Source organism: Mauremys reevesii, linkage group 16 (genome assembly GCF_016161935.1).
Source record: "Mauremys reevesii isolate NIE-2019 linkage group 16, ASM1616193v1, whole genome shotgun sequence".
Classification (NCBI taxonomy): domain Eukaryota; kingdom Metazoa; phylum Chordata; order Testudines; family Geoemydidae; genus Mauremys; species Mauremys reevesii.
In genome coordinates, this window is record NC_052638.1 from 25,964,574 (window position 1) to 26,205,038 (window position 240,465).

The 240,465-nt window shown below is 41.0% G+C and overlaps 1 protein-coding gene across 6 annotated transcripts; it reads left to right on the forward strand.

The window, feature by feature from the left end:
• The first annotated feature begins 15,407 nt into the window (after positions 1–15,407).
• CHST8 (carbohydrate sulfotransferase 8) lies at positions 15,408–233,073 on the forward strand. Of its 6 annotated transcripts, XM_039502971.1 has the most exons (4): positions 15,577–15,596; positions 200,989–201,091; positions 222,644–222,681; positions 231,460–233,073. In XM_039502971.1, exons 3-4 carry the CDS (start codon positions 222,658–222,660, stop codon positions 232,606–232,608), a joined length of 1,173 nt encoding a protein of 390 aa, XP_039358905.1. In that variant the 5' UTR covers positions 15,577–15,596; positions 200,989–201,091; positions 222,644–222,657; the 3' UTR covers positions 232,609–233,073. The 6 variants fall into 6 exon arrangements, with proteins under 6 accessions (XP_039358902.1, XP_039358903.1, XP_039358905.1 ...); XM_039502968.1 differs by lacking the exon at positions 200,989–201,091 and having other exon boundaries at positions 15,408–15,596; positions 231,457–233,073; XM_039502969.1 differs by lacking the exon at positions 200,989–201,091 and having other exon boundaries at positions 15,408–15,596.
• Positions 233,074–240,465: the final 7,392 nt, after the last annotated feature.

The following is a 240,465-nucleotide window of genomic DNA, read 5'->3' on the forward strand; positions in this document are numbered from 1 at the left end:
GAAGTGTTTGAAATGTTTCAGTAAGAAACAAATTAGTCATCGTGGCTAGAAAGATTAAAAGGACTAGTATTAAATGAAAATAGCCAGATGTACACTGTTATGAAAGTTGCTTGGGTTAATAAAGAAAGCGACTCAGCTGCCACAGAACACAATGCTCCCATTTCAAGGTTATGAAGGCTGTTTTCTTTTTTTCCTGAAGTTACCATAGTAGCATCACAATGAACGAGAGCAAGGATGAGCCAGAGATGTTTTTTCCTTTGCCTTCGCAGAAGCTCTGTTGTTGTGTTTTGTTTTCTCAAGTGCCGAATTAAAACCACCTCTGGTTTTGATAGGGGGGTTGGATTCACAGCCTACAGGAGCATGGAGCATTTTACAGTTCCCATTTTTCACCTGTTTCTTTGTGACTCACAAACAGAATTGTTATTCGCTACTTTAAAATAATTTTTGCTTCTAGAACAAGGGGATACAATTTAAGAAATGCAAACCCCAGTTTAAGGAGCAAAATTATATAAGGGCACACAGCAAACCAGCACCATTGTAGAAAAACAAACCATACACAAAATCCCTCAACTCTCACCCCCAGTGTTGCAAAATCACTATTGTAAATACACAGACAAAATGATGTCAGGAGGTTTGGCATTTGATTGAGATATTTATCCATCAGTTAAGAGCAAATTATTTGAATCCACACGTATGAAGTACCTCAGCAGCCTTGTGGCCCCTGCTTCATTCTCCCCTCCCCTCCACAGCCCCCACAAAAATCCCATTCCTCCATCTCTATGTACACAGCACTGACATCTTGAAGGGAGGCATATTGTCCTCCTAAACCTTGGATATCTTGGCGGGGAAGGGAACAGGTCCAGCCTCCTCCACCCCAAGCATACTTGCTGGGGGAAATTTGAGTTCGAGTTTTCAGATTTCTGCAGGGGAGGCCTGAAGCACATTTAGGGGAGTTGGTGAAAGGGGTCTTCTTTTCCATGGCAAGAGAAGTGATTAGCAACATCCAAATAACCAAGGCCAGATAAGTGAGCCAGGGAGTAGTTTTGGAAGTGACTTGGTGTAAGTCTAAGATGCCACCGACAAGTGATCAAAGTGGGCACTGATTTACAATATGGTCCATAGTTTGCAGCTGATGTCCAGAGTTACAAGTTGTCTTTCATCTCCTAGAGACATAAGAGATGACAGCACCTGCCTTGTAATATTCTGAAATAGTTCAGTGCTGACCATTGTTTCGGGGCAGGTTAAAGCCTGGATCTTCTTTTGTGTGGTTGGGAATCAGGTGAAGGGGGTATCTCAGTGAAATACATTTGTGTGTGTGAGCTGGAATCATGGCCCTGAGAATCCACAAAAAACACTCCTGAAAACTTGATCTTTGTTTAACCATCCAACTGGGCAGAGTGGGCAATGGCTTCCCAATTTGTAATTGTCCCTTTCTGACTGGCCACTGACACCATTGTGAGCATTTCAACTAGCTTTTAGAACTGAGCCCTATCACATTCAGGACACGCTTCTGCAATACTGTAAGTGGGACAATGTCCTTTAAATTATGCTGCCAAACCCAGTATGGGAGAGAGGCTTTGCTTGAACCTAGTGGTCTAAGCATCTGAATTAGAGTATTTGCATCATTGCTATTCTGGTGCTGAAGGAAGCCAGAAGGCTGAAAAAAAATCACTATTTACGCTGTCACTATATGGCTCCACTGAGATGTTAATTTGAAACAAAGTAAAGAAGGTGTTTTCATTTCAAATGTAAAATGCTTTAGAGATTTTTTGGGGGGAGGGCCTACAAATGTTCTTTGTGAAACTATGTGTTAACTTGTTAATGACTTTGTGTAGTTTTGAGATTAGTAACACATGGCTCCTGCAGTAATTTGCACCCTGAAACTTAGAGAAGAAAATGTTTCTGTCTTTGAAAAGGATTATTTGGGTTGTTTACTAAGTGCTGTGCCTTCTTTGGCTTTAATAATATATAAAGGCAGAAATCAGAAATGCCTGCTTCTTGTTGCAATATGTGATGGGAATTGGATAGGCAGGTTTTGTGTTTTTCAAGTGTTGACACCCTGTTCTTCAGTTCCAATCCCGTATAACAATTTTGTCATCTTGTATAGTTATGTCAAACCTCAGCAGTGAGTTCAAACTCGGATGAATACACCTATTATGATATCTAGGGACAGCTCTAAAACTGATGGGAAGAGGCTGCTCAGGTGTAACAGAATTTGACCCTGATCTTTGACAAACTCAGGGTTTCCACAAGAATAGGGGAAATCCAAATAACTGCCTTCTAGCACAGTTATGATTTTTATTGTTGTTGTGTGGATTTGCCCTAATGCATGTTAAAAGAAGCCCCTGTAAAGCACAGAATTGTCATAATGGCAGAAACACCCATTTTGCATAATTGGAATGTTTGGCTTTTAAGAGACGGAGAAAGTCAAGATGCGTAACGGCATAAATAACTGGAGAACAGAGCCAGTAAAAGTCAATAGGTTCTGCATTATTTAAAATAACATTGAAGACATCTTATGGGTGGCACATAACATGTGTGGTCAGGTCAACAATTTCACTGAGACCTAGCAGCACCTCGAGCTGCACAGAGAAATGGGTGCCAGATCATCAGCTACCGTCACAAATTCCAATTAATTGGAACCTCAATTTCTACCTGCTCAAGTGACTCTTGGCAAAGCTGAGAAGTTAAAAGAAGGATGAATAAAATAGGCAAGACAGGTAAGCTCTCTCTCTGTCACTCCTTGAATTCCAACTGCTAGGTTGGTTAGAATGTCCAATAGAGCTGACCAGGCCAATCAGAATGTCTCTACCTAAGCCATATTGTGATGAGGGACTAAATCAAAAATACTTTGTTAAAAAATAAGTGCCCTGTAGTGTTCTATGGCAGGTGTTAAGATCCTCAACACTGGAATTTTAGAGAGATTCCAACTCTCTATAACCCCCATTCATTACAGTGACCAGTTACTTCTTGGTACAACCTGGATAGTCCACTTATGACTTCCATCTACTTAGGTTTCCAGAGTCAATGCAAGCCCCAATTTCAAGCCCCATTATGTATTTTCCCTGTCATACAGCTGATAAGAAAACCATTTTCCCCATAAGAAATGTTGAATGAAAAATCTTGAAAATTTTCAGGCGAAAAAATTTGGTTTTCCAGGGGGAAATTTCAAACTGAAAATGTTCATTTCCTTTTCACTTAACACAACAGGTTGTTTTTTGTTTGTTTGTTTTTTCCTTTTGTGGTTTCAAAAAAAACCAATGAAACAACATTTTAAGTCAAAATAAAACCTCTGTTTTGTTTTAAAGTGTCAACTGGAAACAATTTTTTTTCTATGGGAAATTTTGAAATAAACAAAATTTCCATCAGAATATGTAGTAAATGCGTGGGCAAGAAGAGAAGGGTGTGTTACTACCCAAAGGTGCACTCTTGGTGTGTGGAAAGGCGCTCACCAAGGGGACTAATGGTTTTCCCCTTTCTCTCCATGCTACAGAAGGTAAAGAACTTTGGCCTTAATGGTTGGGTTTAATTTTTGTTTCCTAACCTCAAAGGAAAAAGCTGACAGTGACCAAATGAGAGATTTGTAATCTCTTCCCATCTGATTCAATATCTGTGTTTGAAATCCAGCCTTAGCAGAGAATACATATAGTGGAGAGAGATACATGTTTGTACATCCCTCTTCTTAGATCAGTGTCATGGCAAGTCTAATAGACACTGCAGGTCAGGTGTAAAGCAGAGAGTGGATACCTGGAAGATGGGAGGACTTGGTGCCCTGGAAGCAGTCTGAGGTAAAGGAGTCTGGCTTAACCTCAGGTATCAGAGGCAGAATTCCCTCTCCCTCTCCCTCTCCAAGCTGGTGTGCCTAGTAATGATGATAGTAGTAATAGCAGTTTATTTCTCTTCCTCACATTCCCTTATTAATTCACCGTGCCTATCCTAGTCTTTAACCAGGCTACAGAACTGAAATAAAATGGTTTTAATAAAACATCCAACTTGGATGCCACTCAGGGCCACACCACCCGCACAGCATTCAAGAGGAGACACAGACATCCTACAATAACTTCCCAACCCCAAACATCATCTTCCAACTCGGCTGCCCACCTCCTTAGTATGTTTCCGCTGTTTTGTTTTCATTTCCTGATTTTGTTATAGATGTCACACATTATAAAAATACACCTCTGGACTAGCACTGGGGATCAATTTGACTGGGTGAGTCTCCTCAGTTACGACTTTAAAATGTTCCTAGCGTGCAGCTTTAAACTGGGGAGTGTGATATTCAATAATATAGGTACCCACACTTCTGCAGGCAGGAAAGATAAGAGGAGCAAGAACAAACAGGACAAAGATACACGTGCTCATGCAATAGAACATGGTGCATCTTGTAGAGTAAGCATCAGTCCCAGCCTTGGAAAGATGCAGATACTTACATGCTATTGCAGCTGTTTGAATAAAGCTGTGAGGCTTTGACTCCTCTATGTTTGGAGCCTGCTGTCAACCAGAGGATTTGGTTCAAGCTACAGCAGCTCACGTGCCATGAAAAATGAAGTTTATGTTGTGCATGTGAACTAGACATTTACATTGATTTCTGTGTGATTTGTAATTGTCTAATTTAGTAATCAGTAAGTGTGTGTAAACAATTTGAGCATTTCCTTGACTCGCTGATGTACGCATTAATATCAACCAGATATCAACACGAATCTATGTGCATTTCTTCACTTGGGGCTGGACAGGCATCCTGCAATCCAGCCTGAGCAAGGGCCAGTGTGGAACTGCACTGTCCAAGGAGCACAGCAAAGCCTTAGAGTCACAGTCTGATTTTGCGTCACCTTTGCTCTTTAGGAGAAATAAGCTGCAGCAGCCGTTTCCCTAGAACAGTTTACTTCACCTTCCACTCTGGCTCAGCTGGGCCGACCAAACCGATGAGGGGGTGGGAAGGAGCCATGGCTGTGCCTGCTACCCTACCCCACAGGAGATGGGGTAGTAGCCTTTTGGCAGCTACTGTTCCCCAGTACACAGGGTCTGGCAATTGGAGTAGCCCACACAAGGGAGTAAAGAATGTTCCTTAGGCTCCCACTTCCTCTGTGAGTGATGGAGCCCTTGAAAAACAATTGTTTGTACTGCTGGTTAAGTCATGTCCCTTCAGGTATGTTTTCCAAAACGTTACATGCCAGAGATACTGGATGTGCCCAAACATGGCTACAAGAAAAGTTCCTTCCGCCTTTAGTTAGAGGCTGGCTTATGTTATGTCTGCAGCAGGATTTCCTCCATCTCCCTGTGAAGCAACTGGTCACTGTCAGTGACAAGACACTGGTCTAGATGGACCACTGGTCTGTTCCAGAATGGCAGTTCCTAGGCTTCTACCTGAAGAATTAGATCACAGGCAGAAGCCTAGTTTACACACATGAAGTGTCAGATTTCTTGGTGGATAAACAACAGGCCTGGGGGGGAAAGCAATAATCCTGAATCAGCAAACAAACCCGTGTTATCAGGCATGTGAATGTAGGTTGGTTGATGCATTTCTGCCGAAGAATTTAAAGCAAAAGAAACATTTGTTTTTTCACAGCAGTTTTCAACAAACTGTCTCTTTTTGTATTTCTTGGATTGATGCATTATTGTAATGTCAGCTCATTCACAGTAATATGTTCAGTCCATAAGATTCCAGAAGATGGTTGCTGAAAAGCACAACTACAATTCAGTGGCACTCCTTCCAGGCACTTTCAATAAAATGTTCATTTTAATTTTCATTTAACTGCTGTCTGTCAAAAGACACTGAGGCCCTCTCTCTATGACCTACCACTTTGTGTGACACACTGCAGGTAACTCATTTTCAGCAGCGTCTCACTCTACAGTTATACTAAACTAGTTCATCTCCAGTAAAACAGCTAATGCCATATGGCTTTCCCATCATGTTACTTTGCAATGTCATTTCTGCCATTCTAATTTGCTTTCAATGTCACCTGGGAGCATGAAGGAATTAAGTCTACTTGTATCTTTGTAAATAAAGGGTTTGATGTCTGAAAATTCTGCTAAAATATTCATGCAATCATAGTTCATGTTTTTACCTCCAACCACAACACACCTTTCTTTAAATGTTTGTTTTTTAATGATACAATAACACCTTTCCCCTAATATGATACTAATACTTACCTTCCTCACAGGTGTTATGGCAATTAATGAATGTCAGGAAGGTGCTAATTATCATCATATGCACATACTCCTACTGCTTTGAAGGACAGAGTGCTCAGATACCACGGTGAGGGGCTGTGACAGATTTATGTTACCAGTCTGCCTGGGGCTTCAGGTGATCAGGCTGAAGCCACAGGATCTTTAGGGGAGGAGACGAAGGAGCACACCCAGTGACTAAGTTTAAAGCTTTATTAACCAAATAACAGCGGAGAGTGCTGGGTGCGCCCCACGTCACTCAGAGGGAGGAAGAAAGTGTTAGTGCCCAAGCCCTAACCCACTTTTATACTTACACATGCACAATGGGCGTAACGTAAGAAGAAGAGGGGGGGACGGGTAGACGAGAGTTTTGTCCTGTGCACAGGTCTTCTAGGGTCTGCTGTAAATCTTCAACTTGCTTCAGTTCTTGGGAGGCTTTTAAGCCCTGGGTTCTTCCGGGGACATTTTCATCCAGGGGCCCTCGTCCCCCCGTGCTCTCAGTACCAGTCTGAACTGGCCTTCCACTGCTCCCTTAATTTTTCCAAAACACTCTGGTTTCAGGGTCGTGAGACTGTTGTTTTTTAACTCACTGACCTTTGCAATCTTACTAGTTTTGCAACTCCTTCAGTTCTGTCTGGCTTAGTTCTCCTTTCTCACGGCTGGCCAGGGTTGACATACAGGCTTCTGGCTGTTTGGCAGCAGAGAGCTTGTTTGTGTGTGCTGGCCTTGGGCTGCAATTTCGATCCTTATATTTGGGCCTAGCTGGATCGTTGAGTTAACCCATTCCTTTCTCCCTTCCTCCCCCTTCGGCCTCTTCTAACCTGCAAAGGAATCTTCCACTCCACACTCACACCTTCAATCCTTCCCAAGATACTTTCCAATGGATATAAAGGCATTAGCAATATACAATGCTGGTGCTGACCCAGGGGATCCCATGGAGGGGAGACATTTTATTGTGACAGGGCAACCATATACAAACTTGATTGGGAGAAAGGGGTTTAGCCACCAGAAAAAGTGTAGTGAGAGTATAAATTACATATATTTCACTGCATTTTTGCAAGTTCTGAGTGAGCCACTTTCTGAGATAGAATTCCTATGTTGTCTAGAAAGTTATGGTCAGCTTGACAATGGAAGTTAGAATGGAAAACTTCATGCAGCCTTATCCACTGCAGCTGAAATAATGCTGTATAGTCCCAATACTGATTTTATCTTATTGACCAGTTTACAAATGACATATGATTAGAGTCTTTTAATAATCTCTCCTTGGTATTTTTCCAACAAGTATATTTCATTTGTGTGTATAACTGGTTTTAGAGTTTGTGCTTCCGCAACTTAAACACTGGATTTAGAGAGCATAGAATGATAGAATCGTAGGACTGGAAGGGACCTCGAGAGGTCTTCCCATCCAGTTCCCTGCACTCAAGGCAGGACTAAATATTAACTAGACCATTCCAGACAGGTGTTTGTCTAACCTGCTCTTAAAAATCCCCAATGATGGAGATTACACAACCTCCCTAGGCAATTTATTTCAGTGCTTAACCACCCTGACAGGAAGTTTTTTCTAATGTCAAACCTAAACTGTCTTTGCTGCAATTTAACACCATTGCTTCTTGTCCTATCCTCAGAGGTGAAGGAGAACAATTTTTCTCCCTCCTCCTTGTAACAACTTTTTGTGCACTTGAAAACTGTTATCATGTCTCCCCCCACACCCCAGTCTTCTCTTCTCCAGACTAAACAAACCCATTCTTTTCAGTCTTCCCTCATAGGTCATGTTTACACTGTTGACTCATATTTAGCTTGTGATCCACTATGACCCCCAGTCCCTTTTCTGCAGTACTCCTCCTCAGGCAGTCATTTCCCATTTTGTACATGTGCAACTGATTGTTCCTTCCTAAATAGAGTACTTTGCATTTGTCCTTATTAAATTTCATCCTATTTACTTCAGACCATTTCTCCAGTTTGTCCAGGTCATTTTGAATTTTAATCCTATCCTCCAAAGCACTTTCAACCCCTCCCAGCTTGGTATTGCCCACAATCTTTATAAGAGTACTCTCTATGCCATTATCTAAATCACTGAAGATATTGAATAGAACCACATACAGAAGTGATCCCTGTGGGACCTGACTTGATTTGCCCTTCCAGCTTGACTGTGAACCACTGATAACTACTCTCTGGGAACGATTTTCCGACCAGTTATGCACCCACCTGATAGTAACTCTATCTAGGTTGTATTTCTCTAGTTTGTTTATGAGACGGTCATATGAGACAGTATTGAAAGCCTTAATAAAGTCAAGATATACACTCTATCACTTCCTCCCTATCCACAAGGCTTGTTACCTGTCAAAGAAACCTATCAGGTTAGACACAATTTGTTTTTGACAAATCCATGCTGACTGTTACTTATCACCTTATTATCTTCTAGATGTTTGCAAATTGATTGCTTAATTATCTGCTCTATTATTTTTCTGGGTACAGAAGTTAAGTTGATGAGTCTGTAATCCCCCGTGTTGTCCTTATTCCCCTTTCTATAGATGGGCACTATATTTGCCCTTTTCCAGTCCTCTGGAATCTCACCCATCTTCCATGACTTTTTGAAGATAATTGCTAATGGCTCAGATATCTCATCAATCAGCTCCTTGAGTATTCTAGGATGTATTTCATCAGGCCCTGGTGACTTGAAAACATCTAACTTGTTTAAGCAGTTTTTAACTTGTTCTTTCCTTATTTTAGCCTCTGATCCTACCTCATTTTCACTGGCATTCATTAAGTTACATGTCCAGTTGCTACTAAATATTTTGGTGGAAACAAACTAAAGTCATTTAGCATTTCCACATTTTCTGTTATAACCCCCGCCCCCATTAATGGGCCTACCCTGTCCTTGGTGGTCCTCTTGCTTCTAATGTATTTGTAGAATGTTTGCTTGTTACAATGGGTGGTGGGTGACTCCCACTTTGGGGAGGTTAGCATGCCAGCCCCACCCCTTCTGCCTGAGGCCCCACCCCCCACTGGCTGGAGCCCCCCATAACAGGAGGAGCCCTAAGGACCCCCCCCCCCAAGACCAGAGGAGCCCTGATTGCCCACCCCAGGCCAGCTCCTCCCCCCCGCCCCCCGAGCACCAGGCTGGTCCCAGCACCGGGTCAATCTGCCCCTCCCCCACCCCAGCCTGAATGCCAGTTTGCACCCAGCACCACACCACTCTCCCCTGCCCGAGTGCCGGGCTGGCCCTGGGCCAGGCCAAGCCAAGCCAAGCCATCCCTTGAGCACCAGGCCAGCTCCAGTGCTGGCCAAACTGCCCCCCACCTGAGTGCCAGGTAGAGCCACTGGCCCCAGTGCCCGTCTGAGCCACCTCACTTCCCTGCCAGACCCCCCCGTGCCCACCGCTTGCTCACCATGTCTGCATCACTCCCCTGCCCCCGAGAAGGAGCAACATAGTGAGTAGTGGGGACCTGGAGTGGAGATGGAGGCCGGGCAGGCAGGGGCCTTGGGGAAGGGGTGGGGCCACCGGGGCCCAGGTGTCCAGTGGCGGCTGCGCCTTCCCTGGCCTATTATACCCGCCACCCATGCTTGTTACCCTGAATGTCTCTTGCTAGATTAATCTCATTTTGTGCCATGGCCTTTCTAAGTTTGTCCCTACATACTTGTGTTATTTGTTTATAGTCATTTTTGTAATTTGACTTAGTTTCCACTTTTTATAGGATTCTTTTTTGAGTTTTAAATCATTGAGATCTCCTAGTTAAACCAGGGTGGTCTCTTGCCATACTTCCTATCTGTCCTATGCAGCAGGATGGTTTGTTCTTGTGCCCTTAATAATGTGACTCTGAAAAACTGCCAACTTTCTTGAACTGTTTTTCCCCTTAGACTTGCTTCCCATGGGATCTTACCTACCAGCTCCCTGAGTCTGCTAAAGGCTGCCTTCTTGAAATCCATTTTCTTTATTGTGAAGTTTTCCCTCCTACCATTCCTTAGAATCATGAACTCTCCTCATTTTATGATCACCTTTACCCAAGATGCCTTCCACTTTCAAATTCTCCACCAGTTCTTCACTATTGGTCAAAATCAAATCTAGAACAGCTTCTCCCCCAGTGACTTTCTCCACCTTCTGAAATAAAAAACGGTCTCCAATACATTCTAAGAACTGGTTGGATAATCTGTACCCTGCTATGTTATTTTCCCAACAGATGTCTGGGTAGTTGAAATCCCCCATCACCACCAAGTCCTGTGCTTTGGATGATTTTGTTGTTTATAAAAAGCCTCATCCACCTTCTCTTCCTGGTTAGGTGGTCTGCAGTAGACTCCTATCATGACATCACCCTTGTTTTTTACCCCTTTTATCTTTACCCAGAGACTTTCAACAGGTTTGTCTCCTATTTCCATCTCAAACTCAGTCCAAGTGTGTACATTTCTGATATATAAAGCAACACCTCCTCGCTTTTTTCCCTGCCTGCCCTTCCTGAGCAAGCTGTACCTTTCTATACCAATGTACCAGTCATGTGTATTATCCCACCAAGTCTCTGTGATGCCAACCATGTCATAGTTGTGTTTATTGACTAGCATTTCTAGTTCTTCCTGCTTATCATTGAATCATAGAATATCAGGATTGGAAGGGACCTCAGGAGGTCATCTAGTCCAATGCCCCGCTCAAAGCAGGACCAATTCCCAACTAAATCATCTCAGCCAGGGCTTTGTCAAGCCTGACCTTAAAAACCTCTAAGGATGGAGATTCCACCACCTCCCTAGGTAACCCATTCCAGTGCTTCACCACCCTCCTAGTGAAAAAGTTTTTCCTAATATCCAACCTAAACCTCCCCCACTGCAACTTGAGACCATTACTCCTATTCCCCATACTTTTCGTGTTAGTATACTGTGTGACAGACCCAGACCAGTGGGGTACAGGAGTCTGGTCGAGGGCAAATATACTGGTCACTGGATGAGTAGTTTTCTGTTCCCTGAGTGACCAGAGCAGCGGCTGCACTAGAGTAATCAGGAACCTGCTAGAACCAATTAAGGCAGACAGGCTGATTAGATCACCTGCAGCCAATCAAGGCAGGCTAATCAGGGCACCTGGGTTTAAAAAGGAGCTCACTCCAGTCAGGGAGAGGGGAGCCAGAGGAGAGGAAGTGCGTGTGAGGAGCTGGGAGCAAGAGGCACAAGGAGCTGAGAGTGAGAGGGTGTGCTGCTGGAGGACTAAGGAGTACAAGCGTTATCAGGCACCAGGAGGAAGGTCCTGTGGTGAGGATAAAGAAGGTGTTTGGAGGAGGCCATGGGGAAGTAGCCCAGGGAATTGTAGCTGTCATGCAGCTGTTACAGGAGGCACTATAGACAGCTGCAATCCACAGGGCCCTGGGCTGGAACCCGGAGTAGAGGGCGGGCCCGGGTTCCCCCCAAACCTCCCAACTCCTGATCAGACACAGGAGGAGTTGATCCAGACTGTGGGAAAATCACTGAGGTGAGCAAAAGCAGCAAAGAGTCTTGTGGCACCTTATAGACTAACAGACATTTTGGAGCATGAGCTTTCATGGGTGAATACCCACTTCGTCGGATGCCACAAGACTCTTTGCTGCTTTTACAGATCCAGACTAACACGGCTACCCCTCTGATACTTGAGGTGAGCAAATCTGCCAATAAGCGCAGGACCCACCAAGGTAGAGGAGGAACTTTGTCACAACTGATATTTAAGATACTGATTTGATTTCCCCTCTATATTCTCTCATCTCCCCCTTATCCCTGCTACAGCAACCCATGGTTTTCCCAGATTCTGACCCTTCTCCCAGGACTCCATGTTTTTTACTTACCTGTGGTCTTTTGTCTCCTGCCCCTTTTGAACCTAATTTAAAGCCCTCCTCATTGAATTAGCCAGTCTGTATCCAAATATGCTCTTCCCCTTCCTTGATAGGTGGACCCCATCTCTACTTAGCAGTCCTTCTTCCCGGAACTCCATCCCATTGATCAAGAAAGCCAAACCCTTCCTGGCGACACCATGACCTTGCAGCCAGGCATTCATCTCCAGGATTTATCTGTCTCTGCCGGGGCCCTACCTTTGACTGGAAGGATCAAAGAGAACACCTGTGCCCCGAGCTCCTTCACCCTTACTCCCAGAACCCTGTAGTCACTTCTGATCTGCTCATGGTCCTACCTCGCAGTAACATTAAAGTCCACATGGATGAGCAGTGTGGGGTAATAGTCAGAGGGCCAGATGATCCTCGACAATCCCTATGTGACTTCGTGGATATGGGCCCCTGACAGGCAGCATTCCTCCTGGGATGCCACGTCAGGGAGATAGAGGGGTGCCTCCATCCCCCTCAGAAGACAGTCACCAACCACCACTACCCTACATTTCCTCCTGGGAGTGGCAGCTACAATCTTTCCAGTCTTGGGGGTACATGGCTTCTCCACCTTTTGGGGGCAATTCCTCATTGCTTGTTGCCAGGGCAGCATAACTGTTCTTCACCACTATGGTGGGTGGGTTGGGAGTAGAGGTGAAGCACCACCTGCTGCCAGAAGAAACCAGCAGACGGTGTCCTCCCTGTCACAGCACCATATCCTCCTCCCCATGGGGATGTGACAGCAATCCCCTCTAGCTGGAGAGCTTCCTCAGCCTTGGACATCTCCATATGAATATTCTCAATGAATTCCTCATGGGCATAGATGCCTCAGCCTAACCATCTCCTACTGTAGCTCTCCCACCTGCTTCCTAAGAGATTCCACCAGCAGGCACCTCTCACACTGGATGGTCCCCCCATCCTGACTTTCTGAGAGTGGGAAATGCAAGCCATAGTCTCTGCAAATCCACGCTGGAATCTGGGTAGAGGCATCCATGGTCAGGTTCCCTGTCGATACAGGTGGAGGAGACAGGAGCAGCACTGGCACTAGCGATGCAGCCTTTCCTAACCATAGCAATTATATTATGACTCCCTCTTACGAACTCTTCTGTTCACTGACTCCCCTTGGTCACTTAGTCTCTGGCTTTTAAGGAGTCTCCTTGCCAGCCCGACTCCCTCATTAATCACATAGGGGGAGGGTGATCACTGGCTGATCAAAGATGATCAAACAAGGCTCAAACAGTCCCCAAACACACAATCTCAACTGACCCCATAAATTTAAAATAACCTGAAAAAGAAAAAAACCACACAGTCAAACAAGCTCACTCACCCCAAGATTAGCACTCACACCTTTTTCATTCAGCAGGGGGATTTTCTTCTCTCCCTCTCAAACTCCCCAGTTTGCTACCCTGTATAAAAAATTGTTCTCATTCACCAAGCTTACAAGCCTACAGCAAGTTAATTAAAGTCAACTGAGTGAAAAAATAATTACAGGAAAGTAAAGATGGGAGAAGCCCAAACCCATAATTTAGAACCTTTTGAGGTTTGTGTTTTTGTTGAGAGATGGTTTACTCTTTTTTCCCCTTTTCCCTGGCTCCCTCTTTATTCATTTATGGTGAATTTAACAGACCTTCATTGGGATAAAATAATCATAGGGGGCTATTTTCCCTTCAGTATATGTGCATGTCGCTTGTAGCTTTCACTAAACGTTGCATATTGAGGACAATGTGTGATGTAACTCGATGGAGTCCTGATCTGAACAGGGCCTCTGGGATATATGATATAATGTAATTATTAAATAATATTAATAAGATAGGTGTATTCACAGGAATGTTGGGATGACCTCTATGACTTTCGACTCTGTTTTTTGTTTGAATAAAAAACTTTTAAACAAATCAGAAAAAAATGGAGCGGGATCTAAATTTATCTTTTTCTTTAAATGAGGTTCTAATTGTTTTGGAAATCAGCATTTGCTAAGGGATTTCTCATTCTACTCAAAATGGGATTTGTAAAACTCAGATTTAGGCACACCATTGTGTTGTAAATCCTAATAGAGATAACTGTGTGTTCTCTTAAACTGCCCCCAACAGGCTCAGGAAAGGATAAAATGTTACTGGTTATGATATGCTCCCTAAATAATACAATGGGAATCTAAAATTAAAACAACATTCCTAAGAAAGAGCTCTATTCTAAGAACTATAACAATGCTGAAGACCATTCTACAAATAACACCACAAGTGTATTGTTCCTCTGTCCATGGAGTTTAGTCAAGCAACAGCATTATTTTGGACCTCCTCTCCCATCCCTCCCATATTTTTTTTTTATAGTTTTAGTGTAAACATTTCCATTTAGTCTTTCTGGCTGAAATTTTAGGTAAATCACCAAGCTACAACCCCTGTCTAACCCAGCTATCACCACTATTTAACTATCTATATAGACAGGATCATAGTGTCTGAACCTGCAGATGCTTAAGTGTTGAAATAACAAGACACTTAATCTTGTGCTTATCATCAAGCACAAGTAGTACCATTGATTTCAGTCTTTTACCTACGTGCTTTGCTGAACTGAGGCTTCAGTACCAACTGCTGTGTGTTCTGTGACTAGCCCCATTCCAGTTTCACTGGGATTACATAGTGATAAGTGCTATGCCTGGTAGTATTTGCAGAGCTGAGCCCATACACTCTCTCGTAGATCTTAGAGAAGGAATGAGCTAGTAGTTCATATAGTCCACCGTCCTGCCAATGCCAGCCAGGTCCAAGCTGGCTGTTTTGTCCAAGCCAGTTAAAGATGACCCAAGCACCTGGATCATTACTTCCCTTAGGATACATAGCTTCCTTAGGTCAATATGCCCACCCAGATTTATAAGTGGGATGCATATTTGGCCTACAGTACAGGCTGTTTTAGAAAAATCATTTTCCTATTGAATGATGCAGAAACCTGCAAACTGTTTCTGTCATTCTCTCCATGGTTTCTGTGCAAGATGCAGCTCATGCAATCATTTCCCCCACATTGTCGCCCTTTATGTTTTCATATTGTTTAACAAATGAAAAATAAAAAGTGACACATGCTTCAGTTGGAGCAAACAGGCTGTTAAAAGGGGGTTTCTGTGCAAGTACATTCCACTGTATGATCATTTCCCCCAAATTATGCCTTTTTCTTTATATTCCACATTTTCCTCTAAACAAGAGGAAAACACAAAGTGATACATACCTTATTAAAAACAAACTAATGGGGAAGAAATTGACCAGATATGTGCAATTAGATTCACTGGGGGTGATCTGTAGATCAACTATTAGCTCTCCAAAAAAAAAAATCAACCTGTCTTTACAAAGGGGTATGGAAAAATAAATGTTGTATGTGGGTGTGTTATTTTTTTACCTCTTGTAGATGGTATTATAATGGAATGGCAGCTGAGAAGATGAGACGATGAGTGAAGAGTGTGTCTTGGAGATTGCATGCAGTTCATTTTCCTGGGTCAAAAGTGGATTGGTTTGAGAACAATAATTATGAGGCTGACGTGTATGTTCTCCTTCATCTTGCTGTTTGGAGCAGCGGGGCTTGTCGTCTTCATTCATCTGCAGGATCCAGAAGACATAGTTCATCAGCAGACACCAGGTTAGCATTCCAATTTCTATCCAGTAATTTTGTCCTGTATCTTTGACACTCTTTACATACGTTACAAAAGTGATGTGAGCATAAATGTTCTCTAGGACTAATATTTCATTTTTTATAAGGCCAACCGTGGGACTAAATATTTGCTCAAAATAAATCTTGCTTAAAAATCAGACTCAATAAAGAATGTCAGGTTGTGTGAGAATTTTTGCTTTGTCAAGGATGCCATCCTGAGTTGAGGCAAATTCTGCTCTGTTAGTCTGGTGTAAATCCAGAATAACTCCACTCACTTTACCCATACAGATACATGCCTCCCAACCTGCCATTGCCCAGTGGGGTGCATTGTGAGAGATGTGTCCCTCATTTTGGGTCTAAGAAAATTAGTCACTCAAGAAACTGAAAATGTTGTGTGATTCAGTACTTTAGTGTGAATAAGTCATGATTCATTATTTCTGATGTAATCATTTTCAACAATGAGACTTTGAGGAGTCCATATCTCTGTGGAAAGTAGGTAACTTTGGGACTAAAATGAGTGATGTCCTTCACAATGAGGGACAGATGACAGGTATGCACAGATATAAGCATGGGATTCATGTTGATAAAGGGCTTGCCTACATTGCCCCATAGGGCAGATTATGGAGGGGGGTGAGCTGCAGCATGCACTGAAGTGTTTCTCTGTAACTGCCCCATTGTAGACCCCGTTAGTGAGAACAAAAAAGTCCACCAGTCGGAACCATGTTAATGTGAAGTAGGTACGTTTTAATTAGCACTAGCAGGGTCTACCTGGGAAAGTTACAGAGCAATACTTTAGTATGTGCTGCAGCTCACATCCCTGTAACCTGCACTGCGGAGCCATTTAGACAAGCCCTCGGTTACCTATGATACCTCAGTGGTGAGCATACAGTAAGCATTATAAAATCCTAGACAGAGGGATCCCAATGGAGTTATTCTAGATTCACTCTGGTATAACAGAGGGCAGAGTCTGGTCCATTGTGTTCTTTTATACTGGATATTGTCATTTGATTAAATACTATTTCTGTTTGCTTGTCACAATTAATGTGCAGTTTGTAATATGTTGTGTATTTTAAAGGCAAAATACTGCTATCATGTTGAAGGAGCTGTACCCTGACACACAGAGCCCTGGAATTGTCATTACATTAAGTGCTACCCTCTGCATCCAGACTTATTAAGTGCTTGTCTCTGTATCATCAAACATACTTAAACATTAATATATTTGTTATTTAGACCAATTGCACTCTAATTTTGAAAGCAGCCACTCAGCCGAAACTGTGGAAATAATGAATCAAAACTATGCAATTGATTGAAAGTGGAGGATTTGCCAGTCACTTCACTTGTTTTTTTTAATATAATTTTGTATATTTAAATGCAAAACAATTTACGTATTGAACTGACATAATAAGTTAAATTCTGCTCTAAGATGTGTATATAAATCCATTTGAAGTCAATGGAAGCTGCGTGTTCACATTTGAAAGAGAACAGGGCAATAAGAAGAAACATTTGAAACAGATTATGACATCATGTGCTCACTGTAATAGCCCAGATCATTGGATTAGTTGGGAGTAGACAGAATGTAGGAACTGGCTCACAGTTTTTGCAGACACCTGCAATACCTAGACACAAAGTAGCTTATCGAGGGCTCGTATTCTTCACCTAGTAATATGTTTTGGTTTTTACAGTGAAAGTAGATGACCTGCTGTTAGGAATATAGGAGAAAACCAGATATGCTATAGTTATTTCCTAATATTATATGAATTCAAAAAGAAGTCTGTGTAACAAACTCTAATTCTGGGTCACGTCATCTCTGCAACTGGAGGATGAGCCAAAACCACAGCAGATATAGCAGTGAGACAGCATCTCCTACATGGCAATGTTTCTCCTTTTCCCTGTGGAAGGACCTCCATGGGATTAAGCTCTGGAGATGAGGAGGAGATGGCTCAAGGGTAAAAGGGTTTGTGGCCAGGGAACTGACCCATCACAGCAGCATACTCTCCAACCCAATGGGAATGTTCTTCAGACAGTTCTCTAAGACTTAGATCATGTCTGCAAAATAGGGTTGTTAAGTAGCGAGGCTCTGCCTTCATTCTTTACTAGGACAATAACAAAATCCCCTGTGACAAGTGTTCACATTTGTAATTAACTTTTCCTTAAATAAACACAACTCGTGTTAAGTATGAAATATTTAGAAAGAATAGGTAGGTGCATGAAAATTAATTCCACAATAATCCTGGACAACTCCCTCTAAAATAAAAGAAAATCTTCTTCTTCTGTAGCCTGTTGGGATTAAATTCAATCCTCGGATGTACAATATAGTGTTCCAGGTGAAAAAGTTATGACTCTGGCATATATGGGGTTTTATATATGCAATAGATGCAACAAGCACTCTAGATGGGAGTTACAGCTGCAGTATTGATCTGCTCTTGATGCCACTGTTTACTACCAGTGGGACATCAGAATTTCATAATTAAAAAAAAAATAGTTGGTTTGCGTTCTACTATGAAAGTCAAGAATTTTACAGCCCTGTGTAAGCTTTCCCACGCTTCTCTACCATTGCCTCTTAGTCCTGACCTATTGGACCATTGCTCTTCCAATCATGAGCCTCTCAAGCACTGACTGCTGATTGTGACCCACTATGAAATGATTTTTGAGGTAGACAAAGAACAGGATGAGGCCCAACCCATTTACACTTGAGATACCAATCAAGGTTTGAACAGAAGCATCCTCAGAGATTAAACTATCTCAATAACTTACTAGATTTTCCTGGGCAGGGTCCTGTATATGGTTGTAAAATGACTATTCTAAGGTGGGGCTGTTACTTCCAAAATTGTCTAATTTCTTGCTTGATTCACACACCCAACTCCCATTTACATTAATGGAAGTTAGACAGAGAGAAGAGCACACCCCCTGAGAGAAAGGGACTTATAGAATAGTTACATGGTCTGATTTTCAGAAGTGCAGGGCACCTTCAGCTGCCACTGGACTCAGGTGCTTCACATGTTCAGCTCCACTGAAAATCAGGCCAATTGTCCCTAAAGCACAATAGGCACTTGGTAGAACATAGAAAAGACACTGTTCATTTCATTAAAAAGAGGAATCGCCATGTTTCCTTATTGTGCACTGTGTTCTATGGAAATCAGTCAGTCTGTAAGAGAGAAACACCAGGTGTGCTTAAAACGATGTTTTCCCTCACTCACTCAGAATAGCTCCTAAAAATATGAGTTTCTTTTAGAGACAGGATATTACTGTAATTTGCTGACATAATTGGTCCCTCAATAGAACTGAATAAATGTATGTGCCATTATATTATTTAGGCCAACAGATTCTATACGACAAAGTTTCATTTATTGGTCTTTGCTTTTGTATTTCCCATGCAGTTACTCTGTAGCTGAATGCAGTTACAATCTCATCTGCAATGCTGTGTGAAATTCAATAAAGAACATTTTTCACCCCAAAAAAGCAGCACAGTAGAATTTTGCACTGACCAAGCAGACATTTCTCACTGCTAATATGTTCAGTCGTCTTTAATTTGGAAGAGTGTAACTTCAGAAACAAGATTAATAAAAATATGTTGGTACTTTAGTTTTATCTGTCTCTTCCAGAAATTGTTCTTTATTGTTTTAGTCCAAGCAAGCATGTTGGCAAAACCTTGATGTACTGTTTAAACCAGTATAAAACTACAGTCATAAAACTTTAAGTAATGCTTACATTACTTTCACTGAGCAAAGTACGCCTGACAGTAGCTGTTTGTGTTGATTTGTTACTATTCATTTATTCTTTCCCTGTGCTTCACATTGCTACCTAATTGTGATGCTGTACTGAGAAAGCAATATCAAAGTAATTTTCCACAACATTAGTTACAATTTTCTTCTGATCTTTCGAGTGAAACAATCCCATCCTGTTGGCTTCTGTGAACATATAAACCTTGATTACATTTATCTATTGGAAACCAATGCTTACAAAGTATATGTGCCCTGGATAGTGGGTGTATAGCCTTTTTTTGCTGATTGACAAATATTCTCTCTGTATAGTTATATTTATGTAATGCACTTCACTCTGAACAGACATGGCTGTGACAGACAGCCATTTATCGTGGACAAAACAGATTTCCCAAGCCAATACACTGAATTCAATACATATTTCTCTGGTCATTACAGAGACAGTAACTTCACTTATGATAGACACTTAATGGGCTTTTATGGAGAGTGTTATTATGCTGAATGTCAGGTGCAGGGGGCCTTGTATTGAGAATTGGTTTGAAAATGAGATGGTCATGGAGGAAGTAAAGAAATGTAATGCCCTGTCACGGAATCTTTGCAAACCTTCTATATGTCTAGAGAACTTCTGCTGATAGGTGCTATATATAAGTGCAATTACATTACTAATTATTAATATTATTATTATTAGGAATGCCAAGCAATTAAAAAAATTTATCACAATTAGTTGCACTGTTAAACAATAATAGAATACCATTTATTTAAATATTTTTGGATGTTTTCTATATTATCAAATATTGATTTCAATTACAACACAGAATACAAAGTGTACAGTGCTCATTTTATATTTCTTTCTGATTACAAGTATTTCCACTATAAAAAAACAAAAGAAATAGTATTTTTCAATTCCCCTAATACAAGTACTGTGGTGCAATCTCTTTATCACAAAAGTTGAACTTACAAATGTAGAATTATGTAAAAAAAACCAACTACATTAAAAAATAAAACTGTGTAAAATTTTAGACCCCGCAAGTCCACTCAGTCCCACTTCTTGTTCAGCCAATTGCTCAGACAAACAAGTTTGTTTACATTTCCAGGAGATAATGCTGCCTGCTGCTTGTTTACAATGTCACTTGAAAGTGAGAACAGGTGTTCTCATGGCACTGTTGTAGCCGGCATCGCAAGATATTTACATACCAGATGTACTAAAGATTCATATGTCCCTTCCTGCTTCAACCGCCATCCAGGGGACATGCATCCATGCTGATGACGGGTTTTGCTTGATAACAGTCCAAAGCAATGAGGACCGATGCATGTTCATTTTTATTATCTGAGTCAAATGCCACCAGCAGAAGGTTGATTTTATTTTTTTGTGGTTTGGGTTCTGTAGTGTTGCTTTTTTAAGACTTCTGAAAGCATGCTCCACACCTTGTAACTCTCAGATTTTGGAAGGCACTTCTGAGCCTTAAACCTTAGGTCGAGTGCCGTAGCTATCTTTAGAAATCTCACATTGGTGTCTTCTTTGCGTTTTGTCAAATCTGCAGTGAAAGTATTCTTAAAATGAACAACGTGCTGGGTTATTATCTGAGACTGCAATAACATGAAACATATTGCAGAATGTGGATAAAACAGAGCAGGGGACATACAGTTCTCCCCCAAGGAGTTCAGTCACAAATTTAATTAACACTTTTTTTTAAAGAGTGTCATCAGCATAGAAACATGTCCTCTGGAATGGTGGCCAGAGCATGAAGGGACATACAAACATTTAGCATATCTGGCATGTAATACCTTGCAATGCTGGCTACAAAAGTGCAATGCAAATGCCTGTTCTCACTTTCAGGTAACACTGTAAACAAGAAGAGAGCAGCATTATCTCCTGTAAATGTAAACAAACTTGTTTGTCTTAGTGACTGGCTGAATGAGAAGTAGGACTGAGTGGACTTGTAGGCTCTGAAGTTTTACATTGTTTTGTTTTTGAATGCAGTTATGTAACAAAAATATCTACATTTGTAAGTTGCACTTTCAAGACAGATTGCACTATAGTACTTGTATGAGGTGAATTGAAAAATACTATTTCTTTGATCATTTTTACAGTGCAAATATTTGTAATAAAAATAATATACACTTTGATTTCAGTTACAACACAGAATACAATATATATGAAAATGTAGAAAAAATCCAAAATATTTAATAAATTTCAATTGGTATTCTATTGTTTAACAGTGCGATTAAAACTGTGATTAATCGTGATTAATTTTTAAATTGCAATTAACTTTTTTAATCACGTGAGTTCACTGCAATTAATCAACAGCCCTCATTATTATTATTATTAAACAGTTCCAGGGTGCCTTCTCTTGCTAGCAGAAAGGAAACTTTGGGGCAAATCAAGATACATTTTCCTAGTGGTGCACTAGCAAGTTATATGTTAAATTCCCCTGACTGCTATCAAGACTTACAAATATAAATCCCCTTCCCATGATGGGGGATTAAACACTGAAAGATTTTACATTTGTGTGAAATATTCAGTAATTGCCACTGCTCTCATTGTCTTGAAGCCTTACAATGAGCCAGCAGGACAGCCTATCCATCATTACTGTACTCAGCAGTAAACCTCTTCAGAAAATGACATGCTCCCCAACGACTGGGATTTATAATGAAGAAGCTGATATAATGCCACCTTAACACTCTTGTTAGTGCCTGCACACAATGTTTATTTCAGACCCTTAAAACTAGTCAGAACTCAAATCTGGGACAGCTGTGATAGTGCAGTACGGGAAAGCGTAACTAGGAAAAACTAAGTAGTTGTGTCACGTGAGACAATGCAGTTGATCTAAATAGAACTGAGGTGAGTTTATGACTGGGCTAAAAATTCGTGAACTCTGGAAGAGCCAGTCAATGGCCTGGAGACTGAACTACGGTAATCAATACTAGGACCACTGCTGTAAAGTTGAACCAGCTACCACCGCATCTATGACTTTATGGAAAGCTTTTTCCTCTGGAGACTGAAGTCAGAAGACAAACACCTTTAGAAACAGATTGAGTGTGGAAAATTCATCCCAAAAGTTACCAAGATGTGCAAACAGGGGGTTAGAATGAAAACTGCTGTGCACTATTAACTATAGTTAGTTGATATAGCTACCAGGCACAAACTAACAAAAACAAGCCCAGAACCATACAACTTGGCAGAATCTTTGAGTCTGTGCAGTAACTCTACTGTCATTGCTTCATCCAGTCAAATCTTACAACACAATACTGCCTTATTTTCATTTTCTGCTTCACCAGTGGAGACAGGGGGATAGGGGGGGGAGAAGAGGAGAGGGTAATTGTTATAATAAAAATCAGTGCACAGGGGAGCCGTAGTGCAGCAGTCTGACTATATATCACAGCAGCCTTAGAGCAAAGACCAATATTGCCATGCATTGTAATTCTCTCTTTCTTAATCACTTATTCAGAACACACACACAACCACACATACACCTTGTTACTTACAAATTACAGCCCTGCATACATCACTCCATGATAACCGTGCATTTCCATAATATTATCCTACTGTACATTGCAATACTTGTTAGTCATACTAGAAACTTTTTTTTATCCATGACAATGCAATTGAAAATAAAATATAATTTCAAAACCAATGTGGCTGCAGTTTACAACTTTTCTCTGGTATAAATTTAACCTGCCGCTGTACTAACAGCATCCATCCAAACCATATGCAAAATTATCTGGTAACTGTATATCAGATGAATGGACTTCAGGCTACATTTTCAACCAGAAGAGGCAGCACTACTAAATATATGGAATTAGTTGAAGGAATGGATGCACCTTCTACAGCCACATTTCCCATTCTTCTCTCTGCCTTAGTCTTCTTTGATTGAGATTTTCCCATAGTAAGTAGATTCTTCCTTTCTGCCTTTAAATCTTGTTCCAATCAGTTTGCTATTATTCTGATTGAAAGAGAAAGACCTACACACATCAGCATTGAGGTGAAGCACTAGTCCTGGCAATGCTGTAGTCTACACACCATTGTGGATATGATTCATCTTCTTTCCTTGATGCTAGCAATGGTTCTGGTTTTGACTGACTATGACCCCATTTAGATGCTGAAGCAATGTTGTGCCAGTTCCCACACAGCTGCTATCTACAATAGGGTCATAAAGTTGGTTAAATAGATACAAAGTAAGTCTCTTTTAAGATACTTTTTGACAGTAGAGTTTTTAAACAGGAGATATGCAGGCTAGAGCCCAGAGCAGGCATTCCCAATTCTTTTCATTGTGTGGAACACAATAGCGAGATTGTCTCATAGACCACCTGCCTTCACCTTCATGGTCATTTAGTCACCTCCTCTCAATCCTGATTCCATAACCACCCTGTGACAACTACAGCAGTTATTGATAATGTGATCCCCGGACAGCGTTGAATATTTTTGTAATTTTCTATCAAATGTGGCTTAGCTCTTGGAGAGCCAGTGTGCTGGAACTGAGCTGAAGCCCTCATCGTGCTGCTTGCACAGGTTCTCCTCCCCGCTATTTGCTGTGCGTACTTACTCCTTGAAACTGACTTGTTAAAGAAGAAAACTGACTTGGTTTTTTATAAGCCTTCAGAAATTGACACCTCTTTGTTATGTCGGGCAAAATCAAAAGCGACCTGCCATAGTTGAGCTGCATTCAGTTATGGTGCTTGGCAACATGTCATAGGCAAAATCAACAATGCTGTGACGTGTCAGAAAAATGTAAGAATGATGGTTTTATGAAAGCATGTTTCTAAACAATCATCCTGCATCCTCTAAAGACCCTTTCCAAAGATTTTAAGAGAAGTTACAGAAAATTACAAAAGCTGATCAACAGTCCTTAATTTTCACTCCATTACATTTTTATTTAAAAAAAAAAGAGTTCATATAATTTGCATAGACAATGTGATAGTGAAAGGAAGTTTCCTCCCATTTGTCAGCAGTTAATGAATTCAGCTGTGTTTCAAATGTGGACATAATTTTAAACAATTGTAACTAAATTAAAAAACATTTTCAAGTGTATTTCTAATTGTGCCATTTTAAATTTTTTTATATTGTTTCCATTTCTCAGTGCTCTTAACTTTCTCCTAAAAGCTTAAACAAAACCTTATCCCTCCATCAGGGTCACCCTTTCTCATTTGATAAACATTCGTTTTCCCTTCATGTTTCTAGTGGAGCTTGAAATTAAAGCGGCTCTTTTCTATTACTGTTTTGTTTGTACACCTGGATCGTCAATCTCAATTAACTATTGCTTTAGCACCACTGAGGGGAGCAGAAGAGGCCAAATAATTGATTTTGTGTAGGTCCGACATCAGTAGTAGTTATGGCTGATTGTCATTTTGTCTAACTAAATAGTAGATGTTCATTTGGAAGTGAATAATGATTTATTACTCCCTAGGGGCTGGATCTAAAACCCAATTTCTGTGGGTAAGTCTCTAACTGATTTATGCAATACACTGAATTGTCTCCACTTGTATTTTCTACAGGCTCGATCCTGCAAGCTGCTGAACATTCTAGCCTCATCCCAGCGGAGTGCTTGAGCCTGGTTTTAACTTTAAGCACATGAGTAGTCCCATTGAATTATTATTACAGTAGTGCTAAAGGGCCAGCCAAGAATGGGGCCCCATTGTGCTAGGCACTGTACAAACGTAGAGTAGTAGATGGTCCCTGCCTCCAAAATACTTACAATCTAAACAGACAGGACAGATGCAAGGTGGGAGAAGGGGTAGAACACCCAAGCAGACTGAACTATGTGATGGCAGCAAATGTCATGTTAGTTCCTTCTCTTTGAAGGGGGGCAGCTTGTTCCATAGTAGGGAATAAGCTTAATTGGTTAATTGGGACTACTCGTGTGTTTAAAGTCTTTTGCAGGATCAAGGTCAGAATACTCAGCACCTTGCAGGACGGAACCGCATCTTTGTCCCATTTTGTAATGAATCATTGCAGGAGGTGCTGGTGGTGATTCAGAGGAGACTTGCTAGCGCGTGGCCATTATACTGTTTTGTGCCGGTTCGGTTCAGAAACTCACTAAATTTTCTCCCCCTTTCTTCAAAGCAGATAAAATCTATCTATTAAAATCTTCACAAAGTCAACCCTGTTGGGCTTCTGTGCCTTCTTCCCAAGGGCTTGCAATTGAAAACGACATTTAATTTTAAACCCTTGTCAGAGGCTGGCTTTGTGGTGCTTTTGCTCTTGGCAGCACATTAGTTGAGCAATCCGAGTTCAGACTGTGGGTCCCTCAAAATGATGAAGGTTAAGCATGCTGGGCAGCTGATGTACATATTCAGGGGAAACAGTGAAGTCAGGTGTCTGCTCCAGGAGCTAAGACTAAAGAATCCAAGAGCCACCAAGGTCCTTTTAGGAGCACTGAATGAATTGAATGGCAAAGTGCAGAGACTGGGGTGAAATTTCCCATCCTCATGTTGAGATGGCTTGTTCCTTTTCTTAAGTGGTTCTATTTTCTAATCAGGTTACTTTTATCTTTTCATTGGTGCATTGCATGACAATGTCTGGCCATTACCCATAGGCACTGGACATTGTTTACTGCTTGGGACAATCTAGAATTTATTATAATAACTCCTTATGAGACTGGAAACCTAGAGCTGAAAATGTGAGGAAAGGACAAAGCTTAAGCTGCTCAAACTGTCACGATTTGGCTTGTGACCCACTTGAATTCCTGTGGTGACAATTAGACAGTTATCCTAAGAATTTAGTCTGTTTTAGGTTCTGTGGATGGAAGGTCTGATTCCGAATTCCTGGTACACCCAAAGTTCCCATTAATTAAAAATAGTGTTTAGAATATCAGAGTTGGAAGGGACCTCAGGAGGTCATCTAGTCCAACCCCCTGCTCAAAGCAGAACCAATCCCCAAATGGTCCCCTCAAGGATTAAACTCACAACCCTGGGTTTAACAGGCCAATGCTCAAACCACTGAGCTATCCCTCTCCCCAGAAAGTAGCTCTTTACCCCAGGTGAGACTTGAACTCACAATCCTTGGCTTAGGAGGCCAATGCCTTATCCATTAGGCCACATTAGAAACCTAATGTAGATGTGCCCTGCAGACAAATGGGGAACAGCATGTTAAATTGGACCTTGATTCATCAAAGCACTTAAGCCCATGCTGACAAACATTAACTGCAATGGGTCTCAAGCATGTGCTTAAGTGCTCTACTGAATCAAAGCCTAGATGAGGTGATTTTCGAACCCTACTTGTTGGGGGACAGGAGAGAGAAGCAGATAGCCATTAACTCAGACAGGACCAAAAAGTCTACATGGCGAGGGAGAAGAGGAGAAACAATTGTTTATCATCTCTCAGCTGGTAGATAATTAACTAGTTTACAGCAACTGGCCCAGTTGTTTGGCTTTGTATATAGTACACAATGGGCCAGATGCCCCCAGGCTGGTGCAAGGAGGTGTGTAATTTATATCTCTCCTGCCTGGACCTTTACACTGGAGAAGGGAATTCACCCTTCCTCAGGGTTTCACCTGTCAAGAGCTGCTTTCCTTTATCTGCATCTCCACATGACTTCTGCTGGCTGAGATTGCCGAGAAGATTTACTAGCTCACCATATCTCACAGAAGTTTGGCCATGCCTCCTTCCTTGCCAGTCCCCCAGAAGAATGAGACTATCTGTTGTTTCTTGCCAATTTCAGGCTTGTAATGAAACCAGGAGCATTGTCTTCCTGGTTCTGGGATTTGTTAAACTTTTGCATAGCATAATGCTCATAAGTCTAGCCACAGGGAGGAAAAGGTTAGAGGCCGCAGTCAGAGTAACCCTCACCCCTTTGTGTTATTGTTATGTAACCACACCTGCACATTTGCAGTGCTACATGCAGTTATTTCAGTATTTAGACAACAACATGGAGGAAAAATAGGCTGTTTATATTATGCAGGGAAATGAATTCATCTCGCTGCACAATTATAGATTATTAAAAAAGAAGTACATTAAAATATTCATGAAGGTGATTTTTTTTTTGTCTTTGGAGAAATACTGTGATCTACGTGTTGTACAGAAGTTAGAGCCAGTCACAGAACAAGAATATTGTAGATGTACTGACTTGCAATTTTATGGTAGTTCACTGCAATTGTTTAAGGCCCAATCCTGCAGACCTTGTTCAGGCAAAACTCCCATTGAGGTCAATGGGATTCTCACTTAAGTATACCCTGCAGGGCTGGCGCTCCAGCGAAGAACCCATTCAAATGTTATGAATAGTCAGCTTTGTCTCAAATATTAATCAAGGCATATTTATTTTAATAACCTATTAAACTAAAAGCTGTACCTTGCCTTATAGTCTCCATTTATTTAGCTCAGGATATGGTTATTACCTTGTAAACAGGAAGCACCCTCGAGTTGTTACCTAATTAAAACTGGGACACAGCAAGTTCTGCATATATAAACAGCTCATTCTCATGCTATTGATGGCAATTAAGCTATGCAATTAAGCTACTCCAGAGCATACAAAGTCAGATATTATTTATTATATACTGTCTTCAGTGCTGTACAACAGAACATTCAGTACAATCCCAGCTCCAATGGAACGACTCTATTGAGTTCCGTGGAATTACATCACGTATAAATTTGGTCCATTATGGCTTTTTTTTTAATCTGTGAAATTGCAATAAATGCAGTCATAGTGCTGTACAAAGGAATTATTAAATTTTATGCAAAACAGTAGGAGAACTAAATTCTATCATGAATATCAAGGAAAAAGAGTATCTAGTACAGCAAGAAAAACAGACAAAGATGAGCCGGGAACAGATGTAGAAATCTCAATTTGAAATGCATACTCTAGCTCAGGGGTCGGCAACCTTTCAGAAGTGGTGTGCCGAGTCTTCATTCATTCACTCTGATTTAAGGTTTCGCGTGCCAGTAATACATTTTAATGTCCTTAGAAGGTCTCTTTCTACAAGTCTATAATATATAACTAAACTGTTGTATGTAAAGTAAATACGGTTTTTAAAATGTTTAAGAAGCTTCATTTAAAATTAAATAAAATGCAGTGCCCCCCGGACCAGTGGCCAGGACCCAGGCACTGTGAGTGCCACTGAAAATCAGCTCGCGTGCCGCCTTCGGCACCTGTGCCATAGGTTGCCTACCCCTGCTCTAGCTGAACCAGAAATTATGAACTTGACACAGGAAGTACCAGGTGGGAGTCTAGGGCCTGTGTTATGCAACAGGTTAGATTAGATAATCATAATTGTCCTTTCTGGCCTTCAAAATCTATGAAACATGAAGAAATATACATAAGTGAGGCCCACATCTGCACTTAGTAAAGTCAGTGGCATCCATCATTCATATCTATGTAAATAGGTTGATGCTTTTCATTAGATCTCATAGTACCAACTAATTTTTGACATCCTTAGGCCCCGACCGTGCAATGAATCACACAGGCAATCTGCAATATGTAACTCTTCCTAGTCTACTCCTTCACATTTGTTATTATTTACCAAGTGAGCTTTGTTTGTTTTTTTATGCAGAAAAACATCCATAGAAATTACTTCTGTTAGGCACATTAAAATATGTTAAAAGTAAAAACAAACATATTTAAAACCAAGAGCAAAATGTTTAATTAAATTAGAACACAAAAATCAAATTGCTGCAATTTCAAAATTAGTGTTAATAGACTGTGGGCCCAGAATCACTATGCTAAAAGTTCCCAGGGGTGAGAAAATGGAGACAAGGGGAGCAGGAAGGAAATAATATTCACTATTATAGAACAGTGGTTAATGAATGTAAACAAGTCAACTTCAATTTTAAAATGCAATAAATGTCCTTAAACAATATAACAATCTAATTAGGTACTATGGCATGTGCATCTTGGAGCGATGACACATTCTTCATGTCTACACATTTGCCAACTACATTTTTCCTCTTGCTTGGTTCCACAGATCAAATTATATATTCAGTATATTCTGATTGTACTCTGTCATTTCCTCTAAAGGCACTAGCTTCATTTCTTAATTGAGACCCAGTGGAGATAAGATCATCACAACATAATTTAATGAACTATGGAAGAGTGCTGCCATTTGCTACATGAAGTGTCGAGCTGCATCACAGAGAAAGAATACCTCCTAGGTGATGTTTCAGTAGATAAAATAGGTAACTAAAGCATTTTCTGAAATTATACCCACCTCCCCAACACATTCCCATTTTATTGTTTAAGAAATGCAAAAGTGTTTATAGCAAGCTAATAAGCTGAGCACACAGCCCCCTAAATCAGGGGTGGGCAAACTACAGCGGGGGCCACATCCAGCCCTTCAGATGTTTTAATCCAGCCCTCGAGCTGCTGCTGGGTAGCGGGGTCTGGGGCTTGTCCTGCTCCAGCCAGGGAGCAGGGTCGGGGGCTTGTCCTGCTCCATGTGTGCCGTGGCTCCCGGAAGCAGCAGCATGTCTCCCCTCCAGCTCCTACACATAGGGGGCGGTGCTTGTGGCTGGGGCAGCATGCAGAGCGGCCTGACTGCGCCTCCGCGTAGGAGCCGGAGGGGACATGCCGCTGCTTCCAGGAGTTGCTTGAAGTAAGTGCCACCCAGAGCCTGCCCCTCTGCCCCCCTCCCTAACCCCTGCCCCAACCCTGATTCCTCCAACCCTCCGAACCCCTCGGTCCCAGCGCAGAGCACCCTCCTGCACCCCCATCCCCACCCCAGAACCCACACCCCCCAGCCAGAGCCCTCACCGCCTCCTGCACCCCAACCCCTAATTTTGTGAACATTCATGGCCCGCCACACAATTTTCATACCCAGATGTGGCCCTCAGGCCAAAAAGTTTGCCCACCCTTCCCTAAATGTAGACCAGTCACACAATTTCTTTCCTCCATGAAATCACAAATTGGAAATTGGACACCTACAATACAGAAGACTGAATTTTACTTCCTCCCACCCCACTTCAGAGGTTGAACTGTACTTGATTTACCCATCATATTAGTCATGGTGATATAAATACCACAGTCCATTGCAAGTGTCCAGCTCTGGTTATTCTCTTCTTTGCTCCAAGTGAATTCAAGTGACAGTCAGAAGAGGCGTTCTCACTACTCAAGCCCAGAGTGCAGGCCTGATCCTGCCCCATTTAAATTAACCAGGTGTTTTGGCATTGACAGCAGAGGTATTAGGATCAGATCCAATATGGATTTGGGCTACTCTTAAAAGGGAGAAAGATGCTTTCAACTGCTTTAGAGCCATCCAGGTTGTGAATCCAACTCATGTAATTATATCATCTTCCTGCCTTTTGTTTCTATACTCACTTATTGCAACTTATTCCAGATTAGATCGTAAATTCCTCAGGGCAGAGACGATAATGAAATCCTGGTCTCACTGAAGTCAGTGGGAGTTTTGCTATTGACTTCAGTGAAGCCAGGATTTTACGCCTTGTCTTAATGTATGTCTGTACAATACCTAGCGCAATTGTGCCTAATTGGGACCTTTATGTGATGCTGCAATAATAAATAAATGATATATTCATTTAGAAATATGTATAATAACATTCCATAGTGGCAACATTTAAAAGAAATCAGGTTATTTTTGGAATCTAGCTGAGTTTCAATCCTCTTTTCAATTTGCATGCTTTCTTTACCTTTGCCAATACTTCCTGTGGTACAGTGAAGGGAGAAATAGGTATTGACCTACAGCTCGACAAATACTATAAACTCTCCACTGTCAAGTGAATGACTATGGTTTGCCCATGACCATTGCAACCAGCAGGAGATTGTAGTTATGGGACCAGAATGACCACACTCCCATGAGTTGTGCTGCTGGCCAATGCCATTTAGCATCGTTAGGGCAGCTGCCACTGGTACATCACAGTAGGTGACAGTGTGGCAGCAGCAGATGGAAACAGTGTTTTTCCTGTTCCACATGCCTCCATCTGTAGTACCATACTAGGGCATATTTTACAATTTGTAATCACTGAAGGGCCAGGACTGACTTTTTTGGTTTGGTTTTCTTTGCCCCTGATTTAACAATTCACTGCGCACAATTCTAAAACAATCTGGGTCTAAAGTTTTTTCTTTTCAGTGTAATAAAAGAATCAAAGCCGACTGGAAGCTGATGTGCACTCTTACATTGGGCCACCATGCTGTCTTTGTCACAAGTATTACTTGACAAGACAGCCACTCTCTGCAGGATATTTCAACATGGTGAATGCACTATGTTCTTTCTTTCTTTCTTTACATCTTTATTTTTCCTAAGAAGCTATTTTTATAATTTCTGTACTTTTAGCTCGTTACACTGAGTAAAACAGGTTTCATATTCTTTTAAAAACTGAGATCTAATGGATGTAAAATTAGTCCACATTTTTATATAACTTGTAATCATTTACTAGTTTGGTTTCATTATGCCTATTGTATGTAAAGGACAAATAATTCTCCTCATTGAGTTGCCCAGGTGGGTCAGAATTTACCACTGCAGCAGATTTGCTGTATATTCTTAACCAGTATCCCCAAGCTTCTGCCACTTGTAATTAATGCCAGTCGGAATCCATGAGAAGTTCTGTTACTGTATGCATCAATGGAATAAATAGATGATCAATGCTTTACCCAATGAAAAGGCAGTTGTAGTCATAGGCTGTGATCCAGTAATCAGATCTGTATGGGTTGACCAGATCACTGGATTGGGACTATAATCACTTAAATTTTCCACAGGGCTGTAACAAACCAATGATACTCTGGAGGTGGTGAACAGCACTGAGAGAAGAAAGTCACATAAAGAGGACAGGTAGCTCTGAAACTTAGCCTTCATAATTGATTGGAAGCTGTGTGAGAAACCTAGGCAAACACTGAAAAAAGAAGTCTACTCGTATTCATTCCAGTTTTCTTTTCATTTAGACTCTTTTCATACCTCTTTTGTGTTTTCTTTTCCACATTTACTCTAGTGAAGGAATTTGCTGGCACAGAAAGAGCAAATTTTAAGGGAATATTCAAGCATATCCTCAGGAAGTCAGCTGTTGAATTCATAAGTGAGGGTATTTTCACCAGAAACCTGATTTTAAGAGTGATTTTTATCCAGTTAAGGAATAGAAACATACTGGGTCACCAATGTGTACAATCAAAACAGTGCAAATCAAACTGCTCAACAAATGAGCTAAGGAGCAAGAGTTACTAAAAAAACAGCATGCTGAAGAATTTTAAATTATGAAAATATTAAAGAAAATTGTGATCTGTTCACGGACAATTCATGATAAAAAAAAAAGAGGCGTCATTAAATTGTTCATGTGTTATTCCCCCAGCTCTGTTGCAGGTTTTGTGCAGGATAACAACACCAGGAAGAAGGCATATCAGAAGGTTTACTGACTTGCCAGTAAGAGACCTAATAAATAAGGTTTATAATTGTCTTTGTTGCAACTTCATGTGCCTATTATGTTGGGCAAAACATATCTATGGTGCAGCCCAGTTTACCAGGCATGTCACTTATGATTAGGAGGAATTTCAATGGCACGTCTGTATTTCAGAAGGATTCCACCACTTTTGCTGGACCCAGCTTGAAGAACAGTCTGGTCTCACTGCTTTATAGGTGCTCTCCAGCAGAAAATAGTGAAGTCCGTTGAGGTGTCCACATATCACTGCAATACAGAGCTGGGAAAATCTCCCTGTAGAGAGCTTCCTTATACGTATTGGTTTTGACTTTGACAATTTTCTTTTAATGCCATTTTCACATGCTAGAATTTCATTTCATTTTGTGAAAAACAGCAAAAAAGATAAAATTCAAAAGGCTTATTCAAATTTAGCAGAACCAACTTTGCGAGAGAAATTGAGTAAGTGCCTTTTTGGTCAGTTTCCTTTCTACTAGTATTATCCAAAAATTCATAGAACTGAAAACAGAATTCTTAAAAGTACTATACAACACAGTATGGTAATGAAAACTGTATTTCATAAAATAATTCCCAATTCAGTTTACTTATATGCTGCTCTCAGCACAGCATATTGCAAAAGTGTACTGCCACCAAGACTGCTATTTAATTTGATAAAAGATCAAATGATTCTCATTAACAAAGCAATTAAATAACTGTCAGAATCCAAACTAAAAATTGGTCAGAAATTTACTAGACACCAACTGGTTTTGAGTAATACGAAAAGGGCTCAGGCAAATGGAGTGTTACTGTGATTGGAATAACATGGGTTGTAAACCAGATACCTATTTTAAAATGTAGTAATTATGAAAACACCCCTGATCGGATGCCTTTAAAGAAGAAAAACTGCAAATTGCATGCTGTTTACATTGCCTTATTTAGACTTGTAAGAGAAGCATTATAAGAAAATTAGCATTTGGAAAGGTTATTTAAAGGCACTAAAATTGAAATGTATGACAGCTGCTGTCTTACCGGCCATGGCAAACAAATGGCACACCAGCTATAGAACTTAAGGGATCAATAGATACTGTTTCTCAGAATGAAGCATTACTATGCAGTGGGTGCACATTAAAGACTTAATTCTTCATCTAAAACTATATGGCCTTTAGCCATCAATATCTTAGATGTGCAGTATGATGAGTCAATGTAAGTTTTCTGCAAACCCTGACAAGGAGGTAATGCATAAATAATCTTGTACAAACCCCTCTTAGATGTATGTGTATTTGCTAAACTTATTTTCACCAAAAATAACCCAGAAACATGGAGATCGGTTTGGAGGGGACCCACCAGAGTGTGTCTGTGTGTACAGGAGATACTACTGGTTCTACAGGTCCACACTCTCTACCACAATTTAGGGGGATGCTTTAGGGCCCATATATTCAACTGGAGTAGCATCCATGGAGCAGATACACTGCTACTCTGTGACCTGAGAATGGGAAAATACCCATTTCCCTTCCCCCATGAACATGCCTAGTGTCCTACACTCAGGCTGAACGGTGTGGATTTGAGCCTTAGCTATCATGTACTTAAATTCAGCACTGAGAATCCACAGAGACCAGTGGCCCAATCCTGAAGTCTTCACTAAGGCAAAATTCACATTGACTTTGGGCCTAATCCAGCAATTGTTCTAGTGAAGTTGCACGGACATTCTCGTTCCATTCACAGAATGGGCTGGGCCCTTCGACTGGCTTTTATTCGAACAGGTTTTGGTTTGGACCTTGTATAGTGCAGACAGAGATACAATTGTACAAAACTTCTAGAGATCTCTTTGAAAAGAAACTGAAGCAAGCCACAATCTTTCAAGAAGGTGTAATAAACTCTAAATCTCAGCAGCAGAGACTAGAGAACTACAACCATGTAGATAAAATATTTCACTATCTTGTTGGGCCAGCTTAGGAATGTATCTGTGGTTAATGCACGTATGCTTATCTGTCCTTCTCCTAACTCCAGCTAGGTTCAACTTGCTCCATCCCTTGGAAAACTGCACTCACGATATTTGTTTTGGCTTTATTTGGGGGCCTTTTGATAACAACTCTTTATGTAGCTATCTTCTTGCTTTCCCTTTGGTTGCTGTACATTGCTTATTCATCAAGGTATGAGTAAGCAGTGCTTTGTGTGCAATTCCATAGAGGCCAGATAAAGAGACCAGAACATTAGATACACTCCAGCTGTTCTTTGCAATCGCCACTTAACTCTCCTAGCAAATGTAGATTTTTCAACTCTTTCCCCCTACTGCTTATTCATTCATTTAAATAAAAATAGAAAGGAAAAAATTATCTGGGGACATGAGCACAGACGTCACAGTCCCAAGCTTGCGATTAAAATTCATAAATCACAAAAGAAAGCCCAAAACAGCAGATGTATCCTCTGGAGGACAAATGCTTATTTCACCCAGCAGTGACTCCAGCAGCCAAGTTAGGGCAAACATTTCAAAGTTCCACAGAAAACCTTGTCTGGTTCCTTTCTGCCCAAATGATGGTGGCTATAACACAAGGCCTTGGAGGAGGAAGTAGGAACAGGAGAGGGAGAATCCTCAGCAGTCCAGCAGAGAAGCAGCCCCCTGCAGAAACTGCAGCTGCAGCTAAACTACCATTGAAGTTCAGCTTGTCATAATTTTAAGTAACCAGCTCGTGTAAGCTCATGTGCTCACTCACCAGCTCTGTGCACCAGCTACAGGATTCCAGTCCCTTTTCTTCAGGGATTCAGTTTATATCTTCAGAATAACACAAGTTCAACCTATCAGCCATGTCCTTTCCCCATCACCCAAGATCTGCTCTAGAAGTCTATCTACTCTCTCCAATTCTCTAGTTCCTTGCAGAATTACACTCCACAGGCCTTCCGCCTGTCAGCCAGGCTCTTGGCTTGATACAGGGACTCCTGCAAGAGCCTTCCTACTCCCTTGCAGCTCTTCCAGCTCGACTGAGCTACTTGCTGGCTTTTATATTTGTCAAGCTATCATATGATCCTTCCCCTCATAACATCAGTAGGAGACGAATAATTAGTCAGGGTATAATGAGGGGTGCCCAGGGCCTCAGCCCAACTCCCTTTTAAAGAGTCTGCCATCCTGTGACATCTCATATCTTGCATTGTTCCTGCTCCAACAATCCCATCCTGGACACTCAGCAATCTCTGTACTATTTACTCTGACTTTCAGATGAGATTTAAAATTAGAGAGGAGCCAGAGCCTGGATATTTTATTCAAGCCAGTGCCCTGCCTCCTACCCCAAAGATCAGTGGTTTGGTTCAGGCGTCTGAACAATCCTTGTTTCAGTTTTCCAACTGACATTTTTCCAAAAAAACAGAACTTGGCCCAATTTGTCCATAACACTCAGAGACTCATAGACTTTAAGGCCAGAAGGGACCATCATGATCATCTAGTCTCACCTCCTGCACACTGCAGGCCACAGAACCTCACCCACCCCCTCCTGTAATAGGCCCCTAATCTCTGGCTGAGTCACTGAAGTCCTCAAATCAGGATTTAAAGACTTCAAGTTACAGAGAATCCACCATTTACACTAGTTTAAACCTGCAAGGTGACCCAGGCCCCACGCTGCAGAAGAAGGAGAAAAGCCCCCAGGGTATCTGCCAATCTGACCCGGATGAAAATTCCTTCCCGACCCCAAATACAGTGATCAGTTAGACCCTGAGCATGTGGGCAAGACCCCCCCCCCCCCGGCAGATACTTGGGAAAGAATTCTCTGTAGTAACTCAGAGCCCTCCCCACTTAATGTCCAGTCTCCAGCATTGGGGATTTTTGCTACTGGCAGTTGCCAATTGAACTGCAAGTGGTCATAAAGATATCAGGTACTTTCCGTAAGATATGGGGTGCTAACAACAGTGTCTTGTCCGAACCCTAACTTTCTACTTAAATCCCACCTGCAGCTTCAGCAGAATTCTGTGTTGGTCTCTCCCTGTTCTAAAATCCTGGGCAGAGTTGGTTTACACAGTTGAATGGCTGCTGTGTTTCATCCCAGTGGTGACTGCATTCAGAAGCTGGGAAAGAGATCAGTAATTACTTTTTAAAGTAATTGGAGAATTTTGGGATGAAAAGTGCTATATTAACACATTATGATAATATTCCGACATACACTAAAACCAGTTCCTGAGCTGCACACCTGCAGGAGCTTTCACCTTCCACTATCCGCTCTACCTACATGCCCCGACTCCGGGGCAGAGTAGCAGCAGAGCAAAAAGTCCACTGTAGTAAGACATTTGTACCACTCTGGGTCATCTTAATCTTCAGAAATGGAATGGCTGCTTGCGAAGAAACGTATATTGGTAGGTGAAGGCATTCATAGCCTCATCCTCTTCAAAGTTTAACCCTGCAAAAAGTTTGCACCTAGCAAATACACAAAAGGGGACATTTTCAAAGGCAAAGGGCAGTTAGGTCAATGAGAAAGTCAATGGGAGTTGGCACACACAAATACCGTACTTGTCCAAACTACTGTGCAAACAGTACACATATTAGCATAAAGCATTTGCACACTTTAATATTTCAATAAGCAAGTCCTCAACAAAACCTTGGAAGTCACTGGGAGTCTTTCCATTGACTTCAATGGGCTTTGGATCAGCCTGTAAAAGATTATCAATTGCTTAAGCCCCTTGTGCTGCAGCAGGGTTTAACTCAGATTCCTATAGGACATACTCCTCTACCTTTTTCCTGTTGTCTATTACATTTGCATTCACACTACAGCACTTTGAAGTCAGATGTTTCCCCATAGATGCTTCTGATATTTATCCTTCTTTGCTAAGGAGAATGCTCCTTTATACAATCTCCTTGTAGATTCTATGCAAACTCTACTACCCTGCACAGAAACACGATCTTTTTCTGTTATGGTGGTTGTTACAAAAATGTTCAAGTTAACATGAGAGGAATGGATTGAGGTTTTAGAGGTAGCAAAATCCTCCTCCACAAAGGATTACGGTAATTGAAAGCATGGCCCAAACAACTATGCGCATGTTCAGAGGCAGGAATAAGGACAATCTTTTACTGACCAAAGCGGCTCAAAAAATGGAACATTTTTGCAAAATTTTTGAGAATTTTTCCATTGAAATTTCAACAAAAAAAAAATATTGAAATTTTGAAAATGTTTAGCTCTCCCAGCTAGTGATTTCCCTGGCTGACTTGGTGGCAGTGCCCAGCTCTGCTCACTTGAAAGGCTGATCAGCCCAGCAGAGGGCCCAAGACACTGAGCAACCTAACTCACAATGAAGTCAATCCAGGAAATAAGTAAAGCTGAGGATTTGGAAGGATCATGTTCATCATCAGAGCTGTGACTGAGGCTCCAACTCTCCTATCTACAGGGAAAGAAATGAGTATAAATATATTTTTTTAAATTTATGGAAACTAACGTTTTAATTGGTAGCATTGTAGTAATTTGCATTACAATTTTCTGCAGTGCATCTTTTTGGAGCCATACACTGCCTTCAGTTACACTTATGTAATTGAAGGCTGAACCAGGTCGATTGAGCAGTATTTTCCAAAGCAATCAGCACTGGTCTAACTCTGCTCCTATGACAGTTTTTTGATTGACTTTAATGGAAGCAGAGCTAAGCACTTTTGAAAATTCCACCCATTGTATTTAAGAGGTGTAGCATGTAAGTCATATGGGGAAGATCTAGCCAAGAAATGTAGTGATCTGAATAATAAGGCCGGTGGCAGTCGAGAGGAGAATGTGTCAAAAGATGACAGGTGTAAAAGGAATGAGTTTAAGGCAAATGAAGTTAGAAGGAGGGTAAAGTGGTAAATCAGGGCACTGGACTGGCTACAATCAAAAAGCTTATGATGGTGGGGACACCGCAGAAGTAAAAACGATGGTTGGATGCCAAAGAAAATAATGCAAACACAACCAAGGTCAGTCAGACCTAGAGGCCGACCAGCAACTAGGCAGGACATTGTACACAAGTGTATGACATGGGCTTAATGGAGCAACAAGCCGTGGACAGGAATGTATGGCGATGCTGTACTGTTCCCTGGGTCTGCAAAGATGCTTTGGGATGAAAAGAAGGTGAAAGAGCATACAGCAAAGGCAAGCTCCCAGACACAGTTTATGCAGAAGCGAAAAGGACAAATCTAATGTATGCCACTATACTTTATGGAAATTATCCCCATTTCCTGACCACAGAAAAGTACCTCCCAGGTGATATTTTAACTTGACTATTCCTCAGAGTTAGCTTTTTTCTATTATTAAAAACAAGACTGTAGCTGTGGCTTTGTTGAACAGAGAAATGGATTTACTTATTTTTAGCCATTGCCAAGCCACTTTTCAGCTCACACTGTATGGAAATACTCATAAAAGAGGATTTTTAGCACTATGATGGACTGTGTACTGGCTGGGTGCATTATAGTGTGCAACCCTGGATCTCACTCACTCTCTCTCTGACTCTCTCTCTCTCTTTCTGCTACACCTAATGAACAAGTTTAAAAGGATCAAACCACTGAGTGGATAATGTACCTGGTGCACTCTCTCAAAGTATCTTTTTCTTGCTTTCTACCATAGTAAACAAGTTAAAAAATGCAGTAGAGAGGAAAATTGCTAGTGACACATTCAACCTCACTAGCACTTCTACATTACCACAAGTTGTAAAAAAGCCACTCTGAACAGCACAAAACTTCAGTTATTACAATTAAAAGGTTTGGAGTAACAATTTTAAAGTGGCAGCTGTATAACACATGATTTTTAACGGAAGTCTCCAGACACAAGCACTCTATTTTCTGTACAAAATGTATGTAGCCTGGAATAGTTAAATGCTTATCATAGCAGATATATACCAGAGTTGAGGATGATGTGAACGTATTACTGTAACAGGATTTGCTATTAAAATGAATTAGCAGTAGAGCTATGCAAATCATAAAAAACTGTTTCAATAGACCCCAATTTTTGTTTTGATTTCTCAGTGAAACAACAGACCTCCCCCCACAAATAGTTTTGAGTCAAACAAAACATTTTGTTGTGATTTCAGGTCATTTTTAACCAATTTTTTTAAAAAAGCAAAGGCAATTTGGAAATGCCATTCACAAAACCACTGAAGGAGGAGGAGGAGGTGCTGCTGCTGCCCCCCTCATAGCCCTGGGATTAAAATACTCACCTGGGATGTGACAGACCCAGGTTTAAATCCCCATTCTGCCTGATTTGGAGTAGGACTTAACCCTGGGTCTCTCTGACCCAAGAACCTCTTTAATGCCAATTAGCAAGGGAGTGCAGAGAGGTTACAGGAATCTCCTGATTCTCATATGTACATTTTATTTCACCAAAGAATTTAATGTGAGGTCTCAAATGAAAGCCAGTGTGATACTGGTCATCAGTATGATTGTGAAATGAGTGTACAGATACTATGTAAGGAGTTACGTGTATATATATAAAAACTATGTTCTTAAAGTTTGTGTATGGGGATTGGGCCCCAGTATAGGTGAAAAAAGGGTTTCTGTTAGATGAGAGATGTTTAGCATCTCTCTGTTCACATGCAAATTGAATATAGTCTCATTCAGAATGGGGCTACTGCAACCCGTCTGAACTGAATGCAAATGAAGAATTGTGGGGAATTCAGAAGGGAGAACAGCAGGGGAGAGAGAACCTGATCTGAAGATAAACTTCCAAGGTTTGGTTTACTATATTTGGGGGGCAAAGACAACCTGTCACCTCCACTGAGGAAGTCAAAAGATGGCGCTTTTGCTTCATGAAAGAGGGGCCTCAACCAGGCTTGGGTGAAAACCCTGGAGAGAATTTTGGCTGAGACAAACTTCAGTAGGAAAGAGCCTAACTTGTTAGTTAAGTTTAGTCTCTAAAGAGAGTGTTATAATTTAGTTGTATATGTAACCGTTAATTTCCAATATTTTTACTCACTATTACTTGCATCTGTTCTTTGATAATAAACATATTCTTGTTTTCACTGTAAATATATGCAAGTGCTGTGGAGTTAAGCAAAGTGATGGTTCTGAGCTGAATCTTACAAGCTGCTGTGCACTGTTCCCTTGGGAATAGCAGGCCTGGTAATTCTGGGAGTGTTCAGTTGATAAGGGGCTGAACACTGCAGGGAATGCTCCAAGGTCTAGGGGCTTGGCCTATGCTTACCTGGAAAGTAGTGCTAGTGCTGCCAGAAGCTGGTGGTTTCAGGGAGCTGAATAATGCTAGGTACAAACAAGGCTGCTTCATGCTAAGGGCAGGTAGTGGTGAGGGGCCTCATAACCTGGGGTACTTCTGGGGAGTGTCACAGTGGCATAGGCAGGGCCTGGCACTCCGTTTGCTGGTTAGCTAACTCCAAGCACATATCCACTAGGTTCTGAGAAATTCACAAGTGAGAAGGTTGGTAACAGACAAAGAAAAGGTTACCCTTATTTTCTGTTTGTTTATGTTGTGTAAGGGAAACAGAACACAGGAAAGTATGAATAAGCAAGATAGATGGCAGAGAGATCAGACTGATCTACCAAAAGGGACTGAGCACAAGGGTAGAACAGGCTTAGAAGAAAAATATGACACAATTCTCAGTGAGGCAGCCATGCAAGTCAAACTAGCTGAGATGGAGGTTCAAAAGATGGAGATAGTGAAGCGGACCAAAAAGCTGGAAATAGAAGCCGAGAAACAAAAGTTGGAAGCAGACAAGCAAAAACAGGTAGCAGAAATAGCAGCACACCAGAGACCTGGAGCTAGAAGACAAAAAGCACATAGTCCGAGAAGCAGAAGCCCAAGAAAAACAGAAAGAGAGGCAAAAAAGAGAGGAGAGGCTACGTGCCACGAGCATACTGGGAAAACAAGGGCAAACCAGGTTCCAGGTACTCCTTTTCTCCAAAGAGCACATGGCTAGGAAAAACTCTCCCCCAGATCTCCTCCTCAGTTTTGTAAATGGCACCTAAGTCTCCTTGTGAATCTATCTCCCCTCAAATTTTTTTGGCCAACCCATTCATCAAATGTGACACAAGTACATGCCTAGTTTCAGTCAACCCAAAACTGCCTTTTTCAGCGAGCAAACTATTCATTGGGAAAGTTTCACCCAAATCTAGTTAGCATCCCTCTTAATAGGGAGCACAGATGTTGCCACTGTGGTCAGTCTAGGACAGTAGCCTGACAGTGGTCATTTCTACATGCTTCAGAGGAAAATGCAAGAAACCCTGCAGTAGACGGTTATGGAATAATCTGCTCTCAGGGAAAGTTTCCTTCTTCCTCCCTGTAGAAGAGACTGGCTTATGCCCTGAAGCATAATATCCCTTCCAAAACTCAGCCTTGTCTCATAATATACTATTAATACCCTGGGTGTCTTCATTATACATACATATGTTTTTTGAGTCCAGCTAAACTCTTGCCTTTGATGACATCCTCTGGCAATGAGTTCCACAGGCTGCATGTTGAACCTCCCAAAAGTTATCAGTTTTTCAGTGTGTGCGCCAGTTTTCTATTTCATCTCATGTCTGCTTTCTCTTATTTCATGAGAAGGATGAATAGAAACTCCTGATACCCACTTCATCCCCCACGAAAGCTCATGCTCCAATAGATCAGTTAGTCTATAAGGTACCACAGGACTCTTTGTTGCTGTTCTTAGTTCACCGAATTTTTTGATTAACCAGCACCCACTATTCCCCCAACATGCCGGACAACCAAGCTTTTACTATAATTTGTTTTACCCAAATAAGGATTTGAAAGTCTAACTTTACGCAGCCAGATTTGAAAAAAACTTTGTAAGATATTTGACAATTTTTTTTACTCACCACTTCTCTTCCCACAGGATCCCACAGAACTCAGCAGACATTATATGCTGCCTGCTGAGGTAGTTATTCTATCTCTAGTGCTAAAGACAACTAAGGTGATTTAGGCAATTATTTATACAAATTAAAAAGCAAATCTTCATAGAGACCTTTAACATGGTTTTGCCATTAAAATGACAGAGTTATAAATCCCTGGGAAATGAGGTTTATTACTGAAATACCAAAAGAATTTTAGGGGCATTGTAGCACCTACAATTATAGTGGTGTTTAGCATGTAAATTGCTCTTATGTTAAAGAAAGGTTAATGGCTCATGTAAATGCATTAGCCTTCCGCTCCTGTATGTGAGATACTGTACATGGGGCTCAATGCTGCGAGGCATCAAGTGGCTTCTGCAAGGTGATGACCCACCTCCACTCCTATAGAACAGGATTGGACCGCGAAAGAAGAGCCAGTGATGAAATATTTAGCCATGTTGTTTTAAAGAAATGCTTGTAAGTTACGTCCATCAGAATGGGTTGGGTCCATCTAATGGGCTGCACTGCCAGTCAGCTCCCCACTCCTGGAACACGACTGTACAAACACTACAGCCTGCAAAGTGTCTGACAAGTGTTTTCATGTTAACATTCATTAGATGACTCGGTCAAACCATTCATGCTTGATTAATTGATTATCTCATGGTGACAGTTCATTTTTCGAAATAGCTGCCAACCTGAGAAGGAGCAGGACAGTCAGAGCAATGACAAAAGACACTGACAGACAAACGTTAGACTTATTGAATAACTGCTAGAGTGACAGACCAGCATCTACAGAATTTAATCAATGCTTCAAAGACATGACAGAGCTATAAAGCTTCTTTATTTCTCCTTTGTGCATTTATGAATTGTTAATGTAGTCAATACATATTAGCTTCATTTGTTGTTTGGTTAAAAAGCAGTTTGAATGTTCTAAGTTAGAATTGCCTGAGTATCAGTTTTTGCACAGTGATATTTTTGAGTACTTAGAGATTTATAAGGTTTTATTGATGACTAAAAAGCAAAGCGTAATTCCCAGCTTTGCTTTCCAACATTACGGAGTTAGTAGAGTTGACAGTCACGGAACTGATGGGCAGGATCCCCTGGGAGGCTAATATAAGGGGGAAAGGAATCCAGGAGAGCTGGCTGTATTTTAAAGAAGCCTTATTGAGGGCGCAGGAACAAGCCATCCCAACTTGCAGAAAGAATATGTCAGGCGACCAGCTTGGCTGAACAGAGAAATCTTCGGTGAGCTTAAACACAAAAAGAAAGCTTATAAGAAGTGGAAACTTGGACAGATGACTAGGGAGGAGTATAAAAATATTGCTCAAGTATGCAGGGGTGTAATGAGGAAAGCCAAAGCACAATTGGAGTTGCAGCTAGCAAGGGATATGAAGAGTAACAAGAAGGGTTTCTACAGGTATGTTAACAACAAGGGGGTCGGGGAAAGTGTGAGACCCTTACCAAATGGGGGAGGCAACCTAGGGACATATGATGTAGAAAAAGCCAAAGTACTCAATGCTTTTTTTGCCTCGGTCTTTACAGACAAGGTCAGCTCCCAGACTGATGCACTGGACAGCACAGTATGGGGAGGAGGTGAGCAGCCCTCAGGGGTAAAAGAGCAGGTTAAGGGCTATTTAGAAAAGCTGGGCGTGCACAAGTCCATGGGTCCAGATCTAATGCATCTGAGGGTGCTGAGGGAGTTGGCTGATGTGATTGCGGAGTCACAGGCCATTATCTTTGAAAATTTGTGGCGATTGGAGGAGGTCCTGAATGATTGGAAAAAGGTGAATATTGTGCCCATCTTTAAAAAAGGGAAGAAGCAGAATCTGGGGAACTACAGATCGGTCAGCCTCACCTCAGTGCCTGGAAAAATCATGGAGCAGGTCCTCAAGGAATCCATTTTGAAGCACTTGGAGGAGAAGATGATGATCAGAAACAGTTAACATGGATTCACCAAGGGCAAGTCATGCCTGACCAATGTGATTGCTTTCTATGATGAGATAACTGGCTCTGTGGATATGGGGAAAGTGGTGGATGTGATAGATCTTGACATTAGCAAAGCTTTTGATACGGTCTCCCACAGTATTCTTGCCAGCAAGTTAAAAAAGTATGGATTGGATGAATGGACTGTAACATGTATAGAAAACTGGCTAGATCGTCGGGCTCAACGGGTAGTGATCAACGGCTCAATGTCTATTTGTCAGTCAGTATCAAGCAGAGTGCCCCAGGAGTCAGTGAAGGCGCCAGTTTTGTTCAACATCTCATTAATTATCTGGATGATGGGATGGATTGCACCCTCAGCAAGTTCATGGATGACACTAAGCTGGGGGGAGAGGTAGATACGCTAGAGGGTAGGGAAAGGGTCCAGAGTGACTTAGACAAATTGGAGGATTGGGCCAAAAGAAATCCGATGAGGTTCAACAAGGACAGGTGCAGAGTCCTGCACTTAGGACGAAATAATCCCATGCACTGCTACAGGCTGGGGACAGACTGGCTAAGCGGAAGTTCTGCAGAAAAGGACCTGGGGATTACAGTGGACAAGAAGCTGGATATGAATCAACAATGTGCCCTTGTTGCCAAGAAGGCTAACAGCATATTGGGCTGCATTAGTAAGAGCATTGCCAGTAGATTGAGGGAAGTGATTATTCCCTTCTATTCGTCACTGTTGAGGTCACATCTGGAGTATTGCATCCAGTTTTGGGGGCCCCACTACAGAAAGGATGTGGACAAATTGAAGAGAGTCTAGTGGAGGGCAGCAAAAATTATTAGGGGTCTGGGGCGCATGACTTACAAGGAGAGACTGAGGGAACTGGGCTTATTTAGTCTGCAGAAGAGAAGAGTGAGGGGGAATTTGATAGCAGCCTTCAGCTACCTGAAGGTGCGTTCCAAAGAGGATGGAACTAGGCTGTTCTCAGTGGTGGCAGATGACAGAACAAGAAGCAATGGTCTCAAGTTGCAGTCGGGGAGGTATAGGTTGGATATTAGGAAAAACTATTTCACTAGGAGGGTGGTGAACCACGGGAATGTGTTACCTAGGGAGGTGGTGGAATCTCCATCCTTAGAGGTTTTTAAGGCCTGGCTTGACAAAGCTCTGGCTGGGATGATTTAGTTGGGGTTGGTCCTGCTTTAGCTGGGGTTGGTCCAACCCTAATCTTCTATGATTCTATGAACACAAGTGTCTTGGATGAAACGCTTTGTAAAGGCAGCATAAAAAGTGTTATAATGGGCAGATTGTGTTCAGCTCCAAATTCCTTATGAATTTTAGTAATTCTACCACAATGATCATTTCAGAAAACTGCTATTTTAATGATAATGACTTTTACATAGTAACTTTCTTCATGAGAATGGCATATATTGGCCAAATGTATTGTAAAAGCACATGCATACATTTAAGCAAGTAAATGTGTGTTTATGAAAGTCAAAATTGCAAGCGTAAAGGTATATATGTTAACAACCTAACTATCAGATGAATTCTGAGGATCTGCCTACCATAGAAATGATATGGGGACATTTCACCAACTGCATGGTTTCTTTAGTTAAAAAAGAAACACAAACCCTGGAATCTGCACCTTGTTATGTGAAATCTGCAATGACATACTTTCAGCCTAATGACCAAATACTCTGAATGTACTATAGGGAACTTCTCATGCAGTGACCTTACCTGCAGAGGTTCTGGAGACAAAAATGTTGCATTAATCTATTCTGAGTGAGTTGAGATTGTACCTGTTCCTTTGTGACATTCCAAGTGACATGACAGAGTTAATCTAAGCATAGAAAGCTATTGGGAATGGAAATGACAGACTGAGACACAACACATCCCCATTGCGCACACAAAAGGTGTCTGTAAGAGCACTGAAGACATTCTTCGAGTTGATTTAAATCTAGACATACTATTTATTTTTTTTTTTTTATTTTATTTTTTGCATTTTGCATCTGCATCATCATGCATCACATTATAAAACAAATGAAATCATTTTCTAGAAAAAGAGACTAAATTTATAATAAACCTTAGACTTCCATTAACTTTCGGTTTTCCACAAGCTCATTGTAAGGTCTGTCAGAGAACAGCTCTTTGATAATTGAAATTGATTTTTTAATATTATTGCCACTTCTCCAGATTTTATAGGATTTCATGAGTGACAGGACAGTGCAGCATGTTTCATTCATGTCTTGGATGGGAGATTTGCAATCTAAGCACTCTTTGTGAATATCTATGAAATTAGGATGCACGTAGAGTCATGTTTATTTCCTGAAGATGGAGAAAAGGCTTTTGGAGGAAAGCCAAGACACAATATCTCTGGCTAGGATGCATAAGAAAATCTAAATATGATCTCTTCAGTCTATGTTCTGTAAAATAAAACAAAACACCATAATACTGGGTTCAGAAAAAGAATAAGTAGTTCAGGAGGGTAGATCCACCCTCTACTCTACTAGCCAAGATGGTCCGGGATGCAACCCATGCTCTGGGTGTCCCTAAACCTGTAACTGGACAACAGGGGATGGATCACTTGATAAGTTGTTGTGTTCTGTTCATTCCCTCTGGGGCATTTGGCATTGGCCACTGTCAGAAGCCAGGATACTAGATTAGTGTGACTGTTCTTATGTTCTTACAGAAAGAAGAAAAAATATTCAAGTGCAAACAGAAGTGTATTGGTTAATGCAGCAACCATGTTTGGGTCAGTCAGTTCTCCCTCTCTCTAATACAGGGCCTGATTCTCATTTACAATAGAGCTCTTTTACGCTGTAAATCCATTTTAAAGCCCATTTATACAGCCAGAATGGAATGAAGGGGCCTTAGGATAACTGAGAATAAGGCCCACCGAATGTATATATCTTTTGTATAATAGCCCTAAAACTTCAAATATCACTAACATCTTCTATTTATGAGACAGAGGCCCAGATTAGAAGCTAATTCCCATTACTTTCAAATACCTTTGAGGATCTGGGCCATAGTGCCACATCATGGCCATCATCTACGCTGCTTCCTTTGAATTTACCAAAGTCAACGGGAGTTGGACATAAGCATGGGGATGGAATATCGTCCATTTCATATATTAGTCTTTTTTTTACATGTAATAACTATTCTCTTGGATATTCAAGCAAGACACCTCTACATTGACAATGGATATTCTGTAGTTTTGGTTTTGCACTTGGGTGCATAATGTTCGCAATTTGAGTACAACTATAAAAATGGAAAGCATTACAAACATTAAGTACATCCGACCATGGCTTTAATGGGACTGCACACTGTATATGTCAGTGCAGAATTTAGTCTGTAATATTGAGTATCCCAGACTGTCCAACTGACCATAACACATGATTTACCATCCTGTGGTGGACTGCAGGGCTGCCCAGAGGATTCAGGGGGCCTGGGGAAAAGCAGGGGATCTGCGGTGCTTGTACTCACCCGGCGGCGGTCCGGGTCTTCGGCGGCATTTTGGTGGTGGGGGGCCCTTCAGTCGCTCTGCATCTTTGGCAGCACTGAAGGGCCCCTCACTGCCAAAATGCCGGCCAAAGACCTGAAGCGCCACTGGGCCAGGGCTCACGGGGCCTGGGGCAAATTGCCCCACTTGCCCCCCCTCTGGGCATCCCTGCATGGTGGACTTAGCTCAGTTCCAACTGGACTGCAGCCTGATTACATACATTCAGCAAACACAATTCAAATGGCACCATTGCTGAAAGATGACCAAGATTAAATGTGCATGAAGACTGTGTCCCATCGGTACCTATGAACACCATCTTTTTCATCAGCATTCACTTGTATTTATGAAACAGCAATGAAATCCCTGACACATGCAGTGTAGCTGTCATAACTTTTTCTTAACCCCTTGCCAAAAAGCACCTGGCTCTGGGAGCTCCCCATTTCACTTACTTATGCCAAAATAGTCTGTATATATTCTACATGAATGGTTCCAATAACCTCTTGTAGCATCAAGCTGGCGAGAACTCATCTGTCTACACATGAGTTATTTGCCTACCAACCTTGTATATTTTGTTAACCACCAGGTTAACAGGTCAGAAAATGTGATGTATTTTTAATGAGCATCCAAATCCATTTCCATACCTTCTAACATTTCCAGCACATCTATAAATCAGTATCTTTTGGAGGGACTTTTTGGAAAAGGTTTGACTTAAGCCATGATCCTGCAAACACTTTCATACATGTTTAGCTTTAATCATGTGTGTACTCCTACTCAAGACAACAGAAAAAAATGAATATTTATATAGTATTTAGTAGTAAGGCATGGACAGTAAGGTTCATTTGCCACATATAAAAGGGATGAGCATTATAAGAGAGAGAGAAATTGAAGCAGAATTGCAATAACTACTACTGCCAAACAAACAGCAGCTGGTGGCAGCTAGAAAGAGAGATTTGTGTAACTAGTTCAGGACTTTTCCCAGCTATCAGAAAATTATTCCATCTCTTTTGGTGACTGTCTATATTTCAGCTTCTTCATCTTTATATGTTTATTCTTGTGTGTGCACACGAATGAAGGTGAAGAACTCCAAAAGGAATCATTTAGTGCACCTCCTATTTTCAGTCCTACTCGCGCTTTTCTTCTTTCAACAAAAGCAACATTTTCAAACAGCCGTGCTTAAAGTTGGGCCTTTAGATAAGCTTTGTCCTGATTTTCAGAGGAGCAGAGCACCAACAGCTCTCACGGAAGACAATAGGAACTGCAGGAACTTTGAAAATCAGACCACTTTGATTTAGGTGCCTTCATTTAAAAAATGTGGCCAAAGAATAACAAAAGCCACTGTGTAATTAAAGTACTAATACATTTTAAAGGCTACCTGCAGCCCATCACTATTCCCTCACAATGCACAGCCACAACCATGTAGGATGAAACCCTGAGTTGTTAAATTATCTTTTCATGAAGAGACAAAAAGAACTGAAATGCAACCATTAGCTTTGCAAGAAGCTGTTAAACAGTTATTAAAAAGAACTCTCCCCCGTTTTATCATTATCTGGCCAAACTCTGACATCCTTTGAAGTGGTTCAGTCCAAAACGACCAACAGTTCAATAACACCGTGGCCTACCAGAACCTAACCAGGTGCATCAACACGAAACTAAGGTGATTTGCTGGTTTTAAAATAAAATTTAAAAAATTATCAATCTGTATTGTCTATTCTGCATGGCTGGCTGTGCCACAGCCAGGAAATCATCCAGAAATGTCGATCGAGGAGAGAGGCACAAAACAAAACCCCAAATCTGAAAACCACACAGCTTGGTAGAAGTTTAGACTAGGGTGACCAGACATCCCGATTTTATCGGGACTGTCCCGATATTTACTTGTTTGTCCCGCATCCCGACCGATGTTCAGTCGGGACACTAATTGTCCCAATATTTTGCACTCCAGTGCACAGGCGGAGGGGGCTTGTGCCCCCAACTCAGCTCCGGCCCCACCCCGACTCTGCCCCCTCCCTGCCCATTGGATCCCTCCCCAAATCCCATCCCTGGCACTGCCTCTTCCCCAAGCACGCCACATTCCTCCCTTCCCCCGCCACAGGCTTGCACAAATCAGCTCTATGATGGTGCAAGCGCTGGGAGGGAGCGGGGAGAAGCAGGACACAGCAGCCCACTCAGGGGAAGCGGAGGTGAGCTGGTGCAATGGAAGGCAGGGCAGGGAGCTGCTGGTGGGTGCTCAGCCCCCACCAATTTTTCCTATGCTCTGGCGGCTCTTTTTTTTTTCTTTTTCTCCGCCGCCGGCTGTTTTTTTTTTCTGCTCCACCCCCCCGTGTCCCGATATTTCATGTCTCTCATCTGGTCACCCTAGTTTAGACACTGGTCTGGTGGGTGCTGCCCAGGCTCACTTCTAGTGCTAATGTATTTGTCCGTGGGCATTATCACAGAAATACTGTGTTCAATCCACTTTCCATTAAGAAGCAAAAGAAGCCTGCGCAACTGGTGAGGCACACACCCCATTTCCTCGTGCACACAAGACAATTTCACACCCTTGCCCAATTTGTATGTGCAGTTAGCCGATTTCTTCTTTCAGATACTTGTTTGCGTGCAGACACAAGGTTTTTCTTGTACAATGGATGTACATGCATTTTACACAGCTCCCCACCTGCACTGATCTTGGAAAATGTAGGTATTAAGACTTATCTAGCATATTATAGACAGACAATCGGGCCAGACTCTCTGTTGGTATAAGCCAATGGCAATTCACCATTTACACCAGTTGAGGATGTAGCTAGTGTTGATATTTCCTGGATGAAGTGATTCCTTTGATTACCACAGGAATACAGTATGTTATTTTGCTAGGCAGCGTCCCTGTCATACTGAACAAAGGAGCAACACAGCAAAGTTGTTAGTATTAGGCACTTGTAACCCACTAGAGACATTTCTGTCTGTGTTAGACTATAGAACTTGCTTCGAATGGGAACAGTGAGTGTCTTTTAGTTGCTATAGTTTATCGTACTGGCCCAAGGATACAAAATCTTCAGCTAAAAAAAGAGAGCGAGCGAGCGAGAGAAAGTAAAAACAATCCTCTGCATAGGTTTTGTTTGTTTGGCTCTTGCTCTAAGCAAACATCTCTATGCCTGTCTACGAGGGATTCATACAGTGCAGTTCACAAACCGCTCAGGGATATTGTCATGAACCACAAGGATGTCTTAGCTTTTTCATTTCAGAAATGTGACCCTTGCCATTCACACTTCTCGATCAATGAACTGTTCCAAAACCTGCGCCGATTAGAAGAGTGATTGATTTTGTTTGTGTGTTTTGTTTTGGCAATTAATTGCTTGCACAAATGCAATTTGAAATGCTGGACTGTTCTCAGGTATGTTGTTGTCAAGGCCAAACAAAGAAGTCCCTGACACCCTTCATCACATCACAACCACCACCATCTGTCCTGCATTTATAGGAAATAGGGACGTGCAAATGCTCTGTGTCTAGACGACACCAATAGAAGTAGATGACATGTGAAAGTAGGCTCCTGTCTCTGCTGGGTTATTCAGAACTCTTAGCACCTTGGGAAGGCAGGAATTTACCCAGGAGGCATTCAAATGCACAGATCTATCTGAACACCTTGATTAGCATGGATTGAACCACAGTGTCATTGCAAATAGGGTGTAGCAGGGTGGACCCTGCTCCTGCTGTGAAGGGGTTTAAAAAGTGGCCTGGCAGGGCTTGAGAGCAGTGGCTCTCAAGGCTGAGCTGATTGGGAAAGTGGCTGCAGCTGGGGGCCACCCCCAAACAGAGCAACAGGGCCTTATGAGAAGGCCAGGGAAGCCAGCAACAGACAGTCTCTCTCTGCCTTCAGAGAGAGAAGGGCCTAGCTGCAGGGAGCTTGAGACTGGATACCTGAGTGAAGCAGGGCTGGGGAAAGGCTGAGGAGCTGGGGAGCTCCAGCCTAGAAAGCCCCAGGCTGCGGCCTAGTGAAGGGCCAACTGGTACTGGGGGTTGCAGAGGGCAGCCCAGGGGTAGGCCAAAGCAGCAGGTCCAAACCCTCCTTGCCTGTGATGAGTAGGCTGATACTGCAGTCTGCCCCAGAGTGTGGGGCTAGACAATGACTGTCAGTAGCCAATACTGAGGCAAGGTGGGGATAGAGGGTGAGGGTTCCCTGAGGAGGGGAGACCCTAAGAGAAAGGGGTTACTGCTAGGGGGCAGCACCCCATGTAAAAGGGCACCAGGTCCAGGGAGGGACACGGGGGCCTGAAGACAGGTGGATCACCAGCCTGCAGAGGGCGCTCCAGCGCTGGACAGAGCTAATTCCTGGAGTTAGGAGCAGGAGGCGCCGCGGGGGTGAGTCCGACCCGTTACAAGGGGTAGGACATAAATCCAAAATGCCTAAAAGAAATGCTTCCTCCCTCAATAATAACCACTCTTGATGGCCCCTCCTGTCTCAGCAGGTCCATGTGCTCAGACTGCTCCCTGGGCCTGTCCCCGAGTCCTGAGCTCAGACTCTTGGCCTGCTGTCTCTCTGCAGCTGCAGTGACCTCTCCTGCAACCATGCTGTCCCTTCTTAAATGGCATCCTGATCCTACCATAGGAGGAGAGCTGGTAGCAGGAATACTATTTCCCAACTGGGGACCTGACCCAATGCCCACTGAAGTCAATGAGAGACTTTCCATTGATTTTAAGAGGCTTTGACTCAACACCAAGATAAAGAAGGCATAAAATTAGAAGCAGAGCTGAAGAAGCCACTGGGATCTTTCATGGAGAAGCAACAGTTCAGGGTGAGGGTATCGGGGAGGCAGGTAGGAATAATAGGTTATTTCTAATATACAAACTTTTCCTTTTCTGGGGCCACACATGCACCTTCCAGAGAGACAAGCCTAATTTTCAGAACTAACTAGTAGTGTTTGGGTGCCCAGGACTTGATTTACACAGACCAAAAAATGGAGTCAACTGAAACCACTAGTCACTTTTTAAAGTCTAGGGTAGGGAAAAATAGGCTACTGTAGATTGATTGGCTGGGTTCAGATTTTTAATATAAATGGTCGCTCATCACATCACACAAAGTAATGCCTTTGTATGCATGGACCTAGTTGTGAAGAGAGAGGCATCACAAGCCATGGAAATTCTGTTAATAATCTCTATATATTTTATTGAGACTTTCAGTGCCTATCTAACATTCAAGGTGTGTCACAGAAAGCAGACTAACAGATATGTAACACAGAAATTAAAATCACTGATAGATGGTGAATAGTCCCACAACATAACAAACCTGCCCCATGATCATCATGATCATAAAAAAAACAACCCTGTATCTCCAGTCTGACAACCCATCTCCTGCCCAATTTTCCAAGAGAAAAGGTCGGCTTTTTTCATTCAGATAGCTGTTACTTCTTAACCAGGACAGGCAGAGATATATATGGGTGGCACTTCACACTGTCCTAATCGTCTGAAACAGCTAGGCAATTATATATCATACTATGCTTGCAACTGACAAGCATCCCCATGTTGTTCAGAGTTAGCTGAATTATTTCTAAACCATTTGGCACACCTCTAATTCAGTATGTAGCAAAGTTAAAATAGCTAGAATGAGGTTTTATTGCTCTGAAAAATGTGGGCCTAACACAGCAGGTGAGGTAAAACAAGCCAGTCATTTCCCCTGTGGGGTGATCACTCTGCAGATTGAATAATTTACTGGAACAAAAAAAAGACATTATGCAAGTTAATTGTAAATTGTACCCAAGTATGACCCTTTAAAAATTTAACAGGATCTTCAAATCATATCTTAATGGAAGAGAGACGTTGACTAGGAGAATATAGCATTGGTCCCAGAAACAATGTTTGCACAGTTGATTATATGCAAGTCTCTTCTATCATACATTAGACCCTAGGGCATTTAGCCTGTAGGACTACTGATTCCTTTTCAAACAGATTTATGTTTTTTAAAAGAAAAGAAATCAAACATATTTGCTATACCAAATATTTGTGGAAGTGAAAACATTTATAGATGTGATAATCACTTCATAACAATGGCACAAGAAATAAATAGGTGGTTAAGTCTTTTAGTTCTAAAGTTAAGACTGTTGTTCATGACATCTACCAGTCTTATGGGGGGCAATAGATAATTGGGGTGACAGGGAGTCAGTGTGTTCATCACCATAATAACTTTATATGATCCTATTCTAAATATTTGTTTTCCATACATTTTTAAGCTGTGCATTTGATATGCATCACTGTACATTTGTTTCCTGCTTGAGCTAGTCCAGAAGACCTCAGCAAACCTCTTGTACATCCCGCAGTAAGAATATTCTTTGCCTTTCCCTTTCCCCCATTGCTTTAATTATATATAGTATTTTTCACTTCCTCTCCCTGATTTGTTTTTGCTGGTGGCATTCCATCTAGAGGCTCCAGTTTGGTGCTGGATGAAATGACATGATCCCTATACAATATGGTCCAGATTACCTGAAGGTGGGTTTTGGGGTGTGGTGTGGTGGGGGTGTCTTAAAACCTTTAGAGCTTTTCTTTAAAGGCTTAACATACAATGAACTAAGGCCACTTTTCTTCTGAATGAGAGCATCCATACATGGATTTAATTCATTGTATCTTTTGTACATTAACATCACACCTTTTGATTTCCATGTAGGCAAACCCTTAGATCATTAGGATTTCAAATAATCATGGGAACTTGTCAAACAGGCTTTGGGATTTGCTGTGTGCAGGACTGAAGCTGCTCCACAGTCAATCCTCAGGACATTTATTCAACCTTTGCACAGCATAGAGTTTCAGGTCTTGACTATATGTGTATTACACACACACATAGAGTGTGTGCATGTATCTTCTTTTCGATGTGCACATATCTATCAATTCCGCCTCCATCCTGAGCTCTCATTTCCATAATTGCAGCCATGGAACTTACAGTGCTCATGACCCCCACCTAGAGTTGAAAGTGTTACTCGCATACTTGTCCCCTCCAACACTCCGCCATTCATGCCCTGCTGACCCTCCTCCTAACTGCTGGTGGCTATTCCTGGAGCTACTGAGAAGGGAGTGAAAATTACCTCTCCCTCCTCCTCCACCCTCATTGCTCCCTTGCTATCTCCTTCACCCACATTGTGGCTTAGTGCAGCAGTAGGGAGGAAGCAGCTAGCACCAGCCCACCCACAGCCCAGCCATGACCACCAGTTGCAACAGCATGTGCATGCGTGGCTATATAGGAGCGATCAATTGGGACAGAGGGGCAAAGGGAAGTAGAAGAAATAGGACAAATGTGGGGAAAGTATATGGGAGCAGAAGGGGGCAATGAAGGAGAGGAGTAGGGAGGGGATGGAGAGAGGGCCAATAGGGATGGACTGAACTTATTGTGCGGACATAGAGAAGTAATGGATAAGGTGGCATTGGTGGAGCCTAAAAGGAGGAGGGCAACAGATTAGGACAGAAAAGGGACAGGGAAGGAAGAAAAGGCTAAGGATAAAAACAGATGGAGAAAAAGACAGATCTGATTGGAAATCTCTCCCTCAATTCACTCCATCATGTCACGAGAGGAGCTACAACTTGGCATCTATGCTACACAGCTGAGAGTCCTGCAGTTTTGGTGGTAGTCTTGAGGTCATGAGAAATCCCACAGAAGTCTGCATTTAGGCAAATGTGGGGAGACCCAGGAGGTGTTACAGAGTAGCATTAGGAGACTTTCCAAACATTAAGATTAATGTAATTGGGGAGGGACCTCTAATCCCCTTGAAGATTCCCAGAGTCAAAAGTGATGCAAAAGAAAGGAATTCTACTGTGCTTAACAAACAGCACATGTAGGCAGCCAGACAGCCTTCACGTGGGCCAAGGGACCCATAGTAAGTTTTCACAGCTTTAGTGTTTATTTCATGGCTCCTTTGAAAACAACAGTGGCTAACTATGTTGATGGAAGTCTTGCTTGAGGTCCCAGAACAGCCATTAAACTCTTAGCCTTCTGTTCAATATAAAATGACATGCTCGTTCTGCATTTCTTTCACTGAGCTGCTATGTCAGAGTCATGATTCGATTGATATGCCTGGCTCAAACCCAAAAATGATTGCATTACACTTCTCTATGGCAGCCTGTCAGTTCAGTTTCAGAGACTGTCCTCCTGAACCAGGCAGGATGTGATTGTCTGGTCACTGAAAATAGGTTTCTGCATATTTAGGTGGCAATATTAGAATTAACTCTCTTCATCTTCAGTGGTTTTATAAGTTGCCTTTCTCTCTAGCATGCGTGGAGTCGCCATCTTATCCCACAACATATATTAATATTCTAGTTCTGCTGTTTCCTATGGTTTTATAGCCTGTCCTTGGGTAAAACTCACAACTACTACAAGATGCCAAGGCGTGTTCTGTGAATGGTCAAGGACATATCATCATACACATCTGCTCAGTAGGCTGCAGCTTGGTCTATTATTAAAGTAATCTCTGAACTGCTACTATAACATGAGTAATCATTAGACATAGGATATCTTTTCCCACCTGCTCGCCATTTACTGCCCTGGTATCCTATACGTTTTACTGGTAACTTGTATTCACCTGATAAACACCTAGTGTTTTGAATCATAGTTAGACACAGGGCTTTCCCCTCCCCTTAGTTTTGACTACCTGAGCATGTTTGTATTATCACTTTCTTCAGCATGCCTTTAATCTTTGGTAATAGTGTAACAATAGAAACATTATTAAATAGCCATCTTCTCCCGGGTTTGAAAGCAAGAATCTCTCACCTACATATTAAAAAATCATCCAGAACAACTGGGTTAACAATTAACATTGCTCTATCCTACTTTTTAAACATGCATGGGGCTTTCTGGGAGAGCTGAAGGTTTAGAAATAGATTCATAGCAAATTTTATACATGTAAAAAACCCTTTGCTGCTCTTCTTTCCTAAACATAATTGTGACATCAGCAAGAGGTGTAATAGGTAAATTATGTATTCCCTGGCCCCTCCAGCCCCTGCCAGCCCACTAAACTACTGCATTTCCCTGCCATTCCAGCAGGACTTTGAATTTTGGCCAATTGAATATGCTGCATTTACTCATTAAGGGGTGATTAGTTCTGACTGGGGCACTTTTGGCAGGAGGGGAGGGGTATTGTTTTTCTCCCACTCAAGAGTCTTTGCAGGCATTTGAGAAGGACAATGCCAATCCCTCATTTAAAGGGGCAATATTAGTCAAGGTTTTCCCCCATCCCGCTGCCTGGCATTGCGGCAGGCCGCCATCCCTCATATAGGAAGAAGGCTAACATGCACCTCTGGAAATGATTGTTGTCCAGACCCTTCTGTGGATTAATTAGGAAGGGTGCAGTCAGTGCCCTCACCCCTGTCATTCCCACAATACAGCAGTTCACCTCCATTAGCATGATTGCAGTGCACCAGTTTGTGGTTATGAAGGTTGTGCTGGCACGGCAAAGGAATAAAAATCTAATTTCCAGTGGTTCCTCTCACGGTAATGTGAAGCGATGTTTCAGCTTTCACTTGGTAGCTGCATTTTGTATCCATTTAATTCAGAAGACTAAGAATGTGAACAGTACAAAATCAAACAGCAAGACTCACTCTAAGAGCTTGAAAATTTACTTGGCAGAGCCTCCGAAAACAAAGGGGCTAAGAATGATGATGGAAGTCCACCTCAAACTCCCATTGTTCCACTCCACATAAAATGATATGCTTGACATTTTTCACTGAGCTTTTACGCAGAAGTCATGATTTGATTAATACGCCTGTCTCATCCCCCCAAATAATTGCCTGATACCCAGGCAGCCTTTCAGTGCAATAAAAGGGGACATGAAGAAGCTCCCAGAAGTTCTATGTGAGGAAGGAAAAGGTTCCAATATTATGAGGTACTGGAGAGAAATTCATACAGTCCCCCTTCTTTTAATGATTCTATCATTGCTACCCAATTCTGCTGTGCTACCCTGGCCATTTCCAGGAAGAGGGAATCCCAGAGAAGGTGTCATTTCCAAGGTGCCAACACAGAGTGGGCAAATGCCTCTCATTCTAGCAATAAAAGAGCAGGATTGCAGGGAGCCATTTGCATCCCCATTTTGAAGCAGCTTTGTGTGACATCATCCAGGCCTGATACTCCAAAAATTGTGTAATTTGGACAGTACTTCACAGGTACATTTTGATTTTGCTTTCATCAATGCACTCCTGCTTTCGGTCACCCTGATGTTGAAACATTCGTAGCTGTTTACAATAGGTCGATGAAATGTTCCCAGCCACAATTAGCTTGGGGTCTTACTCACCAAAGTGCAAGGTGCTGCTATTTGACAACTTTCTAACAATTACAACTAAATGGCAATGAAGCAGGAATGAGAAATGCTCACACTAGATACACTCTAGTTCATATACTGTAGATATACTATATCTGTTCATATACTGTTGTCTCATCTCTAAAAGAGAATCTATGTGTATTATACCATTGTCTTATATCAGTCGTATTTATACAGTAGCACCGAAAAAAAAGAAACAAAACAAAATATCCAAAGAAAGCATAGAACATTAGCAAATAACTATATTGAACTGGTTTTCTTTCACAGAAATAAATGCAGCACTACAAATCCCTAGTTGTTATATGCAGTAGAGGAATTTAAGTAAATACTTTACAGAAATGTAAAAACAGCACTGTTTATCCTGAACTTTCTGTTAATTTTCCAGCTAATTTTGATCATTTTTTCTTTTCTTCTTATCATTGCTGAATTCTGAAGTCCTTGCTTACACTGAGTAATACTTACTCATTTGAGTAAGCATTAATCACCATGGTGTTTGCAGAATTGGCCTGCAAAGATGTCCATTTTAGCAAGGAAAACTGATAAATTATGGGCAAATATGAGTATAATGTGATATAGAGGATATTATAGAAAATGTTAGCGCTTTCTCTTGTTTTAAATCTCATTTAAAATCTCACAGAAATAACCTAATTGTATACTACCCCAGCCTCCTGCTGGTCCAACCCAAGCTCCCTGCATAAGTAGATCATATTTTCAAGGAAAAAGACATGCATCTACCCTATTTAATCTCAGCCTCTTTTTCATAGTTCACAAAATGTCCGAGGCTCAGTCTCAAATTAGCTGTTCAGGTGAATACAGTAATTCTTTGAAGAATGCTTAAACAATTGACGGAGGTAGGTATTTTTTCAAGAGGAGAGGGGAAAAACACATAATTAATCGGTGCATAATTTATTAACAAATCAATCCCATTGCTGGAGGGGAGGGTTTAGCATCACATTTTAAATGCCCAGACTTCACTGCAACTGTAGGTTAAATCCCAGCAAAATAACACATTCCTTCATTCTCCCAAGCAAGTAACCTGAGTATGTGCCAGTTATTGTCTGTGTATGTGCATGTGTTTTAATTTAAACTGAATTTAAAATGAGAGGATTGTGTCTGTACTTTGATGACAGCCTCTTGGCAGTGATGATAAGATTAGAGGTATGCTCTGCATCTGTGGCCAAAACTTCCCCTCCCTCTGCAGCAGTGCAACAAGCCGTTAAATACTTGCCAGTTGTGCTTGAATTCTTATGGGAGAAAAAAGCAGTGGGAAACTATGGCTGAAGGGCCCTGGATGAACCCTAGTTAAATCTAACTAGGGACATAAATGTAACATTTAAGGTTTATTAAGAAGGGGTTATCGACCCCAATCCAACAAAGCACGTCAGTACATCCGTAACGTTAAGCACGTGATTAGTCTCATAGAAGTCAGTATGGCTAGTCACATGCTTAATTTTTAAGTACATGCTTAAGTGGTTTGCCTGGTTGGAGCCATACAGCATGTATTGTTGCCAATAAAACCTTCCTCATACCTGCATAGTGCATGAACTGGTAAGAGAGATGATGCCCAATTTGCAACAGTTCTTTCCACTAGTAGCGGTTGGAAATAGGGGTATGGCATAACCACTTACTATATACTAAAAACCTACCCACCTATAGCAATTCAATCAATAGGAGCTCTGGATTTAGGCTGACCAACTTTTGTAATGTTCCCAATCACGTGAAAAAAAATTAAAAGTTTTTAATTATCTATCTACACACACACACACGTAGGGAATACACAATGGTGTGGGTGGGCATGAGTTTGGGTGGCTGCATTATTCATGAATGATGAATTTGTAAGTGAATGATGTACATCATTTCAAAAAAGTGCCCAGAAAGTCTTTATACCACACCACCATGTATCCTGTAGAGGCTACATATGATACAGAAAAACAGTTATTTGTAAATGTTTAAGAGCCCTGTTCTGCAAATTCTTACTATTCTTAAGAATACTGCTAACTAGAGTAGTCCCATGGACTTCAGTGAGACTATTCACATGTGAAGTGACTCTATTTTATAAGTTCTTATGCCGCACTCCTCACCATAGTATCTGAGCACCATGTAATAGCCGAGTTTATGTACATGTATCAGAGATTAAACGGCTTTAGAAAAAAATGTACTGGGACTATTTTTCATTTCTCTCTACCTTTAAAGCCAGCCTTAGTTACCATGAGCCCCCCTGTACAAGGTCAAAGTGGATCATAAAAACCTCTAAAAATGCCCTTAAAGAGCTTTTCTATACTTAAATATATCATGACTTTAAAGGACAATGACTGAGATTTAAAAAAAAAATCTTTAGATGTACACCTCTACCCCGATATAACGCTGTCCTCAGGAGCCAAAAAAATCTTACCGAGTTATAGGTGAAACCGCGTTATATCGAACTTGCTTTGATCCACCGGAGTGCGCAGCCCCCTCCCCCCACAGAGCATTGCTTTACCACATTATATCTGAATTTGTGTTATATCGGGGTAGAGGTGTATATAGAAAGAGAGGGAAAAAGGCATTAATCCAAGGTGCACTTGACGTTAATTTAAAATGACTAATCATAACAAAATAGACTCCATCAGATACCAGCAATAGCTGACCTCATCCTCACAGCTTGCACCTGAAAACAAAGACTACCACAGAGTCCCCACACATAACTCCTCAGGCAATACCTTTCAAAGCCTTGGTAAAACAAAGGTACGCTTTGGGAAGCTCACTGAAGGTCAACAGATAGGACTAGTTTGGACCAGTTGCCCTAATTTGGTTCAAACACCGCAGTTTTTAAACATTTTCAACAAAGAATGGATCAAATCCTGTGGCCCTTACTCAGCCAAGCCCATTCAAATTTTCCTTGGACTTGGCTCTAGCTTCTTTATTGTAATCAGTAAGGCTACTACATTAGCGACAGAGGTTTAGTTTTACACCAACTTTGATATTTTCCAGGAGGCTGGGTTCCACGACCTATTATTTCCATTGGACACAATGGCTCACGATAGCAATAACTCATGTTAATGTGCGATCAACTCACTGGAGGATTTTTGTGGCCAGAATTAAATGAAGTGGTGTCACATTGGTGTTATGGTGCAGCAGGCCTGAAGCATTCAGCATCACCAGTATTATAGAGACAGACATTAAGGCTGTAACTGTCTCAGCATGAGTGGATCCCTGCACCACACAGACCCCATTGACTTTAGTGGTCCATCCACATGGAGAAAGATTCAGGGTCAGGGCCCAAAACCATACTAGTTGGGTAAGTATTGTATATAAAACACGACTGGTATAACTGGTTGAGAAGTACTGTAGCAGTTCCCAAGAAATCTCTGCTGAAATCACATCTGCTTTTTAAATTGTCAGGCCTCAGAATAAATAAATACATAAAACATAACTTAAAAATCTATGTATACTTTTGTTGATTTAAAGCAGCAGTTCTCAAACTGTGGGTCGGGACCCCAAAGTGGGTCAGGACCCTGTTTTAATGGGGTCACCAGGGCTGGCTTAGACTTGCTGGGCCAAAGCTGAAGCCCTGGGTGGTGGGGATCAGGTTACAATCCACCCCACCCCACTCAGAGCAGTGGGGTTCCAGAGGGCTCAAGATTCAGTTCCCCGTTCTGGGGTCATGTAGTAATTTTTGTTGCCAGAAAGGGGTCGCGGTGCAACGAAATTTGAGAACCCCTGGTTTAAAGGAAAGAGACGCAGCTTGCCAAATAGATACAGATCACCTAAGAAATCAAGCACTCAAGGGAAGAACATGTCTCCCTTGCTACCTACTGTTGGTGATGACAGGGGAAATCTGTAACAATGTTTACTTTCCCCAGTGACAACCATGCTGGTGTAAACAAGGTCGGAGACATCGTTTTAAGAAGAGCATTACACAGAGGCTGGCAAGGCAATTCCCTAAACTAAATCCTTCAACAGTTTTGCATAGTGACCTATTCCTCTTCCTGGATCCCACTGGAAAGGTGTTAGCCAGGTACAGTTCGCCAAATTAAGGGTTAAAAAGAAAATCTGGTCTTCATACTTTTTTGATTTTGTGAGCATGAATCTCTTTCATGGAACAGCTGTCAAGTCAGCCAACGAAACAGGTCTGCTTAGGTCTCCTGATAATACCAACTGCTGTTGTTCATGTATCCTCAGTGACAGCAGCAAGATGAAAATCGAAATGAATCGCTCTACAAATGAGACACTTCTCTGCTTTGACTTTCCAAATGTGACAGTGTTGTTTGTTTTCTCAGTCAGCAACATTTAAAAACATTAGAAGGCTCTAGTGTCAGAAAGTTGCTCCAGAAGGGGGGGGCAGCATCAAAAAGCCAAAGTGTGTGTGTGGGGGGGGGGGAAATCTGCATTACAATTCTTTTAAGAGGTATATGCAAATTTCTGTCCATTAGCACGTCTGCTAAATTGAACCCAACAACATTCCTACTTGATATAACCTACTGCAGAGTCTAAACTGCAAGTATTAGTATTCCACATCTCTCTAGAAGCCATTTATCAATACTCTAACTGTGCAGCAGTTTTAAAACACTGGTTCTCACCCTAAGAAGTACCTCAACTCTCACTGACTGAGCAGGAATAGTAGTGCAGACACATTGGAGCCTCACTGTGCTGGGCCCTCTACTAATAGTGGAATAAAAAGACACTTCGGGCCCCCAAAACATGAAAATGACTATGAAGTAGAATGGCAGTGCAGAGGGAGAATACAAGGCAGAAAGTAATCAGAACACACTGACATGTACATAATGAACACATTGGAAATGTGGGCCAATTTTGCCTGTTTATTTTGTTGTAGAAAGGAAATAAAATATGTTTTTCATGTGTCACAGGCGATTCAGCAAGTCAGGGGCTAATCATTGAAAAAAAAAGTCAAGATTTCAGCAATCAAAATTTTAAATATAAATTTGCCCTATTATAGCACCTTCCAGATGAGAAGCTGAAAGTGTTGTTGAAATGTTAATGAAATTCAGCTTCCTAACATATCTGTAAGACAAGTGCTTTTATCTCCATTTTACAAAGAGAGAAACTGAGGCATCCATGGAACTCCAGTAACTGACTCTCTCATTTTCTGAAAAATGTATCTAGGAACAAAATTCAGAACTAAAGTTGTGTAGAACAATCTGATATATTCCTGAAGTATTCCACTAAAAACTGGCAAACCGTACTGGAAAGGTGAAAGATGTTTTTTATACATAGGTTAAATTGTTTGGGGTTTTTTTTTTTAAATCTGATTAAAGGTATCATTTTCCTTATTATTTCCCCTACATTACCTGAGGCAGGAGATAGAGTGAAGAGCTCAGATCAGTTCTCCTGTTAATGCAGAAGGGAGTTACTGTCAGTGACATAAATATATTAATTGCTTATTCATCAATTGAAGACTAGAAGCAGAATTTATGGAAGTGTCTAAGAGACTTGAGAACCCAAGTTCCATTGAAGTCAATGGGACGTGGAGTGAAATTTTCAAATGCACCGAGCACTTAAGACTCAGTGATTTTCAGTGGAACTTAAGTCTCACAGGAGTTTTTGAAAATTTTATTCTTAGGGCCAAAATTTTCCCCCATTTTCATGAGCACGCCCACAAAGGCCACACTAACCAAAGAGCCAAACTCAGAAACTTCCCCTTCTCACAATTCCTGGGTATGCAGGTGCCAGGAGTGAAGCCTCCACAGAGTCCAATTATGATTAAATTATTAATACTAGTACTTTGTGCTTACATCACTTTCAGTCTGAGTGTCAAAATCCTTTACAAATATGAATTAAGCCTCAAAACACTCTGTGCGTGTCCCCATAGTTACCAATGAAGGAAGTGAGGTTCACCAATTCGCCCAATTTCACTCAGAAAATTTATGGCAAAATCAGAAATAGTAGCTAGGAACTCCAGGCTCTTACTGTTGTTCCTATACCGCCAGGATATCTTTACTACCCTAGGTTTCTTTTATTGTTTTCTGATCTTAGAAGACTGGGCAAATTATCATGAATTATCTGGATAAGTGAAGAGTTGAGATCTTAATCGCCTGCACCCTGAACTAGACCCTTTAGTGCACTTATTAGTCTTCTGTAAAACTGAATCATATGCAGAGCTGGTAGAGATGCCTATAGTTAAAGTTGTCTAACTCTTCCCATTATGAGACCTTGTACTGAGTTGCTAATAAAAGTCTGCCACACTTTAAGCATTTAGGCTGAAAGTTTCCATGCTGGCTGCCTTAGGCTAAATTTTTTTTTTAAGTCTCAGCAAAAAATGGTCCAGCCATTTCCAAGAATGATATGGGTGGGGGGAGTAATTTTGCCAGTGTTGAACATTGTCCCCAGCCATTACTTTGAAGATTTCTAGAGGTGTCCGAGCTTTGGGAGAAGAACTTGAAAGTTGGAGGTTGGAGAAGTGCTTGTTGCTGTTCTCATGAAAATCCACCCATATTTAGCCACTGGACTCTCATTGAATTTGTTTGTTGTTTTGACTCTGAGTGTTTAAATCAATGTGAGTTTAGAATAATTAGCAGCTCACAGAATCAGGCTCCATATATATATATATATATATATATATATATATATTCTCCATAGAACAATGAACTACATAAGGCCTTACCAAATGATTGACAATACTTCTGAGAGCGTGTCTCAATTCTAGATTCCATGGAGCAAAACTCCTCTGAATTCCAGTGCCCAAGGAATACCCAGTTGAATACCCAGTTGAATACCTAGAATACTCTGTTGAAGTATTCTATAATCATATGTACTGTGCTAGGGGTAAAAATGTTCCCAAAAATGTAAGCTACAAAAACCAAAGTAAACAGTAATGAGAAGTCCCAGAATGAACTCAGTGCTTCTGAAGTCTATCAATCAGTCATTTCACATCTCTTCCCAAAGAAAACAGACACAATGCCAAGTGGATTGGACTGAAGAATGTGGGGCTCTAAAGGTGGAGGAGGCCTGGAATTACTTCAAGTCAAAGTTGCAGAAAGTATCAGAAGCCTGCATCCCAAGAAAGGGAATAAATTTCATAGGCAGGAGTTGTAGACCAAGCTGGATGAGGAAGCATCCCAGAGAGGTGATTGAGAAAAAGCAGAAAGCCTACAAGGAGTGGAAGATTGGCGTGATCAGCAAGGAAAGCTACCTTATTGAGGTCACAACATGTAGGGATAAAGTGAGAAAGGCCAAAAGCCATATAGAATTGGACCTTGCAAAGGGAATTAAAACCAACAGTAAAAGGTTATATAGCCATATAAATAAGAAAAAAACAAAGAAAGAAGAAGTGGGACCTCTAAACACTGAGGATGGAGTGGAGGTTAAGGATAATCTAGGCCTGGTCCAATATCTAAACAAATACTTTGCCTCAATCTTTAATGAGGAGCTTAGGGATAATGGTAAGATGACAAATGGGAATGAGGATATGGAGGTAGATATTACCACATCCGAGATATAAGCCAAACTCGAACAGTTTAATGGGACTAAATCAGGGGGCCCAGATAATCTTCATCCAAGAATATTAAAGGAACTGGCACATAGAATTGCAAGCCCATTAGCAAGAATTTTTAATGAATCTGTAAACTCAGGGGTTGTACTGTATGACTGGAGAATTGCTAACATAGTTCCTATCTTTAAGAAAGGGAAAAAAAGTGATCCAGGCAACTACAGTCCTGTTAGTTTGACACCTGTAGTATGCAAGGTCTTAGAAAAAATTTTGAAGGAGAAAGTAGTTAAGGACATTGAGGTCAATGGTAATTGGGACAAATTACAACATGGTTTTACAAAAGGTAGATCGTGCCTAACCAACCTGATCTCCTTCTTTGAGAAGGTAACAGATTTTTTAGACAAAGGAAACTCAGTGGATCTAATTTACCTCAATTTCAGTAAGGCATTTGATACAGTTCCACATGAGGAATTATTAGCTAAATTGGAAAAGATGGGGATCAATATGAAAATTGAAAGGTGGATAAGGAACTGGTTAAAGGGGAGATTACAACGGGTCATACTGAAAGGTGAACTGTCAACCTGGAGGGAGGTTACTAGTGGAGTTCCTCAGGGATCAGTTTTGGGACCAATCTTATTTAATCTTTTTATTATTGACCTTGGCACAAAAAGTGGGAATGTGCTAATAAAGTTTGTGGATGACACAAAGCTGGGAGGTATTGCCAATACAGAGAAGGACTGGGATATCATACAGGAAGATCTGGATGACCTTGTAAACTGAAGTAATAGTAATAGGATGAAATTTAATAGTGAAAAGTGCAAGATCATGCATTTAGGGATTAATAACAAGAATTATTGTTATAAGCTGGGGATGCATCAGTTGGAAGTAACAGAGGAGAAGGACTTCGGAGTATTGATTGATCACAGGATGACTATGAGCCACCAATGTGATATGGCCATGAAAAAAGCTAATGCGGTCTTGGGATACATCAGGCGAGATGTTTCCAGTGAAGATAAGGAGGGTGTTAGTACCGTTATACAAGGCACTGGTGAGACCTCATCTGGAATACTGTGTGCAGTTCTGGTCTCCCATGTTTAAGAAGGATGAATTCAAACTGGAACAGGTACAGAGAAGGGCTGCTAGGATGATCCGAGGAATGGAAAACCTGTCTTATGAAAGGAGACTCAGAGCTTGGTTTGTTTAGCCTAACCAAAAGAAGACTGAAGGGAAATATGATTGCTCTCTACAAATATATTAGAGGAATAAATACCAGGGAGGGAGAGGAATTATTTAAGCTCAGTACCAATGTGGACACAAGAACAAATGGATATAAACTGGCCATCAGGTAGTTCAGACTTGAAATTAGATGAAGGTTTCTAACCATAAGAGGAGTGAAGTTCTGGAACAGCCTTCCAAGGGGAGTAGTGGGGGCAAAAGACATCTCTGGCTTCAAGACTAAACTTGATAAGTTTATGGAGGGGAGGGTATAATGGGATAGCCTAATTTTGGCAATGAATTGGTCTTTGACTATTAGCGGTAAATATGCCCAATGGCTTGTAATGGGATGTTAGACGGGGTGAGGTCTGAGTTACTACAGAGAATTTTTTCCTGGGTGTCTGGCTGATGAGTCTTGCCCACATGCTTAGGGTTTAGCTGATCACCATATTTGGGGTCAGGAAGGAAATTTCCTCTGGGGCAGATTGGCAGAGGCCCTGGGGTTTTTTTGCCTTCCTCTGCAGTGTGAGGCATGGGTCTCTTGCTGGAAGATTCTCTGCATCTTGAAGTCTTTAAACCATGATTTGAGGACTTCAATGGCTCAGACACAGGTTTGATACAGGAGTGGGTGAGTGAGATTCTGTGGCCTGAGTTGTGCAGGAGGTCAGACTAGATGATCATAATGGTCCCTTTTGACCTTAAAGTCTATGATTCTATGATCTGGCAGCTGTCCAATATTGCCAACTATCACCAAACTAATTAACTGACCTGTGGAATTCTCAGTCCATAACTTGCACAGCCTGCTATATGGAAATCTGGCAACAAAGTACAGGTTTCACCTACTGAATCAGATAGAAAAGATTGGATACAGTAGTCCACTACCATATGAATATTCTTCCCTCTATGTGTGGAGATGGACATCACCATGTGAGCAGTGAAATCAAAAGTGAATTGAAGTTATACAAAAAGTCATTTTATATGTATCATCATGGGTCAACAACAGGGTTTAAATCTAGGGCCTTTAGTAATGCCTCTGTCTCTTGAGCTGAAACAGTAACACTGTTAGATGGTACCAGAAACATGCTGCCATCCCTTTCTATGTATTAATTTCATTTTGGGGGGTTATTTTTAGCAATTTTTGAGTTCTATATAGATATCAAAAAGTGCTATATAGATGTCAAACAGCACTATGTTAAAGCACACTAAGAAACCTACAGTGTGCACTAGCAGGATTTATATAGACCAATTAATGTGCAACACATTAGTGCACTTTAGAAATCACCCCACCCACTATTGTCCACATTACATTAATGTAGACAAGCTATTAGATACAAGCCAAGGAGCAGGAACATTGCCTGTATAAATACACTGTACTGGGAAAGGGGTGACAGCAACACAAAATGAGTATATGATTAACACAGAATTAATTTGTTTTTTAATCGGGGGTGTTTTATTGGTTAAAACCTAAAACCAGAAACCCTAGTTATAAAGCTCCATTTCAAGCCCTACGGGGTTGTGAGATATCAGACATTGATTTCATAACATTTAAAGATGTGCAAAAGTAGTCACTGCTACAGGACTGAATCTTCCCTTTCTTGGGTTTGATGCTGCTGTAACTTTGGCATAAAATTTCACATTTGAGAGAAGAGAAAACAGGTTAATTTTAAAATATAAAGTTGGTTGTTTGAAGTGGCTAAGTGGAAAGTCAGAATAAATCCTGAGCATATGGGTTAAAGGAAAGAAGCAACCAAAAATGAATAATAAATAATTTATCACATAGGTCCATGTGATGTAGGGTTATCACCCAAATATACACGTGTGCTATCCGTGACATACATTGTAGAACCAATTGATACATTTATGTGGGTGCGCACACATACACAAATACAATGTGTAAGTTGGAATTAAAGGCCTTTTCTATCTGAAAGCATTAGAGCTTAACAGCTTCATCAGTACTCTGAAAAATAACATGCCTGCTTGGTTTGCACAATTGCCAGTGCATAGATTTTGTGCATTGCATTTCAGTGACTATGAACAATGGATAAATAGCATAGCCATAGTCCATTGAAATGGCATGCCTGGTGTTATCTGCAAGCTTCTACACAGCAGTTAACAGATGTGAATTGGTGTTTGCTACTATACATTTCCTGATGTGTGGTCCTTTGTTCACTGCATGATGCTTCCCTGTTCTAGAATAGCTGCTAAATTAGTCAGTCTAATGTCTTGTACTATGTTTATTTTTGAAGCAATTCATGAAATCAATGTAATTCTCTCTTGTATATGGCACCTAGATACTACATTAAAAATACAATAGAAAGATAAAAAATTGAATCTTTCGCAGCACATTGTATTCCTAGGAGCCTTGGATAGCCAGGGTGATCTCTTAATTAGCACATTTCTCTTTCTACCAGAGTGTGCCAGTGGAAAGGACATGGCTATATATAAAATATACAGAAGCTTTCCAAGGCTTTATATTGTGAACATCTTGGGGTTCAGGCATCAGCTGTTAAGCTTTGCTATTATGATGTTGTTAGAGCCCTTAAATGATAAGTGCCTGAACTACCAGGCTGCATTGATTCTACACTATAAATGGATCAATTAGTGTATACATCAACTTTCTGTACAATGGCATAATATACATTGATTCTGATCCCCACAGTAAATTACAGAGTTAAAACTGGTCTGACAGATCACAATCTGGCCCACTGAATACATGTGTTAGCCTTGTTCATTTTCTCTGCAGTTTTATATACACAGAATTCTCTTAAGTGATACACCCTGGTGGAAAGGGAAATGTGCTGGATAAGCAGTCACTCTGGATATCAGAGGATCAAAGGAATATATGTTTATAATAGGAATACAGACTTTTTGTGTGTGATATAATGGGGCTTACTGGAAGGACTAAAATGTCCCTAAAAGTTTCAGTTTGAGGAGTTATGTTTTTATTTACAGGTTACAAGGAATGTGGATATGTGGATCTTAAATTACTGAGAAGTAAAATAAACAGGAGTGAGAGATTGGGCAATATATTGTGACACTGACATTATCTACAAGCATAACAATAGCAATATTCAATTCTATGTAGTACAGAAATACAAATTTCACCAAACAACTAACTCAATACTTAGCACACAGGAATCCTAGTTTCTCAAAGGAATAGAGGAATCGTATTAAAGGAATTCAAGAGAGTATATTAAATGAAATACGCTCTTTGCAAATGTTCTGATATATATAAGTATTATTTCATTAAACAAAATTGCAGCCACCAATTGTATAAAGAATAAGCAGAGTGTAATAGGTTGCTGGTGCAAAGAAAGTGACTGTGATTTCATTGTAAAAAAGATCAGCACGTCTTTATTTCTGTCCTTCTCTCTTCTTATTTGTTTGTTGTTATTGTTGTCTTCTACTTTGCCTTTGATGCATAGGTGGTAAAATGACTTGTGGTAAAAAGTTATAAATGAGCTACTGCCCCAAAATCACATAAAAATACATCATACTCACAGTCCTATCATATTCTGAAAGGAGATCTTTCAGGGAGCTTTGTTATCTGCTGCTAACTGTTTCACTATTCTGTTGTTACTACAACAGTTTGTTGTTCTGAAGAGCTGCTGACTTTTGTGTGCATTGTACTGACTACAGATCACTTTTCACAAATTAAGGAGCAGGTAGCTTTGTTGTGCATCCATTCTTGTGAACATTAGCAGAAGCAATTAACATTTGATATGATTATTTGTCACAAGAATAGTTATTACAAATACTAATATAACATAAGAATGGCCATACTGGGTCAGACCATGGTCCCTCTAGTCTAGTATCCTGTTTGCCCACAGTAACCAATGCCAAGTGCTTCAGAGGGAATGACCAGAACAGGTAATCATCTAGTGATCCATCCCGTCATCCACTCCTACAGACACACAGACCATGGGGTTGCATCCCAGAATATTTTGAACAATAGCCATTGATGGACCTATTCTCCATGATCTAATTTTTTTTGAACCCCTGCCACAGTTTTGGCCTTCACAATATCCCCGGCAATAAGTTCCACAGGTTGATTGTGCGTTGTGTGAAGAAGTAACAGCAGATGTGATTTCAGTTTACAAGAAATGCTACAAGGGAGGATAAAATATTGGCAATTGTTGTTTGTTACATTTGGCTTAGTATAAATTCACATTAAATACAATTTTAAATGCATAATTTTGTTTTCTCCACTTTGCTCCCAGATGGATGTTTTTGTCTTTTGTTAGCTCACTGTTTAAATGTAGTAAATAGTCATAACTTCTAGCTAATGGTAAAATGAGCAAATCACTCAATAATGCCAAATATTACTGCTTCACTTGTCAAACACATTTTGATATCAAAAACTGCTAGTGTGATTTTTAGAGTCAAGGGCCCATTGTCCTAGCTCACTGGTTCTACAAACAAAATGTTCCTTCTAGTTTCGTATTGGAAAATATTTGTTCAGAAAAGTTTATTTTTTGCAAAAGAATGTTCCTGCCATATGGTCTAATTACTGATACGTCAGTCAGACATGTTCTGTTAGCTAAGAATGTTTGCCTGTCCTATGTCACCCGTACAAATCTTTGAATTCTCTGTTTGCATTTTGGACAGCTTCTTTCAGACATATGTGTTTGCTGATACCAAAATGCTAAATAGATCAATAATGTGTCCGTCTTTGTGCCAAGAATAACACAAGGAAGGGTGTTCCAGCATTAATCAAGTTATATGATTGACAAGTAATCATTGCTTAGCCAATGTTCAGTCTTCCATAGATAAGATCACCTTTTCTTTCAAGTAGATGTTAGAACGTGAAAAGATAACATCAGAGCTACTTCTCTTACATGTTCATTTATAGCTGTGCTTGCACTCAACTTCTAAGCCAATGACCTTATTCATCTGTTATACTTTGGGGAATACATAACTAAATATAGTTCTTCATCAATTCCTACATCCAATTTAAAAAAACAAATACGCACCACACCCTCCAATAGTTACCTTCAATGGACTATCGGAATAAAACTGTTGCAGGCACACAGACAAAATTTAGCTGGTTCAACTCCTTGACCCATAATTCAGGTAGTTACACATCCTAAGTGCCAAATTTGGTGCCCAAAACTGATTATGTGGGTAAAATAATGGGGCACTCAAAGTCCAGATAAGGGCCGTTCTCTGTAACAAATACCAAGCCTTTGTGACAGAAAATCAATGCATGAAATCACATCAAAACATCCTTGCCTTCTAATTGCTGGGATAAAACGGCACAAGAATCTTTCTAGGCTGCCAGAGAGTGGTGTCTCTCACTGAAAGTACCACACATTTCTTGCAATCTCACTGTTTAATTCAGGAAAGGTGAGGAACAGGCAGAACATTTTATCAAAAGTTAATAACTGTATTTCCACCCCTCTGCTCTCTGCTCCCCCTGCTCACACACATAAAATGTGAGTTATTTATAGACACCATATTCAGGGCTGCACTTGAGATTTACAGGGCTTGGAACAAAATGGGTTTTCCTAGACCAGGTTTTCACCAACTCTCTCCTGCTGTTTTCCTCACCTGTGCTATCTCCAGTCCCCCAGTCCTTCCTCCTTTCCTTTTTCTTTCTTTCTTTAAACCACTTGTGGGACTTAGCAAACACAATTTATTTTAAAATATGTCTATAAAGCACTTTTTTTTAGTTCTTGAGTTTACATTTTTCTGATCTAACAGCTCCCAAGGGAACTAGGTTCAGCACAGGAGCCAAGTAAGCAGGTACCTTAGTTTGGGATAGCACTCATGAGAGAGAAGCAACATGGACCCAGGGTGTCTGTGTTTCTGTATGGTTCTCCAGACACCGAAGAAAATGGTACACAGCATCACTGTATGTGCACACCTCTCATATGCCCACAGCCACTGCCTCCCTCCTTATTCTATCTATCCAACTCTTCGATTCACCCAGTAGTATCCCTGCCCATTACTAATTCACATATCTTTCCATCACATACTATTCATCCCTCAGAGTCATCTCACACACTGTTACACTCACCCCACACAGTCATCCCTCCCGCACACACACACAAAACAGAGACCTCCCAACACACACTCTCCTATTCATCCCCCTTGCATTCACCCCTCCACAATGATCTACACCACCTTCCCTCTGCTACTCAGCCTCCCTCAGTCCCTTCTACCACCCCCATCACTTGACGTAACCAGAATCTTACCTTGAAGGGGGGTTTTTTTGGTCTGGAAGTTTCCTTAGGAGGGGTATTGTTATTTAAAATATTACTAATGATATTGATTGTTATATTTTCTTCTAATAGAGAAAAAATATTTTTCTGTCAATAGAAATGTGATCTAAAGTGATATGTTAGTCAATGAAACATCACACAAGACAAAACAGTGATGGAATAAAATACTGCACAGTTGGGGCCCATCACCTCTGTATCCCTGGACAGCTCAGCCAACTCTGCCAGGGCAGCCATTCGTCAGTGAAATGCTTCGTCTCCACTAGACTGTCTTTGTAAACTGCAGACCATTGGCCTTTTCTTGGAATTAAGATTACTCTTTTTTTCATTTCTAAGTAGAGTGACCAGATAGCAAGTGTGAAAAATCAGGACTTTTGTGGGGGGGGGGGGGAGTTGTGGAGGTATGGTTGCATATGGCTCTAATATCGGGACATCTGGTCATCCTATCTCTAAGTGACATGCAGAGTTTATAAAAAGCACTGGAGTCAATGGACTGTCACTCTAAATACCTCCTCAGCAAAGACTCTTATAAGACCCACATGGTAATTCCCCCACACTCTTGGGTCAAAATCTTGTATTGTTCAGAATCTTCTCCTCATGTGCCCTTGAACCCTGTAGTTATTAATTATTATTTGTATTACTGTAGCACCTAGGAGCCCTAGTCATGGAGCAGCACCCCACTCTGACAGCTGTTGTAGAAACAAAAGATTCCCTGCCTGCAAGAGGTTGCAGTCTAATGTGCCAAGCTCTCCCTTTCACCACTCTCAGAGGAACTCTCAGAGACTACAGTGTTCACAAACTCCTCCTACACAGAGTTTATAAGCTGTGCAGGGGAACATAGACAGTTTAATGTTAATGGAAAATACCAAAATCCAGTATGTTTTACAAACAAAATGAAGCAGTAAAACAATAGTTTTCAGAGAAGATAAATATTTAAAACAAATTTGAAGCCTTCAAATCAAGACTTTTTTTATATGAGAGAATGCAAATGTTAGAACAAGTTTCAGAAAGTGAAATACCACCAGTTATTTTAAGATTTGCAGCTTGAAAATAGCTAAGTGACCTCAGACTGTCAGACATAAGACTAAACATGCAAACTGGCATTGGAATGTAGTCAGTGAACAAGATTCCTAATAGTACCATTACTAATAGCCAGGAATGCTAAGAAGATACAGAAACCTCTATGTACATGTAACCCACCTGTTGGTATATGAAAGAGTACAGTGGGTGACATTACATTTCACAGCCCTTTGGAGGTATAAAAAATATTTTGCAGGTTAGGCCTGAATATTTTGCACCTGTAAAATGACAGGCAGGAGCAAATCAGATTAGTCACACCTCAGTTACACTTATCAAGAGGCCATCCTGAATTTTACCCCTTAAGCATTCTGTAATATTTTTATAACAAAGAGGGACACATTTACAAAGGAGCGTGCATTGCACATGCCTGCAAAAATTATATACACCTATCGTAGCCACGCAAACCTGCACTCCTACGCAAAGCAGTAATTATGTATCTAGTTACTCATTTGTGCATGTGGCTACCTGTCAATGCACACTTGCATTAAAAATACACGTGTTTGTGGGTAAAAGGAGAACGTGTTCCATTTTTCTGGCAACGCTGTTGAAAACCTCTGGAAAACCTGGTCTGTAACATTTTTGCTTCAGTAGCTTTAAAAAAAGACAGACATCTATTTCACTTGAAATCAAAGAATGGACAGCAAAATCTGATTCATTTAAAGTAATATTCATATATTTTAAACAGTCTTAACTGTCCAAACACAGTGCAGTTGCTACAATAATGAATTTTAGGAGTGGGAGACATTTTAGATCCTACTATGCTCCCGAGACTTTGTTTCAAATCTTGGTATGTCATTAGACTGGGAATAGAAATTATTGTCCAGTACTTAGCAGCACATTTCTGGATGTTGACGCACTTGGCAGGAGCACTTTGTCTGGAGAAAGTAGTTAAAGGGGGGAAGTAGTAAGGAGGGAATTATAGGCATTTTGCACCACTGAACTAGCACACACTGTAGGAATGAGGGCAACACGCTCTGTGCTATACTACAGCGATGCCTGCAGCACTGGACTGTTGTTGGAGGCCACTGTGGTATGTAAAGTGCAGTAGCTCAATACAATGCTTTCAAATAAAATTAAGGGAGAAATCTCAGCTTATTTTAATTACCTTAAAATGTATTTCTGTTTTCTGTCAAACAATAATCCACTTTCCAGAGAACATCCTACTCCACCTATAGCCACAGATCATGGGAATCCAGTCATTTGTTTTCCTCCAACTTTTTCTTTCCCACACATTAAGACAAACGTGTCCTTTGGACAGGAAAAAGGGGAGACCAATGTTCTTTCTAATGTTCTTCCAGCAGGTGCTTCTACAAGTTGCACCTTTATCCCTTCTGCCTTCCTCATAATACAACTGAACCCCTTCCCCCGTGGATAAGTCATCGTCCATCCTTTGTATGGAGGGTCCACCATGGATACACTTGATTTCATGTACCTCAGCCTTTGGAAGACTACCCTGCTGAGGAACCATCACCCATCGACGATTTAGATAATGGCATACAGAGTACACTTATAACGTTTACGGATGATACCAAGCTGGGAGGGATTGCAAGAACTTTGGAGGATAGGATTAAAATTCAAAATGATCTGGACAAACCGCAGAAATGATCTGAAGTAAATAGGATGAAATTCAATAAGGACAAATGCAAAGTACTCCATTTAGGAAGGAACAATCAGTTGCACACATACAAAATGGGAAATGACTGCCTAGGAAGGAGTACTGTGGAAAGGGATCTGGGGGTCATAGTGGACCACAAGCCAAATATGAGTCAACAGTGTAACACTGTTGCAAAAAAAGCAATCATCATCCTGGGATGTATAAGCAGGAGTGTTGTAAGCAAGACACAAGAAGTAATTCTTCCGCTCTACTCTGCGCTGATTAGGCCTCAGCTGGAGTACTGTGTCCAGTTCTGGGTGCCACATTTCAGGAAAGATGTGGACAAATTGGAGAAAGTCCAGAGAAGAGCAACAAAAATGATTAAAGATCTAGAAAACATGACCTATGAGGGAAAACAGAAAAAAATGGGTTTGTTTAGCCTGGAAAAGAGAAGACTGAAAGGGGGCATGATACCAATTTTTCAAGTACATAAAAGGTTGTTACAAGGAGGAGGGAGAAATAGTTCTTCTTAAACTCTGAGGATAGGACAAGAAGCAATGGGCTTAAATTGCAGCTTGGGAGGTTTAGGTTGGACATTAGGAAAAACTTCCTAACTGCCAGGGTGGTTAAGCACTGGAATAAATTGCCTAGGGAGCTTGTGGAATCTTCATTGTTGGAGATTTTTAAGAGCAGGTTAGACAAACACCTGTCAGGAATGGTCTAGTTAATACTTAGTCCTGCCATGAGTGCAGGGGACTGGACTAGATGACCTCTCAAGGTCCCTTCTAGTCAGTCATATGATTCTATGTGGGAGGCAGGGCCTAAAGAAAGCTTTCCTTCCCTTGGGAGAACCTTCACTACCCTCAAAAATCTCCTTCCCCTCCTCTCTCACTGGAGGCTAATGTGGGGAAACGTCCATTCTGCCACTGAGGGCCCATGTCAAACACTCCATGAGCCTCCAGTAGGAGGCTAAGCAACTCACACCTCTCCCTGCTGGTGTGTGGAGAGAGAAGATCACTCTCGACCTGCCAGAACCAGCCCTTTGTAGTTGAATGAAGCTAAAAAGCACAGTGTGACTAAGCTAAAAGGTACTTCATATGTAAAGATAGCCTTCCCACCACATAGACAAATCAAGTCACCATTTCACAGCACTGCATCCCAGGCCATAGTAAAAATATCAAAACCAACTATCAGAATAAACCAGAAAACTATAAATCTGCACAGATTTTTTTTTATTCAGAGATGTGTGCGTTACTGTACTTTGAAAGATGTAATTCTAATAAAGTTTTATATGTAACTGATGTGAAAAACCTTCTTGGATTGAAATTTTAATCAGCAATTCCTTGCAATTTGCTTTAAAAATTTGGGGCAATAAAAAAAAACCCCAACTAACGTCCCTGTCCCCCACTCAGCCAAGTGAGCAGAACGTATGATGAAGTGCTCTCGGAATCAGTGCCTGCTTTGGAATACAGCTACCAAAGCTGCAGCGTCCATGCTGTAGACAATTAGAGCCTACCCTGCAGTCCCTACTTAGTGAAGTTGATGGGAGTTTTGCCTGAAATTGGTTCAGTGCATCTAGAAATGTGAAACTGTCATGAATATTTTAAAGTAAAGGAGTTAGAATAGCCTAATAAGGTTGGGTAAATCTAATCTAAGAATTTCATGGGAAATTTTTGAAAGGTTCATAAAACAGGGAAGAAAAGGCTGGAAAGCAGCCTGAAAAGAACTTTTTCTAAAGCAACCCCTCCCCCACACACACACACACTCAGACGCTCGGTCTCTCTCTTCAGAATGATTCAATTTGCCCGGGGTGGTGAAGTCAGAGAAGAATAAAGAGCCGGCACGTATAGTACATGTGCAATAGTAAGTCGGCCCTCCACTTTGGCAGGAGGTAGAGTAAGGAGCCAGTGCTAATGGGGAGGTAACATACTCACTGACAAGTGGGAGAGGTTCACACCAGATAAGATTTCAGCAGTGCAGAAAGAGGGAGTACTGCAGAATAGCCTAACCAAAGTAAACAGGAGTAGAAGTGAATTTTCCAATGGTACTCTATGAACTAGCGTATCAATCAAAGTGCTCACACTGGGTCTGTTATACTTCATGATTTGGACCAGAAGTGGCCAACCTATGGCTCCGGAGCCACATGCGGCTCTTCATAAGTTAATAAGCGTCTCCTTTTATAGGCACCGACTCCAGGACTGGAGCTACAGGCGCCAACTTTCCAATGTGCCGTGGGGTGCTCACTGCTCAACCCCTGGCTCTGTCCCAGGCCCTGCCACCTTCCCATCCCTTCCCACTCCCTCCCCTGAGCCTGCAGTGCCCTCACTCGTCCCCCTCCCTGCCCAAGAGCCTCCTGCAGACCACAAAATAGCTGATCGGGAGGTGCGGGGAGGCGCTGATCGGCAGGGCTGCCAGTGAGCAGGAGGCACTGGGAGCGAGCTGCTGGGGGGGCTGCTGACGTATTCCTGTGGCTCTTTGGCAATGTATATTGTTAAATTCTGGCTCCTTCTCAGGCTCAGGTTGGCCACCCCTGATTCAGACTATCGCTGAAACAAGCCTCTGTACAGATGACTGGAAAGTAGATAATGTAATGCCGATTTTTAAAAAGGGCTCCAGAGGAGATCCTGGCAATTTCAGGCTGGTGAGCCTAACTTCTAGGCAAAGCAGTAGAAAAATAGTAAAGAGCAGAATTATTATCAGACACATAGATAAATACAATTTGTTGCAGAAGAGTCATCCTGGCTTTTGTAAAGGGAAGTCATGCATTAGAAATCTTTGCAGGTGTCAACAAGCATGCGGATAAGGTTGAACACTGAAATGATTTAACAGCAGAAAGACAACACCAAGTTCAAAAAGGCAGAATACCAAGTGGAAACTTAGTGAGGTTTAGGAAAAGCTTAGTGTTTGATCCTACTGCAGACAACTGATCCAAAGAATTAAAAAAAAAATCCAACAAGACATTCATCCCCATGCCTTCGATAGAACTAATCTCAATCACCATTAGAGCAAAACATTCTCCCATACCCTGACATGAAAGGACATTCTAAGCATATCCCATAGTCAATTGTGAAGAATAGCTAAATAGGCTAAACCAAGCTCATGCAAACCCATGGATATAGATATACTGTGTCCGATAATTTGGGAACATAAGCAGAAGTTTCTGTACCTTTGAACAAGGAAGTTGAATTCTATCTCTTTTCTTTTTCTGATAACTGTCTGCTTCAGCCACTAAGTGGACATTCTCATAAATGAAGGTCATAAAACAGAGTAGGGCTTGGCAAAGATACATCAGCATCTAAATGTGCTATCGCAGATGGCAGTTGACTATGGAATGCCTCAGTCTAAAGGCTTTAAGTAAATTTCATATAAATACACTATGTTTAAAAAACTACCAGCTTGATTATCAAGTTCAAAGGTTGCACACTATTATGCATGGTATTAACTGTCAATGACATTTATTTAACAACATACAATTCATCACAGAAGTTAATAACTCGTAGTGTTAATAGGAATAGATAAATTACTAAGACAACCCATTGACAATGTTGGAAAGTCACATTACTCCTTCTTTCACAACTAGCTCTGTAAATAAGTTAGCCTAGTTGATTGCTTCCTTTTTTTCCATCATGAAGTTTTATGAAGAATGAGCAAGAGCAGTAAAACTGACCTAGGCCTAAAGCATGATTGATTATAATCATAGTATCAAATTCCTACATTCATAACTGTACTAAATATTTATGAGTTAACACAGATACTTGTATTATTATGTAAAGAAATTGGAGATCATATTTCTGTGTAAATTTCATCTTTTTATCCTGAAAATATCAGGGAATGTTAAATATTTGAATTTTCACTGCATTAAAGGTTTTAAAGTTCATCAATAATTAGTTCAATCAGGTGCCAAGTGATTCAACTCCCAGGGGACCAATAATCTTGCATGTATTATGGCAAGATTCCAGAGACTGAATATAGAACATAATTAGTATAAACCCATATTTTAGCATAACTTAATAATTATATAATTTGCTCTATGGACTTAGCAAAGAGCCACCTATAAAATATTTTTAAAAGCAGCCTACTTCGACAAAAAAGAAGAGATGAATTATCTTAAAATGGAGACATTAATGTTTAGGGGGAATGAAATTTTTTGTAGTAATAAGCCTAGTTATTTGGGTGCTTATTACTACAGCGTGATTCAGAAATCAAAGCTAAGTAAATGTAAGGGTTTTCTAATTTTCCTTTGTATTTTCTCTATTGATCATTTTTCCTTGTATCAGTCTCTGTTTCTATTTCACTTGTTTGTGTCCATTAACAGAGAGGCTATTAGCAAGAAGTTGTATTTAAGAAATATGAGAGAGAGTCATAACCACCTATTACCCAATAAAGAGCCAACCAAACAACATTTTAATTAACAGCCATCAACCCAACCCTATGTACAAATCAAATTTTAGCCATCCATTCCGCAAAGACCAACACATGCTCTTAACCTTACATAGGGTGACCAGTTGTCCTGATTTTATAGGGACAGTCCCAATTTTTGGGACTTTTTCTTATATAGGCTCCTATTACCCCCCAACCTCTGTCCCGATTTTTCACACTTGTTGTCTGGTCACCCTAACCTTACATACATGAGTAATCCTATAGAACAGGGATGGCTAAACTGTGGCTAATGAGTCCCCCTCCCCCACATCCCTCCCACTCTCCGCCTACAAGACTGGAGGGCGAGCTCAGGGCTTCTACTCTGCAGCAGGGTGGTGGGGCTAGAGGTATCTGCCAGAGATCACTGGTGCCTGCTGAGATTGGGAGCACAATTTAAAGGTTTGGGCCACCCAAAAGCTTGAGTTATGCCCACCCGGGCATGCACCCACTCTTACCCTATAGCAGCCCCTCCCTGCAGCTCCCAGGTGTTAGCACCAGTGGAGAGGAAGCAGCAAACATCCGGGAGCTGCAGGGGGAGGCCGCTGCTTTAGCTCTCTGAGGAGAGGCAGCAGCAAAAGCAGCACCTCTCCCTGCAGCTCCCAGCAGTCTGCTGCTGCCTCTCCCCATGGCTTCAGCTCCCAGCATGCTGGCTCCACAGCTGCCATGCAGGGAGGGGATCTGGCAACACCATGTGACCAAGCAGGGTCAGCAGACCCTGGCAAAAATCTTGGAGGAAAGGTGACCCCATGTGCCTCCCTCCATGCGTCACCTTTGGCAGCGGGGAGGGAGGAGTGTCTCAGGGCTCAGCCCCAGCAGGTTGCCCCAGCTCTCAAACTTCTGAAGATAGTCAGATGTGGCTTGGAGGGTCAGTAAGTTTGGCCACCCCTGCTATAGAAGCCACTGGGCCTAGTCACATGTTTATTGCTCTGGAGAATTGAGGGTCTCAGTCTTTCAGGACATTATTTGTATTATTATGGTTGATTCAGAATTCTTCATTTCATACTTCTTGTTAGCAAAAACATTCACCACAGAAAAAACAATGAGAATATAAACCAATCCAGTATTTCGTTAAACCAGATGTTTGTAACTGAAAGATTAGCATTACTATACTATACAAGAAGGGTCACTGCACTGAATAGATAATTAAAGTATCATATGCTGCAAACAGTAGTTTATTCATCCTGACATCATATTAAAATCATACTAAACATATATGGAATGACAAGAGAAAACATTGTTCATTACAGTATAAAAAAATTGCAAGGGTTCTTTCATCTGGTTGCACGGAAAATGTGTAACTTTAAAAATATTTTCTTTCTGTTTGGTAATTTGGTAACAGCTTATTTTAATAATGTTTTTATCCATATCACACCTCCATGCAGGGCCAGTTAAACATGCTCGGCTTGTACGACATAGAGGATCAGTGGCCATCTCTTTAGCCTGGCCACTTTATTTATTATTATTTCTATGACAGTAACATCCAGGAACCCTCGTCGTGGAGCAGGACTCCACTGTGCTAGGTGCTGGATAAACACAGAACAGACAGACCATCCCTGGCCCAAGGAGTTTACAATTATTTCTTAGCGCTATAACCACATCCATTAGCAGTTGCCTCTTCTGTCATTTAGAAGCACAGTTATCATTACTTCAGATATGATGACAGAGACTGTCTTCCTCAGGGATTTCACACTGCTGTCAGAGGCTTAGTTCAGTTTTTCTGTTCTCTCTTATTCTCAGTCATAGCTTACATGATGGAAAAAAGAAATAATCAACATGAGACTGTAATTTATAAACATTCACTACACTGCTTCGCTGGATTCTGCTGCTAAGAAAATTCACACGGTCTGAATTGGGGAGGGATAATTAGCCCTTACTATGAACTAACAAGAATATTTTATTTGTTATGAGCTGCATTTTTATGAGTAAAATCCCCATAACATTGGTAAGCAGTGGGTCCAAACAGTCCATTGTAAATGATAATTTAATGCTCTTTTTCTGAAAAAAGGTTAATCACCTCTTATGAAGTATGCAGAGCTTAAACTAAAATGTCAGTGCTGAACATCTCGGCTCAAGCCTTTTGGTGGAATGCATCTGACATGTCAGACTGAATAGAGCTGTAACATCCTAGTATGAGAAGAGCAGCTCCCAAATATGTTCTCATGCTTCAAGGTTATCTCTTAGATTTTAGATTAGATGTTCATTTGCTTTGGCTTGTATTAGTGAATGCTGTCCCATCCTTTTAGAAGGGCTCTACTCCCCTTTGAAACTGCAGACTGCTATACTGGAGGCTGAACTCAGAACTAACTAAATAATTTGGGGGCTATCAACAAACCAAGGGTTACCTTCTTCGGTCACATTCAAACCTCTCCATGCTAGTACAACTCTGCGACTAAATCCCACAGTAGCAATCTCCTGTCCCTTTCCCACAGAAGATTTATGCAAATCTTAATTACAGCTTCAAAGTTTCAATATTTACTGACAGCATGTAAATCTATTGTGGAAAAAGCACAATAGGATCCAACAATACAGAGGCATTGTTTAATTATATGCTAATTAGAGTAGTAAAACTAATAATCCCCAGTAAAATCTTGGTAAATTATCCAACCATGATAGAGACTTTCTGTGTCAGCACAAAATAGAGGCACAGCAAATAACCATTGCTACATCATGCCAGCTACATTGAACCAATAGCTATCTGTCTCATGGGCCAGATTCAGGACTCAGACCACACATACTCACACAACCAATACATTTAATCCAGATAAGGAATTGGAAGGCTCAGTTTTTGTGCCAACTCCCAAAAACTATGATGTTCACATTTGCAGATCTAGCCACAAGGGACATACACTGGGCGCGTATTCTGTATGTTTTAATATATAGGCCCTGATCCAAAGCCCATTATAGTCAACTGGAATCTTTCCATCTCCCTCAGTAGATTTTGGATCAGGCCCATACCCCCTAATCCCCTATGCTCACTCTCTGTCATGATTAATCATGCTTCTGGCATGATTTCTTCTCCTGTTGCCGTGTGTCCCCACTCCCAGGCCAAATAGAACACATGGGGGAAATTTGCTCTTTTGCAAATTTAATGTGCATGTGTCCTCTTGGCAACATGTTCTGTAGAAGAAACTGAGGAATGTGTGAATGAATACAAGCTAATCGTCTACAGTAGTAAATGTATATGCACTAGTCTATCACAGGCTTCTCCTTTCTAATATACAGGAGCAACGTTTGATACACTGTACAGGTGTTTGTCCATGTGGAGACAAAATGTCAGAGTGTCTCTCTATCAGTGTGTGAGTTAAGAAGCTGTTCTTTAACTCATGGGATGTGGTAGTTGCTAAGACAACTGCAGTGCATCCACTTACAATGTCCGTGATCATGCACCACAAGTTGTAATTTACCCACAGGTTCCTCATTTATTTGAATAGGGAAACAGCAGGGAACTTGCCGTGCCACATCCCACATGATGGCACATGGTGTGAGTGGCTGTCACTGTCTGCTCTGGGTCTAAATTGACACTGCATCCTACGGGAACTGAAATACTATACATTATAAAGGACCTGTTAGAGCAGGGTGTAACCTCTGCCTCTTGGAAGGGAGGTGGAGGACAGTCTTGCAATTTTCCAATTTTTTCAATTAAAATCAAGTTTTGTAGCAATTTTATTAAATTTTGGCACACCCACGTTGCCAAAACTAGAGCGAGAGACTGTTGCGACATGAGAAGTGTAGCAGGTGAGGTGAGGCGAAGTGCGGGGCTCAGGGTTTTACATCTGCATTCAATAGCACAGCACGGAGTAGGCTGGCAAATCAGACTGTCTTACAAGCAAACACGTTTCACCTGGTGCATTACACCACTTGCAGAGATGAAGAAACCACAGTGTCTATTTGTTCTCCGGGTTGTTCTCTGCATCCTGGTTTAAATTCTGAGACTATTTCTGTTTTGCACCTCACACTCTCAAATCCCCATGGTCACCAACGCTTTGATCATCATCTCTTCTAAACTGGCTAATGGGACCAGGGGCAGCTCTAGACATTTCGCCGCCCCAAGCACGGCGGCATGCCGCAGGGGGCGCTCTGCCAGTTGCCGGTCCCGCAGGAAGTCCACCGGAGCCGCAGGACCAGCGGACCCTCTGCAGGCATGCCGCCGAAGGCTGCCTGCCTGCCGCCCTCCCAGCGACCGGCAGAGCGCCCCCCGCCCCAAGCACGCGCTTGGCGTGCTGGGACCTGGAGCCACCCCTGAACGGGACACCGTTGCGCAGAAAATATTCATTTATAGCAGTCTTACCTAAAAGAGCTCTAACTTAGATGGTGTTTAGAGGTCTCTATAGTATATTTGTTATAATGTCACTGTTCGGAGGCCTTTACTGTTGGACTAATGGTGGTGAGGCCTGGTTTTAGAGGCAGAGGCATATGGCAAACAGAACCAAGAAAATCTTTTAAACATTTCTCAGTTTGTACGTGACATACATAACTCATGAGAATGTGGATATGAATTTGTTATTGACACGGACTGAAAGTCAATGGGACTTGTGCTCCCAACACCCATAGGCACTACTGAAAATCCCATCCAACTGATAACAACTCACTCATGAGTCCATAGCCCTGACAGACTTGTACTGATAAAACTTTTTAGACAACACCATCATAGGGAAATGTGGTCTAGATGAAATGATTATAAGGTGTGTGCACAACTAGTTCAAAGGCCATACTCAAAGAGTAGTTGTCAATAGTTCACTGTCGAACTGGAAAGGTGTATCTAGTGGGGCCCTGCAGAGTTCAATCCTAGGTCCAGTACTATTCAATATTTTTAGTAATGACTTGGATAATGGAGTGGTGAGCATGCTCATAAAATTTTCGATGACATCAAGCTAGGAGGGGTTGCCAACACTTTGGAGGACAGGATTAGAATTCAAAATGACCTTGACAAATTATAGAATTGGTCTGAATTCAACAAGAGGGAATTCAATAAAGACAAGTGCATACTACTTCACTTAGGAAGGAAAAATCAAATGAACAACTGCAAAATGGAGAATAACTAGACTGATGGTAGTACTGCTGAAAAGGACCTGTGGGTTGCAGTGGATCACAAATTGAATATGAGTCAACAATGTGATGCAGTTGTGAAAAAGGATAATATCATTCTGAGGTGTATTAACAGGAGTGTTGAATGTGTGACACAAGTGGTAATTGTCCATCACTGCTAAGCACTGAGGCCTCATCTGGAGTAACTATGTACCATTTTGAGTGTCACACTTTAGGAAAGATCTGGACATATTGGAGGGAGTACAGAGAAGAGCAACAAAAATAATAGAAGGTTTAGAAAACCCGACCTATGAGGAAAGGTTAAAAAAAGTGCCCATGTTTAGTCTTGAGAAAAGACGACTGAGGTGAGACCTGATTACTGTCTTCAAAAATGTACAAAAAGGACAGTGATCAATTCTTTTCTATGTCTACTGAAGTTAGGATAAGTAGTAACAGGTTTAATCTACAGTAAGGGAGATGTAGATTAGATATTAGGAAAAAGGGTGAAGAAAAGGAAATCCAGTAATAAAAAAAGGAACTACAGTAATAAAAAGATTACACAGTGAAATGGTGGGAAAACTTGAGTTTTCTTTCTTATCCCCAATTGGCCACTCACCATGGATGGATATGCTTGGAGATACCTAAATCTGTTAGAACAGTACACACAAAAATCCCAAGATTGCCCATCAGAATTCTGTAGAACAGCGGTTCTCAGACTGTGGGTCAGGATCCCAAAGTGGGTTGCGAGTTCATTTTAAAGGGTTTCCAGGGCTGGCATTAGACTCTCTGGGGCCCAGGGCTTCATCTCCATGGGGCTTGAGCTCAGGGAGTTGCATGCTTAGGCTTCCTGCACTGGGACCCAGAGCCCTGCCATGTGGGGCTTGTGACATTGCACCCCCTAAGGCTTTATGGAAATATGCTTATGAATGTATATATGACATAACTTGTTTTATGCTACATATGTCATGTAACATATCTATGTAAAGGTTATGATCTATTGAATATATTCATCCTATTTGTATGCATGTGTCATTATTGTATTTGAAGTTATGAAAATTGGCTGTATACTTGTTTGATTTTAAATAGCCTTAGTAAGGCATTTGGTCAGCTTCTTTAGAAAGGAATTTGCAAGTCCAGTCCCCAGTCAAGAAGCACATAATGGGCAATGGATCTTGGAAGGCTCCAATCCACATAAGAAGTCTACATGAGGACGTTCAAGGCAGCATGTGAACCATGGCTGCTACCTGTAAGTTCTGAGTCATGCATGGACATGTGACTTACCCATCTGACTCCAAAACTCCATCTTGTAGCTGGAATTATACACAGGGGGAGGGAGGGGTATCCACCCACAAGAGAAAGTCTATTTAACCCCTGCAATGAAGTTTGAGAATAGCTGCTGTAGAGCATCCCTGACAAATCTAAATTCAGATTTTAAATACTTCACCGCACTTTGCAATATGCTGTGGTGTCACATTGTCACTGGTAACATCACTGACACATGCAGAAAAGTGGCTTCTTGTGCTGCTTTGTATTTTCAGTCTAAATAGATGTGTCCCTGTTTTAGTACCATGTCAGCACTATGCAGTCATGTCTGCATTATCATGGATAACAAGCATCAGAAAAAAATGATTGAAAGATGACTATGGATGATAACTATGAAATGCATGTTGAAATATTTCTATTTCTCCTAATGGAGTGCTTCTCCTTCTTTATGCTTTCTTGTAGACACATCAGTAGGTATAGGTCAGGGGTAGGCAACCTATGGCACATGTGCCAAAGGTGGCACGCAAGCTGATTTTCAGTGGCACTCACACTGCCTGGGTCCTGGCCATCAGTCCGGGGGAGCTCTGCATTTTAATTTAATTTTTAAATGAAGCTTCTTAAACATTTTAAAAACCTTATTTACTTTACATACAACAGTTTAGTTATATATTATAGACTTATAGAAAGAGACCTTCTAAAAACGTTAAAATGTATTACTGGCACGCGAAACCTTAAATTAGCGTGAATAAATGAAGACTCGACATACCACTTCTGAAAGGTTGCCGACCCCTGCTATAGGTTCTTATTCAGATTTTCAGGTGGACAGTAACTAAAGCGGTCATAGTACTTGAATGACAGTTCACAAGCCAATATGGATGGGCAATACAATAGGATTCTCTTTCCACTGCATTGTATTTTCTTGTATTTACTGAGTGGGCAGTTTACTGTAATGTACTGCAATAAAATGCTCTCTTCTTAGGACACATTCTCAGATGAATGAACTATAAAATAAGTTTGTGTAATCCAGAATATGTTATAACACTGTATCAATCATTTTTAAGTATGGAACAGATTCTTGAGCAATGTGAATAGCTTCTTAATACCTGTGTATTTCAGATATTGCTAGCCACAGTTAAACTGGAGAATTTTTTAAAAAATTAGTCTTACTACTTTTATTGTAGAGACTTTTAACAATACTCAGATGATGCCAGTTTTGTGATACAGGTTTAAGATTTTAGCTAAGATTCCCAACACCAGGGTTGTGATTTTTAAAGGGGGTCTAAGAAAGTTCACTGGGAATTGGGTGCCTGAATCCCTGAAGCCCCCTTGAATATCTTCGTCTAAAAGTCAGGGTTGTAACTCCTGATTTAGGTTCTTAAAAGGTGGCTGATTTTCAACACTGCTGAGCACTCAGAAACTCTCACTAGAGGCAGTGGGAGTTGCTAAGTGCTCACTATTTGAAAAATCAATCCACTTCCTTAGGAGTTTAACTTCAGGCTTCTGCTTTTGAAAATCCGGGCCTGTCTTATCCTGATGGAATCCACTCTGCATGTACACTGGAAATGCTGGGCCAATCTGACGTACACCCTGCACGCACAGTGCCAGAGACATCAGTTGGGTTGCCCCAGCAAAGAATTTGTCCTCTATTGTAACTGGAATACGTTGTGACTGGGTAAATCACGCAGTTTGTTATTTCAGAGGCACTTCCACTGTTGTGATTCTGCATCTCTTACTGTTCTTATTTTAGAAGAGAAATTTCAACTCGCTCCAGGAAGTGCCCCATAGAAATAAAAGTGCCATCTATCACTTTAAAAATAGGCCTGCCCATACTTACTTTCCATTCCAGCTTCATAGTGGAATTCCAAGAGGAAATTCCAAGCTTGCATTCCTTACACTCCCAAAACTGCCACTAAAGTCCCCAGGAACACTGAGTGTGCAAGGAATGCAGGGCCAGGAGCTGTGGAAAGTACATTACAAACCTGCATGCATACTTATGAAACTGCTCTGTATTATTTAGTTTCTTTCCTAACAAAAGACATGCATCAGCCTAAATAGATACATGTTGTGGTATCACTGAGTAAGTTATACTTGAAATTATTCCAGTTTGACATTATTTGTTTGAAATGCTCTTCAGTTTTAATTTGCACTTGTCATGCAATAAATATGTAGTACAGAGAGCATTTACTGCTCCTGTTTACCTTCTTTAGCGATGTGTCTGGCATGTACAATCTGCAGAAATTCTAACAATCCATCTATTTATCTACCTTAGGGTTTCCTATTGCGGCTCATAACCACAGTATCTGAGCACCTTCCTTGTTATTGGCCATAACAAGTTCTCTAGTGGGAGACTTCATGCATTATCTGGCCCTTTTTCTTTATAAGATTATAGAAATATCTTATTGGGGTAGGTTTGTGGGGGAGGGGACTTTTTCTTAAAGGGAGAGGAGTGGGTAGTTGATGCTGTGCATAACATTGTGGTAGTGCTTTATCAAATAGAAAAATTCAGTTTTAGTACCTCCCTTAAAAACAGAGCCACCTGTGTACTCCTGGGGTTGGTATATTTAACTATTTGCTTCACTGCACAGCCACCAAACATTTTCAGATGCTTGAGGCAATGAATCATGATGCCTGAACATACTAGTCCTTGGCCACAGAATTTCCAGAAATGACCTTTGCAATGCCAGCAAACCAGCATTTCCTGTGGTGAGGTGTCCATTTTGCCTAGTGCAAGGTCACCTTGAAATGCAGGAAAAAAGTGGTGATGATACATTAATAAATGATAGAGGGAGCTCAGTTCCAGACATAATTCCCAATAAATCAGTTGTTTGCAATGGGTACAAAAGTAAGTCATGAATGTCTTCTGTGCTCCCTAACTGCATGAGCGGTTTACAGAAAGAACAACGGCTTCTCCTTCTACCTGGCTGGACATCTGATGGCGATGAGTTTTGTCATGGATGGTATTAATGATAGTCTATTTTTATAAAAAGATAAAAGCTGTGTCCTGTCTGTATCGATCTCTTGAGACCACTGTATAAGTTAGGATTTTTTTGAAGGAAGAGCAGAAATGTGGTCCCTAAATTCCCTCAGATCTGAGTATTCAGCGTCTCTGTAGTTTACCCATACATTTTTTACATGCTAAGTACAGTATGTATCATTTACATTTATTAATGATTTTCCATCCCTTCTAATGCCTTACATTTAAAATGCAGCACAAGAGCATGATACATAATTCTGTTTGACAGTACATGATGGATTAAAATATTCCATCACATCCTTACAAGTACGCTGACTGGTGGTGAAAAGACAGTAATATAATATTGTGTCTGAGCATCCTGATTGCCTACCTCCTTTTAGTTAGTCGTAAAAGAAAGAGTTAATTCCTATTCTGAAGAGTATGGTCCATTGATTTTATTCCTTTTTTATTGACATATTCTTTAGCTTTATAGCAGTTTGAAGAGCAAATACTCCTACTTAGTTTTGGGAATTGAGTCCCATTGCCTCTTTGCTAAGCCAACCCCCTGTCAATCTTATAAATATAAAAGGGGTCATGAAAATTCATATATCTGACTGGACCCTTCTGGGGTGATATTTATCTCTCCTGGGTCAGCTGAGAAATCAGTCAATATGAAAATAAAGGATGTTATGATCATGAGTGAGGGCAGGTAGGATAAATGAAAAGGGACCTAGAGGGGCTAGAAATAAGGAAAGAAGAAAATGGAGAAGATTCAGCTTAGGAAAATGGAAGATTTTTTATTGAAAGGGATAGATAACACAAAAATACATTGGAAGGTGGTATACTTGTACAGTAAGTCAATATAATAATGAGAGAAGATGACGAGGGACAATAGTCAACAGCAAATGTGATCATAGACAATGGAGACGGAAAGATGTTAGTAAGGCATTTTTTGTTTGATAGGAAAATTACCATTTTCCATGAAGGAAAATGGCAGGTATCATAGCACAACGTTACACTTCATAAAGATTTACTTTAGTGGCCAGCATCAACAACGGCTTTATAAAAAGTGCTAGAAATGCTTCAGCGTGTGTCTGAGATAACAAGGAATTTCCATTCACTTGGGTGGGTGAAGGTTGACTCTGTCAATCACGCTGCTTTTGAGATTTACTGTCTTCTCAATGTATGTTTTGTCTCCTATACTCCCTGCTTCTGATTGATTTAATCCTTCTCTTTCCAGTGCTGGTAACTGAAGCCTGCCTTATAGACAATACCATTGGTAGCAGCAGGGGGGAAAGGCAAAAGGGAAACATAAGAATTTAGTAGAAAGGAGACCTGGATTTCTACATTCCCTGAGAAAACAGTTTTCTTTGGCTTTTATAATTTTGGGCAACATTCAGAGGAGGAGGCTGATATTTTATTTATGGTATTACATGTATGTTGTACCTAACATCCAAGGGCACATTCATATCACAAACTAGAGAGACAACATAGCTTCTCATACATGGTACTGTAGAACCTGTATCCAGGATGGTGCATATAGCTTGAAGCATGCTAGTGACATCGTTGAGAATTCAGAGAAGAGCAACAAAAATGAATAAGGGATGTTTAAAGCAACTAAACATTTATAGCCTGGCCAAATGGTAACTAAGGGAGGGTGGGTTTATTAATTACAGGCATTTGAAAGGAGTGAACAAAAGGATGGAGCGGAATTGTTAAGGGTGGTAAAAGGGGTGTGATTAAAAAGAAAGGGATGAAATTAGGCAAAGGAAAATTCAGGATAAATATCAAGGTATAGGCTTGGATTTTAAAAGGAGAGTTAGTTGCCCAAATATAATGGGATTCAGGTACCTAATTCCTTTGAAAAACCCAGCCTTACCCCTGACATTGAGCCCTTCCAAATGTGGTTTAGTATCCCAAAGGACATTCTGGAAGACTTGTCACTTGAGGAGTTTAAAACAAGACAGAAAAAGCATTGGAGTTTTCCCTGTAGATAACAATCCTGTATGTAAGTGGAAGGAAGGGGAGATTAAACTACCTAAAAGGTCCTTTCTCGTCTTTCATTTCTATGATAAGACCCTGACTGCCAATACTGAAATCCACATTGTGAGAGAATCTGCTATGAATCTAAAACATGTTGAGTCCCTCATTTAAAGCAGAGCTCAGTTAAACCACAAATCCTTCGGCACTGTTTAAAAGGACCATCTCTTTTTCAGTGGATTACACCATTGGTAGAACAAATATAATAAAATTGGCCTAAATAACTTTTCAATCAAGAGAGAAAAGGTGGGTGAGGTAATATCTTTCATTAAACCAACTTCTGTTGGTAAGAGAGACAATCTTTCAAGCTGTTCTTTTGGTCTGGGAAACTTAATCAGAGCTCTGATTAAGGTCAAAAATATCTCTCTCTCACCAACAGAAGTTGGTCCAATAAAAGATATTACCTCACCCACTTTCTCTCTTTAATATCCTGGGGCCGACATGGCTACAACAACACTGCATTTTCAATCACAGTCATTAATGAACTTTTATAAATTTCTAAATTGTAATTAAAAAACAAACAAAATATTTCTACAGACAGACCAATTGTAGAGCTCTTTCTCTTGCCCCTCCCCTCACCAATAAGGAGAAATTATGGAGTTAATTTTCATGAAAGTCTCCTATCATATATTATTATTAAATTGGACCAGCTTTCAAGGGGCTCAGAAATAACTTATTGAAAAAGAATAAATGGTCCGTGTACTGAATCTTAAGAAGTGCCATAAGTATGAATCAGAAATATAGTATAACCTTCCTTGCACCCAATCATAAATACTACAATCTCCAGAATATGGATTCTATATTATTTACCTCTGCATATAAACAAGTTGTACTTGAAAGAATTGTGCTTTACATATAATGAATGAAAGGCACCAAAGTCACAAGAAAACAAGAATATATTCATATAAAGGAAGAACTCATTAGAACCTGATGCTTCAGGAGAGCTTAAATCCATAGTTACTTATTAAACATTTACACAGATAGTATTCAAAACGGGTTCTCTCTCTGCCCTCTAAACCACACAATAATAGGCATTTATGAGAATAAAAGATTCTGCATTGAAATTTAGTTGTTTTTTTTTTTGGGGGGGGGGGGGGGTTAATGTCTTGAGAACTAAAAACCTGCTAGTATATTGAGATGCATTTAAGCAGGGGTGGGGAAATAAAGATAGCTAAACTTATTGCATGCCACATTAATGAAATAACTGAGCTATATCTAAATGGGTTAGACACTGCCACTGTAGATTGAACACCAATGATGAATGCATATAAACAATTGTGATCACATTAGATGAGATCCATTTCTGAAATGATAATTTTTCCCTGTATGTGCAAAGTAACATGATATTGATGAAACAGATTAATAAAGTGCCACTTCTTCACTGTAGAAAGTAAGCGATCTGAGCAGCTAGGCTAAGTGATACAACAATAATAGGATGCAGCCATTTCTCTTTGTGGAAATAATGTCAGAAGACTATAATACCTGGCATTTTGTACATGGACATCATTCATACTAATACAAAAAGGATGCTCCGGAAATAGAGATGTGCAACATTCAATGGTTTTGGTTTACAGGGGTTTGAGCAAACTTTTATTTTGGTTTACACAGGTTCACTAAGATTTGCTTTGAGTATAGAGTGAACCCCAAATCCCAAACAAAAGTATCTGACAGCATCAAATGTACCTCATTTCATGTCACAACTATGCAAAAGCATCTAGTTTCCCCCTGAAGTCATAAATCACCTCCAGGTACACTTAACAATTCACCCTAATCTGTGAGCCTTTCAAAGAAACCTGACCAAGTTTTGAATTAGCAAATAAAAGCTGTACGCAGGTGAGTTTAAAACCGTTTGGACTTTTGCTTCTACAACTTTGCATCACTCCAAGCAAAAGAAAATGTTATGATTTTTCTAAAATTATATTGTATTTTAGTGTGATTTTATATTTTTCTAATTCATAGCAAATGGCTACAAGTATATGTGAAGGCTATAAGCAAAGAACAGCTAAGCTATTGACCATTAAATGGCATAAAACTATGATAGAGAAGAAAAGTTTTGATAAGGAAGCATTAGTATATTAACAAACATTATTGCTGGATCCACTCAATGTTCTAATATTGCCTTTAAAAAAAGATAGTAGCCAGTTATTTTTCTTCATTTATTATAGTAACCCCTTGGAAGTAGGAAGGTCCATTTCCTTAATATCGTGCCCCCAAACAACTCTCCTCTCCACCACTTCAGTTTAAACCATCACTTTGGTGTATTATACAACTTTTCATGGGTGCTTTTTTGTTGGAATTGATTTTTTTCCTTTAGAAAAAGAGCCCTGAAGGATTTCTTGGGAGAGGGGGAAGAGGCAGAAAGGGGAATAAGCATGGAGAATTACATGGATTTTGCAGGCATTTTTTTGTTTGTTTTTTAAAGGCAGGTCACATTTTGAGCCTGACTAACTTTGACAGTGTCACTTTAACTTAAGGACTATAAGCAAAGTGACTGCCTTTGTGCACAGTCCATATTGGCCATTTTAAATAGAAATCAACATGGTCAGCAAATATATCCAACGGACATGAGAACAGTTATTGAAAGGCACTAGTTATGGGAACAGTGCAATTTCAGACAGCAGGAGTCAGAGGAAAGTCTGTTGTGAAGGTGTCTGTAAAAATAGGATATTGAGAATTTTCATTTAGCAATGTCTGGTTCTCCCACTGCTCCTAAAGTGGAAAATTTAGAAACAAAAATACAGTCCTGGCATGCATGTCACTTTCAGAAATGAAAACCACTGCTTTGAAAGAAAAGAAAAACAAACCTAGATACAAGCTTGACTCAGTATTGACGGTTTCATGTCCTACTGCAAAGAAATATACAGATATCAGCATTCCCTCCTTCCGCCCGCCCCCTCCCCTCCCCAAATCTAAAGGTTAGGGTGATCAGATAGCAAGTGTGAAAAAATTAGGACAGGGGGTGGAGGATAATAGGCCCCTATCTAAGAAAAAGCCCCAAAAATTGGGACATCTAGTCGCTCTACTAAAGGTACTAGTTTTACAAAGGCTTTGCAGAGGCAGAAGGGAGATGTGTGCATTCAGTGATTAAACTGTGTCTAATATATTATGTAAGCAATAAAAATGGTGTAGGAGAGATATTGCAGATTGATTGAAAAAAGGTGTCAGATGTACCACTGACAGTGTGAGAGAACGGAAATGTGAGAGAACAGAACTTCTGCCTTCAGCCAAGCATTTAAACTCTCCCTTCCTTCCTCTTCCAAAACTAAGTGTGCAGTGTGACACATCACAATTTACCTTACAGAGCTGCCTCATGGCAAATTGTCTCACTGCGCTTTAAAAAGAAATGGAAATTACTTTCTTCCTCACTCTGAAAATGATAAAATTTACCTGCAATATGAATCATTTGACTAGTTCCAAATCTCCTAGCCAGACATTTTTACTGATAGAATAAGGATAAATGTTTCTATTTAAGGAATGATTTTACAGCCTGTTATCAAAATGATGAATTCGTTACAAGCAAACAGACAGCCCTCTGTGAAAGAGAGAAATATTTTGTAACAGTCTGTCAAACACTGTGCTTTGTTAAACTAAGAGAAATCGAGCTGTGTGCACTCTGGAATGGTGAACTGGAGTACTTCAGGCCACCTAGCAAGGCCACCCAAGTTGAAACAAAAGGTCTGATGCTTTACTGCATTACTCCAATTTTATTACAGCATAACTCCATTGAAAGCAATGGAATTTCACTGTCATAGAACTGGAATCAGAGTGATGACTTATGTCCCTATTATTTCTATTTCACCATTAGAAATTTTTTGTTTTTCTCCTGTTCCCTTTCTTTGCGTAGTTTCGCTCCAGTGCTTGCAATGACAGCCCCATGCTGAAGACTAGCTTTGGAATCCCCTGGATGCTTACTTAAAAACAAAACTCCATTAAGATCATCAACTCACCCAGTGAAGTGTGATCTGGATTCCAGGTTTATTTGTTGTTCAAAACTAATAATTTCTGGACATTTTACTCTTTGTTTTGCTGAGGGGAAAAGACAGAGACAGAGCAGAGGAGAATGAAAATCTCTGATGGGCTGTTCCTTTTCTCGGTTTTGGTTTGAGCCTAATAATTATTTTTTGTTTGTATTACGATAGGGCCTAGATCTTGATTGGGCCCCCTTTGTGCAAGGTGCTGTATAAATACACAGAGAGATTCTCTACCCTGAAGAGCTTTCATTCTAAAGAGACAAGACAAAGGGAGGGAGAAAGGAAGTTTTTATCCTCATTTTACAGTTGGAGAACTGAGGCTCAGAGAAATTAAGTAACTTGCCCAAGGTCATGCTGGAAGTTTGGTCAGAACTGTGAATGGAATTCAGAACTCCAGAGTTCCAGTGCCTTAACCACAAGACCCTCCTTCCAAAATGCTGGGATAATGCTAAGGTATTTGTTTAGAAGTCAAGCAGCATTTTCCCACTTACATTTATTACCCAGCTGCTCTTTTAGCTCAGCATAATTGAAAACATAGTTTACAGCCTAACCTAAGGAAGTGGCTGTCTCAAGGTATTGGTAACAGACCCTAAAGACTTCCACAGCACTGGTTCCATCCACCACACATCAGTAAGTGGTCAGAGAGGGACCCAAAGTTTGAACTTAGCAAAGTTCATGGGTGACTGGATCCAGGGTGTTCATTTGGCCCATGATATAGAGAGGTGGTGAAATTTGAATCAGCATCCAATTCTGATATTCTCCAAATATGAGAGATGTTCATAATCATTTGTAGTAGCTTTTGTTCAGGCCCACCTCTAGCAGTGACTGAAAACAACATCCATCCAATGCCTGTTTAATAGCCTATATGGTGAATGGCTGGTATCAGTCCCATTCCTACTGGACTGAAGTATTGCTACAGTTTGCATCTTTGCTGACAGTCTCAGACGAGAAGGCCAAGAGACTAAAGTATTCTCTCATGCTTAGAGATTGTCCCTCTGGGTCCGGGTTGAAGCACTTTCCTGGGGCATGATACAAAATGTAGCACAGCCTCTGCCGATTCAACACTGGCTCTGAGAATACAGGACTTTATCGCCCAGCGCAGTCAAAAAACCAGAAGCTTAGCTCTTAACCTGATCCTTCGCATTATGGAAGTATTCTGAACAGCCACAGTATAGTTTTAAAAGGGCAGATTTTTAAGGAGTTCTGGAAGCTACAAAAACTGAGCAAAGTTTGTTACTCTGCTATACATAAAGTCCTACTGAACCATGCCCAAATGCCTATCCCTACTGAACCGTGCACAAATGCCTATGCCTATTTTCCTTAAGGCTGCACAAGTCAAAAGAGCGGAAGAATCAGACCAAAAAGGTAGTTTCTGCCCCAAAACACAAAATAGTAGACAGATTTGAAACAAATAAAATATGTATTCTCCACACAGACAATACCAATTATTTATATTTTATCTGAGGGTACAAAACCCTGAAATGGATGCTTCCCAGATGGAGATTTTTTTTTTAAAGAGCCACGGGAATAAGAGCACAAGTGCCAGTGACTTGTGCTTCTAAATAAGTTAGGTGCTTTTTAAAATATTCTACATTCTCAGTAGGATTTCCAGAGTATTTTAGTCTCTTTCTCAACATGCTGCACTGTCATATACAGGCCCAGAGTTTGGGAATAGACTCCTGACTCCTAAACATTCATGAATCTGTACTAGTTCTGTTTACACGTTATAACCCCAAACCTTCCAAGTTTTGCATGGTTTCAGATTATAAAATGAAAAATTCACATGTATCTAACCATAATAAACCAACTGGCAACAAAACCTAAAGTTAAGTCTGTATTGTTTTCACAGATAAGACCCTGGCACCGGAGCCAAAGACCACTGAAGTCAATGGAAAAACTCTCATTGGCTTCAGTGGGCTTTGGAGCATGTCACTGGGTATCTAGAGTGATTTGGTACAATCGGGCAATGGTAATCATAACTCAGAGTTTCTTTGTCTTTGTTGGTTTCAGTCTGAGCCTTAATGTTATTTTTATGTAGTTTCTCATGCTACATTTCCCATTTAACAGTGATATCATTTTGCCTTTCCTCCATAGAGCATGGCAAAAGGCATTAGAATTTGGGATCAGCTTCCATTTGTTATTCTACCACTAACAGAGTTTTAACCTATTAAAGCCATTTTAGTTGCGGGGGAGGGGGGAGAGGGCGGAATCTGATTTAAAGCAGAATCTGATTTAAAACGGACAACAGTAAATTATGTTTTAATGTTAATGCCCATGAAAGGTGCTAGGTTGCCTGACCGGATAACGTAAGTTATCTCTTTATCCACATACTAGGTACAGGATGGCTAATAGTCTAAACTATCACACCGTCCCATTAATTATGCCTCATCCATGACCCATATGAACCACTTCTAGAGTCCCTTGGCCACATTTGTTTTTTCTACTTGTACTGCATGGCAATTGGGACGGCTGTTTTTGTCAGGTGGGCACTATCACTGAGAACAAAATATTAAATCATGAAGACTTAGGGGGAAACAACTGCATTTCTTTGCAGGTGCAGATGTTCTCTCTCATATTCCAATGACTCTCAAACTGTATTCCATGGAACACTAGTGATACACAATAGTTTGGAAACCAAGGAGGAAGAAATTGGCATGCTAGAAAAGTTAGTGGGTCCCTTAGAGGGTCTCTCATACAGATCAATCTGCAGAATGGAAAGTTCCCCAGGAAGGGAACTGAATATATCCAACACTGAAATAAACAAATACACCCACACCCACACATTGTATGCTCCTGTTCTTCACTACAGAGATTGTGACCGGTTATATAAGGGGTTTTACAGATTTGATTTGGAGACCAGTATAGTTACAGTCTTTGCAGTAATTTATGTTGCATAGTTCTTAGCTGGGCACATTGAAACCAGTAAATATGTTCTCAAAATGCAGATCAGGAAACCTGAGAGATTTTTATCTGAGATCTCTGGACCAGTCTATAGCTAACATGGCATCTCAGACTCCAGCAGGTACCCTCAGCAGATGGTAAGTAGTTGACAGCTTCAGATGTTCTAAATTAGATGAATCAAGATACCACTTGTTCCAAGGGAGTGGGTGGTTAATCACGTTCACCCTTTGTATTGCTGGCAGATAATGTGGATTTTGGTAATAAGCAAACGGAGAATACGGCAGGAGATTGAAATAAGTTTTAAATTCACCATAGAAGGTTGGTTTTCTACCCAAATCAACTGTTTAACTCCCCTATCAAACCATGTTTGAAATAAAAAAATACAATTTAGAAGATACAAAATCTGAATTTTTCATTGTGAAGGTCAGAGAGTGAGCTGTTGAGAGCTCATGTATATTTTAGTCTTTCTGCAGCTCAGAATTATGGAATATACTATCAGTCCTGATAGTATATTTAGGCATGCCAATGTAGGTGTCAAAATTCTCTTGCATCTGTGGATCTAATTTCCACATTCAATTACTCTATGAAATACTGTATCATGGTATTGTCTGCACAAATCAGGCAGACTGGACTTATTTTATTACCCTCTTGTTAGATAGTGGATAGTTGAATGTATCAAGGTGGAATGTAAAGTCCTTTATATTGTATTTTGCATTTATAGGGTGGGGGTCCAGAGCATGGAGTAGGCACATATACATGTTCATAAATCTAAATACATAAATAATTATGCATTTGGACACCTAAATATTCTCTTACTATAAATCTCCTGTCAGTCAGGTTTAATCTTGTGGTGTAGTTTCCCCTACTGGCAATGCTGAAGGTATTGTAGATTGCTGGGAGTTGTTTTTAATTAAAGTATAGGTTGTGGTTTACATATGAAAAATTCAGTCATCTTTCATGGTTTTCCTGTATTTCTAAAATTCTTTGGGTACGGACGTTGCATCAGAGGAATCTCCTGAGAGTTGTCAAAAATCTTGGGAGGACAGTACACTCTTTGCCACTTAATCAAGATGCTCTTAATTGGAATGGCTATTTTATTAAGATTTTTTCTAGAAAAACGAATTAGATTCATGATACTGAATAGCAATAACTGCTGCTTAATGAAACTAGGCAAATATTCTACCTACTGGAGACATATTTGGCTAGTTCCAAGAAGTTAAGAGGTCTTTCACTCGGTGTTGAAGAGGTATGGAATGCTTAGTTCTGATCTTTTGATAAAGAAGCTGCCATATAAAGACTATAAATGACAAAAAAAAACCCACACATTTCATTATGTATTTTAACCAGTACAGTATTTTTTCTTTTTAGACTTCACCACCACCCCTGAATTCTTTGTACTACATACAACTGTGACACATACATAGCTCTAAGAATTAAATTACTTTCCTTCAAGCAAGATAATGGGTCCACTGTGGTACCCCAATTAAGAGAATTCTACTATACTAATTTTATGCTTTCCTATTAAGGTTTACTTATGTTTATGAAGGGGATGGTATGATGAGATTCCTACAATGGCATGTAACAGATCTGCGACTGCTCGTAGCAAATATTTCCAACAACCAGAGATGGGACACTAGATGGGAGGGTCTAGGCCACAAGCAGACTTAATACCTCCAAGGGTAAACTTCCCAGCAGCAGTTACTATGCCTGTAGAACAGGTAGTGTGCATGCCCCCAAGATAGTCTGGCAGCTGTTTGCTAGTCAGGCCCCACGTCATACTCAGGCGTGTTACCTCTAGGAAGGTTGATCTATGCTAGCTGTGCTGGCATAGCCCAACCTCACTTGGACCAACAGTAGGATTTGAACCCAGGACCTTACACACTAAAAGCATATACCATTTGAGCTAAAAGACTTAACTTGAAGCACATAAGGCTCTTATGTGGACAAGGCCCTTTAAGACGGACAAAGGTGCACACTCTCCTGGTGTGGGTTACAGTAGCAAACAACCACCTTGTGCTCCGAGACCACAGACGGATATGACATGTTTCACCTCTATTCTGCAGCATGAAGGAAGTAGCTCAATACGGGGGTAGCTTTTTCTTGTAACTTAATTATTTGCTCTCCTTGTGGTACATGGTAGTAATTCATTTGTATGCTGCTGACCCAAATAAGCAAGGATATTTCTCTATTTGTATTAAGAATAATAAGAAACATTTACTGTACTGGTGTATAACAGCAAAGCTGAACTCCAGACATTGAAATAAACCTTTCCAAGGACTTCCCTGATTTAGAAATGTGTCCCAGTGCACCGGATAACCTAAGCAGATAGTGACCTTGGCAACATGGCAAGGGTAATATTTTCACAAGGATGAACTAACTGTTCTTGAACAAACACTCCAATGTATTAGGCACAAACAAGTTCTGCTTCAGTATCAGCCATGCATGTCTTCATTTTCAAACAATTTTTTCTTAAGCTAACAGATTTATTGGGGCTGATAGAAAATGTCACTGACCACTTACATCTGAGCTTTCCCGTGCTCTTCTAACACTATTGCAGAGTATTGATAGAGTGCATGATTATACACCTGTCACATTTAGAGCTACTAAGCCATAAAACAAAGCACCTGTGTTCAACCAACAGTCAAAAGGGTTTGTTAACGCTTAAGAACCAATGGAATTGTTTACGCATCCTTAGAATTACAAGGGGAGGGCTGGGATCTTAGAAAACAGTTTCTTCCTCTCTTCCTTCCCAGTCCCCACCCCCACCAGCTTCCCACTCCTCTTCCTCTCTCCCAGCAGATGAAAGAGACCCTTTCCACCACTATGACCCTCCATTTCCCCATATAAGTGCTAGAAGAACATCACTCTGCATGACAGGCCTCTGCCACCTATAAACCTTATCTCCCCTCTGGCCAGCCTCTTCCACACACAGTAAAGAGAAGGAGCAGCACATGAATAACAATGTGCAGTAGCGGCACCAGGAGGAGGAGGATGCAGGCTCCTCAGTGTGGGGGTTAGGAGAGGACTAGAGAGGTTAGATGGATTTTGTCAGACAACTGATGGTGGGAACACGAGTAGAGTTCCTGCTGGGCAAGAGAGACTGGAAATGAACATAATCTAGTCCCTCAGCTTTGAGCCCAGAGCATGAGGATCTCATTTCGAGAGGTTAAGAGTGAAGTACTATCCTCAGCCCACGTCACTCCACATAGCGCTCTTTTCTCTTTGGGGCTCAGCTGCAGTAGCTCACTAAGGAGCATGACACCTCTGTTTATGGATACAGAAAGAAAATCTGTTAAGATACCAGCTGAAATGTCTATACATAACCCTGAGCAGTTAGTGGGCAGAAATGGGAACGCTCTCGCAAAGCATGACGGGGCAGGTGCTCATCTCTTGCTGTGCCATATTTGTTCATCTGTGATGGCACATGAGAGCAGAGAAGGAAAAGCAGCAGCACAGGAAGAGAAGACACATTGCTTATTATAATAGTGGCATCAGAACAGCCCTTCTTCCCACACCCACACGAGGAAGGAAGGGATTTGGAGAGTCAGGACAGTGGACTGGCCTAGTGCACTACCGGGGCCCTTTGATGTACAGCTTAAAAAAGATTTTGCTGGTTAAAAGATGGATGGGCTTAGGAATAGCTTCCAGCAGAATCATTCATTAAGAGCTGCCTTGCACACTGTCCTGTTGTGTACTTTACATGGCTGCTGACTAAAAACACCCACAGAAAATATGTTGTGTTTTATCAACCAAGACCGAAAAGAAAGGGGAGCGGGGGCACTGGCGTAATGGGCTGGCTGAGGGTGAAAAATGTGTGGGATCTAAATTTCATGTGAGAAAACAAGACTGTGCAGGAGAAATTAAGAAAACAAGCGTTCTGAAGCAGTAAATATCTTATTTCCTTCACACTCCTGTGACTTTAACTTGGGCATACTGAAATGTCGCCACACAGCCGGTGAACATTGTCTCCTGTTGAAACTATTCGGTTTTTAAAGTTGGCTGTAAGGCATCAATGCAGATTGGCTACCAGGGACCCCGCTGAACCCCAAACAGGACCACACGAGTAAAGGGGTCCATGTTAGCCTAATTTGTACTTACAGTCAACTGCAAACATGAAATTGCAGTTACTGATGGCAAATAATTTACATGTTAGAAACTAAGGGCTTTTCTAGATCAACACTTCATTTTTGGCAAGCTGCTACCCTGCTATCTGCCGCACACTCAGTTGCTGGGCACTAAAAGTTCCCTACCATGCTTTAATCTACTTCTGTTCGAAAGTGGGGTAGATCAAAGAGCACTAAGGAACTTTTAGTGCTCAGCAATAGGGTATATATAGACACTGAGTGTGTGGCAGGCTAGAGCAGGGTAGATTTACATTTCAGCGTCCCAAGAATGAAGTGTTCATCTAGACAAGTCCTAATTATCTGGTTGTGAGTGAGATTTTAAAAAATATCTGACTTTCAAATCAGTGAGATTTGTGCTCCTAAGTCAGTCACATCAGTGCTTTTAAAAAATCCCACCCCACGTGTCTGCAAATCAGGCTAGTTGTGTTGGGTTTTCCCAGAAGGCAGAACTTCCAAGTTTTCTTCTGGGTTCCAACAACAGCATGCACTGTATATTTCTGGCTTTTGTATTGCTAAATATTCTGTTGGTAGCAGACTTGTCCTGCCCCGTATAGAAAATTTGCAGACTGCCCCCCCAAAAAACCCTTAAGACAGAATTACATTTGAGGAGAGAAGTCTTTTATTTAAAACATTATTATAACATTGTAGTTATTAAAAAATGGAGAATCAGAAAATTAGAAATTTGTACTAGTAGGTTCCAACACCAATCTTCATCTTCCTCTTACTGGTGGGATAACTACCACTAATTGGGAAGTGTAACTAATTGTACAATGCATCTGCCCTCCAGAATAGAAAAGGTACAGAGAGGGTGTTGTAGGCGTGTTTAGGACATTTGGTGTTTGTGGCTCAGACATCCATGACTGACATGGGAGAAGTCAATTAGTGGCCATTCTCAAGTGTATGTGATCTTTCCCCAATAGTGCCAGAGTGATGGTGTGAATCCCTGCATTGTGTGTTGGTGGATAGTATTTTATATGGACCACACATGGAAAGGAATGAGAGAGATGTTTTGGTCTCTGGTCTGCACTGCAAGGTCAGAGGAGCGGCCTGCTCTCAATCCTCTATTAGTGGGTGCTTGGAAGTGAGGAAACAAAAGTTTGGTGTCTCCAGAAGTGCTATGATAAGGCTGTGATGCTTCCTCCAGGATTCCGTCCTCTCCTCTATGGGTGTAATGCTAGCCCCACCTCAAGAGTGGAGTTCTTCACCCATTCACACTGAAAACCATAATTCAAAAGTGTTACGTACCTATGGATTCATTCTTATTTGGGGTTGGCTTTTCGGTGATTGTTGCATATGAAATATATGTGAAGCTGTGTCCATAATTCCAATGACTGTGCATACAAACTGCCAGTTAGATATCTAACTGGTCATTTACACATGCATTTACTTCAGTTGCTGACAAACAATACATATACATTTGTACGTACACATTTTCGGAATTCTGAGCCCAGAAGTTTAACTTTGTGCAGTTGTAGCAATGTTATCAGAAGTTGTGAAATGCAACAGTCAAGGTCTTAGTCTTAATCCAGTCCTCCAGTAAATTTATCTGCCTTTACAACTGACATTTACTTAGTTAGTGGAGCTCCCTCTAAGGAAGCAATAGAAGATCACAGTGTTAATGAGATCTAATTATTTTTCTATAAGGGTTTCAAATCTTGAAAATAAATCTTTCAGAAAAAGAGTTATCGTGTGCATGTTTTTCCTACTGAAAAATGCATTTTTTTCTAAATTCGCTGTTGTCTCTGACCCTAATCCTCCAATGCATAATAAAGCAAGTTTATCAAACCACTTGTGTATTTCCCTTACCTGGGGCAATTTCTCATGGCAATTTCTCAATTTGTTCCCAGTTGCTGGGGAATAAAGGGTGTGGTCAGGCCATCCCTGCATCGTGCCAATCCCCAGCTTCTGCAAAAGCCCCTTGGGTCCATGTGCATCTGGCATAAAGCTATTCTTACTTATGTCAGGGGTCACAAATCCTCCTGAGCAGTGTCAGATTGGTGTTGAACCTAAGAATCTTGCTCTATAGATTTCTTACTTAAATAAATCATCCAACATTTTCATTCTAAACATTACTATTCAAGAAAGTCAAAAATAAATTTTGTCTAAATTAGTTCTATTAGTTCTAACCTACATATTGCCAAAGATGTAAACGGTAGTACACTTACAGTTCTTCTTTTTTGAGAGTCATAAGTACAATTGGCAGTATCAGAGAATTTTGGACAGGCCCATTGACAGATTGCCATGAAAGACACCTAAATAACATCTACTTGAGAAATGACATCTACCCCTAAATTTTCAAACCACTTCCTAAAGAATGCAGTCCCTTCTAAGCACACAGTTCCCATCAAAATGTGCCTGGTTAAATCCTGTGCAGCTCTTGGAAAACATAGGTATAAAATCCATTTACAAAAATTGGGTTTCAAAAACACCCTGCAAAAATTAGATCAAAATGTATAGCTTCAGGTCTTCAATCAGAATCTATAGACCTCACTATCAGGCAAAGCCTGAGTTACACAAACATTTGCTAAGAGAATTATTGGATTATAAATGGAGACTGATAACTGCAATTATATGTGACAGAAAACGAGGTGGCAAATATATAGGTTTATTACATTAGGCTTCCTTTGTATTTTCTTCTCTCCTTTTCTTTATAATGAAGAAGCTGTTACTGGCAGATGGAATTAGGTATGAGCTGCTTTGAATGCTTTTAGTCTGTCAGATAGCTTTAAACTCAGGAGCTGATGCAGAAAGTAACTTTTACTGAATAACTTCACAAATTTTCTTTACTGGGAAATTTAGCTTTCTTTATTCAAAAATGTTTTATACTTTTATAGCTAATTTTAGTGCCATCTGAACTGAATACATTTTCTGTATGTGTACCCTAAGGATTTTTTAAAGTTCCATTTTCTTTTATTGTGATCTGTTATGATAGGATGCCAGGCTTCCCGGTGGCGTTACTTGGCACTTAAGTCATTGGACCCCCAATTTCACCCTCTCAATCTCTCATGCCTCCTGTCAGCAGCTCCTCCAACACAGAGATTGCCCACCTTTTGGTGGGTGGAGACCTCAGCCCTCCAGCTGGGTCACCAGTTTTAGCTCAATCCCCCTTTAGCAGCATCCAACAAATTGTAGAAGGCTCTGTGTCCTTATAACAAGGAAGAACCTTCAGTCTACCTCCTGGCTTCTGTAGGTGGTTCATCCCTGCCCTGAGACTTTCAATGTGTCTAACTTCTCTTTACTCCTGGGAGGGGAAGAAGTGAGGTTTATGTCCCTATATGGAAAACGTGTTTGGTGAGAGAACCGGACCCTCCCACTCCACCAGGCTCCTACCCAGGGCCCTATGAAAGGCAAACAATGTCAGGCATCTGGGTGTAACTCACGCCTGCCTCCCTGGGCCACATCCTACCCATCTTCCCCACTCCTAGGTCTCAAAGTCCAACCTGAGATAGCAGAGGGGAGAAAAAGCTAACTGAACCTTCAGCTCAGCTTCCTCCCCAGGGGAATGTTTCTGTGGCAGCTTTGCTCAGGAGCTCTCAGGGTAGATCTCCTCTGTTCCCCCATCTACCCCCATCTGAGTTGTTTGGCTCCTTTCCTCCAGCTGGAGCATGCTCTACAGTTTCAGGGCCAAAACAGGTTCAGGTCACTTGGGCCAGAACTGCCCCTTAACATCCCTTCAGCGCTAGTGTGGGGTTTATCCCATCTATGTATAATTAAAATTATTCAGCTGTTTGTCCCTAATAAAGTTAATTTTAGGAATTGATTACACATATGACATTGCAAATACTACTAACAATTTACATTTATATCATTGAATCATAGAAATGTAGGACTGGAAGGGACTTCGAAAGGTCTTCTAGTCCAGTCCCCTGCACTGAGGCAGGACTAATTATTATCTAGACCATTCTTGACAGGGGATTGTCTAATCTGTTCTTAACCTGCTACCATGGAGATTCCACAACCTCTCTAAGTATATCTTTATCATATATTTATTATAACAGCTTCCTTCCAAGGATCTCAAAGTACTTTGCAAGTATTAATTGGGTCCTGTATCACTTCAGCAGGGTAGGTAAGTAGTGTCTCTATTTTGCAGATGGGTAAACTGAAGCACAGAGGTTAACCGACTTGCCCAAGCTCCTGCAGTGATGCATTAGAAGAGCAGGGAATAGAATCCAGGAGTCCTATCACTCACCACTAGAAAACACTCCCTCCCTAAACAAATGGTCTATTTTATGTTAACTATGTTTACTCTTCACATCTGCTAAAGTAGAACAAATTACTAGGCCCAGATTGTGGCTGGCATTTGACCAGAGTAATAAGAAAGACATATGTTCACATCCTTCCAGGCTCATCATGCAGCTCCAATCCCAAGCTTTGGCTCAGGGTCCACAGAGATGGTGCTAAGCTCTCCAAGGTGGACACGCCAGGGCTCAGCGCTCTTGTGCATCAGGTGTCAGGCCAGCGCAGGGGAGAATGGCCCCCATCCCCAGAGACATTCTGCCCTGGGACAGCCAGTACAATCTCCACCACCTATCACTGTTGAACTTCCCCATCTTTTTTGTGAGAGAGTTGCTTTAAAGGGCATGTGAAAGCCCCTGTATCTGTAACAGGTAGGTCAACAGTATAATTGAACTGAGAAACTCAGGGGCACCTACCCGTGGTTTTCCTCAACATCTTGTGGCCCACGTGAAGGCATTCCCTCCAGCACTTAATGTCTTACATGGAAAGACTTGTGCTGTGATGGCAAATTGAAGCAAGAGTTATGCCCATGATACATCCTCAATAGCCTATGAGTATTATGTTAGGGAAATGTCCTGATTTATTATAATTAAGACAGATACTGTGTAGAATCCTTTTAACTGCAGCCAGTAAATATGTTTCAGAACTAGGTCTGAAAAAATAAATACCCATGATAGCAATACGGTTGCCAAGAGAAATGGGATGACTTATATCCTGTATTAGATTAACAACTGAATTGTTTGACAGACGATGGGCCAACAGGGATAAGCTGGTTAAAACACATCATTGATACAACTTTTATAACTATATGCAAACTTGCTGCAAGCCATAACTTATCCTGTCTTAACTCTCCCTTACCTTGTATATGTGAAACGCTCTCTTTTACTGCTTGGGCAGGCAAATGTCAAATAGTTTACTTTAATACAACATTAGAAACTAAAATTCCGTACCCAATCTGTTGCATTCAAACATGATTCCTGGAAGTATCACCAAGGAAAATGGCATTTCTGATAGTAACAGAGCACCAGAGATGGTTATTTCCAGCACTGTAGTAATACTAGCAGTATCACTAACGTTAAGATATGCTGTGCTTCTGGAGGTGCAGTATTTCAATAGATGCAAAAATGAGATCATGAATATTTGTAGTCATTAAAGATTTTGGAACTTTTCACATGATTATGATTGCTCAGTCTGTGTCTTGCCTAAATTCCAACTTGTGTAATTCCATCCTGAATATATTAATTGAGCTTTTTCTATCCCGTCCTAAAAAACAAAAATAAATATTGTACAGTATACTAATGTAGATGATTGATAATACACCACTTCAGAGGTGGCCACTGTAGTGAATGCAGTTTCTAACGTTCTGGATGGACTCAAATAATCCAAAATATAATGTTACTCCCCCATTATGTCTTCTCAAGGATCCCAAGAAAAGGGACCGTCCAGAACAGAGATTGTTTCTGCTTTAGCAGTAAAGAGTCCTGTGGCACCTTATAGACTAACAGACGTATTGGAGCATGAGCTTTCGTGGGTGAATACCCACTTCGTTGGATGCACCGACAAATACTTTCTGCTTTAGTAATCTCCCAGGGAAGTTGTTATGCAATGCTGTCCTTTGAGGATAGCCTATATTTTCATCTTCTTTTGGAAAGAGCAGGCAATGTCAGATGCTTACAAAATCTTATAACAATCTAACAATGCTGCATAACTCTGCATTCCCCCTTCCTTCAATTTTCTCCTTTCTATCTGTGGGATGGATTCCCAACCCTTACTCACCCCAAGTAAGTCCAATGAGACTACCCATGAAGTAAGATTCTGGGAGCATTGGATCCTGGACTTATGGAAAGGCTACAACTTAGAGATATGAGACATTTAGGATCCTTGGTTTAGTTTCTTGTACAAACTTTTTTTGTGGTTTCATTTTATCTGTTCTCACACAAACTAAAATATTGGGCTGTAACTTCAGCAACATAATTATTGTTTGCCCTGAAAGCATAAACCACATTTTTGAAAGGAAAGACATCTTTGCTTGACAAATGGGTTCAAAAACATGCCCCCATTTTATTGGGTCTATTTTTAGTCTAACTATTCATACACCTTAACAATACTTCATGCAAAAACAGTCCTACTTTCAAATTCATCAGGATATGTTGGGGGGAAAAAAACCCAGAATTTGGTGTCATTTTGTCTTTCAGTTTTACCATTTCACACATCTCTCGTCTAGCATATCCATCAACCCTTCAACAGCTACAATATCTACAGAATCTAGGAGCCATTCAGCTGGTACCAAGCATGTAGTTTACATTACAGTGTTTTAACCCCTGAACTCTATTTGTGGACATTTACATGCCCCTGCAGCTACATTGCTGCTTAGGCTGTGATGACGAATATGAAGCTGAAAGAAAAAGGGTGATTTGTTTTCAACTATAAATTGCATTTTCTCTGAAGTTTCATAGTCACCCAATCCAGAGACCTTCCCGTTAATGTTCTTGAGGAATTTTGCTGCTAGGGAACTAATCTCACTCGAGAATTTCAGTCTTGCCAAGCAGGTGAAGCATAACACACAGCATAAGCTTAGATGGTGGATATAATGTCGAAAAGGAAAACCCGTGCACAGTCACACTGAATGGCTGCATCTAATTTTGGGGGGTCTTATTTTATGGATTGTTCCAGGAAAATTCTGTCATCCCAGAATCTCTAACATGGTCTCCCTGTTATTACCATCGCCCACTGATAAGAGCTTAAATGTGTTTTGTTTCCCCCATGTTAATTCTAATCAGAACCAGCTATCACCATCCTATATAATTTTGAAGTGTAATTATTGCCACACATTTTATTTAGCAGTTATCCTCATTACCAAGTAACATGATTCACTTCAGCACAGCTGACAAGCTATCCAATTAACTTCCCAACAGAAAGGAGCTCTCTTACCCTAAAAGGGTACGACTCTTATTCAAAAATTTTCAGTGCAAAAGGTCCTGACTATGCAGCTGGTTTTTTACCTCCTACAATATATTATTCACTTATTTTAATGGTGTGCCTTGCCTCATCCCTAGTGTTTTTTAAACAATAAAGTTAGATTTGGCTATTTATTAAATCTAACTAATTGATGGCAATCTCCACCCAAATACCAGTGCACCAAGCTGACCAATACTTTTCTCCCACCTTCATTTGTGGGCATTATCCATCCTAGGGATCATTAGTAAGAAATATTTCTTGGTTCAAACAGCATTTTATTTCTGGCAACGCCACTGACAAGTAGTTAGCATGAATTCCTGTACAAAGGATGTGCAAACCAAATGTAAAACTCTAAGAATATGTCAGCTTACAACACTGTGAGGAGTGTGCAGCAGTTCTGTTCCTTTGGAAATCAACAGCAAAACTCTCTAAGTTCCACGGGGGCAGAGTTCACCACCACTGAGCATACCTCAAAAATCAATCACACACACACTCGCTTCCTACACAAAAATACTGCCAACCAGGTTGACCCCCAAATTTGATCTATTTAAGCATAGCTGTAATTTGGTGAGGAACATCAGCCACTGTTAGCATTTCTGTTTCATTCAATAAATCCACCATTCCATTGAGAGACATTTCTTGGTATTTTTTGCACCAAGAGCTCCTTTTGTGGCACTAATATAACATAAAGGCGGGCTCTATCACAACAGTTTATAAAATTTCCCATCCCTTTACCAGCATCAAAGATGTGTGGAAATTAGAGAAATAAAATGTCTATGATCCATAGTCATCTAACTCATTACCCTGAAGATCCTGGATTGTTTCTGACAACACACTTGCTAGTACTCAGGGGTGGTGTTTCTACTATTTGCCAAAGACAACCATTCCATCTCTGCTAGTTTCTCTAGTATCCAGAATAAATTTGCCATGTCTTAATTTTATATCCCAATGTCAATAGACATGTCCTAAATAATCTTCCATATCCTCGGGATTCTGCTATGGTTGTAAAAGCCTGAACCATTCCAGAAAGTAGGGAGAACAGAAGATGAACCACCTCAATATCAGAATCTGGAAGTATTATTCCTACAGAGGCACTGTGGTGTAGTGTAGGACACACTCACTAGCAGCAGTCACTATCGGAGCAGACTGTATTCCACTCCACAGCAGCTTGCAGGAGATGTAGCAATGATCAAGCCCACACACTGCCAGGGCCCCGCTTGTATTCAGGAAGTGCAGCCAACCACGTCATGTCTTCTCCAGGACCACTGCACCCACACTGGGACAGCCATAATCTTACAAAATAGTCGACGGCTCTGTGATCTCGGCTTTCATTTAGTTCATGCACCATAAGCACAAGAACATGCCTGATCTTTCTCTCACTTCATCAGCGGGAGTTTAGTCATTGATTTTAACAGGAGTAGTACTGGGATGAAGATGTGCCAAGTTAATTGCACATCTGTCAGAAACACTGTTGTGGATAAAAAAAGGGAAGGAAACTAACAGCTGCTAAGTGGACAAATACAGGAAGGGAAAAGTTATTCAGATAATCGGAATTTCACCCCAGAAATTACTCAGCAGTGTCCTGTTATTAACGAGTGCTCTTTTGTGACAGTTGAGTGTTAATGTGTGTGGTTTTGTGCTAACTGCTAAGTAGCGATTCTGACAATATGCCATCCATTTTCTGGAATAATTTTTTTCACCAACATGTAAGTATGACACACTCCTTTGGGGCATTTTAGTGTACTGAACATATTTACAGTAGAGACATAAAATAAGGTGCTTATCCTTGATTAGAGCTTTCAGCTGCTCGGGCCCACCACAAAGAGAAAACAAATAGTAGATCCTGAATTTTAGATAGCATTTTTCAAGCTAGAATGCCTTCATTTGAAGTTTAACATCTTTTAAAGCAAGTTTTTACTTTTGTCATAAAGTACGTTTGGTTGGACACTTTGATCAATGCTTACTAGAGATGTTCCTTCATGCACTTACATATTGCTGTGTAATACAAGCACAGGGGAAATCACAGCTTAAAAATAAATGAACCTTATGCAGCATGGGGAGCGAATGTCAATGACAACTGAATAGATTTTTATCTGATACTGAATTCTATACTGCCTTAGGCTTCTGGCGGAAGGCCTAATAATTCAATGGCAAATTAGCAAAAAGTAGACTCATAACAGACTTTCAAAGACTACCACAGACCGGGGTGGAGACCATGATGTAAAATATAATATTTTCCAGATCTTGATACTATGATGAGGGAAACACACACACACACACACACACACACACCCACCCACCAGTAATGTGGTTTGGCTCGTGCATCAGCTCCTGCAAAATAAACTAGTGCTCTTTCTAAACTTATTTTTTGAGGGGTGGGGGGTAGGATTTAAATGTTTAAGATCTAAAACTCGCTCACCCTTAGTTACCTTCCTAATTAAAAATAAAACAAAGTGCCAACATAAGAACGGCCAAACTGGGTCAGACCAAAGGTCCATCTAGCCCAGTATCATGTCTTCTGACAGAGGCCAAGGCCCAATTTTTCAGAGGGAATGAACAGAACAGATAATCATCAAGTGATCCATCCCCTGTCGCCCATTCCCAGCTTTTGACAAACGGAGGCTAGGGACACTATCCCTGCCCATTCATGGACCTAACCTCCAGAAACTTATCTAGTTCTTTTTTGAACCCTGTTATAGTCTTGGCCTTCACAACATCCTCTGGCAAGGAGTTCCACAGGTTGACTTGCATTGTGTGAAAAAAATACTTCCTTTTGTTTGTTTTAAACCTGCTGCCTATTAATTTCATTTGGTTATGAGAAGGAGTAAAAAACACTTCCTTATCATATCACCTCTTAGTCATCTCTTTTCCAAGCTGAAAAGTCCCAGTCTTATTAATCTCTCCTCATATGGTAGCCGTTCCATACCCCTAATCATTTTTGTTGCCCTTTTCTGAACCTTTTCCAATTCCAATATATTTTTTTGAGATGGGGTGACCAAATCTGCCTGCAGTATTCAAGATGTGGGCATACCATGGATTTATATAGAGGCAATATGATATTTTCCATCTTATTATCTATCCCTTTCTTAATTATTCACAACATTCTGTTCACTTTTTGACTATCACTGCACAATGAGTGGATGTTTTCAGACAACTATCCACAATAACTCTAAGATCTCTTTCTTAAGGGGTAACAGCTAATTTAGACCCCATAATTTTATATGTATAGTTGGCATTATGTTTTCCAATGTGCATTACTTTGCATTTATCAACACTGAATTTCATCTGCTATTTTGTTGCCCAGTCACCCAGTTTTGTGAGATCCTTTTGTAGCTCTTCACAGTCTGTCTGGGACTTAACTATCTTGAGTAGCTTTGCATCATCTGCAAATTTTGCCACCTCACTGTTTACCCCCTTTTCCAGATCATTTATGAATATGTTGAACAGGATTGATCCCAGTACAGACCCCTGGGGAACACACTAATTACCTCTCTCCATTCTGAAAAGTGACCATTTATTTCTACCCTTTGTTTCCTATCTTTTAACCAGTTACCAATTGTGATACAGCATGGCCAGAGGGCAGCAGGAGAGGGTTAGAAGGGATCCTTATTCCCTGTAGAGGGAAGAAAGTTTGCTATAGATTAATTAAAGCACCCAAAGCCAATTAGAGCATCTGAAGCCAGTCACCTGATTAAAAAAACCCTGCTTCAAACAGACAAGGGGAGGTGCTGGAGCAGAGAGCAGTTTGGAGGAGTTGGAGCAGAGAACAGTTTGGAGGAAAGCAGAGGAAAGTTTGGAGAAGTACTGCGGTGGGCTAAGAAGACCAAGACCCTAGGTAGAGGGACACCTGGCTTGTGCAGAGGGAGGGCAGGAAGCCCCCACAAGCTGAAGGGCAGGAGAGGGAAGTAGCCCAGGGGAAGGAACTGCTAGTTCAAGTGGTTTTCCGCTATTCCTAGGGCCCCTGGGCTGGGACCCGGAGTAGAGGGTGGGCCCGGGTCCCTCCCTCTACACTCCCCTCCTCTAGGACACTAGTGGGGCAGTTAATATCCCAGTTCATGGGCAAGAAACGGTGCCCTGAACACGCCCCCCCAAGAAAAGAAAGCACGAGACCCATCATAGTAGTGCCAGCAATTTGCCACACAATCCATGAGAGGACCTTCCCTCTTATCCCATGACAGCTTACTTTGCTTAAGAGCCTTTGGTGAGGGACCGTGTCAAAGGCTTTCTGAAAATCTAGGTACACTATTATCCACTGGATCCCCTTGTCCACATGCTTGTTGACCCCTAAAAAAAATTGTAGTAGATTAGTGAGGCATGATTTCCCTTTACAAAAACCATGTTGACTTTTCCCCAACAAATTATGTTCATCTCTGTGACTGATAATTTTGTTCTTTACTATAGTTTTAACCAGTTTGCCCGGTATTGAAGTCAGGCTTACTGGCCTGTAATTGCCGGGATCACCTCTGGAGCCCTTTTTAAAAATTGGTGTCATATTAGCTATCCTCCAGTCATTTGGTACAGCAGCTGATTTAAATGATAGGTTACAAACTACAGTTAGTAGTTCTTCAATTTCACATTTGAGTTCCTTCAGAACTCTTGGGTGAATACCATCTGGTGCTGGTGACTTACTACTGTTTAGTTTATCAATTTGTTCCAAAACCTCCTTTACTGACACCTCAATCTGGAACAGTTCCTCAGATTTGTCACCTAAAATGAATGGCTCAGGTTTGGGAATCTCCCTCACATCCTCAGCCGTGAAGACCAATGCAAAGAATTAACTTAGTTTCTTCTCAATGGCCTTATCGTCCTTGAGTGCTCCTTTAGCATCTCAATTGTCCAGTGGCCCCACTGGTTGTTTATCAGGCTTCCTGCTTCTGATGTACTTTAAAAAATATTTGCTATTACTTTTTGAGTCTTTGGCTAGTTGTTCTTCAAATTCTTTTTTGCCCTCCCAAGAAAGAGGAACATATTGTTAATTCAGTAAAATAAAGCCACAAGATATCATTTATTGTTTTATGCATTTTAAAACAAAATAAATTGCTGTGCAGCTGACATATAATATCAGTTACTGTTTATTGCTTATTGCCGGTTTTATTTATCATCTCCCTGCCAGGGTTGTAAAATTACAGGCAGTCCATAAAAAATGCAGACCTTCCTTCCTAACTGTCAGGAAAACCTGTAAACTAATTTTCTCGCCTGTAATTTAACAGGTGGTGTTGACAGTGTTTTCTATAACTCAGCTAATTGTATTTCTAATGTTAAGTAACTCCTAGAATCTATAATTCCATATCAAATTTCTGTTCTTCGGGACTCTAATCCTGACTGGTTTAGCAGGAGGACCTTTGTTCATGTAATTTAACTCAAGTGCCAGCCCACTTTAGCCAGCTTCAGAGATATCCCAGCCAATCAAATCTGACTGGTGACTGATTTAAAGTGGGGCCTTAAAAAATGACTATATGAAAATAGCACATAGTTTACTGGACTATGTTCTTCTCTCAGTTACAGCAGCATAGTAACTCAAGTAACTCCATTAACATCAGAGTCACTCCAGATTTATACTGGTGTGACTGAGGCCTTGTCTACATTCAGGAGTAGCTTTGATTCAATAATCTGTTGCCAGCAGCCAGTGCAGCTGCACCATGCTGACTTCTGAGTGGGGGCCAGCCCTTTGGAGGTTGGCACATATTAATCCCCACTCGGGATAAACGCTCACTCAAGTGGAGTCATTTTTTTAAATTTAATGTTATAGTTTTGAAGCGAGGCAGCAGTTATTGAACCTAGGCCAGTCGGTTTTCAAAGACCATTCTGAAAGGCTACTTTCATTGGATTTACAATACATGTGCAAGTGAAAAATTACACACCTGTAAATTACTGTCTCATCCTTTGTTCTCTTTTTGCCTTGCACATGAAGTCCTTTAAATTAAGAAATAAAGACTATAACTAAAGGGAGCCACATAGTATCTCGTATGCATTAGTCATGTATGGTTTTCTTGCAGAACAGTGACACCTCAGAATGCCTGCATCTGACTGTGATTTAGTAGTTACAGAAAAATCTCTGCTCTAACCATCTCACTTTATCCCCTTCCCCCCACAGCTTTCATTACCGCTTTTCATTCATTCGCTCATTATCTACCTCTCTCCAGCAGCACAATCTCAGCTGAATAGAAAAGGTTATATATTACATCTTTCCCATACTGCTATGTGCATTAGATTATTTAAATTGTTGGCTAATCTCATCTCTCCTGTCGAAAATAATTGAAAACATCCTTCCTGACCAAGTCAACAAATATCTAAATTACAATAAACTAATTCATCTCTTAATTTCATGTTTGCCCTTTTCATGAAGCTCATTAAACTACCATACAATGCCTCAGCTCTTCTTGAATTTACTGATCACATCTACTCCGCTCTGGGTAAAGGTCATTTTACAGGTCTGCCTGTCTTTGTTAAGGGAGCTTTTGACACAGTCATCTGCTCCACTTTACTCTCTAAATCCAAAATGCCTGGCCTTTGTGTTGTTTCTTTGTCATGTTTCTCTTTCTTTCTTTGGCATTATTTTCAAAGAACTTCATTGCAGAGCTCCATGTCAGAACCACTTTTCCCATCTGTAGGAGTTTTTCAGGGGTCAGTGATAGAGTCAGGTCTTTTCAGTCATAATATCAATAACCTAGACAGTCTAAATGTGAAATACAAAATATTCATGTATACAGATGACATTGTTCAGTTGTTTATTCCAAATGATGTTTCTTCTGTCTCCAGTGTGCTCTGCTCTGAGGTGGCATATGTGATCAGCTGGCTTAATAATCAATTCAGACTCAATTCCAATAAAAAGTGATGTGCTGGGGTTTTCTTTCTGCCAACAAATTCAGCACAGCCAATACCTTTACAGTCCATATTGGAAATTTGACTTAAATTTGTGTCACATCTAACAAATACATTAAAGTAAAATCTTGGGAAAACTCTGTTCCTCTAATAAGCGTATTGATTACATTACAAATGCAATTACTATTAAACTTGGCCCTCTCTGAAGAATTAAACATCTCATTTTGATATGATTACTGTGATTACTGCCACGTATTGATCGGTGTGGAGTCATTTTCTTCATGAAGAATTATGATCAACAATTTTAGTGTATAATCATTCAGGTAAGAAAATCTTAAGGCCCCTACATTTTAAATGGGCCCCACTCAGCCTCTTATTTTTCACCCAAAAATCAATTGCAGGCCTAAAACTAAAGGTACCAATAATAAATTGTGGGTGCCAGGGACAATTATTTACTGCTCTTTGAATTTACATATTTTAATTGATTAGGGTAGAAAACTGCGGATATAAAATTAGAATCCATTGCTCATTAATACGACTCCCAATGAATTCAAGTTGCAGGACCTCTCGAAGTCTGAAATTCCCACTGCTTCTCCCCAGACAAGAAAAGCACTTCACAATTTCAGGGTCATAGTATTTCTTCTGATGTACAAGAACATATAAGTACAAAGGCTGTGCAAAAGGTTCACCTAGAACCAGAAGCCGACCCACACTAGGGGCGGGGGTTGCGGGGAGGGTAATCTCATTGATCCATGAAAATCAGCCCATGTATGTGAAACCTTTGTGAACCTGAAATGACGATATCTGTGTGGAATTTAACAGAAATTAATCTGTCTACAGGATTCTTTACCACTCTATAGAATTGTAATAGAGATTGTATCTCTTCCATAGAATAATATAGGAGAATTTAAAACACCTACAAAAATGATATTATTCTGTATTAAATTGTATAGAAATGTCTATAGAACCCTCCTGGGTTCATCTTTATTAAACCGGGCTTCTCCATAGCAAATACCAAGCCTATGTTAGGTGTCTTCTAGGTCGCTAGTGACTTGACCCTTCTCCTGCTGTGGCAGTAGACCACCTAGTCTTCAGTGATGCCGGATGACTGCTCCCCTATACTCTAGTCTTGGAGAAGGAGGAGTGAATACCAGGGAACAGTTCCTGCCCTCTCTCACAAATCCATGAGATTATTTGGAGAATACCAGCAGGAGCTGGGAAAAGACAAGTGGCAGTGGAAATCCCACTGCTCTACTGGGGGCTGTGGGTGGGCTTTTGTGATGCACTGGTACAAATTTTGCTAAAGTGGAAAAAGTGGCCCTTACTTCAGTCTTACCTTCAAAGATTCTGGTAAAATGGAACACCACTTGGTGCTCCTATAGAATCCAAGATAAGGGCATCCACCACCCCAGGATAACCAGAAAGGGCAGGTCATTATGGGGTAGCTGAGTGAGGGTTGGTGGGGAGTCCTTAAACAGCATGGAACCAAGACCTCCAAATGGAGCAGAAAGGGCTGGTTGGGTGCAAAGACCCTGTGACCAGAACCTACGTGGTAGTTCATGCAACTAGTGTTATCTGAAACATGCATTGTTTGTAACCTATTGGCTCAAGAGGGGGTCCTACATTATTTACCCTGGGGAACTGGAGTAGTGGACATCATGACAACCTTGTTTCTTACTTGCCTATAGAAAAAGTCACAATAGCATGCTAATTCCCATGGTTACTGGATATAAAGGACAAATGCTATCATCATTTTTATATTTTTAAAGAGTAGATTCTCAAGAACACACTTGTGAATTTTAAGTAGGTATTTCATTGCTGGAAGCTGAATATCAATTTACCTTAGTTACATTGGGTAAAAACATAGGGGCTGATTTCCCTCTCACTTCCACTCATGTAAAAGTGGTGACACTCCACTGAAACCAAGAGAGTTACTGCAGATTTACAGTAATGAAAATGAAAGGAGGATCAGGACCATAAGTACGGCACACGTGACATCTAGACCTGAATGCTAGATGAATTCTGGTTAGATCTCTTACTGGGGCAGGGAAGGGAGGTAAGAGAGCGCAGGAGGGGAGATTCTCACCTATTGGCTTTTTTCTAGTTCTAACTCATTCAAAACCACCATTTTTGATTCAGTGTATACTAGCCTTTCCTCGGGGGCTAGGGGACACTGAGTCCTGATGCCATCTAGTGCATTCCAAAGAAAACTAGCTCTCCAGAAGTACTTATGATCCCTAGGGATACAAATCATCCCTGGAGGGTATGATATAGCCATACCCAGAGTCAGTCAAAATCCATCAATGGAAGGGAAATCACCCCAACTTTCAGTCAAATGGTGAAATTTCAACATGGGTCTCCCTCAAGCCCTATGAGATGCCACTAGCACATCACTGCTTCATGACTCAGCTAAACATATTGCTCAGAATATAAAAGGATTATGTTATACAAGCAAAGAGCAATTAAATCATCTCTAATCCACTGACCATCAGGTATGCATGGTTATAAAGGAGAATCTGCTCCCACATTCCAAGCCACCTTCTCAATGCCCAGCGATTTCCACATGGCAGCAATATACTATAATGAACGTACAGTAGTGCAACTGGTACATAAAAACCTTTGATCAAGGAAATTTCAACAACTTTATTACCCAGGGGTGGGAACTTAATTGTTTTAGAAGGAGATTGCATTGCAGCCTTGGTATTTTCATAAATAGATCAGAGACAAATTCAACCTCACCTTCTTATATGCTAGGACTCAACAATTATTAATCTAATGTTTGAAACTACACAGCATCTGAAGCCTGCAAACAGAGATTACATGTTCTTTTGATTACGCAACAGCCCCAACTCAGGGAAAGATATGGTTTTAATTTCTTTCTTTGTAGTGCCTTGGTTTTCAGAGGTATAAACTGGAAGTAAGTCTTTTGGATAGCATTTCTATATCTATCCATATATCCATCCTCTCACCTGCATTAATCCAGTTTACTTAGAGATAAAAAAAAAGTATGAACTGTTTTACAATCTATGATCGCAGAGTACGAGATTAAGGGGTAATCAGTAAATGTATACTTTGTGGTATGGTAGAAACTGAAAAAAACATGCAGGGGACAATTTATCATGTACTGAAAAAGCTTGGGGGGTAGGAAGGAGGGAAGAACTATGCAATCAACTACAGAAATCACATCAAAGATAACCCAACAACAAAAATGTGCTGACTCCACTAATTCTAGCTAAGAACATTATCAATATAATACAAAATTTAACCAATGCTTCTACAAAGAAAAGATATTACTCAGAGGGCAAAGGGCAATAAAACCATTAGCCACATAGTCAAGACAACTTCTCAGACAAAAATCTCTACGTAAAATTTAGTATTAAAACTTAAATACGAGAAACAGCACAACAGTATTTTCTTTTTTTTAAATCACCACTACAACCCAGAATTATTATTTTTTTCATGTACTAATACACTGCTAAATTCTCCTAGTCCCTCTATGGCTATGGAATTCTCACACTACCATGTTCATCTTATTCATGCAAGCACGGCCAACCAGTAAGGCCTATGGAGTTACCATTGAATCCCTGCACATGAGGCTAGGAAGCAGACACACAGGAACTTTCCATAGCTCACTCTGTGCTGAGAAATCAAGGTTTGTTCCCTGGGAGTGTAAAGGCCGGGGTTGGCAGGTGAGGCAGTAGCAAGAACATAGCCACTAACCACACAGGGCTACTGTCTCTCAAACCTGCAAAAAGCAGAGTATGTCCAGTTGTAGGTATCATCAGGAAAGGTTCCAATTAGTACTCGGAAAAGGAAGGCATATTCCCTTTAAAAGTCAATCCAAAAAAAATCTAAAGAATAGTGATTTAAAACAACTAGGGTGAAAATCTAGCCCTGCTGAAGTCAATGGGAACTTTGCCATTGACTTCAGTTGAGCCAGAATTTCATCCTTTGTGTATTTTTTATTTTAAAAAATTTCTGTGATTTGTTGTGTTGTCGATATTAATGCTTGAGCAAATTCAGATTGGCGGTCCTGCTTCATGGCCTTTGCTATTTCTTGATACTTATCGTTTGTGAAGCAGCCTTTGGCAAAGAATTTAAAAAAAAAATCAACAGCAGACTTTAATTTCTCAAAAAATATGTCTTCCAATCCACCTAAATATAAGCAGTAGCCCAAATTCTGCTCTGTTACCTGCAGCCGCTAGCCTATGGGATTTCTTCTTCAAGAAGGATTAGGCCTACACTGGGCCAAATTATCCTGTGTTACGGTACTGCAAATCCACGACAAGTGTAATAAAAACAGTCGGGTGTGTCAGTGTAGCTCGGGTTACGTCAATTTGCTTCACACGTTAGCAGATGACGTCAGGGCACAAGCAACGGTTCAGCCACTTGTGAATTATGGAAGCCATCATCACTGAACGAGTGAAGATCAATATCTTAAATTTGAACTATGACACATTTGTTTATCCAGCATCAGTATTAATAAATGGGCTGTCAGTCAAAATGTTGATGGCATAAAAATTCTAAAAGAAGGGGCTGAAATATTTATTTCAATATTTGCTGCAGTATCAACCATTTACTTCAGGCTGTGTAATTATTCTGTAGGACTATAATTTAAAGGGGAAAAAACTCTAGTATTCCTGGGAGGGAGAGATGGATGGATAGCTCAGTGGTTTGAGCATTGGCCTTCTAAACCCAGGGTTATGAGCTCAGCCCTTGAGAGGCCTATTTGGGGCAAAAATCTGTCTGGGGATTGGTCCTGCTTTGAGCAGCAGGTTGGACTAAATGACCTCCTCAGGTCCCTTCCAACCCTGATATTCTATGAAATATTAAGGTTGCAAAATCAGATATTAAAGAATCTGTAAGTTAGGTCATGTTGAGCATCCTATATATTTTATGGCACACAAGAGTCAATATCACATGAACATTATATGTTGAGCAAAGACACCAGGAATAGAAAACACAGCAGGCTGTATATTCAACAATGTGGCCAAGTTAACATTGTAGGAAAACCTTTATTTTTGGAATTTCCTGAAATCAGTACTTGATTTCACACCACTAATGTTGCATACGCCTTATTTTATTTCATTACATTTTCCTGGGTGTTTTTGTTTGTTTGTTTCTTAACAAAAAGGAGAAAAAACAGAGCTATTTGGCTTGTGTAGCTTACAAGCTCTCCAGGCTTTGCAGCTTACCAAGCTCTGAACTCCTTATTCCAAAGTTAATAAGCCTTCTGAGCTTATCTCCTCCTGCTTCAATTGCTGAGCTTGTAAATTTCCCTATAAAAACAGCTGTGAAGTTAGCGATCTGTGCACAGAATCCATTTTAAATGCCCACCTAACCATACCATGTTGGCGCAATCAAAAATTTTCAAATGATCATAACTTCAACATTTGTTTCTAAATTCAGAAAATCATATACTATTTAGCGCACCCTCTTTAAATACCAAATATGAATGTTCATAATAAAGATATTTTTAGTCATATGCTCTTTTAAAAAGATGTATTGCACATTTGTGAAATGGGGGGAAATATTTTTTTACCTTCTCATAATTCTAAAATCCTATGGGGATTTTTCTCAGCCTTTTAAAAATTAATTCTTTAGACCAAATTAAATATGCAAAATTTCATCCTAGAAGGTAATATATCCATTTGTATAACTTGTCTCCTGCAGTGGCCAGCTCTAGCATTTTCAGAGGAAGGTGTAAGAAACCTTGCTGCAGGCAGTTATGGGATAACATGCTGTCATGGCAAGTTTTCTCCTATCCCCCAATAGTTAGACATTGGGTTATGCCCTGAAGCCTGAGGCTTTACATCACGTCCAAAATGCTTGTATATTTTGTAATAAGTATTAAAAACATCAAATATTGGATGCACTGAAAAATACAGTATTACATATGATCCATAGGCCTTCTACAACTTAATGATTAATTATGCTGGGTTGCTCTCTCTGGCACCTTCCTCCCTCTTGATCCTGCTACTATAGCTGCTGTGTTCGATCGCCTCTGTAGATTTAAGCCTATCACAACCTCCTTACATTCAGGCCTGCTCTGAGCCTAGAGCCCTTTAGAGTCTTCTAAATTCTCTCTCATCTTTCCAGGAATGACCTGATAATTCTCAGGGTCTGAAGCATGAACTTTGGATTGGGGATTTAGCCTCACTACCAAAGAGGGAAGTTTGGTCTCGTGTTCCTTTGCTTCCACCCCTGAATAGGGCCCCATATTGTGGAGGTAAAGCATGGCCCCAAGAAGTTTAGTTCTTCTCTTGCACTTCTTCGTTGTACTATTACCTCTGTGCTGACTACTCACAGACTTGCCTCCATATTCCTGACCTGTCTCACTGAATCTAGCGCTGCATCCCAGCCTCTCAGAGAGCTGAGCCTCTGGATGGCTCACCAACAGCTTCAGTTTTTGTCATTTAAAGCTTATCTCCTGATTTTTCCTCTGAAACCCGCTCCAGCCTCCCAACCCCCATTTTCTGTGACCATACTAATTTTCTCCCCATAACCCCACCCATCACTCAGGCCAGAAACCTAGGAATCATCTTTGACTCTTCTCTCCTTCCACCCACATCCCGTCCGCCTCCAAATTCTGCCCCCTTTCCCACTGCCATATTTCTGAGATCCAACCTTTTCTTTATGTCCATACAGCTAAAATTCTTGCCTATGTCCTCCTCATCTTCTGTTTTCACTACTGCAGACTCCTCCACATTGCCCCACTCCGGTCTATATAAAACACAGCTGCCAAGAATATTTTCCTGGCCCATCATTCTGACTAAGGAACCACTTTTTCAAATCCCACCACTAGCTCCTCCATCTCCACCACATCACACTTGTCCTCCTCACCTTTAAACTCTACATACCTCCACCCCTGCCTACTTACACAACCTAGTCTTTTATTGTGTTGGCCCCACGCTCCCTCTCCATCTCCACCTCTTCCCTTTCTGCACAGACTGTACTCCTTGAGCTAGTGTGCAAGGCCACTGCTCTGTCACAGATTCATAGATTTTAAGGCCAGAAGTGACCATTAGATCATCTAGTGCAATACAAGCTTTAGGAGTTCATCTAGTTATAGCAGACGCAATCTCCTCTTTCACATCCATTCCGAAGACACAATCTCAGCACAACACCCACTATAAATGAGTCAATACTAACAATCATTTTTCTTCATTAAAAAAATATCCAAAACCCTGCCCCAGCATGTTGTGTACAGGCCTGTGCTGAGTAACTCTAATCTTATAGCTCTGACCCCAATCACCCTTTCCTCACCACCCTATTGTTTTGTTGGAGCATTGTTTTGTGGGCTCTGTCAGAAATGAGACTAACATCTTGGGACTATATTTTCCTATCTGTGCCAGGAGGAACTGAGCACACTCTTGGACATAATGCTTAAGGCACTAATTTACTGAGATCCAAACAGATGAACCTCTATCCAGGCCTACCTAGCTGCAATGAGTTCTTGTCAGAATTTCTTGGACCACCGAACCGTGATGCAGGTTAAATCTCCATGACTGACTCTTTCTGTTCTACCTGAGTAAAGAAACTTCACTTATGGCAGCAAGACTCAATAGCAGCGTGACTGCAGCAAATGATTTTTACCTGATTGTTCTCTTTAATGGGTTATGTCTGGCTTTATGCTCTGATATTTTCTCCAGGCTCAGCCCAGATTCATTTTGTTTTTCTTTCTCTCTCTTCTTTCCTACCTAGCAGCCTTAATATGGGCACTTACCACTACCAGAGAAAAGAAGGAATATCCTACAAAAAAAACAGAATTTCTCACAACTCTAGTGTGTAGATGAGTATTTAAAAGGCTCCCAGTCAATTTTAATCAGTTGATTCTTCTTCTAAACCTTAACTTAAGGATAACTCTAATATTTTTCATTTTCAAACTGGATCTCACAGAAGCAATGATGCAGAGAATGTTTTTGTAAATCCATCAGATTTACTGTGCATACTAACACAAACCTACATGCGAGCATTGATGGGAGACAGTGGGACAGGCATTTTACTGCCTTTTCAGAACTGGTGGATCCTAACATCTAGCTTCAGGGACTGATTTAAGTATTTATGAATGTGATGTACAGTATCAACATTTGGCAATGTGCAGAAAGATCATTTCAAAAGGCACCAGTCAGTCCAAACAGGAAGAAAATGAGAGAAGTTTAATTTTTTTGGCATTCATATATCAAAAGAGTGGACCCTAGAGCTCTTGTCCAGTTAGCTACCCAAAAACAGATGCACAGGCAACAATTTATCTTGAGAAGCAGCAAGGGAAGTAGCAAACAAGTGCATGGTAATTTATCATGGACTTCCGTAGTCCATGCAAGATGGATAAATAGAAACTAAAGTCAATACACTCAAATTTTGGGAATATACAGTATTTTATTGAGAAAGCCAGTCTGAAGTCTGTCTATGGATGAGAATATGTATAAGCAGGAATGTATCTTAGAGATTCTGCTTCAGCTTTAAAGGCAACAGTCTCTCTGGAATGAAAGTTCAAATCCAAGCGGGGCTGATGTAAGCTTTCATCCTTCTGGCTCAGAAAAACAGTTGATTGGTTTTAAGTTTTCTGAAGGCAACTTTAAAAACTGAGGCTATGTCTGCTCTGCATAGATGGAGCAGATTGCAAGGGTTGGAACTCGGTCCAATGTTTGTGGCTAACGTTTATTCCCACACCCCTGTTGTGCAGTATGCTGTGTGCCAGTTGGGTGCTAGTCCACCCAAGAAGTGACTGAACTGCAGTGCTGCTACATATCTATAGTTGTTCAGGGCTTTGGAACTATTGAAGCCAGAAGATGCTATGTACATTAAGATATTATCCAATTCTGTATCAAACATGAGCAAATCGATTTGATATGGTCAGTTAAACTCCACAGTATTCTTTATTAATTGTGCTTGTTAGGCAACTCAGAAACCAGGGATTATTTAGAAAAATGGTAACGGCCAAAAAGAGCTCCAAAAAGAAAATGCAGCTTTGCAGCACCAGCACAATAATAACTGAACTGGGAAGAGGAGGAGGAATTCTCTCCAGAAGACTGTCCATCCGGCTGGTGCTGAAGCTTTGTGGAACATCAAAACTTTCTTGTCCTACTCTTCTCCTGTAGCAGTCCTGAAAATCAGCCCTGGCCTCAGAGGGTTTTCTTGCTTCCCTTCCTTTGCTTTTCATCTATCTGTAAATGATAGCAGAATTTAACCCAGACACTACTTGCGTACACAATATGAAGAGAGATAATGTTCTTATTTGTCTGGTTTTGCCAAATTTCCATTACTCCCCATGTGTGATTTGGGTAGAGGTATGGATAGATCAAACCTACTGGATTATTGACTAGTAGGAGCCTGATTTTAAAAGCATGGAATAAAATTTCCACCAATGGCTTTGTATCATGAGTATTTTGCACATCTCTATGTCTTTCATTTAATACTCTTTTGTTATTTTATATAAAAGGATCTACATGCGACAAACTAGGAAAGTTGCTGCATTGTTAGGAATCTTAACTTGCTTCTAAATTTAAAATAACCAGAATGTCAAAGTATGTGAACATTTTCAAGATGCTAGGCTGGAGGCAAATCCATTTTCCTCCACTAAGCTACTCCTCCACATCTCTGTAACATTTGAACCTGTTTCTGCATGAATAAGGAATCTGTCTGGATAACAGTATCTTAACTTTATCTGATATGCTTCTTGGTTGAATTGCTACCTCACTACTATATACCTAATCCAGCAGAGCAATTTATTTCTCTCCTTTTCCAGTGGTGTTGTGTTGCTTTTTCTGTTGACTGTGTGTTAAACCTTGAGGCTATAATTCAGTATTTAACTCAGTCCTGGAGAATTCCTTGCTATCATCTTCAGCGACAAGTGGTTGCAGTTTTCATAATCACAAACACAAAAATGTAGCTGAGAAAATAGTTATGCGACTTCAAACCTACATGAGGAGCATCTTGACATTTAAATCCAATTACCCTTTTCCTTTCCTGATGAGAATATGATCTCAACTAGTGGAAAATTCTACTAGACAAATATATCTTATCCCCCTGCTCCTAAAAACTTTTCAACACCACTTTTGGTATTTTGCATTCCCTTCTTTATCAGTCATTTTTTATGAAACAAAGGGCCACAGGTGTGTAATAACTAATAGGATGTGCCAAAAAGTCCATAAAAATTCTGTTTGAAAAGTCATCATAGAACTAGGATCTGTTCCCTAGTTGAAATCATTAATTGGAGAACTGGAATAAACTCCAAGCTAAGACAGAATGCTGTTCTTTGTAATAAATTAAACTGTCAATCACTCAAAGCACCCTTAATATCACACTATTTCCCCAAGCTCTTAAATTACAGGCTGAATTTCATTTATCAGCCTGCTGTATGTGGAACAGGATTAATTAAACTCATTTCAGTATTACAGTAAAGCTCCATTTCTCTCAGTACTAAAGAATAATTGACTCCAAATGAATTGGAAAGTGGGTAAGTAATTGTAGTTATTATTCTGATGTAAATATTAGTTCTCTTCTGACATTTCAAAAGATTTAGTGGAGGCACTTTTGTGATAACACAGATCATTACTTTGGCTAAAAAAGGAGAGATAGCATGTGGAAAGCAAAATTATAATAATTAGTTTACGTACCTGAAAATACCTGTGTCATTTATTTTCATATAGTTATATGCCCTGCAAAAACTTTCATTAAACATTGCTCTTGATTTATGGCACCAACTGTGTTGCATTAAAGTCAACATAATATATCCTGTTGATCTGGAAATATTTCAGAGTTAATACGAGTTCTCATATTGGAACAAGAATTACTAGAAGGCTTCTCTCAGAGATACAGTCACAATACTGCCAGTCTTTTACAGTTAAGATCAGTTTATTGACTTTACTTATGCGTAATTATAATAAAATACAGTAATAAGAAAAATTATTGACACAATGAAATCTCCTATTAACTGGACAACCAGATTCACTCAGACAAGAAATTACAATACAATCAAGATAAATAGCAGCTTTCGTGGCATTAAGAATTGGGGGTATCCTGAAACATCACCTGAACACTGACCATCAGTGGTTCCTTCATAACATGGGTCAACAGGTTTGAAGGATTGGGGTCAATAATGTCAACATTAACAGCTTAAACTTAAACCTCTAAATCAGGGGTGGGCAAACTATGGCCCGGGGACCACATCTGGCCAGATGTTTTAATCTGGCCCTCGAGCTCCCGCTGGGGAGTGGGATTGGGGGCTTGCCCCGCTCCGCATGGCTCATCCCTAGCCCTAGCCGGAGCCCTCACCCCACCCTGCCATACAATTTCCATATCCAGATGTGGCCCTCGGGCCAAAAAGTTTGTCCACCCCTGGTCTAAATCCAAATTTAGACTTGTTCATAAGTGACCTGATTTTCAAAAATGCTGAGCACTGTTGGCTTTATTGGAGCTGTTAGTTGCCCAGCACTTTTGAAAAACATTTCACCTATTTAGAAGCCAAGTATGGATCTAGGAGCCTAACTTTGTGTTCCTATTTTTGAAAAATCTTGGTGCAAAGGTTTGTTGTCACAGAATGAGAGTGACCACCTAAACCTGACAAAAATAACTAAAGACTAAGTAGCTGAGGTAATACTTCTTAGCAGATCAACTTCTGTTGGTGGAAGGCACAAGTTTTTCTCAAGAAGAGCTCCGTGGATCTCAAAAGCTTGAATCTTCCACCAATAGAAGTTGATCCAATAAAAGATATTACTTCACCCACCTTGTCTCTCATATATCCTGGGACCAACATGGCTACAACAGTACTTCAAACAATCCCACTATGATTACAATCCCTCATTGTTGCCACCCGCTCTCTTATGCCACATTGTGTCCTCCACTCATACACCTCCTGTCACCTACATCCCTCCTTTTGCTGCTACTATCAGTTCTGCCACTACTTTTCTCCTTCTTGTTCCCAGTCCTCCCTGTTTTTTTCACCTCTAGCCTCTATCTTCTCTTGCCTCTGGTGACTTTGGCACTAACGTTGGTCATCCATCCATCCTCATCCTTTCCAGCTCCCTAATCCTTTTCTGACACCATGTCCACCTCTCCATACTTCCCCTACTTTTTCAGGGACACTTGCCCCATCCTTAAAAAGACCACTGCCATTGACAACATTTTCATTCCCATTGTTTTCACCTCCTTTGCACTCATTGAAATCTGGATCCCTTCCTCACACTTTCCTCCCCAGCAGCTTCTCTCTCTCTCTTTCTACTCACCAATGAAAACAAGCCCACTAGTTCTGGCTCACCAATACCTGGAGTTTTGGTTAAGTCTGGATTGACATTTTCTGCTACCAATTTGTCTCATTTTAAGCATTACATGCATGGGATGGGGTATTAGAGGAAAACACCCAAATAAAAGAATAAAAACAGAGACAGTAAGTAGAGAAGAAAGTAAAAGTCATTATAAAGTGATTGATAAAACTTCCATGATGAGAAAAGAAAGAATAAAATCAAATCAAGGGCTGATCATTTTAAGTGAGTGAAATATGCAGCATGTTGATTTAGTAAAACTAAATGATCCCATGAACAATCTAAAATCCTGTGACAATGGATCAATCTCTACATGAATGTGAAAACCTCTTGACCATGTGAATCTCATAAGCTTGGAGAAAGGTTCATGGAAGTCTTATATGAAATCTTTGGAAATACTTTTGAGAGCAGTGTACAACTGCCAGTATGAAGAGCAAAGAAAAGTGAACATGTATTATTTTTCCTGTTAACAGTCCCAGAAAAACCCCCGAAGTAAAATATGGAACTGAACTATGCAGGTCTGGGTGATGTTTTATATAAATGAAATTGTGAGGTTATATGGTAGGAGTATCATTGCCCAGTAGCTGGAATGCAGAAGTGGTAGTCAGAAGACCAGGGTTCTATTCTTGGCTGACGGCACCAGCTGTCTGAGCTTAGGTAAGTCACTTAATCGCTGTGTCTAAAAGTTTCCCCATCTGTAAAACAGGAATACCACCACCCAGCTTTGTAAAACAAATAAAGGCAATATGAAACATCAAAATATATTGTATTATCAACTCCATAATAATTATATGTGTTATTAATATTAAAATAATTATATGAGAAGGAAAAAGTAAACCAGCCTTCAGTTGGAGTAACTGATAAGGATACTTTTGCAACCTGAAAAATGCATTCGAGCCTTCCATCTACCAGTGGTCTATGGGTAACAAGCTCAGCTAAAGTCCCAGAGAGGAGGAAAAAAAACCCCAAGAATGCCCAGAATAGCTTCAATCCAATAGAAATGGGAAGGGAACTATTTTGATTTTTCAAATAATGTTGTATTATTAAATTAAAGCTGTACTGGAACCAGAATATGTCTTCCCATTTGATTAAAATCTATTGATAACTCAAATATTAAATATGTTTAAAACTGTGCAAACACTGATACTTAAAAAAATTCTATATGGCCTCTGAACCATAAATTATTTATGAGTTCCAATTTTTCACAGTGCTGACTTCTGATGTTACAGGTTAGCAACTAGAATCTCCATGGCCAGACACTATTTTCCAACCTAATAACTCCAAGAATAGTAATTCACAGTTATTTCTTTGTGTGACTAGGCTCAAATGTTCCTCTAGCAGAAAGAGTGTGCGTGAGAGAGAGAGAGAGAGAGAGAATCCAATTGATTGAAGGGCATCTTTTGTGTCTGATTATACACATTAGTCAATGCCAAGTATGAAATTGACAAAAATTGCAGTGGAGATTGTAAGGCACCATCTTACAGATCCATTATTACATTAATGACATAGTTAAGGTTAATCACATTGTTTTAAATTTTCATTGCGTAAAGGATTTGGGAGACTCTTCAGACTGTAGTCAAAAGGATAGCTTTAATAATGCCTGGCAGGCTTCTTTCTTTTGTAGTTACATTTTGTGATCTTCACTCTAGTGACACCTCATTACCCAAATTTAAATTTCATCAAGCTCACACTCATAATGATCTTTGATCTAATTGTTGGCGGGGGAAGAGGGGGTTCCTTTTCTATCTAGTTTTCAGATTTTTCTCTAGTTCCTTCTTTTGTGCCACAATTGTTTGGCAGCACTCCTGCATTACTAGACACTATCTCTCTACGTGACCCATCAGACCCTGTCATTAACTATTACACTCCTATTACCCTCAAGCACATAAGACAATATTATAAATTCTATTTAGCCCAAACACAAAAAGGAACAGTCCTTTTCCTTTTGCCTTCAGAAAGATGTGAGCTGAACAAATTAGTAGGTAAAGGGCAATGATTCATTTATATACTTATTTCAAAGTACAATTTTAAATCTGCCTTTTAAAAATTAAATGCCAGAATCCTTCCAGCAACAAAGGAGTATCATTCCCAAAGGTTTATAAGGACCATTCTATCTTTCAAAACCCATTTTATTATTCTTTAGCACAAATCTGAACTGGTCAAGTCAGCATTTGAAATGAGTTTCTGGCTCAGTGTGCATTGCTAACTCCGAAAGAAAGCTGATTTCAGGAAGTGAAAGGCAAAAGCATCTAATCAGCTTAGCTACCAAAAGGGTCATAGTCACTATGAAAAGAATGCAGAGTATAAGGCAGCCTGCCCAGTGGCATGCTGGAGTACATTGCACTGTGAACTAAGAAAACCCATCATGTAATTCATTTAAAGGTTTTGTTTTGTTTTGTGTTTTTTTTAAGTAATGCTGTTTGGTCTAAAGGAGGCTGATTTTACTAACAGAAAATGGGAGAGAAAAAAAAACTTTTCTGAAACTCTGTGTAAACTATGTTTTGCCAGTTGGTCTATAAGGGAGGACATTTTCAAAAATGCCTAGCAGCACAAGCCCCAATAACTTGGAAGTTTTCTACTAAATATCTTAGGAGCTTGTGAATCTCTCTTACTATGTTTTTAGCTGTCTACTGTTCTAAATATTGAACTGATAACTTTTCATCAAAGGTTAATTATTCTATTTCCTGACATTTCCTATTTTAAATGTGATGAGATAAAAAACCTTGCTATGGCTTCTAGTATGACACACAAGACCAACAGCCATTTTCTCAGAACTTCAAGCATTGCAACACACACAGCCTAATTACATGCACATCCAAGATTCCTTGAACAAATGTCTTTCTGGTTATTCTGAGAAAGATCCTTGAATTAATATGGTGCATCTCATATTGCTCTGCAGAGAACTTTCTCAAGGAGTGCCAGAAGGCAGCATATGAGGATTGTGTATCCAACTAAGCCTCCACCTTGGCCAAGCAAGAATAAAACAAAATTGTGCAGATGAATTTAATCTTAAAACGGTATTTCATAGACTGATGTTATGAAGATATAAAATTCTACTAATGTTCGCATCTGCAATCTATTATAAGATATGATTGCTTGGATGGAACACAAAAACTGCCTGAGATACAGAGGTCCTATAATATTTAGAATACAAAACAGTCCAAAATAATATGCTCTGTGAAGTTATTCTTTTATGCATTGCAAAAAAAAGTGGTGATTCAGTAACACATTCATAGCCCAACATCAATCCCTGACAGTTTACTAGAAAGTCCAAGTTTTAAGTCTTGATCCATGGTAGGCTTATCTGCACTTAAAGCTTGCTGCATGCTCTCTGTCCAAAACCACAGAGAGTTTGCACTCAGTCACTGGCAAGTCACAGATTAAAAGAGAAAAGATGGAGACAGAGAAGAGAACTCAGTTATTTCAGATTTTCATAAAATTGCACCAAACAAATATGTTATTAAGATCATATGGTTACACATCCCTTCCCTGCTTCTCAGGGCAATTAAAAAAATCTTAACACTAGTTTCAGACTTTGGGCAAGCGGGAAGAGAGGGACAGAAAGCAATATCTTTTAAAGATATCAGAAAGCAATGGCAAGGAAACAGTCACAGGTTATTTGTATCCCTCTCCACAAAGCCTCTGATGTAGAACACCCTCATTCCATGCCAGTTGAGGAGATACAAAAATACAAACCACCCATAACCCCAGGGGGCAGGGACAGCCGGAGGATGTGCTGATTCAGAGCATCTCCTGGGCAGCCTGTGCTGCCAGCTCCTGGGAAAGCCCAGCCAGATTCTGAAGTTGGGGTCGAGCAGTGTTACTAGAGCTCAGCAGGAACTGATTTTCCCATCCTTTGAGAATTTTTGAGATATCAAGTCCTGAATGGGAACAAAAATTTAAAGTCTCAAAAATTTTCACAAACCACTAATCCAAAAAAATTTCTGATTGGGTGAACTGAAATGTTTCATTTTGATAATTTCAAAACATTTTATTCTGATATTGATCCTTATTTTTTTAACCTATTTTTAGTATACATTTTCTAAAATTTCAAAACAAAAAAGTAATTTCAAACTGAAAAATAAAACGGTTTTGTTTAGAAAATGTCAAAAGTGCTGTTTCAAAACTCCTCCCCCCCCCAACATTTTTTTTCAAATTTGGAGATTTGTTGAAACCACAGGTTCAGTTTTCACAAATAGGATTTTCCAATGGAAAAAAAGGTCTCGCTGGAAAATTCCCAACCAGCTGTAGTTATTTTGTCCTCCTCATTCCTGGGTGACTCCTCCCATTAGCAACCCTGCCACTATTGGTGCAAAGATCTCACTAGTGCCTGAAGGGAGAAATCTGGCCCTTAGGCTCTCTAGAATCCCATGTTTGAAGGCCAGCAGGGTTATCTATCATTCCTTGGTAGGTAAACTGAGCACTATACCAACTATATTAAAAACCAAAGTCCTTTTATCTATACATAATTATTGTGGAACTGAATTTTAAACCTGGTCTCTATTTGTACAGCAACAAAATTTGTAGTTGCAAAAATAAATTAGACATCTAATTGCATAATTGAATTTGCAAATCTGGTGGGAAGACATTGAAACCTTATTTGCCTCCCCAGAAAAATCTCAGGCTCCAGAATAGATATTCTGTTGAAGGTCCATTAAAAATCAAGCCCAACAAATCCAATGACTCTTTTTGAAAAGTTAAAGGTGATGTCTGGGCCCCATTGAAATCAGTGGGAGTTTTGTCGTTGACTTCAGTAGGGTTAGGATTTCATGGTAGCACCTCTGTACCACTGGCCAAAACTTTTCTCCTCCCAACACTATTTTGGGGTGCACAATGAGTTCTCTAGATTTCTATGCTTCCCTTCATCCCAGCAGTCTGAAGACATAAAGCAGTGTAATTATAATTAAGATTTTTTGAGAAGGCATATGTTCCTCAGTGTTGTTTCGGCAAATTTTTAAAATGTAATTCAACATTTTGACTGCTAATATACATATGTGAAATCTGATAATCCAGATGGTGCAGAATTATCCTGGAGGACCAAAATGGTTGAGCCTTGCTTACTACTCACACCAAAGCTTGTTGTGTGGGTTTTATTTCAATGAAAAATACATAAGATTGTTGCAGCACCCACAGTTCATTATGTGGCTGTTTCATTCTTTTAAGTGTGCAGATTTTTAATTTTATTTGAGCCTGTTTAGAAGTTTATTATGCTACAACTAGATAATTCTACTACTCAGTTCATTACTCTATTTATACTCATACTGGACTACATAGGACCTTAACCAACAGATGGCTATAGATTATTAGTACAAAGGCAAGTAAGGCTTGTTATTTGTCATGGCAAAAACTGGCTAAAGTTATGCATCTGTCAGAGCAAAAGAATGCTCATTAGCTGCATGATCGGGATTAGAAATGGCTTAGGCCCAATTCTGTTTGCATTTACACTAGTATAAATGAGGAGTTATTCCTTTGAAAATAATGGGATTATAACAGTTTTATAACTTTTATAAGGGCCTTACACAAATCTCATTTAACTCAATAGGCATCTTGCCATTGGCTCCATGGGCTTTAGATCAGTCTCAAAGGAATGGAATGGAATGGAAAAGCACCAGGTTAAAGATGGATTCCAGTTCATGTGACATCATCACATGTCACTGTAAGACCGCAAGCCTTCATTTCTCCCAGCCTGAACTCACAGGAAGGCTTGCCTACAAACAGAGCCATCTACAGTCAATTGTCTGGGAGCCATTAAGATTCCAAACCACCATTAATGGCCCACACTTTGCATAATTACAATAGGCCCTCAGAGTTATATTTCATATTTCTACTTTCAGATACAAGCTAGGATGACCTATTTATACAAATAAGATGACCACACTCAGTAGACAATAAGCTTTGTAATGATACCTTACAAGAGACCTTTTGCATGAAGCATATTCCAGTTACATTATATTCACCTATTAGCATATTTTTATAAAATCATATAGACTGCAACGTCACAGCATACGCATGGAGAAGTTAGATAAAAACAGAAAATACGCTTGCTGGAAGGTTGCAATGTAACACTACTTTATGTCTTTGAATTCAGAATGATAACACATAAGAACTCAAAAACAAAGAGAGAAAGCAAGCTGCTCCCTAAAATAGAAACACACAAGTCAACCCACCTTACTCTAAGCTGGCTTTCTGCAGACTGACTGCTCTAGACCCAGATCACATGCTTCCCCAGCCTGCCAGGAGGAACAGAATAAGCCCCAAAGCATTTAAAGTGATACAATTTTAATACAGTTTTCAACACACCACAGCCTAGATCTGTTACAGAGAGCAGCCCAGATTGTTCCCAGGGTGGGTGATACCTGGCTCCAGTGTTCGAGTTTGGACAGCTCTACAGCAAAGTAATGGTGGACTAATTATCACTGATGAGATGGAGAGGGTTTGAAGGCCCCTTTGTTAAAATTCTGCCACCATATTTGAAGGTAAAGGTGGGTGATTTTCCTCCCCTTTCTTCATGCACACAGGCTCCTCGTACACTGGGGGAAGGCTCCTTATTAAAATACAGTCCGCAACACACCGCTGTTTATTAATATCCTTACAGCTCTAAAGGTTTTCCTGATGAGGCCCATTAAATACATTTTAACTGATCTGCCTTTCATTTCTCATCTTTAGCCATGCTGGGTAAAAGATCAGATGGATCAGTGTAATTGATGGATTATTGCACAAAATGCCACACTACGGCATCACACCTACACCTTGATCCTGCACCACTGTGGCCAATGGGAGCTATGCCATTGACTTCAGTGGAAGCTGAATCAGGCTCAGATACTGCAACATTTTTTTTAAAATAAATGAAAGTGCACACACCAGTGAAGGGAATTAGATTAAGTGAAATATTTCATCAATGAAGCTTTCTTCAAAGAACAGAGGAAATAGAAAACAGTTAATTGGACAGAAGAGAATCTGGATTGGAATATTCAGAGCACTGAGAGACAAAAGGGGCAGAATGATACAAAACCTAAATGGTGAACAACATATGGGAGGCGCGTTGAAAAAGGGGTCTGGCTGTACATGGAGAAGGGCAGCAGAGCCCAGAAGGTGAAAAACTGATTAGCTGTTAAATACACAAGTACCTCTGAAATGAAGAGATAATTGTTTTAGGAGGCAAGAAACAGACTTTTAAAACAGGGATATGATAATGATATGCAGCAGATGAGACAGTCTGAAGCAAATTTGTAAAGAAAAAATGAGGACATTCTACAATAAGAAGAATTAAAAGGGGAATGGGACTGACGGGAGAGATGAGGTTTCAGAAATTACAAAAGGCAGCCGAGTAAAGGGGAAACCACAGGAAGGGATTCAAATGTACAATGCATTTAACACTAGCTGTCCAACATCTGCAACGTGACACATTGATATTTGGTATCCTGGAGCTTTCCCTTTAAACTAAAGGGGAAATCAGTTGGACTTCATATATCAGAATCTTGGCTCTGCAGAACACAGACATAGGCAGCACCTGTAAGTGAAGTTCTTGCAGAAAGGCAAAGGCAGCCGGGTAATTTAAGTCATGATCATACAGAAACAAGGTGGGAAGCAATGATTCAGAGCCATCACCCCTTAAGAAACACAATACACCATTTTCCTCTGAATTGATCTCATGTTTTCTCTTGCCCATCCTGCCCAAGCTACAATACACAGCTAGATTTTTCTTGAAAAGACTTTTGAAGTTTGTTGGGAAAAAAAAACAATATTTTAATTTTTGTGGGGATCACAGGAAGAGCCACAGGGACCTTAATATGTATAGAGGAGAGACAAAGTAAGAACGCTGGGGTGTGGAGGTCATTCTTACATCTAGCATTACCTGGTGGGAAATATAGATGTAAATATAGATGAAAATAATGATGTGCCAAACTCTGTCAGCAGTCAGACATTGAGATAATGCTTATAGAATTGAACCATATGCAAATCTCTTTTCCACTAACCATTCTACCCCTTTTCCCCTCCCCGGCCAAATCAGAAATAAAGATTTCTGACTTCTGTAAATCAGTCTGGCACATCAGGAAAGATCCAGACCTAGCAGTCAGTGGATGCAACTCAACTCCATGAATTCAGAGGAGTTGCACCCACAAATTATAAGCCATGTTCAGACCTGCTGTGGTTCTTCCGAAGGGAAGACGGTATGGATCACCTTCATAGCTCTGCGTCCAATGGAGTGGAGTTATCACAACATATCTGCACATAACTCCAGATTATAGTGGGGTCAGGGAGGCTGAAAACTGCACCTTGTTGACATAACTTGTATGTTTGTTTGAAAGAAAGGACAGCAAATTGGAAGAGGTTTTGATCCCAAGTGGTTCAGTTTTCCAGGAGTTGGTTCTTTCACAGATAAAGGATCTGCCATGGGATAGATTTTCACTGCAATGGATGAGATATTATGTATATAAATTCCATGTTTTGTGAAGGGGAAGGTCCCTACCCAACCTGATAGAAACAGACGTCAAGTGTTCACAATATCCCTTATTATTTCTGATTCTAGGGGCCAGAGTCAGCCCTGGTTTCAGCAAGTGCAGTTCCCATTCTTGTCAGAGAGCCATTTACACTACATTTGAATTTGTACCCAGAAATGCAGATTTATTGGCATGCCGTACAGATATACACTGCATTAGCATCAAGCCTGGCAGTTAAATCTCAGCAGTATCACCATACCCCTGTAAACAGAGAAATAGGGTAGGCAGATATCGGTAAGGCTGAGATGGGAGAAGTGATAGGGAAGGAAATTGCGAGTCTATGGTTTACAATATGCAGCGCTTTTAAGCCCAATTCCCAGTCCCAAAGTATACAGTAATTGCACTTTGCTCAAGAAAATGAGAACAAAAGATAAATTAGAAATAAATGTTACTATGGCAAAGAAGTCTGCCTTCATGTATTAGATACTAATTTCTTGGAAATAGAATGTTCAGGAGGAATCCTACTTTAACATAAAAGCGATGAATATGTATTGTTGGAGAGTTCCTACCATCTATTTTCACCGAGTACTCCATTAAAGACTCTGTAATGACAGTGTAGTGCAAAATATTGTGTGCTTGTAGACACTGGGCTGCTTCATGCGCTTATGAAAGTCACTAATACACAGACTAGCTTTTGGGCACTCTGTGGATTTTAGCACTTGTTAATACAGGGGCAAAAATCTAGTTCCAACCAGTTCTGTAAATCAGCAAGTTTGATGGGATTTGTAATAAGTTAGTTGAAGCATCTATTTGCCATTGTCTCCATAAAACAATAAAAAATAGAAACTGATGTGTGGTGGATTTTACATGGTAAAGATCCAAGTACTTGACAATCTCAGGTATTCAATTTTGTGAACAACAGGAAGGGCAGGTCTACACTTACCTCCAAAGCAATCGATCCAGCAGGGGTCGATTTATCGCATCTAGTGAAGACTCGATAAATCAACCACTGAACGCTCTCCCGTCGACTCTGGTACTCCACCAGAGCGAGAAGCACAGGCGGAGTCGACAGGGGAGCATCAGCAGTCATCCTACCACAGTGAAGAGACAGCGGTAAGTAGCTCTAAGTACATCGACTTCAGCTACACTATTTTTGTCGCTGAAGTTGTGTAATTTAGACCGACTTAGCTTGCTCCCTCCCCCCGCCCCGTGTAGATCAGGCCTAAGAGAACAATAGAAGTTGGGGCCGTGTGCAGAGTTTGTCATCGACCTGACATGAAAGTGGATTCAGGAGTCATTTTAAACCATAAGCCTACATTTGGAAAACAGTCTCAAAGCTGGGATGATTATTTTTACGCAGACCTAGTCCTTTCCCCACCAGGGCACATCATGCCTACCTTCCCAGCTGTGCCCGTGTCCCAGACCCCAGAGAGACCATCCACCCTATTTCATATGTAATCAGAGGGCAGTGACTTATACCCTTCCTGCTCAGTAGCAGCAAACTGAGAAAGGTCCCCAGTGAAAAAATCTAAGGTCAGGTGAGTGCATGCCTGGTGCCTGAGGGAAGAGAACATCTAAGGGGTTACTCAGAGCAGTGGGTTCCCTCCTGCCAAAGCAGATACCAGCCCCTGCAAACAGACCCTGCTAACCCATATAACTCCTATCCCAGCAGGGTTTTTCTAGCTCTAAGTAAATGTCCTATTACCTGTCCTTCAAGTGATTCTGGCATGGCCTGTACTCATGTCAAAAGTAAACAGCTTCACTGTTAAAGCCACTACATGCCCTACTATTGTCCTGCTTAATGTATGTGAGGAGACCAGACACGAGTAAGTGTTCAATGAGGAACAATCCTGTGTGGAACGTGAGAGAGACTAGACAAGCTCTTTGTCTTTTCCTACACTATTATTCTTTCAAAATGTGAAATGATTTTGATCAGCTAAAGCAATGATACAAGGTGTTGCTCAAGCCCCAATCCCTCAGAGAAAATGTCAAAAAAGAGTACAAGTTTAGGCTGCCAGATCTGTCATTTTTTCCATGTTGTATTATTTCACACAGATTTATTAATCCGTGTTAAAGATGAACTGAAATCTTTCGGTTGGGGGGGGGAGCATCAAAATCAACGATTAAAAACCTTGCAGACTCTTTGGAAGACTAATAGCTGTAGAACATTAATGTGATGATGCGGTCGTCTCACAACCTCTAGAAAGAGCCAGACTTTTTTGAAGGTGAACTGCAAAGCTTATTCTGAAACTTTTACATTATTTAAAATTCCATGTAAGTGACAGACCGTCTGCCTAGGGCTAAATCTTAACACAGAGACACTTTAAAATATTTGAACATGAATCTATGCCTCTCTGTACAAAAGCACTTGTGTACTAGGCCAAGACCTATCCCCCTGCACACACAGCCTGAGGAAACTGCCTGCGCACCAGGGAGCTTCCTATCCTCAGCCTCCCTCCTCATCCTCCCATCTGCATGCGTTGTGAGGTTGGCCAACAGACAGGGATAGGAAATGGGTTCACCTAACTTGCCTCAGCCCCACAACACTGTGCGTGTGCGCATACACACACACCCACACACACACCCCTACCTACCTTAAGACAAAGCTGAGCGTCTTGGTGCATGCAAGCTTGCACAACTCCCATGCATGTTTTGCTCCCACAGTGAGCATGGCAGAACTATACCAGCTCAACTGCCTTCTGGGCCTTACACAACCCTTATTTTCATCAGGATTTTAGTCTCCTCAACGATTTCATTGTCAAGGTAGTAACTTTCAGCTAGAGTTAAAATGAGCATGATAAGTGGCAAGACATAACCATGAAACATAAACTGCTTTGTTAGGCTCATACAACTCAATAAACATTAAATGCCACTGAAGTTCTTCACAGTCACTAAATGTCATCGAAATCTGGTCAGACGTCACCCCTTTCAATCATTTCCATGCAAAATGGCTTCTTCTCGACCAACAGGGGTTTCAAATAGTTACGTACTTGGAACTTGAAGACAAGCCTCTTAATACAGCCAAATACTGGACTGACTTCTCCCCTTTTACAGATCATCTGCCACGTTCTGGATTGTGGCAGCAGGGTATTGTCTGAATGTGGCCAAAAAAAAAGTATTAGCGCACTATCCCACCTCTGTAATTGTCAGGCAGAGACTGCTGGCTTAATTCTCCACTGCTGTATACTTTAAGAGTTGTTTAAACCTGTGCAAAGTGGGTGGGTGCAAAATACCACCATTTTGATAGTATAAAACACCCACTTTGCACAGACATCAATGGCCACATAAGATGCAAGGCAGTGAAGAATCAGATCTGTATCTTTAGCTTAATGTATTTGACATGACAACTAAGAAATCCTGAAGCACTTTTTTGGAGCAATCCAAGACCTTTGGCTATTCTGAAGAGAGAGACAGAAAGCATGCCTTATAAATGGCTTAAGTGTACAGCAAAAAGACAGGAAATCAAACTGACAAGTGAAAAATTTAAAGGATTGGAACTGGAGATAGGAAGTTAAATGAAAATTTTGTGATGCTGGACAAGAAAACATGATTAGATATTAGCCACTAGAGAATACAGAAAAGGGCTCTGCACTCCTGAAGAAAAGGTCCAAACACTTTTTTCCCAGGACCCATAACCATTTCAGCTGGATGGAATTTCTTTTGTAGCCCATTAATATTCACTTTTATAGCTGATCAGATCGTGCCCACTGACTGAGGATCTAGTGGGGCAAACACTTCACTTCCCAGAAGATACAGCACTTGTCCTACTAAAGCAGCCGCACAGGGCAAAGCCTAAGGAGTACTTTCAAAATTGCTCTTAATTAGTGAGCCCACATGCAGCTAAGGAGTAGTGCAGAGCTTCACCTATGATTTGATCAACTGCTGATACTTTATTCTTCTCTACTATCCAATATTATAAAGCATAGACTTCTACGTGTCTGCCATCAGCTGATCTCAATGCACATTATAAACACTGAATGAGCCTTGCCAACACCCTCTGAGGTCATTAAATATTACAATACAAATTTAAAAATGCGAAAAGACACAGAGAGACACAGAGAGATTAAGAGACTTGCCCAAGGAAGCGTGTGGCAGAGGCAGGGATAAAACCCTCATTTCCTGAGGCTCACCCTTCTGCCTTAACCTCAAGATTGTCTTTTCTACCAGAAGCCAAAAAACCAGGATTCCGCTGAACCACAATCCCATATGCAGCACACAGTTTTCACATTATTTGATTTTTTGATCAGCCTTTGTAACTTTAGAAAATTGCAGTTTTCAATACTTTTCCCCCCCAGTAAAGTACAGCTAATAAAACATATTGCAAGTCTACATTTATTAACCTTCTTGTAGCACCACACAAATCATAAAACAATTCAGTTACAAGCAATGGATTTACTTGTTTCTTCAGCAGTTGGGAGATAGAACTGTATCATAAAACACACTCTAATTTGTTTTCGGAGTTTAATCATGATCTGTCATTCCACATTTCAGTGGTATTTGGACATTAAGTTTTTGCAATATTAATAACATCATAATCTTCATTAGTATGCAAATCTATACCATCTGACAAGCTCCTGTTCTCTTCCATGAGCTCCTTTGTTGTTGCGGCTTCATGAATTTCATTATGAGACTAGATTATTATCAAACACTGGCAAGGAGGGGGAAGTGAGGAATGGAGAGGATGTGGAAATTATAATCTCTTCTTTTAATAATGAATCCAGGTTCATCGTGCAGTTTGTTTTCTCGCAACAGATGCTGCTCGTAGAAAATGGAGCAAAATGAAAAAGAGTTTTAAACAAGCAATTCTGCAAAGTAACCTTTCCAGCAGATGACACTGGCAGGGCTGGCTGGAGGGAAGAATAGGTTCCCCAATCCTTTGCCTCATTTAAATTTCAGATGACACCCATGCTTCTTTTTAGTATCTACCCATATGTTTTGGTGATTCATAGTTTCATTATGCGTGGAGAAAGTGTAAAATAAAAAAATCCCTGCTGTTCAATAACTGGTAGCCATTTTTCTTCCAATTAAATTGAAAGTGAAGGATCCTCAGACTTACAACTAAAATAATTACTGTTTCTTAGAATTGCAATTGCATTTGGAGGGATTTGTTCCTATAGAGAAACAATATTTGTTCCTATATAGGGGGAGGGATAGCTCAGTGGTTTGAGCATTGGCCTGCTAAACCAAGGGTTGTAAGTTCAATCACTTAGGGATCTGGGGCAAAAATTGGTCCTGCTAGTGAAGGCAGGGGGCTGGACTAGATGACCTTTCAAGGTCCCTTCCAGTTCTAGGAGATTGGTATATCTCCAATTATTACCTAACACAGCTCTCCTGTTAGGGGCATGCAAACTTTCCTCTCCATCTCAGAACTAAAACCTGCTCCATCCTTCTCTAACTATAACTTTTGGCCTGAAGTCTTTTCTCAAGAGTAACTCCCTGAGTGGCTAAGAATTGCACACATCCTGTTGTTACCCTCTCATCCTACCAGCCCACTCATTTATCTCATCGACCTATTATGTCTTGTCTTTTAGGCTACATCTACTCTACAAGCTAAGGATGAGATTCCCAGATCACGTAGATCCTCGTGCTAACTCTTATCTGAGCTCGTGTGCTAAAAAATAGTAGCATGGCTGGAATAGCACAGGCAGTGGTGGCAGCAACATAGGAATAGCCACGTATGTCTCCAGGGGATTCAAGCAGGTTTGTATTCAGCATGGTTAGCCCCAGGCCGCTGCTGCTGCCACTGCCCACATTACTATTTTTAGCATGCTAGCTCAGATAAGAGCTAGCACAAGTATGTCTTCATGAGCTGGGAATCACCCCCGAAGTCTTTGTGGAAGGGATCTATCATTTGTTTTTTCTGTACAGCTCCTAGCACAACAGGCCCTACCTGGTTGGTGCCTTTAGGTGCTACAATATAAAAAGGTAAAAGAATAACCTTAATACTGATTTCAATGGGAACTTTGCCACAGCGCGAACTGCGGGATCAGGACCAGGGTTAGATTACAACAATCTGGGGCCCTGTACTGCCCACCTGGAATTGGGATAGCCTTCCTAGAGAGCCTGGAGTTTTTTTCCCTTCAGGTCTTCCCCCTGCCCTTTGGAAGCAGCAGTGACAGCAGCAGGCTCCCTCTGGCCCAGGAGTGGAAGACAGCAGGGGGCAGTCTAGCTGGATAGGCGGATGAGCAGAGCCTGCTCCACTCAATGTCACCAACTCTGACAATTTTATCAGGATAAGTTCTGGCTTCTCAATGGCCCAGCTGCGGGAAGCAAGAGGTTTGGGGAGTATCTCAGCTTCATTTAAAAATGTGAGTTTCTAGCGAATGTGACCTAAAGGCTCAGAAACCAGAAGCCACAAAAGCAGAGCCCTCGACCTCAATTTATTTATTTGTTTTTGCTCTTCTTACCATTCTATGTGAAAAGTCCTCTATTGGGGTGGTGTTGGGGGGGCCCTACAGAAGAGAGCAGTGGGTTTTGGAGTTGTTAACATACTGAGATGGATGAGGCAGTTCACACCTCTCAGAGCCATTCTTTCAGGCATTTTGAAAACTCAGGCAGACATTACTGCTTTGGTTATGGCTTTCCTAAATAGGAAAATTTACCAGCAGAACTATACCAGTATAATTATACTGCTATAGTTATGTCAGTACTGGTATTCCTTATGTGGACACACTAATTCCAGAATAAAAGTTTCTGTGTGAGAAGTTAAACTGGTATAACAATAGTGGTATAATTATACCAGTATAGTTCTGCTGGTAAATTTCCAAATTTAGACAACACCTTATAGATGCAAGTCACATTTTTGTACTTTTCTTTGTAACCATGGCAGCTAGAAACCTCTCTTTCCAATAAATAAATAAAAAATAAACTTGAAACTTTACTGCACTTAAGTGGGATGAAATCAATAGGGTTCTATAAAAATCAAATTGGGCCCTATCAAAGTTACTTTAACTCCCCTCCCCATATTATTTAATGAAAAATTGTGTTCTTGCTCTGTAAGTGTGTCATTTTAATTATTTATTAGGTATTATTAATTAGATCATCATTTTCTATTTTAGGCCTGGTCTACACTAGGACTTTAATTCGAATTTAGCAGTGTTAATTCAAATTAACCGTGCACCCGTCCACACCAGGAAGCCATTTAATTCGACCTAGAGGGCTCTTTAGTTCGAATTCGGTACTCCACCCCGACGAGGGGATTGGCGCTAAATTCGACATGGCTTTGTCAAATTAGGCTAGGTGTGGATGCAAATCAAACTTAGTAGCTCTGGGAGCTATCCCACACTGCACCACTCTGTTGACGCTCTGGACAGCAGTCCGAGCTTGGATGCTCTGACCAGCCACACAGGAAAAGTCCCGGGAAAATTTGAATTCCTTTTCCTGTCTGGACAGTTAGAATCTCATTTCGTGGTTGGACATCGGGGCGAGCTCAGCAGCACCGGCAGCAATGCAGAGCTCTCCAGCAGAGGAGTTCATGTAATCTCTGAATAGAAAGAGGGCCCCAGCATAGACTGACCGGGAACTCTTGGATCTGATCGGTGTGTGGGGCGAGGAGTCTGTGCTTTCGGAGCTGCGCTCCAAAGAACGGAATGCAAAGACCTACGAGAAGGTCTCCAAAGCCATGAGAGACAGAGGATACAGCCGGGATGCAACGCAGCGCCGCGTGAAAATCAAGGACCCCAGACAAGGCTACCAAAAAATCAAAGCGGCAAACGGACGCTATGGAGCCTGCCACCACTGCCCCACCAGTGACCGTGGACTCTGACAATGGGACAGTGTCGACGGCCAGTTCCTCGGTGATGTTCGCGGACGGGGAAGATGAGGAAGGGTTTGTGGAGGACGAGGCAGGCGACAGCGCTTACAACGCTGGTTTCCCTGACAGCCAGGATCTCTTCATCACCCTCACGGAGAGCCCCTACGAACCCTCCCCGGCCATTAACCCAGACCCTGAATCAGGGGAAGGATCACTTGGTAAGTGCTTTAAACATGTAAACTTTTATTCTTAATATAACAGGAATCTGAAGTATGTGAAAAGGAGGTCTCTATATATATGGGGATAGAACAGAAATCCTCCTGGGAGATCTCCACGAAGCTCTCCTAGAGGTAATCGAAAAGCCTCCGCAGGAGGTTCCTGGGGAGAGCTGCCTTATTGGGTGCTCCGTGGTAGCACACCTTTCCGTGCCAGGCTTTCATGAGATACTCAGGGAGCACTGCCTCCCCGAGCACGGCTGCATAGGCCCCTGGTTTGTGCTGGCTTTCACGCAGCATGCGCTCTCTATCTCCTTCAGTGACCCTCCTCAGGGCAATCTCGCTCGGCGACTCCTGCATCTAATTAGGAAAATTACCGTAATGTTACGCCCGGTCCAAAGTATTTTAAAAAAATTTCCAGACAGACGGCGTAGCAGAGAGTCAGCACGCTGCTGCGTGACAAGCGTAATGGGAAGCCAAAGAATCAAATGGACGCTCATGGAGGGAAGGACGGAGGGGGGGGGGCTGAGGATGCAAGCTATCCCACAGTTCCCGCTGTGTCCGAAAATCATTTGCATTCTTGGCTGAGCTCCAAATGCTTCTAGGGTCAAACACAGGGTCCGCGGTGGTTCAGGCCATAGCTCGTCAATGTACAGCCACCCCCCACCCCCAGAAGGAAAAGGGAAAGAAATCGTCTCTTGACTCTTGTAAATGTCACCCTATGTGTACTGAATGCTGCTGGTAGACGCGATGCTGCGGCACGCTACGGTAGCATCCTCGCCCCCCTTCCCCCACCTCATGGGTGACTGATGGTGCAATACGACTGGTACCCGTCCTCATCATCAGCCTTGCGGTAGATGATGTAGTGCAATAGGACTGCTACCTGTCCTCATCATCAGCCCCATAGGTAGACGGCCTGCTAACCATCTTCATCATAGCAACAGGGGGCTGAGCTCCATCAGCCCCCGCCCTTCATGTGTAAAGAAACGATTCTGTAATGCCTGGACTATCATAGCAGCTGGAGGCTGCCTTACCCTCATTCCATTTCCCTAACAAGTCACTGTTTCTTATTCCTGCATTCCTTATTACTTCAGCATACAAATGGGGGGACACTACAACGGTAGCCCAGGAAGGCTGGAGGAGGAGGGAAGCAACAGGTAGGGTTGTTGCAGGGGCACCCCCTGTGAATGGCACGCAGCTTGTCATTCCTGTGGGATCTGACACAGAGCGGCTGTGCTCTGTAGTTCTCTGATACACTAAAACCCTAGTACAGTTGCCCCATATTCTAGGCGGGACTGTTTCTATTTTTAGATACCATAAAGGAGCGATTGACTCAGGGAGTCATTCCCAGTTTTGTCTTTTGCGCCCCCAGCCAATCTCGGCCAGGGGCACTTATGACAGCAGCAGAAGGTGTAGTGCAATAGGACAGCTACCCGTCATCATCTTGCCAATTTACATTGGCGTGGTAGATGGTGCAGTATGGCTGATAACCATCTCTGCTGTCATGCAAAAGCAAATGAATGCTGCTGTGTAGCGCTGCTGAATCGCCTCTGTCCGCGGCATCTAGTACACATACGGTGACAGTGACAAAAGGCAAAACAGGCTCCATGGTTGCCACGCTATGGCGTATGCCAGGGCAATCCAGGGAAAACGGGCTCGAAATGATTGTCTGGCATTGCTTTCCCGGAGGAAGGAATGACTGACTACATTTACCCAGAACCACCCGCGACAATGAAATTTGCACCATCAGGCACTGGGATCTCAACCCAGATGTGCAAGGGTTGGGGGACACTGCGATGGGGTAGAACAGGGGCAGAGTTTATGCTTTCCAGATTGCCTGCTGCAGGAGTGCGGACGAGATAGGTGCTGTGCATGGTGTTGTTCACAGACACAGACTAGACTGTGTTCATTGTTCGCAGAAATGTATCTTTGCAAGGAATTCACTCCCTCTTTCCCATCACACAGCTTTGACTGTCTCCAGACCTGCCACAGCATCCCCCTCACAGAGGCTGGCAAAGATTAGGCGGCGAAAGAGAAAGACACGGGACGAGATGATCGCTGAAGTTATGGGGTGCTCCCGAGCCGAGGCGGACCAGCAGAGCCAGTGGAGGAGACCCTCTCAGCAGCAGCGCTCACACAGCGAACGCGAGGAGAGGTGGCGTGAGGAAGACAAGCAGGCGACTCAAACGCTGCTTGGACTAATGAGGGAGCAAACGGACACGCTCCGGCGCCTTGTGGATGTTCTGCAGGACCGCAGCCAGGAGGACAGAGCCCCCCCGCAGTGTATCTGCAACCGCCCTCCCCCACCACAAAGTCCCATACCTCCCGTCACCCAAAGTAACCAGAAGGAGTGGCGCCAGGGGCTGTGAAAACTGTCACTGCACCCCAGCAGAGTGCTCAAGTACCCAAAAGCTCTCATACCCTAATTTTTGAGAATTCCTTCCCTTCCTGACTCACCGTAGCCCCAATCCCAGTTTCATCCCCTGACTGTCTGGTTAATTATTAAAAATACTTTGCTGTTAATTACTGTTTCCCTCATGCTTTTTTACACAACGCTGCATTTGAAGGGGTGGGTGGGGAAGGGGGTAGGGTATTGCATAGGACAGTCATCTTTAGCAGGGTACAGAGATGGGGGCAGGATCAGCAGCAGGTCACACACACAGTGCAGTCAGTAGGCACCCTGGTCGGTATGGGAGGTGGTTTGCAGGTTCTGTGTGGGTGGGGAGGGGGTACGTGACTTTGTAGTGGGGGAGGGGAGTTACAGATCTCATGCAACGGTCCCTGTCCTGGACCACAGAGCCACGCAGCAGAGGAATCTGTATCCGTCCTCCCCCGCCGCAAGGCCACATAGTCCCAAAAAGGAGGGATAGCAGGCTCCGTTGAAACAACCTGTCCGGCACTGCGGATCGCTCTGGGAGCAGGAGCCTGTCATTCCTCGAGTTTAGAGGCGGTCTTTACATCACCGCACACCCTGCCCAGCACAGTCTGCGTGCCAGTTTCAACCCTTTAATGCAACGTCATCAATAAAGAAACCTTTGTAAAGTCACAGTGGACCATCTGTTTTATTTTTAAACGTGTGGGGGAAGCGGGGTGGACGGGGTATGTAACTGCAGATGCTAGTCAACAGTAACTTGGTAAAGAAACAGAGGCAGGTTCAGCTTCTCTGTAAAGAAACTGAACAGTCACAGGTCACGCTGCTCGCTGGTACTTGAAGAGTTCCTTGTCGCTGTGCAAGGCACCTGCACAGAGCTTCACGAGCCAGGGCATTAGTGGGTAGGCTGGGTCCCCGAGGATCACTATAGGCAGCTGCACATCCCCAAGAGTTATTTTGTGGTCCGGGAAGAAACTACCTTCCTGCAGGCGTCTAAACAGACCAGAGTTCCTGAAAACACGCGCGTCATGAACCTTGTCCGGCCACCTGACGTTGATGTTGGTAAAACGTCCCCCATGGTCCACCAGTGCTCGCAGCACCATTGAAAAGTAGCCCGATTTCTCAGCAGCTGACTGTGGAAGAGGTGGACGATAAAGTGCGAGGAGTTGACAATGGCCATAACTGCCGTGGGCTCCGTGCTCACAGTGCTGTGGCGCCCGCGCTGTCACTGAGCAGAAAAGTGCACGAACAGATTGCCCGCAGGCGCTTTCGGGGAGGGAGGGAGGGCGTGATTGACGGTTCAATGATGACAGTTACCCAAAACCACCCTCGACACATTTTTTCCCCCAGCATGCATTGGGGGGAAATCCCAGAATTCCAATGGGCAGCAGGGAGTGCAGGAACTGTGGGATAGCTTCCCACAGTGCACCGCTTCCAAATTCGACGCTGGCCCCGTTACTGTGGACTCACACAGTCGAATTAGTGTTTTTAGTGTGGATACACAAATTCGACTTCATAAGGTCGATTCCACAAATTCGACTTAAGTTGATTCGAAATAGTCTTGTAGTGTAGACATACCCTTAGTCTATAGTGCTTTTCCAGACAGATCCACCATACAACTGTGCCCAGAAACTTGTGCATTGAAATATACAATACATAGTAATCCAACAAGTGACGTTTTCTACCTTGTCTACTGTACAACAGCAAATTCTAGTCAGCATTAACTATGACATTACACACTTTTTTTTTCATTAAACCATGACATTTGGTACACACTAGTTATCTAAATTTAATATTTTTAGTGATGTTAACATAATTAACATAATTATTAACATAGTTAACATAATTTTGACTATTAAAACAAATTGCTGTGGAACTTTCATGAAAATGTGGAACTGGAATTAATAATGAAACATGAATTCAGTTCCAATACCTTTCCATGAATAGTGCAATTCGTATTCATACAGAACTACAGCCCACCTATGATGTTTATCACTTACAAAATTCATGCAAAAGATCATACTCTACAAAGACGACACTTTTAAAAAGCTTAAGCTATTTTGTATCTCATACCAAAAGGAAGTCTGATTTAATATGCCTCTCTCTGTGCCCTACAGTATAATAAGATTTCTTTAGCTTTTGATGTTACTAAAAGTATATGTTAAGTTGTTAATATTTAAAAATGCAACTATCCATTTGTTGCCGCATATTAAACAAAATTTCCAGTTTTCATTCTCTCCAAGTTGGGGGCTGTCAAACTCAAAATTTCAGACATTCCAAAGTCACACCAATTTTTTTCAGATTTCCCTCTGTTCTTGTCCTAATTAAGGAAAAACCTGTCATTAGGAAGATCTATTTAAAGCCGGTACAGAAATGTGTTTGGACTTTGATTATGGCAATTTAAAAAAAAGTGCTATTCAAAGACAGTGCTTTTTATTATTTAACTAACTTTTCACATTCTTCTAACACATTTTCCTAAGAAGATAGCTAAATTAGGTGATAAAAGGTTACTTTTGTCTTTGAAGTTGAAATATGTAACTATTATTTCTTATCTGTCTTGAATTAGAAAGGCTTCAGTATCATATTTTAAAGGAATCATTATCAAAATTCACCAGACTTCATAAAACAAACAAACGCTTCACTTTTTGCCCTTGTTTAATCCCAGCAAGACAATTTATTTTGTTTTCAAGGAAGGAAGATTTCTTTCAGCGTTTGACAGGAGCAATATCTTTTTATTTTCAAATTGTGCAAAGTGAGGTTGGGAAATATAACCACTTTCTTTTCATAACATGAGAAATGGGGACAGTCGTCAGGGATATATTTTAAGAGGAAGGTTCAGACATAATGGGATATGTAAAGAAAAACAGTGTTTTTATCTTTTGTATAAAGCAAGAACAAGACTGAAATACAATTGAAAATGGCCAAGTAGGTCATGCCACAGAATGCAGAAGGAATCACCATGTTACAAACCCCTCATTCTTCCCAGCTCTGACAGCTCTGAATGTTAAGTTATCCATAAAGCTCATACACCATATTTGTGACTGCAGAATTCTATGATAAATTACATTTCTCATGCACCTCTGAAAGTTTCACCTGCACTCTGACCATTAATCCATCTCACTGAAACTACCCCTGCCATTCCACTTAGTTAACTTCACAGAACAACTATTTTAAACAACCTGATAAAAATGGTTCCATCTTTGCCCTTTAAATATATAATTCCCCCCACCATACTCAGTGGCGCAAGTACGGTGGTACAGTCCGGTATGCCGTACCAGTAAGATATTTATAGCAGGTACAGGATACTGGAAAGACACAGGAGAAGCCCACCCCCAGCCCTTCCACACAGCTGCATCTCCTGAGTCCTCCTGCGTGGGGTCTATACAGTAGCCCTGCAGGAGGAGTGGGGGCTGCACAGCAGATGCACCGGAGGAGCTGCTGGCGTGGGGCTGCCCGGTGACCCCATGTGCTGCTCCTTTCCCCACTGCAGTTCCCAGGAGAGCCCTGAACCGCTCAGCTCCTCCAGCGCAGCTGTACCGCCCCCAGCCCAGCCACACAGCTGCATCTCCGGAGTCGTCTTGCCTGGGGTCTGTACAACAGAAGTCTCCAGTGCAGCAGGAGGACGACGGAGGTCCCCTCCCAGATAATGTGGGATGGATGTGGATCATGGGGAGGGGACGGGGAGAGTATGGGGGCCCCAGGTTGTGGGCGGGGCAGGAAGGAGTCACGTCAGGGTCGCATGGGGAGGTCACTTGTTTCCTCCCCCCCCCCCGCCCGTGGATCACTCCAATGAGTGCAGCATACCATCAAGGAATTATTTCTACTTGCACCACTGACCATACTCCAGACGACACTGATACCACTGCACTGATGAAGTGCAGGATTAGTACTATTCACTCCTGGATTAATGAGAGGTATGAGGAGCTATTATTATTTAACATTTGTAATGCAGTAGTACCCGGGGGCTCTGATCAGGTTTGTGCTAGATGCCATGCAGAGGCAGGCACAGTCTATGCCAAAGCAATTTACAATCCAAGCAGATAAGCAACATAAGTAGGATGGAGTATATGTTTGGGGTTAAATTACATCCAAAACAATCTATACTGTCTTAATTGTACTGTATTCCATTAGCTTTTGCATTTGTCATCTCTTAATACGTATGAAAAAATGTGTACTGTCAACAATTGTATCTTTAATAAATAGTTAATAAACATAAATATATATACACATATTGGTTTTCCAGCACGTAGTTATTGAAACATTGGCTGATTTCTTGTAGGTGCCATGGCAGAAGGTGGGTCTAGAGAAGGCATCCGTTTATTGAGATTGGTCTATATCTATAGGCAACATTGCTGAAGTTCACCAGCAAGAAGCCAAATTTCCCTTAATAGAGAATATTCACATAGATCAGAGGGTCTGCTTTTTGTATATGCATTTGCAAGTGATATTGCTAAAGTGATCATGATGGGGGCCTCCAGAAGAGTACATGCCAATACTGGAAAAGTTTTTCTAGGGATAGTATTTCCAGTAGGTCACAGGCCTGCTACTTAGCCCCCTGTAGGCCATGCATGTGTTCTCAAGAAGTTTCACATTCCCTTTCCCATGCTTCTGTGGTCACCGGAGTGAGATGAAATCACAATTCATTATTTAAAAAAAATGATTTCTGCCTATTTTCTGCTAATGGAGGCCCAAGCCCCAGACTGTAGGGTCCTTCCTACAGGTCTCCTTGGTCCCCCCTCCTCCTGCCACCCAAGGCTTCAGCTGGCACACTTGTGGCTGCAGTCAATATGCTCCCCACTCCAACAGTCGCTGCCACCAGGACAGCTTGGTGCTTTGCTGCTTTCGCTGGTTGCACTCTTGATTCAATTTAGGAAAGGTGGGTTCTTTTCCCCCAAGCTGACAAATATCAGGCTGCTGAGGTTGGGTGCCCATTGCAAGGTGCTGCTGTCTTCCACCTTTCTTCCTCTCAAAGTTGATCCCTTCCTCCCCATACTAGTAGGGTTGCAGGTGGGAGGAATAGGCCACAACAAACAGCAAGTGCAGCTGAGCCCAGCAGCTCTCCACCCACCCCCTCTACAAAGCAGATCCTCGTGATAGGCCAACACTGGGATACCAGCCAGGACTGAAGCCACCCAGGATGAATCAGCAAAGCCCAGGATTACAGTCCCAGCCAGACTCATACTGTTGGCAAATATGAGAGAGAATCAATAACTGGTATGTCTATCAATAGGACAGGCTCACTGTGGCCTGTTTAGGTGAACTGCAGCCTCTTCTTAGCTTTGCCTCAGGGCTACTTGGCCTCACAGAGCTGTGATTTCCCTCCCCCCACTCCCGTGGTAGTGCTTAGGTGGGGAAGAAGGGAGTTTGCCATTAGAGGAGCTGCTACTGCACCTTTAATTGGGATTAAGAGCAGACCAGGGAGGTTTCTGGTGCTGGAGTGTATTTTCTGCTGCTGCGTTGACTATCTAAAAGCAGCCACCAGACCCATTTATAGGTAGGGTTCAAGAGTTCCCCCAGACCTGTACTTACTTGTGGAAGGGGCCCAGGCACTGCTGCTGCTGCTGCAATGCTGAGGGAATGACTTGTCCAAGGGGGGAAGCAAGCTGCCTGCTTTGCTCTTCTACTGGGGCTGATCGGAGGAGCTAGAGGAAAGTTTCATCTCTGTTGGGCCCAAAGGCCAATCTTATAGCAATGAGGCTATTCCAAATGGCTGACGCTAACTTCAATTCATCCTTATGCCGGAAGAACTCCCAGACACCCTCTTTCTACTCCTAACCACAGGAAATAATTGTACAGAACTGGTGTGCGAGTCTGTGTGCATTGCACGTGCTTACTGTTCTGCTCCTGACTCCATCTAAAACACATTCCCAGCATTTTATTCTCACTTCTCCTGCACTGTCCTCACCAGCAGATCCTGTCCTCCTTTTCTGAGATTGTGTTCAGCTGGTGCTGAAGATTTGTATTCATCTGTTTTCCTAACAGGCAAAAATCGTCTCTCCTTTCTTTGCGTTCTTGTGAGGCTGAGATGGCCCAGAGTGCAACAGGGTATGGGGAAATCCTGTTCTCCCACACAAATTCGTTTTAGCTTCTTTCCCTGGATCTCTGAGGCCACCCACTGTACTCCAAGATGGCTCTCTTTTCTGGGCACCTACTAGATGGCCAGAGCTCTCTGCCTGTGCTGGGATCTAGGCTCAGAAGCTGCCTGACCTGGAAAGGGTTATCTTTTCTCCACCCAATTATCCTACTCAATTTTAGCTGCCTTTGGGAAGCAGTATCACCTGAAGAAAGAAGCACAGGACAGCAGCCAGGAGCACCCAAGTTCTAATTCCAGTTCAAAGTCTGTCTCATTTGGGGGCAGTGTGTGTGGAGTGGTCATAGAGTTTCTCATACCAGACTGAGCACATCACTTGGCTTCCCAATTCATTTTCCTTATCTAGAAAAAGGGAGTAATAATGACCCCCTTACTCCTGCCTCCACGTGACTATTGTGAGGTTTAAGTAACTGATTGATCTACAGACTTTTGCATGAACAATGGGCTGTGTAAGTGCTAGTTATTATTCTGGGTGGAGATGGTTATTGAACTACTTCTCTCCCATTTTTCCTCCTCAAGGCCCATACCCTGCAGCACATGCAAGCATGTTCGATATCTCCTCCGCACAGAATTTCCAGATTCAGCCATCATCAACCAAATCCATAGGCAACATGTTAGATTATTAAAGTTTTCACCTATGCCATCTTTGGTTCAAATGCGTTTGAGGCTTTAAGGAAGACCGCAGTTGTGTGAAACCGCACAAATCAGAACAAACAATGTTGTCAAGTGCAAAATCTCATAGCCCTTTTGCTGGGCTGTTTTCAACTGCTACCATTTTTAATGCATGCTGTAGTTTATGCCCTGAGGCATCATAAAATTCCCTACATCTGTCCAAGAATAGTCACAGGTCTGAGGTGTTGTGTGTCAGGAAGGTGGCTCACATAACCTGGAGAAGTATTCTCAAAAGCTCAAATAAATTGCTAAAACTGTGGCTATTTGTCTAAAAAGAACTCAAACTCTAAACCATTTGTGAGCTAAGATAAAATTCCTTTTTACTGATAGTTCCATTCATATTAATAAAGTACTGCACAAGGCCCTTCTACCCTTCAGAGCTAACACATTTGAAAGGCTTAAAATGTTTGGCACTGCACATCAAAAAGGAAAGTCAGTTTTAATAGGCTGTATTCTGTGACCTACAGCATAATGATTCCTTTTCATTTGTGTTGTCACTGAAACAACTGTGTGTAATTTGTTACCCGTATTTTTAAATGCCAACAAGATATTTCTTTTTTGTGCTTTAATTGAATGCCATCCAGCTTGCATAGTCTCCTGCAAGGTATTTAATAGCACGTAATTTTGGAGTAAACTTTAAAAAACAAAGGTTTGTCTGCTATGCATGGCTACTAAAGGATGTGATCATGAGTTCAATATAAAATAATTTACAGAGGGTGAATTCTTAGAGATCCTTTAGGAGGAAACAATATATTAACGTGTTGTAGTATTCGTATATAGTGATCACCATAAAGAGTCAACATAAGCAAACAATTACCAAACCAAATTATCTGAGATCATAGAATCATAGAATTCAAGATCAGAAGGGACCATTATGATCATCTAGTCTGACCTCCTGCTAGATGCAGGCCACATAAGCCGATCCACCCACTCCTTTAGCAAGCGACCCCCCCCCCCCATGAGGGAGGGAAAAAAAAACTCCAGGGCCACTGCCATCTTTGGAGAAGAGAAAAATTCCCCCAACCCAAAATATCAGCTGAGCTGAACCCCGCATGGCAGGACAAGACTCTCAGCCATACCAAAAAAAAAAAATATATCATATCATATCATTGTACTTTTACACAGTTACCAGTGGCACCTAATTGACTATAAGACCGTTATCCTATCATCCATCCATACATCCTCCCATCTAAGCTTATCTTTAAAGTTAAAGTCATGGAGGGTCCTTCTTCCCCACTGTTTCTCTCGGCTGTATATCCCGATCCTTTTCGATTGGCAATACCTCCCCACTTGTGTGTCATCATACAACTTCAGCAGCACTCCCTACTCTTGTTCCCAGTCAGTATATAAATAGATGAATAAAATCGGACCCAAACCCAGAACCGGAACTCTCTCCACTCCCCCCCCCCCAACCTGACTCCCCCCCAATACTACCTCTGAAGTCCTTTTCCCTTTTTATCCACCCTTATCCATTTTTTCATTCATTTCCCTTTTTTCATTTTATTTTCCAGTAATTCTTCATAATATTCAAATATTTCATGCGTAATCCAGATATATATGAAATCCAGATTTATTTTGTCTAAATCTAAAACTTTGTCTAAGAAGGAGATCAAGGAGAAGGTTGAGATCATCTTTCTGGTAAATCCATGCTGTAATCTCCATAGTTGCCTCTCTCTTTTAAGATTTTTCCATGACTTTGCACTACACATGTTGTAAAAACAACAGGCCTGTAGTTACGGGTCTTTTTTCCCCTTCTTGAATAAGGAATACTACATTTAATAAAGCCACAGTTTCCATTTTTAAGCACAGAGAAATGCTGCCCTATCCCAGACACTATCTATAGTAACCATTGATAATTGTTGACTTATTAATGGTGATCACTGTCTCTAGTGTAGTATATTTAAGATATTGTTTTATTACATCCCTAGTTAGTACACAAATAGCCAATGTCCCCCTACATTGACTAGTAGGAGAATTGTAGAGTTAGAAATTTCTAAGTGTAGGGATAGCATCCCAGTGTATGTGGCCTGAAGCAATTTACTTCTATACCTGTTGCCCCACCTGTACAATGGGGGGTACTAATACTGTACCTCTGCACATAAGGATAATGATGGTCATTATGCTGACCATGCTGTCAAAAATCTTCATTCTGTAAGAATATACAACAAAAAATAAAAAAACTTCTGACTTTTACTAATTTGATAAAACTTGCTGAATGCAGTGACCTCATGTGATATACATCTCGTTATTATGGTAGAGGCCATCCTGAGTTCAGGGTCCCCCTGCAGCAGTGTCTGTCAAACACATTACAAGACAAAGTCCCTACCTTGAAGATCTTACCATCTAAACAGATGTTACAAAGAGTAACATGCATCAGAGTACTCATAACATAAGCACTATGCCAGGTGTTACGTTTGCAGGGCTGAGCCCTAAAGAGGTATTATTCACTAACATGCAAAGACAGCCTAATTTTTATGAAGCCAAAATAGCACAGTATGTAAACAGTATTGATTGTACAGTCCTAGATAACTACTGTCCTTCTCAAAAGAGGCAAGAAATCACAGTAGAGAAGTAAGTGTCTATGCAAGTAGATTTGGTTAGTCAGCTAGGTGCATTTCATTTCTGCTTCGCTGAGCCTTAGAGAGCAAGGTGAGTGAGTTAATATCTTTTATTGGACCAACTTCTGTTGGTGAGAGAGACAAGCTTTCGAGCTTACATAGAGCTCTTCTAATCTGGGAAACGTACTCAGAGCTTGTCTTACGCTGACTGGGCTGCAGCGGCACAACCACGCCGATGCAGCTGCACCACTGTAGCACTTAATGGAGAGGCTATTCATGCTGACAGGAGAGCTTCTCCGTCGGCATAGGTACTCCACCTCTCCAAGAGGCGGTAGCTAGAGCAACAGGACATGGCATTGTCTTCACTGGAGGGTTAGGTCAGTCTAATGTCACTCAGGAGGGTGGAAAATCCACACCTGTGAGTGACGTAGTTATGCTGACATAATTTCCTAGTGTAGACCAACCCTCAGGCTATGTCTATACTACAGCTTATGTCAGCATAATTTATGTCACTCAGAAAATCCACCCCCCTGAACGACATAAGCACCGCTGCGGACAGCGCTGTCACTGGGAGAGCTTCTCCCGCCAATGCCGCTAACGCCTCTTGCAGAGGTGGTTTTATTGGTGCAGCTGCACTGCTGTAGAGCTTCTAGTGTAGACAAGCCCTTAGTGTCACAGCTAAGTACAAGGTGGAACAGATTGTTTAGCATAAATAGTTAACATATATGTCAAGGGACCATTCAAGGTGAAGTAGACCATTAACACCCCTCCAGTCATTGGGGGAAGAAATGGGGGGAGGAGAAAGGCAGCTGTGGGGGACAGGGTTGATAGTGGGTTGTAAACTGTTGTAGAAAGCCATACATCGAGTGTCCCTATTCAGTCCATGATTTTTAGTGTCTAGCAAAGTTATGAATTTAAGATCCCAGGCTCATCTTCTGAAAGTGTTGTTCAGACTTCCTTTGAGGTTGAGGACTGATAGGTCAGATATAGAGGGATCACTTTGTGAAAAGTATTCACCCACAGGTAATGGGGTGTTTTTGTTGTTTATCATTTTCCTGTGAGTTCATTCAAGAGCATAGTGGTTGTCTGGTTTCACCTAGTTACTCTCGAGGCATTTAGTGCACTGCATGAGGTACACCACATGTGATATGCATGTGTAGGACCTGTAGATCTTGAAGGGGGTGTTGTGGGTAGCAGTGGAGATATGTCTGTGGATTTTACAGCTGTTGTTCTGGCAGGACCTGGTGCTGCTTTCAGTTGGTGTGTCCTGGTCTGTGGGAAGCTTGCTTTTGATGAAAAGTTTGGAAGGTTGTTTGAAGGCCAGAAGACAGGGTTGAGGAAAGATTTATTTCTGGAGGGGGTCCCCATTGAGTGTGTGTTGTAGTTGTTTGATGATACTCCCTATGAACATAAGAACGGCCATACTGGATCAGACCAAAGGTCCATCTAGCCCACTATCCTGTCTTCCGACAGTGGTCAATGCCAGGTGCCCCAGAGGGAAAGAACAGAACAGGTACTCAATCAAGTGATCCATCCCCTATCGTCCATTCTCAGCTTCTGGCAAACAGAGGCTAGGGACACCATTCCTGCCCATCCTGGCTAGTAGCCATTGATGGACCTATTCTCCATTAACTCATCTAGTTCTTTTTTGAACCCTGTTATACTCTTGACCTTCAAAACATCCTCTGGCAAAGAGTTTCACAGGTTGATTGTGCATTGTGTGAAAAAATACTTTTTAGTTTTAAACCTGCTGCCTATTAATTTCATTTGGTGACTCCTAGTTCTTGTAGTATGAGGAGTAAATAATATTTTCTTATTTACTTTCTCCACACCAGTCATGATTTTATCATATCTGCCCTTAGTTATTTCTTTTCCAAGCTGAGAAGTTCCAGTCTCTCCTCATATGGAAGCTGTTCCATACCGCTAATCATTTTTGTTGCCCTTTTCTGTACCTTTTCCAATTCTAATACATCTTTTTTGAGATGAGGCAACCGGATCTGTATGCAGTATTCATGATGTGGGTGTACCATGGATTTATATTGAGGCAATATGATATTTTCCATCTTATTATCTATCCCAGGGGTAGGCAACTATGGCATGGGTGCCGAAGGTGGCACGCAAGCTGATTTTCAGTGGCACTCACAGTGCCTGGGTCCTGGCCACTGGTCCGGGGGGTGTGTGTGTCTGCATTTTATTTAATTTTAAATGAAGCTTCTTAAACATTTTAAAAATCTTATTTACTTTACATACAACAATAGTTTAGTTATATATTATAGACTTATAGAAAGAGATCTTCTAAGAACATTAAAATGTATTACTGGCACATGAAACCTTAAATTAGAGTGAATGAATGAAGATTCGGCACACCACTTCTGAAAGGTTGCCAACCCCTGATCTATCCCTTTCCTAATGATTCCCAACATTCTGTTTGCTTTTTTGACCGCCGCTGCACATTGAGTGGATCTTTTCAGAGAGATATCCACAGTGACTCCAAGATCTCTTTCTTGAGTGGTTACAGCTAATTTACACCTCACCAGTTTATATGTATGGGAATGGGGTAGGTCACAACTAGGAGAATGCGGATGGAGGGAATTTTTTTCTGTATTTGAAGCAGGTTCTCTCAGGAAATTTGGGTGGCCCGTTCCATGATGCGATCTACTTCTCTGGTGGAGTGTCCTTGTTTGGTGAAGGCGGTTTTGAATGTGTTAAAGTCGTGTGTCTTGGGCTTTCACCTCAGAGCATATTCTGTGGTATTTGAGTGCCTGACTACAGATAACAAATTTCTTGGTCTGTTTGGGTGGTTGCTGGATCTATGAAAGTAAATGTGGGAATCAATGGGCTTCTTGTGTATAGTTGTCTGTAGGGTTCCATTTTGAAACTGACAGTTATGTCCAAGAAGGTGATGCTAGTGTGGGTATGTCCCAGAGAGAGTTTAATGGACAGCTGGTGGTTACTGAAGTTGTGGAAATCTATGAGGGAGTTTAAGTGATCCATCCTGAGAATGAAAATATCATTGATGTTTCACAGGTATATCATTGGTTTTCTGGTTCATTTGTATTTTAATATTTAAAACATATCACTGAGCCTTATCCAACAGTGGTTGAAATTCTGACTCCATTGAAGTCAATGGCAAAACTCCCATTAATTTCAATGGTTTACATCAAAATTGCTTCACTTAAGTGGTTGACAAAAATCAGATCAGGCAGTCAGCAGCCAACCCATAAACACAATCCAATGTAGTTACCTGAACTGGCTAAAGGTTTTGGATGAGAAAATGCACTAATTGGTAAATCTTACACACAGCGACTTTGCTCTGTGAATGGTAATTAGAGGCAGATGGACATACATCATCTGCTGCAGGGTTGAGAGAACATCTTTCTTTTCTGAGACCTCTAGATCTGTTCCAAATTTATTATAACATTTATAGTATTTTAGCTATGAAATGTAATTCATACTTCAGCATTAATAATCATAAATACTACATAACTTGAGTCATTCAAAAGCAGAAGACTGGAACACAGAGCCAGTATGAAATGTTAAATACTGATTATTTTAGCTTGTAAGACCTATAACAGCTAAGAAAACTGTATAAATTTTACAATTAATGCTGACATGTTTTAATTTATCACAGTTTTAGAGCGTGAAACATGTATTTTATTTCTAATTTAAAACATTAAAAGACTTTGGTCCACACTGATGTAATTAGGTGTAAAGATGGCACCCTACAGCACAATTCACTAGCAACAAACAGAGCATGGAAGGTCAAAGGTTTTATCTCAAGACTCCCATTTCTACCACCATCAAAGAGATGAGGCCTAGTTCTTCAAACCCTTTTCATAAAAGGTAATCCAACTGACTTCAGTAGAACTACTCACTACAGCTGTTCAGAAAAACGCTGACAAAAGGGTTTTCTGTTGGGAAACGCAGTTCCCTCAGAATTGAAATACTTTGCGAACTCATGTCTATTCTGCTCACATTTTGTTTCAGAGAAAAGAAGAAGAAATTCTGACAATGTTAAAACATCCTGCTCCAGCATTTTCAGAACAAAATGTTTTAATTTCTTTCAAAATGACTTTGTTTTGCATTTTTTAAACTTTTGTTTCATAATGCATAATACAACATTTTTTGAAAGCTGAAATTGAAATGCTTTGATCAAGCTGAAATGCTTTTCCCCCCAAAAAATTTTCAGGTTTTGTTTCAAATTGGAATGAAAACCAATTTTGAACGCCTCCATGAAATGGAATTTCTGTTTTCCGTCCTGCGGTACTAGTCACATAAGTAAGGGTTTGCAGGATTGGACCCTTGAATTTTATGATTTAGGATCCCCTATTCCATAATTGTCTCTAAAACAGAAAATATGCTAATCTCTGTTGTAAACATCCCCACAATGATTTATAATAGTCATCACTACATTTTGTTTAGTACTGTAAAGCCAATGGATATAAATCAAGTCATTAGAAGCAATGACATTTAATCCCAGGGGGAATGTTTTGTTAGGTTGAATGGTTTACACTTAACTGGAGAATCATTACTGATAGAGAAGACAATATACCACATTTTTCTACTCATCATAGATTTAATTCATAATTGAAACCAGCTACAGTGAATGCATCAATGAAAAAAGATCTGTTAACTTAGACCTTAAAAGTGTTAGTTTACTTTTTTCCTGTTTGTTAACAGACCCAATGAAAATATTGGTAGCCAGGAAAATGCATTCTATAATCAGACATCTTCAGTAAGTAATGGTATCTTAATTCTCAAAAACAGAAAGCTCTCTTAGCTTTATCTGCTCTGTTTTTGAGATCATATTGTATTATTTTGACAGCTGCAGTGTGTTTTGTACTTCAAAGGAAACTGGGTAACAGTATTGGTTGTCTTTTTTTTATTCCACTCTATTATGACCCCCTGCTGTACAGATAGCTAGCCATGAAACTGGACTGACATTGTATTTGCAAAGCAGACTGATTCCTATTTTCAGGATTTTGCTGGAGATTTTATGGTAGAGGGTAAAGGAAAATATAATCCTTAAAGGAATAGCTAGAGCTTTAAAAACTACTGGCAATTCTTTATCATAAATGAACTTCTATGTTGGTTTAGGATACAAAAATGAAGTATTGTAGCCTTTCACATGTTCTACTGTCTCTGTGATGTCTCAGATTGTAAGTTCTTTAGATTCCATCTTTTAAATATATATAAAGAGCCTCACACACTTTTGGTACTCCCGCAATACAAGTAATATCTAGTGTTTAAATGGAGTTGCTTACTATATAATGAATATAACAAAGTTCTCCGTAGAAAATCAGAAGCCATAAATGTTGTGAACCTCCAGAAAAGTAAAGAGGATACTTTTAATGTTGGTTATTTTACACAGTAATTGTAAACAGACTGCACTGAAATACATTGGACTATTTTAAGTACCTGATAGTTGAAAAAATTTGCAAAATCATATTTTACAGTACTTAAATCTACTTAGCAATTCCCTACTTCGAGTTATTGAGCATATTGTTATGCAGTGATGACGACTAAATGGTCTGTAATGATATTTAGAGGCACTATAACAGGCTACCAGTGTATGCCTGAAACATCCCCACTCTTTTCATTCTACTGGGAAAAGGTTATTTGAGTTCTGTTGACTCACAGTTATGGAAGGATTTTTCCTACTTTCACTGTTCCCCCCACTCCAGTTGGTCATGGGGCACCCCTGCCCTCCTACTTTTCTCTGTAGTAATCTGCACCTTCATTGAAATGATGCAGTTTACCTGGGAGACCTCAAGGGAGAGGTGAATGCAAATTTCCAACTTCAGTTACACAAAAGCCCAGCCTTTTGGAGCTATGCCCTGAGGAGGGGACCACTGTGTTCCCACACTCTGAAGATCAAAGGCCCAAGCTGTATAAAGAAAAGACAAACTATGCATGGGTGTGCTCATTCTGAGCTAAAAGTCTTATGAACCTGTAACCACAGAAAAACCCCTTTGTGGGGTTTTACCAGAGCCCCTGCTTGAGTCAGTGCAGGAGAGGTGTGATTTCTGGGAAGCTTATTAGCATGCATGGATATACTTTTTTTAACATTATCTTTAATACATTTTTTTAAATCTGTTCTCTTTATAATGCTTTCACCTCAAAAATAAATGTGCTTGCATAGAAAGAGCTGTGTGGTAACATAACTGTGTGCAATTATGCTACTTATAGCCTCTGGGGAGAGAGAGCAAAGTGCAAACACTGGCCTATTTAACGCTGGGAATATTACAGTGTAGGCAGAGAACTGTGCAGCCTGGAAAAGACCCGGTGAGGAGGGACAGACACACAGGTCTCTGCCCCAGAGATAATGGGGGCCTGCAGTTGGTGCCTTCAAGGGAGGAGGAATACAGGTGCAGTTGCCCTGAACTGTGACACCTAGCTCTCCCTTCTCACTCTCATCCTAGTCATGCACCCTCATCCCTCCCCGCTTCAGTCTACGGCATGTCTACACTACAAACTTTTGTCAATGAAAGTTACATTGGCATAAAGTCACCACGGTTAGTATATCGCTTATGTGCATGCATGCTTGACAACTTACATCAGCGCTGCACATACTCACCAGGATTGTTGTGTCATTGTATAGCGCAGTGCACCATCATGGGAGGTATCCCAGCGTGCAACCTGCGCACTGTCTTTGGGGAAATTTTGGCAATACATGAGTTGAGAAATGCATTGTGCAGGGATGACTGGGAGCAGGGGGTCAACTTCCCATCATGCAACTTTCTTCACCCCATAATGGCATCTCTATCCCACTGATTTCATGCCTATTTTGAAAATTCCATGAACCATGCAGGAAATGACAAGGGAATTGCTCAGTTGCATGAAACTGAGTATAGGGCAATGGCACTGAATACTGGCACCATTTTTCACAGGCAGCTGATATCCCACTCCCAAGATTAACAAAGGCAGAGAGATCACAACTGCTGCTGGCATCCCAAAGCCACCTGGGCCCATATGCTGCTATCCTGCATACTGCAACAGTGCCTGCTGAAGTCATCACTGACTGGTGTGGGAAAGTGTCCTACCACGGAGGAAGAAATAAGGCTGCCATCCCTAGAAAACTTTAGGGGAGGATTGCAGAGTACCTCCATGAAAGCGTCATCTAGTGCTCTCAGGAGGATTCAAGGGATCTGTCTGTGTACGTAAACTAACTGCTCTGCATGGACCCTTCTCCTAACTGTACAGGAGAATGAAAAGCAGATAACTGTCCTCTCTGTTGTACTGCTAGTTCTCCTAGTTGTGTCCTACTAAGTTGGTGGGCACCATCACTGTAATAGGAAATTAATTTGCACACTTACCTGAGGTTCCTTCCCCAGCATCGGGCTTGTCTATGCTCCACTGTTGCCACTGACTGCACTATGATGGAGTCCTGACTTGTGGCATAGCCAGATCCCCGGATCTGTGACAGGAGCTCCTGGGAGGCATCCACGACTGGGTGCAGGATCTCCACCAAGCATGGCATGGCATGCAGCTTTTTCTAAAAGCAACAGGTCTGTAGTTTGGCACCTGATCAACTGATAGCCTCCCTGACCTTCGGATAGGCCTGCTGCAGTTCCTTTGTTTTAACAGTGCACTGCTGCTGATCCCTGTCATGACCATTCTCCTGCATCTCCCGTACAATCTGTTCATAGATGTCCAACTTCCTATGGCTGGTCTGTACCTGTGCTTGCACAGCCTCTCCTCCCCACTGACTCAGGGGATCCAACATCTCCTGTTTACTGGAAGACACAGCATGTCAGGAGCGTGTAGTCTACCATCTTAGCAGATGTTGCAAACTGAAGGGTAACTAATGCAGTTGAACTCTCCCATGCAATGCTTTCTCCCAGGATGAAAAGCTGTGAAAGGAAAAGCAGTTTGGATTACAATCCTTTGCCATAATACTTTCATTTTGGCTATTATGCCAGAATAAGACTGTTACTGCAACTGCATCAACGTGGCTGTAGTTCTGGCCAATACCCTACTCCAACTGCATGGATGAGGGAGAAGTTTAAAAAATAAGAGAGAAAGGAAAGGAAAAGGGGGAGAGACAGAAAAGGAATCTCAAGGCAGGGAGATGTGAAGAAAACTGGCAGGACAGGTTCAAAGGTATTATCAGCTACTGGATGTCTTACAGAAGGGTCATCTTGTGGTAACCTGTACTGCCATCTTCTAGCCTAACCTAGATGTATGTACATTTTGAACTTGAGTGTGTAAACAAACAAGATTCTGGAAAATCCACCAGAGTGAGTTCACAATCAGTTATCCAAGTTTGTAGTTCACACAACCCGAAAAAACTCCAAGCAAACCTAGACAAAATCATGGAGCATTGCAGCAAACATTGCCAAAGCTGACAGCTTCTCAGGACCCCATCTTATGCTAGAAGTCCTTTTCCTATTCCCCCCACTCATTTTTGGGGTCCTGAAGGGCTCTTTATCGCACCTCCTCCCCTTAATGTTTTGATGGATAGCCAGTTGACTTGCTCCCCAATTTGGCATCTAAGGCAGGCAAGCAAACAGGCTAGCAGCTGCTCACAGTCCACAGGAAGGATCTTTGGGGCAATAAGGTGTGAGCAGACCAGGAAATTCTTGTCTGCTATTACTGATGCCTCCTAACATCCTTTACCTCAAATTACACTTCAGTCACAGGTGGATGTTTTCATTGCTGCATTGTTATCTGGCGTTTCTCAGGCTTCAGACTGATGTCAGGGGTACTGACAGAAGTAGCCAAAGGACCAGAGCATTTCCTGGTTCCACTTCAGCTAACTGAGCAGATGAGGGGGAAGTCTACTCTTCTGAATGCCCTGTCCAAATTGTAGAGTAACAGAATTTCCTGGCAGCCCACCCAAAGATACTGAATAGGATGGACTACCAGCTGACAACCCCAATGCTCCTAATATTGTCCAGCTAATCACCACCAAAAAACTTTTGAGAATGAAATAATAGACACTATTAGATCAGGCTCCAGAAGAGTGAAAAAGGCAAATGTGGGTATCTGGTGCAGGATTACAATTAGAGTGTATGAAGAACAGAGCCAGCAGGGAAACTGGGTTCTGCTCAGGTCAACCTGGAAGAGTTTAATTTTGGGAATGAAACCTGAAACATGACTTGGGATTTTGGCCCCAAACATTCACACAGCTTAATAAAAACCTTTGAAACATATTTAAATGAACTGCACCACACCAATACATTACCAATTTTTCCAAGCATTTCTTTCCTGCAGAAGACCACTCTGTATTATAAGCAAGATGTCAGTGAAAAATAAAACAAATCGTATTGCAAATCCAAGGAGATGCATACTTTACAGAGAAAAATTACTTCTTTAGAGATGCTTATAATCAGCTGAGCACCATTATCCAACAGTTCTCTCAAACATTAATCAAACCACACCGCTTGTTTGCTTCAAACTTTTTGTTTCATGTTGGTTTGGTTCTTTTTCTCCTTTTGCTTTGTGTATGAGAATTGCATTTTCCTTAGCTATATATAAATGAATGTTGACTCTGTGTGTTATGTTTAACTTGATAGTTACATACCCAGAAAACCTGCAGACACCCCCTGTTTGAAACAATCTTACTTGATTCCTCCCGGTCCACATTTTGTAAAGAATTTGAACTTTAGAGGAAAATGTATTTAAGGAGAAATTGTCTGTTAGAATGTTCAAAATACCCGCTCAGTCAACAGTGCAAAGATAATACTACTTCTTACCTAATCACATATTGTAGCAAATGGAAATGTTTTAATCATGTAATAGTGACTCACTCTTTCTCTAAATGGACTTTTAAAAGCTTTTATGTCCATTTATTTTTCTTTGCTACTACAGGAGAATTGCACTTCTAGGTTACATCTGCATACTTTATGTTTTTTCTGAGTCATTACCCACTACAAACTCAGCCATTATGAGTACATGTAAAGCTATTAAATAAGGTATATGTAATAAATAAAAACCAAAAATCTTGTGTTTTCAGTATTTGTTTACTATTCTCCCTGTATTACTCAGTAGCACTTTAAGAGCTACAGCTTTGAATGCATTGCAACTTCATGAATTTTGGTGGCATGCATGTTCTTCAGTAGGAATACCCTGGCAATTAGTATTAATTAAGTATTAGTTAATGAATACTTTTGAACATGACCAGCTGTTTGAAAGCTACATAAGCATTCTCCAGATTACTATCCTGCTGATGTACAGCTTGTAAAATGATTTACAGTTTAAAATTTCATTATTATTGATTGCTACACAATTTTTGCAGAGCACAGGGTGTCCTGCTACCTCACAAGCTTTCCTATTCTGAGTCAGGAAAATTAGTTTTTAATAGCATTCTTTGTCCTCATCTCAATTTCACACAAAGGCAGGCAACAACAAAAAAAATGAATTTTTGTCAAGCTAAACTCCCAAGGCTCCCTTTACCAAATAAAAAAATCTGAAATGCATGTTACTCTTGCTATTTTTATATCTATAATTCATTTCATCAGACTCTCTCTCATGTACCCATAAAGGGACTCGGACAACAAAAAGAGCCTGAGTAAATTCAGAAGTTGTTTTTCATTTTATCCCTGAAACAACCCTGCTTCCAAATATAAAATTTCAGTTATTAAAATCAACATAATGAGCTATAGCCTTTCAAATATAGGAAGTCAGATTAATCTCTACCAGCGACTCAGCAGCACTTGCATAGTAAACCATTTACTTTTACAACAGCCTTAATAAAACTTGCTTTTTTTTGGTCAGTTTGCACATGAATGACAGAAGGCCATGGTATATGGGCTGAGTAAATGGTGAATTCTCTGTAAGTTGAAATCTTTAAACCAAGATTTGAGGACTTCAGTAACTCAGCCAGAGGTTAGAAGTCCATTCCAGGAGTGGGTGGGTGAGATTCTGTGGCCTGCAATGTGCAGGAGGTCAGACTAGATGATTATGATGGTCCCTTCTGACCTTAAAATCTATGAGTCTGCCAGCTAGGTCAGCTCTTTATGGTCAAAGGAATTGCATAAGGAACTCTCAGGTTTTGATTGTGCCCTGTTGGAGGTCATTTCCATCTCTAGCACAAAACTAAGAGGCCAAACAAACCTATCCAAGGGGAAGACTAACATCCCGAGCCAACCAAGTTATAGCTAAGTGAAAACTACATCTTACTAGCGCACCATGTGAGAATTAGCAGCACTGAAAGGGCTCTGCTAAATGTGAGAAATATGTTTTACCTTAAACCATTGCTGAATGGAGCTACCAGCAACCACAAATTTGAACACAGTGCACTCTACCACTTGAGGCTAGCCACGTAGATATGTGTATGTACCCAGTCTCCCAAAATAGACAGACCTTCCCACACAATGAGCCAAGTCCCAGAAGTATTACAATATTATTATGTATGTGTATTACAGTAGCGTCTAAAGCCCCAACTGAGATCAGGGCCCACTGTGCTAGGCACTATAGAGACACATAGTAAGAGAAAAACCCTGCCCCCAAAGAGATTAGAATCTAAATAGCTAAGACAGCATGTGGTAGAAAAGAAGTATTGTTATTCCCATTTTACAGACAGGATACAAAAAAATTAAAATGCCTCAATTCCCCACTGATAAAATAGGAATAGTTTAGCTGAGGTCACACGGGAGGTCTGTGGCAGAACTAAGAATTTAATTCCGATCTCCTGAGTCCCACTCCAGTGCCGTAGCTCTCAAAATAATACAGGTACAAACTTCGGCAAGTAGGCTGTTGACTTTGATTGTGCCATTTGTTTAAAATGATCAGAACCAGGTCAGAACATGATCATTTGTACTGCAGGTGTCGTTATGACACCAGCTGTCCCTTATCCATGGACAGAGTTAGAGTAATAAAAAGTCTGATGAAAAACAAGATGTTAGCCCAGTGAAATTAAAAGTGGTATGTACCCACTGACTACACCCCGGTAGCTGTTCAGGTTCAGTGTCTGAAGCATGGGAATTAGAATTACATGAGGAGGAGAAAACTAGATGTGCTTTGTTATGGAAGCTGCTGAAATAGATTTTAAAAAAACAAACCAGTGTGGCACTCAGTAGCAATGCTATCGTATCCTGTGCTCACACAGCAGCCCTTCTCTGCTTGTACCGCTGTTTAAGTTTAATTGGAATACACAGCACTTTTGTAACATTTATATCATGGCAAACATTTAAGAAAAGCAGAAAGGCCCTTTCAGCTCAGCACGTTTATTTCTGATCACTGAACCCAAGTGGAAATACAAGCAGCAGAATCTTTTCTTTACTGCTTGTTTCAGTCGGTAATTCCAGAGGCAATAGGATTCCCTTATTCCTCTGCTTGCAGAGGAGTATAAAAACAAGCCAAGATTGGCTAACTCAGGGGATGATAATGGGATATGGAGCCTTTCATCTATAGGTCATTGGTTTGATTCCAGCACAGGTCTGTAGTAACCAAAAGTCATTACTGTCAGATAGAGGTTCAGTGGTCTCAGTGAAATTATTTGAGTGGTTTCACTCTCATTCCTAGTGCAATTGTCTGCAATACAAAAGCACCATGGCAATTAGCTCACTTTGGGTAGTCAGCCATCAGGTGGTAAGATCTCCTTTCTATTCCTATGAATGCCCAGAAAGAGAATGTTGGTACTAGAAGATCTGTGATACTAAGTAACTTTCATTGCTCTAAGAACATTTATCACAACACTGGATACTCTGTTTCAGTTCTGACCATCATTTTAGTTTCCATTATTTACAGTCACCTTGTATTTTGTTTTTGCATCGCCTTGCCTGTTTTCTCTTTCACTGTGTTGTAGACAGACTTATATAGAAAATAAATCGTTTTTAAAACCCACACAAATATTTGATGACATTTTAGACCTCAGGCAAAGGGTTCCTGGTATCCCAAATAAACTATGGTATTTCAAAATAGCCAAAAGAGACAGGCAGGGAGATCCCATAAATACTGGATAGACCTCAGCAAAGGTTAGAACTTGTTAATGTTTGGTGCTTTATAATATAGTGGGGGAAGAGAGTGACTGTCCTCCTCTGTCAATCCTGAGATGAGAAACCAGGTACCCCAGGCCTGAAAGGCTGCACCCCAGATCTCCAGTTGGACACAGTGAAGTGTGGGGGGCGGGGAGAGAGAAGAATTCCAATCTCAGGAAACAGGAAGTTTTCCCTTAATTTGTTACTTTTAAAAAAAACTGTTCACCAAAATTCAGCTGCCTGTAGGACCCAGAGAGCTGTTTTAACATCACAATATAATGCTGTTTTAGGACAACAGGAGATCTGATTTTCAGAAGTTCTGAGCACCCACAACTCCATTTAGAGTTCGTGACAGCTGAAGGTGATCAGTAGAGTGGGTCAGAAAATTGGGAATGATGGAGTCAGAAAATTTCAAAGTTTCAGCACAAAAATCAAAACCTAAAAATTTTTGGTTAAAAACTTTCAACTGAAAAGTCAAAATTCTTTGGAAATGTTGCCATAGTGCTTCATGGGAGTTGTAGATCAGGCATCTCATGCCCCTGCTCTCCTATATGGGCCAGGCTCCCTGGCTGGATTGTATCTCCTATAATGCACCAGAGTCTCCCATCTTGTTGAGCCACTGTGGTGCATCATGGGAGTGTCTGACCAAAATAAATCATGGGAGATTTAGTCCAGCTGGGGAACCCAGCTCAGAGAAGATTGGGGGCATATGGTACCAGAACTATAGCTCCCATGACACAATGCAACAACATTTCAAATCAACATTTTTGGGATTTGAGCCATTTGGGTTTTTGACAAAAAGTCAACATTTCCCAAGAGAATCAGAAACTTTTTGTGAAAAATTCTGTCCTCTCAAAAATTTGGAGAGAAAATTTCAGCCAGCCCTAGTATTCAGCAATGTTGAAAATTGAGCCCCTAATGCCACAAGTGGTCAATTTTGGGTCTTTTTTGAAAACATATCTAGGGAATTATGGCAGCACCTACCTGTATGCATGTGCCTGCCCTAGACCATAAATGTCTATCAGGGATGGTCTAAACAGTATTTGGTCCTGCCATGAGGGCAGGGGACTGGACTCAATGAGCTCTCGAGGTCCCTTCCAGTCCTAGAATCTATGAATCTATCTGATTCCTCTTCATTGGTGTATAGGATATCATCATCACTGGTGCCTTTTGCAAACCTTGGAGGTGTGAGGGGGAGTGTTTGGTTTTTTACTAATAATGCACTGTATTTTAAATTAAACAGTAATATACTATGTGTATGCATTTAGGAATAACTTTAACCAAACAGCAGTTTATCCTCCACCTCTGAGATCTAACAGACTGGAACTGGATAGGTGGTGGTAATAGGGCTACACTGACTAAGCCCACCCTGTTCAGAAAAGTGAGTACCAAACACATGGGTTTTGTCATGACATGCAAGTGGTGATTTGTGCGCACAATGGCCACAATTGTCCAAACAATCACTGTCATGGTGCAAACAGTTTGAAGCACCACTGTGCACCTCATTTTATAAAAAATTAGCACAATATTTCTATTTGAAACTTGCTACTTTTTAGAGTGAATACTAAGATAAGGAAAGTGACTAATGTATTTATTTATGTAGAGGTTTATATACCACATTATATCCTCATCCCAGAAAACTGGTGACAGTACTGGAGGTTCCCTATTCAAACTAGTCTTGTAAAACCTATTTTGACATTTTTAAACACGAATGCTTTTTCTGTTAAGAGAAGCAACTAACCATCCGTCAACAAGCAAAGTAACCTGGAAAGCAAACTCCAGGAGCGAGTTCAGATGTTGTTACATTGTGTGTTCCAGTTTAGTGTTCCTGCTTTTGCCTTTACACCACTTAGGTGGAAGTGTCACACTGAGTGCCATGGAACAATTCACAGTGCATCAGTTACAGAGACACCTCTGCTAAATAAATTTGTGCTGATCCACTGTGAAAATTCTGTGTTCAGTAGCTCTCAGCATCTCTCATTTCCTTCCATTTCTGGAGTGGCTTAACAGTTAGCAAGCTCAGCTATAGAATAAAGCATGCAAGGGCACTTTGAAATCCGTGTGTGGAAGCAATGTACAAATTCACAGTATTATGATAAAAATCACTTTGGGGTTTAAGTGCTACTAAAAATTACAAGATTGTAGAGAGCTTGTTTAATAAGCTAGAAGGAAAGTATTGTCTGTGACGACAAAGATACAAGACTAATTTTGAACCCTGGCATTTTTCACATTACAGTGAAGTGCCAACTAGCCGCAGGTATATAACTTGTATAGACAGTGGGAATGTGCCACATGTGTGATAACATAGCTGAATCTGAGACACATGCTCCAGGATGCAACCACTTGTGCATCCAAGCAAGTAAATGGTTTTTCCCTTTTAAAGGATAGGAATCAGAAAAGGCTGAGTAGATGGTAGGAAGTGGTACAAGGGAAAGTGCTGAAGTTTCTAGGAGAGAGATATTCAATTATAATAGATTGGGGCTTTTTTAAAAGGTTAGGTAGTTTCACTGTTCTGTCTTTTGACCCCATTACAATTAATGGCCCATTTATTTTAATGTTTTTTGTTTCTTTTTGACATACTAGCCAGCTGCATAAAGAAGTTTGACCTACAGTACTTGGCTTAGTGGCCGAGGGTATCTCATATAATCAGTACCCTTCATATGCAGATACACCTGCAGCTTACCAGTCTGAGAAGCCAGTTTGAAACACCTAGGGTGAAATCCTGGCCCCACTCAACTCAATGGCAAGACCACCATTGACTTCAAAAGAGACAGGATTTCACCCCTCCAGCCAACCATACCTCTAGTGTTGGAGTCCTACGTAATGAGGAAACCAATAGAGTTCTACAGCAATTTCATGATCGTAGAAACTGCTAGCATTTAAAAAGTAAAAATTTCCTTTTTTGACCCATCCTATAGGTTTCTACAGCAGGGATATTGATTCTATACTGAAATCAATAGAATGGTTCTAAAAACTACTGGAAGACTATTGACGTGGATGCAGGAGAATGAAGCACAGACACAAGACTATAAGTAGAAGCTGCTACTATATTAACTTAAACAGCTTAACAAAATAAACAGCATCCACACATCTACCCAGCAGTTGCTTTTCCAAGTGGCGCACAGGAAAAGGGGGTAGGGGTATCCTTAGCAGTCCCTCTAGAACTAAAGGGATATAACCTCGTCCACCAACCCCGCTGTCATCCTGATACCCATACCTGACGTGAGGCCTAAGGGACGAGATAAGTGTCTCAAGTTGTGCAAGACACTGAATCTACATCTCTGCCCTAAAATAGAGGCCCAAATCCAGTGCTTGCCTGGCTCACTCACTCTTTGAATTAAATGGTCCCTAAACTGCCCCCTGCTAACCTGCAGTCTGCACTGAACTACACTGCCAAAAATTGCAACAGCTTACCGCCCCCCACCCCAAGACAGTGCTACTGAAGCAGTAGGAAGAGAGAAGAGTAAGAACTTTTACTGTCATTGCCAGGTCTGCCTCATGGAACCATTACTTCTAGACTCAACCAAGTCCCCAGCACACTGGGAGATCCAGCAGCCCCTCCCATCAAGATGATATAGACTGAGTGGATGGAGTGAAAAGGGGTGCCAAAAATGGCTCCCATGCCCAGGATGAGACTTAGGTAACCACAAGGGGTTGGGAGATTGATTAAGAACTCCATACCCTCCTCCAAAAAGCCAATAAAAGTTTGTGGAGGGAGAAGCAGCACACCTGGCCTCATCCATTCTCATAAACCTCTTATATTCACACACAACCATGGAACACTCAGGAGCTTTATGGGGGAAGGGAAGGATGCTCAGTGCTCAGCAAGGGGCTAAGGGACCCTCTCATAACCCCTGCCCTATCCAGCCCAAACCTCTCACGTTATGGGTGAGATATTTCGTATTAATTTATATAGGACTTTTTTAAAAGGTTAGATTCAGATCCCAAACTGGGACAACCCAGCTGGCATAGAATCATAGAAATGTAGGGCTGGAACCAAGTTATCAAATCCAGCCCCCTGGGTTGAAGCAGGACCAAGTGAACCTTGACCATTCCTGGCTGTCCAACCTGTTCTTAAAAAACAATCTTAATCCAATGATGGGGATTCAACAACCTCCCTTGGAAATCTATTCCAGATCTTAACTATATTTACAGTTAGAAAGTTTTTCCTAATATCTAACCTAAAGCTCCCTTGCCACAGATTAAGCCCCTACCTCCAATGGACATGGAGAACAATTGATCTCCATCCTCTTTGTAACAGCCCTTAACATATTTGAAGACTCTTATCAGGTCTCCCTTCGGTCTTTTTTTCTCAAGACTAAACATAGCTTTTCTAAACCTTTTATCATTTTTGTTGTTCTCCTCTGGATTCTCTCCAATTTGTCCACATCCTTCTTGAAGTGTGGCACCAAGAACTGGACTGAGCACCCCAGCTGAGGCCTCACCAGTGCCAAGTAAAGAGGGACATTTACATCCCTTGTCTTACATGCAACACTCCTGTTAATACATTAAAAATTATTAGTCTTTATCACAACTACATCACATTGTTCATTCATTCAATTTGTGATTCACCGTAACCCCAGATCCTTTTCAGCAGTACTACCACGTAGCCAGTTATTTCTCATTTTATAATTGTTCTTGATTATTCCTTCCTAATCATAGTAGTCTGCTCTTGTCTTCATTGAATATTATCCTGTCGACTTCAGACCAATTCTCTAACTTGTCAAGGTAATTTTGAATACTAATCCTTTCCTCCAACGTGCTGGCAACCCCTCCCAGCTTACTGCCATCTGCTTCACTCCATTATCTAATGAAAATGACTAGTACTGGACCCAGGAATGACTTCTATAGAATCCACCAGTTATACCCTCCCAGTTTGCCAGCTGCTCTTTGAATATGGTCTTTCAACCAGTTGTGCACCCACCTTACATTAATTTCATCTAGATCACATTTCCCTAGTTTGTTTATGAGAATGTCATGTGGGACTGTGTCAAAAGCCTTGTTAAAATCAAGATAATTCACGTCTACTGTTTCTCCCCATCTACTAGGCCACTAGCCCCGTCAAAGAGAGAAATTAGGCTGGTTTGGCATAATTTGTTCTTGACAAATCCATGCTAGCTATTCCTTATAACTCTATTATCCTCTAGGTGCTTACAAATTGATTGCTTAATAATCTGTTCCAGTATCTTTCCAGGTATTGAAGTTAGGCTGACTGGTCTATAATTCCACGGGTCCTCTTTGTTCCCCTTTTTAAAGATAAGTACTATGTTTGCCCTTCTCCGGTCCTTAGGGTCCTCACCTATCCTCCATGTCTATCCATCCAAAGTAGCTTAATTCAATTTTATGCACGTCCTCTGTCTGTCTGTTCGATCTTCATTTTCACTTTACAAATACTGTTTTTATGATTTTCTATATTAAAAAGAACAAGGCCTGTGCATTTCTACGCATGTTAGCAAATAAATTACAATCTCCTGGATGTATGCAATATGTACTGAATGTGGAATAGTTTACCCTAGGTACTCTTTATTTTAGAGAAACAAATGCTTGCTATTTTGATACCTGACAGACAATTGGCACACTCTTAGCGCATTGCAGCATAATGATTTTGTGGGTGGGTAAGGCTACAGTATGTTGCCCTCATGCACAAACATGCATGACCAGTTTTCCACTAATTATATTAGCATAGCCAAAAGGTAGAGATAGCATCATTCCTGTTGTCCTGGATAATATTACATCATCATTTATATGCAGACAGCTGACACATGGATATTAGCTAGATGCATACAAAATTCAAGTAATCACTTCAAGCCCTCTCAGGGACAAGTATGCATAAGTGAAATTTCTGAAATGAAATTGTTTTAATACAGCATCCCTAGGTTTTTATGATCCTTGATCTTTTGTCAAAGCTGAATGTATGAAGAAGTAAAATCAAGGCATGGTATAAATGCCAAGGTTATAAGGAATTAATTACGTGAAACCATATCTCTTTTCACTCTGATTTGTGCTGCAAGTCAGGGACATCATACAAAACAACAGAAAAGAGAGAGAATTGGAAAGATGCAAAAATAATTTATTTGGGGAGGAAAATAATAAAAAACCGTGTAACTATGATTTCTTTGTAAAGTTACACACCTACTAGTCTGAGCAAGGCTCAGAAGCCAAGAATCCTGGATTCTATTCCCTCTACCACTGATTTGCAGTCTTGTATTCAGCAAGTTCTCTTCCTTGCCTCAGTTACCCCTCTTTGCAATAATACCCAGCTAGCAGGGATGTCATGCAGATTGATTAGCACTTTTGAAACCGAAAAGTGCCTATTAGTTGAGAGTACATATGAAGGGAATTCCTTGTTAGAATCCTTTCATCATGTTCACTGGCCACAAATCAAATTTACCAGATAGCTGCAACAGTTTGAGAGCATGTGTTTAGTTCTAAAGATTCCCTCATTCATTACACCCATTGGGAATCCATTCTTCATTTGCCGAAGCACAAAAAAAAGTGCTTCTGTAGCGCAGAAGAGGAATGAGAAGAGCTACTTCCATACATAATAATTGTATTCCAGCCACTTGGCCCTATCTTACAGCACTGCCTTTGCACTTCATTGAGGGGAGCAGATACCTTTGGCAGGCATCTGAGACAGGACACTGCCTTTAAGTTCATTAGGTAATATTTGGCACCCTGTTGCAATATGCCGATTTCCTCAGTGCAGAATGCCCCCTCACTGTCACATCAAAATTGGCTTACCATGCCAAACTTAATTTTCAGTTCTATCCTTCACGGTGCTTGGGAAGTCATGGAAATATGTGAGACTGTAGTTGCCTCCTAGCATTGTTGATCAGCTCTGTGGAATTGCAAGGCAAAGTCTGAGCCAAGAGCACACATGTGGCTCTACGGCATATAAACACTAACTGGATGGTATGGAGACCAGAGTTAAGATTATTTTTAGTAGCCTTAATACCTCATTCTCAGTGAAATTCCACAGGGCATTGCTGAAAAAAAAGAGCAGCAAAATTAGACTCTAACTGGAGTCATTATTTCCTTTTTCAAATAAGCATATTTTTGCATTCTCCAGGGCAGCAGACAGCAACCAACAGCTAACGCTAAATTTTCTAAGAGTGTGATCAATAATTGAGCTGTAACTGTGATACGGTTCATACAGTGGGCTGGCTTAAAACTTGTTATTTGGTTATCTAAGGCAATTGACAATAGCTTATTATTTGCAGTATACCCTATACTATATCTCTACAGAATACTGAGATAGCTTTATCTACAGAATTATCTACTGTGACATTTTTATGCATGACCACTCTACTTTTACATAAATCAACTTCTATATCGAATTATATATTTATCAATTCATCTTTTTTATCAGTTTCTCTCTTTAAATATGTAGTGTAAAAATTGGCCCTGTGATGCAAAGGCCTATTATCAGGAAACTAAAGTACTCCATTGAGTTCTTCTCACTCATATGAATTAGTGTTTATTTACCGCTTCCATTCAGTTTAATATGTATTTGGGAGCATAAAAGTAGCATTTAGATGATGTCTCTCAGGTACAATTCTCTTCTCCTTGTTAATTGCAGAAAACAGATTTGCTCTATCAGAAACTGAAATAAGATCATGACATTTGGGAGATGCAGGGCGGGACTTTTTATGGTTAGTGAAACCTTCATTAAACTTTCCGAAGACAGGGCCTTCAGTGGCTTGGGAAAAAGCAAAATCTTCACAGTGCTACTAGGGAACATCACCTGTAATTTATTCACTTTGAATGCTTTTTATGGTGCAGTTCAAGACAGATGCATGACATGATTCCAACATCCACAAACCTCAGGCATGAAGTAATTGAATCCATAACCAGAAGCTGGTAAATGGGTAGTCTTATGAGTTATGCTGTGTTACATGGAGAACAGCTTGCTTCACAATCATTATTTTGCAGTAGTGCAGAAATCATGTAATGAGGACTCCATGCTGTTAGGATTCTAACCCTTGATTGTTGGAACATTTCTGTCACATTAAAAAAATGACATATTGCCAGAAGACAGACAGAAAACAGTAAGCGGAAGCATGCTTGGCAGAGTAAAGCTACAGTTTACTTGCAATTTTCCTGCAAATAAGTGGCTCGCTAATAAGACTGTTAATAAGATGAGTTCTGCTATATAGGAGTAATATAACAAAACACTGTTGCCAAAGGGCACTGTTGCCATATTATTCTCTGAGCCAGAGACAATTCTTACATTATTGCAAAATGTTAAAAATTTGCAGTTATTTGAATCAAAATATGGTCTTTAAAGTAGAAAAGGGAAAAGTTAAATGAAAGTTCCAAGATAGTGATTTCTCAGTTATACTTGAGGTGAGCACATTAAGGAAACAATTAAACATTAAAATTCAAACACTGCTTTATTTAAAATCATGTACTGATTTTGAAATGTAGTTCTCTGCAAGATGCTGCTCTAATTTCTATTCAAGCTTCCACCAATCATTGCATTCATTAGATCAGAGAACTTGATTCTCTATTTTTGATCATGCACTTGTACTTCAAGAATTGTTTAAGGCTATTCCCCCCACACACACTTTTTTTTGGTTAAGAAAAACAAGCTGCATATTTTCTGAAATGTGTCTCTCTCTCCCTCTGTCACACACACACACACACACACACACACACACACTTAAATCGCCCCCAACAATTTCAGAATCTATATAAAAAACTTCAAAAGCTTGACTGAAGATTTTGACTTTCACAGTTGGAAGTATATTTTATTCTGCTACTACACAGCATTTCTCAACAGTTCACTATGTGTGTCCATGTGCCCTTTGGTTTTTAAAGGAAATGTACTGTATCCCATGAAAAAAAAGCAAGGGCAGCTCCCTGCCTCTACTAAAAATACCTCCTTTTTTAACACACCAAGTGAAATGAATCAAGCCAACTCCACTTTCTGCTGTGGCCACTGCTGAAGACAGATATATTCATGGCTTTTATTTTAAAATTCCCTAGATGAGATAATTTTAGACAGCTCTCTTTTTGATAGCACATGTGCTGGCAGATCGATAGGTTTGTGAAAATAATTTTTTAACAACACAATTAAACAGGTGTAAATTATCTCCACGATTTTTAGCCTATTCTCAGTTTATTTTCTTGAGGAAGCAATGCATTTCGGACGTGATATTGTGGTGCTTAAAAGAAAATAACTAATCAGCAATGTATCCTAGGCCACCCTAAGAGAACATTGTACCTTTTTAATCATGAATACACCTGCAGTAGATAATAATTAGATGAAAAGTCACAAAACAATAAACAGGAAGTCTTCTGTACTGAGGTGGGGGGTGAGACGGAAGCAGCTTGCTTTGAAATAATTATTTTACTGAAGAGCAGAAATGGCATAATGAGAATTTCATGCTGCCAGAAGCTGTAACCCTTGATTGTTGGAATACAGCTGTCACATAAAAAATGACACATTGCCTGTAGATTGGCAGAGTGCAGTAATCATAGATCTCACATCTGTACTATGCTTAGCCAATTAAAAAGATTCCTATTGCAAGGATGGGCCAAGGTTAGTGAAATTATTGAATAATAATAACGGCACCCACATTTTTCAAAGAAATATACCCAAAACGTATTTTAACTTGTACCACAACTACTGACTAAGGGAGTATATAATAGAGGTCTATAAAATCATGAATGGTATGGAGAAAGTGCATGGGGGAGTGTTATTTACTCCTTCATGTAATACAGGAACTAAAGGTCACCCAATGAAATTAATAAGCAGCAGGTTTAAAATCAGCTAAAGGAGGCACTTCACAAAATGCATGGCCAACCTGTAGAACTTGTTCCCATGGGATGCTGGGAAGACAAAAAGTATAAATGGGGTCAAAAAAGAACTAGGTAAATTCATGGAGGATATTGGCTATAAGCCAAGATGATCAGGGACCCAATGCCATGTTCTGGGTGTCCCTTACGTTCCAACTGCCAAAAGCATGTGGCAGCGGTGACTCTCATACAGGATACTGGGCTAGATGAATGATTTATCTGACCCAGTATGGCTATTTTTATGTTCTTTAACAAAGGAAGAAAAGTCAGACATGAAGGCTACTGCTCCACCTTTAAAGAAAGGCTGTCACATCTTATAATCACTGCATAGTACCACACTTACTTTGAAGAGTTCAGTATGACTCTACATGTCATAGAATTAAGATAAAACAATCATTAATGCAAAACAAAAGACCTGATTCAAATAAGTATCCTTATTCAGGAAAACCCTTAAGCATATGTTTCACTTCAGCACTAAAGTTCGAAGCAAAGCACACGTTTCAGTGATTTCCTGGGGCCTATATCTGTGCATGTTAGCCCTGGTCTACACTACGAGTTTAGGTAGAATTTAACAGCGTTAGATCGATTTAACTCTGCACCCATCCACACGACGAAGCCATTTTTGTCGACTTAAAGGGCTCTTAAAATCAAATTCTGTACTCCTCCCCAATGAGGGGATTAGCACTGAAATCAACCCTGCTGGGTCGAATTTGGGGTAATGTGGACGCAATTCGACAGTATTGGCCTCTGGGAGCTATCCCAGAGTGCTCCATTGTGACCACTCTGGACAGCACTCTCAACTCAGATGCACTGGCCAGGTAGACAGGAAAAGCCCCGCAAACTTTTGAATTTCATTTCCTGTTTGGCCACGGAGTCCCAGAATCACAAAAGAGCTCCAGCATGGACCGAACGGGAGGTACTGGATCTGATCGCTGTATTGGGAGACGAATCTGTGCTATCAGAACTCCATTCTAAAAGACAAAATGATTAAGCGCAGCCAGACACCAGGGCAGTTAGAAAAGCACAGCATCAGAGAAGCTTTGAAAAACCAGTTTCATGTCTGGCCAGACTATGGTGTGAACGTTCTGTTTGTTTCTCCTTGATGAAAACCCGCCCCCTTGGTTCACTCTACTTCCCTGTAAGCCAACCGCCCTCCCCTCCCCTCTTTGATCTCTGCTTGCAGAGGCAATAAAGTCATTGTTTCAAATTCTTGCATTCTTTATTAATTCATCACACAAATTGGGGGATAATTGCCAAGGTAGCCCGGGAGTGGTGTGGGAGAAGGGAAGCATAGGGGTGGGGTACTTGTAGGGGCACCCCCTAGAATAGGATGCCACTCATCATAGAAGCGGGATGTCTGGGGCTCTGACCCATAGCGGTTGTTTGCCTCTCTGGTTCTTTGGTAGGCTTGCCTGATATTCCAGGCAGGACTGAATCTCCATTAGACGAAACTTAAAGAAGGGAATGACCTGGAGTCACTCCCTTTTATGTCCAGGTGCCCCCAACCGACCTCACCGAGGCCGGCCAGGAGCACCTATGTCTGCCCAGGCTCCCCCGACCGACCTCACCGAGGCCGACCAGGAGTACCCATGTCTTCCCAGGAGCCCCCAACCGATCTGACCGAGGCCAGCCAGGAGGAACCAGGAAACAGCAGCAGACGGTACGATACAGCTCCTAACCATCTTTGTTAACGTGCAAGGGCAAGGAGCTGCTGCTGTGTAGCACTGCAGTACCGCGTCTGCCAGAAGATATACGGTAACAGTGAGCTGAGCGGGCTCCATGCTTGCCGTGGTATGTTGTCTGCACAGGTAACTCAGGAAAAAAGGCGAGAAACGATTTTTTCCATTGTTTTCATGGAGGTGGGGGGCCTGACGACATGTACCCAGAACCACCTGCGACAATGTTTTTGCCCCATCAGGCATTGGGAGCTCAACCCAGAATTCCAATGGGTTGCAGAGACTGCAGGAACTGTGAGATAGCAACCCACAGTGCAATGCTCCGAAAGTCGATGCTGGCCTTGGTCCTGTGGACGCACTCCGATGACTTAATGGTCTTAAGTGGGGACACACACAACTGACTGTATCAAATCGATTTCTAAAAAATGGACATATTAAATCGACCTAATTTTGTAGTGTAGACATATCCTTAGAATGGTGGCCTTCATCCGTACAGTACAATTGTAGTACAGACTAGACTTATACTACAGATGTGGTTGTACTATACACAGCTACAAAATACAAGTCTGGAAGTTAGGAAACTTGGTGTTGCCAAGAGTTAGGAAGAAAGCAATACAAATCAAGTCATTTCACAGTGCAACATGAGGGGGTGTATTGTCTAGACCAGGGCATGAATTTGCTTGGAAATCTCCTGAGAGCCAGCCTTTGAGGATTATACATGACTAATGTTCAGTAATCCCAAATACCCCCATAAGCACAGCTATGATGACCTTAAATAGATAGCATGTGGTTTTCCTTTCAAATTTGAAGCATCGTTGAGTTTTAAAACTTGGGCAGTTCTCACCTTTTGGAGAAAGCTGTTATACTTACTAGCCCAAACAGAACCAAACAAACTGTATTAAAGTTTTAAATTTAATTTGCTGTATCTACAAAGACTCCATGAAAAATAGTCAGGATCTCAGTAACCAGATTCCATTTATCTGAGACATGCTTAGACCAGTATTTCTCAAACTGGGGTTGCCGCTTGTTTAGGGAAAGCCCCTGGCAGGCCGGGCTGGTTTGTTTATCTGCCCCATCCACAAGTCCGGCCGACCGCAGCTCCCACTGGCCGCGGATTGCTGCTCCAGGCCAATGGGAGCTGCAGGAAGCAGTGTGGGCCGAGGGACTTACTGGCTGCCACTTCCAGCAGCTCCCATTGGCCCGCAGTGGCGAACTGCGACCAGTGGGAGCTGCAATCGGCCAGATCTACAGACGGGGCAGGTACACAAACCAGCCTGGCCTGCCAGGGGCTTTCCCTGCACAAATGGCGACCCCAGTTTGAGAAACACTGGCTTAGACACTACCCATGCTGTAGAAAATCCTAAATAGGTTAGATTACATTAGGTTATAGGTAGGATCTTGCCACTGCTAGTTAGTGATATTTTTCATTTCACCTATTCTACAATTCTACAATTTTTTTTCCCAAAGAGGTAAGAAAACTTTACCCCAGAAGTTAAGCATTAGCTTAAAGTAGCAAAGGAATAGTTTCTGGCACAGTCATAAGCAGTTTTCAGGGTGAGTTCAACATCAGGGGAGGATACAAGTGATCAGTTCAGCAATAAGAGTAACTAGAGTCAATGACAATTTCTGTGGAGATTTTCAGCGGTTAGGAGGGATAAGCACACTTTATTATGGATTCACAATGCTTTTGTGAACAGAAGGAGGACATGCAATGGATGGAACAAAAGGGGAGGAAAACAGGCTGCTAACTAGACTGGAGGCTGCAACATACAGGAAACTTGCTTTGGTCTCTGCCAGATAAGTAAAAGACAACAAAATACTTACTATAAAGCTCACTAAAGGCTAGATTGTGGATTTACCACAAACCCTGGGTTAGGGGCAGCATGTGGCAGATCAGAGGCTAAGTTATGAAGCACACTGTCTCAATAGGAGAAGTAATCCATGTACAGCATTACCAACTCTGAGTTTTCAAAAATCATGAGACTGGTTTAAAAACCATGAGTTTTAAAATATAAACTTGGACTCTTTTTATTTGCTTTCTGGATTTTGAGCATGTAGGGTGCACTTGGGTCCTGTTTTTCAGGCTTTTCTCTGCAACCACCAGGGATAGAAACTAGCTTTTTAAAAAAATGATAACTTAGGGTATGTCTACACTACAAGAGTAGTTCGAATCAACTTAAGTCGAATTTGTGGAATCGACCTTACGAAGTCGAATTTGTGTATCCACACTAAGGACACTAATTCGACTTTGTGAGTCCACACTAACGGGGCAAGCGTCGACTTTGGAAGCAGTGCACTGTCGAAGAAAAACTCAGTTCTCACTTTTTGTTTGGATGCAGCAAAATCAAATACTTTATTATTTCTGCACTGTGGGAAGCTATCCCACAGTTCCCGCAGTCCCCGCTGCCCATTGGAATGCTGGGTAGAGCCCCCAATGCCTGCTGGGGGAAAAAATGTGTCGAGGGTGGTTTTGGGTAACTGTCATCATTGAACCGTCAATCACACCCTCCCTCCCTCCCTGAAAGCGCCTGCGGGCAATCTGTTCGTGCACTTTTCTGGTCAGTGACAGCACGGATGCCACAGCACTGCGAGCATGGAGCCCGCTGCAGTTATGGCCGTTTTCACCTCCTCGCACCTTATCATCCACCTCTTCCACAGTCAGCTGCTGAGAAATCGGGCTACTTTTCAATGGTGCTGCAATCACTGGTGGACCATAGGGGACGTTTTACCAACATCAACGTCGGGTGGCCAGGCAAGGTTCATGACGCGCGTGTTTTCAGGAACTGTGGTCTGTTTAGACACCTGCAGGAAGGTAGTTTCTTCCCGGACCACAAAATAACTGTTGGGGATGTGCAGATGCCTATAGTGATCCTCGGGGACCCAGCCTACCCGCTAATGCCCTGGCTCATGAAGCCCTATACAGGCGCCTTGGACAGCAACAAGGAACTCTTCAAGTACCTGCAAGCAGCGAGCAGCGTGACCTGTGACTGTTCAGTTTCTTTACCCAGTTACTGTTGACTATCCTCTGCAGTTACATACCCCATTCACCCCGTTTCCCCCACTTCCAACACACGTGTAAAAATAAAATACATGTTCCATTGTTACTTAAGAAAGGTTTCTTTATTAATGACTTTGCGTTAAAGGGTTGAAACTGGGACGCAGACTGTGCTGCGTAGGGTGTGCAGTGATGTAAAGACCGCCTCTAAACTCGAGGAATGACAGGCTCCTGCTCCTAAAGCGGTCCGCAGTGCCAGACTGGTTGTTTCAACGGAGCCTGCCATCCCTCCTTTTTGGGATTCTGTGTGCGGGGGCTATGTGACCTTGGCGGAGGAGGACGGATACAGATTCCTTTGCTGCGTGACTCTGCGGTCCAGGACAAGGACCGCTGCATAAGATCTGTAACCGCCCCCCCCCCCGCTACAAAGTCACGTACCCCCCCACCCACACAGAACCTGGAAACCACCTCCCATACCGACCAGGGTGCCTACTGACTGCACTGTGTGTGTGACCTGCTGCTGATCCTGCCCCCGTGTCTGTACCCTGGTAAAGGTGACCGTCCTATGCAATTACCAACCCCCTTCCCCACCCCACCCCCTTCAAACACAGTCTTCTGTAAAAAAAACATGACGGAAACAGTAATTAACAGCAAAGTATTTTTAATAATTAACTAGACAGTTAGGGGATGAAACTGGGATTGGGGCTTGGGTGAGTCAGGAAGGGAAGGACTTCTCAAAATTTAGGGTATGAGAGCTTTTGGGTACTTGAGCACTCTGCTGGGGTGTAGTGACAGTTTTCACGGCCCCTGGCACCCCTCCTTCTGGTTATTTTGGGTGAGGGGGGTATGGGACTTTGTGGCGGGGGAGGGCGGTTGCAGATACACTGCAGGGGGGCTCTGTCCTCCTGCCTGCGGTCCTGCAGAACATCCACAAGGCGCCGGAGCGTGTCAAATTTTCCCTGGGCATTTCCTGTGTGGCTGGTCAGAACATCCAAGCTCGGACTGCTGTCCAGAGCGTCAACAGAGTGGGATAGCTCCCGGAGCTACTAAGGTCGATTTCCGTCCACACCTAGCCTAATTCGACATGGCCATGTCGAATTTAGCGCTACTCCCCTCGTCGGGGAGGAGTACAGAAGTCGAACTAAAGAGCCCTCTATGTCGAATTAAATAGCTTTGTGGTGTGGACGGGTGCACGGTTAATTCAAATTAACGCTGCTAAATTCGAATTAAAGTCCTAGTGTGGACCAGGCCCTAGGATTCTCCCATGACTTCAGAAACAGGGACTTTAAGAAGAAACTCCAGAAATCACAAGGTTATGCAACACTGTGTTTCAGCACTTTAACTGGCACAATGTATTTTCCCCTCAGTACCAGATCAGCTGGGCATGAAGATGGGTGGAGTCAAGCCACTGCCCACATTCCACCCTGCCCAAACCACTCCCTACCCACATGCATGGGATGGGAAATAATAGCCCTTTAGAGGCAACCGTCCTGCTACTCTGTTGTCCACAATACTAATACCCTCCTGCTCATGTGTGTACCATGGATCATGATTTGATCCTAAGATTTGCACTGGATCTTCTTTGGGATCCTGGATTTCACTGCAACCCGTTGTGCCGAAGTTACGAATGAAGCAGATATGAGGCTTAACTTATAAAAGCAAATCAAAACCTACATACCTTTTCCATTTGACACACTGCATTAAGGTTCCAAAACATTCTGAGACACATCACATTTAATGTTGGTAGCAAATGCACACACTCTGCACACTCAACAGTATTACCTTCCACAGGAGAAAAACAGAAAATAACTAGCTCGCCTGTAGGAAGGAACAGAGGCAGTGAGGTATGTCAATGCCTGTAACAGGGACAGGGGCATTTAAAGGATAATACTTCACAGAATGTGCCGTATCAAATATGGATGAAGAGTAAGTACCTCATGTTCTGCAGAAACAAATCCTAGCTGCTGATAATCTGATGGGGTCTCTGACTACCCATTGCTCCTTGAAATCAGTGGGAGTCTTTCTGTTGACTTCGGTGGGCATTGGATAGGGCTCGTACATCTCTAGAGATAGATTTTATTGGTACAGGTCATGTGCTTGTCTGCATATCCATTGCATCTGAAAAGAGGGAATGTGCACACACTGCTGTTTGTGTGCACACTGTTTGTGTGCACAAACTGGATAGCTACATGTGATAATGGGTAGTAGATGCACAATTTTGTAATTTGTGTGCAAATGTGGAGAAAATGGCCTTTCCCCTGATAATTACTCTTTTGGTCACCAACCTTCCAATTTGTGTCCCAGTTTGTTAGACCACCGTTAAAAAAAGATTGCCAATTTTATAATAAACCCCACAGAGCATCCACAAAATGGTGCCCTTCACTGGTGTATTCTTGCCTGGAATGGCTAGCTAGTTGCTGAGCAAATCTGTTTTATGCTTAGTAGGTTTCTTCTTCATTCACACTAGATACTGTTAGTAATTTTTTCCACCACCAAGTCTCAGCAGTTTAATGACAAAGGGAGTGAAGAATATATCTGAAATGAGCACTGATGCAGGGCTCATGAAAAATGCATTAAATGCAAGCAAACACCTTGGGCCAAATTCAGCCCTGATGTAAGCGGGTGCAACTCCACTGACAAAAAAAACTTTGGACCCAAAATTATCAGCAGGTGTTAAATGACAATTTCATTGAAGTCAATGGAGCGGTGCCAATTTACAGCAGGTGTGGATCTGGTTCTTTGACTTTTAACAGATATGCATCCATTTTCACCAGGGCTGGATTTGGCCTATTGAGCGGAATAATGTTCTCCCCATCCCTATGACCTTCACTAGTACATACGTGCTCAAATTCCAGTTACTGGAAATACCGATATATTAAAATGTTTTTTTCTTTCAACAACATGATTTATAGCATTAAATTCTGTATCGTATACTGCTAAACAAAAGAAGTGTGATCAGTCATTAATTCAACATCCTGCTGTAAACAGGGCAGTAGGGTGCACAGAGTACAAAGACAATGGTACCTTACAGCCTAAATACCTACAGCCATTTATTGGGCTGGCTCTCAAACACCCGGAATTTTTAACAAATCTTTCAAATGTGACACACGGGATAACAGATTAAAAATCTATGTAACCAAATTCTGTTATGCAATTTCTAGTCCTGTTGTTTAATTTATTACTTTTTGCTGAATTGTGAGCAGGGAAAATGTTTCAGAATTATCTGGGCAGCAAGAATGAATGAGGATGGAGAAAAAAAATAAAGACACATTTTCAATACTTCATTATTAGGTTTTACTGAAGAATTTAATAAGTTGAATTTTCCTATTAACACAATTGAGAATGTAATGAGTTTCTTAATTTATGACTTCAGTAAGCGTCTTCAATTTGAATTATAAAACTATAATACAAGCTGCACTCTAATTGCCTGAATGTCTGAAGATGACAGTATGTTTAAGCTTTCACTTTAGCATCTAATCTAAATAAATTAACAAATAGTACAAAATCTCTGCAGTGATTCTTAGTGATGTAATAGAATGAATAGTTCCTGAGAGAAACAAAATTATATTATTAAAATAATGAAGCTTTATACTTACACAGCACCTTCCAACAGAGGATCTCAAAGCACTTTGGAAATGTTAACTCTCATGACATCCCTGAGAGGTCATTAAGAATAATTAAACCCATTTTACAGGTAACTGAAAACAAGGCTCAGCTGAATACAGTCATGAACATTTAGAGACTGAGCCTGATCATGGAAGGTACTGAATGCTCTCAGATCTACTGAAGGTTGTTGGGAGTTGAGAACACAAAGCACTTTAGAAGATTAGGGCTTTTATTTGCTGTATGCTTGTCTTCATGACATGGAGCTGTTCCAATCAATCGGTTGAATGACCCTCCATTCAAATCATCTCTTCCTACTCGCTACAGCAGAAAGACCTCTTCAGCAGTCCTTGCGTCCATTGGGGTTGAATGATTTGGCCAAAATTTCACCATGCTGGGTCATTGTGGGGGCATGACACTGGCCTTGTCTTCACTAAAAAAAACACTGCTTTTAACCCGAGTTTACGACGATTGCAACTCATTTTAGTTAAGACAAGGCAATGTGTACATCAGTTAGCAGATCAAGTTAAAGACGATGGATGAGCCAAGTTTTACGCTTAGCCTGCTAACTTGTGTGAAAACTACAAGGTGCCTTGCCTTTACTAGGATTGTAACTCATTTTAGTTAACCCGAGTCCAGAGCACACTGGTTTTGGTAGTGAAGACAAGGCCACTGTTAGCCATATTTACCTTTTTGCAGGCTTTAGCACCAGGAATAGTATCACTCATGGGCTTAAGGTTGATTTTTTTTTTCATGCCTGTTTGGTCCCTCTTGACTTGCAGTGGGTAGGGTCAGTAGCAAACTCAAGTTCACATTCAGTAGCAAGCTCGAGTTCATTTTATGAACACTCTACACTTCAGCAACCTATTTGATATCTATATAAACCTTATGGGTTTGCAGTATTGGGCTGGAAGTCTTAAAAAAATATTTCTGGTCCTTCTGTTTGTGCTTAGAAATATTGCCAGGTTCGTTTTGCTACTTTTTACCAAGATGGCCAAACCCGTCGGTAGCCTTTGAAAATATTATGTCCATTTCACAGTTTATTCATGATGACAGTTGGTTCCTGCCTTAGACTGCTATCTATCCAGCTCAGGCATTTCTCTACTGTATGCTACACTGTTGTATCTAAGTGCTCTACCGGACTTAGAAAAACAAATTTTGATAAACTGACTACAGCAAGCCCATCCATTTTGCTGCAAGTGTGGCTTCTGGTTTTCACAGAGCAGCTTTCCCACTCTAAGATGGGAGGATGATGTTATTTGTGAAGAGTGGCCTTTGGGGAACACTGGCTTTCCCCCAATTCCCACCTTCCTCCAAAGAAGTAGTATGGGGGGAGAGGAGAGGGGGGAGAGAGAGAGAAGCTGCAGCATTTAGCAGTGCCAACTGTCACTGCCTGGAGTCCTCCGTGATATGGGATTATGAGAGAGACTAGCCGAAAGGTTAAGGATTTCTCTAGAACATCTGAAATCGATATTAAACCAAAATTTATAGCAATGTAGGTGATGACAATTCATATTTACTGGGTTAGCTGCTGTGATATAAGGAAGCAGACAGGGACGCATTGTTCCTTTCCCATGAGCTGGCAGTGGCCTCCACCATTGGTCACCATGAGGCATGCACATCTGCCCACTTAACATTTCTACTTTGTTTGGTGGAAAACTTGAAGCTTGCAGGAAATTACATTTGGCAAAATAGGTCTGGGTGAGTGGGGCACCTTGGAAACTGGTTCAAAGGATTCCAGGGGGTGTCTGTGTGAAACAGGCTGTCACTGCATATGGTTCACAGGTTGAGTAATGATGAGACTCCACCTGCACATACTTTTACAAGAGATCATAAAGATAGTTTTATGGGTTTGAAGAGCCATCATCAGCATTTTCCATTGTATATCTTATAGCATGCTTTAAGAAGAGTTATAGACCTGTAAATATCAAACAAACAAATAATGGGCTGTGACTCTTGAGTGAAAATGTTACAAGACTTGCATCTTCATGTCTGTGTTGTGACATAGGCTATTTTTACAACAAAACATCTGTATCTGGGTTAACAGAAGTAACAGTAAGTGCAATGTAAACTTTCCTTTAGAAACCAGACCATAGGAAACATGGTGAGGAGGGAAGGAGGGTTCAGGTTTCCTTACAGACTCAGAACAGCGCCTAGGAATTGTGAGAGAGTCTTAAAGGTACACTACCAAATTTTAAAAAATACATTCTGTCAGTAACTACGTTTATTTATGTTATAGATAATACTTTAGAATGCAAAAAAGGGGAAAGAATGGTACAAAATCTAGATGGTCACTATTTATACTCAGTGTTTACTTTTTTCATTTCTCTTGGACAATAAAAAATATCAATGAAGTCCTTTCCAGTTTTGTTCAAATTCTATTTCCCACTGAGGATCTCAGTGCTGTACTGTGTGGGTTTCCTAGACTCAGACTTTAAGGCCAAAAGGGACCATCACGATCATCTAGTCTGACCTCCAGTTTCACACTTCAGGAGAAAAATTGTTTAAATACCAAGCAGTCTTAAATTTTACAAAATGTTTTTAAAATATTAAGTTTGCCAGATTAAATTGGCAGTGCCCTTTAAGTACACTAATGGATACAATATTTCATTGGCACCTCAGTAGTCCCTTCAATAAAATAAAAGGTTTCTATGTGGAACAGCAGGTTTTTCTTAATAGTTTGGACCTGTAGCAGGCAATTTGGTGAATAAAAATCACTTGATTCTCTAAAACACTCATATTAAAGGAAATATACCAGACTGAATATCAAATTGAAACAAAGGATGGAGTGCACCAATTGATCCAATTGTTACTTTTGTCAAGTATTAAGGAATCTTCTGATTCACTATCACAGAATCATAGAACCATAGGGCTAGAAAGGACTGCAAGGGTCATCCAGTCTAAAACCCTGCCAACATGCAGGATTTGTTGTGTCTAAACCATCCAAGGCAGATGGCTATCTAGCCTCTTTTTGAAAATCTCCAGTAAAGGAGATTCCATGACTTCCCTAGGCAGTATGTTCCATTGTCCTACTGGTCTTACAGTTAGGAAGTTTTTCCTGAGATTTAATCTAAATCTGCTACGCTGTAGTTTGAACCCATTGCCTCTTGTCCTGCCCTTTGTGGCAAGAGAGAACAATTTTTTTTGGCAGCCTTTCAAGTATTTAAAGACCACTATCATGTCCCCGTTTAATCTCCTCTTTTCCAAACTAAACATACCCAGTTCCTTAACCTTTTGCTCAGATGGCTTGCATTCCATCCCTTGGATCATTCTAGTTGCTTGCCTCTGGATCTCTTCCAGTTTCTCTACATCCTTTCTATCAAGTGAATTAGGGATCAGAAACCCTAGCTGTGTTTCTAGGCGGCAGAAGTCCCTAGCTGTATTTCTAATGATATGAAGGTTTGTTGATTATACAAAGCCTTATGCAAATAAGAGAAAGCAGAAAAAGTTCAGAACATCAGAAATCCTAATAGGGATTTCTATCTTCTCAAAATGTTCCAGTATATTCATTTCAGCTGCTATGATACCTTTAGGGTATTGGTAGAGAAGAAAGAAGACCCTCAGAAGAAGAAGCTGGTAGTGTTCTATAGGGACAAATGATGCATAGGAATTCAGAGTAATTCCTTGCTGGAGGCTAATAAAGGTATATCACTTAAACAAAGATATTAGACAGATTGATTAAGGTTGCAGAGATCCAAACTAACATGCAGGAACTTTGTCTTATCTGATGGGTGGAAGTGAAATCACCACTCACCATTTCAGCAGCTAGTTCATTTTAAGCAGTTATTCTGGAAGGGTTTAAGAGTGTACAAGTAGAAGCCAATACTTCAAAAATATTCAGAAGCTGGTTTGATTACTGTACATCTAATTTACCCAGTAAAGTGCTTAGGAACACTATGTAAACCCAAAAAATACATTAATCAGAAATCAATCTAACGGCACCTGTTTAAACTGTTGTGTGACTAACTTGTAAACACACAAGTCTGGCTTGTGCAAGGTATTTAGCCATTGCATTCAAAACTTGATTTGATAGCCCATATATAGCAATGTGTATGAAAAGTATAGGCATGATTTCAGAAAATAAGAATCAGTCACTTAATATTAGGCTTATTTACCTTCTGAAGTCATTCAGCCCAAACAACAAGGTGAAAATCTCTGTATTCCAGAGCCAGCAACTACCTTGCACATAGAACTCCCACTGCGATCAATGGAAATTTTGAGTGAGGCCCAACTGCATAATAAGATCCAGCATTCTATAGAGTGTTTGCATATGACTGGGACATAACGAGCTGGGGCTCAATCCTCAAATTCTTACTGTTTTTCTACATCCTTAGGCAAAGCTCCATTCAGGATTTAGCCCTGTGTGACCAAAGACAGAGAATGCACAGCTAAAAACATCTGCGCATAGTAAATGGAAACAAACCCAAAATATCAAATTAGTGTGCAATGCATGAGTATTGGCAGAAATGGCCATGTCAACAGAGAATCTGACCACCAGTCTTAGATTAAAAGGCTAAATATAAACCTAAGGAAGGAAGAGTGACATGCCTCAGGCCATAAACCAACCTCAATCTGAAAGCATTTAGGAAGAAATTATGGAATTTCCTACACCTTCTTCCGAAGGCCTTGCCACTCTCAGAGATGGGATACTGGACTAGATGGATCACTGGTGTGATTTGGCATGGCAACATCTGTGTTCTTATTAAGCAATTAATACCCAACCCTTCGCTTTGAGGAAGGCAAATGTTACCCCCTTTTCACAGAGAGGTTCAATGGGTTGCCCGATGCACACGGTGAGTTGGTCTCCCTGAGCTCATGGCTTTATACCACAAAGGGTTTCAAACCTACTAGCCTTCAAAACTTTTGAAAATTTAGCCCACTAAAATTAGAAAAAGGTGAGGCATGAAAACAGTTTGTGGTAAGAAGATATTTTTGCAACATTTTTAGCCTTTTATCAAAAACAGTTTGTCTAAGAAGTCACAATTATTCCTTCTATTACTTTGCTTCAGGAAGGAAAACTCAGACCAGAAAAATGCTGCTTTGCGATTTAATTTTGGAGACCTGTACAGATACATTTAACCTTGTTTAAGAAATACATAATTAATCCTTTAGGAGAAGAATACAAATTCACTGGGATCCAGGCACTCAAATGTCTAGTCTTTTAAAAGGATGTTACTACCTCTTTCCATGTGAAGTATTAGGAGTTCAGCACATCATTCAAGCTCTCCAAGTTCCCCAAGCTCACACACTGGCACCATGCAGCAAGGGCTGGGAGTTGGAAGAGCATCCTGGGCGTATCGACATGAAACAAGCTTGCTAAAGACCCTGTCATCTGTCTTTTCCCACAGTGTATTTCAGTTATTAAGAATGTAGTTCAACAGCCTCATCTGAAGATCCTGACAGTCACCAAGGAAATCACTCATATTGCTTTTTCCAGCACTCACTGACAACAGTTTGGCAATTACCACCTTCCTTAATGGGAAGAAAAAGGCACATGATGTAAATGAGCAGTCTGAAGTCCCATTTGTTTGCTAGTAAAACTATGCTGTGCATTCAGATTTCAGAGGTAGTCAGAGTAGATCAGGACAAGACTGCTAAGATTTGAGTGACTTGATACCATGTGTGTAATGGATTTTTCCTCACTCACGAACACTAATTGCACCACCTAATCACCAGACCTATTTACCAATCAAAATAGGGGCTTTTTCTAATGTCAGTGTGTAATCCAGGATAACTTGGCACATGAGGCCTTTAAAGGAGCTGATCTGTCAAGAATTTCACCAGCATGCAAACAAATCAATTGCAGTAAAATATATTTGATTTTATATTTTGTATATATTATATATTATAAATATATTTTATATATATTAAAATTCAAGGCCAAGACTACAATATTTTTTTCAAAATAAATGGGCCATGGTGATGCTTTGAAATAGCATAAGATGCCCCTAAGTTTCGATTCATCTCAGCCTCACTGAAAGCTTTAAGTGTTTGTGGAAATTGGAAGACAGTGAGTATGGATCAAAAACAAAGTGACTTAGGAGATAGAAAGACTGAATAGTGTGAAAGTATCTTAGCCTCTTTAGGCCCAGGAAGAAGGAACTCTGTAGGCAGAAGACTAGAGCTTCATCATGAAATGTGATTTTTGTCAAAATTGACATTTTTCCATGAGAAAATGTCAATTATGATTAAATGTTTTTATTTTCCTATCTGGACATTTGAAACAAAATATTCCGTTTTCAAATGCTGATTGCGAACAAAAAGCTTTGTTTCATTTTGACTCAGTGTTCTTTTGCTATAGTTCTGGAAACCAAAAAACAACGGAACTGAACAGTCAGCTGTCAGAGCAAGTGGCTGAGAAGTTTAGTGAAGGTGATCATTCCTCGCAACATCATGTTACCATTACTACTGGCTCATAAAGGGTCTGATCCTGCTGAAGTCAATGGCAAGGTTCCCATAGTGCAGGATTAGGCCATGAAGGAGAGCAAAGAGGAGTCAAATAACTATTGTTTAAATATTAAAAGCTACACCACCATACCAAAAATATTTTTTTTAAATTATACTTCCACATCTGACTCTCGGAGGTGCGACTGTCTAGATAGCTATGATTACAGTCATTACATGTTTCATTTATGAATTGTGAGCAAAATAATTTTTTTAAGGAACTCAGTCATCAAGTGAAGAGCTGTAGAGGATCAATTGCTACATGGGGGGGAGTAAAATCTGGTTTGCAAACAGTAAAATATTTGCTTCTGAAAAATAATAGCCACTTTAAATTTAATATTAACTTGCAGCTGCAGTAGAGTAACAACTTTAAAGACAGAAATTACATTGACCAAAGGATCAAAACAAGAAATCAGGAGTCTGAAGGCACTGTCTTACTGTTAGCCAAAAGGGCCCGTTTCCCCCTGGAGCTTACCTAATTACACCAAGGAGGCACGGAGACAGGAAGACGAGTACCACACCCTTTATTGATCGGTCAGCTGAGCGGGTGTTCCTCAGTGCCAGAGAGAGAGAGACACCACACACTGGCCATGGGGGCCTACCTACTACCTTAAACAAACAAACAAAACTACGTAGTGTCTACTTGTTTTGTTGATTCTGTAACCCCTGTACATGCATCTATTAGATTAGATCTATATAATATATATATTTATGGGGGCTACAAGATACATCTGTTACAGATACATTATACATTTATTTGAAGGACACAAGATACATCCGAACATCCTTTGTACTAGATTGTACTAGATAATATGCATACACTGCTGTATACACTATACACTTGGGAGGAGCCACACTTGGGAGGGGAGCAAACAAAATGCTAAAATAGCTGACTTGCTAGATATAGATACTCAGTCCTTTGAGTTCTTCTTCTCTGTTCAGTTCACACACAACACAAACAACAATAACACATTTTGGTTTACTAGGCCTACAGAAGGCTTCATTAGCACTATAATTTTCCAACAACAGATTACTTTTAATTTTCCTCTCACTTCTTTGAGACCTGTTTTTTTCACTTTGAGGCCAAAAAAACAATGAAGCTCTGCAGAAATAATTACAACTGCTGCTTTAAGCTAGTCACCCCCCAACCCCAATGAATGAAAATGGACAAATGTGGACAACCACAACTCTAAAAGGGATCAAGGCACGGCAACTAACTCATTTTAACATAAGTGATATATTTTAATTTCCCAGAGATTCCCAGAATAATTTAGTCCCATATGCATCCTCCCCATGGACCCGGCCCATTTCGAGCCCACATCCCACCCACACCCACCCACACCAACCATATGGACTGAAAGAAGAAGGAGCACTGTATCACACTTCAATCCAACAAAGTTCCATGAAGACAGTTTCCATGGTGAGAGAATGATGTACAGATGTGTGTGTGGGGCAGGTGGCAGAGGCAAGTGGAAGGCCAAATGGCCAGCTTCCATCATGGGGTCAATCAGGTCATTCAGATCATCCTAGATTCTGCAATCAATGCCTTCCCAGTCTTTTAACACCATCTCTCTCTGTCAGTCAGTAACTTCTGGGTTATAGAACTACTGGTGGAAAAATGAGGGAAACTCCAGCCTGTAATACTACTACTTAAGCTAGCTCAATAAGGCTAGTGGCCTTTTCAAAAGTTGGCCTTCCTGGCCTTTCTTATGGCTTTGAAATCTTTGGCTTTGAATTCAGACAAAGATGCCAGAGCCCACAGCCCCACAATTCCCCCTCTCCCACAGGGATCTTTCTCTCTTTGTTGTCAGGCTAAAATAACTGCTGTGCCCCTGGTGCAAGCTAATGGTAGCCATCTGAAAAATAAAGTGAAAAAGAAAACTTTAAAAAATATTATAAAATTAAAAATAATAGCAGGGTATTACTTAAAAGGAATTTATCCAAAAAACAGGAAGCCTGTAGAATAAATATAAACCCCAAAATCCAATTATTTCACCCACAAGTTTTTTCTGCCAGTCTATAATTTCCTTCTAGGTCCACATTCCCAGTTTTCTTTTTTTTTCAGAATTCTCAATGTTTGCAATGTCAGTGGGGCAGAGTGAGTTTCTCTCTCCTTCCAGTGAAATGTGTCTAGCATTCTTTCAGGAGAGATTTAGGAGACATCACAGACCCTCAGCACAGTTTTCTTCTTGATCTAAAAGTTTTAAGGTCTTCTTTAAGCAAGTCAAGGGACAGTAGGGGGGCATCACGCACGTCACCTTGTCCTTTTTCCCTGCTGCACAGTCCTTTTTCTGGGAGCTCCAAGAAGGAAGGATATAATCATAGAGAGTTCTGGCTGATGTGGAGAGGTCTCTCTTTTTGTTTGAGAATCATGGGTCCAAGCAAGTTGTCAGCATTCACATTCACAAGCATCGGTCAGCAGAGCTTCACAGCAGCTGGAGCCAAAGCAGGTGGAGCCAAGTTGTTTGTGGGTGGTGGACAAGATTTGATCCTCCAGGTTCCATGGAGGGGAGGCAGCTGGCTGCTAGGGTCTAGTGCTAGTTACCTGTGTAAAAGTAAAACCAACATGTTGCATTAGTGTCTGTCTTCTCTGCAGTAGGTACCCCTTTTTTTCTGGTTGTTTTCGAAGTCTGTTTTTGTTTTTGTTTTTGTTTTTGTTTGTTTTTTTTTTTTTTTGTTTTTTTTATTTTTTTGGGTTTTTTTATTTTTTTTTTTTTTTGTTTTGGGGGGGTTTTTTTTTTTTGTTTTTTTTTTTTTTTTTAACCTTTACTTTTTTACTTACTTTTTTTTACATTTTTGTTTATTGTACAACATTGAACACATTGCATTTACATTACAGTCTTACAGTTTAATTATTATATAATGTATGCAAATACACTTCTTACACTAATTACAGAGCTTTCCAGGAACAAGCCACCCACTTTGATGAGTTCATTTTTACAAAGCTTTGGAAAAACAAGCCAGCTCTCACTAGCCCACCACTCCCAGCCTCTCTGGCTAGTAAATCAGAGGTAGCTAGAAGGATCCCATGTACAATATGGGGAGGGGTTAACTTTTATGTCCTTTTTCCAAACTTTATTGTATGCATTTTACTTTTATTTTTTTTTTTTCTTTAGAAAAAAGTTTTTGATTTTTTTTCACATATTTTTTATTTTTTGCATTTTACTTTGTATTTTTCTTATTTCAAAATTTCCAACAAACAAACAATCCATTAAATTTTAATTTCTTTATTAATTCAAACCATCCCATCCCAAGACAAAACAAAATTCTGCACCACAACAAATGACACCACAAGAACAGAGACATAAACACAAAACTGTTTTTTTTTAATGGTATGTCTTCATATGTTGTTGTATATTTAGTTTCTGTGGTTTATCTTTTCTTTGGATTTGATAAAAACAAATAAAAAAACAAAATTTTATTGTTTTAAATATTTTAAAAAATATTTAATTACCCTATTTCATTTAAATTAAGCAAAACAATTAAATTACCCCTTTGTATATTCATAAGTTATAGGTTATTAGTTTTCTATTTACCAGTGTTTTTTTACTTAGGTAGATAATTAATTGCTCTACTTACAGATTTTTTTTTTTTTTTTTTTTTTTAAATTACTTTTTTAAACATTACAACTTAACATCACCACTTATTAATTCCATTTAAATTTCAATTTTTATTTTCATATACTCATTCAATAATTAATTAAACAAATTTCCTAAATTTAAAAATTTTAAACAATTATTTTTTTTTTCTTTTCATTTAAAATTTTTTAAAAAAATTTAAAAACTTTTTTCTTTTTTTTATTTTTTAAAAAGTCCAAACTTCTTTCCTTCCAACAACTACAGAGTTAAACTTTTTCTTCTTCTCTCCTTCAAATCACTTCACTTATCCTTATATCACTTCTTTTGTCTTTCAACACCCACTTACTATCACCACTCCAAAAATATCCTCCTGAGTATTTGAAATCCCCATGCTTTCACTCCATTACTTCACTTTTCTTCCCCCCTCTGTTCCTCCTTTTTTCCCTTTTTTTCTTTCTCTGTTTGCTTCTGCTGTTTTTTTTTTTACCTTTTTTTTTTTTTTTTTTTTTTTTTTTTTTTTTTTTTTTTTTTTTTTTCTTCTTATTTTTTTTTTCTTCTCTTTTTTTCTTCATGTCATTTTCAACTCTCATTGAAAAACACTCTGCCTGGGCAACTTTGGGCTGGCTGCTACATCACCATAATTGCATAACTATTTAAACACACTGTGTAGCAAACACACTGCTGTTACGGCATATGCTACATTTTAACAAGTCCCTGAAGGACAGGTGCCCTGAAGGACTGGTACTTTTCCCCACTGTCCTTCTTGCCCAGTCCTGCCACCAGTCCCCAGTTCTGCTAGCCCTGTCCCCACTCCACCTCTCCTGGTCAACTGCTGATCCAGTTCTCAGATAATACTTGCCACAGAATTCTCCCAGCACCTAACTATACAAACATCAACATAACAATTACTCAATCATACACATAAAACATATAACCAACATAACAAAACAAAACAAACATAAAAAATAAAAAAACAACAAATCTCATTCTTAAAAAAAAACTGACAAATTTCTTCAAATAATAAATAAAATTTGTTGCAATACAAATTACTAATCAATTCAGGTGATCAAACTGACACTGCAGGAAATAAGGATGGTTGCAAAGGAATAGGATCATAAAAAAAAATAAAACAATATAAAAAAATATAAAAAAAAATAATAAAAAAAATAATAATAAGTCCATGCATATATACATCACTCAAGACTATCCACGTCCACATATATATCACATACATAGCATTACCAGACTGGGCATATATATCATATAACATTCAGAAAGAATTTCCAACATGCTTCCGCTTCTTGTCTTGGGCAGCTTGTTCATCCATTCATCTGTGTCTCCCGCTTCTTCCTCTTCTGTCTCTCACATCCGTGGCTTCTCCAGTGTCACTTCTCCACATTCTAGTCCAGGTCAGCTGCCTGTGGTTTCTCCAGTGTCACCAAGCCACACACAAAGTCAGACTGTTGGCACTCACCAGTTACTTTCTTTGTAAACTTTTTGATTTGGTAAATGTAACTTGTACTGCCTTTGCCTTCTCTTTTTTGAGCATCTTTTTACTTCTTTTATTTTCTTTTAAAAAATTTTAAACATCTTTTTTAAATTAAGACAAATTGCTTTTTATGTGTCAGAGTTTAGATGGCTGATCTTTGATGTTAAAAAAGATTAAGGTATCTATATTATCTTTATTGGATATAAATATCTTCTTTTAATATATTCTTTACGCTCTAAAAGGTGAGGTGGAATAAATACCATGTTTTAGACTATTAATAAAAGAAGGGTACCTTAGGGTGGGGGTACCGCTGGGGGTGAGGTAGAATGTTTTAGGAAAAGGGGAGACAGAGAAAAAAAAATGGGAGAGAACCGGGGGACAGACTTTGTCCTCGCTTACCAATAGAACAAAGCACACCAATAGAACAAGAAACATAAGTACTTAAAAAAAAAGAACAGCCAGGAGAAAAGCTCCACTAAGTCTTGACTCGCAAAGCAGCCCCCTACGACACACCTAATGGAACTATTATTCAGCCCTGTCTTAAGCCTAGGGTCCCAACCCACAAGTTCCCTTCTATTTTTGGGTTCCTTTACCACTCCTTCTTTACCCCCACCCCACCCTTTACCCACTCACCTTCCTCAGGGGGGGTCCCTACCTCGGAGGGACCAGGTCTCAACTTACTTGGCGTGGTCTAACACGTGGCCTGTGGACTCGCCGCCTTGCCTCTTCCTCGCTTGGAGTTCTGTCTGGTTCTCGGGGCCCTGCGTCCGGCCGAGCGCGCCGACAGCGGGAGCAAAGCAAACCGAGCCTGAGGGCCACTCCTGCGGCCGAGCCGTTCTCCCGGAAGCTCGGGCCCACAGAGGAGAGAAGTCGGGGCCCTCATTTGAGTCCAAGCCATGAGCCACACCCTCCCCCCGAGAGGAGTCAGCTGGTTAAGGACTTACACAGGAAGAAGAGAGACACACCCTTTATTGAGTGGTTACCTACTCTGACCTCGAGGGAGTGTGCCAGAAGAAGAGCATGCGTAGAAAGAGGATGACCTGCCTTACCAGTACATATGGCTAGCCTACAACCAACAAAACAAGACGTCATTACGTTGACCTACGTCTGTTGGGCATGCATCTCAATTGATACGCATGATACAGGACTCATTTATTGGTTAATTACATATATCATACACATATTGAGGATACATTTGGGACATTTGTGAGGATACAGGTATATATAGCATTGGGAAGATACATCAAGATACGGATGGTACATGAGAATGTACTAGATAACTGATGTGGGGGAGCCAACATACTTGTACAGCCAAACAAAGCCAACAAGGGAAATAAAAAACTTACATAACTTTAGGCCTAAACTCTAATGAGTTCTGTAAGCTTTCCAACACAGTTTGGAAGCTTTTATTACCTAAACTAGTTGGAGAAAATATTCATCAATAAATCTGATTGATGTATGTCAGTGAAGAAACATCAAAGATTCAAATAAACAAGTTCATCTTCTGCAGTTAAATCTACTGTTAAATTCCTCTTGCAGCATTTAAAGTAAGTCACATCTATTGTTTACACAGACTCTAACCTAGATGTATTTGCAATGAGAACTTAAGAAGTCAGTTGTTGCAAGACACAAATTAAAGTCAATGGACATTTCACTTGTAGAGGGTTGGAGTTGCAAAATTAGGGCAAAGCACACCAAAATCATGAGCAGTGATTTAGAAGTAGAAAGTACCGTAGTAGGAAATAATGTTACACAAGACTTTGCGAAACAAATTCCAATGTGGATGCCTGGTGCAATTTTGCAGAACTATCCAGGACATCGATGAGAGTTGCATCTGTTTGTACCTAGCTCATAACTTGGTCCCCTGAGTCTGTTGACACTTTTACCTCATCCATACTGGATTTCAGGTAAGTCTCTAATTAGCCGATGAGAAGTGGCCATATTTGTGGAGTCTTGGATGCACACAGTTTTCTGCTTCAGCCCTGAAGTTTTAATCAACATTCAGGCAGATACATCAGGAAACAGTTTTAGCAATATTGAATTATTTTGTGTAAAATATACAGTCAGCTAATGGAGTGTTTCATCTTTTAGAAAATATCTACAGTTATAAATTGAATGCCTCAGAAGAATATCTGAACTGTAATATAATACAAAGAGTCAACACTTTACTTTAGATGTCCATTGACTGATGTTCAGCACATACAGAATGTTAATGAACTTCTAAGGAAGCACCAATAACATCCCTCTGAACTCAGATTAAATACTTTATGATCATTCCGATGACAGTGAAATCTGAGTAACACTCTGTGTTAAAATAGAATCCTTATCTCTTTTTCTGAAATGTTTTGTTGACATTAAAACAAGTGGCTTAATCTCTCAGCTGGTGAAGTATATAGTGAACTCCTAACTAATAATAATTATTATTAGCCAACAATACTTTGGCTATACATTGCTTTCTGGTTGAAGTGAAAGGTGCTGATTTTGAGTGTAATCTATTAAGTTATATGGTCTGAGCTACTTTACAGAGCATACATCTCTTCCCCTGGGTTGTCATGGTAGTTCATTCACATGAGCCATTGGGTTCCTGGTATTAATGGGACTGGTTTGGTAGTACGGTGTTCTCAGTGAAGGATCTCTCTACTCTGGAATTTACTTCTCCTTTTTGCCTGACATAACCTGGATTTGGCAGCTTTGGGGGCAGGCTGCATGGTTTATTGTGATTGATAGACTTTTCTGGATAGGTCATGTATGGGTCTTTTTGATCTATGTATATTTGTTTATGATTGTCTGGCTACTACATTGCAGATTTATGAATTTAAACAAAAAATAAATCTACAATTACAACCTATGAAAATCCCAACCTAAAACAGATTAAAGACTTTTCCCTTAATTTAATATGCAGAAAACGTCTAATCCAGATACTCACTATGTGGGTATCTATACTATATGTTTAAATAGAAAATAAATCTAATATGATGGCATGTCCAGATGTAAATGGGCCTGTTTTTCATATCACTTGACCAACATATTTATTCAGAGTTTGCTGCTTAGTCTTATGTTTGTCACTGAGGTGAATGGTTTGGTAGGGGTGCCAGCAGAAAGACAAGCTATGAGCTAGTAAACAATTAATATTGAACTAAACAAAAACTGCAGCCATGGGCATAAGCCATGAGAATTTAGCAGAGAGGCCAGATCCTTTCATTTGGGCAATGAAACTTCTATAAGACTCTCCTACAGCAAGTAAATTACTAGGGTTGGCTGCAGAACAAGAACTCTTTCAGAAAATATTTCCAAGTTTTGAAGTTTGTTTTCACTCTGCATTGGAATGAAATTTTTCATAAAGAGAGAGAGACCACAGAAAAGCCAATTGCCTGGTGGTTAGGGGACTCCCCTAGGACACAGAAAACCCAAGTCTTGAACCAGGGCTTCCTATGTCCCAGGGAAGTTTTCTAACCATTGGGCTATTGACTATTCTGGGGTAAACAGGTTTCTCTCGCGCGTGCGTGCTCACAAGAAATCCATTCTGAACCTGAGAAACTTTCCTAATAGAAGTTTTATTGAAACCGATATGTTTCTGTACAAAAGTTTCCATTTTTATGCATTGGCATTTTCCAACAGAAAAACATTCCATGAAAAATTCCCAGACCATTCTAATAAATAGTATTCCTGGATAATGGAGCCATTTAGTTCTCAGGTAGTTGTGCACATCACCCTCTGCAAGGTTCATAAGAATCTCCACAAAATGTTCACAATGAAACCCAAAAGCATGTGAAAATTACCTGTTTGGGGCTTTGTTACAAATTCAAAACACAGCTTGGTTAAGTAAACAGCTTGCCATGTTTTGCAAAACTTTCAAACAAAGTTTTGAGCTACCTTTGGATTAACGTGTTACCACAACTAGAAGAAAACCGCATGGATTTACAGGGTTTCACATAATAAAACTCAGTGAAATGCCACAGTTTGAAATGAGTTTCACAAACTCATGGGATATAAACAAATGAAGAAAATGTTTGCATGAACCTACACAAAATAAGCCTGCCTAGTCTGACACTGTACTGAATGATTATGCGTATTCTTCCTTGTCAGATGGTTCAGTGATGAAAGGATCTGTAGGCAATTTGAGGGCTATGATCCCTTTCACTGTTACTCCAGTGCTCTCGCATACCTTTAAAATGTAGCGTGGACTTCTTGAAACAAAAAGTGTCACTGGCAACCACTCAGAATACAAATATCCCAGATAATGATCACAGTCCACTGAGCGGAAGATAGCACAGCAAATGTCCTGCCTATCTCACATTAACTGAAATGGTCTTACATGGGGCTATAGAGCCACATGATATACACGTCCTTAAAGTCAAGCCAAATGCTCCTCAAGCACCTGAACCTGCATGGTGTTGAGCATATCATCTCCTGTGAAGTACTGAGTGCCTTCAACTGCCATTCTCCTCACAGGAGGAATTCAGCAGCTGGTAGGATGACATCCTGTCTGGAAAGCGACCTTCCCACAGATTTTACATGCTACCCCAATGAGTTTCCAATGTTTGTCACCATCACTGAGGAAGACACAGCTAAGAGAGTTGGAGCAAAGAGTGAAATACAGCATGAGCAATGAGGCCTCATCTTTTATAGATCAATTTAATACAGTATCTAATCCTGTAAAAGTATTGAAAACCATCAACTCCCAGCCAATTTCAGATAGGTTTGCATAGAAAATGTCACCTTTCATTGCTGAATAGGTTCTCATCCCCTAGTAAGAACAGAGATTCTGAGAACAGAAAACCTCACCTTGTGTAACAATCCAGCTTTCTGCTTTCAAAAGCCAGTGGAGGTTGGCAATATCTGAAGGAGAGTAGGCAATCCTGACACATGCTTCTAGGTGGGTTAATGGAGAAATTTATCTCAGACACAGGTTTGGTCATTTTGACTCCACCAGCCCTTCTTTTGATAGCCCAGTTATAGCAAGGGAAGTCCATTTTCCCCAATTCTTGGGGGATTCTTCTGTCCCCTAGACTCAATGGTTGATTTTCCCAGGGAGCCACACCAGAGTGCACTCCATCTGCCCTAACGTAGCTGCCTTTGTCCAATTCACATACATGCAATAGCTTTTTTCTTTTTCTTTAAAAACCCCTTATTTACCTTTTTTCTACCCCAAACATTCTCCTGAATGTGTAGGTAGGCGGGAAAGAGATATTGTCCTCTACTTAACTTTAAAGCTTGGGTTTCCAGGTGTCTACCAGTTTTCTACTGATATGTACATGTCCAAGTAAAAAATATAAACACACAAGGTGCTGTTGAGGCAGGAAACTGCCACCTTGCTGACGGAGAGCTGCCTGCTGATATGCGAGGTGGCCCCAACTAGCAATAACAATATCTGACTGTTTCTTTTTCCTGCTGGCACTGTTTTGTCAGGAAGAGGCATGACCTTGTTTACTTGTTCTCTGTTCATGGCTTCATATTCTCTCTAACTATAACCTTGAAGGAATCCTCCAAGGACTTAGACCAGGGGTCGGCAACCTACAGCATGTGTCCCAAACACGGCACGCAAGCTGATTTTGAGTGGCACGCTGCTGCCTGCTGCAGTCCCGGCCCCCAGCCCCACTCAGCCCCCCCGCCCACCGCTCTCCCCTGCGGGGACAGGAGGCAGAAGCTTGGTCCTGTGGCAGCCAAGCTTTCCCCCTCTCCCACTTCTTTCCAGCCCCTCCTCCTCTCCTTCCCTGCACAATCACCTGATGGCCCTTGTGAGGGGGAGGAGGAAGAGTGGCAGCGTGCTCGCTGCTCCGTAGAGGAGGCAGAGAAGAGGTAGGTACGGGGCCTTGGGGAAGGGGGTGGAACAGGGAAGGGGGCTGGGAGCACCCCAGCCCCCTGCCCTGACCCCTGAACCCCCCCACACACACACAGCCTTCTGCCCTACACCCTCACACACACACACACAGCCCTCTACCCTGACCCCTGAACCCCCCCGCACACACACAGCCTTCTGCCCTGCACCTCCCACACACCCCAGCCCTCTGCCCTGACCCCTGAACACCCCCTCAGGGCTGGGGTCCTGGCTGCCGGCCCCTTGCCAGCTGGTGTCCCGGCCACAGGCCCCACTGAGCCCGCTGCCAGCCAAGGTGAACAGAACCCCAGGCTGGCAGCGAGCTGAGCAGGCTGGCGGCGGAAGATCGGCATTTTAATTTAATTTTAAATGAAGCTTCTTAAACATTTTGAAAACCTTATTTACTTTACATACAACAATAGTTTAGTTATATAATATAGACTTATAGAAAGAGACCTTCTAAAAACGTTAATGTATTACTGGCACATGAAACCTTAAATTAGAGTCAGTAAATGAAGAACTCAGCACACCACTTCTGAAAGGTTGCCGACCCCTGACTTAGACTGATCTCCGTCATTCTCTTCTCCTTTCATATTTTATTCATAGGGCCCAAGGTCACTTTCCTTAGGTAGCACTTTGGCTTTGCTTGCCTTACTGGATATTAGTATATGACTTTTTTAAAGTACCCATCACAGTAGCATCTAGGCGCTTCACCAGATTAAAGCTATATCAGTTACCTCCAGAGGGCAGAACTCTCTTCTGTCCCTCCTTTCTGCACATTTGTTGCAGTGATCAGGTGGCACTGGGATGTTTTCCAGATAGCCATGCTGGGTACCTTTGACATATTTCTTGAGGCAACATCCTTTAAAGCATCTTTCATCATGCTCTAAAAGGTGATGAAATTCGAGATTCAGTGGAGGGCTGGAGAAAGTACCATAGATATAGCCTCCCTGTCTAGAAGCTGCAGGCAGGAGAATATGGTGATTTAGTCTTCATCTTTTAGAAGATAATTAATGCAGTTGAAGCCCTGTAAAGCACACAATGACAGATCACTCCCTAACACTATCCTCTCCAACGAGAGCCTTTCCCTGACAGTCATGATTTCAAACCTGTCAGCTAAAGCATCCCCACTGAATGTAGCCAAAGTTGGAGGGAGCAAAAAGAAGAGGTGGTCACTAATACAGAGAGGGTATAACCTAAGCAGGATTTTGGAGATAAAGACAAAGGGCCAGATTCTCAGCTGGAATAAATGAGCATAATTTACTTGACTTCAGTGGAGTTGCACCAATTTACACCAGCTGAGGATCTTTATACCTCTCTTCCTAAGTGTGCTATACAGTACTTTTCTTGAACTACCACTAAACACATGTAGTCAGCTACCAACATGGACAGTACCCTATGAGTATTTATATCCTCTGGGAGGAGGAAAAAAGTGTTCCAGAAAACACTGCATAAAGCTGCATTTTTACCAACACAATGAGTGTTACTTGCTGCCTTCTCCTCTCTTTCAATCTCTCTTCTCCTGGAAAGGAAAGTAGTATCTTCAGAAATGGAGCCACATGAAAGTAGCCCAGACATTTTCTGCTGCATTAGGCAGAAATAGTCAGAGCACAGTAGCTTCATGTAATGTGTGTGTATCCAATTTCCTGAAATGGTTTGGACACTAGGTGCATTATTTTGGGTGACTGTTTCCCTGCTGCGTGCAAGAATCGCAGATAGCACTTGCCTGAAATTCATTACTGTTCTTTTGGATACCGAGATCATTCCTGCAGGCGACTAATTATAAATGCAGTGTTATATTTTTAAACCTTAGCTTTTATTTTTTAATAAAACTGAACAAAGTCTAGCGTCCTTGTCAAAGTCAGGCTGTATATGAAGGCTGCCTTCATGCAAATATTAAATGTGACAACGGAGAATAACTGAAAGGTGCTAAGTAGAAATTGCAAATAACTGCTGACAGTGCCTGAAAGCTAATGATGCTAATTAATGATATTCCCATGGATAGGTCCATAGGAGGAATGGGAAATGCAACAGCACAGACTTGGCTTTTCTGCTTTCTTTGTAGAATTCTTATTGAATATAAATTAAGTACAGAAAATGTCACTCCCTAATTAGGATGCCTAACTAGCTCAAAGAAGACAAAGCAAACAAGTAGTTCTACCTTCCTCATGATAAATATGCAAGCAGCAGCTTCTTGTATTAAATCAATTAAGTTTGCACTAAAAAGGTATTATGTACTTTCCTTTTCTTTATTGGTTATCAAGGAAATACACTGATTTTTAAAACTGCAAGTGTGTAAAATGGAGTCAATGAGTTTGGGATATTTTAGAACATGGGGTTATTATGACAGTCACAAGCTCATGTCTTTTTATTAAGGTAGAACAGAGATTCAAACTGAGATCAGGGCCCCATTGTGCTAGGCACTCTCCAAAAAGTTGGCCCTATCTTGTCTGTTTAGAGTGTAACAGACAGGAAGTCGTATTATATATTTTATTACAAGGTTTGAATACAGCTTAAGTCATTTTATGAGATGAGTAGAATTTGTGCATTCAGGAGTTAGAGCTGGTCAAAGTTATTGTAGATCTGTAATACATGAGGCTTTCATTTGGCCGGGATTCCTAGCAGCATTTTCTTTTCTTTTTTATCCATAGGGGTTTGCTGAGATCTTCTCTTTTGCTTTGATTCTGAGGTTCCACTGAACCCTCAAAATGCAAAGCAAAATGTAATTGAAATAACCACTTCCACCTGAATGTGTGTAGAAACACATGAAAGAACATTTTAAAAACACACAGTAGTTTCACATGACCAAAGGACAGTCCATAGGCTAGGGGGCCTTTTAACAAACAATGATCTGAGCTTAATGCTGGTAGTGAAACTGGGAACTAGGTAAGCTCTACATGGTTAGGAGTTTGTTAACAAGTGTACTTTACAAAAGGGGTAAGTATTATCCCCATTTTTCTAACCGGTAAAGTGAGACATAGATAGGAAGTGATTTGTCCAAGGCCACAGAATAAGCCCTTGGCAGAGCTGCACATAGAACTCAGGTGACCACTGCACCCTGCTGCCTTTCCATGCTTCTCTGAAACCACTGTGTACAGTTCTGATCATCACACTCTGGGCCAGTGGTCCTTGAATACCCAAGACTCCCTGTAACAGGGTAGTCTGTCCCTTTTAAGGGCAGTGGGAGCCTGGGGCCAACACCATTCCAAGGCACAGTCTCCTTGGAGAACAGGTAGTTCAGGAAAGGTTGCCAGATAAGCTTTAGAGGTGGGGAGAGAGAATGGAGTCATGTGATCCCCTGCTGAGGATTAAAAAGAAGTGCTCTTAGCTCAGAGAGGAAGCCTAGAGTCAGACTCAGGAGTAGAGCTCAGCAAATTTTGGAGGGTGAATAGGCTATTTGCAGAAAAATGTATTTCTTGGTCAAAGGCAACTATTTGCAAATTCAGGTCAAATTTGGCAAATAGTTTCAGCTGAATAAAAACAAAAAAATTCTGAGAAAGCTGAAATGTTTGAGACTTTTCTTTTAAAAAAGATGGTTCATTTAGAAATTTTACTACATTTAACTTAAAAAACCCCACAAAGGAGATGGCATAGAAGACGTTTGAACTCAGGGGCTGAGGCTTACTATGAGATCTAAGGGAAGAGCTGTGCAGAGCTGTCAGAAATGAACCAGGGAGCTGAAAGAGCTGGAGTCTGAAGTCCTGCAATAAGGAAATTGGAAAGCCTGAGGAAGGAGAAGGTTGAAACTGGAAGCAAAACCTTGTTTGTTGTAGGGACTTAATACATTAGACTCCAAGAGGGAGAATGTTATGCTAAACTCCTGGCTATGAGTGAGTTAACAGGAGAACCAAAAGTTGAATTGAGATGGGGCTACGTTGACCAGATTACATGAACAAAATATCAGGACACATGAGCGGGCAGGTCCGGAGTGCCACCAAAGCAACAAAAAAGCCCAGAGTCAGAATATCGGGACAAATGGCGTTCCGACCATACATCCGTCAGGATGCGGGACAAATGACTGAATATCGGGACGGTCCCAATTTTATCAGGACGTCTGTTCACCCTAGATGGGGCAAGTGCAGTGCCACCTGGCAACATAGTGTGTTCCAGCCCTGCGCTTCTCTGGGAGTGTTTCCTGAGTGATGAGGGCGGGACTGGACACTTCTATTATGAATGAATTGAGAAAATTGAAGACTTTCCCATTGTTAAAGAATTCAGATTTCAAACAGCTGCCTTAAGAATGTCGCCTGATCTCTGTGTTGACTTTCTTCACTTGTACATTTTTCATGCTCGTTTTAATGGATTAGCCTGGTGTCTCAATTATTTTTGTATGCCCTTCAGAATAGCATTACTTTCCCCAGGTACTGCACTCCTGACCAAAGACTCCCATACTTCATTAAGCTGTGATGTCATTTCAGTCACTGAAAGCCAGAGAAATTGTACTATAATTGGTTAAAGTACACACACCATACTGCAGTGCAGATCCTCCATTGCCACTATTCCAACCTGTGGGTTGCAGACACTGCCTCCAGGTCACCTGATCTATAATCACACTTTCAGTTGTCCATCTCAGACCGAATGCCCGCCCATATGGGTCCAATGCAAGTCCATAGGAGGCACAGATCCCCTTGTATGACCACCAACTCTGAGGTTCCTGCATCCTAGAGAGCAAATGCAAGGCGTCAGCTGAACAATGGGCTTTGCAGAAGTCCTCCAGGTTGGCGTGATTTTCACTGTGAGAGTCAGAGCTTCAGCTGGTATAAATTAATCCATTGATTTCAATGAAGTTACACCAACTTACACCATTGAGAATCTGGCCCTTAACGTGCACTGGGCCAGTCATTCTTAATGATTAGTTAGGTACTAAAAGGCCAGCATAATTGAAGCATATGTTCTGAACATGAAATTCAATGTCCCCCTACACCAATGCCTCTTGGAATTTATTCGGAGTTTCTTTGGTGCCTGTATTCAAAATCCCTTCCAATAAAATACCACCTACTTCTGCAAGCTGTAAATTGGCATGACAGTAGCAAGTGCTAACGTTTCACTATTCCATGTTAAGTAAATGCTAACCAGTCTTTAAAAACTCTTCCCTAGCTTCTCACAGCACGAATGCAATAAAAAAAAATCTCAATGAGGATTAGTAAAAAACCAGAATATATACCCTTCAGTAGCTTTCTCTATTCAGTTGATAAATAGGAAACATTTAAATACTTACTCTGAAGGAAAACAGCAGTAGATGAGAGCTGCAGTACATTAGGGCAGACCAAAGTATTTCGTATCTTATTTATTATCATTGGCATACGCTTGTATTATACCTTCGTGTCTGTAATTCTGCTTAACTATTAATGTAATCGCTTTCAACATGGAAAACAACCATTTCTTAATGGGCGGGGGGGAATATTTCTCTCATGGATTCTTAACAAATTATTTTGGGTAGTGTGGAGAACAATGCAGGGAAACCACTCCAAAAATGGAAATTAAAGACATATGTACATGGGATTTAAATAAAAAATAAACTGTTCTCAGTATCAGTATCCACAAGTTTTTTTATAAAAATTGGAGCTTTATTTCTTCCCAGGTTCCTGCTGACTCTGGAAATGTCATCTTCAGTAACAGCAACAAACTGTATCAATTTGATAATTTCAGGATAGCAGCTAGAGGGGACAAATATAGCTTTTCCAAAAATATTCATAACATGCTTCCACAGCATTTTGAGTTTCCTTTGCCTTTTTTATTTTTGGTTTTTCCATTCAATACAGTTAGAGAGGACCCTTCTTAGTAGGGCTGTCAAACAATTAAAAAAAATAATCGTGATTAGTCGTGTGATTTAAAAAATTAATCATGATTAATCACACCGTTAAACAATAGAATACCATTTATTTAAATAGTTTCAGATATTTTCTACATTTTCAAATATACTGATTTCAATTACAACACAGAATACAAAGTGTACAGTGCTTACTTTATATTTGATTACAAATATTTGCACTGTAAAAAAACAAAAGAAATAGTATTTTTCAATTCACCTAATACAAATACTGTAGTGCAATCTCAGTATCATGAAAGTTGAACTTACAAAAGTAGTATTATGTACAAAAAGTAACTGCATTCAAAAACAAAACATTGTAAAACTTTAGAGCCTACAAGTCCACTCAGTCCTACTTCTTGTTCAGCCAATTGCTCTGATAAACAAGTTTATTTACATGTTCAGAAGATAATGCTGCCCGCTTCTTGTTTACAATGTCACCTGAAAGTCAGAACAGGCGTTCCCATGGCACTATTGTAGCCGGCATCGCAAGATATTTATATGCCAGATGCACGAAAGATTCATATGTCCCTTCATGCTTTGGACACCATTTCAGAGGACGTGTCCATGATGGTAACAGGTTCTGCTCAATAGCCATACAAAGCAGTGTGGAGCAATGCATATTCATTATCTGAGTCAGATGCCACTAGAAAAAGGTTGATTTTCTTTTTTGGTTGTTTGGGCTCTGTAGTTTCTGCATCGGAGTGTGGCTCTTTTAAGACTTCTGAAAACAAGTTTCACATGTCATCTCTCTTGGATTTTGGAAGGCACTTCAGAGTCTTAAACCTTGGGTCGAGTGCTGTAGCTATCTTTAGAAATTTCACATTAGTACCTTCTTTGTGTTTTGTCAAATCTGCAATGAAAGTGTTCTTAATATGAACAACATGTGCTGAGTCATCATCCAAGACTGCTATAATATTAAATATATGGCAGAATGCAGGTAAAACAGTGTAGGAGACATTCAATTCTCCCCAAGGAGTTCAGTCACGAATTTAATTAATGTATTTTTTTTAACTAGCATCATCAGCATGGAAGCAAGTCCTCTGGAATAGTGGCCAAAGCACAAAGGGGCCTATGAATGTTTAGCATATCTGGCATGTAAATACCTTGCAATGCCGGCTACAAAAGTGCCAGGCAAACACCTGTTCTCACTTTCAGACATTAAGAAGCAGGCAGCATTATCTCCTGTAAATGTAAACAAACTTGCTTGTCTTAGTGATTGGCTGCACAAGAAGTAGGACTGAGTGGACTTGTAGGCTCTGAAGTTGTACATTGTTTTCTTTTTTGAGTGCAGTTATGTAACAAAAAAAATCTACATTTGTAAGTTGCACTTACATGACAAAGATTGCACTACCATACTTGTATGAGGTGAATTGAAAAATACTATCTCATTTGTTTATCATTTTTACAGTGCACATATTTGTAACAAAAAAATAATATACACTTTAATTTCAATTACAACACAGAATACAATATATATGAAAATGTAGAAAAACATCCAAAATATTTGATAAATTTCAATTGGTATTATATTGTTTAACGGTGCGATTAACTGCAATTAATTTTTTGAGTTAATTGCTTGAGTTAGCTGCGATTAATCAACAGCCCTACTTCTTAGACATTCATGGCATTGCCGTTCCCCAGTCCATCGTTAATCATAATTTAGATCATCCTTAGATCAAGGCCGCTGCAAGTCATGCCTGACTACTGACCAAAGACTATTCTGGAGGTTTGGAAGTAGCCAGAGATGTCCTGTTCGTGCCCCTTTCCTTAACTCTATCCATGTCTGCAGAGGAAATTCCCATCTGACCAGATCTGCAGGGTTTCTAGCCTCTTTTGGGTCAGCGGGGTGGAGTCAGAAATCAGGCCCATTGTCTTTAATGTGAGTATACCATGGGTATGTGAAAGATTAGCTATCACTTGTACCTTTTTTGTGCAGTGAAAGTAGTAATGTATTGTAAAACCATGCATTGTGTTCTGAAACAATCCACACCATTTCTGAGTGAGGGCCTCAAATGTAAATGAAGCCATGTAAATGAAGACTGAAGAAACAAATGAAGTTTAAAATCGAGGTTTAAGAAAAAAGCTTCTACAAAATTTAAATAAAAATGTTCCCATGAATTACATTTCAGAGGAATCTATTATTTATAAATAAAGGACAAAAAAATGCACTCCCATGTAGCATTTGCAATCCAAACATTGCAGTATTATGAAAGGGCATGACAGCCAATAACTGAAACTGACTTAGTCTATTGTGATTGTCCAAAAAGAGAAATACAAAGAAGTAAAAAAGTGAAAATAGGTTTTTATACATGTTTTCTATTTAAAAAGGAAGCAAAGAAATTTGTTTTCTATAACTAATTTTTAACCAGAGTGTGGTTCCTTATTAGAAGAAATGCAATTTGTGTCAGATTTTGTCTCTCTGCAGAATGTGAAATATCCCAGTAATTTTGTCTGTTGTGAAAGAAGTTTTCAGTACTGACAGCTCCAAGAACAGCAGGAAGATAACAAAACTTCAGCTGGCACCACTTCAGGCAGACCAGCTAAAATAGAGTTAATAAAATACACACATCCTGATTACAGGAATGTTAATGTGTTCAGTTTCCATTGTACTGTGAAAACACTGGATCATGAAGAGCTTGAGACCAGAGGCCAAGAAATCTTTCAGAGAAAGATAAAGGGAGTCAATGGGAGGAATGGAAGGATGAATATTGAGAGGTGGGGAAGATACAAATGAAGGAGCTGTCAGATGTTAACCTAATAGAGATCAGATGGTTGTTAAATTCTAGGAAGGAGCAGCTAATTATATGCAGAAGTGGAAGTGTCTTTGCAAGGCATCAGGCCAGATTCACCTCCGAGGTCACAGGGCAGAAGCAGCCATGCTGGCAGAAGCAGTCACACTGGAGGCATCAGTCACCTCAGGTGAGAGCCAGCGATACCGCCACCCTCCCTCCCACTCCACAGGGTTCTTCCAGAAAGTAGCAGCTCACTGAAAAGTGTGTCTCCCATCCAGCTGGGTCCCATCCCATCATGAGCCAGCTTCTGGGGCAGATTTGCTGGAACGGTTTCCAGCCTGGATCCCACCAACATCTGACACGCAGCATGTACACATCATTCAAGTGCCTGAGTAGCATGTCATTGCACATCTCTCGTCTAATGATTATAAAGAGAAGCTCAATGTCTGTAATGTTGTAATCCAAATGTAAGACTCACATTAATTAACTGCACCTAGTTAGTAGACAGGCAGCTGTGATCTTGAGGATTGAACACAAGATAGGAGTTTCTAGCATACACCTGGTTTCTAGCATAGACTAACACCAACCTTCTACAAGATCCTTGTCTTAGGGTTTCAGCCTAAAATCTGGCCACTGATTTGGGGTTCCTCAATTGTTAGGTGACTAGTTTAAGATGCCCAGCTTAAGTATTAAGGTAATCAAAAATATGACCACCCAAAGTCAGACCACTCTTGAAAGTTTGGCTTGTAACCTCTCCTGCCTCCCATCTGTAAAACTGGAATACCTATGAACCATATTTGTGCAGCACTTTGTGACCTAAGGTGTGTGTGGGGGGGGGGGGAATCACTGTGTAAGTACTATAGCAGTGAAGTGTAGAATTAATTATTTTCACCATCTAATTCTGCAGTTTCTGGGAAAAAACTGTATATTACAAATGAGTTCTCTTATAATTCACTTTCTCTTGCAATTGACACAGAGTCTTTCTTGCTTTGTGTACAATTAGTCAGTCACCAAATACAAGAAGGTGCTATATATGATACAAGACAGTATAGTGACTGTTTGCCTTTGGCTACATTTCATATGAAGAGAGAGAGAGAGATGTTCTTAAAAGATCAGGAAGCTCAAGGTCTTCCTTGTAATAGCTACCATTCACAGAGATCAGCATAAATAAATACTACAGCATCTTTGCCATTAAATCAATTAGTTTGAAACTAAAATGAACTACTAAGTCCCTGCAGTGTCAGATGGATATACTGCCCAAGGACTCTCTGTAAAGAATATGCTCAGGATCTTGAGACCAAGAGAGATCTAACTTTGACTCTTCTTCAGCAGAGCTAGGCACTTCATCCAAAGCATTCACTGCGAAAGTTCTCATCTGTGGAAAATGTCACTGAGTATTTGCATCTTCTCTGAGAACTCAAGAGATTCATTGTACAGATTCACTTGTTTCTTGATGGCAACTTTATGCAAGGCACTCTATACTTTCATTAAACCTTGCTTGCTTCATCTCATTAATTTTCTGTGTATTAAAACTGGGAACTGTATATGTCGCTGAGATGGGGCTATTAAGGATTGTTATTGTCAAATAAGACATCAGTTTAGAGATAAGAAATTACTGAAGGGCAAAAAATATATATAGTTTATAACATTGATTAGGCCATGATCTCAAAATAAAAATCTTGTCAGTCTTTTTACAAGGAGTTTTTTCCTTAAATGTACGATTTATTATTTCTAATTTAGAATGAGATATGTGGCAGTAACATAGATGGTATCAGCACTTTGCAAATACTTAATCATTTCCTGCTTGAAAGAGCTTGCAATTTAACTCAAATATACTATACATGATAAAAGATTAGGCACAGGATTAGGTGCAGAGCAGGCTGGGCAATCTATTCATAGCAAACAACTTAGTCACAAAGTTTAACCCCTTTTTCTGTTAATAAATCATCCAACAGCTGAGTTACATTTTTCAAATTTGTTTGCTGATATTTTTATGCAAATAAATTTTAACCTGAATGCTACTCACAAAACTATTGTTTGGAAAATTCACTAATATAATTTGCTATTGGTGCTGTGATTGGCCACTTCGTCATATGTTATCATTCCCACTGCCTGATTGGTTGACAAGCTATTATAAAAACAACCTGGAGTTGTTGAATAAGTCATTTGTGACATGAACATATTTGTACAAGTGTTCACAACACTTCTGAAGTATCTATTTCTGCAAATATGTAATTGCATAAGTATTGATACTTTCCTTTACAGTGATATTGCAGTAAAAAAACAAGCAAAAAACATTGCTCATTGAAGCACATTAAGGGGCACACATACAGAAGTGAAATCAACTTCTATTTAAGCCCAGTCTCTGTACTGTGTCAGAGGAGAGACCAGGGTTAAAAGGCTAGCCAGGAGGGATTTGAGAAAGAGGAGGTGTGCAGCAGAGAGGCTCCTCTGTGTATTGTAAATGGCATTAAAAAAAACAATTCACATAACAAAAAGGGAAGGGAGCCATTAGATGAGAAGACTGAGTGGATCTGCATAATAAAACACAACAAGAACAGAGAGATCAGTGTCAGGTCCATGCAGGGTCTTTGAAGGTCAAGTTCATGCAGAAAAAGAGGGAACTAACAGAAGCATTGTGCATACAATGAAGTGACACTATCTGATTTGCTACTTATCTATGTGCTGCTAAGATGTCTGTTGCTGAGGCGTCTGGCACCACATTTTAAAGTTATTCCTTAATATCACCAATTTCAGTTATATAGTTGGCACAAGAGTCCAACCTATGGCACAAATGTACATTACATTGCTATTTTGGTTACCATCTAGGAGCTAGTAGTGCCAAAAATACCATGGGTGTAGCATCACATTAAACTTAGATCTGATTAGTTGAGCAGAACTGTGCAATGTGTTTTTACTGGCTGACTTCACTGCACCTAAGAATGGTTTTCGCCATGTAGGTTTAAATCTGATGTGACAGATTGCTGCTAGTGGGAGAGAAAGCTGAGAGAAGACAAAATTTAGAAGTCATATGCCTCAAGAAACATTCAAGAGACTAGCAACCAGCTCCACCATACATCTTCCATTCAGAATGTACTCTTAGCTGTTGTTCTGACCACATTAGCACCAATAATTGAAGTCTCAATTCTGATACACATTCTTCCCTCCAGCTAATGGAATTTCTTTATTAGACGTAATAACTGAAGTACCAGCACAAAAATACAAGATATCTACTCTATTAAAAGACAAGTCACCTTTTGAAGTAGTTAGCAACAAAAGTATGAATTACTCATTAATTCCTTTTCTTTTATAATTTAAGAACAGATAGCTCAGACAAGCATTTATGATACCTTCATCTTTTTTGTAGAAGAATGATCCTTACTTCTTACAGGAAAGTTAAATAAAGTACACATTATGAAAGGGATTTTCAAAAGCTCCCAGCAATGGTCCACCTCTACTACCATTGAAACTATGCCCATAAGAACAATAGACCAGCCATAGCAGGTCAGACCAATGGTCCATCAAGCCCAGTATCCTGTCTCCTGACAGTGGCCAATGCCAGGTGCTTCACAGGGCTCTTTTGAAATCCCCTCCCTAAGTCTTTCATTACAATCTTGGCAAAATAAATTTAAAAAAAAATTGTATCCAAGTCTATCTAAATACTGGTTTGCATTTTGGTGAGTGACCAAGTTCTCTTGACTAGTCTTGTTTTCAATTATGACAAGCTTGAAGGTTCTCAGGGAGGGGATACAGAGAGAAAAATGTGCTTATATTATAAATCCTAAAAAAAAAAAGTGATACAATTCTAGAATCAGGAATTATATTTCTGTGTGTGGCCCACAGAACTGCTCCAAAACTAGCATCCAACCCATGGCATTGAAAATTTTAGACCACCCTTGGCTGTTATTACATCTTATAATTTCAGGGGTGGAAGTAGGTTACACAACCACTCTCCTGTCTTACATTGGTAGGCATAACTAGTTCACGCAAGGATAAATATTTAAATATGTAAATTCTTGCCTATACATGTTGACAGTATTGACAGCCAAAGTAAATCTCTGGTATCTGTGACAGAGGATAAGAAGTGATTTAACAAGCTGAATCTGATATTAAAAAATAATGAAGCCCAAAGCTGAAGTATAAAGCAGAGGAATAATATTCTGAATAGACTATTGCCTGTAATGATGCTATTACACAAGGAAATTACTATATGCCTGTTGGCAATTATACATGAGAAACCAAACATCTCCATATAAAACAAGCAAATTGCCTAACCCCCCCAATCCATGGATTTCTTTTAATTAAACTTTTGACTTTTCAATATTAAATATATACAATTTCTGCCTCCCCCCCACCGAAAAGGGAATTCATTACAACATTCTGAATTGATAAGGAAAAGAACATTCAAGCTTTCTGGAGAATTCAACCTGTATCTATGCTACCAGGAAACCCATTTTACAGGAGTCATCAGAAGAATCATACAACAGTCTAGGACTCTTTCACTCCAAATATTCTCCCTCCCCTCCTCCATAGGGCACCATAGTTAGAGAGGGTAAAAGAATTCTGATTTAATAATATTTGCCATTTATAGCACTTTACAGTACTTTAATCCTGAACTACTTACTTACCATAGCAAGGGCATTCAAAATTAAAGAAGGTAGCTATTAACCCTAGGTTACAGATGGTGAAACTGAGGCAGAGGTACAAACTTGCTGAAGGCCACAAAGGGAGTCAATGCAGAGCCAGTATAATGTTATGATTTTAGTGTGTGACTATATCATCCTCTAGTGCTTAGCTGCAGCAGAGATCAAAAGCGGTACTCAAGCAGCTGTCTCTGGAGAGAACAGCCTTAGGTGCTATTCCACAGGCTGTATCTATACCAGGGGTAGGCAACCTACGGCACATGTGCCGAAGGCGGCATGCGAGCTGATTTTCAGTGGCACTCACACTGCCCAGGTCCTGGCCATCGGTCCGGGGGGCTCTGCATTTTAATTTAATTTTAAATGAAGCTTCTTAAACATTTTAAAAACTTTATTTACTTTGAATACAACAATAGTTTAGTTATATATTATAGACTTATAGAAAGAGACATTCTAAAAACGTTAAAATGTACTACTGGTACACAAAACCTTAAATTAGAGTGAATAAATGAAGACTCGGCACACCACTTCTGAAAGGTTGCCAACCCCTGATCTATACAGTTGAGCAACTATTGCCAGTTTAAAGGCAAATATCTTAGTAGTGTCTATGGCAGGGGGTGGGCAAATCTTTTGGCCCGAGGGCTACATTGGCATTGCAAAACTGTATGGAGGCTGGATAAGAAAGGCTGTGCCTCCCCAAACAGCCTGGCCCCCACCACCTATCCGACCCCTCCCACTTCCTGCCCCCTGACTGCCCCCCTCAGAACCTCTGACCCATCCAACCCCTCCCTCCTTGTCCCCTAACCACCCCCTCCTGGGACCCCTGCCCCTAACCACGCCCTGGAACCTCACCCCCTATCCAACCCCCCCTGCTCCCTGTCCCCTGACCCCTATCCACACCACCACCCCTTGACAAGCCCCCCGGGACTCCCACACCTATCCAACCCCACCCCCGTCCCCTAACCACTCCCCAGAACCTCCGCCTCATCCAACCGCCCCCTGCTCCCTGTTCCCTGACTGCCCCCCCAGGACCCCTCGGTCCCTTATCCAACCCCCCGGCCCGGCCCCCTTACCATGCCACTCAGAGCAACATGTCTGGCTGCCACGCCGCCTGGCCAGAGCCAGACACACTGCCACGCTGCTCGGCAGGAGCGCGCAACCCCGCCACCCAGAGCGCCGCCCATGCAGCTGCGGGGCAGGGGCCGGGGGCTGGCCTCCCCGGCCAGGAGCTCAAAGGCCGGGCAGGACAGTCCTGTGGGCCGGATGTGGCCCGCGGGTCATAGTTTGCCCACCTTTGGTCTATGGGTTCACTACAGGGTGGTACCCAAGCAACTAATAGAGGTCTAGCTCAAATGGTATAAAGTTGTGCCTTCGGAGTCAGAGATCATGGGTTCCTGCTGACTACCATGACGTCTCTATGGGTTAAAAGCATATTTCTTATACAAGTGGATTAGAACTCTGGAATTCCAGACCTCTCCCTTCAGGGCAGTTTTCATACTCACTATTCCACAGCATTTTACAAAACCATGGATTAAATGCTTGTATTACACTGACCACAGCAACAAATGTCGCTGCCAATAATAGCTGAACAGCATCGCTCAGTCATGGACACCAGAACCAGTTTTGTTACTTAGGAATCCTGGCCAGGACTCCACAGGTTAAGTGTCCACTCTTCTAAGTAAAAAACCAAACAAACAAAAAAAAAACCCTTAAGATCTCCACTTCCAGCTGAACAGGTACTGTACTAGAACTGAGTGAGAGGGGACTTCGGACTTGCACCTCATCAAAAACAAGGCACCTCTAATACAGCTTGATCTTGCTCCCACTGAAGTTAATGCCAAAAGTCCCTTTAACTTTAATGGGGCAGAATCAGACAAATATGCAGCATCCTCTCATGTCCTTCCTGCATATTACTATATTAACTCATGCCTACTGCTAACAAATTGCCTGTATGGAACATGTACACATAGCCATAGCAACACAGAAATAGGTTCAACCCTTAATATCTGTTCATACTTCTGAAAAAATAACCAAAGATCAGCTTGTTGGAGTAGGTGCTATAGCTGCAAGAAACTCATTAATGTAAATGGTAGATAGTCAGGGGACTGATAGAATAACTTTAAACACACACAGTATTCATGAGAACCTTAATAATGTAATGAAAATTAATCTGATGGGACTGAGCTTCTCCGGTGGTGCTTCAATTTGTAGTACAAAGGTACTGTAAAGTGGTATGCTGACCTGCAATTGTCCTTGTCAATGGCTGCAGATTTGTAATGTAGCCCCATTAATTAAACTGAAATCTTTTTAGGCAGCACTGACAGTGACAAGTGGCACTATCCAAACCACAGAGATGCACCAAAAATCTCAACTGATTGCATAAACAAAAGAGTGTTTTCAATAGCATACACTTTAGCTTAACTGCAACAGTAGTCATAAATTATAAGTGAGACAAGGTGGACGAGAGAATATCTTTTATTGGGCCAACTTCTGTTGGTGAGAGAGACACGCTTTTTAAGCTTATACCAAGCTCTTGTTCGGGTCTGGAAAATGTACTCAAAGTACAGAAGCTGAGTACATTTTCCAGACCTGAATAAGAGCTCTGTGTAGCTCAAAAGCTTGTCTCTCTCACAAGCAAAAGCTGGTAAGATATTACCTCACTGCACCTCAGCTCTCTAATATCCTGGGGCCAACATGGCTACAATACCACTTCATACAACAAACTATAAGCGATTGCAAAGCTCTCTTAGTTTAGTCTTAAGAGGCACTCACACTTTTATCATTATATTCCTGGTTGGATCCCTCTTTAAAACTTAAGAACATGTGGCATAATACTTGTAAAAGTGATAAATGCTTTCCATAGTATGTTCAAAATGCTCTACAAATATTTCCTCCTATATACATAATGCACCGGGGTGGAAGGGGTTATAGGACAATACTGCATGCATGCCGACTGGTAAACATTCAGAACTATCATGCTGTCCAAAGTGGGCACAATTAACAGAAATGTTTAGTTAACTTAAAGACATGCATTTATGAGTTGGTATTTTGGCCTAGTGGGTACAGCACTGGCCTGGGACTCGGGAGACGTGCGTTCTATTCCTGGTTCTGCAACTGGCCCGCTGGGTGACCTTGAGCAAGTCATAGATTGTCGGGCTCAACGCGTAGTGATCAACTTCTCGATGTCTAGTTGGCAGCCAGTATCAAGCAGAGTGCCCCAGGTCTCGGTCCTGGGGCTGGTTTTGTTCAACATCTTCATTAATGATCTGGATGATGGGATGGGTTGCACCCTCAGCAGGTTTGTGTTTGACACTGAGCTGGGGGGACAGGTAGATATGGTGGAGGGTAGGGATAGGGTCCAGAGTGACCTAGACAAATTGGAGGATTGGGCCAAAAGAAAACTGACGCGGTTCAACAAGGACAAATGCAGAGTCCTGCACTTAGGACGGAAGAATCCCATGCACTGCAACAGGCTGGGGACTGACTGGCTAAGTGGCAGTTCTGCAGAAAAGGACCTGGGGATTACAGTGGATGAGAAATTGGATATGAGTCAACAATGTGCCCTTGTTGCCAAGAAGGCTAACAGCATATTGGGCTGCATTAGTAGGAGTATTGCCAGCAGATTGAGGGAAGAGATTATTCCCCTCTATTCGGCACTGGTGAGACCACATCTGGAGTATTGCGTCCAGTTTTGGGACCCCCACTACAGAAAGGTTGTGGACAAATTGGAGAGAGTCCAGTGGAGGGCAACAAAAATTATTAGGGGGCTGGGGCACATGACTTTTGATGAGAGGCTGAGGGAACTGGGCTTATTTAGTCTGCAGAAGAGAAGAGTGAGGGGAGATTTGGTAGCAGCCTTCAATTACCTGAAAGGGGGTTCCAAAGAGGATGGAGCTAGGCTGTTCTCAGTGGTGGCAGATGATAGAACAAGAAGCAATGGTCTCAAGTTGCAGTGGCAGAGGTCTAGGTTGGATATTAGGAAAAACTATTTAACTACGAGGGTGGTGAAGTACTGGAATGGGTTACCTAGGGAGGTGGTGGAATCTCCATCCTTAGAGGTTTTTAAAGCTTTTAGTTGGGGTTGGTCCTGCTTTGAGCAGGGGGTTGGACTAGATAAACTCCTGAGGTCTCTTCCTAACCCTAATAGTCTATGATTGTATGATTTCACCTCTGCCTCAGTTTCCCCATTATCCTCATGGGAATAATGATATTGACCTACTCTGTAAAGCATTTTGAGATCTACAGGTATAAGAGCTATACAAGAGCTAGGTATTATTACTATGGGCTCTACATTGATATAAAACATTGCAGGTCTATTTAATATCATTGTTCTAATAGGGGCTGCTCCTGCTCACATTCTAGTTAATGGTAAAACTCTTGTTGATCTCAGTGGTGCAAGATAAGCATGTCATGTGTATTTACCAAATATAATTGTAATTTTCCTTTTCTTTCTTTAGGGATAAAATATAACATGGGACCCCAACAACCCAAAAAAGTAAGTTCTTCAGAAAAATATGCAAGAAAATAGAGCAAGACATATTTGCAATACAGACTGTGGGATGAGGGGGAGAAGGCTCAGAGAAAACCATTTGACTGGAAGTAAAAGTATCAAACAGGAATGAAGCATTAAAGCTTTTCTCTGGAGTGCAAATTTTTTTTTTATTACAATACGAATTTGGTAAGCTATGAAAATTTAGTTTTATGGTTGTTTGCTAGACTAGATATTCCTAAAAGATACTGTAAACTTGAAATATATTTGCATATTCATATTTGGTATAAAATTTTATAGCTTAAAAGAATTGGTTGAGTGTCACAGAGAATATTAGAAAGAAAAATACTGGTATTATTGTGCCACCTAGTGGCTGCTAAGTCATTCAAAGTAGCTGTGATTATATCTCATTTACTTCTTTAAAGTTTAAGGGATGAATGCGAGTACTTGAAAGAATGCTAGAATTTACCAGCTATTTATCCAAATTCCAGGGGGAACTTAGTGAGATGTAGTTCATATCGCTCCATCTCTGCAGGTTCAACTTACCTTTCAAATGGCAGTGAATAGGAATTTTGTCCACAGAGGACATTCAAATTATGACATTTGCTTATGGTGGAAATGCTAGTTTTAGATTCATCATCAGCAATGTGGGGTGTTGGGAGGGGTTTTTTTCTGGAGGGGGGGACGGGGAGGGGGACTGTACCCTAGCATGGAATAAGTATGAATTATCAAATATAAGGCCTGGTCTACACTAGGACTTTAATTCGAATTTATCAGCGCTCAACCGTCCACACCAGGAAGCCATTTAATTCGAACTCCACCCGGCAGGTGGAGTAACGCGCTTGGTGTGGATGCTAATCGAACTTAGCAGCCCGGGAGCATCCCACAGTGCACCACTCTGTTGACGCTCTGGACAGCAGTCCGAGCTTGGATTCTCTGGCCAGCCACACAGGAAATGACCAATTTGAATTCATTTTCCTGTCTGGGCGGTTTGAATCTGACGTTCTGGTTGCACATCGCACCTGCAACGATGCAGAGCTCTCCAGCAGAGGAGTCCGGGCAATCCCAGAATAAAAAGAGGTCCCCAGCATGGAGTGACCGGGAAGTCCAGGATCTGATCGCTGTGTGGGGCGAGGAGTCTGTGGCGCTCCAACAAGCAGACCTTCGAGAAGGTCTCTAAAGCCATGAAAGACAAAGGATACAGCCGGGATGCGATGCAGTGCGCGTGAAAGTGAAGGACCTAAGACAAGGGTATCAAAAAGTCAGAGCGCCCAGACATGCCGCTTCTACGAGGCACTGCATGCCATTCTAGGTGGGTCTGCCACCACTGCCCCACCAGTGACAGTGGACTCCGAGGACGGAATAGTGTAGACAGTTCCTGTTCGGAAGATGAGGAAGGGTCTTTAGAGGACGGCGCAGGCGACATCGAACCCACTCCCGCTTTCCTGACAGCCAGGATCTCTTCATCACCCTCACAGAGATCCCCTACCAACCGAACCAGGACTCGGAATCAGGAAGGATCAAGTGCTACAAACAGGGAAACATTTATTTTTTAAGAAACAGGGATTTATATAAAAATAGAAATACTATATAAACATTTTTAAATATGAAACTAAACAAACAGCAGGTCTACACAAACAGCAATGGAGCAATAGTCCTCTGGGGATATTTCAAAAAGCTCTCAGAGAGCAGCTGGAAAAGCCTCAGCAAGAGGTTTCTTGGGAGAGGTGCTTTATTGGGTGCTCCGTTGAAGCACACTCTTCGCGCCATGCCATCCTCAGGTAGAGGGGACCATCGCCTCTACGAGCATGGCAGCGTAGGGTCCTGGTCTGTGCAGGGCTTCTATTAACATCCGCTCTCTCTGTGCGCCTGACACGCCTCAGGGTGATGTCGTTGTGGAAGTGCTGCATCTAATTAGTGGAATTAGTGTACTGTTACTATTGTGCATGGTAGACTTTTACTTTGCATAAGAAAGACCCTCGCTTAACAGAGTTTTACTTTGCATAAGAATGACCCTCGCTTAACAGAGTTTTACTTTGCATAAGAATGACCCTCGCTTAACAGCCACGTGTTGCAGGCCTCAGAGGAAAAGCATACAGGGTCTTTCGGTCACTGGCGGGAGATGCCACATAACGCTCATCTTTTCTGCTTTGCACATTGCCTCCAGCAGGAGAGCACAGCTAAGCACTATCTGATAAGCAGTCTGTACTGTAAGGCTTACCAGGACTTTGTGCAGGAGGGATGCAGCTGTCTCTGCGCTATCCAGTGCAATCGCGCCGCCAATGAGAGCGTATTCAAATCTCGGACTAGTTCCGAGATCTCCTGAGACTTGTTCCCTGTTTGGTCTTCTTAACTGAAAATGACTAGACTGTGTTTACTGTTGGCAAACATGTATTTGTTCAAGGAAATCACCTACTTTTTCGCATCACACAGCTTCGCTCCTTCACGGACTGCCCGCCATCAGAGGCTGGCTCAGATTAGAAGAAAAGACAAGGGACGACATGTTCCAGGAACTGATGGCCAGCTCCAGAGCGGAGGCGGCAGAGCAGAGACAGTCGAGGAGAGCCTGTGTCAGCAGCATCGCACACACCTGGAACGGGAGGATAGGTGGCGGCAGGAAGACCAGCAGGCGACTCAAACGCTGCTTGGTCTAATGAGGAGCAAACGGACACGCTCCGGCGCCTTGTAGATGTTCTGCAAGACCACAGGCAGGAGGAGAGCCCCCTGCAGTGCATCTGCAACCGCCCTCCAACGCCAAGAATTCCTGTCCCCCCATCACCCACAGTGACAAGAAGGAGGGGCGGTAGGGGCCGTGAGAACTGTCCCTGCACCGCAGCAGAGCGCTAATGTACAAGACACCTCTCGCTGTAAATTTGTAGAAGTTCTTCCCTTACAGGATCACCCAGTCCCAAATCCAAGTTTCAACCCCACTGTGTATAACATTATTAAAAGCGGTTTGCTGTTACTCTCTGTTTCCGTCAGAAGACTTTGTGGGATTTTTAATTACAGTGCATAGCCCACATTACCAGGGTACAGACTTGGGGCAGGGTCAACTGCAGGGCACACACAGACTGCAGTCACTAGGCACCAGGGACAGTCTGTGTGGTGTATGCTGCCCAGGTCTTTCCTTGATGTGTAGGGTCCTGGTGCCTGACATCCCCGAATGTAAAGGCAGGCTTCCTTCACATGCATTTGGACCGTAGTCACGATCCTCCCGGTGCCCCGAGCCCCAAAAGAGACCTCATCCAGGGCAGATACTCACCCTTCCCCACACCCTCACCCCTTCCAACGCCCAAACCCACAGCCGTCATGGTAACCCCTATCCCTTCCTGCAAACCCACCCATCAGTGCACACCTTAACCAGCACAGAATGCTTCCATGTTTCAACGAAGAAACAGAAATGCAAAGTCAACGAAGATTTATTATTAATTACTAAAACATGTCCTTAGTTTTAAAACGTCCTTGGGAAGTGGGGAAAACTTGGTTTATGATCAGGCTCTCTTAAAATCAAGTGGACAGTCACAGGTTACCCTGCTCCAAAGCCTCCCTGATGCATATCGCTTCCCGCTGGGATATTCTCTCAGCACGGGTGTCTGGCTGATCATAAACAGCAGCCAGGCGATTTGCCTCAACCTCCAAAGGTCTCGCCCTTGCTCTCACAGAGATTGTGGAGCACACAGCAAGCAGCAATAACTACGGGATATTCTTTTCGCTGATGTCCACCACCATTCTGCACTTGCTCAGCCGGTAGTTGAAGAGTTCCTTTTCAGTGTCCAAGGCGCCTGTATAGGGCTTGATGAGCCAGGGCATTAGCGGGTAGGCCGGGTCCCGAGGATCACTGTAGGCATCTGCACATCCCCAACCGTTATTTTGTGGTCCGGGAAGAAAGTGCCTGCCTGGAGGCGTCTAAACAGACCAGAGTTCCTGAACACCATGAACCTTGCCCGCCCACCCGACGTTGATGTTGGTAAAACGTCCCCTATGGTCCACCACAGCTTGCAGCACCATTGAAAAGTAGCCCTTTCGGTTAATGTACTCGCTGGCCTGGTGGGCTGGTGCCAGGATAGGGATGTGAGTCCCATCTATAGCCCCACCGCAGTTTGGGAATCCCATCGCGCCATCTATGATGACCTGGACATTTCCGACAGTCACTACCTTTGAGAGCAGTTGCTCAACGATTGCGTGGGCTACTTGAATGACAGCAATCCCCACGGTAGATTTGCCCACGCCAAAGTGGTTCGCTACTGACCGGTAGCTGTCTGGCGTGGCAAGTTTCCAGAGGGCTATGGCCACTCGCTTCTGCACAGTCAGGGCTGCTCGCATCCTTGTGTCCTGGCGCTTCAGGGCAGGGGACAGCAAGTCACACAGTTCAAGGAAAGTGTCCTTACGCATCCTGAAGTTTACCACTCTGTGTCATCCCAGACCTGCAGCACTATGCGGTCCCACCAGTCTGTGCTTGTTTCCCGCCCAGAATCGCCGTTCCACACCATGAACTTGACCCATTGCCACCATGATCTCCACTGCCCGGCGTACCCTGCTTTGTGAGAGGTCTGCGCCACTCTCCTCACCGTGCTGCGGAGCCTCCTCGCCCGGTTTCTCAGCATCTGACTGTGGAAGAGGTGGGCGATAACGTGAGTTGACAACGGCCATAAGTGCAGCGATGATCGCAGCGGGCTCCATGCTCGCAGTGCTGTGGCGTCGCGCTGTAACCGACCAGAGAAGGGCGCGAACAGATTTCGCGCTTTCAAGGAAGAGAGGGAGGCGGGATTGACGGTTCAATGACGACACATTTTCCCCAGCATGCATTGAAATCCCTATTTCAATGGGCAGCGGGAGTGCGGGAACTGTGGGATAGCTTCCACAGTGCACCGCCTGGCCCGTGAATGTGGACTCAGAAGTTCGAATTTGTGTATTTAGTATGGATACACAAATTCGACTTATTAAGGTCGAATCCACAAATTCGACTTAAGTAGATTCGAAATAGTCCTGTAGTGTAGACAAGCCCTAAGTCTGATTTCTTCATATGATTTCCACGTCACTCAGTAAAGAGCAATATATAGTAAATAGAATAAAACAGCTGGCCATTTACATATATACACAAGATGACCGAAATATACATTTGATGCATTTAAATCAGGGTAAGCTTCTCAACAGAATAGCAATCAAATACTTGCATAGTCCCATCAGTTTAGGATATACCCAGGCAACTATACACGGGAGTACTAAAATGAGTTGGTTTCTAAGTCAGCCTATATCACATGGTAATAGTAATAGCAAGACAGTAGTAAAAACTTAACACAAGTCATTCCAAAAAAAAAAGTACAACTTTTTCTGAACAGTTACAGAAGGAAGCAAGTGTAAAGAACATCTTATTCTGTTTGGGTCTTAGTCAGCGTACTGTATACAGAGAAGTGAAGGGACAACCCAGACACTGTTCCACCTCACCCTTGTTCCTCTATTATGCACTGCCGCTTTTATAATTGGTTTAATACTGATTAGTTCTATTTTATTTTTGAACACAACTTAATAGGTTACTAGCACAATTTGGATTTTTGCTCATTACTTTTTTATGATGAATATTGAATCAACTTTTTCCAGAAAAAAGAGAAAAAGAAAAATCCATTCTCCTTTGAAGAAGGAACTTGACAAGATATAGAAAATCAGTAGTGATGCCACATGGGGATGTAGCCTGAGTTGCAGCTTCCCCTTTGTAACTGAGTGGCAGGAAAGGCTTGTTGTTATTCTTTGACAGCCTAATCTAAAGCCCTGTGAAGATTTCTATTGGGCCACAGAGAGGCTAATCTAACTCTCATTGAAGTCAACTGCATGTTTCTTCGTTGCCTTCAAGGGGATTGGATCAAGCCCAAACTGCAGATTCCTGCCTGTTCTCTCAGATGAGCAGAGGAAGAGTTGTGACATCACTATGATAATCCGTAAAGAAGAAAGAGAATACTCATTGCAAATCTAAAGCTGCTTTTTTAAGTTTTGGGACATCTTTAACATCATCAGGGAGCAGGTGAAAGGCAAATATAGAAGAGTTTGTGATTTGCATCACAGTTTACCTCTAATTCTTAAAGTATTTTCGGATAAGTATTCACCAATTGAACAGTTAAATCTGCATATTCCCTGCCCTCCCATTCCTTCCTCCATCTGAACTATATCATCTTTGGAAAACCACATCTAGAATAAACCAGTTAAACAAAATTTTAGTCAAAGCAGAAGACATAGCTTTTCGGTGATAATGCAAACATATTAATTAATACATACAATTTGCCCCTAACCTCACCTCGGTGAGATAGGAAAATGGTCAACAAGAGTCACAGGCAGAGCTAGAATAAAAATGCAGGCGTTTCAGCCTCCCAGACCCATATTAAATCCACAACAATCAGAGGCAGTATGATGGTTAGATAACGTCTATCAGGGATGGTCTAGACAGTATTTGGTCCTGCCATGAGGGCAGGGGACTGGACTCGATGACCTCTCAAGGTCCCTTCCAGTCCTAGAGTCTATGAATCTATGTAATCTATCTTTCCCCTTCTAAATTTAGGACCATTTTGACCTGTACACGCTGCTATTAGAGATCTCTGTACAAAGGCTTATTTGAAAATGGCAACAACAGGTGGAACTTTCCACTGTGGGTATAATAGTGCCTAACCTCCACTGACTTGCCAGCATTTTTGCCCACTGTCTTTGCTTTGCAACCACTTCACCATTTTTCACTCCAAATAGCCAGATCCAAAGCTCATAAAGTCAATGGAAAGATTCCCATTGACTTCATTGGCCTTTGGATTGGGGCCATAACGAGAGCTATAACGTTCATTTTTTTTAATAAACATTCACTTTGAAACACACTCCGACTAATGAACAAACAAGTCGAAGTGGGGAAGTGTGGGATTCTCCTTCTTCCTGACATGCCTAGTGCGTGAAATCATTTAAAGGTGATGTTATTTCAAGCCTCCATTAATAGCTATAATAAAAAGTAGTATTTTATGCTGAATAATGATTGCTTGCCAGAACTGTAACCTATCTGGGTCATCATTTTCAGGCTCACCTGGATAATCTATGTTGTGTTCCTCCTGTAATATGTATATGCAGCAAGATCTTGCGGAGTGCAAGGAATGGCAAAATTGCTGCAGAGTGAGAATGTGTATAAGATGCCCTCTCCCAGAACATGTTCTAAGGCAGATGGCTCATTTTCTAAGGGCTAGAGCATCATGCTCTAGCTAGTAACTGGAAAATGACTTCTCCTAAAGTGACATTCACCCCCATGCAGGTAGCCTGTACTGGTCATTGCCCTACTTAAGCCTTCAAAACAAGGCTGATGTGGAACTTGAATGATGCAGCATCTCTTTACAGGAGCAAATTTCACCCCTAGAGAGAGAGACAGAAATTTAGTTTAGGAATGTCAAAATGGTAGGAAGGAACTTAATTTGCCTAGGCTGGGGACTAGAAGGGAATTAACCAGTTTAGCCTACTTAAAAAGACTAAGCAAGAGTGTAACAAGGGGGTCACACACAGGCTGTTGTGTATGGAAGATGAGTGGATTGAACCTACCAAGGACTCTGCATTCGTCCATTCTCCTCCCCAAACTCCCTATGTCTGCATTGGAGCTCGGGCAGACAGACTTGTGTTGCAGGGCTCGAGATGGTGTGGATGTTATGGCTCAGGCTCTGATGCCTAGGGGATCAATGGGCTAGCTTCAGAGCTCCAATGTCTACACTGCTATTTTGTAGGATCCACTGCATAAAACACCTCTATCTGTGTTCAGTCCTGCAATGTACTGGCAGGGACTCTGTGTGCACCTACATATCTCTGTTCCTCCTCCCTGAGGCTCTGGTTTCCCCTTCCCCTCCCCTCCTCAGTCCCTGCTTTGCCCCTACCCCCAAACCCCCATTTAGCCCCAGGTCCCTGCCCCTCCTATCCCTCTGATACTTGCTGCTTCCCTCCTACCCTCATTCAGGGCTCCTGCCCACACCTGCATCCCTGTTATTCAGTGCTTACAGTGGTCTGAAAAAAAGTGTGGGAGTGGCAGCTTTGATGAGACAATGCTTACCGTGTGCCCGTCAGAGACTCAGCTTGATTTTTAAATGGAGGGGCATGCAACCCCCTCAGTGCACATGCACACACACTGACTTTAAGCACTGCAGCTTCCCTGATAAACCCTCCCTGTGTTCTCATGCAACAAGTTAAGGTAGCAGCAAGGGGGCAGACAGATTCCTCTGCCTGCAGCACCATGCAGTCTGAAGGCCTGGATATTCCTGTGAATCAGGCTTTTCTGGTATTTCAGTTTGCACACAAAATCAATAGGCTTGTGCCCATGATGTCTAGAACATTCCCTGCAATTTTGGAATTGCTATGCTGCATTCCAAAGTTATCACACCAGACAGAGAAACAGCAACACATTCAGTGTTCGTTCTTGCTTCATATAGCTAATTAATTCCTCCGCCTGCCCCTCCATTTCCAATATGAGTACAAGAGTTATTCATGCTAGTTCAGAGATGGATCCACACCAGAATCCTGGCTACAGACAGCCCCCGAACTATGAGAACATTCCATCTGCCAGCTCAGGCTCACCTCTAGCTTTGATGTCTATGTAAACACACCTACAACAGAAAGAGAAGAAAATGGAAAAGTCTAATGCAGGAGCAGAGTCTCAGACACGCTGCAATACACATTTTATAATTTAGCTGAACTGAGAGTCAATGAATAGATCTGCCATTAAACTGTATACGTTATCAATAGTGATAAATACTATCTCATTTCTTGGGTCTTTTCTTCCAGCAGGACTGCACTTCTAGCAACAATCAGAATGTAAGAACAAGAAAAAATTCTGCAGAGGCATTAGCAATGGGAAACCAGAGAAGTTCATTATACCCACCTGTGAATGCACCTACTAAGCTTCAAAGTACAGAAAGAAAACAAAATATAATGTTTGTGATGAAAGACCATCAAAAAAAAGATGCAGAAATTAATCCTATTGGGCTCCACAAACGGCGAAGGAGATTTATAATTAAGAAGAGCCCTATACTGATTGCTATGAACAGTTCTTCTCTCAACCTGCCTATGCTTAAATCTGAGGACAGAAACGACAACAATTGGAAAAGTCTTTATCAGATCCAAAGAGAAAGAAAGAGAATAATGAGAGATACTTGTTCCAAATACAAGAGTAATAACAGAAGAATAATCACTCCTTATCACGTTTCCAGAATATTTGTAGAAGATAAATATAGAATTCTATACTGTGAAGTTCCAAAAGCTGGCTGTTCTAACTGGAAACGAGTGCTCATGGTTCTCAATGGGTTGGCTTCTTCCACAAAAGATATACAGCACAACACAGTGCATTATGGAAATTATTTAAAAAGGCTGGATGGGTTTGATCGCAAAGGGATTTATCACAGGCTCAACACTTACACCAAGATGCTTTTCATTCGCGAACCCTTTGAAAAGTTGGTATCCGCATTTCGGGACAAGTTTGAGCATCCGAACAATTACTACCACCCTGTTTTTGGAAAAGCTATTATTTCGAGATACCGTGTGAATGCCTCCAAAGAAGCATTAAGGACAGGTTCCGGAGTCAAATTTAAAGAGTTCATTCAATATCTTCTAGATGTACGTAGGCCAGTGGGCATGGACATTCACTGGGATCACGTCAACAGGCTTTGCAGCCCATGTTTAATAGACTATGACTTTGTAGGGAAATTTGAAAGCATGGAAGAAGATGCAAATTTTTTCCTGCATTTAATTGGTGCGCCACAAAATTTAACTTTCCCTAGGTTTAAAGACAGACATTCCAATGAAGAACGAACCACCACTAAAATTACACAGAGCTATTTTGCACAGCTTTCCCCTGCTCAAAGACAACACAGTTATGATTTTTATTATATGGATTATTTGATGTTTAACTATTCAAAACCTTTTGAAGATTTGTATTAGATAGTAAGAGACACTTCTATTTCATATCAGCTGAATTACATAATAGATACAGGCTTTGGTACACCAATACTCTAGAAGCACATCACTCTCATATTTTCTAAGAATAATCAGTGGATTCATGTGACAGTATAACTGGTAGCTTTTCATGTACAAAATCTCATTTTAGAAAATTTACCATAAATAAAAAAAATTGACTTTTACGTTTGGCCTGAAATATCAAAGAAAAATGGGAACTACAAAGTCCTTATGCCTCCATGTGGTGTCTCCTAGATGTTACCGTCTGTTTAGCAAAGGGTCAGTTAAAGAGCATTTCCACAGCAGCAAAAAATAAGTAAGAGCATAAATGATTTACAATTAGTGACGTTTACATCTGCTCAACTTCCTCCTTTAAATCATAATTTTTCTACCGTTTCTCCATGTGATAACAATATACATCAAAGCTCCTAAATAAAGCACATGATTGTACATTCTGGTGGTTATTTGTGTTTGCATTGGAGGGCGGCAAGAAGAGTGGGTGAAGAGGTGAGGAAAGCAGCTGAAATCCTGTGGTGGATCCAATAGTCTATTAAATTCCTAGCTGTTATGATGAGCTTTTTAAAATACCATAAGATAAAGAAAAAAAGTGCTGTTTCATTAACAGCTTTACAGTTCCTTGCAATCCGCAATGCATGCAACCATACACCAGGAAGGCCTTATAAATTTGAAGCTGGACACAGAGTTCTAATTACTTTCTGTGATTACCAAATTAATTAGAATAAGAGAAAATGTATTACAATTACAGTACAATGTTCAAACATGCTCTAGTGAAAACATTAATACTTAATGACCATGTGAGTGCAGTGTTAAAGCAGATGTTGCAATTCAGAGAGTGAGGATGTATTGTCTCCCTTCCATATTCCCCTTATGCCACATTGATCTTCAAGAAGATAAAATGCATAAAGATGTAAATGTTCTCTTGCATATTATTAAGATTCTTTTATTCCTTTGCATTAACAAATCTTTAATTTAATCTGTATAGTCACCAGGAATATCAAATGTTTCCTTAAAGTGGCAAATAAATGTAAATTCAACTTCCTGCCCATCAGGGTACTTTTTATCGCTACAAACAATCAGGATTTATTTTGGTCAAAAGCAGATTTCAGTTCACAGCAACAAGCAGAGCATATTTGTTTGTGGTTTCATTTTGTTCATCATTTTCTATATTTAACAGTAGTTTTGCTATATTTTCTCTCAAGGAGAAACTTCCATGAGGTTCAAATGTTGGAGAGTTACAACAGCAGCAGAACATCCATGTTAACTTTATATAAACTATTTCTGTCTATGTGTGGCCAATTAACCAGCTGTACTAGTTTTGAGGTCAATGCTATTTTCAGTTAGGTGAGCACATTTGAATCAGTCTCCATTAGTCAATCCAAAAATTGTAAGCCTCAGTTACAACTCAGGTTCTAGGTTCTGTACAAACATTGGATAATGCAGACCTCAAGAAGAGCTCTGTGTAAACTCGAAAGCTTGCATCTCTCATCAGCAGAAGTTGCTCAGATAAAAGGATTACCTCATCCACTGTCTCTCTCTAACAAACCTAGTATAAGACAATCTTTGCTCCAAAGAGCTTACAATTTTAGGACTCAATCCTTCAAATATTTACATACATGCATATTTTTACACACTACAACTATTTCCATTAGAGTCCCACTAAAATCATCATATTTTAACTCTATCTTAATTTTTTTTTAACAAAAGGACAAATATGAATATAATATTTTATATAACGCATGATTTCTAAAATGTCTGCCATTAAAAACAGAATATACTTTAAAGAAGTTCCTTGAATGTTTTTCACTCAGAAAAAGTTTTACAAGTATGTGTGTGTTTAGCATCCTATTGACAGAGCCTTGCAAATCTGCGTATACCCTTTTTATATCTGCGGACCACAGACTGGATGCAGAAACAAATTTTGTATACACACATTGAATACCCTATTGAAGTCAACGGGAAAATCAGGATTGAAGATCAGGTTTTTAAAAGTTAAACACGTTCTTAAGTGTTTTGCTGGATCTGGGCTAAAGTGTTCAGTACATTGCAGGACTGAGCACAGATAGAGGTGTTTTATGCAGTGGATCCTACAAAAGTCTATGCATGTAAATTCCCGAATTTAAAATAAGAGACACTGCAAGTTTTGGTCTAGGCAATAGTAATTTAGGCAACAATGTAGCTGAAAATGTTGTTCTTCATTATTAGTCCATGCAAAAAAAAAAAGTGTCTCTCTAATCAACATGATCAGGTTTGGCTATAGCTAGAGGAAATCTGGAGGAGTGATAAGGTCTGAGCTCATTTTCTCTAAATGGATGTAATTTACTCATTTTGGATTTGACCCTGCAAGCTGCTGAAAGGATCACAAAGAACCAGAGCACTCGTGTGACTGCTGCCCCTCCAGATACACTTCTGCATAGTGCTGAACCCTACCCACTTACCTGGATGGGAGCATGTTCTCACTGAGAGAAGCATTGGGCTTGTAGCTTCATTCAACACAATTATACCAGTATAGCTTATTCCGCTTCCCATATGGGGAGACGGTGTATTGTTATAAGGGTCTTATTCCGGTATAATTGCATCCAGACTGGGGGTAGGTGGGGGGTGTTGTACCGACTTTACTATACCAGTATAGCTAGATTGGTACAATTTTGGGGTGTAGACAAGACCTGAGAGAATAGAGATCTGGGCATTCTTACCTTAGAGCAACACTTGGTAAAACTTTCTCTGGCCTCAAGGGAAGACAGCATTTGCTGCTGTGCTGATTTGGGTCTCGTGAAGGGACCTTCAAGAACTGCTATTTATATACCAGTAGAATTGGTCAAAAAATTAAAATCTATTTTATGAAAAACTTCTAAATTTTGGAGTTGGTTATATTTTGAAGCATACAAGGTGGACCCATTTATCATGTAAAAAGTTATACCTTTTACTAGTATCCCCTCCCACCCATTCCCCACCTCCACCAAAAAAACCATTAACCATTTGAATAACAGGGGGCGGAGGTTGTGAAAAATGTTGTTTAAAAACAAGAGGCCATTCAAGGAAAAATTCTTCATTAAAAAAAAAATGTACCTGCTGTACACAGCACCAACTGATATAATTAATATGATATTTCAAGAATGGTGTCTCCCCATAGCGTGGAATCTGCTATATATTAGATGGCTGGTTTGTTTTAATATAGGTTCATTAGCTGTGGGTGGTTTGTTGGTTGGGGCTTCTTACTTCTAACTGACCATAAAAAGTGTGGTGGGAGAGTGTTTTAATGGGCAAGGAAATATACATACACATATACATACCAAGAAAGGAGGGGACGGGGAACTGTATGAAGAAATGGAGAAAGCTGATTGGCCAAAGCCAATAAGGGGTGGAACCAGGGAAATATAAAACCGATCGGCCAGTCTTAGCTCTCACCCCAGTGAAAGAGACCAATGAATTTGATCCAGATCAGAAGCTCAGTCTGAGGTAAGAGTATATTTGGTCAACATTTTTGACCAAAATAAATGTACCTGCTGGAAAATGTGGTTTCATGTAAATTAAAGTGTTTCATGAGAACATCAATTTTAACTATTGTTTATTTTCCAGTTGGGTGATTTGAAATGAAAATTTCCACTTTGACATGTCAAAATCTTCTTATGAAAAAATGTTAAAGTTTTCATTTCCAATTCAAACTTTCAGAATTTTTCATTTTGAAAAAATATTTCCAATATTGCAGCTTTTTCTCCTGATTGAGAATGAAAAGTAATTTTGAAGTGTCAACATTTCCGTCAAAAGAAAATCCCTTTTGTTTTTAATGCCTCTAGTAGGAATTCAGCCAAGATGAAGATCTAGTGCTACTTATATCGCCACTTAAAGGCTTTTGCCAGATGGTTTCTTGCCCTTAAAAGGTGAGTTTTATAAAGCTGCATTCTCAAAGTTTGGTAGTAAAAGCTGTAATTTAGTAGCCCTTGACAATCCTTCTGTACTATTTAGTGGGTAATTTACCAGCAATGTATATAAATTAAGCATTTCTGAAATATTTTAAGATTTGCTGAATCTCAAACTCATTATAAAATGTATAAGACAAGTTCTGTTCCCTTGGAAAAGTGCGTGTTTGAGAAACAATATAATGAAACGATGTAATGTACTACTTTGGTTTTGCTGAATCAAAAATGCATGTTTAATAAAGTTGGCCCTATGGCTCATTGTAATTTATAAAAATGTAGAAATATTGTAATCTAGCAATATAAACAAAGGTACAAACAAGAGAAATGGTGGGGGAGGGAGCTTGCTTATCTTTTTAAATGCTTATAAGTTATGGTCTTTTGTAATTAGCATCATTTCTAGGCTCCTAGCAAACTCTGTTCTCCTATATGTCTGTACAGTGCATACCAGTTTTGAGACATTATTATTTATCATCAGCAATGTGCTCAGCCCAACACAATATGCAAAAAGTAAAGACAGTCCCTTCCTGTCCTAAAGAGCTTACTGTCTAAAGATAGGAAATCCACACGAGGAGATAACTTTTTTTTTTGTCATTTTGTTTATTTCCTCCCATTTTGATGTAAGTCATTTTTTAAAGCCCAATGGAGGTTTTTAAGAGGGATCTGAATGAAGAGAAGGTAATAAAAGCTACATTCAGATCTCCCCCTCAGACACCTTAATGTTTTCTTCAAAATAAAAATGAGTAAAAATGACAACAACAACATGGAAGAGTGTCTATTGAAGTAAAAGTATTAAAAGTCTTCACCTTTAAGGCTTCTTCTTTGTTGATACTCCAATTATACCTAACTAGTCAAGACAGACCTATAGTGTTTAATGAACTGCCTTTCATGTTTTCAATATCTATTCCCACGTATAGCTATGTACACACACAGCACGCCTGCATCCAACGCTGGAATCTCTTTTGCTAGTTTTACACTGATGTAACTAACTGTAATGGAGTTGGTGATTTACAAGTGTGTATACACATTGTTCACTCTATGGATATTTATAATAGATGTATGCATGTATGGTACACATGATAAAGCCTGTACAAAGGACTGCCTCCACCATGCGTACACTATAAATAGAGATCAATATTCAATATCAGCATTCCCAGATGCTCCAGAAAAAAGTCTTCCTTTCGGTAACTTAAGTATTCTCCCAAAGATAATTAATAAAGTCAGCTCTATAATAATTTGAGGTTTTTTTCTTGGTTATTCATTCATATTTATTGTGTAGCGATAGCTCAAAGCATGCCCTTACTTGCCATGTTATCCTAAGGTATTATGCCAAATCTTACAGGCTCTTTTTTTTCTATCATTATTATTCTTCTATGCAATTTGCTTTGAGTCATTTTTTTCCTTCCCCCCAAAACCAACCAATTGCATAGGTACATGGACAGAATTTTGTTGGCCACATGGAAAAGAGGTATAACTAAATAAAGGAATAACACAAATCCTAACCTGGCCTCTACACTTTATATTCCACCAATATCAAGGCAGTAACATTTGCAGGCAGCCACAGTAGTTTATTTCCACAGCACAGTGTGGGAGACAAGTAACGGCACAGTTTGTTCATGTTCATATTGCATTAAGAGATTATTTTTGTGTTGATGATGCTATTTGTGGTGACTTCAAAGCTGTGGCCTGCACACACTTGAACAAGGGCTCAGTAAGTGTCTCATGCTGCATATGGCAAGATGCATACAAGTCGTTTTCTTCCCTAAGGGGGAGCTATAGGTGAAGAAGGTCCCTTAACTCTTATCCATTAGGTTAAAGCAACTGAGCCTAGTAATTAAATATTTCTTTATCTTGAACAAACTCCAAGGCTGTACTTTAAGGAGGATGTATCGAAACTCAAGCATAAGAAACAATCAGAATTTGTTCATATTGGCTCCCACAAGTATGAGTGAGGAGATCTGGTCTAATGTTTAGAATGGACACTCAAGCCAGGCCTATTCCTAGCTCTGTCTGCTGAGTGACCTCCAGTAAATCATGTTAGGCCAAAGTTTTCCAGAGTGGCCAGAGATTCTGGGTGTCTCTATTTTTGAGTTTCCAGCCTGAGACATATTGGGCCTGAATTTCTGAAGTGCCAAGCACTCACTTCTCCCACTGATCTGGCCTAGACCTCATGGATTCCATATTTTCAAAGACCAGCAGCAGTTTGACCTCCATGCTTGAGTTTATCCCCTGAAGTGACCCAAGGGGCAGCTTAATTTGCCAAGTTCTTTCAAGGATTTTAAAACGAGAAACTAGGTCAGTGCCAAGTGTTATAGAAAGCAACAACATTGATAGGGAAGACTGTCACGGTCATATTTGAAGCTGACAGTCCATCTGGATAATCAACGCAGTGAAGAAATATTCTCTTCTCAAAATCAAGTTTAAGCACATCAGCTGCCTCATAAATGCAAGTCACATAAATTGCACCTGCTGCTGTTGGGGTCAATCTGATGGGAGCAGTTCTTCAGAAATGTTTTGTGAATTGGCTATAAGTACACCAGCTAATTAGTTAAAAAAAATCTTTTGAAGCCCAGCGTGTGCATACAGCTGCTACTGGAAAATTAACACAGACGATAACTATATATGCAGCCAATACCTCCTGCATAGCCTGATCTTTGACAACATTACCCAAGAAGACTTTATATTACAGTGATGTGTTTAATTAATTTTATCCAATGGAACAGACAAATAAGCTCTTCCTTATGCATCTGCCACCCATTTCCATTTGTGCTATTGACTCTCTTCTTGAGCACTTAAATTGAACAAATTTGCCCCTAATGTAATTCCATTAAATTCATACCACATAAAAGCAACCCATCTTTGATGTTTGGGTTCCTCTCTGTTCTGATTCTACCACTGCAGGAGTCCTGGACTGCTTTCCATACTCGGCTACATAGGATTCCCTTTCACAAGTGATCAGTGATATTTTCTGTTGATATCCCAATTGTGCAAGGACTTAGAGTGAATGTGTCAAGATATGAAATTAGAGATGAGCCTGAACAGACAAGTTCTGATCCACAGCCAAATTTTTCCAGAGTTTATGGCTGCTCTGATCTGGATTTTTCCAGACCCATCCCTACTTGGGGCATGAAGATTCTGTTTTCTTTTCCCTCCCATACACCCCAAACACATGCAATGGCAGAGGGTGTTAAGATGAATTTCTAGTAGTTGAAGCATCAGCATATGAAGCAATGACACAAGACTACACTGTCACGGCCTGCACCAATCCATGCCGCACTAATGGAGTCTGCTTCTTAGCTAACAAATGAATTGTCCAGGCTACTGTTCACCTTCAGATTTATGAATTTAATATATGATCAAAAAAATAATGTTGCCATTGTTTTAAGTGTGCACTCAAGGACATTTAGTCTATGTAACCTATCCAGCTACCATGATGTAGCCACACAAAGAACTCCCGTGAATATCAGCGTACTTACACATACAAGTCAAATACTGATGAAGACCATGAAGGGCACCATAGTAGATGGCTTGTATGATGATAATGGTCAGAACAAATTGTAGGCTTAATTCTGCAGTCTTTGAGCAACTCTTACCAAAGAGTGTCACTGCAGTCAATCACAAATGAATGTTTTATTTAGTCTTTAGGGCATGGTACTAGGCATCAGACCTCCTAGGCTCCACTGAATCGCTATGGGACCTTGGACACAACGTGCTTGAGTCCCCCATCTGCAGTATGGGGAGAATACGTCCATCCTTCACAGAGCTATGGTAAGGCTTAAATAGTGTTTTTAAAGTGCTGTACATTTCAACAGCGCCTTTCATCTGATGATCTCAAAGTATTATTCATCCCCAGTAATACATAAGGACAGATAAAAGGGGTTTCGCTTTTATTGAAACTTGTTTTCAG

Excerpts from the sequence above, each read along its gene's own strand:
- CHST8 (XM_039502968.1), top strand. The coding sequence starts at position 15,437 with ATGCAGTTCATTTTCCTGGGTCAAAAGTGGATTGGTTTGAGAACAATA. Across the intron at positions 15,597-222,643 it reads AGTTCATCAGCAGACACCAG|GGATAAAATATAACATGGGA; the intron begins GTTAGCATTCCA and ends TTCTTTCTTTAG. Across the intron at positions 222,682-231,456 it reads GACCCCAACAACCCAAAAAA|CAGGACTGCACTTCTAGCAA; the intron begins GTAAGTTCTTCA and ends CTTTTCTTCCAG.